At 42.1% G+C, this 288,358-nt stretch overlaps 4 protein-coding genes, 1 non-coding gene and 2 pseudogenes across 21 annotated transcripts; 5 read left to right on the top strand and 2 right to left on the bottom strand.

Moving 5' to 3' along the window:
• The first annotated feature begins 3,851 nt into the window (after positions 1-3,851).
• ZBED5 (zinc finger BED-type containing 5) lies at positions 3,852-9,775 on the top strand. 5 transcript variants are annotated; one of them, XM_059136243.1, is made up of 3 exons: positions 3,852-4,529; positions 6,295-6,409; positions 7,477-9,775. In XM_059136243.1, the coding sequence occupies exon 3, from the start codon at positions 7,618-7,620 to the stop codon at positions 9,700-9,702; it is 2,085 nt and encodes a 694-aa protein (XP_058992226.1). In that variant the 5' UTR covers positions 3,852-4,529; positions 6,295-6,409; positions 7,477-7,617; the 3' UTR covers positions 9,703-9,775. The 5 variants fall into 5 exon arrangements, with proteins under 5 accessions (XP_058992226.1, XP_058992209.1, XP_058992199.1 ...); XM_059136226.1 differs by having other exon boundaries at positions 7,446-9,775; XM_059136216.1 differs by lacking the exon at positions 3,852-4,529 and adding an exon at positions 4,536-4,755.
• A 32,372-nt stretch (positions 9,776-42,147) lies between these two features.
• EIF4G2 (eukaryotic translation initiation factor 4 gamma 2) lies at positions 42,148-53,218 on the top strand. The gene is made up of 22 exons (XM_059184410.1): positions 42,148-42,457; positions 43,073-43,199; positions 43,503-43,568; positions 44,215-44,355; positions 44,894-44,996; positions 45,768-45,899; positions 45,986-46,052; positions 46,141-46,292; positions 46,669-46,779; positions 46,971-47,054; positions 47,138-47,236; positions 47,715-47,856; positions 47,966-48,126; positions 48,484-48,597; positions 49,132-49,257; positions 49,365-49,469; positions 49,562-49,777; positions 49,862-50,120; positions 50,450-50,654; positions 50,778-50,989; positions 51,070-51,191; positions 52,392-53,218. The coding sequence occupies exons 1-22, from the start codon at positions 42,148-42,150 to the stop codon at positions 52,455-52,457; spliced, it is 3,120 nt and encodes a 1,039-aa protein (XP_059040393.1). The 3' UTR covers positions 52,458-53,218.
• On the top strand, positions 48,650-48,789 carry LOC131823050 (small nucleolar RNA SNORD97). Its single transcript, XR_009350495.1, has one exon. It is a non-coding gene; the product is annotated as a small nucleolar RNA SNORD97 (small nucleolar RNA).
• Positions 53,219-70,054: 16,836 nt separating the features above from the next.
• Positions 70,055-98,850, bottom strand: CTR9 (CTR9 homolog, Paf1/RNA polymerase II complex component). Its single transcript, XM_059136195.1, has 25 exons — positions 98,608-98,850; positions 97,247-97,345; positions 94,792-95,031; positions 94,438-94,555; positions 93,798-93,887; positions 90,326-90,474; positions 88,488-88,595; positions 84,538-84,645; positions 84,162-84,398; positions 83,837-83,926; positions 83,596-83,724; positions 83,309-83,492; positions 81,650-81,738; positions 80,975-81,160; positions 80,778-80,865; positions 80,450-80,598; positions 78,781-78,897; positions 78,466-78,611; positions 77,272-77,343; positions 76,670-76,805; positions 76,369-76,515; positions 75,804-75,961; positions 74,599-74,695; positions 73,847-73,959; positions 70,055-71,136 (listed from the first exon to the last, which is right to left on the bottom strand). The coding sequence occupies exons 1-25, from the start codon at positions 98,650-98,652 to the stop codon at positions 70,710-70,712; spliced, it is 3,522 nt and encodes a 1,173-aa protein (XP_058992178.1). The 5' UTR covers positions 98,653-98,850; the 3' UTR covers positions 70,055-70,709.
• A 46,916-nt stretch (positions 98,851-145,766) lies between these two features.
• IRAG1 (inositol 1,4,5-triphosphate receptor associated 1) lies at positions 145,767-288,121 on the top strand. 13 transcript variants are annotated; one of them, XM_059136091.1, is made up of 22 exons: positions 145,767-146,180; positions 191,909-192,065; positions 205,945-206,080; positions 216,503-216,603; positions 217,712-217,788; positions 220,477-220,650; positions 221,208-221,285; positions 222,062-222,114; positions 222,305-222,352; positions 223,516-224,133; positions 225,928-226,006; positions 238,878-239,001; positions 253,797-253,827; positions 256,261-256,401; positions 256,878-257,009; positions 258,302-258,443; positions 265,874-265,923; positions 266,458-266,565; positions 268,717-268,781; positions 278,071-278,190; positions 279,554-279,685; positions 284,690-288,121. In XM_059136091.1, the coding sequence occupies exons 1-22, from the start codon at positions 146,114-146,116 to the stop codon at positions 284,931-284,933; spliced, it is 2,877 nt and encodes a 958-aa protein (XP_058992074.1). In that variant the 5' UTR covers positions 145,767-146,113; the 3' UTR covers positions 284,934-288,121. The 13 variants fall into 13 exon arrangements, with proteins under 13 accessions (XP_058992074.1, XP_058992102.1, XP_058992112.1 ...); XM_059136119.1 differs by lacking the exon at positions 205,945-206,080; XM_059136129.1 differs by lacking the exon at positions 205,945-206,080 and having other exon boundaries at positions 146,164-146,253.
• LOC131822834 (U4 spliceosomal RNA) lies at positions 182,142-182,304 on the bottom strand (annotated as a pseudogene).
• LOC131809274 (large ribosomal subunit protein uL23-like) lies at positions 262,984-263,863 on the top strand (annotated as a pseudogene).
• Positions 288,122-288,358: the final 237 nt, after the last annotated feature.

Raw genomic sequence — 288,358 nt, 5'->3', positions numbered from 1 at the left:
TATGCTGAAAATAAATAAATTTAATTTAAAAAAAACACACCACATTGAGATACCACCTTACACCAGTTAGAATGGCCAAAATTAGCAAGACAGGAAACAACGTGTGTTGGAGGGGATGTGGAGAAAGGGGAACCCTCTTACACTGTTGGTGGGAATGTAAGTTGGTGCAGCCACTTTGGAGAACAGTGTGGAGATTCCTCAAGAAATTAAAAATAGAGCTTCTCTATGATCCTGCAATTTCATGACTGGGTATTTACCCCAAAGATACAGATGTAGTGAAAAGAAGGGCCATCTGTACCCCAACGTTTATAGCAACAATGGCCACAGTCACCAAACTGTGGGAAGGACCAAGACGTAGTCCAACGGACGAATGGATAAGGAAGATGTGGTCCATATACACTACGGAGTGTTATGCTTCCATCAGAAAGGATGAATACCCAGCTTTTGTATCAACATGGACGGGACTGGAAGAGATTATGCTGAGTGAAATATGTCAAGCAGAGAGAGTCAATTATCATATGGCTTCACTTATTTGTGGAGCATAACAAATAACATGGAGGACATAGGGAGATGGAGAGGAGAAGGGAGTTGAGGGAAATTGGAAGGGGAGGTGAACCATGAGAGACTATGGACTCTGAAAAACAATCTGAGGGTTTTGAAGGGGCAGGGGGTGGGAGGTTGGGGAAGCCAGGTGGTGGGTACTATGGAGGGCACATATTACATGGAGCACTGGGTGTGGTGCAAAAACAATGAATTCTGTTACACTGAAAAGAAATTTAAAAAAAAAAAAGATTCTCTTCAGCTCTAAAGTTTTATGTTTCTATACCATCATAGAAGAGAATTAGTGAGTCACTGAAGATAATAAAACATAGAATATTGGTATACAAAACCAATTAAATGGAGAAAGACTGGAAGCCAGCAAGACTGTAGTAAAAATTTAGAAGGAACATTTCTGGAGCAATGGAGGGAAGGGAATGCACCTAAGCAACATTCGAAGAAAATAACAATTTTTTTATTAACATATAATGTATTATTAGCCCCAGGGGTACAGGTCTGTGAATCGTCATGTTTACACAGAAAATAACAATTGATGTCTGTATATATGGAGTATAAAGGTAAGTCAAGAGTGGCTAGACCCAGGACCCTGAGATCATGACCTGAGCCGAAGGCAGCGGCTTAACCCACTGAGCCACCCAGGCGCCCTGGTGAAATCTTTATAAGCACCCATGTAACTCTTGTAAATATAATACCAATAAATCAATCTCTTACATATGGTCATTAAATTCTCTTAAGTGTTTCATACATCTTAAAAGTTGACAAAATACACATCACAATAATGATAACTTTCACAAAAATAATGAAAACTGTACTAATTTATCACCTTTATAATAAAGGTTATACACAGTGCCAGACATGGAGATGTACTACTGAGATCCTTTTTTAAGAAGGATTTGCTGGGGCGCCTGGGTGGCTCAGTGGGTTAAGCCGCTGCCATCGGCTCAGGTCATGATCTCAGGGTCCTGGGATCGAGTCCCACATTGGGCTCTCTGCTCAACAGGGAGCCTGCTTCCTCCTCTCTCTCTCTCTCTCTGCCTGCCTCTCTGCCTACTTGTGATCTCTCTCTGTCAAATAAATAAATAAAATCTTTAAAAAAAAAAAAAAGAAGAAGGACTTGCTGCCCTGCTCAGGAGCAAGTGTAAGATCAGCAGATGGGCCCCAGCTCTCAGCTCACTCAGGCCTTCCTTGGCTGCCATCTTCCCCAGCCAGGGCAGCCCATATATACTGAAGGATGGAGGAGTATGATGGGCAGGGGGTGGGACACTCTGACCTACATTACTGGTTCCAGAGCTTCCTGTCTCATCACACACTTCTGGTAAACCTAACTGCAAAGCGGGACGCCTGGGTGGCTCAGTTGGTTGGACGGACGACTGCTTTCGGCTCAGGTCGTGATCCCGGAGTGCCGGGATTGAGTCCCGCATCGGGCTCCCATCTCCACGGGGAGTCTGCTTCTCTCTCTGACCTTCTCCTCGCTCATGCTCTCTCTCACTATCTGTCTCACTGTCTGTCTCTCAAAAAAAAAAAAAAAAAAAAAAAACCTAACTGCAAAGCAAATTAACTCATGCAACCAAAACAAATAGAATTGCTATCTCAGACCTCTATAGCAACAGGAGCTGCAAATTTGGGGTATCAGTTGAAATTCTTGCCACTGCTTCCAGTGATGATTTTACTTGAGCCCCATGCAACAAACGGAGTTCCTTTTTAACAATAAGGCTCTACCTACTTACCCAATATTTTTCTATAGTCTTATTCACAATAGTTTTCTAATGCGAGTTTGCAAGTGCATTTGCACAAACACCATCTAGACCCACAGGGTTATAGTTCCTACAACCAGCATTGCACGTAACCTAAGCTCTGGTACCAATTAGATTTGGGAACTTGAGCAAGTTATTATCAATCTGCTCAATTTCCTTATCTGTAAAATAGGAACAATCATCTGATAGGGTTGTTGTGTGTGAAAAGTAAATGAGTTAATTAACCTTAAAAAGTGTGCAGAACAGCCCCTGGCTTGTACTATGTACTCAGTAAATGTTAGCTATTATCATTATTGGTCTGAGTACTACATTGTTTATATATATTCTAAGCTGACTCATCGACCCACATTACATGATAATTTATTGACTAAGCAATTACAGAAAAAAAACTCTTATGTTTCAAGTCCTTAATTATCAGACTCTTCAGATGTTTAAGACATAGGTTAAGTCCTAGACTTGAGTTGAACTTGTTTAAGTGCTATTTTTCCCATCAACTGAATGTTTTAGATTTTCTCAGTTCTTGAAGATGGAAACCAGATGTGAAGATTAAATGGAGAACTTATATGTAAAAGTTTATTCTGAAATATAAAACATAACATATGGGATACTCTTCCAATGTTATTATCGAGTTAGACAACTCCTGCAATGACAAAAGGAAACTCTTTGCTCTTAAAATAGACCTGCATCGCCCTTCCCAAAAATGATTCCCACCTTTTTTTTTTTTTAAGATCTTATTTTTTTTATTTGAGAGAGAGAGAGAGCACAAGTAGGCAGAGCGGCAGGCAGAGCAAGGAGCCCAATACAAGAATCGATCCCAAGACACTGGGATCATGACCTGAGCCAAAGAAAGCCACTTACCGACTGAGCCACCGAGGTGTCGCTGATCCCCATCCTACCTTTGACCATGAAGTTCAAACTTGAAACTTTGATTTCACAGAAATAATTTTTTTTTAATAATGAAGATACACGGATAGCTTATTATAGGTTAAAAATCTGAAGACGCTGAATTGGCTTAAAAATATTTAGGACCAAATGCTGTCTTCTATTATCGTCCAGGGAGATCATCTACACTGTCCTCCTGAAAATTTTAAGGGGTGGACTTCTTCCTACGCCTAGGAGATTTGTTCACATATCGAAGAAGCGTGTTTAAGAAAAACAGAAGCCGCCTTGATTTTGACCACAAGCCGGGGATTTTGTCTTTGAGAGCAGTGCCTGAAAACATGACCCAATATTCACTTAGCTATTTTCAGGGGCCGACAAAGGCAAAAATATTACAGTGGGACCTACTGTTCAATGCTACTCGTACTTAAACAAATTACTCCTAGACGCGTATATATTTTAAGGGGCCAATTTGGAAAACCCAGCTCCTGGTCTCCACGACAGATCACCGAGGGAGAAATAACACAGCCCGCAACCTCTGCTATGCTGTCTTTCCTAACAGCGGAGGGGCGTGGGAGAGCAGCAGGCTTAAAGCGCCCGAATGCTGCAGAGAGCAGACGGTGTAGTCCTGCGGGCCGGTCGGCGCGTGCAGGCGGCCTAAGGCCCCCTCCCGGAGGGTGCCAAGCGACCCGCCGTAGGACACAGCGGAGACGCCGCTATCCCTACACAGTCCTACACGGCAGCCCCGATTGCATCCGGGGTCACCCGGGAGCTCCGGCGCGAGGCTCAGCTCGCCTGAGAGCCCCCTCCACAGGAGCGTAGGGAGGGACGGGGAAAGAAGGCGTCTCCAGCCCCACTCCAGAAGGAAAACCAGGGAGAAAGGGGGCGGCTGCGAAACCTGAGCCTAGGGTGCGGCTCGGAAAACAAAGAGGTCGTGAAAGCAGCCGCAGTCGCGGTTCCGCGCGCTCCTAGGGGTAACTGCGAATCACACAAATCGCCGCCGCTCGGGCAGAACGCCAGTGCTACAAGCATGCAGATTCCTGGAGGCCAGTCCAGCCTCATGGGACAACTAACTCTGTCTGGCAGTACCCGGGAACCTGCATTCTAAACAAGCAACCGGGCTACAAGGAACCCAGGGAAGTTTGAAAACAATCGCTTCACGTCCTGCACCAGCGGAGACACCCGGCTCGCCCGAACCCAGCACCACCGCGGCCGCCGGGGCGCGCATCAACCGAGCTTGGTCCTTTCCTTTGGTCCCGCCCCACTGCTCCGCGTGGATTGGTGGCGGAGAGCAGCTCTGGAGCTGATTGGGCGGTAGAGGAGTCGCTCGTGGAGACCGTAAGTTCGTCTGCTCCAGAGTGCTAAATTTATCTTCAGAGGAACGACCGCGCCAGCCGCGAAGCGGATCTCTATGGAGGTGGCATAGGCGGTATCCCCGAGCTGAGAGCATCACCCTGTCCCCGAATCCTTCCTCCCTCTGTTTTGTTTTTCATTCCCCCCTCCCTCCCTCTCCCCTTCCAGTCCGCGACGACTGGCTCTTGACCCTGTTCAGGCCTCGGTGAAGGTGAGGACCAGGGCCGCCACGGCGGCTGAGCGGTGCGCTCTGAAATGGCTGCTGCCTTGAGCTGTTTAAAATGGCGGCCGCAGACTCAGCTGGGGACCGCGGCGCAGCCCAGCAGGCCAGCCGCAGCGAAGACCGGTCTCCATCACTGATGGAGGTGACGTAGAGAGATAGTGTTGGGTGCTGAGGAAACCGCCCGGGGACGCGAGAGAAGAGTTTTGGAGGCGAGGGTGGGCGAGCCCCCAGATGTGGCGGGTCTGCTGGCAGCGCGCACCTGTGACAAGGAGGCGTAGCTGGCCCAGGCAGCACATCGAAGTGACCGTTTAAAGAAGCATGTAGGTGCTGGAAAGGGCAACCGCCCCCACCTTTGCCTGGGCTTTCTGACTGGACTGCACTCTTAACCCGGCCCTCCTGTCCCTGAGGGTGGTGTTCATAGCTGGAACAGCCCGAAGGTGGGGGTGAAGGGATGGTGTTACCTGTCAGTTTAACCCAGAGAAGAGACAAAAGAACAGGGTTTCTCCCCACCCCCCAACGCCTGCCAGCCTTTTCGGGTAATGGAATAGAAACTTGACTCTCGAGGGAGTCTAGACTCTTTGTCCTCGAGAGATTCGGGAAAGCACCTCTAGAAGAGGTGGGGATGAGGCCTTCCCTGAGGAAAACAAAGCTTCTTACTCCATTGTGTCCTCCTCGGGTAGCCAGGGAGAGGGCTTCTAACCCCAACCAGCAGCTCCACGAAGTTCTCTGTTGTTAAATTAAAATCGGGTTGTGGAAATGAGAATCTACTGCTCTTTTGCTCCCAGTAATGGAGTAGGGCTTTCTGCTGCTGCAGTTTGAAACCCTCGACTGTCTGGCAGTTGTAATCCATTTCTCTCTGCCACCCGTTAGTGCTTGGGAAATTTATTCAGGCACACACAAGGAATGGCTAGGTGCGTGGGCTCTGCAGCGCCAACTTTTTGGGTTCTTTTCTTAGTTCTTCACTTACAAGATGTATTAAGTTAGCACATGACTTCTCAGTCTATTCATCTCTTAAATTTGGTCAATACTAGTCCCTGACTCTCGAGTTTAAGGCTTAAATGAGATAATCTATATGAGGGATCTAGCAGTTACAAGCATAGTAAACAATGATCATTCTATAAACATTAGTAACCTAACAGGAAATTGGTTGAGGGGACAAAAAGGGTTATAGCAAAAATGTGTACTTCATACAACACTTCCCGGTATAACTCTATTTTAGATTACTTTCAATGCTTAGTTTTAGAGACATTAAAATGTGACCACTTTTAAAATTAGCTTTAGTTTTTGAAAGTGTTACTTGTTTCTGTGAAGTCAGTGGTTGGGAGGGTGTCTCAAAACGATGAAAGAACAAGAGTATTAAGTGAAATGAAAATATTAGCATTTTTACTGTGCTAGGCTTCTTCTGTTTCAGTCCACTGCATTGCAGTGATTGCCTGGATCTAAAATAAATTGTAATGAAGGATCATCTTAGGGGTTTATAGTTAGTTCTGCTTTTACAGTGTCTAATTTTAATTTTTCTCATTCTAGGCTTTTGGTTACTCCCTTTCCACCCCATCCCTTAATTTTATTCTTTTGAAGAGTCTGCATGTCAAGCTGCCAAGGTGGAGAGTGTGATTGCAGAAGGGAGTACTTCTCATTTCAGGTATCTTACCATCTAGCTATTAATAGGAAAACCATTTGCTGTAGGATGTGACATGAAAATTCAAAGCTTACTCTGTAGCCAAATCATAAAATAGGAATCAAAAGCAGATATATTTGGATATACACTAAATATGTATGCCTTAGCCTACAAAGTTACTAGTCATCTTTAAAGGATTTAAAATTTGCATTACCCTTCTTTTAATTATGATTTTAAAAACTGTATGAGGAATAAACCTATTAAAATAAGAGTTTATTTTTTCTAGGTCCTGGTAAAGTCTTCACCTATAGTATAACAGAATGTACTATAATAGAATAATCAGTAAAATATACATTACTTTCAATGGGTATTAATTTGGATGATATAAGTATTTATGTGATTTTAATTCCATAGAATTAGTAGCTTGCTTTTGGTCTACATTGTATTTTTCAGAGTTAGCACAGTATTTAGGATACAGAATTCGGTGTCCTGCAAAACTTTGAACTGCGTTTGTGTGTATTTAATATAGTTTATCAAGATAGTCACTAGTCCTGGTAGGAGGCTTCAGATGTATAATAATATCCATAGTGAATGTATCTAGTGGCAGTAAGTATCCAGAAGCTAAAAGCTATATGCCATGAGAAGGGGTTGATAAATTATAGCCCATGCTGTCTGTTTTTGTAAGTAGAGATTTACTGGACCACAGGTGTGTCCATTCTTTTTGTATTATCTATGTCTGCTACTATGCTGCAACTACAAGGTTGAATAGTTGCAGCAAAGACCATATGGCCCATAAAGTAAAAAATATTTACTGTATTGCTCTTTACAGAAAAAGTTTGCCAACCCCTGCTGTGGGACATATTCCTCAAGGTCCCTTCGTTAAAAATGTACTTACTTACTTCATTATTTCTTACCCCAGTGGTTCCCAAGGTGTGTTTTATAGAACATTAATACTCTCTACGTTAATAAGTGTTCTGAGAAAAAGATCAATGCTAACAATCGTTTTCTTTATACTTTATTTTCAAATATAAGTTTAAGACTACTAAACTCATTTCTATAGCTTTATTTTTATGTGATAATCTACGTTTAAGAAAAGGTGTGCCATACCTGAGAGCACCAGGAAGTCGCATGAGAAATCACCTGATACACGAACGTGTGATGTTCCATCTGCGCATTGATGCATAGGCAGCATTTACAAATTAACTGATGTGTTGCTCTGTATCATCTCTTTGATGATTGCTCATCTTCTGTGTATCCTGTTGTATAATTTCAACACATTTGTGATACTCAATGTTTATTCTAAATTAACCATGTTTTGTACCACAAACACATTGCCTATGGATCTGTTGTTGAAACAAGGAAGTCTTAAACAAGAAGTAGAATCTTTTTGTTACCAAATTGTGTCTGAATCAAATGATCAAAAGGTTGGAATATTACAAAGCGAGGATGAACAGTTGCAGCCTTCAGTTTCTAAAAAATCAGAAGGTGAGCTTTCCAGGGTCAAATTTATGTCCAATTCCAACAAAATAACAACATTTAGTAAGAAACCAAAAAGAAGAAAATATGATGAAAGTTACTTGTCTTTTGGATTTACTTACTTTGGAAATAGAGATGCACCTCATGCTCAGTGTGTGTTATGTAAGAAAATTTTATCAAATAGTTCTTTGGCCCCTAGTAAACTTCGAAGACATTTGGAAACTAAACATGCTGCCTACAAAGACAAAGACATAAGCTTTTTCAAGCAACATCTTGATTCACCTGAAAATAACAAACCTCCAACACCTAAAATTGTCAATACAGATAATGAAAGTGCTACAGAGGCATCATACAATGTAAGTTACCATATAGCCCTGAGTGGAGAGGCTCATACTATTGGAGAATTGCTTATCAAGCCTTGTGCAAAAGATGTTGTGATGCGAATGTTTGATGAACAATACAGTAAAAAAATAGATGCAGTACAACTATCAAATAGTACTGTTGCACGTCGAATTAAGGATCTTGCTGCTGACATTGAAGAAGAGCTTGTTTGTAGACTGAAAATTTGTGATGGGTTTTCACTGCAGCTAGATGAATCAGCTGATGTGTCAGGACTGGCTGTGCTGCTTGTGTTTGTTCGTTACAGGTTTAATAAATCTATTGAGGAAGACCTACTCTTATGTGAATCTTTGCAAAGTAATGCTACTGGTGAAGAAATTTTCAACTGCATCAACAGTTTTATGCAGAAACATGAAATTGAATGGGAAAAATGTGTTGATGTTTGTAGCGATGCTTCTAGGGCAATGGACGGGAAAATTGCTGAGGCTGTCACCTTGATAAAATATGTGGCTCCCGAAAGCACCAGTAGTCACTGCCTATTATATAGACATGCACTAGCGGTTAAAATAATGCCTGCATCTCTGAAAAATGTGCTAGATCAGGCAGTACAAATCATCAATTACATTAAAGCTCGACCACATCAATCCAGGCTACTAAAAATTTTATGTGAGGAAATGGGTGCCCAGCACACAGCACTTCTTCTGAATACAGAGGTGAGGTGGCTTTCCCGAGGTAAAGTTCTCGTAAGACTTTTTGAGCTTCGTCGTGAATTGTTGGTTTTCATGGATTCTGCTTTTCGACTATCTGATTGTTTAACAAATTCATCTTGGCTGCTAAGACTTGCATATCTTGCAGATATTTTTACTAAATTAAATGAGGTTAATCTATCAATGCAAGGAAAAAATGTAACAGTTTTTACAGTTTTTGATAAAATGTCATCATTGTTAAGAAAATTAGAGTTTTGGGCTTCATCTGTAGAAGAAGAAAATTTTGATTGTTTTCCTACACTCAGTGACTTTTTGACTGAAATTAATTCTACAGTCGATAAAGATATTTGTAGTGCCATTGTGCAGCACCTAAGGGGTTTGCGCTCTACTCTGTTAAAATATTTTCCTGTAACAAATGACAATAACACTTGGGTTAGAAATCCATTTACAGTAACTGTTAAGCCAGTCTCATTAGTAGCACGGGACTATGAGAGCCTGATTGATTTAACATCTGATTCTCAAGTGAAACAAAATTTCAGTGAACTTTCACTAAATGATTTTTGGAGTAGCCTAATTCAAGAGTACCCAAGCATTGCGAGGCGTGCAGTTCGTGTACTTCTTCCTTTTGCTACAATGCACCTGTGTGAAACGGGATTTTCATATTATGCCGCAACAAAAACGAAATACAGGAAAAGACTTGATGCTGCACCTCATATGCGGATTCGACTTAGCAACATTACACCTAATATTAAGCGGATATGTGATAAAAAGACACAAAAACACTGTTCTCATTAAAATTAAGAGGGTTTTGCATGTCTCTTGATAACCAAATATAAGATGAAAATAAAAGATGATTTCATCTCTGCTATTTCGGGGTTTTAAATAAAATGATTCATATTTTTTATACTTCTTAGATTTTAAGCTAAAGAATCAGAAGTTTTAAGTATGTATTATTATTGTTATTTCTTCTTCACATTGTGATTTCAAAGAATCCATGGTCTTAACTTTGGGAAAGGTTAATCCACAAGACTTAATGTATAGGTCTTAAAATAATGTATCTCTTTAGGATCTAATCACTATGAATCCTGCCAAACCCCCGGCTCTCCAATCACATGGAATGCCTTGCCATTCCTTGAACACATCACACTGTTGCATGCTTTCAGGTCTCAAAAAATATTCCTTCCCTTTGCTTCCTGACAAACTCCTATTTGCTTTTGAATAGTTTGACCTAATTTATCATTGGTACTTTAATTCTCTGTGTCTTTCTGTTTTGGCCCTATTTTTTGTGGTGTCCCAGTTGTGAACTCTTGGTGGCCTCATGATTCCCAGTGTTAAATGGACTAAGCTCTTACAAGGTCTACTCAGCTCTGTGTGTCCATTGCCTAGCAAAAGTCCTTATTAAAGTAAAATTCCCAGTAAAGGAAAAAATTCTGGTGAATCAACAAAAAATGGAATAGGATATGGTAGTTTATATTTGTATATCTGCATTGTAGAGAATGTTAGTTACACTTTGTGGTTTTGGCTCATTTATTTTACCTAGAATTCAGGTCATTAGGCAGAAGTCACTAAATAATAACACATCTTTGATCCAAGCTCAGCTATTGGGGGAGGGAAGTATGAAGAATGTTACCAGATATTTTCGTTGTTTCTCAGTTCCTATGTAGAGTATTGTAAATTCCATATACTGTAGACTAATGAGGTTTTACTGTACTTAAAGAAAATAATTAGATATGAAACCCCTATCAGTTTATCCTTAGAATTCTATGAAGGAGGTCTGACTTTGCTGTCCCTACGATCTCTGCATCACATCTACATATCTCAGGTCACCAGCTCAGTGTCCTATATTTTGTGTTTCTCCTATGTAGGTAGCTAGTATATATTTAATCTCACTTATTCAAACCCAGTTTTCATTTTGGAGAGTAGAAGGACCTCCCCTCACAAAGCAGAATGTGGTAGCACGACTACATTGGGGGACTTGCTTCTCTGCATAGCTAGCTATTTAACATTGGGTAGTTTGAGCCTTCCTGTTCCTCAGTTTTCACATCTGTAAAATTATGCCTTCTTTGAGGGCTATTAATAGGGTTAAATGAGTATGTATCTAAAATTCCTAACAGGTCATAGGAAAAGATACACAGCGTATATTAGTTCTCTTCTATATCCAATCATGTCCCGTTTAAACTTTACTTACACCTTCACTTCTAGTCTGGGTTTTTGTTCTCTGGCATCTTAACAGTCCTCCAGTCCATGGGACTTGACCCAATCTAAGGCAGCAAGATTAAGCATTGCTAGCCCAGGTTTTGTCACATTAATCACCCATTTTATCTTACTGGATGCTTGTATGTTCTCAGTAATCTTTATAGCAATCCTGTGGGATTAAGTAATTTTTGAATTTGCCTAAGGTTACATATGAAGTAACAGAATGTAATTTAAAATGTTGGGGTCCCTGACCGGTTCAGTCAGCACAGCATATAATTCTTGATTTCAGGGTCTGTGAGTTCAAGGCGCACATTGGATGTAGAGCCTACTAAACAAAACAAAGAACAGTGTTTTCCCATAGAAGGTACTTTTTATGGTCATTGCCTTTCAAACTTTATAAAAAGCATCAAACAGTGACTTTTGGAGCATAGCTAAAACTCCCTACTAAAGTCTGGGCATTTCTTTGAAATCCTGTATTTTCTTCTCCAGATTCACCTAAAATTAGCTGTCTACTTCAAAATATGACTGCTTACTTTAATATAAAACTGTGTAAAAATAGGGATTAAGTTGCCATCAAGGAAAATTATTCTCAAGAAAGATTCATAATTGCTCTTACATGCAGTACTTTTTGTCAGCTAATCCTAGAATTAAATCTACCCTAATTTGAGAGGCACACATAATGCCATAATATCCCTGTCTGGCTGATACCTCAAGTTTGATAATGAGACTCGTGATTACTGAACCTGAGCCCTTAAGTTATTTGTTTAGGGTATCATCCTCTTGAGATATAATACCTCTCTTTCTTTCCGGTTCTTTACTTGGAACCTCCTCTGAGGGTCTAGATCCTTCATTAAACCCAAGTCTGTTGACTGGGACCCTGCTATCTGATAATAGACCACTTTATTGCCAACCCCACCCAACTTGATTCTCAATGCCAATTTCTCATCTGTTCTGTAACCTCTCAGGCTAACCTATGGATACCATGTATGGCTAGTTGAGAGTGGACTTTTAGCACCTGAAGGTGGGCCTGGGACCTGTTGGGTGATGGGCAAATGTAGTTCCAGACAGCAACTTCTTTATTACCCTAACCTACTGTAGGTACCATGACTGAATCCCAGAACAGAAGATTCTTATCCTTCATATTTAAACCCTATCTACCCTTCAGACTTTGCCTTTCTTAAATAAAAGCAAAGCAAATCTTGAGCACTGTTAGTACTCCCTAAGATTCCAGATACTAGAGGCTCTTTCTGGAGCTAGAGGGAAGTCTCATAAATCCTTTCACCCAAGAAAGGAAACAACTCTTAAAGGAAGAGATTTGGGGACTAAAAAAAGACTCTTAGGGCATCCTCAAATGACAGCTAACCTTTCTGCCTATGCATGAAACAGTTCACCTAGTGCTATCTAACCCAAAAGGACTTTTCCACTTTGAATCTAAAGTAACCGAAATTGTAGGGTTCCTAGCTGGCTAAGTCAGTAGAGAATGTGACTCTGTCTCAGGGTCATGAGTCTGAGCACAACATTGGGCATACAGTTTACTTAAAAAATACTAGTAATGAAAATTAAGGTAAATGAAATTGCCTTGATTTCTTAATGAGGATTGCTTCCTAGTACCACACACATATAAATCCACTGATTGTCATTTTTTGTTTCTAGGACTTCTTTAGAATCATTCATAGAACTTAGTTTCTAATCGTACAAAACGTGCTCAGTGATTGAATTCCCTACCTTAAAAGTTAAAGTATTAAGTGTAATACAATTTATACTGTAACATTATAAAAATCAGCTTTAAAGTTCTTTGGCTGCCTTAACAATGCAAAGCAATAACTATTCTTTGCCTATCAAAGACTACAGAAGTGACATTTTGTAAGTAAGCTCCCATGTTTCCCTAAAAATGCAGTATTACTTCCAAAAATATAATTTATCTACAATTCTTGAAAGAATCTCTCAGCAGTGTAAATCTAGGTGCCTCTGGAATTTATTCATGTTCAGTACTTTCATTTTTTTTAAGTTGGTATAGCTACACTATTAATTAGTACAATGGAAAGAATTCTAAAGCAGGTGTCAAGAGACTTGGGTTCTGCAACTAATTAACTACCTTAGATAAGTTCATCCTCTGTAGTCCTTAGTTTTTGATTAAACTAAAATGAGCTCTAAAGTTCTTGTCAAATAGGATCTAAATTTAAGCCTCAATAAAGATGTGCTCAGTTATTTGGAATATGGGGGTTTTTTCCCTAGAAGCTAAGCTTTTTTTTTTTTTTTTACACTTATACTTTTTTTTTTTTTTTTAGTTTCTTTTCAGTGTAACAGAATTCGTTGTTTATGCACCACACCCAGTGCTCCATGCCGTATGTGCCCTCCATAATACGCACCACCTGGCTCTCCCAACCTCCCACCCCCCTGCCCCTTCAAAACCCCCAGACTGTTTTTTAGAGTCTATAGTCTCTCATGGTTCATCTCCCCTTTCCAATTTCCCTCAACTCCCTTCTCCTCTCCATCTCCCTATGTCCTCCATGTTATTTGTTATGCTCCACAAATAAGTGAAACCATATGATAATTGACTTTCTTGGCCTGACTTAATTCACTCAGCATAATCTCTTCCAATCCCGTCCATGTTCATACAAAAGTTGGGTATTCATCCTTTGTGATGGAGAAGCCAAGCTTTTCAATGAATCTTTAACCATAATACTTTCTACCAACCAAATGATAAAAATGTATATATTGCCCCACCATGGAAACTTAACTGGGAAGGGAATGAAGTGCTTTTTTTGGAAGGGAGATATACTTTGAAATTGAGAAAACATTGGAAGAATTAAAATATGCTTGGTTATGACTGTATTGGGATCCAGGATAGATTAAATAATTAAGTGTCAGACAGGCTGCAATAGAAATTGCTGTCCCCAGCATCTATTTTCCTCTTCCAAACTGTATCAGTTTTCTTTCAGGTATCCACTTTTTTCTTACGTAATCAGTGTACTTAAGCGACAGCTAACTAACTCCACTACAGTTTAGGGAGTGAACCTACTATGCCTAAGATGGTGGCTTTCAAACATTTTTTTACCCCAATTCATAAGAAACAGATTTTACATTATGATCCAGATGTGTATGTGTGAGCACCAGTTTCATAAAATAGTATATGTGCAATGTAATCTCAAATCTATTTAATCTTTTAAATGATGATTAGGACCCAAATATTAATTTCATGATGCATTCTTGGGTTACGGCCCACCATTTGAAAAACATTGGTCAGTGTAATGCCATTGCACTTAAAAAATTGTTCAGAAGCCTGGATCAAAGTTTACTAAGGCATAGTATTACTCTGACCGCAGGAATTGGTTCAGAATTTCATGTGACCCAGTACAGTCTAGTGAAAAGCAAGGGTAGATTGTTTATTATAAGGACTTTGAGAAAAGATGTATCCTCAGTTAATAAAGGTCCTATGTACTTGGGAGACGTAGAATTGCATCTCTCTAGCCCAAAGATAAACCCAACACATAGAAGAAGGGAGAGCCAGTAACATAGTAAGAAATGAAACCAGAACCCTGACTGAACCATGCTTCATCACTATCCTGCCTGTAATTTTTTTGTTATGTAGGCTAATAAATGCCCTTTATTGTTTAAGATAGTTTCATTGGATTTTCTATTAATATTGGCACAATCATCGTAACATAGTAGTCTAAACGGAAAGCAATCTAAAACTAGAATTTATTGGTCACCTTAACCACAATGATGAGATGAGTGCCATCCCAAACGGATAGCCTGATCTCTTGTTATTTAGCCATCTACCATAGTTTTATCATTCAGAATTCTGCCATGGGTAGTATTTTATAGATGAGAAACAAAATCCATGCATATATTGACATTATTAGGTATCATCAAATGCCATTTATTTCTCTTAGTGGGACAGCTTGATAAATGTATTTTACTTACTAGCTAAGATTAGGCTAGTCGTGAATCAGGTATGTGCTTTAAATTAGAAATTAACTTGAGAACAAACTTGTTTATTTTTCCTTTAATTTGTTGAAAACCCTTGTAAATATGGTATGTTTTTTTTTTAAGTTTAATAAGAGAGTATTAACTGAGTTAATCTGAGAAGTCTTAAAGAAAGTGACATTTGAGCTGAAGCCTGAGCGATAAGGAGCCTTTCAAATGAAGGACTGGGAGAAGAATATTCCAGATGGAGAGAAAGCAAATGCAAGCACCCTGTATCAGAAAAGAGCTTGGTATGTTTGAAGAACAGAAAGATTAGAATGTATGGAATAAAGAGCACCATGAGCATGATGGAAATCAAAGATGTAGGAATGAATCAGATTTCTTAGGTGATTAGAGGCCAGTATAAGGAGTATGGATTTTATTTCAAGTACAATGGGAAGCCACTGTGGTTCTCAAACAGGAAAAGGGGTTGGAGTTAGGTTATCATCTCCAAGGGGTATTTGTAAATATGTCAGAGGGCACTGAGGGAAGAGCTGTTGTCATCATTAGTATAGACAATATCCTTCTGTAGAACCCTATCTTTCGAAGAGCTCAAAGTTAGGTGATACTGGGCACTTAATATACTTCCGAGGAGACCCAGGACTTTAGAGACCCCTTTAGGAAATGTATATATTTGTTGAAGGATTCTCCATTTCCAGTCTTAAGACCAGGGAACATATGTTGGATTTCTTTTCATCCCATATATCTCCATGCTAGGTTTTCTGGCACAAATTTGCCAACTATCTAAATTTGGAAGCATGTAAAATTTAATGGTGATAATATTTTGTCATAAGTGTAATGCATTAATCAAACAAAGGTCCATGATGTATAAAAATGCACAGATTTGGCCTTAAATATGTTTTTATTGAGTGAAGAGATGATATTAGGTCTTTAAGCCTCATCTAATAAACTCTTCATGCTACCACCATGTCCTTTTTGCTATCACCTTTCCCCTGTCCCTCAAGGAAGAGACTTCCAGAATTTTTGGTAGAAGAGCAAAAGGGACTCACCCTTGGGAATTTCACTGTTGCAATTATTTTTAAACTTAATTTTGAACTCCTTCCACCAGATGATTTTAGGATTTCTTATAAAGAAGTAGTGCCTACCTCCCTGCCCAAAATATGCAGGGAAACTCTAGTCTTAATGATAAGAGCACTGAATTGGTTTGGGAATAACAGAATAAGATTTTGTTCCAAGGCTTTTCACCATGTTACAAAAACTATATTCTATTTTTTTAAGTTTTATTTATTTAAGTAATCTCTACACCCAATGCAGGGCTTGAGCTCACAACTCCCAAGATCAAGAGTCACATGCTCTTCTGACTGGGCCAGCAAGGTGCCTCCAAAAACAATACTTTAAAAACCACTGTTGGAGGACACCTGGATGGCTCAGTCATTTAAGCATCCAAATCCTGATTTTGGCTCAGCTCATGATCTCAGGGTAGTGAGATAGAGCCCAAGATTGGGCTCTGTTCTGAGTGTGGAGCCTGCTTAAGATAGGCACCTGGGTGGCTCAGTGGATTAAGCCGCTGCCTTCGGCTCAGGTCATGATCTCAGGGTCCTGGGATCGAGTCCCGCATCGGGCTCTCTGCTCAGCAGGGAGCCTGCTTCCCTCTCTCTCTCTCTGGCTGCCTCTCTTTCTACTTGTGATTTCTCTCTGTCAAATAAATAAATCTTTAAAAAAAAAAAGATAGTCTTGTTGCCATCTCCCTATGCCCTCCCACTCTTGCGTACGCATGCTCTCTCCTTCCCTCTCTAAAAAAAAAAAAAAGTCACTCAGGTCAGCAGGCTGGCTCAGTGGTGGAACATGCAACTCTTGATCTTGGGGTGGTGAGTTCGAGTCCCACATTGGATATAGAGATGATTTTAAAAGAAATTATTTTTTTAAAGATCACTCTTGATGTAAATTTCCCGAGCACTTCATAAGTGTTAAGCAATTCTGTGGTAGGTTATATAACCATGATACAGCTATGGAATAATTAATTGCTAACATAGAGTACTTTGGGTTTACAGAAGGCCCTTTAAAATGCAAATTTTTATTCTACATAAATGAAAAGGTTAGACATCATCTTTTAAAAGAATTAGGAAGTCATGTATATTGTCAAAGCCTCAAATACTTTTGGAAGCTCCCATGTTCACTCAGCAACATTCGTTCATTCACTCTTTTTCCCCTTCCCAAGCACCTATTTAAGGAGGTAGCAGTAAAGATCACTCTAGAACAGGTCTACCTTAACAGCAATTCACTTTCAAGTACCCATTCTAGCTTTTAAATATAAATATGGTCTATCAAAGCACCATAAATTGACCAGACAGCTGTCATTGGGAACTAAGCCAATATCCCTTTCCCGGAAAGCTTTGGAAAGAAATTTTTCTCTGACAAACTGTGTACTTGTTCTAGAAAACAAGGTACTCTCAAGGCTTCAGTTTCAAGTCAGGTACAATACAGACAGAGCTCTAGTCTGTTGTGAGCTTGAAGTTCTGAGTCTTATTAATTTTACAGTAAATTGATTACCACTTAGGAGGTTCTCAGTGTTCCTGAAATCATCTAATAAGTCCAGCACTCCTTAAATAGTGCAACACCAATAAATTGTACTTGTTTCACTTAATTTTGTACTCTAAGAAAGCAGACTTTTATCAACTAAACTCTGCCAAAATGAGAGATGAATAGAGCTTATGAAAGAAAGGCCTGAAGTTCAAACTTTATTTTCTTAAACCCTGTTATGAAAACCACTGAAGAATTGTTTGGTGTATGCATGGAGCATTTATCTAATATTTAGCCAGTCAAACACTGAAACAACCGTGGCTCTACTCATGGAGATAGTGTGTCAGATTCCACAGTTAAGAGCTCAATCCTACAAGACGGATCTTCAGATACCAATAGCAAGTCCAGGTTGTCAACCTAGCAGCTGGCTAAAGATCATATATTCCCACAACCCTCTCCTCCAGTTCAATTACTTTGCTAGAGCTGTTCACAGAGCTCAGAGAAAAATTTACTTACCTTTACCAGTTTATTATAGAAAGATGTAAGTAAGGAACAGCCAGATGGAAGAGATGCACAGGGCAAGGTATATAGGTTGGAGCAAGGAGCTTCCAGGCTCTCTTGTGCAGCCCATTCTCCCCACACCTTAATGTGTTTACTTACCCAGAAGCTCAGTTTGTTCACAAGTTTTTACAGAGAGTTAATCTGTAGCCTTCCCCTACTTCTCCCTTCCCAGGGGTCAGTGGGTGGGTGTGAAAGTTCCAATCTTTTGACTAGGTCTTTCTGGTGACCAGCTCCATCCTGAGGCTATCTGGGGGCCCTATCTAAGTTACTTCCTTAACATAAACTGAGAAGGGACTCCTAATGAAGGACAAAAAATTTCCTGAGTTTTAGGAACTCTGTGGCAGAAACCCAGGATTGAAACCATGTATTTCTTATGCCACAGTTTTAATCAGGTTCCTACTCTGAGAAATAAGATATGTATGTAGAACCACTATAAAATGCTATAGCATTATTAAAAAGTCATTATTTTAATGTAAGTAGTGTTATAACAAGACATTACCTGGTAGAGATAAAATTTAGTGGGCTTGAGTTAATAGTTACCTTTTTAAATGTATCTGTTATCACACCAGTCAAAATGGCTAAAATCAGTCAAAGTCACGTGTTGGCAAGGATCTGGAGAAAGGGGAACCCTCTTTTACTATTGATGGGAATGCAGGCTGGTGCAGCCACTCTGGAAAACAATATGGAGGTTCCTCAAAAAGTTGAAAGTAGAGCTACCCTACAACCCAGCAACTGCATTACTAGGGATTTATGCCAAAGATACAAATGTAGTGATCTGAAGGGACACCTGCACCCCAATGTTTATAACAATGTCCACGATAGCCAAACTATGGAAAGAGCCCACATGTCTATTGACACAAAGGGGTAAAGAAGATGTGGTATATATATACACAATGGAATATTACTCAACCATCAAAAAAATGAAATCTTGCTATTTGCAAATGATGTGGATGGAACTAGAGAGTATTATATTAAGCGAAATAAGTCAACCAGAGAAAGGAAATTATCATATGATCTCACTGATATGTGGAATTTAAGAAACAAAACGGGATCATAGGGGAAGAGAGGTAAAAAGAAAACAAGTTGAAACCAGAGAGGGAGACAAACCACAACAGACTCTTAATCATAGGAAATAAACTGAGGTTTGCTGAGGGGAGGGTGGTGGAGGGATGGGGTAACTGGGTAATAGACATTGAGGAGGGCATGTGATGTAATAAGCATTGGGTATTATATACTGATGAATCACTGACCTGTACCTCTGAAACCAATAATACATGTTAATTAATTGAATTTAATTTTTTAAAAAAGAATAAATGGCAGAAATGGGAGGAAAAAAGTTTAGGACGATAGTTTTTCAAATTTTTAAAAGGGAAACATAAGTTGAATGTTTGCATTCTAGTGCTGTAATAGTATCTAACCTGGAGAGTAAGTCCTAATACTTAGTAAATGTTAACATACGCTAGACACTCTTCTAAGTATTTCACACATATTTTATGAAATGTTTATCACAAGGGTATGAGTAATGTCCTGGTTACTATTCCTGCAAAATAAATAACCCAAAACTTAATGGTGGTAAAATAAATAAATAAAGTATATATATACACACATATATATATTTTTTAAGGATTTTAAATTTTGCTATTTTTATAGCAGGATTTTGACTCTTACACGCATTGTTTAATTTTAAGAGGATGGTGTGTATTATAGGCACTATTTTCCAGAGATCTTCAACTATAGAACTTTTTTTTAAATCTTCTTTTTTAAATTATGTTCAATTAGCCAACATATAGTACATCATTAGTTTTTGATATAGTAATCAGTGATTCATTAGTTGTGTGTAACACCCAGTGCGCATCACATGTGCCCTTCTTAATACCCATCACCCAGCTACCCCATCCCCCCATCCCACTCCACCCCCAAAATATAAATTAGATGCCAAATGCTTTACATATATTATTTCATTTAATTATGATACCTCTGTGAGGTATGCTATCAACTCCATTTTTAGAGATGAGGAAGCTAGGGCTTTGCATTATCTGCTATATAACAAATGATTACCTCACAATTTCTAGAAGTCAGGAATCTAGGTATAGCTTAGCTTCAGACTCTGCTTCAGTCTTCCACAGGCTGCATTGAAGTTACTGGCCAGGGCTACAGTCATGTCAGGGGTCCGATGGGGAAGCATCCCTTCCAAACTCACTCATGTTGGCAGGGTTCAGTTTCTCACAGGCTGTTGGACTGAATGGGAGGCTGCCCTTAGCTTTTTAACACATGGACCTTTCTATAGGGCTGCTTACAACATGCCAGCTGGCTTCATCAAAGTGAGCAAGTGAGAGAGTGCCAGCCAGTGAGACAGAAGTCACAAACTTTTACAATCTAATTTTGGAAGAATTATCCTATCACTTTCCTTGTCCTCTCCATTAAAACCAAGTCACTAAATGAATAGGTTGCAGGCTCTCACCAGTCACTGAATCTGTTAGCACCTTGATCTTGGATTTCCCAGCCTCCAGAACTGTTAAGAAATGAATTTTTATTGATTTTTTAAAAGATTTTATTTATTTATTTGACAGACAGAAATCACAAGTAGGCAGAGAGAAAGAGGAGGAAGCAGGCTCCCCACTGAGCAGAGAGCCTGATGCAGGGCTCAATCCCAGGACCCTGGGATCATGACCTGAGCCAAAGGCAGAGGCTTTAACCACTGAGCCACCCTAAATTTCTATTGATTTTTAATGACCAAAAACAAGTTACTAGATCCAGCCCACATCCAAGAGGAGAGAGTATTACAACAGAAACGGACTCATAAATACAGAACCAACTGGGGGTTGCCCAAGAAGAGGGGTTTTAGGGGAATGGGAAAAATAGGTGAAGGAGATTAAGAGATACAAACTTCTAATTATAAGTCACAGGGATGAAAAGTAAAGCATAGGGAATATATCCCCCACCCTCACCCTCCAAAAAAGTATTACACAGAGGCATGAGTATCAGGAGGCAGAGAGCACGGTGAGCCATTTTAGAAGACTGCCCTCCCACAGGCTCAGAGTGTTTGAGTTGCTTATCCAGTTTGATAAAGCCAGTAAGTAGCAAATGCGTCCGAATCACATCTACCAGACAAAGCCCACACTATTCTATTACTCTTTTCCCATTGAATACATAATAATCATGTAGGGTTAGCATAAACTTGTCTAGAAATGAATCATTCTAAAGTGTTAAAATTATCTATTCTCTAAGAATAAGCCATTTCCATCCTAATGGTTTTCCCTAGGATTATTCATCCTTGTCATTTTCTTCATACATAGGACAAGATAAACTTTTTTCATTTTTGGTCCACTGTACCATAAATTTCAAATTTTAGTAATATCAGAATGTTTATCATCTAAAAAGGACATGAAGTGTAAGTCACCTCTCAAGACTACATAAAGAAAAGAATCTAGTGGGCACACTAGTGTCATTGATAGAACTTTGGACAGCTTATCTTTTATTTGTTCATTTATTCAGTTCAGTAGGAAAGGACACAGACTTGTAAATAGCAATAAAGGTGTATACAAGAAACTGTAAGTTCAGAGAAGAAATATGGTTAAAGAATTATGAGTCAAAGAAGAAAACGTACTTTGAGTCTTAACGTATGAATCTCAATTTGCCGGGTGAACCAAGGCACAGAATTGTAAAAACAAACAAACAAAAACCCAATCAAGATTATTGAAGATTTTTGGACCTCAGGATTGCCAGCAGCTTTGGAATTTTGAGGACTCCTTGAAAGTCAGAGGGCATATGAAATAAGAGCAAGAGTCAGGCTTCAGAGCCCATTGATAACAGGGAGCTAGGCTGTAGGGGAAGGGCACAGTGTTCTAGAGCAACCATAAGGGAATGGAATTTGAAAACTCTGGTCGAGTTGGCTTCTCCTTCCATTCATTCTTCAAAGTTAGGGGTACTCTGGAATGGTATTTGCCCCTAAACTAGCTCAGTGACTCTAGAAACTTGTAGCAGATGAACCAGGCAGTACCCCAGGAGGTTATAACCAAGAAAAGAAGCCTCATTTCACATCCAGAATATTAGTTACTGTGCCCTCCCTCACAATCACCAGAGCAAACTATGGCAAAGGAACAGCATCATGCACAGAGAACAAGGAATACCAAAACAAAGAACCACCAAATACTGAAGGAAGATGAATACAAAATCAAGAACCACCAAATATCCAAGGAAAACCAATGCTGTGAAAGGTTGACACCAATCAACAGAAGATCTAACACCCAAGCAAATAGTTATTAGACAAAGCAGAGGAGGATCTTAGAAATAATAATTATTTACTGCATAATAGGTGTGGTATCAGGCATTGTTCTAATAAGCACCTTACGTGTACTTTAAAACTTGAATCCTTATGCAGAATATGCCCAGCGAAATATGAGAGCCTATGAGAGAATATTGTGTCTGAATTTCCTGAAAAAAGGTTGAGTTAAAGATTGTTAAAATTAAAAAATTAAAGCATGGTATAAGCTGCAAGTGGACTTTGATGAAGAACAAATTAGCAAAACTGAAAGAATAAGCGGAAAAATTATTCCAAAAGAACAAAGATACTGAAGGAGAGGTCGTTTAAGATGAAAGAAAAATCCAGAGATCCCAATATTTCTCTCACAGTTCCTAAGAAGAGATGAGAGAGAATTTTAAGGCAGCATTAACTGAAGAAATAATAGAAGAAAATCCTGGTGTAACTAGTGTAATTGAGAAAAAAATTTAAGGATACTTATATTTTTAAAAAAGGTCAAACATTAAGTAAGTGCATCTTATTTTTTATTGCCAGGTTGCATCTAAAATTTTATCACTTTATTATATGTATTTCTAAATTGTAATACATATGTTTTTATGACAATTGTGCTTTTTAGCTTTTTATTTTGAAATAAATTTAGACCTACAGAAAAGCTGCAAACATAGTACCAATGCCCTTCACCTAGTTTCTTATAACGTTAACATCTTATATTCACTGTGTTAAAATTACACAAATTAATAAATTAATATCAATACAATACCATTAATTAAACTGCAAATATACCTTATATCAAATAGGATGAAAACATGTCAATGGGTATGATTAATGTATATAGATATATAAAAAACAGAACAAAGGAGATGGGTAGCTACTATATCCTCATTTCTATAACTGGTCTTGAGGCTTTTTTTTTTATAACATCCCTCATTATTTCATATTCATTTTGCCAGCATGTACAGCTGGTTGAGGTTGTCACATGATGCGGTAATTTTCATTTTTCAGGAATGAGTCCTTGGTGCTTCTGCTTGAATTTGTTTACTATAGTTTCCTGTTTTCCACTGTACATAGCAATGCTAGGAGGTGACCCAAAGCATCTCCTGGGTTTCAAGACATTCTCATCCTTGCTCCTATAATGTAGCAGCAGTCATACTTACCCTTAGTATCAAGGGTAAGTTGTCCCAGCCTACAATATAACCTCTTTTCCCCCCTATTGTTCTGTTAAGAAAAGCCTGAAATAATCAATTTGTAGTATAAACTTCCAGTTACGTGGAACCATTGTTTTCTGGGAAACATATTCCTCCCTTGGATACTGAGCTCTTTAAATGGTCAAACCTCAAAATTATGGCAATTGGAAGCAAAACATTTTACGGGTAGATCAATAGGTATGAGCGGGAGGTGTCTATCCCACTCAAGGCTCCCCAGCTCCTGTGCTGCAGATAAGGGATAAACAACACTGTGTTAGTTGCTAGTTTACAATAATACTGTAGAACAGGAGTTGGCAAACTTTCTCCTACAAAGGGCCAGATAGTAAATATTCTAGGGTTTTAGGATCACATATGGTGTCTGTCACATGTTCTTTGTTTTTGTCTAAAACAAAAAATGTAAAAGCCGGGGTACATGGGTGGCTTAATCAGGCATGTGCCTTTGGCTCAGGTCATGATCCCAAGGTCCTGGGATGAAGCCCCATGTTGGGCATCCTACTCAGTGGGGAGCCTGCTTCTCCCTCTGCCCCTCCCTCCTGCTCATGTTCTCTCTGTCTTTCTCTCTCAAATAAGTAAAGTGTAAAATGTAAAAAGGTGTAAAAGCCATTCTTAAAACTACAAAAACAGGATGTGGGCCAGGTTTAGCCCTCAGACTCTAATTTACTAGTCTCTGCTGTAGGCCAATAATTTGCAAATTTTTCCCTCTCTGATGACACTGGAACTGAGTCTTCAGAAGACCACTCAAGAGTTCTAACTGCAATCCGCTACTGAATGATGAGGATATACAATAAGACCAGTGAGTCTTGTGTGCATAGTATTCTGGGTCACAAGGGATTAACACCATTGTCCATGTCTTCCCTTTTTCCACCTACCAGTGCAGTTTTATGCTAGGAAATAACTGTATGTCCCTTTGGGGAAAGGCTGAGAGATTTACACATCATTCTTTTGATGTGTGGTCCTTTCTCATAGTACCTAGCATATTCTGTCTTCAAGGGCCTCTGGGTTTGTGAACTTTCCAGAACTAGGAAATGGGTGAAAACTACTGCATTACTCTTAGTGGTATTTCTAGCCACTGTTTTCCCAACCTAGGGATTGTTCAGTCACACAAATATGTATGACCTTAGCCAGCTCTTCTTCTATTTTAATACTGGAAACTCTATACATAAAGTTAACCACTACCAAAGATCTCTGTAGGTCAAAACCTTTCAATTACTACTCTTGGAGTAGTATTATACTTTTATTGGTAATTGTGCCCACTGTGTCTATAGCTGTTAAGTTCTGCTACCTGATCTTGATTAGAAAACCCATTTGAATGGCAACACATGCAGCCTTCATCCCCAGAAGACAGCTATTATGGTAACATTCAAGGATGCTTGTGCTGGACTCATCAATCTATTTGTTCATGCTGTAGAGTGAAGAGAGGGTGTGCTCTAGGTCCTTTTGCGGTTATAATTAGGGGTGGATGAGCCAATACAAATAACAACCCTTTTCAATATTTTTTTCTTCACAAACCTTTTCCTGGATTTCATACTTCTATCTTTTATGGCCTGCAGTTGGAAGCCACACATCATTTCTGTGATCTCCTACAGGATATAAAAGTCAGCCATATGGGGCACCTGGGTGGCTCAGTGGGTTAAGCCGCTGCCTTCGGTTCGGGTCATGATCTCGGGGTCCTGGGATCGAGCCCCGCCTCGGGCTTTCTGCTTGGCGGGTAGCCTGCTTCCCTTCCTCTCTCTCTGCCCGCCTCTCTGCCTACTTGTGATTTCTCACTGTCAAATATATAAATGAAATATTAAAAAAAAAAAAAAGTCAGCCATATTCATTGTTGGAAGGGACTACTAGGGGCATTTAATACTAACAGGTACAAATCACTGAGATCTTCTTGGAGACTAGTTACTATAAGGTCTCTAGAGTTTTCAAGGAAGATAGACCAGGGCAAGAAGGGAGCTACTTCTCCAGGCAAGGGACACTCAGTGAAGTTTGGCAGTACAGGATACCATTTTTGTTTAGAATACAACTCTGTCAGTACTGAAACCTCCACATGAGAGATCAAGTGAAGCTCTTAATTCTACCTATATCATAACATAGCATTTTACTAAAGATTCTGTTTCTAATTTTTGGTGTGTTAGGCCTGTGGCTCTAAGAGATTAAGGATATATGGGGTACCTGGGTGGTTCAGTGGGTTAAACATCTGCCTTTAGCTTGGGTCATGATCCCAAGGTCCTAGGATCAAGCCCCACCACAGGCTCTCTGATCAGCTGGGAGCCTGCTTCTCTCTCTCCCTCTGCCTGGTGCTCTGCCTGTTTGTGTGCGCGCTCTCTCTCTCTCTCTCTCTCTCAAATAAATAAATCTTTTTTTTTTTTTAAGTGATAAAGGATGTTTTTAGGACAGTCATAGAAAACTCCTGGTTTTTTAAACATATCCTGAGCTAAAAATGTGAAATGTTGAGCCTATAATTTTCTTTAGGTTTTTCTAGCACAATTAGACATAATCCCTACGCTTGTATTCCTTATGCATTTCATAATAATCTGATTTAGCAGCCATTTGGTCCACCAGAGTTTTACTTTTGATAGGCAGTTCATTCTAGACAACACCAGATGATAATTTTGGTACTTTTTCTTAAAGAGAGAGCAAGGGAGGGGCAGAGAGAAAGAGAATTTTAAGCAGGCTCCATGTGTAGTGCAAACCTGATACAGGGCTCTATCTCAGGACCCAGAGATCATGACCTGAGCTGAAATCAAGAGTTGGATGCTTTATTGGCTGAGTCACTCAGGGTCCCCAAATGATAATTTTTTTAAGCAAAAATGGAATATACTTTCTAATGTAACTGAAAAGTCTTCAGATAGACCTGGATCCACAGACTCAAAACATCTTTAAGAATCTGTCCCTTGGGGCGCCTGGGTGGCTCAGTGGGTTAAGCCACTGCCTTCGGCTCGGGTCATGATCTCAGAGTCCTGGGATCGAGTCCCGCATCGGGCTCTCTGCTCAGCAGAGAGCCTGCTTCCCTCTCTCTCTCTCAGCCTGCCTCTCCATCTACTTGTGATTTCTCTCTGTCAAATAAATAAATAAAATCTTTAAAAAAAAAAAAAAAAAAAAAAAAAGAATCTGTCCCTTGCCTTCACTTGAGTCTGCCTTCCTCTGTTGTCTTTATTCTCAGGGATACTTTTTCCATGTGATGGCAGAAGTGGTCTTTGCCTTATATTTTACTAGTTTACTAGTCCATAGGTGATAATTTAAATAACTGTTTCTCTTCTGTGTATCTTGGACTACCAGTCTCGGCTAATAGTAACCAGATTCTCGCTGCCTTCAGATACATCCAAGTCAGATAAGGCATCCCACATTCCTATTTCCTGGAAAATCATTCATTAACAACTTCTCTTATTACTGCATTCGTGTTCAATTGCATAACACAGAATCATCTAGTTTTGGCAAAAAGAGATTTAAAATGAGGAATTGAGTGCTTACAAAATTATTGAAAAAAGTAGAGGAGAAACTTCTAGGCCCAACTCCTTGGAATAACCTTCAGCCTTTACAACCATTCCGTTTCCACCATGATTAGAAATTCCCCACTACTGTGGCTCTGGGAAGCTGCTGCCATTGTTATGGAACCGCATTACTATTGCTGCTGCTGCTGCTGCTGCTGCTATTACAAGAAACTGCTAACTCCAGAATCACATACATCCCCTCTGCCAAATCCACACAAGCAAATTAGATTCCATGTTTCTTTCCTTTTTCCTCAGTTCTGAATTCATTTCTCACAAGATCCATTGAACTGAATCACATCTGGAATCCTAACTGAAAAAGAGTCTGGGAAATGTCACATACTAGCTTTCCAGTTTTTTCAGATTAGAAAGAGGTTGAGCATCAAGCCACAGCTCTCATAGCATTTTGTTCACATCAAGTATTATTATTATTCTGTAGAATTGGAAGTTGTGCATTCATCAGTACCTCCCTCAAACATAATCCCATAATTAAATACAACACTATTTTACAAATTTGTATTAAATATTTGCTAAGAATCTTTGTATGTATGGGTAAAGACTCATCCTTATACAATTCCTCTTTCAGCCAGAGCCTACTCATTTCCCCCATCCCTACCCCTTACTGAAACTGAAATTTCATTCACATCACTTCTTTTCTTATCACACCTTAGAAGACACTGTGATTGGAAAGATCAGAGTTTTGAGGGGGGCAGACAAATTTGGATTTGAATTTTGGCTTAGCTACTTAGCTAAATTTGGCTTAGCTCCATATACTATCTGTAAAACCTCGGGTAAGTTATTAACTCCTCTAAACCTTGGCTATACTATGAAGATAGTAATTTGAAGTTGCTCTAAGAACTAAATGAGGTAATGTTTTTAAAGTACTTGGCACAGAATATAAATAAAATCTTTTAAAAAAAAAAGGACTTGGCACATAGTAGATGCTAAGAAATACATATTTAATAATATATGTTATATTAAATATATATTAAAATGTCTTCCCTTATCTCATATCTGTAACTTTGGAGTTGAAAGAGTTATCTATTCCAGCTCCCTAACACCCATGAATAAGCCCAAACCTAAAAGAAGGGGTTTCATATCTGTGTCTGCCTGCCCCAGCTCTTTATGACTTGACCTATTCATCCCCTATATGTTGACACAGGTGTACTGTAGATCCCTGATAGATACTTGTTTGAGTAGATATTTATCTTCCTTTTGAGTGAGACTTAGTATGAAATTATCTTCCCTATTCAGTTGGCCCAGAAATAGCCATCCAGTCCTGATCACTGGATATTTAGTCTCAAGGACAGTTGAACCCATAATGTCTCACACTGAAAGGGAAGTTTTTGCCTGGCATTCTGGAGTCCAAGACACTCCTCCTAGATGCTAGAATGTGTAATCTTGATGTCAATTATTTATTTCCTCATGACAGTAGATCAACCCATCTTTGGCTACTGAATCTTCCCTGTATCGCTGAACTTGCATATGCCATGAGCAAGGCTCCACATGGTATCAGGGTCTAATGTAGTGGTTCTCAACTGGAGGGTGATTTGTCTCCCTGGGGACATTTGATAATGCTAAGAGACATTTTTGGTTGTCATAACTGGGGGGAATGTTGCTGCTGGATGTGACAAGTAGAGGCCGGGCTTGCTGCTAAAAATCCTACAGTACACAGGACAACCTCCTATAACAAAGAATTATCTGTCCCAAAATGTCAATAGTGTTAAAGTTGATAAATCGTGGTCTAATTTTAAGCCCCAGGCTTGTGCTCTAAGCCATGTCTTGAAGTGTCATAACTCACCAATAAGTTCTAAAATAGGACATCTCTACCATGGCTTTAGCCCTTATCATTACTGCCCATAGCAATTTCTTCCTCTGCCTTCTGTAAGGCTTTATTCATTTGTAGTCTCCTGACAAACTGGTTGTATTTCTTTCATTTTTATACATTGTCTCTTTAGGCTATGAGCTCTTCTGGACAATAGCCCTGTCTCCTACATTCTATACTCCTATTGCGTATGACAGTTTTAATTAATCCATAAAAATAATAAAAGAGCCTGGATTCAGACCAAATCTTTCAGAGTGCTCCCACTGTCTCTGGACAAAGACCCCCCACCCCACCCCCCCAAAAAAGGGTTCTTACCTTATTGAAATATTCAACCCACTTCATGTCAAAAGAATAAAATCTTAACTTCTTGGATCTCCATCTATTCCCACTTATTCTTGAGAGTTCTTGGTTTTTATTTTGGCTTTTGATTTCTTTCCACTGAGAGTTTCTGTTCTGCTTATGTCTAATTGCTCTATCCGCAAATGCCCCTAGCAACTTGTCCTTCTTCCTTCATAACACATCACATTTGAATTTCTTTTTCAGCATCTTTCTTCCCCAAAAGACTTTTAGCTACATGAAAGCAGAGACCATTTCGGCCTTCATCATCATATCCCTCGCACTCTTAGAACAATGCCTGGCATATAGTAGGTAATTTCCTTGTTAGTGCCTTTGAGGTGTTTTGTTTTGTTTTGTGTTTCCCAAAATGAGTTTTATTAAAACATAATGGGTTCCAAAAGGAAGTTCAGCAAAGAAACTACAAAAAGGAAAATTCCAATTTAGAAAGTACAACCTTGTGTTCTAACACAGGTCAATTGATGACCAGACTCATGGTATCTATTCCATAGCCTCCTTGAGGGTGCCACTCACCTCCTTTGTCCCCTTCCTTCCTTCCTTGAGGTCTCAGACTTGTAAGTCCTGGGGTTTAAATTGCATATTAATGGCTTAATCAGGCCATTTTAGAAGAACTGTTGCCCTTACTCTTCACCTGTCCAAACTGCCCGATCAGTGGTTTATCTGTGCATCTACTTAATAGATTCTGTGGATTTACATGTAGCAATTAGACTAAGGGTGATTGCAGGCCCCTTTAGTCAGTGAAGGAAAAAAAAAATCACGTACTTACTCTGGTCTACCCAGGACAATTTCTAATTAAGTGTTTCCTTCAATTGTTATACTGCATAAAATTAAAAACTCCAAGTCAAGTTAAATTTCATATATTCCTTCTCCTTCTAGTCTTTCTGTCATAAGATTGATTTGAGGGAGATTGGTTTTTTTTAAAAAACATGTTCATTTTTACTTGTTAGTATTTATATTGTTCCTTTGATCAAAAGGAACAAGGCTTTTTAGGAGCAGAATTTGAGGGATGAAGGTAAGAAGAAGCTTTGAAACTCCCTCAGTTTGAACATACTTATCAACTTCTGGCTCCATCTCCCCTTTCTCCCACCCCAGTTTTTGTTCTTGGCTTCTAAACCCTTTTTCTCTTTCCCTTTCCCTCTCCACTTCTCTCCCCACCGCACCTTTCCCCCCTTTTTCTCTCTCCTTTTCCAATTTCTGTGCAACATAAAAGTGGCCAGACAAGTGGTCTGAAAGACCCTTCGAAGATCTAAACTCTACTAATTCACTATCCACTAACCAAGCTGTGGATCTGAGCAAGTTTGTCCGTCCCTCTCCATAACCTTGCAGAGGCACTTTCTGATCCCCAGGGCTTACTCTCAGCCAACTCCTATCTATGGTAATTCCCCAGCCTAGAGGCACACTGCCTCCTCTTAGTTCTTGGGTCAGGCTGGTACCTAACTTTGCTTTAAGTTAGCATGGAGTTACCCCGAGGCAATATACTTGGTGGTGTAGCTTTTGAGATTTAGAACCCATGCTATCTAATTTCAAATTCTGATTCTCCCACCTTCTTGTTTCTCTGTGCCTCAGCTTCCTTCTCTGTGAAAAAGAGAGAAGTATCCTCTACCTCCTAGGACTGTTGTACACTTGTAAAATATTTAGAACATAGCTTTGTAGCTTTGTAAGCACAGTGTTGTTAATTATTATTATGACTTGACCCATGGTGGTGTTGGGAAGAGACCTGTGTTACTTCTACCACACTAATAATTCAGCACATGTTTATTGAATGACCACAGTGTGCCAGACACTGCTAGGCAGAACACAGAGTTGAAGCAGAAATTAACATTAAACATTTCATTTGTTTCCCAATGAGCTGCATTTGGTCTACAGATGATAATGATGGAAAAAGGTAGCTGTTCGTTTAGACAGGCCCTCAAGGTTTTCTTCATTGACTCTTACATGCAAGAAAGAATATTTATCCTTTGCCTTCTAGTATTGTCTTATATTCTGTCTCCTTTAAGAGCTTAGAAGTACGTTTTATAATCATAGATCTTGATCTCCCTTAAATTTACCAGGGATTGTCAAAATTATATCTTTTCCTATTTTCCTATAATTAAAAATAAACAATACTTTCTCTTTCCCAAATCATCTGTTCTCCAAATTCTCAAAAATCATTATTCTGGGCCTTGAAATGACTCTGGTCCTTTTTTTTAACCCCTCTGGTTTTGATTTGGTGGTATGTCACTATATATGTGTTTGCCCTTTGGCTCTAGTGAGATTTGGAAAGGTGAGCTGAATCAGAGAGATGTGAGTGAATTTACCATTGAATAAATGTACTTATTTCTCACCAGTTATTTCCCAGATCCAGCTGGATTTCATCTCTGCCTTGCAATCACAGGGAATGAAGACAGAAAGCAGACAAACTTAAAATGTTCTGTCTAGAAGAGAGTAAGAATCCTTTCTAAAACAAAATATGAAGTTCTAATTTAAATGATGGTGGAGGGGATCTAAAAAGGGATACAGTGAATTACCTAAAAATAAGAACAATCCCTTTTCTTTCTGGTTTATTATTCTACATCTCGGACCGAGATTTTTGTTGACTTGTGCACTCCGAAAGTTACTCTCTCTTTTAAGGGAGGGGAGGAGTCATGGACAGGCTCTGAGTTCAGCTGCAGGGATGTACAAATGAAGATGTGCAGGGCCGTGAGACAGTGAAGTCTCTGAGACAGCATTGTGTAACTGGATCAACGTTGGTTCACTATGATACTTGGCTTTCTGTTTTGAGTTCCTTGGTTCACAAATGTTCTTTCTCTCCACCCTTTATCTAATCAGCCACAATAAAATATAACTCAACCAGAGAACAGTATATTTATAGCCAAGGAAAGGTAAGTATTTGGTGCAGGAGCAACCAAAATTCACTTTGTTATGCCTAGGTCTACAGCACTATCTTCAAATCTCTTTCCCTTTTATAATTGGCTCTCTATTCTTTTTCTATAGGGCATATCATTATCCAATCATTGAGGATCTAAGTTATTTTTAGTAAGTCATTAATATTATCTTTAGGAGCACAAAAACTCTCCTACCAAAAGTATTGATAGTATGGCTACTATACTTTGAACAGTTTTTACATGAACCAGAACAGTCACATTTAATGAATTTATAATTTGATGGGTAAAAATAAACACTTTTACATTTCAATTTCATTGCCAAAATTTAAGTTTCAAAACACACACACACACAAAGTACACAGCTGGTTAAGCTATAAAAATTCCTTTACCTGACATCCCAAAACTTTCCCATTTCTCATTTTCTCAGATCTTTCCCATATTCACTGATATTTTTAGTCTAAAATTAGAGGCCATGATGAGTACTAGAGTACTCCAGGTCCAGATGTGCTGGAATTCTTAACAGTATTCATAAATCTTTGAAATTTTCACTCCGTCATTGAAGTAGTCCTTCGGGGTTATACTATAGTCTGTGGCAAAATTTCTAGTAATATAGAATATTTAAACATACAGCAAGTACAGCTCTGGTTTTCTGCCTAAACCTGCAGAAGGATCAGAGATCCTGAATTTCCAACCCAGGAAACATATGAGGCAAACAACTTTAAAAGAAGGAAGAGTACTTGGCCAGGAAACTGAATATCCTAGTTTCTAGACCATGCCTGGGGCAACTTCTGGGGCAAGACCCTAAGTATAGATCTTGGAGTGCCTCGGTTACATCATCTGTAGAATTGTAATATTACTACCTATCCCTTACCATCCCCCTCAAAGATTCTGTGACCCAACTACTCAGGAAAAATAGTACTGCACAGCTATGAGGTATTATTACCATTATGTGTATTGTCATCACACTTATACCCGGTCCTTATCATGATTGGTGCTTCTTTCACCAGAAAAAGATTTATAAAGAGAAACATTTATTCATATAGCATATCTCTAGGAAAATTCTGTAATTCTCAGTACTTTTAAGTAACTTACGTAACTTTTCAAACAAGTTGGTAGATGAACTCCACTCTAGTACATATAAGTATATACACAAGTTCTCAGAGTAACAGCATGAATTAACCCCTCCTCTGGCATTTAAAACTCACACCCTAGTAACTGTGTGTTTAAATGTTTTGCATATCTGTAGTTCCACTTTAAAAATTACCTAAGACCAGGTATTCTTTTTAAATGACCAGCTTTTTAAGTTAACCATCAACCTTCCACAGAAAGTAAGAAAACGAGATTGATCTCTAAGAAGACAACTCTACCTGGTCAGGATAGTTTTCCAAATAGCTGCTATATCAGTCAGGGTTCTCCAGACAAACAGAACCAGCAAAATTTGTATTTATATACAGAGAGAGATTTATTTTAAGGAATTGGGTCATGTGATTGTTGAGACTTGGTGAGTCCAAAATCTGACGGGGCAAGCTGGAGACTGAGGGAGGAGTTGAGTTTGAGTCAAAAGCAGTCTTTTGGCAGAATTCCTTATTTGGGAGAGGTTACTCCTTTTTCTATTAAGGCTTTCAACTGATTGAATTAGGCCCACCCACATTATGGAAGGTAATCTGCTTTACTCCAAGTCTACCACTTGAAATGTTGATTTCATCCAAAAAGCTCCTTCACAGAAATATCCGGAATGTTTGACCAAGTATCTGGGCACCATGGCTTTGGCAAGTTGGTACATAAAATTAACTATTACAAGTAGAGTTCCAAGAATTTAGTTCTGCACTAAAAAGCTATGAGCAATTTAGTGGACTCCCTCAAAAGATAGGTCCATGTCCTAATCCCTGAAACCTGTGACTATTACCTTATGTAGCAAAAAATGAACTTAAGGATTTTTTTTTTTTCAAGATTTTATTTATTTGACAGAGCACAAGCAGGGGGAGTGGCAGGCAAAGGGAGGAGGAGAAGCAGGCTCCCTGCTGAGCAGAGAGCCCTACACGGGGCTCCATCCCAGTACCCTGGAATCGTGACCTGAGCCAAAGGCAGACGCTTAACAAGTTGAGCCACCAGTCACCACTAAGTTAAGGATCCTGAGAGGAGCTTATTCTCAGTTATCTGAGTGCAATCATATGTATCATAAGAGAAAGTCAGAGAAGGTTTTTTGACACAGAGAAGGCAATGTGAAGACAGAGCGGAGGGAGATGCAGCCACAAGCCAAAGAATGCCAACAACCACCAGAAGCTGGAAAAGAGGTCAAGCAGACCAAAAGACATGGATTCTAGAGCATTCTCTAGAACCTCTCTAGGAAGTACAGTCTTGCCAACACCTTGATTTCAGACTTCAGACCTCCAGAAGTGCGAGGAAGTTAATTTATGTTGTTTTCAACCACCCACTTTGGGACAGTTTATTAGAGCAGCCACAGGAAACTATGCAAGCATCTTATACACATTGCATGCAAAAGTGACCAAAAAAGGGATCCCCAGGTGGCGCAGTCGCTTAAACATCTGTCTTCTGCTCAGGTCATGATCTCAGGGTTCTGGGATTGAGTCCTCCATGGGGCTCCTTCCTCAGTGGGGAGCCTGCTTTTCTGCTTGCCGCTCACCCTGCTTGTGCTTGCTTTCTCCCTCTCTGACAAATAAATACAATCTATAAATAAATAAGTGACCCCCCCCCCAAGCCAAAAAAAAAAAGGAATATCCCCCTTTGGAGTTAGAAATGTTGCTGTAAAAGAGTGAGAGAGCTTGGTGTACTTGGGAAAGTATGAAACCCTACCACAGTCTAACTTAATTACATTGGAAAAGTCACCTAACTTTCAATTTCCCTATCTTTAAAATAGGGGAAATGACACTTCCCTACCTACCCACATGATTTGTACTGAGACTCAAATGAGAGGAATATATATTCTTCTATTCAATAAATACTCACTGGTATTTACCATATGCCAAAAACTATTCAAAAGCACTGTATCTAAGGGATATAACAGTGAAAATGATAGGATTCCTATTGTCATTCAGCTTACACAGTAATGCAGTAAACAGACAATATACAAGAAAAATGTAAAATCATTTCATATAGTGAAAGGACTATAAAAAATAAATAGAATCATAATGATAGAATGGCTGGAAAAGACAATATTATGTAGGGTGATCAGGAGGGAAGGCTTTTCTAAAGAGGTGACCACAAGTTGATAAAGCTGAGTCCTAAATTATGAAAAAGAGCCAGCCATGGAAAAAAAGCTAGAAAAGAGCTTTTTGGACAGTGGCACTTGAAAAAGAAGTAGCTGTAGCTTTTGCATGTTTGAAGAAAAGAAGACTTTGCAGGAACTTGAAATGTGTGAGGAACAGAAAAAAAGACCAGTTTGACTGAAGTGTAGAGGACAAGGAGAAACATGGTAGATGAAGCCAGAGTGATATTCAAGGGCTGAATCATGTAAAGCTATCTAAGCCACAATGAGAAGTTTGGATTTCACTGTGAATATAATGTATATCCATGACCAAAAGGTTTTAAACATGGAAGGGGTATTATCTGATTTTCAGTTTTAAGAAATGACTGGCTTCTGGGTAGAGGATGTGTTAGAGAGCAAGAGATGAGTAATCCAAGCTAAAGATAATGGTGGTTAGGTTAAAGTAACAGCAATGTAGACAAGCGAAGTGGACCAATTCAAGATATGTTTTGGAGATAGTGCCAGTAGAACTTTGATACATTGGATATGGGACAAGAGAGATCAGAATTAAGAATAAGTCATAGGGTTTTAGCCTTAGCAACTGGCAGATGGTGAACAATGGAGGAAAAACTATTCTGAACATGTTAAATTTGAAATGCCTTTCAGAAACCCATGGGGAGATTTCAGTAGGCAATTTGATTTTTATATCTATAGCTTGCAGGGGGGAGGGCTGAATCAGAGATGGAGTTATGAATGTGGAAATCATCATCATGTAAATGGTATTTGAAGTCACAGGATAGGGGGAAAGTAATCAGAGGGAAGAGAAGAAGGTCCAGAATAAATCCTTAGGTACTTTAATATTTAGAGGTCAAGCAGAGGAGAAGAAGCCAGAAAAGACAGCTGAATTGGTGAAGGAGACAATGAGCAATGAGGTGGGAGGAAATCCTGGAAAATGTAAAGTTACCAAGGCCAAGAGAAAAATGAATAATGTCAACAGGATACTATGCATAAATATTTTCTCAGCTCCTGCTGTGTACAAAGAACACTACTGGAAATGCAAAAGAAATGTTCCTATCTCAAGGACCTTTTGATTTTGAAATGAAGATAAAAATAAGCCCCATAAAAATAATAGAGTACATAGCCTTCTAACTGATTTCCCCATCTTCAGGTTTGCCTTTCAATCTATTCTACTCCAGGTACAAGTTTGGTTTCCCTAAAACAACACTCCGATCAGTTAAAACTGATCAGCTTTAAGCTAAAAGTCATCAAAGTTCTGATCAGCTCAGGAACTTTCTTTGCCCATATAGAAGTGCGAAATCATCATCTGACACTCAAGGAAGGATGGCCACAGCCTCATGAAACCTTAGAGCACTTTTTCGTGGTGGCTCCCTTTAGCATTCATTCTATCCTTCCCTGTCCTTGTATGTAATTGGTGTATGTATCTTCTGTCTAGATTGTGAGCTCCTTAAAGACAGACTGAGCCCAAGCTCCAGGTCTAATATGTTAACTCATTAGCTTTTTTTTTTCTGCCAAGTAGACCAAGACCTCCAAATTTGTTTAGTCATATGATATAGAACACTGGTGTAATAACAAAGCAAAATTTGAGTACCATAGAACCAGTTATGGATAACTAGGAATGGAGGATGGATATGCCTAGGAACAGGGAAGTAGTCTAAAACAAGTTTGCAAAGGGCCTTTTATGCCAAACTATGGAGTTTGGATGTTACTCTGTTATGGGAAACCTTACTGAGGTTTTTGAACAGGGCAATTATATACTCCTATCTGTGCTAGAGAAATTAATTGGTAGAGGGGTTAAATGAGGATGGCCTCAAAATTGGAAGCAATGGAGAATCAGGACAGTGAATTTTTTGAGGCAGCAATACCGGTTTAACTGGCTCTATGAGAGAAGATTGGGTGTCTGGGAGTGGTGAAAAATAAAGCCATCAGAGAAGCAGGGTAGGGCCCGAATATGAAAGGCTTGAAAGCTAGGGAAAAGCATTATGAACTGGGATCCTTGAGTTCTAATGCTTGTTTCCCTGCTTGGGGAAAGTCCTTTACCTTTTCTAGAACCCAGTTTCCTTTTCTTAGGGTTTTCTTCAGCTGTAAAATTATCATTTCCTATAAAACTCTGACCTGTTATAACAGTAGTTCTCAAACCTTAACTGTACATTGGAACCACATGGAGAACTTTAAAAGTAGTTGATGCTGTGGATTAAGCATCTGCCTTCGGCTCAGGTCATGATCTCAGGGTCCTGGGATTGAGCCCCGCATCAGGCTCTCTGCTCAGCAGGGAGCCTGCTTCCCTCTCTCTCTCTGCCTGTCTCTCTACCTACTTGTGCTCTCTGTCAAATAAATAAAATCTTAAAAAAAAAAAAAAAAGTGGTTGATGCCTGGGTCCCACTCTGAGAGATTCAGATTTATCTGGTCCTGGAAGCACCCTGGACATTATTTTAAAAGGTCCTCAGGGGGGTACCTGGCAGGTTCAGTCTAGAGTATGCAACTTTTGATCTCACGGTCATGAGTTCAATACCCCACTTTCGCTTAGAAATTACTTAAAAATAACATCATTAAATTAATAATAATAAAAGGTCTGTGCAGCGAAGGTTGAGATCAACTGATGTAGAAAATAGTGAAACACTTTGTTTTTTTTAAGATTTTATTTATCTGACAGAGAGAAACATGGAGAGAAGGAATACAAGCAGGGGGAGTAGGAAAGGGAGAAGCAGGTGTCCTGCAGAGCAGGATGGCCCATGTGGTGCTCAATCCCAGGAGCCTGGGATCACCAATCGAAGCCAAAGGCAGACACTTAATGACTGAGCCACCTGGGCTCCCCAAAGCACCAATATTCTTGAGCATGGTTAATATGTTGTAAAAAAACAAAAGTGTTTTAAGGAGGACTAATATGAGTATACAGAGTATAAGACTATAGGAGACCAACTGGAAATTTTCAATAATTTAGGAGAAAAATATACTAAGGCCTACATTAGCATGTATGCAATGACATTGTAAGGAAGAAGATGAATTTAGGGGAAGTAACACAAGGACTTAGTATTTAATTGAATATTCATTTGTTAGTTGTGGAAAATAGAAGACATTTTGGAGTAGGGTGAAATCTGTGTTCCTGATTGAAAGGAAAGAGAAAAGGTAGTCAAGTTTCTGGTACAGAATAATAGTGGAATCCTTAGCAAAACTAAAGTACTTGTCAAACAGTTGATTAATCAATATTATTGATAATATGGTAATAGACATTAAGTAATTATTATGTCTGGGACTATGCTATGTGCTTTACATAATTATCTTATTTAATCTGTATAACTCTATAAATACTGTTATTCTCATTTTACACATTTAGAAACTAATAGGAGAGAGCAGTTAAATAATTTGCCCAACATTACACAGTAAGAAGTAGAGAAGGTAGCTATACAAGTCTGACTCCCTTTTCCTTATAATAGGATGATGATCAATTACATACCGAATTGAGTTTGAACAAATAACTCAAAAAAGCAGAATGGCTGTAAAGGCCACACAGGAACATAAATGAATGGGTCAAGTCAGATTTAACTGTGTAAAATGAAAACATTTAAATGAGGGAGTCACTGCTCAGCTATACTTAAATGTTGCCCTGTTGGAATTTCAGGCCCAGTATTGCAGTATTTTAAGATTTTTCATGAAAAGATGTGTATCTAGACTTCTGTGTAAAATCTCCTAAAACTTAAATGTCAACTAATTCAAATGTTTAAAATTACCATGCCCAAACGAAATATTGGCTGCAAGTTTGCATCGCTGATCAGTAATAGGCTGTTAGAAATTAAGAGCTGAACTTAGAGATGTGAGCTGGAGATGTATGATTATGGGGAATCCTTAAGCGGTTGTGGAGTTGTATGTGTTGGAATAATAACAAAGATTTGACATGATTAGTTAAAAGAATGCAACAATATATGAGTTAACAAGTCAGTCAGGACTCTAAGAGTTTTGCAGTCTTACAGAAAACTGACATAAAATGGAAATGTTAAAACTAGCAGATTGAAGTGGGTGTATTTAAAATTCAATTTTCTATAAACTAAAAGCTAAATTCCAGATAATGACTTGAATTTTCATACATCTAGGATGTGATGGAAACATTTCAAAACTGTGAATATCTCTCCTACTGATTGAAAGATAATTGAAAGATTATGTTTTATCCATAGTTCCACCTTTTTATATTGGGTTACTTTCTCCCAGCCCAGTTTCTCACACACACACTGCAAAGTCCATAGCAGCTGGGTTCGCAAGGATCAAAGATTAAGTAAAACCTTTTTTATTTTTGAGTTTCAGACTCCTCAAAAGACCACCTTGGTTTTAGAGCTCGGTAAATACTCTCTTTGAAATCTAGTGTTTTTGAACATTATTCCATCAGATTAATGTATTATCAGTTATGAAGAATGTAAACCAGTTATTTAAAAATAAAGTATCACATATATGAAAGCATGTTTGCAAACTGTAGAGTCCTGTAATAATATTATAAATATTGTTCAGGTGTTATTTTGAAGCGACAGGGGTCCTGAAATTACAAAGTGAAACCTCTCCTATCTGGAACACAATTTTCACTCTTCCCCCAAATGTCTTATTTTCCACATGTAACTAACTCCAAGAATGAGGTATTTTCCACTTGCTTAAGTTCAAGCTATTAAGTCAATAGCAATAACTGTAGTAACATGAAGGGTAGTGATCCCCCTCGTATATGACAAAGATGTAAAGATGCTGGAATTGTGTTAGAAATCTTCAGAGACGCACCACACCCCTCTATTATCAGGTTTAAAAACGTCCTGGGACAAACTGCAACTTTCATGAAGACTGTATTACCGGCTGGTGCTTTCAACACCAAGAGCTGTTTTGACATGTCAAACACAGGTCTGGTCTTTGAAAATCCAGCCCTTTATTGGACACTTTCTTTAAAAGATATGCATGTTAAAACACAGTTTCTTGTTTTTGATATACATTGTATCAAGAACTGCACGTTTAAAATGAAGATGGGGAAATTTCTGCTAAGTATATGGAAATATGACCCCATTTTTGTATAGCCGGGACTCCATTTTTATGTAGCTAAAATGTCGCAAACGATGGAACACTTCATTTTACGGTAGCCCTCCTTTAAAATATTACCTGAGGAGTATAAATAGTTCATCTGCTGGCTTTGAAAAGCCTAATCCTATTTGTTATGGTGGACCTTACATAAAATGGAAATACACAGCTGGCAGTCTTCATTGCGCTTAAAAACAAAACCCCAAAAACAAAAACCAGCAGCTATCAATTAAAAAAATCCTCCAAATGCCCGCGCTCCGCAAACACTTCTTCCAAAGAAGTCTGGTATTGTCTGGGTATTCCTCCGTGACCGCTGGCAGGACATTCCTTCGGGAAAAGCTGCTTCTCCTGTGAAGTACAAAGACAATAAACCCCTTCCTTTTATCCTTTTCTCATTCACTCTGCAGGGGGTGGAATAAATAGGGAGCTGAATGAAGCCTTCTTTACCCATCTGGGTGCACCGTCTAGTTTCCTGAACCCAATCCTCCCGGCTCCCCCACCTAAAGCTGCCGACGCTGGGCACCTGGAGACTGATAGTTATTCCAGGCACTGCGCCCCGGGGGCGCCAGGCCTCAACCCTACAGGCCCGTCCCGGGGAGGCACGCCCTGCAAGGGGCAACCACGGCACCTTGGGGGCGCCAGGAAGATCAATGCTCTGACACGCCACGGACAGGAATCCGGTAGGGTAGGGGAAAGGCGAGTCCCTCGCACCACCCCACCCCCCCATGCCCGCTGAGAAAATGAGGTAGAGGGGAAGGGGGGGTGTGCAACTCGAGCGTGTTGTAGAGTCAGGGAACAAAGACACAGGAGGAAGATGAGACCGCCACACCAACGCAGACTCAGAAGGGCTCTCCGACTTTACGCAAGTGGCCCGCAACTCGACAGTGCTCAGCTCCCCTTACGCCACCAGCTTGGCCTCAGAGCCTTCGCGAATATGGCTTTGCGCACTGCGGCGGGGCTGCGCTGCAACCGAGCTTAGCCCTGTGGCTCCTCCCCGCCGCCCTGCGCGGATTGGTGGCAGACAGCAGTCAGGCTGCTGATTGGGCGACGAAGGAGCCATTCGGGGCGGCTCTGGTGGGTTCGGCTGCCCCAGAGTGATAAGTTCGGCTTCAGACACGCCTCAGCGCCAGCAGTGAGTTGGAGCTCTATGGAGGTGGCGGCGAGTACCGGGTGGTGGCTGCAGCAGCGACTCCTCTGAGCTGAGCGTTTCCAAGCCGTTCCGACTCCTTCCTCCCCCTTCCCTCCCCCTTTTTTGTTTTCCGTTCCCCTCTCCCCTCCCTTCCCTGTCCCCGACGACCGGATCCTGAGGAGGCAGCTGCGGCGGCAGCTGCTGAGTTCTCGGTGAAGGTGAGTAGAGCCGCCGCCGCCGCCGCCGCCGCCGAATAGAGCGCTCTAAAATGGCCGCCGTGCCCTGACCGCTTCTTCTCGAGCGGTACAAAATGGCGGCCGCAGGCGGAGACGGGCGGGGCGACTCTTGTTAGCGTTTTTTCCGCTCTTCGCGCACCCAGAAATTCTTCACCTTTGTTCTCCTCTCCCGTTGCTCTCGGAGTAGAAGGAAACCGGTAGCGATGGGGGCCCCCAGCCTTCATCGTGGCTGTCGGTGGCCGGGGTCCGGGCGGGCCGAAGCGCTGGTGTGCTCGGACGGGGAGAGAGCGTGGCGGGGCCGCGCGCGCCGCAGCGGGGAGCGACGTGCCGGCCGGCGGGGAGGGCCCGGCCGTTGGCGCGGGACCAGCCGAGGCGCAGGAGTCCTGGAGACCGGCCTCCCGGCGGGGAGGCGGTATGTTGAGGCCCCCAGTGCTGGCGGGGAGCGGGCCCCGCGTGGACGGGAGAGGGGAGAGAAAACGAGAATTTGCGTCCTTTTGTCAGCTGGGAAGAAAACGGGGAGGCGGCTGTCAGTCCCTCCGGGATTTATGGGGAGGGAGGGGGTCTGCTCGGAGGCGGCGGATGGGAAGGAGGCCGCTTTCCTGCCTGGAGAACAAAGAGCCGGGCGCTGGGCCGGCGGGGGCGGCCTTCGCTCCTCCCCGCCGAGGCTTGCCCCCAGCGGCTTCGCGGGGAGGTTGTCGGAAGCACTTCCCTAACTCCAGCCTGGGTGGGAGGAATCCAATGCTCTTTTGTTCCCAGGAAGGGGGAAATGGGGCGGAGGTTCATGCTGCCATGTTGTTGCCCGTGTCTTCCTCCTTCTGAGTGCCAGCCACTGAACACCCGTGTCCCTCGCATCTTCCCGGATGCCCTCTGTGCGGGGGAGTTGAAAGAATGGGCAGTGAAGAAAACTGCTCAGCAGTCTTCAATTATTTCTTACTGGTCCGCTGGGCTCGTCGTCGAGGCAGTGAAAGCCTAGGACATTTTACACATAATGTGCTCATGTTGATGGGAGTTAGATTTTGTTACCGCTCTTAGTGCTCAGTTCTCAAGGAGGTAGAATGTGGCTCTCTGAAAAGATTGGTTCGCAATCAGATGTTCTCCTGTTCCTGTGAAAGGATCTTTGCATCTTTGAGCATAAAAGGAATTTCCAGGTGGCTAAACAAAATAAAATTTTACTGTCCACTTGTGTTTTAGTACATTCTATTTTAGTCTTAGGAGATCTGCAATGCAGTGAAAGTTCAGTCAACTGCAGTGCCAAGATCTAAAATAAATTACAGTTGAAGGAAGGTTTATAGGTTCGTTTATTAGCAGTGTCTAATTTTGGTACTCTTTCTCATTCTAGGTTTTTCATTTCTCCCATCCTCTTCCCTCCCCACCCCATCCATTAATATTATTCTTTTGAAGATTCTTCGTTGTCAAGCCGCCAAAGTGGAGAGTGCGATTGCAGAAGGGGGTGCTTCTCGTTTCAGGTATGTGTAGATTGCTTTTTGGCAGTTGCTATGAAGAGTCTAATCACAAGATTAAAAGAATTACCACCAAATAATTCTGAATGTATTGCAGGTTTAATGTATAACATACCATGTAGTTTTTAAAATTTTTTAAATTTTCATTATTTTTGCCATCTGGAGGATAAATGTCATTTCCAATAGGCCCAAGTGTAGTCTTCATCTGTGGTGTAATTTCTGAAATAATTAAGGAGATCCGTTAGTAGCCCTTTTTAGGTGAGATAACTGGCATCTACTTTTTTAAAAAATAATTTTTTTTTTTAATAGTGCTTCTTCGGGCGGAGGAGGAAGTAGGGGTGCACCTCAGCACTATCCCAAGACTGCTGGCAACAGGTATAGTAAGTGTGTAGTAACAATGAGCTTTATATGGCAGATTTAGATTAAGTCTTCTCATGCATAAGAGTACAGCAATAGATACTACTAGGAATCCTAATCCTACTGGGCACAGTTTCTGCTACATATCCTTAATTTAGAATATCAGTTCTTGATTATTCTTTTGCAGAATCATCTGAATTAGCGGTCTCGACTGCTGTTTTATCCTTTTAACTCTTTGCATTATTTTCACTAATGTTATTTCTGAAATCAGCAATTATTATCAGCAGTTACCATACTAATCAGTAGGAAAGCCCTATGCATGCAGCATGGTCATAAGACATTAGAGGATATTCTAAAGGTGTGCCTCTTGGGGCAGCAGCAGCATTGGCATCATCTGGGAGTTAAAAAGAATGCAAATTATGTGGCCCTTGCCCAGCTCCACTAAAACAAAACGGCGGGTAGGTCCAGCCATCTGTTTTAACAAGCCCTTCAGGTGATTCTGATGCACACTGTTTGAGATGCACTGATTGTGAGTTGCTTAGTTGTACAGGAAGTTGAAAAAATGTAAACTTTTGATTTAGAAAGATGTCTGATCAGTATGGTGTTTGAATACATAACAGTAAGGTTTTAAGTTGTTTGAATTATAAATCTCAATTTTTACTAGCGAGTTCCTGGGGAAAACCCCAGGGCAAAACGCTCAGAAATGGATTCCTGCACGAAGCACTAGACGAGATGACAACTCCGCAGCAAACAACTCCGCAAATGAAAAAGAACGACATGATGCAATCTTCAGGAAAGTAAGAGGGTAAGTTTGTAGATCTCTTTTGTCTTTTTACTAAAAGGTGGGGAGATGAGTTGGCTGTGGTTTTCTTGTATGTGTGCTGTATTATCCAGAAGGCAGTGTTCATGTCCCAAGTGTGTATTTTAATGAATTCCATGTTTTTTCGGTTTTATTTTAAACCGAAGACTGCAGCATATAGGTTTAGTTTTAGGTTTCTTGAGGCTTAAGAGTTGCTTACAGTCATTGGGTTAAAATCCACAAGCCTTTTGTCCTGATGTTTCCCATGCGTGGTGTGTAACCCACTGAAACATGGAACATAATGGTATTTAGTTCCTGGAATTTAGCCTTGATGATGAGATTCTTGTTCTCTTGGTTTTGAGGTAGTGAGAAAGAATTTTCAAACAGCTGGGGACCCCAACCAGGTACAGATATGATCTAAATAATAGTGAGAGGTTTATTTTAATAGTCAGTGATGGAAGAAAAATTTAATATAATTTAAAAGTTGTTTTTCAACTCTTAATTCTTTGTTGCCTGACACCTAGTGCAATTCCTTTCTCCCCAGCATACTAAATAAGCTTACTCCTGAAAAGTTTGACAAGCTATGCCTTGAGCTCCTCAATGTGGGTGTAGAGTCTAAACTCATCCTTAAAGGGGTCATACTGCTGGTAAGTTAAAAGTTGGCTTAACTGAAAGAAAAATAGTTAACAGATCCAAGGGTTTTTTGGTACACTTGCATGGTTGTTTAAAACTCAGGTGTGAGCTAGATAACATTTATTTTTGAATTGTGGTGGTGCTTTTAAAAAAAGAACCACTAAGTTTTGAAAGCATCAGATTTAAGAGGTGGATGTTTATTTTTATATTGAAGTATAGTTAGACATACAGTGGTTTCAGGTGTACAACATAGTGATTTGATAATTTGATACATTACACAGTGCTTATAGCAAGTGTGGTTGTCCTGACATAAAAAGTGCATTTTAAATTGTTCACGCTAAAAAATATATATATGTTCATACTATGTTTGGAGAGTGAGGGGCTAAGCACAGGCTAATCAGGTTTTGGGGGAGGGTGTTATGTTTTTCTGTGGAAAGCTTCCTTTGGTCTTGGAAATGAATTGTAGGGTAAGTTGATAGTAAGATTCCAGTGTCTGTTTATAGTTTCAATATCCAAGATACTTTCAACTCTTGGTGGTGGGGTGTGACTCATATGAAATCTGTACAGTGGGACTTTTTTGGTACCATCTTTGAAATAATATTTAAGTGCTTGTATTTTTCTGGGGTGTGTGCTAATTATTTTAAATGCATAAGGTAGATAGGCCAAGATTTTGTTGGAAAGTTCTTACGATATTTAAGATCTTAAGACTTGCAAGGAAGTATTAAGTTAAAGCAAGGGTTCTTTCAAAAAGTAGTATTTAGTTTTTAAAATGTCATTTTCTGTAGATTGTGGACAAAGCCCTAGAAGAGCCAAAGTATAGCTCACTGTATGCTCAGCTATGTCTGCGATTGGCAGAAGATGCACCAAACTTTGATGGCCCAGCAGCAGAGGGTCAACCAGGACAGAAGCAAAGCACAGTAAGTGGTGGTGTTGCTTGCTTACTTTAAAATTGATTAGAAAGATTTCATTAACAAAACATGCCAAATGTATTTGTTTCCTATAGACATTCAGACGCCTCCTAATTTCCAAATTACAAGATGAATTTGAAAACCGAACCAGAAATGTTGATGGTGAGAGTTTATATTTGTTACGTGGTACTGTGTATTTTCAGCTTTATTCTGGAAGTTGACTTTTTTTTCCTTTATTGTATATTTTCAGTCTATGATAAGCGTGAAAATCCCCTCCTCCCCGAGGAGGAGGAACAGAGAGCCATTGCTAAGATCAAGATGTTGGGGAACATCAAATTCATTGGAGAACTTGGAAAGCTTGATCTTATTCATGAATCTATCCTTCATAAGTGCATCAAAACAGTAAGTATGGGAATTTCGGTTTAGATCAGCCACTGGGTACACATCATCGTGTGGGGGAAAATCTCATTATAATTGCTTCGTGCCATTGCAGAATGTTGGTGGGCTTGTTAAATATTCCAGATGGCTAGCAGAACTTACTTAAATGTTATAAATAGGTATTTAAAGTACACCACAGTGTATTTTGTAAACTAGGGGTAGAATCACCTACCTCTGTTAAAATTGCTTTAATTTGGAAGGATTTCTTTTATAGTGGCCAGATAGTACTGTTCCTAGTACTGTGTATGGGTATGCTCCATCAGTGCAGACATGAGGACAAGTGTTAAAACTAGAAACCAAGTAAGATTTTGTCAACCTGTGACATTTATTTTTTTGGTAGCTTTTGGAAAAGAAGAAGAGAGTCCAACTCAAAGATATGGGAGAGGATTTGGAGTGCCTCTGTCAGATAATGAGGACAGTGGGACCTAGATTAGACCATGAACGAGCCAAGGTATGTGCGTTGCTGACAAAAGTAATATAAGTAGCCTGTTTTAATTTTATTTAAAATCAAAAGAATTGTTTTTGTGATGTAGGGGATTGTCCTATTCTTGATTATAAAGCAAGAAGTCTTTTAAAAGATTTAAGTAATAGTATACATTTGCCATAACACTTTTTTCTAATTAGGTATTTCTGTTTTATTAGTCCTTAATGGATCAGTACTTTGCCCGAATGTGCTCCTTGATGTTAAGTAAGGAATTGCCAGCAAGGATTCGTTTCCTGCTGCAGGTAAAACTGGTTTAAATATGTTGATAAGCTTATTTCTTCTCTTTGGGAATATTGAAACTTACTAAAACTTTTTTAAATTAAAGGATACCGTAGAGTTGCGAGAACACCATTGGGTTCCTCGCAAGGCTTTTCTTGACAATGGACCAAAGACGATCAATCAAATCCGTCAAGATGCAGTAAAAGTAAGAGGCTGGTTTTGCTCCCTTTTTTAAAAATTTATTTATTTATTTTTAAAGAATTTATTTATTTGAGAGAGAGCGCGCGCATGAGAGGTGAGAGAAGGTCAGAAGGAGCAGCAGACTCCCTGTGGAGCTGGGAGCCAAATACGGTTCTTGATCCCAGGAATCCGGGATCATGACCTGAGCTGAAGGCAGTTGCTTAACCAACTGAGCCACCCAGGCGCCCTGGTGGTTTTGTTTTTTAATCGAGTGGTTAAGTTTATGAAACTGAAACGATCCTGTTAACACTTGAGTGAGATTCCTCTTACTGGTGGAGCTTAGTGTCTTTAGTTCCTTGTATAGCATTATGGGAAGAAGTTATATATAGAAATTACGTAATTGGCACTCTAGTAGTCTAGAAGTTGTTTTTCTCAGTATAAGGATTTTAGTTTCAAGTAAAATAGTATCTGGAATCAGGTGTTTATTCACTTTATTTTTAAAGGATCTAGGAGTGTTTATTCCTGCTCCTATGGCTCAAGGAATGAGAAGTGACTTCTTTCTGGAGGGACCGTTCATGCCACCCAGGATGAAAATGGATAGGGACCCACTTGGAGGACTTGCTGATATGTTTGGACAAATGCCAGGTGATTTTTAACTGAAACTGGTTTCCTTTTACCGAAAACAAAAACCTTCACCATTTTAATAGTAGTAGCAGGGTTGTAAAGAGTTGTTTATTCATCTGTGTATTTTAAGGTAGTGGAATTGGTACTGGTCCAGGAGTTATACAGGATAGATTTTCACCCACCATGGGGCGTCATCGTTCGAATCAACTCTTCAATGGCCATGGGGGACACATCATGCCTCCCACACAATCGCAGTTTGGAGAGATGGGAGGCAAGTTCATGAAAAGCCAGGTAAAAAATATTGAAAATGCTTATGTAACAAGTATTAAATCCAGTAATGTATGTTATTTACTTTTTGCTCTTTTAAAGATTCAAATATTTTACAGTCATGTATGTTTTTCTCGACCAAATACATATGTATGACAGTTATTTAAAATTGGGTAAGATGCTTATCTTTAAGATAGTAAAATCGAAGCACTTTTATTTGACAGGCTAGATTTTTATTCTTCCCTTGTTTTCATCTTTTGCTTCCTCTGGGCAAGTTCAGTTTAAACTTTTCCTTATGGCTTGGCTCATCCCTTTGGTACTTGATTACCATAATTGTGGACCCCTTTTTATCTAGACTTTCTTTCTCCCTTTCTAAAATAGGGGCTAAGCCAGCTCTACCATAACCAGAGTCAGGGACTCTTATCCCAGCTGCAAGGACAGTCGAAGGATATGCCACCTCGGTTTTCTAAGAAAGGACAGCTTAATGCAGATGAGGTACATTTGCCTATGTTACTTATATACCAAAGTTTGTCAATTTAGAAATCTATTGCCCGATGATTATAAATAAGACGCGTTATTAAGAGGACTTAATGCTGGAGTTCTTCACCTTCTTTCTTTTCTGTACTTCTTTTTCTTTCTTTGGATGTCCAGCGTCCTGTGAGCGAAGATTATGAGATATGAGGGCAAGTCTTGAGTTAGAGCAAAGAAAATGGTTGTCAAGATTTTGATTGTGATTTTTCTGTAAATGAACTAATTTTCTGATTTTTAATACTTTAGTGATGCTTCATCTAGGAGAATGCTAGTACAAATGTAATTTGTAACAGTATCTTACTTTCGTATGGATCAGATCTTTAGTGTTCTTGCCTGAAGTTATGTTAACCTGGAGCAACTTTTTTAGCCATCAGTTCTCAGATTTCTGTCTTAGGTTCTGGGATGTTTGTTTATGCTGAATTAATTGTAGGATGTTGGATTTAATGTTTGCCATCTCCATGTTGTCGATTTTTTGTTGTGATCTGTTTTTAATTCTAGATTAGCCTGAGGCCTGCTCAGTCGTTCCTAATGAATAAAAATCAAGTGCCAAAGCTTCAGCCCCAGATAACTATGATTCCTCCTAGTGCACAACCACCACGCACTCAAACGCCGCCTCTGGGACAGGTAGGACTATAATACAAAAACATTTTCTCTTGTTAGAGTACTTTCTGAAGACTTTTTAGTGTCGTCTTCTTAACTTCATGAGTGTTTTTTTGTTGTTGTTTTTTAAGACACCTCAGCTTGGTCTCAAAACTAATCCACCACTTATCCAGGAAAAGCCTGCTAAGACCAGTAAAAAGCCACCACCATCGAAGGAAGAACTACTTAAACTAACTGTAAGTTTCAAATAATCCCATAGTTTAATTCATGGGGTGTATCTGTCTGAACTAGGGAAGCACTAAAGATACTTGGATTATATTCTTTTCAGGAAACTGTTGTGACTGAATATCTGAATAGTGGGAATGCAAATGAAGCTGTCAATGGTGTACGAGAAATGAGGGCTCCTAAACACTTTCTTCCTGAGATGTTAAGCAAAGTAATTATCCTGTCACTAGATAGAAGTGATGAAGATAAAGAAAAAGCAAGTTCTTTGATCAGTTTGCTCAAACAGGAAGGGATAGCCACAAGTGACAACTTCATGCAGGTAAACACTTGTCTGATTCTGTGAGGACTGTTCTGCATTTATATTTGAGAACTGATAAACTGACTGTTGTGTATTCCTTCTAAGGCTTTCCTGAATGTGTTGGACCAGTGCCCCAAACTGGAGGTTGACATCCCTTTGGTGAAATCATATTTAGCACAGTTTGCAGCTCGTGCCATCATTTCAGAGCTGGTGAGCATTTCAGAACTAGCTCAACCACTGGAAAGTGGCACCCATTTTCCTCTCTTCTTACTTTGTCTTCAGCAATTAGCTAAATTACAAGATCGAGAATGGTTAACAGAACTTTTTCAACAAAGCAAGGTCAATATGCAGAAAATGCTCCCAGGTAAGAGAATGCTGGGGATTTTTTTTTTGTTTTGATTAGTAAGTCTAGAATGTCTTACTTAATACTTTGAGTGGATTTATATAAATCTTCACAGTTTTTATTATCCTGTCCAGATAGTGATAAGCATTACCATAGGCTAGAGGTCACCTTTTGTAAAAAGTGATTATGATTTAATGACTATTTGAGCCAAATACTAAGTGTTTCCTTTGCTGGGTTTATTTTTATGTTAATCTCGTACATTTGGGAAATAATTCGTGAAGCTGTTCTCTAGACAGGCCAGCTGGCTAAAATGAACTACCTAATGTTGGAGATGGCTTTTGTCTCTTCAGAAATTGATCAGAATAAGGACCGCATGTTGGAGATTCTGGAAGGAAAGGGACTGAGTTTCTTATTCCCACTCCTCAAATTGGAGAAGGAACTGCTGAAGCAAATAAAGTTGGATCCATCCCCTCAGACCATATATAAATGGATTAAAGATAACATCTCCCCCAGACTTCATGTAGATAAAGGATTTGTGAACATCTTAATGACTAGGTAAGATAAAGTCCAGAGTTAATGCTTTATTTACCAGGAAAAGTCTAAGGCAAGGGACTAAGAATTGTCTTTCTTGAGCTGGAAAATTTTGCTTTTGGGTTCTAACACAATCTTTCTTTGCAGCTTCTTACAGTATATTTCTAGTGAAGTAAACCCACCCAGTGATGAGACAGATTCTTCCTCTGCTCCTTCCAAAGAACAGTTAGAGCAGGAAAAACAACTGCTTCTTTCTTTCAAGCCAGTAATGCAGAAATTTCTTCACGATCACGTTGATCTGCAAGTCAGTGCCCTGTATGCTCTTCAGGTGCACTGCTACAACAGCAACTTCCCCAAAGGTGAGCGGGAGAAGGACGGCGAGTGGGGGCCGTGTCTCCCAACAGCGCACTAGATAACAGGATTGCATACTGTCTTGTAGGCATGTTACTCCGCTTTTTTGTTCACTTTTATGACATGGAAATTATTGAAGAAGAAGCTTTCTTGGCTTGGAAAGAAGATATAACCCAAGAGTTTCCTGGGAAAGGCAAGGCTTTGTTCCAGGTAAATGTTTTGTTAGTCATTTCAGTCTGTTTGGGTTTGTTTTGTTTTGTTTTTTGTTTTTTTGTTTTTCAATTTACATGGTATTTTGCATCCTATAGTTCAGTTTTAAAGGCTCTTCTTTAAATACTTAGATTTATCTGTACCTCTCCTTCTGTACTGTTGGAATCTGTGGTAAAGTCGACAGTTAGCACAGAGGGAGAGCCATGAAGGGATGAAAGGCTTCAACCTAGTGATACGCAAGAGGTTATTGATGGCTAGCATTTTTTAGAAACATACTTAGAAAGGTTGTGAATGACTACACAAGACTGGATTTAAGGTTTTTTTGTTTTGTTTTGTTTTTTTAATGTTAGTAAAGGAGCAATTGCTTCTGATTTTTCACAGCTCAGTTTTAGATCTTAGTGGCATTCTAGCCCTAGGCAAAGAACTTTATATTTCTGGGGATGTTATTTTTAAAGATTTCTTTGTTTGACAGCAAGCAAGAAAGGGAGCATAAACAGGAGGAGTGAGGAAGGTAGAGGCAAGCTTTCCAAAGAACAGGGGGTCCAAGGCAGGGCTCAATCCCAGGGTCCCTGGGATCGTGACCTGTGCTGAAGGCAGATGCTTAATGACTGAGCCACCCAGGCGCCCCACTTCTGGGGATATTAAAATCACTGTACATTGATCACCTACAGAGTGGTTTAAAACTGGGTTTCAGAGTGTTAAGATTTAGTTTTCCAGGGGATCAGGCTTTGAGAAATACTGGCCTCTACAGTGTCTTTGTGAGGAGTATCTGTGAAGCATTTCGTTAGCCCTGTCCTTTAGGAATCTGAGCAATCCTGAGGTGGGGCAAGAAATCTGTTTCCAGGAATCTTCTCCCCTCTTCCTCCCCAGTCCTGCTAAACTTAGGTTTGGGAGGAACCCCTGTCCCTTACTGAACCCGAGAGGTAACTGGAAGCAGTGTCATAGAATGACACCCAGGCTCACAGACTGTAAATCTCTTCCCTAGTACAACTCGTCCACGCCTTTTTAAAGTAACTCCCAGCCAGTAGAAAAGTAATAATTAGCAATATGTTCTGAAGGCTTTTGCAATCATAAAAGGTATAGACTACTTGAAAGTTCTCCTTCGGTGGGTTTGGTGGCTCTATCGTAAATCAGCTATTGGTTTGAGTTTTTCTGTCTTGTGTAAGTGTGGCTTAATTTTGTGGAATGACAAATTCACAGGTGAATCAGTGGCTAACCTGGCTAGAAACTGCTGAAGAAGAGGAGTCCGAGGAAGAAGCTGACTAAAGAACCAGCCAAAGCCTTAAATTGTGCAAAACATACTGTTGCTATGACGTAACTGCATCTGACCTAACCACTGCGAAAATTCATTCCGCTGTAATGTTTTCACAATATTTAAAGCAGAAGCACGTCAGTTAGGATTTCCTTCTGCATAAGGTTTTTTTGTAGTGTAATGTCTTAATCATAGTCTACCATCAAATATTTTAGGAGTATCTTTAATGTTTAGATAGTGTATTAGCAGCATGCAATAATTACATCCTGAGTTCTCAAGCAGAGGCAGTCTATTGCAAGGACCTTCTTTGCTGCCAGTTACCATAGGCTGTTTTAAGTTAGAAAACTGAATAGCAACACTGAATACTGTAGAAATGCACTTTGCTCAGTAATACTTGAGTTGTTGCAATATTTGATTATCCATTTGGTTGTTACAGAAAAATTCTTAACTGTAATTGATGGTTGTTGCCGTAATAGTATATTGCCTGTATTTCTACCTCTAGTAATGGGCTTTATGTGCTAGATTTTAATATCCTTGAGCCTGGGCAAGTGCACAAGTCTTTTTAAAAGAAACATGGTTTACTTGCACAAAACTGATCAGTTTTGAGAGATCGTTAATGCCCTTGAAGTGGTTTTGTGGGTGTGAAACAAATGGTGAGAATTTGAATTGGTCCCTCTTATTATAGTATTGAAATTAAGTCTACTTAATTTATCAAGTCATGTTCATGCCCTGATTTTATATACTTGTATCTATCAATAAACATTGTGATACTTGATAGTGTTGTGTGTGTCTTTAAGTAGCAGCCACACATTTATGAAGAATTACTATGACTTCAGTTGTGTAGCAACAAACTTGGTAACATTTGCCTAGTTAGATTTCTAAGTCAAAACATTAGCCTTGGCCTACACTGCCCTACATCTGATCTAGTTGCCTTCCTGTCCTTTCCCAATACCCAGTAAATCTGGTCAGATTTTCTTTTTTGCCCCTTATTCATTCTACCCTGCTTCGTGGGATGTACCATGCATTCCTCCCCTCACCCGTAGTCTTCCCTAAGCCTTGGCTCAACTGTCAGGATAGTATTTGACAGACCACAAGCAGGCAGAGAGGGCTCAACAGGCTCCCTGCTGAGGAGAGAGCCCAGTGCGGGGCTGGATCCCAAGACCCTGCACCAAAGGCAGAGGCTTAACCAAGCCACCCAGGTGCCCCTGGACATAGGTTTTAAGTTCTTTTCAAGTTCTAAGACTACATTCATCCCTACTATTATGTGCGGTGTGACACATAACAACTTTATGTGACAACTTTATTTCATTCCTCTGGTTGATTTTTTTTTTTTTAAGATTTTTTTTATTTGGCAGATCACAAGTATGCAGAGAGGAGGAAGCAGGCTCCCCACTGAGCCAAGAGCCTGATGTGGGGCTAGATTCCAGGATGATCATGTCTCGAGCCCAAGGCAGAAGCTTTAACCCACTGAGCCACCCAGGTGCCCCCTCGGGTTGATTTTTGAAAATGGAGCCAAGGCCTGATAGCTGAAGGTAATAGAAATGGTCCCTTCCTATCAAGAGAGCTCTCATGCATGAGGAGGCCTTTGACACATGTGAACTTGTGCTTTAAGTAGCTTTTCCAACTTCTCAGGAAGAGCCACTTCCATCCTGAGCTGCCAATCAGCAGATGAATCCAATCTTAAATGACCTATCAAAAGCATTCAGCAGTTATTTCTTGGCCTTCTGGCTTCTTCCATCTCCTTTTAAGGCTCTCTTCTAGCGTGCTGCACACATGGTACTGTTCGACTCCACTCCACACTCAGCTCCTAGAGTTCCAGGTCTGTCTACATGCCAAAGACCTCTGTTTTGAGTCCATACTTCTCAGGTCACCAATAGATACGTTCAGCCCTTTCTAGGCATTTTATCTGAATGTGCCACAGGCACTTCAAGCTCCCCCATACCAACCTGTCCTCTCCTGGCCCTGAATGTTGCCCCCTTTCCCCAACCTGAGCCCTCCTTCCCAACCAGTCCCCACATTCTGTCTGTTCCCATGATCACTCTGGATGAAGTCCGTGGCTTTAACGCCGTCTCCACTGCACAGCCCAGTCTAGCCCCCACTGTCTTATGCTTGAACTATTGCGAATGACAAGGGTTGTCCTCTAGTTCATCTTACTCTCCTTCCAGTCCATTCTTCAGATCACAGTTAAAAAACTCTGGTCCTGGGACGCCTGGGTGGCTCAGTTGGTTAAGCCGCTGCCTTCGGCTCAGGTCATGAAAAATCTTTTAAAAAAATCTTTTAAAAAAATATTTTAAATAAATAAATAAATAAATAAAATTAAAAAAAAAAAAACCTCTGGTCCTTCCTCTGCCCTTCAGTGGCCACAAGTTTTCCTAGAAGAAAATACAAACTCCTTGGGGCGCCTGGATGGCTCAGTGGGTTAAGCCGCTGCCTTCGGCTCAGGTCATGATCTCGGGGTCCTGAGATCGAGTCCCGCATTGGGCTCTCTGCTCAGCAGGGAGCCTGCTTTCCTCTCTCTCTCTCTGCCTGCCTCTCCATCTACTTGTGATTTCTCTCTGTCAAATAAATAAATGAAATCTTTAAAAAAAAAAAAGAAAATACAAACTCCTACTTTAACAATGGAGTTACCTGCTGTTTGCCGCTTTATACATTTTTTCTTTCCAGCTCCTGTCTGTGGGCCTTCTTTACTCTTCGCACCTCTCCCTCTCTTCATCTAGCCTATTACTCATCCCTTCGGGTATTAGCATAAAATGTCCCACATTTGGAAAGCTTGCCTTCCTCTGCCAAGATGGAGGAATCTACCAATCCGAGCTCTTGGTTGCAAAGAGACACATTCTGGACAGACTAAGAAGAAAGGGAATTTACTGGCATCCCACTTAAAGAGACGCAAAGGAAACCCTGAGAACTAGGCTTAGAAGCGAAGGGGAATGAAGGGAAGCTGGGTAGGCTGAGTCAGAACTCTGCTAGAGCAGTTCAGACTCTCTGCTAGAGTTCAGACCCCAGGGCCTCTTGTGCCAGCGTGGGACTTTTCCAGGGACACCAGGTCCAGGTTCAGAGCTCCAGGCAGAAGCCCACAACTGGCTGGGCTTGGATCACGTGTCCACCCTTTACTGCCTTTGTTCACTTGAGCAGAGCATGGTTCTGGCCTTTTGGGCCCCTGCTGTGTCAGGCAGGCCCTGCGTCCCATGAAGACTGACCGTGTAGGAGGGAACAACGAACTCTGGAAGGGAACTTGAGTCGACAGCCAAAGCAGAACTTGGGTAGTTACCCATAGCAGTCTGCTATGAGGCCTCTCCTCTCCATCTCCCCCTCTAGCACCTACCCCACTGCACTGTGACCACCTGCTTACTGCCTGCCTTTCCACTGTGTTGTGAAGGTGGCAGTGGCCCAGAGGGTGGGGGAGGGTCTCTTCTTCATTCCTCCATTCCCAGGGCTTAGCACAGTGCCGGACACAAGTGCCAACAAATAGAGATGGAACGCAACAATGCATCCAGGTTTCATGGGGCCCGAGTTTTCTCTAACGGGCATGAGGAAGAAGGTCCAATTACAAGTCAAGCCTGTCCATCGTGGTGCTAACTGGCTGAAGTCTGACCTAAGCCTTCGATCTTGCAGAGGAGCAAGCTGGGGGCCACTGTGCGGCCCTCAGAGTCCTGAATTCTTACTAGGTTGGCCAAGATTCCACATGATTCTTTGAGGTTATCCTCACTGATCCATTCCATAAAGTTAACAGAGGAAACCCTGACACCCCACGGATCACCAAACTGGTCCGCAAGCACAGGGAGATGTGAGGACAGACTTCTGCAGCCCGTGGGAGCCATGGCCTTGGAAAGGATCACAGGTCCTACCTACCACACTCCGCGGTCCTCCCTGAGTGGCCTAGAGAAGCGCATTGCGCTCCGGCTGCACCATTACTGCTGACGGAAGGAAAGTTTGTGGAATTCTTACCTAATAAACAAAAAAAAAAGGGAGGGGGGTGAAACTCTTAAAGGATACAAACTAACAAACTTGGGGTCAGGATCCAGATAGATTCTCGTGTAAGAGTCCAGTCTGGAACTTAGCTCATTAACTCCATGGTGACTCTAGGAAGAAGGGACCACGGCTGACACCCGTCTGCCTAACTGTCCTGCTCTGTACCAGATCCGCTTCCAGTCCAATGACAAAGCACTCAGCTTGCCACATTCACTTACTCATTCAGACTTTCAGAAGTGAGCACCCCAGCACTGCCAGCCTTGCGCTGGGGGCCGGGACATGGCAGGAGTCAGACACCATCTCCGCCCCCACTCCGCGCGCGTCCACCGTCTAGCGGGGGAGACGGACAGGAGTTGACCATACCGCCATCATGGGCAGGTGATGGGCCACCTCAGCCAAGAGGAGGAAACTGGCTGGAGAAGCTGGGGCTTCAAGAAGTGTCACTCTCCTGGGACGCCTGGGTGGCTCAGTTGGTTAAGCAGCTGCCTTCGGCTCAGGTCATGATCCCAGCCTCCTGGGATCGAGTCCCACGTCGGGCTCCTTGCTCCGCAGGGAGCCTGCTTCTCCCTCTGACTCTGCCTTCCACTCTGTCTGCCTGTGCTCGATCTTGCTCGCTTTCTCTCTGACAAATAAATAAATAAAATCTTAAAAAAAAAAAAAAAAAAAAAAAAAAAAAGAAGTGTCACTCTCCTGACAAGAGCATTTGAGGGGGGGGGTTCACTAGGCAAAGGCAGGGAACCTGACCTCACCTACACCTGGCTCCGGGGAGTCCCCATCTCCCTCTCCCCCCAGGAGGCAGGGACTTCCAAGCTCCCTCACCACACGATTTAGAGACAGCCTTCCAAGGGGTGTCCTCCAAGGAAGCCCTGGGCCCTGGCCAAGGAGATGTCTGAGCGCAAAGCAGAGAGGAGCAGGAAGAGGACCCTGAAGCCACACAGGCTGCCCCGGCCCACAGACTGTCCTCCCACCCACCTCCGCTGGGCTTTAGTCCAGGAAGACGGGGCAGAACCAGGATCGGGCTTCCTGTCTCTGTTGCACTCTTGCTGGGCTCCCAGGAGAAGATACCCCACTGCTGTCTGGAGGAGGCTACAAGGGTTACTGGTCTTGAACATCCCAAGAGAAAGAGGACCAAAACCTCCTGGACATGCTCATCAGAAGGTAGGGGAGAGTGAGCATTGGCTTTGGGTTGGTCCCGCTGTCCGCAGCAGATGACACCGCAGTGTGACTGAGAAGCAGTGACTCCTTGAGGGCGGCTCATGCCTGCATGGGACTCAGAGCCTGGTCTGGTCTGTGACTCGAATTACTAGTTACTTGGGAATCCCAAGTGATTAGTCCCATGAGCTTAGACTAACTGCTTCTCCTCTCTGGGCTTCATCTGCCATATCTATGGAAGAATCCTTGGTTTGGCCACCGCCTAGCGTCACTGCCAGGAGCCAGACAGGTAACAAGAAGCTGTGTTCAATGTCTGTGGGATGGCTCATTTGGCTCAGCAATATTTAGGAGGACCAACTACTACTGCAGAGCTAAGGACGGGAGAGTGAATGAGGCAAAGGCTTTTTATGTAGCACACATTCTGGCCAATAGGAAAGAGAGAAGAAAGGGTCCATGAGAAAGTGCTACACTTAGAGAAATAAAACAGTCACAGGGAGTGATGTGAATGCTCGCTGAGATGGGGCGTTCAGGGAAACCTCATGTGCAAGTGGCCCTCTAGCAAAGATCTACAGAAAGTGAGGGAGTGAATTATGCAGTTGTCTGGAGGAAGAACCTTCCAGGCATGGGGGAAGGAGAGTCAAGGGCCCAGAGATGGAAATACATACAGGGTATCTGAGGAACAAGGGAGCCAGTGCAGCTGAGAGCAGGGGCGAGGGCTGGAAAGAGGCTGGGGGACACGTGATCTAGGTAGACACAGTGAGGTCTGTGGCTTGTATTCTAAATGGGATGAACTGCCTTTGGAGGATTGCTAGTATTATTAATAATATTAATCATTCGTGATTATTATCCATGCTTTGTTATGGAGCATTATTGTGATTATTCTAGCTAACATTGCTTGAGCAGGTAATTTATGCAGGCTGGATCAGGTCCATTAATCATCCCATTTAATCTTCCCAACCTGAGGCAGGTACTTTTGATCTCCATTTGACTGATGACGAAACTGAGTCTCGAAAAAGTGAAGGAGCTTGTCTAAGGTCTCTCATTGATTTAACAAGTAGTGATGAGCACCTTCTGGGGGCTCTTTTGATACTCGAGGACACAGTGCTGCCATGGGGCTGTCATTCGAATGCTGCACTCATTTCAGGAGCCAGCACTCATCACTGCTAAGCCTGACTTGGGGGGTGGGGTATAGAAGGAAAAGAACAAAAGGAAGAGATTCACCCAGAGGCAGCGAGCTTCACCTTCCTGGGAGTGTGCGATCAGAGCACCTGAAGGAACAGGTGCCCCCAAAGGTTGTGCCACAGGACCTGAGATGAGAAACAATCAGCCTCCAGATGCCCCTGTTGGGGGCTGAGTTGTGTCCCACCCAAAAGAGATGCTGAAGTCCTAACTGCAGGTACCTGTGGATGTAACCTTGTTGGGAAATCAGGTCTCAGATTAGATGTAATCAAGATGAGGCCATTAGGGTGAATCCTAGTCCAATAGGATGGGGTCCGTATAAGAAAAGAGACACACAGAGACACACAGGGAGAAGGACACAGAGGTGGACATTGGAGTGACATCTCTACACAAGCCAAGGGAAGCCAAGGACCACCAGCAACACCAGAGGCTCAGAGAACAGCCTGGAACACATTCTCCCCTGTAGCCTTCAAGTGTCCGGCCAACATCGAGATTTCAGACTCCTAGACTCCAGAACTAGGAGAGAGTACATTTCTTTAGTTTCATGGCACTCGGTTTCAGCCCTTAGCAACTACTGCGCTACACCTGCTCTAGCAGCAGCCCCATGGCTGCCACCATGATGCCTTCTGGTCTCTACTTCTGGACCCTTCCCCAGAACCTGCCTCACTGCTCCGCTGGATGCAGAAGGAGAGGGAGGCACTTGGATGAACAAATGAATGAACAGTGCAGCTCTATTTAAATCTGAGAAAAATCAACTCTGAAGAAAATGACTGAACATAATGATAATCCATTTTAGCACTGAAAACTTAGAAAATAAAAATAGGTGAAAAGATACAAAGTTAATCATATCAAAGGTTTTCTTAATCTGGGGCAAGGTGATCATTCTAAGTAGGATATCGGTGGCAATTCCAGATTCTGTGGGGTCTGAAGTTTAAATCATGTGAGGGGCCCTTTTTGGGAAAAGAATACAAAATTACAAATACAGAATTAGGTTCAGGGCCAGAAGAGATGGGGGACCCTGAAGCATAAGCTTCTTCAACTTCATGGAAAATCCACCTCTGCATGGAAAAGAAAAATAATCCAGAAACCACAAAGGAAAGTATTGATGGATTTGTCTAGTTAACCTGCTTTTCCCAAAACAAAGGACAAAGAAAAGTATTTGCTGTACTCACAACAGAAAGTCAATCAGTAAGAAAAAGGCTAACTTTGGGGAGCCCGAGTGCCTGGCTCACAGCATACATTATTGGGAGTCTCAGAGCAGTCCTGGGGTACAGATATTCTTACCCCAATTTAGTCAGCAGGAAATCAGGGCTAAGGGACTTGAAGCCACCATTCAAATGAAGCCATGATCGAAAGTCACATAATTGGTCATTGGAAGATTAATCTAAAGTTCTTATGTCTTTCATCAGACCTGGTCAAAACTGGTGCTGATTTCCAAAGATGGGGAAAATAAAAGATGACAGCCCTACAGTTTTCTATCCCCAGATTATTGCCAAGAGAGGGCGGGCCTGGCATTTTAGTGCTAACTATTTTCAGTGACTCCAGACCCTCTCAGTTTGTGCACAAGGATATACTGTTTGGGGAGGATACATGAACCCCAAATGGTCCCGCCAATGCTCATTTTTAACATGGATGGAGATTCCTCCCTTTGGGCTTGGTGAAGAAAATAAAACCAAACCTAAAAAGCATAGGGAAATTTAACACAGATTTAATCGTTATTCCTGGGGGCCTGATCATATCATCTAAAGAGTTAGCCCCACAGCCAGCCCCCTGCTCAGCAGAGAGCCTGCTTCTCCCTCTCCTTCAACCACCAGTACCCGCTCTTGCTATCTCTCTCTCTCTCCCTCGAGTAAACAAATAAAATCTTTAAAGATAAATAAATAAAAATCAGTATGCTATATCAGGACAACACACACCTACTAGACAAATACAAAAACCAAAAGTCTTAATGTGATGTAAGTGACCACATGGGGTACATTTCTGGCCATAGATTCTCATGCCTGGATCACAAACCATATGCCATAGAAGGGAAAGAAAGCTACGTTCTCTTAAAAACCACATTGGAAGGGGTTTGGACACAGCTGGAGACCAAGACCCTGTCAAACATTTTGTGATGAATTTGAGTAAAATTATTTTATGAAGCGTGAATGGAGAAGAGCACTAGCTCTTTTTACTTTTTTTTTTTTTTTAAAGATTTTATTTATTTCATAGAAAGAGCGCATAAGCTGGGAGAGCAGCAGAGGCAGTGGGAGAAGCAGGCTCCTCACTGAGCAGAGAGCCAGGACATGGGGCGTGATCCTAGGACCCTGGGATCATGACCTGAGCCGAAGGCAGCAGCTTAACCCACTGAGCCACCCAGGCGCCCCAACCAGGCTGTTCCTTGAGCTGATCACTTCCCCTGCTGTCTTCCTTCTCATGCCACTGGCTGCCTTGCTTCGTACCAGCACTTTCCAGCCACTTCTGTTCTCTTTTCTCCCCAGGACCCAGACCCTTAGAAGTTGACCCCATCAGATTACTCCGCTGGGTACGCTCACTCCCCTGCTCTTCCAAGTCATGACTTCCTCCCTTCTCCTGTTTCCCTGAGCCTTCTCGGACTCTTCCTTCTCCTTTCCCTGTCTCTCCACACCACAGCCCCCATGAAACCACCGTGGGTGCTCCCCCAGCAAGGGCACACTCGTCATGATGGATGACCTGGCTACTCACATGGGAGTTGTTGGACTAGTGTCCTCTGGGAGCCTGTGAGGGTCGCAAAATATTCCATCTCACTCCAGACCTCCTGGATCCGAATCCCCAGGTGATTAGTGAGCCCTGATACACAGCATAACACAGGCTCCCTGGCTGGCCACCAAGGATTACTCTGTGTCCCCAGGTGTGGTGGCCTGGACTCAGCTTCTACTTCACTGACAAGCAATTTGATCCACACCCCCTCCGTCCCATGCCTTCCCACCTTCCAAAAGACCAACTCGCCAACAACAGCTCTCCCCTCCTTTTACTATGGATGGAGTTCCAGCTCTTTCCAAAGGCCAAACCCTTTCCCCATTCTCAGACCCCATTCTCTGGGGCCAAATAACTGTAGAGCATTTTCTGTCCCCATGACAAGGTGCAAACGGCAGGGCCAGTGGCCACAGCAGAGGTGACTAGGAGTCAGTGGGAGTCCATGCCAGCTCACACACAGGACAACTGAGAGCCCCCATTCTACCTTGAATCGAGGTTTTGACAAGATCAGCCATTCATAATGTGAGATGCCAACAGGAAGAGTGCCTGAGTCTTCCTGGAAAAGGATGGGACAGGTGAAAGCTGAGCTCTGTGATTTCTGTGAACCGTGCAAAAGAACGGTGTACACAATTCCAAGGCCAGAGTGTTCAGGGTAGACCAACAAGAGGGCTGCTGGCGCTAAAGCAAGGCTTTACCATTCTTCATACCAACCCAGCACTCATCTCTCACTTAATTGCTCAAGGTCAAGGAATATGGTGATGCTCCTTGGTACATCAATATGGTGCAATATGGTGACCCCTCCTTGGTCCAAGAGTGCTCCTTTCCATTGCTTCTGCTGCCCCTTCAAGTTGGAAGCAGCAGCAGGAGAGGTAGGGAGGAGCGTGTCTACACACACAAGCGGGCCAGGACAATCCCGCTGCTGCTGAAGGCAGGAAATGAAGTGTCCCCTTCTCTCCAGCAAAGGAACTTGGAGCACTGGCTCCCATTGGAGAAATCAAAGCAGCATTGTTCGTGAGAACAAAACAGCCCAGGAGAGAACAAAGGTTTTGGCATTGATCCCTCTCAGGCAGAAGATGCTATCAGAGACACTCCACCCTGCTGAGATAAACCCAGCCTATCCTGCACTGCGACCGACACACAGGTTCAATTATTAGGATCATGCTCAAGAGCAGTGATCTTTCATCGGTTTGACGAACATTCGGTGCCTTTACTATTGTAAAAATCAGAACAAAATCTGTTGAGCAAGAATGGTTTCTAAGAAACAACCGCCTTCACAACTGACAGACACAGAGATAACCAGGCAGCACCCTGGGCAGCGGCCACCATGTGGGTGAGGGGCACCTGGATGAGGACAAAATGGCTGCCAGTCACAGGTCAAGGGCAAGCAGGACTCCCACAAAATGAATTTGCTGAAACTCTTATACCAGAGACCTCAGAGCCAAGCCTTGTCCTTTTCAGCAACATCAGTTTTAAATTTTTTTAAAGATTTTATTCATTTATTTGACAGACAGAGATCACAAGTAGGCAGAGAGACAGGCAGAGGAAGCAGGCTCCCTGCTGAGCAGAGAGCCCGATGGGGGGTTTTGATCCCAGGATCCTGAGATCATGACCTGAGCCAAAGGCAGAGGCTTTAACCCACTGAGCCACTCAGGCACTCCTCAGTTTTAGATTTTAAGAACAAAATGTAAATGAGTACCTACTTCTTGTCAAGTCTTAGGTCTGGCTCTTGGGAAATGAAAAAGACAGAATCCCTGCTCTTGAGTTCACTCACTCCTGTGGACCTATGAAGACATTATTTCAATCCAGAGAGTCTGAGGTGGTTTGGGGCAAAGGCTGTTCACAGCCTGAGGTACCTCCCTTTCTATAGGAGCACACAACAGCAGCCAATGCTTGAATCATGACCCTGGATCATCAAAAGAGGGGTAAATACCATTTAGAGGTATCAAATGTGGGATGGAGTGGGGCACAAGTGAGAAAGGGTATATAGGCAGACTCTGCGAGGGCTAGAGGTATTGTGTTTATATTTACTACATCACACCTTCTTCCATATGCATCATACATGAGTGAATGAAGCAGAGTTTTTGACAATATGGTCTTCTGACTGAACTGTCCCTTCCTCCCCCCCCCTCACCCCACATGTCCAGCTCAGGACACAATAATCTTAATTTTTAGAACAGTTTGAAATAGCATTTTCTGTGGTTTATCACCGAAAGCATCCTAACTGCAAAGGACTATAGAATTCAGCATTTTCCTCACTTATATGGCTATAGAATTTTTTTTTTTAAGGAATCTCTTTGGGGACTAGTGTTTCGGGGACAACACGCTGGGGGGGGCCACACTGGATTAGAGATTTTGGACACAGAATTGACCAGAAGGTGAATTCACGAATTCAGTGACTTCTGGATAAGACATTTCAAAATTCAGCCCCAGTGTCTTGCACCCAGTAAGCGTTCTCTTCACACCTTAGCAGTGGACAGCACCAACACGTACGATGGGCCCCTGGAGGGTGACCATGGTAGCAATCTAGAATACATCAGCCAGGTCAAGGAAAATGCATAAAAATTTGAGATATTTTCTAAAACTCAGTATGTTCAGAAGAACAAATGTTACAAAAACATTTTGTCTGTAGTAAACAGAATAAAGAAAAGCAAAAATCAAGAGCAAATATATAATTTCATATGCAAAAAAATATAATCTGTATCTATGGAAAAACTAGGCTTGAAATAGCAGACATGGTTTCCAGTTCCTTGGAACAGAAAGACCTCGTTACCCAGACAGTTGCAGTACACTAGACAGTCCGTTCAAAATTCTCTGCCATGACCCTAGAATGTGTAACTTAAAAGGATCTCAAACAGCATTATTATTATTTTTTTTAGATTTATTTGAGAGAGAGAGAGAGAGATAGTATAAGCAGGCAAGCAGAGGGAGAGGGAGAAGCAGGGTCCCTGCCTAGCAAGGAGCCCAATGCAGGACTCAATCCCAGGGCCTCGGGACCATGACCTGAGTGGAAGGCAGACGGTTAACTGACTGAGCCACCCAGGCACCTCAAACAAGCTTAGTGTATAAATAGGGCTGCTGATGCTGAAGAGTGAAGTGCTTCGTCCCATCAGTGTGAGTGTCAGAGTGGGGCTGGAAGCCAAGGCCCGATGCCAAGTGAGGCCCCACGACCGTCTGTAGGTTTGCTCCTCCCACATCAGTGGAGGAGGCACTGAGGTCTGGATGAACTTGAGGGGTCTGCAGCATATACCCTTCCCCGTGGCCCCGATGTGCACAGTGAGCTTGTGACAGACCTATACAGTACAAACACTCCCAAAAGGCAAAGCATCAGAAACTACCTTTGGGGGGAAAAATGCACCAGGCTGTGCTCCAAATTCTGGTTATAGAAGTGGATATTAGTCTCCTTTAAAAGGTCTATCTTGACTCTATTGGGTACTTACTTTCCCAGGGAAGAAATTGTTTGTTAGTAAAATCAAAACAAGGGATACTTAGAAAGCTCCAGGAAAGTCACATTTCCTGGAGATTAAAAATATTTTTCTCCAGGGGCGCCTGGGTGGCTCAGTCGGTTAAGTGCCCAGCTCCTGATTTCAGCTCATGTCATGATCTTGGGGTCCTGGAATCTAGCCCTGGATCAGGCTCTGTGTTCAACCCCTCTCTCCCTCTGCCCCTCCCCCTACTCATGCTCTTTCTCTATTAAACAAAATCTTTAAGAAAATAATTGTTTCCAGAAGAACTAGGCAGAAGCCAAGAATTTGTTTTTATAGATGATCTATGAAAGTGTAGCTGACCTAGTCCCCACTTAGTCTCAACAAGTTCAGCGAGCTTGGCAAACAGGTCGAGACCTTCAGACCCCATTCAGACACAGGGAGGACTTTGGCAGTTCCTCACAGGCTCACTGCTGAACCTGCCTTCATAATAACTCTCATAGCAATTGTAGGAGCTACATATAGCCTTTCGCTATAAAGGCAAAGCTGCCCGCTTCAGAAAACCCACGCCATAAAAATAGCAATTTTTAAAAAAGATTTTATTTATTTATTTGACAGAGAGAGACACAGTAAGAGAGGGAACACAAGCAGGGGGAGTAGGAGAGGGAGAATCAGGCTTCCCGCCAAGCAGGGAGCCCGATCCCAAGACCGAGATCACAACCCGAGCTGAAGGCAGATGCCCAATGACTGAGCCACCCAGGCGCCCCCAAAAATAGCAATTTTAGCAAAGGAAGTGATTGTGATTCAGTCAGAATAACAAAGTGGGTTTTCTTGCCTAAACTTAAGCAAAATTTGTTTCAAAGTTTAATAGCTCCAGTAGTTGTGGTACTTCGTCTAGTTCTGAATTAACTTGAAGGCCAATGCCAATCACATTCTCTAATTATACAGAGCCATTTGAAGTTCTCAAAAAACTTACCATGTAGGAGAGGGGCGCCTGGGTGGCACCATCTGTCAAGTGTCTGACTTGATTTTGCCTAGGGTTTGAGTCTCAGGGGCATGACATCGAGCCCCGTGTTGGGGGCCCTGCCGTGAGCATTGAGCAGGGAGGCTGCTTGAAATTCTCTCCCCCTCTCCCCACCATGCATGCTTGCTTGCTCTCAAATAGATAAATCTTAAAAAAGAAAGAAAGAAAGAAAAGAAGAAGAACATGGAGCAGAGATGGCTTTTTTATAAAATGGAAAGCGACTCAACTGGGGAAGTAACTTCCTCAAGGTTACAGGGCTTGTCAGCATCACAAAGGGAGATTCCATTTGAGGACACCTGGATTGCAGGATTTCTGCTCCTAACGAGCTATCCCTGGCCGCCTCTCCTGCTGACAGCCACTCCCACTAAGAAGTGGAAGGCTGAGGTGCGCGCTCAAGATGGCGACATGGCGGGATTCTGAACTCACCCCCTCCCCACCCCCGCCATGGATACACTAAACCTACAGTTACCCATGGAACGTGCTCTGAAAAAAAACCCCCAAACTAGCAGAGGGACCCCTTCACATCTAGCACATGGGGAAAAAATAATCACATCAAAGTGGGTAGGAGAGGGTGAGAAACCTCACCATTACGCCCTAGCCCCCGACCCCCTCACCTCCCCACCCAACCCTCTCAACCCCCAACCCCCTCACCTGCCATCCCTCAACAGCAACGGACAATTGGGAGGGAACTCAAAAACCCAGAGCTTCTCCCTGAGTTGGTACCCCATACTGGGCTCCCCAACTTTAAGACCTGCTCCTGAAAGACGAGCCCCCCAAAACAGCTAGTTTTGAAAACCAACAAGGTTTAAGCCCAAAAGACCTGTGGGATTGCCACAAACTGAGAAATAGCTCTTAGTTGTTGGACTAAGACTCACTCTCACACGTGAGACTCACTCACCCCACAGCCCAGCGCAGAAGAGCCTTTGGAAATTGCTCGGTCCTTCCGTGAGAACAGCTCATTTGCTAATTTTAAAGCGTGGGACCTGGAGGCAGGGGCCTGCTGGGGTACCCTCTGGACAGAAGGAAACCAGCGGGCACTCTCTACTGTCTCCTGGATATCTTTGGGGCACTGTCTTCATTTCCCCCCTCTGCTCTGCATCCTGGAGACGAGCTTCAACCTGCATCTGGTGCATGGTTTTTACGGTGCCCTACTTTTTATGCTGGTAGCCCAGGGGCTGCCCCTTGATCTCCTGGCTCTGGGTGCCAGGGGCACCTACGTTCCTGGGGCTCGGGGGTCTGTAAGCTTCAGAGCTGTTCTGGCTACTGCAGAGAGCACACTGCAACACAAACCCGTCTTTCTGAGAAAGATGGCCGCTTGCTTGTTCCGGAGTTTGGGTCTGGCCACTGATTGCGGTCTCTGGAATGGAGGCCAGTGGAAGCAATCTTTGTTCTCTCTGCTTGGCTACAGCTGTCTGATATCATAAGTAGCTACCAGCCGCAGGGCACAACAATAGGCAATGGACCCAGAACTCAGTCCTCCTGTGAAAGAGACCTACTAGCTAGTCATCATTGCTGCCACCTGAGGCTCTGGCTTTCAATCAGCTGAATCTAGGTGTCCTCTGGGATCATCCCCTTTAGGACAGTGACAGGTCTTGGCACATCCCAGCTACTGGGAGCTATGAAACATAAAATAGGTGGCTTGGATAATCAGGAAGGTTTGAGAGAAAACCAAGAACTAGGGCAGGATTCAATGATGAGTTTCAAGAGTCATCGGATATTGTTAACATTTTTTTTTCTTGATGGTAACTTTAAGATATATTATTATTATTATTATTTTCTTTTTTTAAAAGAGTTTAGTTACTTATCTGACAGAGAGGGAGGGAGCACAAGCAGGGGGAATGACAGGCAGAGGGAGCCCAAAGCAGGACTCAATTCCGGGACTCTGGGATCATGACCTGAGCCGAAAGCAGACGCTTAACCGACTGAACCACCCAGGCGGCCTTATTATTTTCTTTTTTTTTTTTTTTTTAAAGATTTTATTTATTTATTTGACAGAGATCACAAGGAGGCAGAGAGGCAGGCAGAGAGAGAGAGAGGAGGAAGCAGGCTCCCCGCTGAGCAGAGAGCCCGATGCAGGACTCGATTCCAGGACCCTGGGATCATGACCTGAGCGGAAGGCAGCAGCTTAACCCACTGAGCCACCCAGGCACCCCAGTCTTATTATTTTCTTAAATATTTATTTATTCACTTGAGAAAGAGAGACATGTACTAAAAAGCACCTTTGGAACCAAAACGTGAAGTAGGGAAACAGTATTACGTTAAATCCCTCCTCCATAAATAGCTCTCTGAAGGACTTTCTACCAACATGCTTTCATTACTGCTTGATGTTGAGTCATTGGTTGGGAAATGTTTTTAAATTTAGATTTTTGGGGCACCTGGGTGGCTTAGTGGGTTAAGCCTCTGCCTTCAGCTCAGGTTATGATCTCAGGGTCCTAGGATTGAGCCCTGCGTTGGGCTCTCTGCTCAGCGGGGAGCCTGCTTCCCTTCTCTCTTGGCCTACTTGTGATCTCTCTGTCAAAAAAGTAAATAAAATCTTTAAAATAAATAAATAAACTTAGATTTTTGTCACTTGGGGATTAAGCAGTTCACCTTGTTATACGTGACATATTGGAAAGAGCAGAGAGGCCTGGATTCAGGTTCAAATCTCCCCTTCACCAGCTGCGTGAACTTCTGAATCGCAGGCCCTTCACCTTTCAAAGGCAGACCGTCATACGGCCTCTAACATTCTAGTTCCCTTACATTCTAGTTCCACCTCCCATGGCCTCAAACGCCCTCTCTTGACTCTTCACTTGCCTGGTCCCTTGAGTTAGTGAAGGTCTCCGAACTTCAGGAAATCGTGATTTGACTTCCTCCCTTCTGCACCCACAACCTGCGCTAACATTACCTTCACACCATAGGGACAATGAACTTACTTCTTCACTATATTTTTGGCAGGAAAGTCATTTTATCTCTGCATTCTCAATGACCAATATACTTATTGACTAAATTACAGCTCCCTTTTTAAAGGTTTTTATTTTTATTTTTTAATTTTTTAAAAAGATTTTGAGAGAGAGAGAGACAACAAGCAGGGGGTAGCGACACGGCAGAGGGAGAGGGAGAAGCGGACTCCCCACAGAGCAGGGGGCCCAACGTGGGACTCGATTCCAGGATCCTGAGATCATAACCTGAGCCAAAGGTACTTAACTGATTGAGCCACCCAGGCGCCCCAAAAAGTTTTACTTATTTTGAGGGAGAGGGAGAAAGTGAGAGGGGAGGAGGAAAGAGAGAGAATCTTAAGCAGGCTCCATGCCCAGTGTGGAGCCTGACATGGTACTTGATCTCATGACCCCGAGATCATGACCTGAGCTGAAATTGAGAGTCAGAAACTTAACTGAGTCACCCAGGTGCCCCTAATTACAGCTTTTTACAAACTGTGGTGCAATATAAAAATGTTATTCATAAATTATTAGTCACTGACTTATTGAAAATAAACTAGTAGTATGAAATTAGTACTAGTATGTATCTTAAAAAAAAAACACCACAAATCTATAAAGAATTATAGAAGTTTTAGGGTGCCTGGCTGGCTTGTTCAGTGGAGCATGAGACTCTTGATCTCCGGGTTTTAAGTCTGAGCCCCTGTTGGGTTTAGAGGTTACTTAAAAATAAAATCTTTAGGGAACACCTGGGTGGCTCAGTCTGTTAGGTGTTGGCTTTTGGCTCAGGTTGTGATCCCGGGGTCCTGGGATCAAGTCCCACTGGCTCCTTGTTTGGCAGGGAGCCTGCTTTTCCCTCTACCTGCCGCTCCCCCTGCTTGTGCTTTCTCTCTCAAATAAATAAAACCTTAAGAAAAAAAAAGAAAAATCTTTAGGGACAACTGAGTGGTTCAGTCAGTTAAGTGTCTGCCTTTAGCTCAGGCCATGATCCCAGAGTCCTGGGATCTAGCCCTGCATCCAGATCCCTCAGCAGGGAGTTTGCTTCTCCCTCTGCCCCTCACCCCTCTTGTGCTCTCTCAAATAAATAAAAATCTTAAAAAAAAAAAAAAATCTTAAAAAAAATGATAGAAGTTTCCAGTAAATCTTCAGCTTAGTTCTTCCAAATATTTGCATAGTTTATGCCAAATTTTCATATACAAATGTACTGAGCAAATACAAATGACACGATGTTACCCATAAAAGTTGGCGAAAGAATTTTATTGTGTGGCTTATGTAGGTCTTTGCATTCTACTAACAGAAAAGCATTTTTCCACATCTTATTCGACCTAACAAATCATATATTTGTGATTTTATCTACATGGCTGCAGCATTACACTACTAAAGAAAACCTTCCTTTCACTTGGACTTTGGTGCAATTATACAGTAGATATCTCCTTGCCCAGAAAATAAAGATATTCGCAATCTCAACTTAAAATGGAACAAAGACATTAATACCAAGTTTCTTGCACCACTCGGTAAAAGATTGCAATAAAAACCAAAACAGTATGCTGCTTAACATACAAGATGATGAGACGTCTGGCAGTTTCAGTCAAACCTCTGTAGGAATGGTTTAGCATCTGGGTTTATTTTTACTGCAGTTTTCACATATGACAGGTGGAAGTGTACCATAATGAAGAATAGTCACGTTCTTCATTTGCTCAAGAGACTCAAATATTGGACTCCAGCACAGGAAGTTATCTCTTGGGCCTTAGTAATATACAAATGGGTAGAAAAAAAAACTGCCTTAGGAAAAATTTCACAATTGTTTGACTAAACATCTGAAACGTTTTTATCACAGCTTTCATATATTAAAAAAGTTTCCTCCCGAGATGAAGCTTATTTGTGAAATAAAACCTAGTCACTATCATCTGACCCATGTTCTGAGCCCCGATCTGAGGCCTCATTGTTGGATCCCTCCGGTTCAGATTCGTTTCCAGAGCCCTGGCCAGAGCCCTCATTATCAGAGCCTCTCTCAGAATCACGCTCGGACTCGGCGCTCGGAGAAGCGGGGCGAGAGTCCACGTCTGAGCCTCCGGAGCGGCTTCTCCCGGACTGCACAGACTCGTTGTCGGACTGCTCCGAACCTGAGGGCCTTCTCTTTCTGGCTGGCTGGTCACTGTCTGAATCCTCATCCGACTGCTGTCTGCGGGGCCTCCGGGGACTGCCGGCCTCGCTGCCAGACTTGCTCCGGTTCCCATCAGAATCGCTCTCCGAAGAGGCGTGCTTCTTCCGAGGCTCTCCCTCGTCTGAGTCGCTGTTGCTGTTGCTGGTGCGGTGATGTCTGGTAAAGACAAGGACTGGTTAGACTGCCCCATGGGAGACTCAAAGAGCAGAGAATGCTGTGAAAATGTCAGGGCAGTAAATGTTCTATTTATGACCTGCACGGTGTCTACGCAGATGTTCATTTTTTGTGTCCTGTTTTGTAAATTTGATCTATTTCACAGTTTAAAAAAAGGATTAAAAGGAAAAAAGAATATGGCACTTTGATTATAACACAGCATTTAAACAGTAAGCGAGGATTTTCAATGTCTTATACCAGGCACCCTTCATCAGAATGAAGCACTTCTCAATTTCATGCATAAAATTATGAAAAGGGATAATTAATTTTTATAAACAAATTCAGAGCAGCTGAAGTGAAACCCAGGATCTTGCTTGGCTGTCAACTCCAAGCAATTAACCCTCTCCCAAGGCTGGATGAGTGGGACTCACGCCATCCTGTCAGACACCTGAAGAGCAAAGGCACCATTCCTATCCATGATCCACGGATGCACTAGGGCCTTCCACCAGCACAAGACTTAATTCAGAGAAGAAGCTGGAGCTAAAAAGGCTTCTGTAGCTTGCTTACTTCTGCTTGGAGTTCCACCCTACTTATCAGCTGATGGGTTAAAAGGAAAGGGACTTGTACCTATGCCTGGAATTGTGGTGGCACCCAGGAAATCTTGGCTTCCTGGAGGCTTTAGAGCACAGAGCATTCCCTTAACTGCTGTGACAGGTGCTCACAGCCTAGAGCTTTGCACAGGAGGACATACTTCTCTTGTGGCCTACTTCTTAGTTTTGGTTTCCATGACAAATATTCCAGGAAAAGAATATTAAATCCCACAGGGTTCAGTCTTAAGAAGGGAGAATACGATGAAATATATTCCTCTGTTTGGAAATGAAACCATCTCCATGTGATTGAAGAAAGGTTCTCTGTGCTTAAATCTGAAAGAAGAAACCTAGACGTACAATACGTAACTTGGGTCACCCTGAGTGGACATGAAGAGTGACTGAGAGGAGGACGCTGTATATTCATTCTGTATATATGCTAAAAGCCAGTGGGCCTCTCACAATCCAACTGCTATCATTCTACCTGGCCAAATAAGCAAACACTCTGTGATGATCAGGACCAAATTTAACTGATACAAGGGGCTCAAATCAACTTGGTCTTGACCTCCAATATAGTTTAGCAGTAGCTCAGCCTCTCACATGGACCCTTCTGCCTACACATTTTAACAATGCTCATTCTAAAAACACACACCTCATTGCTCTGCTCGTGCATGCCTCTCACCACTGGCTGGGGTAACACTGTGGGCAAAGGGTAAGGCAACCACAGTGTAGGTCAGCCAGCGTTTTCAGAGAAAACAGAACTGCAAGTCTTTACAGATGGTTCCCTAGAGCTCGCTACCCAGGAGGGCAGCACCCCGCCAGCATCCTCAGCTCCCTCAACATGCTAACCAAGACTCAGCTCAAACAGCCTTCCTCTCACAAAGCCTGTCTCCTACAACCCTCCCCTCAAACTCCAGAGTAGGTATTGTCCCTGGAGAGCAATAAATGAAACCGTAAGTGATAACACTTATCCCACGAAAATGTGGTTTTTGGCTTATCTGTTATTCTCCACTGCTTCTAAAGCGTAAATTTGACGGCAGAGTCTATGACTCTTTCCTCTGTATCCCTCAGATACAGTGTGCACTCAGCACACTATCTCATGGAATTTTTAGTGAATGTGCAAGTGACTGTGGAATGAATGAATGAAATGATGGCCATCAGAAGAAATATAGTGTCGTACAGCATTCAGAGTCCCCGTCTACGAATTCAAGTTGGGGAATTGAGGGACAAGTTTAGGACAAGTAAACTCAAAGACTGCTTCTCCAGGTGCACCATGAGTTAAAGAAGAGTAGTGGACAAGCGGTCTAGGAAAAGCCCCTCCTGGAGCTGGCAGGGCTGAGTCACCACTGCCTGACAACGAAGGAAACAGTCAGGAAAGTCCCATCTCCAGTGGCCAGAAGCAGACTACTCTAACAGTTTTAGCTGGCCTGGTAGTGTAGCAAAGCAATACATTTCATTTAGAAGGATGCCATCCAGAGCTAGAACATGTTAAGCTACGTGAAATGAGTCGGTCAGAGAAAGACAAATACCATATGATCTCACTCATATGTGTAATTTAAGGAAGAAAAGAGATGAACATATGGGAAGGGGGAAAAGAAAAAAGGAGAGGGAAACAAGCCATGAGAGACTCTTAATAACAGAACAAACAGGGTTGATGGAGGGATGTGGGTGGGAGATGAGCTAGATGGGTGATGGGCATTAAGGAGGGCATGCGTTGAGAACTGGGTGTTGTACCTAAGCGATGAACCACTGAATTCTACACCAGAAACCAATATTCCACTGGATGTTAACTGCCTAAAATTCAAATAAAAAAAAAATAAAATAAAACAGCAAAAAATAGTAAGAGTAAAATATTGTAAAATAAAATAAAAATTCACTATTAAAAAAAATAGGAGGTAATCCAGGAAATTTCAGCTAATATCCATGGAGAAATAAGATCTCAAAATGGGTTTTCTTCTCTGAGGGACAAACATGTGACAGGACAAAAATGACAGGGTTAGAGTAAGATGTGTGCTGAGGTTTCTGCCAGCTTTGACAGAAAATTCTAAGAAGCTGGAGAGAAAACATTTTGGCACAGCCCACTCTTATCTTTCATTAGGGGAATACACTAAGGGAACAATTCCTACCCTTCATCAGCAATTTTAAGTTTATCTTCGTCTGAAGAATCATCACTTGACGATATTATGGCTTTTGACTTTATTTTGCCCTTCATTGAAGGAGGCAGACGTTCTGGCTTGGGCTGAAGAAAGAAGACCAAACATAACAGATTATTTAAGACTCTTAGGTTACATTACATTAGGATGTCTTGTTAAACTAAGTTTGCAGTGTAATGATAAAACCAAACAGCAATGAAATCTTGCCATCTGCGACGACCTGGATGGAACTAGAGGGTATTAAGCTTAGTGAAATAAGTCAATCGGAGAAAGACACCCATCATATGATATCCTGATATAAGGAAGTGGAGATGCAACGTTGAGGGTTAGGAGGGTAGGAGAAGAATAAATGGAACAAGATGGGATCGGGAGGGAGACAAACCATAAGAGACTCTTAATCTCACAAAACAAACTGAGGGTTGCTGGGGGTTGGGGGGGTTGGGAGAGGGTGGTAGGGTTATGGACACTGGGGAGGGTATATGCTATGGTGAGTGCTGTGAAGTGTGTAAACCTGGCGTGTCACAGACCTGTACCCCTGGGGCTAATAATACATTTTATGTTTATTAAAAAAATTAAAAAATTAAAAAAAAAACCCAAACAGCAGCCATTACACTTCAAAAAGAAGCATTTCTGCTTGAAGACACTGCAAGGAAAGAATGTATTCTGGCGCAGTGTGACCCTTCCTGCCAACAACGGGGATGAAAGCCACAGTGTTAGAAACTTACAGCCTTCTTCTTCTCTGCTCTTGGGGGACGGCGCTTTTTCGGTTTGGGGCCATTTTCGGTTTCATCATCGTCGGATCCTTCTTCTCCCTTTGGAGGTCTTATGTAGCGGAAGGACATCGAGAGAAAGTCTGTTAAGATTTACTCACACCTAGATATTCTAAGACTACTTTGTCATCGCCACACACTCATTCTGAGTACTACTTTCTACACATGCTCCCTCAACCTCACTGTCCTTCCTCAAGGGCAGAGGCCATCATTTACAATTGCTGTACACAGCTCAGGAGTCTGCAAAAACCACAGATTTATGTGATGTCTACCAAATAATCACGTCTCTGTCGAGTCCTCCTATTAATCTAAGATAACCTTGACTCTTGTACTTGGTGGAGCGACAGAAGATGGGCTGGAAGACCCAGGCTCCAGATCTTACATCTTTCCTCTCCTCTTCCTTCCTTCCCAGTTACTCATTCTGGGCCTACTGAGGCCCTATCATAGCTTCCATTCCACAGGTCTGTGTCTGGATGAATTCATTAGGTTCTTCCCCGAGTACAGGTAATGAAGGGCTGAGAGGAACAGGTCTTGCTAACTTCAGGGAAAGAATGTATTTTTAGAATACATAGCATGTATAGCCAACTGGAGGTTCCTGGACAGGGGAGCACCATGAGAGAGGAACAGGACAGCTCAGGGGCACCTCTAGGTGAGGGTTGGGAAGGGTACCACTTATCTCAACAGCAAATGGCACCAGGAAGATTCAAAGGCCCTTCTTTTACATTAATTCACACTTTATATATCTAGCAAAACTTGAGGTGGGCATCGTTACCATTTTACAGAAAGGAAACTGAGCTTAGTGACTTTCCTAAGATTGCAAGTGGACAGGTAGGGTGCATACACCCAGTTCTCATTCTACATAGCATACATTTTCCCATAAATATTACCATTTTGAAGACATAAGAGAGGCAATGATGACTAACTTGCAGCTCTCATAGGAAAGCTGTGGAGATGTGTGGCAACTCCAAGTACTCAGGGGCTTTGGTGATGGGGTCTATCTTAGGATTATTATGATCAAAATAGGAAGTGGGGAACAAAAGGCTTTAAGGTCTGGGTGGATCAAGTGATCACCAGGTTTCACAAATTCTAACACAAGGAAGATTCAGGTGAGAGGTTGTCTGTCACCTTTCTGAGGCTATTCGCAACACCCTGGTTAATACCTTCTCCTCTTTTTCTTCTTTCTCTCACCACCCTCCTCTTCTTCGCCTTCTTGTTCACTACCACTGCCCTTTCTTCTCTTCTTCTTTTTGGATATAGGCAGGTCGTCATCGGTCTCATCATTGACAAATTCATCAAACTCTCCTCCCTTTTTAGAACGCTGAAATCCAAACAAGACTATAATCAGTTCTCTCCTGGCTGGTGGAATGAGGCCAGATCCTATCAGTCATTTGACAAACAAAGGACCTTTTTTTAATTTATCAAGTTGCAAGGAAGGGGTGCTTGATGAGGCCCAGTGTTAAAGACTTCTAGTTAGGATGAATTGCTCAGATGTCAAAAATCATCAACTACTTAGGCCACTACAAGGTACAGTGTGCTAGACTAACACTGGAATGCATTTTTAAGTACTGGCTACCACTGAAAGCACTGTGTTGGAAGCTATCTCTTAGCAAAGAAGGAAGTCAAACTTAAGAACTGAACACTGAGTAAATACAGACAACGATATTCACTTCTGGGACTCAAGTGCCAGACCTGCGGCCATCCGTCCTAGCAGGAATGCCATCTTACCCTTCCACCACCGCCACCTCTTTTCTTTTCTTTTGTTGCTTCGGTCTCTCCAGTAAACATAAGAATATTTTTGGTCTTCTCTACATACTGGGCCCGCTGTTCCAAAAGTTTCTTTTGCTCTTCCTTTTCTCTGAGACGTTTCTCTTCCTATGAGGGAAAAAGAGTAGGAAAACACTGCATCAAAATATTATGTTGAAAAAAACATCCTGATGACCATCAGAAGGACTACTTTTTTAACATACAAGATTTATGTATGCACACAATTCTTAAGTTCTAGTATAACTGCAAACACAATAAATACCTGTTCTTTAAGAAGTTTCTGCCTTAACAGTTCCTTTTCTTGCTCCTGTTTGGCTCGTAATTCCCTTTCCTCTTCATCTTGTTTACGTGCCCGGGCCACATGGTACTGGGCCTGGCTCAGTAAGTCAGAGCACTGCCTACAAAATTTCAGATTTAGAGAGACATGAATGCAGTTAACACACTTTTTGCTCAGAAACTCGGAACATCTCTTTTCCTTAGATGAACTAAAAAGTCTGAAGCAGGACTCTTAGCTGATATCTAAGGGGTATTTTAATCAGCAAAATTAACTTAGTTTCTCAAAGTCAAGACTGTCAACTACAGTAACTTTCCAAAGTATAAGCGTCCTCTCCAAGCACAAATGTAAAGATTTTCAACATTATCTTCACACGTGACTCAAAGAGTCAAGATTTTCTCCACACAACTTAAATACTTGTATGAAATTAACTGTCATATTCCCTGAAAGGACCCTTAGGAAAAAGCCTTGACCCAGGCTGGGGAGCCCCACAGAGGAGCAGGAGGACTGACCCCTGGAAGGCCACCCAGAGCACACTGATATCACTGCTGCCACCATCCAAAGTCACCTTTCAGAAATAGTAACATTACCTGGCTTCTGTAGCAGCAAGGGCCAAATCGAATCTCATTTTGTCTCCCACTTTACTCAAGTAACTGAAATACCTAAATGGAATGAGAAAATACAATAATTCACTTAAAAAAATTTCTAAGGAAAGGCTTTTTCCATTTTTAATCTATTCTACAAAAATAGCCTAAGAATAGGTTTACATGTTTACAAACAAGTTTACTGACTTATACCAACCTGTTTGATACATGAAAGGCTATCATCTCAAGAAATTATATATGAAACTCACTTAAAAAAAACTCTCATCAATATAGCACTCAATATGTTTAATAAAATACAAGTTCATGAAGTAGTCATATTTAATATTATTGGTAAACCCACAAATAACCAAAAATCAGCTCAAGCAACAAATATTTACTAAACACCATTTTTACTAAATATGTCAGCATGGAGATTAAAAGATGCAGGCCATGAAAACACAACCAATGTATCAGGCAAGGCAAGAAATGCCTATATGTGAATTTAAATAAGGTTGGACAAAACCTGAAAAGATTTCAGGCTTTGATTTTACTACTAACTGAATTACCAAATAAATCCTACGAAGGTACATAAATTTTGAGCTAAGTTCAATAAACCTAATCAATATTTAAGAGGATAGGACTTAATATTCTTAGCCCAATGAAAATTCATATCCCATGAAAGACACACCAGTATAAGTAGAAAAACCACATAAATGAAGCCTAAAAATTTCATGTGTGTAAACTGCAGGGTCATTTTGTTAGAGTAATAAAAATCTTGGGCAAGCTTGCAAAGCTTGTCCGCCAGTTCTAGGGGAGGCTACATGAGCCAAATCTGGCAGGAACCTGACTACAGTTTGGCGCCACCAGGTGGCAACTGTCTGCTTTGGCTTGAAAAATCACTAGAATGCTTCTAAATAGAAAATGATTCTCTTGACAAAGTGTTTCTTGGCACCTTTTGAGACGGATGGACAGATTGACTGATTTATGATCTTATTTATTTATTGGCCAGAGAGAGAGCACAAGCAGGGGGAGCAGCAGGCAGAGGGAGAGGCAGGCTCCCTGCTGAACAAGGAGCCAGATGTGGGACTCGGTCTTGAGCCGAAGGCAGACGCTTAACAGACTAAGCCACCTAGGTGTCCCAAAACAAATGGATTTAAAGAAACAAAGCATTTCAAAAGTTGTTTCTACAAAATTCTTTACCTATGTGCAAGCTCCAGTTCTTTCACAGCATTAAGTACTTCCTTCAGATTACTCTTTTCATCTTTCAGAACAGAGGTAGCTAACCTTTGCAGGACCAAGGCCACATTAAACATAAGTACTGTATCACTGGGGGCCACATGTCTAGCCTATAAATAAGAAACAAAGCAAATACTTCATATGACTGAATGATGTGAAAAGGATTTTAGCCAAATAGAGTGTTAGGTATATATATATATATATGCATAAAAGAGAATAAAAAAAATACCCCACAATGCAGCACAGAACTAAATGAGAATAATAAGTTTTCCTTTTTACCTTTAGCAAAGTCTGTTTGCACTCCTGTAACTTGCCACACTTGAAGAGGGCCCGGGCCAAATACAGCACAACTTCAGTGTTCTGGTGCTTATAGAACTTTCTGAGGCAGTTTTCATACTGTAATAAAAGAAAAAGTTAGTTAAAATACAATAAGGGTTAAATAATGTTGTCATCATGTAACAAGATTTCAGGTGATTTTAAAGCTATGTGAAAAGGTGTTTCACCTTTTGATTAGTTAATTTTAAAGAAAATTTGAGAATAATTTTTGACATCTACCAGGACAGATTTTCACAACATGAAAACCTGATAAAAAAAACAAAAGAAACCCACAACTAGATACTCAAAATAGTTTTTCCATTTGAAACTCAGAACAACACTGAAAGGACAAATAAACCGGATGGCCCTTTTCATATCTCTAGCAATACTATCTAGAATCAGCTGACAACTTATTAAAAGTTACACACCTGGCTCCTTTGGGTTACACTACCATTTTTCCTTAGGATTGATGGAACCTACTGGCAATGAGCATGTGAAGACTCACAGTTCTAATTGTTAACTTCTTGATAAAACCAGTATATAGCAATACTGATGTCAACTTTGCCATGAACACTTCACTTTCTGACCATGAAACTTATCCTGTCATAGGTTAGATCTTTTTCATAGAAGGTGGTTAGAGAGCTTCCCCTTGAATATCCCTAGTAATTAATTTGCATTTTTAAAAGGCAACATTATCATTCTACAGATCAGGAAGGCCCACCTTCAAAAATATCGCCTCTGAGACTACCATAAGCAGTCTGGAGTCTATAAATCTTTGTGACTAGTGCCTTCAAATTTTCTGAATTTGATAGTAACCAACCTTCTTAGAAAAAAGGTTAACCACTTCTAGGAGCTTGACTGTACTTGCCTTCTATCTCTGGTAAGAATCTTGTTTTTTCTAACCATACTATTTCCCATAGAGTCTAAAAATTCTTTTACTTTTTAATATGCTATAGATGCTAAATATATATATATTTAAAGATTTTAAACCCATGACCCTGGGATCCAGAGTCATATGCTCTACCTACCGAGCCAACCACACACTGCTAAATGCTAAATATGACTCTTTTACTTCAAGCTCAAGCACTCCACAAATATGAAAAGCCTAAGAGAATTTCATAGTGATGAAAACGAATTCCCATGGAGTTTTTTTCTTTCTTTCCAAAATGTCTTTTAACCTTTCTGAAACTCAATTTCTCCCATGAAAAAAAAGAGTGTAAAACAAGCAAATATTAAACCCTCCTATCTTCTGGGTACTTACTGATATACTAGGCATGTTAGTGCCAAGTATGGTATCTAGTACTTTTTATACTGGATCCTCATACAGTTCTGTGAATTTAAGGTACATGAGCCTCATTTTATAAATGGGGAAACTGGCTCAGAGAGGATGTCCTTTGCCCAAGGCATGTGATTAGGGATGGAACTAGGGTTCATATGTCTGTCTGGACACCAAAGACTGGTGTCAAATTCAAACATTCCTTTGAAAGACTGGCCTTAACATTATTTAAGTCTCCAAATAGACATAGTATCACATGAGATAGCACAGAACTCCACAACAGGGTCAGAAATGTTAAGAAAACATTTGTTCAACAATGAACACAATATAGAAATATCTTGAATGATAAACTATTACCATCTGAACAGCACTGATATACTGCTTCTGTTCCACGTAGATGTGTGCTAGGTTCAACCACACATCACTGATATCTGCTGTTGCTTCTCTTACTTGGGCAAATACATCACGAGCTTCACGAAAATATCCTTTGTGGGCCAAAACAGCTCCTAAAATTATAAAAAGGCTTACATTTAAGAATTTTCTAATTGGAGCCAGGAAAACAACTGAAGGTCCTGTTTTAAAACAACTACATTTATTACATTCAGGGAGAAATTATGATCTATAAACATTCCTTTGAAAGCACTTATTTCACAGATCACTACAGATCCCCATGTCTTATAATCACCTATGCCATTAGCAGCATACAGATTCTTTGCATCATTTCTGAGTACTTGTTTATAGATGGCTAGAGCACGATCTTGATGACGCTTTTCCTACAAAATGAAATAAACATTATACAACAAAATTCAAACAGGAATCAAGAGCAGTTTTGTCTTAAAGGGACAAAACAGAAAAAAAAATGAAGAGACAAAAGGAAATTACCTTTTCTCGATCTCGGGTGGGCTGATGCAAAGTCTGGAGCCAGACGTTGCCAAGAGCCAGCATAGAATAAGTATCACTCTGTGTAGATGGTTGTTTTAATATCCTCTCAAATTTCTTCTGTCCTGGACCCCATTCTTGTTTTGCTAAATGAAGATTACCAATCAAAGACCAAGCATCTGGATGGTCCTAAAATACACATGTATAAAGAATCAAAATCTGTAATTTGAATTCAGAGACACCAATCACCTTTCCATGACAGCTGATTATTGAAGAGGTTTAAAAGTTACATTTACAAAATTGAGAGTGGAGATAGACTAATGAATTGTTAAATCAATCTAGTGTGTAATTATCAGCATGAGAAATGCAACAGAGTGGAATATAGAAAGGTCATCAGTGTACAGCACGTGGCAACAGCATAAAAAGATTTGCAAAACTTACATTTTAGTTGTTTGTATGCACACGTGTGTACTAGGCTATGATGTAAAGGCTATTTCTGTGGGCTACAATCAAAAAGTTTAGATGACTTCTATTCTCTAGCAGCTTTAGCAAGTAAAAATAAAACAGGGAGATGTCAAGATATTAGAAATATGATAGACATTAAAATGAAAAACTGATTTACTAGGGGAAAAAAGGTGAGAAAATTGTTTTTCAAACCTAGGAGTTAATACTACCAACCTGATTAATTTGAAGAGCTTCCTTAAACCAATCTGAAGCCTCATAAAAATTTCCTTTATCTCTAGCCATGGCTCCTAGGCGCAGATAGCCTGAAATATACATTTAAAAATTTTTACATTTAAAATATTAGCTATTTTAAAGCCTCTGCCTTCAGCTCAGGTCATGATCTCAGGGGCCTGAGATCGAGCCCCATATTGGGCTCTCTGCTCAGCAGGGAGCCTGCTTTCCCCTCTCTCTCTGCCTGCCTCTCTGCCTACTTGTGATCTCTCTCTCTCTGTGTCAAATAAATAAAATCTTAAAAAAATATATTAGCTATAAAAGATCATTATTTTAAAGTCACACTTTTGAAATGATTATATTTTGTTAATACATTCATACAATGAACAGAAATCCTACAGATGAAAAAATACTGAGCACCAATAAAATTAATTAATAATCTAACAGGTTAAGGAGCAACTCTGTGACCATCAAGTCTCACTGTTTGAAATCTCAGATTTATCTCTGCCACTCTATTCCTAATGCTAGCACCCTACTCCAAGTCCTGATCTACACCAAAGTTATTTTAAAAAGCTTGGAGCACTTTTTTTTCCAGTTATTCTCTGATGCACGGCACTGTCACTTTTTCTTAAAAAGCTGCTTGTCATATGGCAAAACAGCAAAAGCATGGACTACTCGGGATTACTAGTTAGAAAATCTGGGCTCTAACTGTGGGCTGCCACTTAAAGAACAGTAAGAAAGTATCACACAAATGTAAGTTGTTACTTTCTCCAGAAAATGTCAATGTCCTCAGGCCAACTAGCAATGGTTTACTATTGCCTATCAAACCAATTCAAGTTCAGCCTGGCATTCAATTAAAATCTTATTTGTTTTAAATCACTTTTGCATCCGTAACAGCATGATGATGGCCAAGTTAATAGCTCCTGATTTAACCAGAGTAAAAATATCATAGCTTTAGGTGCTTTTAAGGGAAGTACAGTATTATAAATTATTTTTAATTTAAAACTTTCCAAATTTTATAATGTTTAGTGTGTAAAAACTCACTATATATTTATTTTTTTTAAATAATAATTATTTTGAAGTAAAATAGTGTTCATTCTTACTAGTACAAACACTGCAAAAATGTTAATATGAAATCGGAGCAGGAGTATCATAAAGGTACATCCATCACCAAATAAGTCAAGGAGTTGTTCAAAGTGTAATAAAGGTAGTTGATCCACTAAGGATGGCCTACCCTATGAAATATATGGTTCAACTGGTTTTTAGTTATTTCTTTTAGTTTCTAGCATAAATTTAAGTGAAGCTTCATTGTTCTGTTTTATTTTTTTAAGGCCATAAATTTGCCTTGAAGGAAAAGGGGATGTTACAAACCTTCACATTTTTTTACTATTGGTTCTGAGAAAGATTTTTTTTCAGGCTGAATTTTGGGAATTTTAATTTATAAAAACAGTTTACAGTTCTTCGGACATGTGGGTGGCTCAACTGGTTAAGCATCTGCCTTCGGCTCAGGTCATGATCCCAGTGTCCTATGATTAAGCAAGCCCTAAGGAGGGAGCCTGTTTCTCCTTCTTCCCCTCTATGCCACTCCCACTGCTTGTGCTCTCTGTCAAATGAATAAATTTAATCTTTAAAAAAAAAGAAGCAGAAGTTTACAATTCTTACAGTCAACATAATTAGGATGTTCCCGTAAGATGTTTTTATATAGTTTTTCTGCTTCATGGAATTCACACATTGCCTCATACAGCCTGGCTAAATTATATGATGTTGTAACAGAAATGGCATTATAATAATGTTCATCATGCTCAGCTTCTGCCTTTGCGCGATCCAATGAGGCCAAAAAATATTTCTATAAGAAAAGAAAATTACATGTTAAAGGACAGTTGATACATCTGAAAAGTGTGCATTCAACTTGATAGTATGTAAGAAGGGAGTTATTTCCAGTTTCCTACCTTTGCTTCCCCTAGATTTCCAAGTCTAAAATGGAGGGCACCCACATTATTCAGAATCTCTGGCGGCACATCAGCCTGCACTTTCTCCTGAAGGATCCGTGTAGCTGTTCCATAGGCTGAAAGGGCACCCTGTATTATCATGGTGGAGACAATAAGGTGTAAGTGAAAATGAAAGGGAGAAACACTACACCATGCTTTCAAAAAACACATTTGTAGGAGACGAAAAACCCTGCTAAAATACCTGTATATCAGTCTGTTCTAAGATTTGTGCCAATTCAATCCAAGCTTCAACGTCATCAGGATACTGTTCTGTGACCTTCTTCAAATGGCCCTGGGATAAAAAGAGATCACTAAGCTGAAATAGGATTAATTCAGCAACTATAGGCTGTCAAGTAAAAAGTGGTAGCTACTCTACCTTGTTTAATACATCAACTGTTCGTTATTTCAACTGGAACAAGCTCGGCTAACAAAACTGCTTCCATCATATCTCTACTAGCAATAACAAGAATGAGGCGTGACAGTCTAGTGATAACTATGAGAAAATAGCTACAATTTTTTAAAAGTACCTTGGCAATATCTCGTTTTTCTTGATCTTCTGAGGCAGCATATAGCGAGCCAAGAATTTTCATAGTTTCATAATTATTAGGATAAGCTTTCAAAACTTTCTCAAAGCACTGAGATGCATTTTCTTTGTCACCTCGATAAATGTACATTTGTCCCAACCCAAAAAATGGCAGCACAAAAGAGGATGAAGCAAACTGTGTGGCTTGATAGTAGTACTGGAAAGCTTGGTCATAATCTTCCTAAAAAATGAAAATTAAACAAGACCAACAGTATGTACAGAAGTTTATCTTCTTTTCCATGTAGAAAAGTTTTTAAAAGACTTGAAAGACTATGAAATAACAGAATTAGATATTTAGAGAAGCTTTAAAATGATCTTACCTGAACGTGGAATGATCTAGCCAGCTGGTAACAACTTTCTGCTTGCATAGCCTCCACTTCTGTATTATGGAATGCATGGAGAGCCAAGTGTTGGACTTTGCTATAATCCTGAACAATGAGATCCAGAAATCAACTGAGTCAATTCAAACAACCCTAACAATCTCAAACATAAGGCTTCCTCAAATTTCATTTTTAAAATGTGTTCACTGAATTACTAGTAACAGTGCCGTATCCTGAATTACAAATCATTTTTCTCATTCTCCTTGCAGATAAATTCACTTACCTAGAACTTAACATCTATCCATCACATCCATTACTTCTTTTAATCCTGCAACAATCCTTTGAGGTATCAGCCCTATTTCTGTGATGAGAAAACCTAAGAGAGGTTAAGTCTCTTATTACTAGTAAAGGAAGCAGTTAAAATTCATTGAGAACTATTATACACTAAGCACTGAGGTAGGTATGATACTTAAAATTCATCAAGCCTCAGTCAAAAACCCTGCAAAGAGTATCATTATTACCATTTTATTGATGGGGAAATGGAGGCTTAAAGAAATAAAGTGTATTGCCTAAGGTGGAAAAGCTAGAATCTGGATTTTTTTCTGACTCCAAGGAAATGTTCTAACACACAAGCGCAGTAAGCTTAAGCGACTGGATTTGAATTCAGCTGTCTTCGAATGCATGGGTCATGACTTTCCCATTAGACCTGACTTAATTTGAAATATAGAGCTAATCTAACAGTCTCAAAGTCAGAGTTCATACATCAGGCGTAGGAAACATCTTTCTTGTTTTAATAGGGATATGTTTTATCCCTATGAGAAAATAGCTAGTAATCTGGTCTGGGAAGCCTTTGTTAGGTCAATAGTCAGTTTCAACTTTTTTAAAAAAATATTTTTTAAATATTAGGAATAATAATGTGATTGCTATTTTTAACAGTAACCGTTTTCCATTAGATAAGTATTTAATATGCACACATTTCATCTTAACTGCCACTCCTCAAATCCTGTAAAATAGGTTTTATTACTGTTTTACTAGTAAGTAAATTAAAATTTAGGGGAATTATTTGCCCAAAGCCATAAAACAATAAAATGGTGGTACCTGAATTTTGAACCAAGTGATTCAAATTCTACACCTGGAATTATGTTGCAAAGCCTTTTAGCTAAATTTATATATTGCTCCCTGGGACGAGGATAAAGGTCAAATGTTGGTTTTGGAATATAATTTTTCTATTTTTATTATTCTTTGACTCATGATATATCTTTTAGGGAATAAAATGATTCCATTTTAAAATTTAACATAAAATGTATTAGAGATTACATTCCATTTTAAAATCCTTATTCGCATCTCTTTGGTTCCCCCCATTGCCCCAATTTTTGTCCCCAGTTCCCTCTGCATTCTAGCTGCTTCACTTTCTGGTCAAAAACCAAGCTCAATTCTCAGTTCTTTCTGGAATTCTGTGTTACTTGCTCCAGGAGTCACCACAGCTCCCATCTCTAATCCCACCTCACTACTTATTGAAGTGTCTGGGATGTTGGTAATACCTTTTCTTCCTAGCTAAATGATTCTTCTATAGGGGAGACAATGTAGTGTGGTGGGCAGTTAATTAAAATACTACATCTCAACTATACAACTTGCTAACTGAGTGAATTTTGGCAAGTGATGTTACTTAACTTTGCTGAATCTCAATTTTCTTATCCATAGAAAGGGACATAGAAATAAGCTGCCTACCTCCTTAGGGCTGCCCTAATGACAGATGAAGAAAACATATGTAAGCATGTTCTAAACCTTTAGGACATATATTCAGTGCAAGATAACTTCATGGTGCTGATCACATAACAGGTATTCAGCAACACTAATAGATTGGCTTGATTTACATACTTCATGTACACAATCTAAAAGGTTTTGAACATGTTAAAAAGTAAGGCTTTGGGTGCCTGGGTGGCTCAGTTGGTTAAGCATCTGCCCTTGGCTCAGGTCATGATCCTGGAGTCCCAAGATGGAGTACCACATCAGGCTTCCCGCTCAGCGAGAGTCTGTTTCTTCCTCTGACCCTCCCCCGTCTTGTGCTTTCTCTCTCTCAAATAAATGAATAAAATCTTAAAAAAAAAAAAAAAAAAAAGCAAGACTTTATCTTCAGCAGTGGAAGAAAGACTAGCATTGAAAATTAAAAACTAGGGGCGCCGGGGTGGCTCAGTTGTTAAGTGTCTGCCTTCAGCTCAGGTCATGGGGATAATATTAACTACCTCTAACTATTATCTGACTCTTTTACAAATTCATGGAATGCATTTTTTTTTAAAAATTTTTTATTTTTTTTAAAAAAATTTTATTTATTTATTTTTTTACAAACATATATTTTTATCCCCGGGGGTACAGGTCTATGAATCGCCAGGTTTACACACTTCACAGCACTCACCATAGCACATACCCTCCCCAAAGTCCATAACCCCACCCCCCTCCCCCCAGCAACTCTCATTTGTTTTGTGAGATTAAGAGTCACTTATGGTTTGTCTCCCTCCCAATCCCATCTTGTTTCATTTATTCTTCTCCTACCCCCTTAACCCCCCATGTTGTATCTCCACTTCCTCATATCAGGGAGATCATATGATAGTTGTCTTTCTCCGCTTGACTTATTTTGCTAAGCATGATACCCTCTAGATCCATCCACGTCGTCGCAAATGGCAAGATTTCATTTCTTCTGATGGCTGCATAGTACATGGAATGCATTTTTTCAAGTTTTCTTTATTTAAGTCTCTACATCTCATGTGGGGCTCAAACTCACGACCCTGAGATCAAGTCACATGCTCTTCTGAAGGATCCAGCCAGGTACCCCCACAAGATTCATTTTTAATAATACTTGGTATTTCATAAGTATTGACTGCATATTAATAGCAATAATAACAGTGATATGCTAACATTAGTAAGGTCTGAAACAGTTCTGTAACTTTTACCTAAATTGCTATTAAATTAAAGTTCCTGGTATAATTTAGTATCTGGTTTCCGTATGGCAAGTAAAACTTTCATACTTACTGTATAAAAACTTTGCCAATGCAATCTTGGATTTAGTATTCAAGAAATCTAAAATACCATTGCTTCTACAGAATTTGTGGCAACTTTAAAAATTACATCTTGGGCGCCTGGGTGGCTCAGTGGGTTAAGCCGCTGCATTTGGCTCAGGTCATGATCTCAGGGTCCTGGGATCGAGTCCCGCATCGGGCTCTCTGCTCAGCAGGGAGCCTGCTTTCTCCCCTCTCTCTCTCTGCCTGCCTCTCTGCCTACTTGTGATCTGTGTCAAATAAATAAATAAAATCTAAAAAAAAAAAAAATAAAAATTACATCTTGATCAATATGCAAAAATAAATAAAAACTTCAATGACTTCTCGGCTGCCTATGTAAGTAGGTCCAAACTCCTTATATCACACAAGTACCTCGCTATCTGGACCCAATGCATTGTCTAGCACGAGCCCACCACATGCTGCGCTTTTACTACGCACTATTTCCACATCTGTGCCTTTGCCCTTTCAACTACCCAAAGACCTCCTCTTAAAAACCTAGTTCAAGAGCCTTTCCTTCTTGGTGAAAACCCTTCTTAACCACTTGGTCACTTCCTCTTTCATTTCTCTACCACAGCAAGATAGAGACTTTTATTTCTGCATTTACATTTGTTTACATGTCTGTGTTTTCTACGAAACTGAATGGAGTACAGAAACCACAGTTTACTGATCTCCACATCTCTACTCAGTGTTGGGTACAGAGTATAAAGGGTCAATAAATATTAAATGAGTGAATGACTAAACATACCCACCCCCAATTAACTAATACAAATTTTAATTTGAAAAAAACTCTACATTTTCAGTGTTTTTCCAAGTTAAAAAAATAAAGTATCAACGGCAGAACAGAAAAACAAATCAGGATTTAAAAGCAAACAACTTTAATAAATTGACTTCTCTTACCTTTTTGAAGAAAAAGTGATTTGCCAAGTGGTTCAATACCATGGGATTGCTAGGATCAATAGTATAGGCTCTGGAAAGAAGCTGGACACCATTTTTGATGGAATCAGCCTAAAAGAAAAACAACAACAACAGGGTCATTACTTAATTAGCATTTTTCCGAAGTTTTCTTTATAGTCTGAAGAAATAAGGTTATATAAATCTAAGTTCAGACACCAAAATATAGCTCTTGTTTCAGTTAACCTTCAGCAGGGATAAAAAAAAAATTCAAATAGTGAATTAGACTGTTAGAATTTCCCTCACAAATAGCCACATTTCCTACTTTTATAGATTCTGGCTGTCTTCTTGATGCGGCAGAGGTCTGTGGATTACCCAACAGCCAGTTTACCCCCTTACTCTGTTAATAGAGTCCTGACCTGACTTTGTAGCCTGTGATCTTTTAATTTCAGGAGGGAAAGTTCCCTCTTCCTCTTCTCAAGCCCCAGGGGATGAATAATGATTGATCTAAACCAGTCAAGATAATCTATCCCTTTCTCTCAGGATCAGTCTAAGGCAGTGGTTCTAAACTGGGAGTGATGTCATTTTTCATCATCACGACAGGGAGGATTTTAGCTGGCAGATATCAGGGATGCTGCTAAACATCCTACCAATGGGTAGGATAATTTTCTACAGCAAAAAATTATCCAGCTCCGTAAGTCAACAAAGCTAAGGCTGAGAAACTCTGATATCCCTGTCTAGACAATTATACACACTTTATAAAGAGAAAGTGTGATGGGGATAGAACTGCTCTAAGAGAAATCTGTTTATCCTTTCCCTTTCCTCCTTCTACATAAGGTTGATGAAATAATGAGAGCTTGGAGATACAGCAGCTATCCCGTAACTTCGAAGTGACAGACACAAGGAGGAAGATCCACATATTAGGAAGGACAGAAAGATGTAAAATTCTGGGTTTGAGGATACTGAGGTGCCAAATCCAAGACCTCAGATGACTGGTTTAGCAGATAATAAAAACCCTCATGTTTAAGTCATAGCAGTAGGCTTTTGTTACTTGCAATGGAAAGCATTCCAAACTTACACACATCGTGCAGCTCCTTTTTTTTGTTTTTTAACGTTTTATTTATTTATTTGACAGAGATCACAAGTAGGCAGAGACACAGGCAGAGAGAGAGAGAGAGGAAGCAGGCTCCCTGCTGAGCAGGAAGTCAGATGCGGGGCTCGATCCCAGGACTCTGAGACCATGACCTGAGCCGAAGGCAGAGGTTTTAACCCACTGAGGCACTCAGGTGCCCCATTGTACAGCTCCTTATCTGAAATTCTGAAATCCAAAAACTTCTTTAAAAACATGTTGTTTGGTAATCTTAGAACAAGCTTACATAGGGGCAAAAGTTTACCTGAATTGTGAAGTTATCCTCTAGTGTGAACAGTCACTCATTATTACAGAGAAATGTAAGTTTGCATTTAGGGTGGTATCCTAATACCTGGGTGTTAATATATTATGCAGTGCAGGCATCATATTGCATTTTTTTAAAGACTTTATTTATTTATTTGATAGACAGAGATCACAAGTAGGCAGAGAGGCAAGCAGAGTGGGGGTGGAGGGGAAGCAGGCTCCTCGCCAAGCAGAGAGCCTGATGCGGGGCTCGATCCCAGGACCCTAGGACCCTGAGACCATGACCTGAGCCGAAGGCAGAGGCTTGAACCCAGAGTGACCCAGGCACCCCTCATATTACATTTCTATTCTTTGCAGTCTTGACCTCTAAAACACTCTGGTCTCAAGAGTTTAGATAAGGAATAGTGAGCCTGACAGATCAGTCACGAAAGCCTTTTTTTTATTCACATACCTCTTTATTGTTGAGTTCTAGTACAGCCAGTCCAACCAATGCTCCCACACATTTGGAATTGAGTTCAAGGGCTCTGCTGAATGCCAGACGAGCTTTCTCCAGTTTGTTAAGTTTCACAAAGCAATGGCCCATTCCTAAACGAACTTCCGCTAAAAAAATAGTCCATCTGTCAAACTAGGGCGATTTTAGGGTTCAATTAAGCAAAATGCTTTAACATTCTCTATGAGTTGCAAAATCTCAAAATTAACCTCAGTATTACTACACTATAAAATCTTTTGGTGTATCACAAATTTGGTTACAGTGGATAGTATACCATACTGCCCATCCCCTTTCTCGCCATAAACAGAATACCTACAATACTGGTATTTTTCTTGCACTCCTGGCTATACAGTACCTTCAGTATCTAATTTTCAAAGAACAATTTTAAAAAAGTATATTTCTTTTCTTATTTGACAGACAGAAATCACAAGTAGGCAGAGAGGCAGGCAGAGAAAGAGAGGGAAGCAGGCTCCCCACTGAGCAGAGAGCCTGTTGCAGGGCTTGATCCCAGGACCCTGGAATTATGACCTACACTGAAGGCAGAGGCTTTAACCCACTGAGCTACCCAGGCACCCCTCAAAGAGCAATTTTTAAAGACAGCAAAAAATTTCATGAAGGCCTTCAATACTGTGACTGACTACATGTACAAACTGTCATTCCCTTCAGAGCTGTGCTTATTATACATGCTATCCAACTTCAAGGCAATGCCAAAACTCCACCATGTTCCCATGAAGGGCCAACCTCCCCACTGGACACTGGATTTTACCCCTTCTCGTCTATTTAAGGACACTGCTCCAGCAACTCTCACCTGTTTTTCCTGCATTATCAAATTTTCTCTATGTATACATCATTCTAATCCACATATATTCTCCCATCTAAAAAAAAAATCCTCTCCATTCTTTTCCTCTCCAATTGTCAACCCACTCCTATTCTTCCCTTGAGAGCAAAACTCCTCGAAAGATCTATCTATAGTTGCTGCCTAACTTTCCTCTTCCATTTTCTCTTAAGTGTATCCACCAAGCATCTCACCCTCACCATTCCAATAAAACTGCTTTTATCAAGGTCACTAATGATTACTATACTGCTGAATTCAGTGATCAGTTTTGGGTTCCTATTTTACTTGACCTAACAATAGAACGTGACAGTGTCTGACCTTGTCCTAGAAACATTCTTACATTTTACTTCAAGGACATTGCCTTTACTCTCTTTTCCTCTTACTTTGCAGGCTCCTTTGTTGGTTCTTCTTCATTTCCCTAACCTCTACAATGTCACAGTGCCCTAGAAGACCATCCCTGAACCTCTTTTCTATCTCTACTCATCACCTGGTAACCTCATAGTCTCATGGCTTTATATATCATCTCTATGTTGATGATTTCCAAATTAATTACTTCAGCTCAGACCTCCTTCCTGAACAACAGCTCTCCTGACCTCTCCACTTGTAGGTCTAAGTCTAAAAGGTATTTTAAAATTTTCATGTCTAAAACTAATTCATCTTGGAACTATATTTTCCAAATGTGCTAAAATGTAACTCTACTCTTATAAGAAGTTCCTTTTGATTTCTCCTTTGTCTCATACATCACATCTACTCCATCAGTTCTTCCTTCAAAATATACAGAGATTCCAATCACTTGTACCTCTACTATTACCATCCTAATGCAAGCCACAATCATCTCTGACCTACATGACTGCAACAGGCTTCTACCCGGTCTCCCAATTTCTATACTTGCACCCCACCCCACTCTAGTCTCAACCCAGAGGCCCATATGATCCTTTTAAATATAAGTCAGATCATTACTTACTCCTTTGCCCAAAGCCCTCAAATAGCTTCCTATGTCTATCAGAGTAAACACCCAAGTCTTTTTAATAATCTATGATGCCTGACATGATTGGTCCCTGGTTCTATTTTTGACCCAGTTCTTTTTTTTTTTTTTTCATCTTTTTGACCCAGTTCTTATTACTTTTCCTCCTTACCTTCTCTCTCCACTCCAGATACACTAGCTTCCTCATTATTCTTCAAACTTGTTAGACCCACTCTTTCCTCAGGACCTTTGTACCTCCTATTCCCTCTCTCTGGGAATAATCTTCTCCCATATATTTACATGTCTATTATTTTAAGGTCTTAATTGTTACTATTTTCCTCATCAACATTTCTTTTTTCTTCTTTTTTTGGAGGGGAGGAGGAGCAGAAGAGGAGAGAGAGTATCTTTTTAAAAATATTTGGGACATAGCATGAGCAGGGGAAGGGGCAGGGGGAAGAGGGTGAAGCAGGCTCCCCACTGAGTACAGAGCCCAATGCAGGGCTTTTATGTCAGGACCCTGAGCTGAAATAGTCAGATGCTTAAACGACTGAGCCACCCAGACTCCCTAAGAGAATCTTAAGCAGGTTCCTTGCCCAGCACAGAGCCCAACGCAGGACTTGATCTCACAACCCTGAGATCATGACCCAAGCCAAAATCAAGAGTTGAATGCTTAACAAACTAAGCCACCCAGGCGCTCCCTGGTCAACCTTTCTAAGTAATCTCCCAATTCTTCTCATACACTTTTACTGCTTTATGTTCTTTTTGCTAATATCTTACACAGTGTATATTTTACTCATTTTCTCTTCCCCACTGCGAAATGAATTCCATGAGGGAAGAGATTGTTTCTTTTTTTAAGATTTATTTATTCATTCCAGAGAGAGCGAGCAAGCAGGGGAAGGGATAGAGGGAGAGAGAGAGAATCTCCATCAGACTCCCTGCTGAGCATGGAGCCCAACATGGGGCTCAAGTCTATGACCCCACGATCATGACCTAAGCCAAAACCAAGAGTCTGATGCTCAATCCGCTGAACCACCCAGGAACGCCAAGGCAGAGATTTTTGTCTCTTGGGTTTACTGCTGCATTCCTTCAGTCTGAACAATGTCTGGCACATAGTTGATCTCAATAAGATTTGCTAAATGACTGAGATTTTCAATAGAAAAACAGAAATAAAGCAAACAGAAGAAAGAGAATAGTACAGCAAATAAAGAAATAGAAAAATAGTATAAAGCAAAAAGATTATAATATGGTCTAAAAGAGATGCCTGGGTGCCTCAGTTGGTTAAGCTTCTGAATCTTGGTTTCAGTTCAGGTCACAATCTCATAGGTCAAGAGACTAAGCCCTGCATCAGGCTCTATGCTCAGCAGGGAGTCTGCTTAAAGATTCTCTCCCTTTGTCTCCCACTCATACATGATTGCTCGCTCTCTCTCCCTCTCTAAATAAATCTTAAAAAAAAAAAAAAAGATCTGCTATTCAGCTTTTGGATCAAACATAATATATATTTTTAAATTTCAATTCTGTCATTTCAACAACCTATAGCATCTTTTCACAATAACTTCATAGTCAACTGCCAAATCCTCAATATTTTCAGTTGGGTCATATGCAGCTTAGACTTCAGAAAAAAGTTTTGCTCCTACCTGGACATCCTGGGTTGGTACGCAATGCTTTCTTATAGTAAGCAAGAGCTCCTCTGTAATCCTTCTTGTTGAAGGAAATGCAAGCTTTACCTATTGTAATTTTTAAAAATAAACATTCACTGACTAAAGAATACAAGTCTCATATGTTCTACATGAACTCACCTAAATTAAACACATCTCTGAATAAGAAATACTTGAAAACAGTGAAAATGATTTCATATTTAAACTTGTTTTCCATAAAAATATATTAATTTCACCTATAAACAAATAGTCCTGTTAAATAAGATAAAATAATTAAAATAGCTTATAGTTGTCCAAATAGATATTGCTTATTGACTCTTTAGAAGCGGATAACAAATTATTAACTGGTGTGTGTGTGTATTTTAATATTATGAAGTGACGTTAATGGTAAAGGAAATTCTTTTTTAATTTAAATTCAATTAATTAACATATGTCTTATTTGTTTCAGGGGTACAGGTCTATGATTGAAATTTCAAAAGAAACAATGATCTATTGCAGATAGTTTCATTTTTATAAAGTAAAGCGCTTCTACATTGCTGTCCAGCCCAGTCAATGAAATATACTATAGGCATATGGTGGAAGATACAGTTCCCTAAGATGGTTGCCAAAAATGACTTACCAAGAAGGGCTGGAATATTATTTGGAGACTGGTTAAGTACAAAATGAAACTGTGCATCAGCCTGATCCATTTTGTCCCCTTCAAGTAGGCAGAAGCAGGCTCTTCCCAACAAATGATTCTGAAAAAGTGATATATCATCTTAGACTTGACTTTACCAAGGAACAACCACAATTTAACATAAATGTGTAACAGTAAAATGAAAACCATATAGGAAGGAGGTAGAGTATGACAGAAATACCTCTATCAGCTATAATGTGTTACAACTATAAGCTATAACGAATGTGTTACAACTATAATGTGCAAACTACCAATGAGCGATTTTTAATTACAAATCAAGAAATGTAACTTATTTACCTGATCATACATAATAATTTTATCAGCCATGGTATACAACAGAGTTGCCTGTGTAATAAGATCTTTCTTATTGTCCTTATTCTTTTCCTTCCGAGCCTGTTGAACATAATAGGCCGCCAATGTATCCAAGCAAGTCATCTGGTCTTTTTCATGGTCTCTATAGTCCAAATTGCCATCTATACGTGCTGCTTCCAACAACTTTACAAACTCTTCTGTTTTTCCTTGCTTGTAATATTCCAGCTAAAAAGTAAAGAATCAAATTAGAATTATTAAAGCATATGTCCACACACAAAGCTGCACACAAACATCTACAGCAGCTCCGTTTGTAATAGCCAAAAACTAGAAACAACTCAATTGTTGATCAACAGGTGAATGGACAAACAAGCTGTGGTATATCTGTACAATGGCTGTTGCTCAGGAGAAAAAAGAACCACTGATACATGCTACAACATGGGTAAGTCTCAAGATAATTATGCTGAGTGAGAGAAGCCAGACCAAAAAGAATACATACTATAATGATTCCATTTGTATAAAAACTCTGGAACATGCAATCTTTAGAAACAAAAAGCAAGGGTTGGCTGAGCACTATGGGGCGTAGGGACGAGTTTGGAGAAAGGTTTTGGGGGTGATGGATTTATTCATTATCTTGATTGCAGTAATGATTTCACAGGTGTGAAATATGCTAAAACTTCTCAAATGGTACATGTCATATGTGTGCAGCTTATAGTAGGTGAATTACTGTAAGAGTTGAATTATTAAAATTGTTAAAAAGGTGATAATCACCATAAATGTTTCCAAATTACTACTTACCTACCAATAGGTGATTTCAAACTAAATCAGAACCCAAGAGAAAAAGCAATAACGAGAGGGATATAGAATTCTAAACCGAAAACTTAGGTTCTGGTTCTAGATCTATGAAAATTATCCATGACTTTGGGCCTGCTGAATAACTTCCCTGGCATCTGTCATTTATTAATACTAAAAGGAAGATCCATCTTTTTTTTTTTTTTTTTAAGATTTTATTTATTTATTTGACATACAAATATCACAAGTAGGCAGAGAGGCAGGTAGAGAGAGGAGGAAGCAGCCTCCCTGAGGAGCAGAGAGCCTGATGAGGGATTCGATCCCAGGACCCTGGGATTATGACCTGAGGCGAAGGCAGAAGCTTTAACCCACTGAGCCACCCAGACACCCCAAGATCTATCTTTTTTACCCACCGACTGTGGGCCATACATTATGGCAGGAGCTTTATATACTTATTTCTAATCTGCACAATCACCCTTAAAATGAATGCTAACATCCCCACATTTTAGATGAGAAAACAGGCTCAGAAGGTAATCATTTGTCAAAGGCCACAGCTAGTTAGCAGCCAAGTAGGAATCTGAAGAAAGGCCTTTCCCAGTCCAAAGCCTAGACTCTTTTCTGTTACACTCTCTAGAGCCCACAATGTTTCATCAATTTTACCACAGGTGCCACAATAATCCTTCAATCCTCCATTTTTTCCTGTAAGTGCTGTTAAAAGAGGCATTTATACTAAAGAAAATCTAAATTCCTCTCTGGCTTTAAAAACTGTGTGACAACGTCAACGGCTTACTCTCCATAGACCAGGAAAACGTAACACTTCAGAAAGGTACTGTCACTAAAAGTATTTTTCTGTAAAACCTTATCTAAGAAATGATTTACAGTTAGGCTTCAGCACTGGATATAAGCCCAACTGCAGATCAACTTCTTTCAAGATAATAGGAGGAGCCTCCTATGTATCTTTAAACAAAAGTGACCTGGAGCACACCTGCTTAAAAAATGATTTTAGTATAATGCATTACCAGAATAATTTATTATCAAGTTCTCATAAAAAGAAAACATTAGGTAAGTGGTGCTGGGGAGAGTAAAGGGTGTCAGAATTTTAGGCTGAGGTGATTCTCCTGAGACTTTCCAGTCTGGTTTATGTTATGGAAGGGACCAACAGGACAAAAAACAAGCCTGAGAAAAAACTCATCCAAAAGGGCTTTTGTGAGTTAGCCTGGAATATAATCACCTTCTAGACTGTTTTACAGGAAATGTTTTATTGTTATGGAAAACAATGTTAAGTAATAATGTTTACATGATGGCTCCTTGTTTTTTCTCAGATTATCCACAAATCAGTAGATTACTCTTCACTGAGTAATTAGTAAATAACCAAATACACAGTATAGACTACTATTTAACTTAAATGAATTTTGCCTTTACCAACATAGTAATACCAGTGGAACAGTACAACATATAGTAATACAAGTGGAACAGTACATCATTTAGGAAACTGGCCTTCTTGTTCTATAAATGGTAATACAATTAACTTCCATACATATGGTACAATTTACTTATCCTGCTCCCAAGCTGGCTACTACTAATCTGAAGACAGAAGCCAAATATTTTTCCTAGTCAATGTATAAAAAATAGTTGTCACATTAACACTAACCGCCAAAGCAATCCATATGTGCAGTTGTGTGTGTTCCTGTTTCAGAATACTGATAACTTCATCTCCCTCCGGTAACTGATCGAAGTCGAGTTCAATGACCTAAAACAGAAAATGCAAGTTTTTCTTATTTCTTATTTTTTTCTTATTTCTTATCTCTTCCTTAAATTCACATTTCTTCCTTGTGCTTTTCGGAATATACATCAATATGGATATACATAGGGTTTGTTTTCACTTGCTATGGGGCTGAGCAAGGATACATTAAGACACGCTTAAGGCACACATGTCAAATAGGTCATATGAGAATATTAAGGTAAAAGCATAGAGAAGCAAACAAACACTTCTAGCTGTCTTCAAATCACCAGAAAGAGAAAATGTTACAAAAGCTTTGTTAAAAAAGAAAAAAAAAAGCTTTGTCAAAAAAGACAAAACAAAACCGTGCCTAGCATATAATCCAGGTGAAGTGCAGATAAGCATCCCTGAGACTGATGCCACAGGCCTGACAACTTGAGAAGCACCATTCTAGAGGCAATGTGAAGTTCCATGCCACTGTACACATTCATCCAGGGAGACAACATTTGTGTGTCACAGGCACTCCTGAATGTGAGCACAAAAAGTAACAGTAGGCAAATGTTCTGGAATTCGATAGTGGTAATGGTTAACAACTTTACAACAATACTGCTGAAAAACACTGGATTTTATGCTAGGTCAATGACATCTCAATGTTATATCTCAAGTGAACAAAAATAAGGGTACGCGATTATATTGGATCTAGACAACATCAATGCTGAGGGCTTAACTGAGACAAGCCACAGGCTACCTATGATGAGGTGTGGGGAAGGGAGAAGGTGAGTTCCATCACCACACCCTGGCGGCTGTATCTCGGGGTCTCTTATTTTGCCGATGCAGCTGTGTGTGGGGGACACAGAGCATCACGAGAGACTCGAGTTTCTAAGGGATAAAGGTTGACATCCTATGTATTCCTCAGGGAAAGATAGTTTGAGCAGCAGAGACCACGGCGACATCAGCGCCCACCTCTTTTATCTGTGAGGCGCCTTACAATTTATCCGCACTCTCGCACCCCTGCGCCGACAATTAGGAAGAGAGCAGAGTACTGCCACATACGAACAGGTAGGAAAGGAACTTTCAAGAACTCCTCGAGGTGGCCGCGAGGCTGCGGGGACGTGATGTGGTCAGCCTGAAAAGGTGCAGGGGCAGGGGGTGACTGGGGCTTCGGTCGGGGATTTCGACCTGGGCTCCCGGGGGAAAAGGTGCTCTCGCTTCAGAGGCGAAGTCGAAAGAAGGGGAAAGGAGGGGATCATTCAAGTTCATGGCCCCCACCCTCCCCCATACTCGACACTTACCTCGTCAGTGTCCCGGAGGGGAATCTCGATGGAACCCCGCGACATGATGAGAGCAGAAGGCGAGCGGGCGTCTCGCCCCTCCGCTCCACAGCAGGTACTCCTGGCTTCTGGCTCTTCCAGAGGCTAGCGGCGGCCCGGGCTCAGGTCGTGACTGCCGCCCCGCGGCGCCGCCGGAGCTTGGGCTTCTCCTTCCCGTCAGCCGCTTAAACAACGAACAGCAGACGGCATCCGGCCACTTCCGGCAGCCCCGCCCCCTGCCCCGGAAGCATTCCTCGCGGGAGGGCCTGTCAGACTACCGGCTCATTCTGCGGCTCTGGCGTTTCCTTGATTAGGGAACGACGATGTCGATGTTTTCTTTAGAGTGGGTCTGCGACTTCTGAATCAGACCCGCACGGGCGCAGCGTGAATCAAAGTACTGAAAGCCTAGCCTCCCGGCCCCGGGGTGGGCGAGACGACGAACGAGGCGGGGGTTCAGGGCCTGGCCACTGACTGACGTGGGACCTCCGGCCAATTCTGGCAGCTGTGTCGGCGCCGGACTCCCGCCTCTGCGCCCCGAACTTGGCGGATCTTTTTTCCTCCTCAAGATTGCTGTGAATAATTCAATCATTCATCCCTCAGCCCGGTCAGGGGCTCTTCGTTTAGCAGATGTGAAGTGCAAGTCATACCTGTGCTACCTTTGTGATCAGTTTAAATATAAATGTTACGATGAATTCTATAACCTTGTGAGTTCCTGTGTGCGTTTGTGTGTGTATTTTCGGTTCTTAGAAGGATATGAATCGGCTAGACTTGTGATTTTAATAAAGTGGTTGAACAATTTGATTAAACCTGTAATGACTGTTTTGATTAAATTATAGAATTTGATTAAATACGTTTAAATTACTGTTTTCATTGTAGAATATGATAAAACTGTAATCAATGTTTTGATGCAATCAGATAATCTGATTAAATAGATTTTTAAACTTTTGTCAGTTTTATGTCCCAAGTTGTCTCTATCTTTTCTTCACCTCACTACCTCCATTCTAGCCCAAACCAATATCATCACTTTTCTGCCCGGTTTACGGCAGTAGCCTCCCATTTTACCCCACACCCCAGCCACTCACCCTAAATTCCAATCCAGCTTCAGCATGTTACACACTTACTTTTTTGTATTTATTTTTTTTTTAGATTTATTTATTTATTTGACACAGAGAGAGAGAGAGAGAGAGAGATCACAAGTAGGCAGAGAGGAAGGCAGAGAGAGAGGAAGGGAAGCAGGCTCCCTGCTGAGCAGAGAGCCGGACGCGGGACTCGATCCGAGGACCCTGAGATCATGACCTGAGCCGAAGGCAGCGGCTTAACCCACTGAGCCACCCAGGCACCCACACACTTACTTTTAAAAATGCCAATTCGATGTTTGTATTTCCTCCCAACTCCCTCAAAAACTTTAACTGGAAACTTTGTAAGCCTTTACATAGAAACTTTGTTAAATTCATGCTTTTAATTAGTTGAGTAGTTATTTGGAGCTGTACTGTCCAACATAATGCTAACCCTATAATTAGCCATGTAATTTAAATTTAAAGTTTTCTATTAGCCACGTAAAAGAGCAAAAACAAATAGATTAATTTTAGTAACATTTTATTTAACGCAATCTATCCAAAATATAATTTTGACATGTATAACAATTTACATTTTTATACAAGTCTTGGAAATTCAGTATGTACTTTACACTTATATTCTTTATTCTTATTTTTTAATTTAAATTCTGTTAACTAACATAATGTATTATTGGTTTCAGAGGTACAGATCAGTGATTCATCAGGCTTCTATAATAGCCAGTGCTCATTACATCACATGCCCTCTTTAATGTCTATCACCCAGTTACTCCATCGCCCCACCTTCCTCCCCTTCAGCAACGCTGTTTGTTTCCTATGATTAAGAGTCTCTTATGGTTTGTCTCCCTATCTGGTTTTGTCTTGTTTTAGTTTTTCCTCTTTCCCTATGATCCTCTGTTTGGTTTCTTAAATTCCACGTATCAATGAGATTGTATGATAATTGTCTTTCTCTGATTGACTTATATTGCTTAGCATAAAGCTGTCTAGTACCATTTATTTGCTTAATTTCTTTTGAAAATACTGGAACTGTATTAGATTTCATAAAATTTGCAGTTGAAAAAATAGATTCACATACTTGAGTTTTTCCAAATGCACTTAAAAATTTCCTGTCACTGAAGAAATTATCAGCTTTAAATTTTAATTAAAAATAAGTAAAGTTAAAAATTTAATTCCTCAGTTGCATTAGTCATATTTAAGTGCTCAATAACCACATGTGTTTAGTGGATACTGTTTTGGACAGCACAGCAAAGTATTTCCAGGAAATACTGTTTACTACATATTACGGTTTATATAGTGAGCTTTAAACAAAAATGCACGTAGTGGTGAGTGTTCTCCATGTTCAAAACCTCCCTGGCCTTAAAGACACTAAGAATACATTTGAATTAGTCTTTGAGTTACTGACCACCAAAGGCATCCTAACTGATGATAAAGACACTATGATTGGTTGAATAATAGTACTGATTCAGATTGGGATTTTTTACATCTAAGTTGCAACTGGGACAATGAGTAAAATGTGGCTAGGTAAAGGTTATAGGGTAGTGTGTACCAGAGAGAGGGAGTACTGTGCTTGGGAAGAGCCTGTGAACCTGAAAGAAGGCCAAGTGCCTGGAACATAGAAATGAGGGGGAGAGTAGCACAAGTTGAAGATGAAGACATAAGAAGTAGCCAGGTCATGCCCAGATTTATCCTTGTAAAGCAAAATCGGCACCTTGCCCTGCTTCCAATATGAATAAGTGTAAATGTCACACACCACAGTTAGGAAAAACAAAACACTTTGTGCTCTGAGGCAAGCCAAAAAAGAACAGTGTCATACTATCCATAGTCTCCAAAGTGAATGAAACCTTTAGCCATTCTCACATGTTTCTGGTTCCTTAACAAAAACAATTTAATCACTGGCTTTTGTAATGCTGACTTTTGTCTTATGTAAATCTGATGACACACAATAATTTGGAAGAGTATAGCAATCATATGAGAAAGTGTTATTTTTTCCATCAGGAACCATATAAGCTGGGGTGTGTGTGTTTTCTGAACCAGTCCTTCTAAAGTTGAACTCACTTGTAAACTTTTGCAAGTGTTTTTCTAAGAGAACTTTTTTCCCCTAAAGTCTCTGAGAATTCTTTTGACATAGGATATGTTAAGGAGTCTGGATTTTATTTTAGGTGCAATGTAATGGAAAAGTTTGAAACGATGTTTATATGCTTCAATCAGTATGAGAGAGAATTGGTTCTGTGGCTTTAAAGGATTGTTCTGGCTACATTGTAAAGAATGGATTGGAGAGTGTTTGAGAGGATGTGGGCAGGCCACTTAGGAAACAGCTCGTCCTGGTGGCTGTCCAGGTGACACATGGTAAATATCTAGGAATAAGGTATTGGAGGTGAGAGAGATACATATCTCCATTTCTCTCCATCTCTGGTACAATCAATCAAGCAATAAATAAATCTTAATCACTAAGTCTCGATAATCATTGGCTATCTGGGCCATTGAAAAAGTAGTGGTAGGAAGGATTTTCAGAGTTCTGTCATGAATTACTGGGTGAATGAAGTGTCATTTTCCAAGATAGGAATGATTATAGAAGAGCACATAAGGGCAAGGCTAGATCAGGTTGAGTATCAGAGTTATGTCTGAGACAGATCTCAGACAGGCATTTGGATATACAGATCTGCAGTCGAAAGACAGTTTCTGAGCCAAGAAAGTCTGAAAGCTACTGACATGTAAATGAAGTTTAAAACTATGGAATTGTATGAGATAATCTAGAGAGAGTATATAGAGTGATAGCACAAGGCCATGGACCAAACTCTAGGCATTCTAGCAGGTAAGGGAATTCTAGCGGACAGGTAAGGGAAGAGGATCTACAAAGAATCGGAGGATTGGACAGGGAAAAACCACAGGACAACAGTCAGGATGGAAACCGCAACTCAACTCTGCTACCTATAGGCAGCTTTTTATTTTTCCCCAACTGTAGCAGATCTGGATGAAATTAGGCATTTTTAAGCTATAACAAAGTTTTGGAGTGCTACAAAGATTTTATTTCAGCTGGCATGATTGTGCAATATCTATTCACAAAATGCCATTCTCTACATTGGGCCTGAGTGTGTGAGTTCCAGGTAAAGTAATTAGTGTATTTGGTCAGTATGGGCTTTGTTGAGTACATAAGAAAGAAAGCTAAGATTCTTTAGTTTTCTGTTACTGATACTGTGGTTGGTTATAGTGTTGGTAAATACACATATTTAGACAATCCAAAGAGTGAGCTATTTTTTTTTAAGATTTATTAATTTGAGAGAGAGAAAGAGAGAGAGAGAGCATGAGCAGGACAGGCAGAGGGAGAGGGAGAGGAGAAGCAGACTCCCTGTTGAGCCTGGAGCCCGAGAAAGATCTCAAAACCCTTGAGTTCTTGACCTGAGCCGAAACAGAATCTGACGCTCAACCAACTTGAACCACCCAGGCACCCCCCAAAAGCGAATTATTTTATTTGTTGATACAATATGCTAACTATTAAGAAGGTATAATGAATATTTGATCTTAACAAAGAACATTTAAGACCTTAAATTAGATATCTTTTAAATAGCAGAAAACAAAGGGAAGTGTTTTAAGTAGATTTGTCTACATTATAAGAAAGAATAGAAAGCTGTGTTAATTTGCTAGGGCTACCATAGCAAAGTACCACAGACTATGTGACTCAAGCAACAGGAATTTATTTTCCTATAATTCTGGAGGCTGGAAGTCCAAGATCAAGGTGTTGGCAGAGTTGGTGTCTTCTGAGGCCTCTCTCCTTGGCTTGTATGTGGCCCTCATCTTCCTGTGCCTTCCCTCTGTGTGTCTGTGTCCTAATTTCTTCTTCTTACAAGGGAACCAGTCATATTCGATTAGGATCCACCCTAATGACCTCATTTTAACTCAACAATCTCAGGATGCCTGGATGGCTCAGTTGGTTAAGCTACTGCCTTCAGCTCAGGTCATGATCCCAGGGTCCTGGGATCGAGTCCTGCAGTGGCATTCTTGCTTGGCAGGGAGCCTGCTTCTCTCTCAGGCTCTGCCTGCTTGTACACTTGCACTCTTTCTCTCTAACTAACTAACTAACAAATAAATAAATAAATAAATAAATAAATAAGATCTTTAACTCAACTATCTACTTTAAAAGCCTGTCTCCAAATATAGTCACATCTAGGTAGTGGAGGTTACAAGTATAGCATAGGAATTTTGGGAGGACACAATTCAGCCCTTAACAGAGCTGATCAATAGAATAAGTCTTTGCAGGTGAATTTTTAAATTGTGCTTTTCGCCATGTCTGACAAATAAATAAATAAAATCTTAAAAAAAAAAGAATATAAAAAAATGGACATTTGGAGGGGCGTCTGGGTGGCTCAGTGGGTTAAGTCTCTGTCTTCAGCTCAGGTCATGGTCTCGGGGTCCTGGGATCAAGCCCCACAGTGAGCTCTCTGCTCTGCAGGGAGCCTGCTTCTCCCTCTCTCTCTGCCTGCCTCTCTGCCTACTTGTGATCCCTCTCTCTCTGTCAAATAAATAAATAAAATCTTTTTAAAAAAATGGGACATTTGGGTGGCTCAGTTGGTTAAGCATCTGCCTTCGGCTCAGGTCATGATCCCAGGGTCCAAGGATGGAGTCCCACTTCAGGCTCCTTGCTCATTGGGGAGCCTGCTTCTCCCTCTGCCTGTTGCTCCCCCTGCTGTGTTCTCTTTCTGACAAATAAATAAATAAATAAAATACATTAAAAAAAAAAGAATCAATTGTGCTTTTCCCTGTAAAGTATTAAAGTAAGGCTTCTTTCTGAAACATTAGGATATATGATCCATAGTAAACCATTTTAGGGTTATAATTTGTCATTACATTTGTCTGAGCAGTTGTTTTACAATTTATGCCACAGTTTCTTTTGGGTTTTCAACAAACATTCATCTCTAAAACATGAGCTTATTTTTAGGAATTTGAAACTACACTCAAGCTCATAAGCTCAAGCTCATAAAATGCTCCCTTAGGTAAGGACTGAGAATGAAAAGGTAAACAGGCCTAATTTGATTGTCAGTGAAAAACTATGATGGGAATCTTAGTTCTGGCAAAGTAAAATAATAAGACACTCCTCTGGCTATAAAACACCTAGATGAGCTAGATTAAAAACCAACAAGAATAACCTAATAAATACCCATATAAATGCATAGCTAAGAGATCTAATAATCTTAGTATCAGAAATTTAAGCCTATACAAAGACTGCCCAGATTGTGGTGAGTATAAGAAAAATGTTGTTTTCCATTACTTCAAGCTCTTGAGTTTTAATGTTTACACAGAGACAGAATTAGAGGCTTTGGGCTCATGCTGCAAGTCTTAAAAACTACACCCTCAGTAAAAGGGGCAGTGAGTAGGGCAGAACTGAAGAAAAAAAACGTTACAAAGACAGATGATGGTCTGTCCTCTGGATTTACAAGTTCAGAGGGTGGTGGTAGTGGTATTGGACGTGGCCAGGAGAGGGTTAGGAAAGTTCCCCTTTAGAATTTGCAACCATGGGTCTGTATCTCAGGTAGGTTTGACGTCTGACAATACCTAGTTGGTCTGGGAATTCCCAAGGCAAGAAATTAGCATAGGAAATATCCCTAAGTGTGTGGTATCTCTGGGATTCCCAGGCAACTTAATCTTCTTGATTGATACTTATTTCTCCTAGTAGGAATTAAATACTAGTAACTAACAAGTATTGAAAGATTATTGTGTCAGCACTCTACATGCCAAAACTCATTAATCTTCAGAACATCCCTATGACATGGGTATAGTAATCTGTCAATGCTGTGGGGGCAAAGAGAAGTGTTCATATCTGTCTTCTAGGATTGGTGTGGAAGTAAGATGAGGAGTAATAGGACAGGTCAATGCTTATGTGACTCTACTTTGGAAACTGTGATCATATGCTTTATCCCTTGGGCTTTTCTCACTTCAAGTAGGAGACAGAATCTCAAACTCTTCTCTTCCTCTCTTTCTTATTGTCCCCAAAGATAAGAAACACAACATCCCTTCTTATTTTAAGGATTTTATTATTGGTTCTTGTTAAAGGAAAGAAAGAAATTGAGGTGGCCTTGAAAGATGAGTGAAATTTGAATAGGGTGAATGTGGGACAAGTGTTTCAAGCAGAATTGATGGTAAGCAAAATCTTAACAGCAGGAATAATACTCTCTAAAGGCCAGTAACAGGTAAGCATTAAAATTTGGTGAGTGCTGTGAAGTGTGTAAACCTGGTGATTCACAGACCTGGGGATAAAAATATATGTATATAAAAAATATATGTTTATAAAAAATAAAAAATTAAAAAAAAAAAAAATTTGATAATTCCTAAAAACCAAAAGCAAAAAACAAAAGAAAGCAAAAAATCCTTGATAATTCCTTGATACCCATCAGTGTCCCATCTCCTCCCGGAAGCTTCCTTTTTGGCATCCTTCAAGATACTCTATCCTTCCCATGTTTCTTATTGCCTCCAAAAGTAGCTTGGTATGGAGCTATATTCAGTTTGGAAAGAATAGTATATATCACAGTATATTTAAAATGCATTTTTGGAATGTAGTCTTTTCTTGCCTCTGACTTTGCCCTGTCTGAAGGTCAGAATACTTCTGGAATGTTCCCTTCTCCTAGTGTAAAGAAGCTAGAAAGTGCTCAATACATCAGTATATTTGGAATTGCTTTGTCAAAGTCACAGTCAGAAATACAGCAGAAGATATTGCTTCCCAAGATACTGAGTACCTTGTATGCTATTGCTTTGTGTAGACAAAGCTTTCTGCTTAAGTGTTTAAATAAATATTTTGAAGATATTTTCAGAACGTTGAAAAGCGAAGATTGCTCTTCACATTCACTCCTAAAAATTGTGGGAAACATTACAAAATCAAGAAAAGATGATTTTGACAGAATTAACTGAGGTTTTGTCTATTAAAAGATTTTTGTTTATAAAATGGGTTTAACACTGTTTAAAAATACTTTTACCTGATTCTTTGTCTGTCTTTATATATGTTATAAACACATCAATGCGCTCTGGGACTTGTTAGGGCAAAGACAAATTAATGTGTGCTCCAGTGAGAATTCTTTTTACTTAACCCTATGGTGACTTTATGCGGAAACAAGTACGTTATAAGAACTTAGGAAATTCTTTCCCAACTATCCTACTCACTTATTCACCTCTACCATTGTGGAAAATCATCTTGACTCTGTAGTTTCTGATTGGTCAAGTAGTGGCTTACACAGTATCACCAACCTTAGCCAAATTATCAGGGCTTTTGGCTGATGACGTGATAAGGGCAGGTCAGACTCTTGCCCATGAGGCCTGTTTATAAAGGCAATGGTTAAAAAAAAAAAAAAGGCATTAGGATCAATATATCAGCACTATTTTCATTTTAAAATAACTTTTTAAAATAACTTTTTAAAATGTCATTTTAAAATAACATTTTATTTTAAAATAACTTAATTTCATGGAGGAATACAGGGAAAGCGTTTCAAATTTTGGAGAGATTTTCCATTTTCATATTTCAGAGATGGGACTGTCCCTGGGAACCATGCTTTTTTTTTTTAATTTTTAATTTTTTTTAAAGATTTTATTTATTTATTTGACAGACAGAGATCACATGTAGGCAGAGAGGCAGGCAGAGAGAAAGGAGGAAGCAGGCTCCCCAATGAACCATGCGTTTTAAACTTTGTAGTGAAACAAGCATTGCCCAGAGAGCTAGTTGAAACTCAAATCTCTGAGTTTCAGTTTCTGATTCAGCAGGTGTTAGGTTGAGGTGGAGAATTTGCATTTCTAATGAGTTCTTAGGTGATGCTGATGCCCTTGGTCCAGGAGCCACACTTTGAGGACCACTGTTTTAAGGAGCATGGGATTAGGAAGTTCTAGAGTCTGCAAGAAAAGTTTTACTTTCTTGAATACTTACACTGTGCCGTGCGCCCTATGCAAGTCACTTTGCAGACATTCTGTCTGACCCAGACAATAGCCTCGAAAGTTGGCAAGGAGTGTCCCTATTTTACAGATCAAGCTGTTGAGCCTCAGAACATTAAGTAATCCAAGATCACACAGCTAGTAATTGGCAGAGCCAGAGTTTGAACCTGGGCTTTCTGTCTCCAGGTGCATGCTACTTCTGCTAAAGTCTGCTTTTTCATCTGGATTCAAGCTCTAGGTCCATCTCCTTCCTCATGCAGGAATAATTTCTCTAATATCCCAGAACCATGGTTCTTCGGCTTCTGCTCAAACCCATCACAGAGGGACACTTCAGGAAGAAGACCTGACTGGGGGACAGCTAGAGTGACCAATCATCTGGTTTGCCTGCGACCCAGGATGGCACTTTCAGTTTTAAAATGTGGACAGTCAAGGGCTTCTTGGGAATCATGGGTCTCTTCACAGATGGCTCAAGCCATACCAAATACATTATAATGAGCCCAACCTTCTTTCGTATAGTTTCCTCTTCTTTTGTCTAACAGGGTCCTGTCTGACAGTCCTTCAGATATTTGAAGATGATCATTCCACCAGTCTTCAGACTGTCTTCATGCCCCCGGCCTTTCTCCATATAACATTGTTTACTTAGCATTTACGGTGTGTCAGGAACTCTTCCAAGAGCATTATGTTACTATATTATATATATAATATATATACTTAACTATATATTATATTAGTTATATTAACTAATTAAATCTTCACAAAAGTCCTATGAGGTAGGTATGATTATTATCCCATTTTATGGATGGGGAAACTGGGGCACAGGCAAGTACCCTGCCCAAGGCCATATAGTTATCAAGAGGTGGACTCAGGATTTTAGCCTACAGAGCATGGCTGGAGAATCCAAACTCAATCACTACACTTTCCTGCTTTCCACTCAGTCAGTGGGGCTTTACTGAGTACCTATTATGCACAGAGTGAAGAGATACAGAAGAGAGGCAGGGTCCTTGTCATCACGGAGTGTATAGTTTATCAGGAGACATAAGCAATAAGTAAATAATAAAAAAAACAGAAACAAAATAACTGCACATGTGTGCAAACCAGATGATTGGTCACTCTAGTCACTCTAGCTGTCCCCCAGTCAGGTCTTCTTCCTGAAGTGCCCCTCTGAGATGGGTTTGAGCAGAAGCCGAAGAACCATGGTTCAATGTGCACATATTCTAGTTCTGGGACCCTGGAGCTGAGGGAGTGGACCCAAAGGGCAAACTTGGATGGGATTCAGCTTTCATTAGGGAAGGTATGGGCTTTAGCTCAGGCCACCATAGCAAAATACCACAGACTTGGTGGCTTAAACAATAGGCATTTACTTCTCAGTTCTGGAGGCTGAAAGTCCAAGATCAAAGTGCTGGTGGATTAGGTTCTCTAGTGAGGGTTTTCTTCCTGGTTTGCAGCCTGCTGGGTTTTGTCTGCATCCTCACAGTGAGCAATGAGAGACAGACAGAGAAAGAGAGCGAGAGGTGAGAGAAAGAGGGAGGGTGGGAGAGGGACAGACACTGTGTTCTCTGGAGTTTCTTCTCATAAGGCATTAATCCCATTAGGATAGCCTCATCCTCAAGACTTCTTCTAAATTTAACCATCTCCCAAATGCTCCATCTCCAAGTACTAGTTTGTGGGAGATTAGGGTATACCACACGAATTCTGGGGGACACAATTCAGTCCATAGCCGTGTGGGTCAGCTATCTGATAGCAGAGAAGTTGGCTGATTTGGCCCTGCTGGAGCTAGTCAGGAGTCACTGGTCAAGCAGTAGGCCACCTTCTGGAATGCTGGAGAGGAAGTAGGCCATCAACACCTGGCAGTGTGGGTGCTCTGGGTAGTCTGGGTGGTCTGGGGCCCTGGAGTGGGCAGGACCTGTGGAGTGCATGGGGCTTAATTAGTGTCTGTGGAAAGGCTGTGGAAGGGTTATCAGTCGGCTGAGACTGCAGGGTTACAGAGGGCTGGTGCTCCGAGCCCATGGCCGGGGTAGGCTACAGCGTGCATCCTTATACTCTCCCCTCTGCCCAGGAAAATGGCAGGAAAGCCTCCTGCTCCAGCAATGTCTCTCCAGTGCCTTCAGCTGAGAAGTTCACACCTTACCCACTTTAAAGGAGAAATGTATAAAGGAATCCTGTTTAGCACAGGGCGTATTTTGAAAGGTGCATCCAGAGCTGAGAGGTCATAACATGATAATGAATGCCTTAGTTCCAAATTTTAAAAAGTTATTGATATGTAAATCGGAAGTAAAAATTTCCAAGGTCTTCCACTTTACTCCGGAAAGATACAAAATTAGAGGGAAGAACGTCACTCCTTTCTTTCATATGCCATTTTCTCTCCCCAAAGGTAAAAAGCATAGTTTCCTGGGGTTCCCTCAAAAAAAAAAAAAAAAAAAAAAAAAGCGTTTATGCATTTACCCACATACACATCAATGTTACAATTTATACAAAATGGATCATTTTCCTCTATATTATTGTTTTTTCTCTGATTTGTCTTAAAAATCTTTCCCCATCAGGACATCCAAGTCTCCTTTATTGTCTTTAATCACTGCATGGTATTGTATCATGGGATGACATATAATTTACTTACTTTTAATAGACACTTTAGGTGTTACTTTTATAAAAATTGTGCCAAGAAGATTCCTGTACATATATACGGCTGTATTTTTGCACATATAACCACATGTAAATTCTTTGCTGTGCAAAAGGATATGTGCCTTCAAAACTTTGGAATTTATCACATTAACCTGCAATAAGGCACCGGTCTTTGGCCTGCTCCCATCACAAGTGGACAAGAGGATTGATTCCCTCACAGTCCAGCCGGCATCATAGAAGCCTTGTATGGTCTGACGAGTGAAGAAAAATGTTTTCTTACTATTCTGATTTGCATTTAAAAAATTATACATGAAGTAGTGCATTTTTCCGTATGTTCATCATCTTTTGAATTTGTTTTTCTACAAACTATTTCTAACCTTTGCACAATTTTCTATTGAGCTCTTCTTTTTAAAAATATTCACTTACATCAATGCTATTAAAGTTAAGTAAAAGAGCTCTTTGAGAAATATGTTTTACATATATTTTCCCTTTTTTGGAGCTTAATCTTTTGATTTAAGTTTTAGGTGGTTTTTATTTTCTTTTTCTTTTTTCTATATTAGAGTTACATTGTTATGTAGATTAATTTATCAGCTTTTCCCTTTATACCTTTTGGATTTAGAGCCTTTTCAGAAAAGCCTCTTTCTTAGATTAGTGCTAAATTAATCCACATTTTTAGATATTTTGTGATTTATTTTTTCATTAAATATTTGATCTATCTGAAATTGACTTGGGCATAAGGAGTGTGACAGGAACCTGGCTTTGTTCTTACCTCAGTAGATACTATTACAAGGTCACCATTTATTTATTTAACTCTCTCTTCCTCAGTGATTTGAAATCTCACCTCAACACCTTTAGAGTATACTAACTTCCCTTGAGCATTACAGTCTATTTTTTATCTTTCTTAGGTTCCATTAATTTCTTCTCTTATATTGAACTTCCTTAATGATTGATGTTTCAAAAATACGTTTGATACTGGAGAGCCCTAGAAGCAGACATGCTTTGGATGAGGTGGACAGAGAGGATCTCGCTGAGAGGTGACATATTTGAAGAATAGAAGTAATCAGATTCATGGAGATGGAGGCAGGAGCCTTCTGGGTAAAGGAAGTTACATATCCAACTTGTTGGCAGGCACAAAACAGCTTGGTGTGTTTGAAGGCACTAAAAGAAGACCAATGTGGTAAGCGCAGTAAACACAGGACAGAAAGGGGTGAGCTAGGGTGGGAAGGATACGTCAGATTTTGTCAGGAAAGCTTGGTTTTGTCCTGACTACAAAGGGAAGATGAGAATGGATTTGGAGCAGGGAGATGCCATATTCCCATTTTCCTGAGCATAATGTCATCACTCTGGCTCGTGAAGCTGTGAAGCTGGGTAGCAGGAGGACAAAAGCTGCAAGAAGGAACAGTTAGGGGGTCATTGCAGTGATCTGGGCCAGAGATGGTGGTAGTCAGGCTACTGAGAGACGATGTAGCTGGAGACAAATGCGCAACTCCGAGACTTATTCTGGAAGTAGAACCAACAAATTTGTTGATGGCATCTTGTTGTTGACATAACAAGGTACCCTTGTTGTAGGATAAGTCACCAGAAGGAATCATAGCTGATTCCCAGGGGACTTCTTTCCATTGTGTACCTTTCTGGACCAAAGGGGAGCTCTCAAAAAGTTGACAAAGAAAGGGAACCCTGGTCCCAGTTGCTGAACTCCAGGCCTGTGACAGCAAGAGCCCAGTTGAGGGCAGCAGAGGGCTGTCGTTCTGCTTCCTGGGATTTGCCGGGGATGGTGAGGGGAGGTGTTGGGGAGCAGGCCAAGCTGCTAGATCAGAGCCTTTAAGTTTACTCGCCTTATGCACCCTTATGCACATAGGCATCATAGCAATGATTGGGGGAAAGTGAGGGACTTGTGAAGTCTATCTGGGCTAGCTGGCATTACGGAGTCACAGCAAATGGTGCCATTTGCTGAGATGGGGAAGATTCAGAGGAGAAACGGGTTTGGGAATCAAGGTCAGGGGGTTGGGGTTATATCAAGAGTACAGAGCTGAGATGTTTGGTTTGAGACATCTGATGAATCCAAAGCAGACAGCAAGTAGGCTGTTTTATATGTGGATCTGGAGCCAGAGGAGAGGTCCAGGGGAGCCAACAACCCACATGTGAATGTTGTTAAGAATTGTGGGCTGGACGGAGAAGAGACTGTAGGAAGAGAAAAGAGAGCTAGGACAGAGCCTGGAGGAACAGCAGCATTTAGTGATGGATGGTGGAGAGGGAGCCACTGAGAGACTGCCGAGCAGCCAGGGGTATGGCTGGATGAGTGCGAGGACTCAGAAACCCACTTCCTAAATTTCTGATGACTTTCACTGTGCTGAGAATAATGTCCAGACTTCTCCCCACCCTCTGCGAGGCTCTGCCCACTCTGGCCAGGGTCTACGACCCCCATTGCACCTTTAGCTACTTCTAACCTCAGGCACCTTCTTTGGGCCTCACAGTGGTCTTCTTGGCTCTCTGCTGGGGAGACTCAGCCCCTGCCCACCTTATCCTGTTCTTGGTGTGTTGCTTCTTCCTCATAGGGGGAGCTTCCCCTTGTTATATTCTCCCCCAGCATCTTATTTATTTCCTTTATGGGATGTTTCTTTTTTGGTCCTTTTTGTATCCCTAGTGTCAACATAGTGTTTAGCAAACAGTTGGCATGTAATAAACATTTGACTCATTAATGGATGTATGAGTAAGCCTTTTAATCTTTACTGTGGCCCTTGAGGGGAGAGTTTTAAATCCCCTCCACCTCTTTTTTTATTCTTAGTTTTTATAATTGAGCATCTGACTAGCGATAGGTGGGTTAAAAAAGCGGTATCTGTGTTCCAGTGACAGGCCCAAAGGAGAAATCGGAAATATTTGGGGAGAAGAGCCCCTGGCTCCCGTTGTAGAATCCCAGCGCTGTGACAGCAAGGCCCCAACAGAGGGCAGCAGAGGGCTGTGGTTCTGCTTCATTGCACGGCGGGGGCGCTGGGGTGGGGGTGGGGGGAGGGGCTAGGCAGTAGGCCAAGCAGCTAGAACCGAGAATAAATTTAGTGTTTGGGGAGAAGGGAGGGGAGAAGTCCTTTGTAGAAATCAAAGTGCACTGATGGAGCAGTGAAGCAACCTTCCTATCTGTGCTTATGTGGTAATGATTCTTAGCACTTAAAGTGTAAGGAAGCTCCTAATACTGTGGGCCCCTTCTGTTGGGAAGGGCAAAGGGTGTCCTGGAACAGTGATGGGGGAAGAGAGAGGGCCCTGAATGAAGGCTGCAAGGGGACCGGCCTCCTGGAGAGGCAAAGCAGGGAATAATGCGGGTTAGAGCCAGGCAGAAGCTCAGGAGCCTCAAAGACAGCACTTTTGGGCAAGAAGGAGCTGACTATTGGCTCAGCAATGTACATTGTCAGAAATAACTGTATGTTTCTTATGCTTTCTGAATGGATTTCCTTTCTGGCCTCCTTTTTTATTAGCAAAGATTTTTTAAAGTTTGTAACCCATCATCTGTGCTTAGGCGAAAAGGGATTTTGCACAGAAGAAAATAATATTTAAAGCCCCTCGTAGCCTCTTCACCTTCCATAGAAAATGACATGCTTCTAACCTATAGAGGAATAAGTCTCATTTTCTATAGAAGGCAAAGAGGCTACAATGGGCTTTAAATATTGTCAGAATTTCCTTCCTTTTAAGGGTGAATAATATTCCATTGCATGTCTATACTACGCTTTGTTTATCCATTCACCAGTCAATAGACACTTGGATTGCTTCTACCTTTTGGCTGTTGTGAATAACACTGCCATGAACATGGGCGTACAAATATCTCTTCGAGACCTTGTGCAATCAGGGGTCCAGAGGTAAGTAAGGTAAGTAGGGCCCAACTCTCAGGTGCGCTGGGAGAGCTGGGTAGAAGCCAGGCAGAGACCACACCTCTGCGGCTCCTGCTGTTTCTGTAGGCATTGCCGTGGAGGGACTGACTGACCTTTCTCTGGCAGCATGAAGAGACATCCTAGTGTCCTGTCATTAGGCTCAGGGAGGCTGGTGGCCTTGTGGCAGGGGCAGCGCTGGTTCTGGAGTCAGCGGCTTCCTCCATGGCCTGGATCTTCTATGGGAAGCTTTTCTGAAAGCTCCACCCAAAGTCCTTTCTAAATGCCTCCTAGTAGTTCTACAAGACACTTAATATCCTGCCATAAATCCTTTCTCGCTTAATTTAGCTGGAGTGGATTTTGTTCTCTTCAACTAACCAGTACAAGTGGGATGGAGAGATTTCACCTGCTGAATTCCTCTTGGAGAAAGCACTGTGTGTGTGTATGTGTTGGAAGGATACTTTGATAAGCGCTTGAGAGGGTGTGGTCCCCTCCCCACCAGCCATCACTTCATTCCTCCTGCGGCCTACATGTAGGGGACGCTAAGGCTCAGAACTTTAGGAGTCGTTCCTGAAAGACAGAAGTTTTGAGAGAAGACAGAGGAACCCAGTGGATGGTTGAAAGCCAGGTGCTGTATAACATGACTCTTTTATAAGACTCCCTGTCTCATAGTTTATGAAACTTGTGGCGTGATTTAATTTTTTGTGTGTGGAAAACAAAGGAGTGACTGGACTTCATGTTGGGGAGGATGTAGTATGGGGACGGAAGTGGTGTGTGAGGAAGCCAGAATTTTGAGAGGTAGAAGGGCCAGGAGACCAGGGTCCCTACAGGGAGCCAGTAGAAATACTGGAGAGGCGGTGGAAGTCCCTAGTCCATGGGATTCAGAAGTCCGAGCCCACCTCACTTGGACATCAAGGAGCAGAGACCCTCAGCAGACATCCGGTAGCAGCCGGGACTGGCTCCTTCCCATTCTGCTTGACCCTTTACCTTACAGCTTCATCTCTCCCCCAGGAACTCTCAAACTTTACACACCACAGTCCTTCAGGGTACTGGTCATGTTCTCATCTATATTTATATATATTTTTCTTTGTTTGTTTACCTTCTCTATAAGACTGTTAGCTTCTGGAAGGCAAAGGCCTGGGTCTAATTTATGTTTCAGAAGTTATTACATGCATAATGTTGTGTGTGTGTGTGCTCCTGCATGCATTTTCCTGGGGAAGGCTACGCAGAGCTTTAACCATATTCTTTTTTTAAGGATTTATTTATTTATGACAAAGATCACAGGTAGTCAGAGAGGCAGGCAGGGAGAGAGAGGAGGAAACAGGCTCTCTGCAGAGCAGAGAGTGCGACGTGGGGCTCGATCCCAGGACCCTGGGATCACGACCCAAGCCAAAGGCCGAGTCTTTAACCCACTGAGCTACCCAAGCGCCTCTGCTCTAACCATATTCTGAAAAGAGGTCCAGGACCTAGAAAATGTTTGGAAGCTATGTGAGAGGGGTCTTTTTTTTGGACACCCCCCCTTTTATTGTTGCTGTTCAGGCATCTTATGGATAAAGAAGATGTGATATATATATATATATGGTATGATATATATATATATGTATATATATAGGTACACACACAATGGAATACTACTCAACCATCAAAAGGAATAAAATCTTGCCATTTGCAACAACATGGATGGAACTAGGGAATATTACGCCAAGCGAAATAAGTCAGTCACAGAATGACAAACATCATATGACTTCACTCACAAGTGGAATTTAAGCAACAAAACAGACGAACATAGGGGAAGAGAAGGATAAATAAGCTGAAAACAGAGAAGACAAACAGTAAGAGACTCCTAACTCTAGGAAACAAACTGAGGGTTGCTGGAGGGGTAGTGGGTGAGGGAATGGGGTAAGTGGGTGATGGGCATTAAGGAGAGCACTTGATGTAGTGAGCACTGGGTGTTATATGCAACTGATGAATCACTAAATTACCTCTGAAACTAAGAATATGCTATATGTTTATTACATTGAATTTAAATTCACAAAAGAAAAGAAAGAGTTATCTTTCAAATATCAAATTCATTTCATCCCAATGCTTGTCTTCCATCAAGGGTGTGCACCCATGGAGATCCAAGGCTCGGGGACTATGCAGGAAATGTAGAATAGGTTTCTGTAGAGTAGGACAAGATTCTGCCTTTAGGGGCTCAGCCAAGCAGTGTGTGTTTATTACCTCTTCCCCAGGATGCCTTGCCCTGCACTCAGAGGGATTTACAAGCCAGACAGACACCAGGCAAGTCCCACTGGGGGTGGGATCCATGGTGGTTGTGTGCTTTCCAGCCTGCCGTCTCTTAAGCTATAAATATTTACCAAGTTGAGCGTGGAGATGTCAGTCTCCAAAGAGTGTCTGGGTGGTGTGTATGTAGGGGGTAGTGCTGGGTGAGTGAGAGACGGAGGAGGCTGCCATGTGATGTTGATGCTTTAAAGCTTGAGGATAAGCAGTTAGAGCCCTGCTCAAGTCAGTGTCTTTGCAGCCTAGGGTGGGTGGCAGATGGGTCTGTACAACCAAGCATATCTCAGCCCAGAAACCACAGGCAAATATCAGTGAAGCCAAGTTGGCTTCCCAGCACTGCGGAGTTTATAAACTTTCTCAAGTTCCCATCTTTATCTCTTAAATGAAGCCAGCAACACCTCCATATAGCTGATAGCTTTGCCTGTGGGTATGCGGATGTGTTCAGTGTGGGAAACAGTAAAAATATGGGGAGGTCCAGATTAATTTTTTGTTTATTTTATTTTATGCTAGGTTTATTTTGTCATCTTATGGATTTTATGGAGTAATTTGTTGTTAAAATGAAATGGCTTTCAAATTGCAGTGAAGGCTCCAAGATCTTGGCCCTTTCCTAATTAAGATCACCTCTGAGCTCCTGCAACAGGGTGACCCCTCTTTTGCCTAAGGACAGAAAAGAGTTGAAGTTGAGGCAGCCAGCAGGGAGAGAGACTGAAGGGAGAGTTTAAGGAAGCTGTCCACGTGCTCTGAGTTTTTCTACCCCAGCTCTAAAAGAGGCTCTGCAAGGTCTGAGCATTTTCTACTTTCAGGAAGTCACCCGTAATTTGGCACAGCTGCCTCCCCAGAACCGCCCACACCAGCCACAATCTCATTAGCACTTTTTCGCTGGACACCCATGAGTCAGTGTCTGAACACAGGGGCCACTGCCATGGGTGTCCCAGGAAAAAACGAGCACGTCCATGGCAGACTTTGTGAGCAGAAATGACAGAAGGGATGGGAGCTTAGCCCATGCCTGACTTCTCTTCAAATCTTGCTTTTGTACATCTTACTGGGAAATGAGGTTTTATCTTATCAGCTTGTGAAATACAGGAAGGAGGTTGGAATGTGTTTCACTTTATCTAACACATTCCTACTCACAATCCAAAGCTCACATCAAATGCTCTTCCATTCAGAGACTCCTCTCCCACTGGCTCCCTTCTCCCAGTAGAAACTTCCTTCTCTGTGCTCCCACAGCTTAGGTAAAATGTTGCTCTCATTTGTTAAGCTGAAAACTTCTTGAGGGCAGGGATTTTGTACATCTCTTGTACTTATATAAGGACTGTTAGGTAACAGCTATGTCCACAAATTTTTTGATACCTCTTTCTTCCAAAAGTGAAGCCTAATTCTCCTCCCTTTGAGACTGGACTAGATTGACTTGCTCCTAATGAACACAATGTGGCAAGTGATGTGTGACTTCTGAGACTATGTCATAAGAGATGCAGCTCGATTGTTTTTGGATCATTGGCTCCCAAGGTCATGATGACACTTAAGCAGCCCAAAGGAGAGGTCCAGGTGGCAAGGATTCGAGCCCTTTGTCAAAAACCAGCAGTAACTTGCCAGATGTTTCCTTCTTCTAGGAGGGAGACTCCCATCTGATGTGGGATGCTCCCATTCAAGGACTCTACCTCTCCAGTCCATTAAAGTGGTTGACAACCACGCCTGTTGACTTATCATCCTTATTCCCTGTGAGTTGGGGCATGGTGGACAGAAGGCATTGAGAGAGGACAGGGTAAAAGTGAGAATGGGAGGTCCCTGTTTTCACTCAGAGTTTCTGGTTGGCTTTGGCTGAGTCTGACCCATCCTGCCGAGAAAGGTGAGGAACACCACCTGCAGCTCAAGGCCCCCTCACCTCTCCTCATTGATGTTCTGGTGAACCCTGTTTCCAGCACAGTTCTTGCCAGAGGAAGGAGAGCCACTCAAGAAGGGGTCTTCCAGCACTGCACCCCCCCAGACTACCCTGTGCCCTGTGTGCAGGCAAGTGGTCTGGAAAGGCTGTTCCACATAGCGGAGAGAGAGGGGCTCTTACCCAGCAGTAATTCCCAGCAGTAATACAAGATCATTAAGCCAGTTCTCCAAGCGATGCCTCCAGCAGGGGGCCTGTTTCTCAGCTTCTTGAGGCAGCTTGGGATAAGTGAACAGCTCGTCTCAAGCAAACCGGCTGAGGATAAAATTGGCTTCTTCGAAGAAGGCAGAACTTGGGTAATGCTTGGTGTGCTTTCCTTGTGCTGGTATTCTACATCTTTTTTTTTTAAACGTACATAATTAACACATTTCATTGCAAAATAAAGTTCAAACTACTCCAGTTATAGGGAGTAAAAAAGAGAAGGTTCTCTTTTACCATCCACTCCCTACCTCATCTCATTTCCTCCCACAGGTAACTAACTACTGCTACGAGTTGGGCATGTAGCCTGCCAGACCTCATGTGGGGGTCACACGTTATATATTGCCCTGCAACTTGTTTGTTTTTTCATTTGATGATAAATCACCAACATTTTGGATTATGTTAGTATGTACAGATCAAATTCGCTGTGTTTTCTAACAACTATCTAATACTCCATAGTGAGAAGAAAAATGGAAGTATGCTAAGAATAACCACTTTGCACAGCCTTCATGGAGTAGGGAGCAAGGATGTTGACAGGGCACCCAGTGGGTTGAGGGTTAGTCAGGAGTGAGTCATGGAGAGCTGAATTGCTCCTTACGGGAGCAGGGGAGGCCTTTGGAGCCTATGGCCACCTCAGGTAGAGAGGTGGGAAGGGGAGAGTGAGAGTGGAGAAGTAAGAGGTGTTGACCAGATGGAATATGAGGGCCTGCAAAGTGACCCCTCTGTGCGGCCCTCACATCTTTAACACGTTTACTAAGTTGATGAACAGATATGTTCTTGAATGTTTCCTTAGCACAGCTTCACAAGAATGCTATTCCTGGGTGAAAGGGTAGGAATTTTCTATGGCTCTTTTGACATGGTTAAATTGTTATCCCAAAGGGCTGTAAGAACTATGCTGCTCCCCTTGTGTGTTGGGGAGGTAGAAAGGAAGCCCAGTTTAGGATGCACACTTCTAGAATCTGCCAGTTATGATGCTCTTCACAAAGTCTGACAGTTCAACACATAAATATGGATTCCTGCTATGTGCTAGTCCTTGTGCTGCACTGTGATGGCAAGGAGGCTGAGCTGGCTCAGGTATACAGCCTGGTTCCTAGCTCCATGGTGTTGACAAGTGTGGGGGTCAGGGCTTGTGTACAGAGAGTGGTCATGAACACTAGGGAAGCCACAGGCCAGAAGTAGTAAATGTGTGGTATCTATGTTCCACTCCCCATGTCCATACTTTTGTCCAATGATTGACCATGAATCTTTCTTGCTGATTCCAAGTGCTTCTTCAGAATTCTTCTCAACACAGTGCTTCTCCAGGCAGCTACTAATCAATTAGAATGGATTGAATAGGACATATTTTCTCTCTCTTCTATAAGCTCAACCTAAAATGAGATTCTGAAATTTCATTTTTTAAAAAATGTGTATTAGATTAGAATATATAACTAATAACATTTTTTTAAATGCTTATCCGTGTCCCACCAAAGGTAAGTGAGCACACTTGAGAATATCCTGGAATGGTGTAAAGATGGTTGAGCAGAAGGGAAGCAAGTCCCCTGCCACCAGCTTCCTGAAGGCCAGGCTTGGTCCCTCTGCTGAGCTCAGAAGCTCATATCTGAGGCCCCAGACACTTGGGGAAGCAATGGTGGCTGGCTGATAGTTGCTAGGAAACACTCAGGAAGTGGCTGGGGCACATCTGCTAGGCCTGCTAGTACACTATCTGGTAGGAAGTCAGGGCCTGGAGTCAGAAAAGAGGAAGGTATGTTGTGCTCAGAGCTGTTAAAGGCCTTTCGTGATCCTTGGGCTTGAATTAGAGATAATAGGGGCAGGGGAACCCAAATGAAAGCCAGAATGGCTCTATGTCTATGGCTGGGTGAACGGCCTTGCACGAGATGTTCTACCATTTGCTTCATTTGCATGAGGGTAGTTATTTTTCTGGTGGTTGGGCAAGAAGCCTCTTCTCTTTTCTCCATTGTTCCCAATAAAGTTAGGCCTTTGGGAATCAGCTTCAGAAACCAGTTACTTCTGACGTTGGGCAGCATCTTTCCTTAGGGGCTCCTGTGACCACTCCCCAGCCCACCTTCTAACTAGCCCTGGGGTCCCTTTGACTTTGATTTGAAGCCTTCTTGGTCTCTATGGGTTTCAGATCTTGCATTTCTGCCCCTGTCTTGTCCTTGTTCCTCTCCAGGCTCAATTTCACAGAACTGCTCATCTGTTTCCTGCCTATCCTAGATTCTCATGGGCCTCTCTTAGTGCCCAGGACCACTCACTCTGTAGAACTGTGAAGAAGCCTGCCAGATCCATGAATATTGACCTCACCCTCAGCCTCCTGCCAGCTGGGCCTCAACTGTCAACGCTTACTGGCCTATTGACTATCCTGGTTCCTGAATGGCCATCTAGGAGTTGCCAAGTGTTGTCTATGCTGAGTGGCATGGCAGGAAGTCCATTGTGTTGACAACAGTGAATTGAGCATATTTACACAGACAGTAAAATAACCAGGCATAGTTCACACAAGCCTGGGACACATGGTAGTGTTATTCATGAGGATATCCCTTCTGTGTGAAGCAGGGCTGGATGGTGTAGAAAAGAACAGGGATTTCATAGTCAGGCAGCAGAGGTCAAATCCACTCTGCAATTGAATAGTCTGGACAATTTTTTAAATCTTTCATAGCCTGAGAGTCCTCATTTAGAAAATAAAGATAAATAAAAGTACCTAACTCATTGGGTTGTTTCAAGAATTAACGGAAATTAGTGACCATGATTTATAGTGAGAATTTTTAAATGGTAAATGTATTAGTTTATTAGTACTGTCGTAATAAAGTATCACAAAGTGAATGGCTTAATCAACAGAAATACTTACTGTGTCTCATAGTTCTGGAGGCTAGAAGTTCAAAATCAAGATGTCTGTGGGGTTGGTTATTTCTGCAGTTTGTGTGGGAGGAGGTGTTCAGGCCTTTCTTATTGGTTTGTAGATGACCGTGTTTTCCTTATGTCTCTTTACATGGTGCCCTCCCTGCATGTGTGTCTCTGTGTCCAAATTTCCTTTTTTTTTTTTTCTGTAAATAAGGATACCAGTCATTGGGTTAGGGCCCATCCCTTCCTAGTGACCTGATCTTAACTAATTATATCTGCAACAGCCCTATTTCCAAATATGGTCACTTTCTGCAGTACTTGGGTTTAGGACTTCAACATGTGAATTTTGGGGTGACACAATTCAACCCATAATAGCAAGCTATCATTATTGTCAGGAGCTCTTATAAAGCCCTGATATTGATGAGATTCTAGTGGAATTAAATGGTGACCGTTCAAGCTTATGCACAGAACCAGAGTTTACTTAAAATACCATTGTATCAGTCACTGGAAGTGGTAGTTCTATGGGTGGCCTCACAAGCCTCCAGGTTCATGTGTAGGAGCTAACTGTGAAAAGATTTTTGTTTTTCCTTTTCCCTAACCAGTGATAGCAGTGGTCATGGGGTAGTGATGGTAAAGTCCCAAGTGTCAGACAGAGTATACTTGAAACTGGTGTCCGTATTGGATCTCTAGGGCTGAGGTCCAGGGCCAGATCCTGACTTTGTTCACTTCCTTTTGTCCTACCTCCAACCCAAGTCAGTATAAAGAACTCCCTGCCTCATAACAAATTCCAAAATCACGGGAATTCATTCCTCAGGAAGTGCAGGGGAGGGTGGCTCACCACCTTCCCTGCTCTGTAGAAAAGCTGGACTCCTATGGAGGCAGGAGTATGGGCAGTACCCAGCAGCTCACAGCTGGGCCTTCTTTATGTCACGCCAATAGAAGTAGGAAAACTGAAAGCAGAGGGATGTTGAAGCATGTGCAGAGTGGGATGGAAGACCTTGCATGACCTCTATAACTTCCGCACAAATATCCATCTTGGTGCTCTTCAATGGAGCCCAGTATCATGGTTGATTCTCCCTGTCCCTCCCCCAAGGAGAGCCATATTCAGGAAGTCTCTGGCCTGAGAGTGAGGCCTGAGAGTGGGGAACTTGAGTGTCTGGGATGTCCACTTCTGGCATTGTCATCTCAGTCTCTCAGTACCCCAGGGACCTGTAGTTTGGACAGTTGTCATGTCTGCTTCCTACAAAGTCAAGGCTATGCCTCTGAATACTGTGGTAGGATTTGTGTGGCTGGAGAAAGTAGTGAGCCTTTGGGGTGTGGCCAAGCCTGGAGATACTGCAACTTCCTCCTTAGTATCATTCTTGAGGGGAGGCTGGCTTTGAGGGGGACACAGGGACAGGTCTTTATCTTTTCTCTCTTCTATTAACTATGTCAGAATTTCCTTTCTAATCTGATCATGTAGCTCAGCTCAGTTTCAACAAATTTTGAATATACACACAATGCTAGCAATTTAATACATGGTACATCTCTCAAGGAGTTTACTTCAAGTAAGGGTTAAAAAAAAAGACAAGCAAAGGAGTGCCTGGGTCGCTCAGCTGGTTAAGCATTCAGCTCTTGGTTTCAGCTCAGGTCATGATCTTATAGGTTGTGAGATCAAGCCTCATGTCAGGCTCTGAGCTCAGTGGGGAATTTGCTGGAAAATTCTTCCCTCTGTTCCTACCCCCAATCTCACTCTCTCTCTCAAATAAATAAATCTTAAGAAAAAAAAAAAAAAAGACGAGGAGAAATTCACTGGAACATAAACAGAGATAGGTATGACTATTTTTTCTATTTTTATTTTATTTTTTAAAATTATGTTCAGTTAGCCAACATATAGTACATCATTAGTTTTTCATGTAGTGTTCAGTGATCCATTAGTTGCATATAACACCCAGTGCTCACCACAACACATGCCACCCATCACCTGGTTACCCCATCCCCCCACCCCCCTCCCTCTGTAACCCTCAGTTTGTTTCCTTGAGTCCAGAGTTTCTAATGGTTTTTCCTCCCTCTCTTATCTCTTCCCATTCAGTTTTCCCTCCCTTCTCCTGTGGTCCTCCACACTATTCCTTATGTTCCACATATGAGTGAAACCATATAATTGTCTTTCTCCACTTGACTTATTTCACTTAGCATAATCCCCTCTAGTTCCATCCATGTCAATGCAAATGGTAGGTGTTCATCCTTTCTGAACAGTAGGGAAGTTCCTCAAGACATTAAAAATAGAGCTACCCTACGACCCAGCAAATGCTCTACTAGGTATTTACTCCAAAGACACAGATGTAGTGAAGTGAAGGGGCACCTGCACCCCAATGCTCATAGCAGCAATGGCCACAATATGGACATTGCCAAGATGTCCTTCAGCAGATGAATGGATAAAGAAGATGTGATTCATAGGTACAAGGGACGGCTATTTAGATGCTAAGTGCTAAGAGACAGAGAGAAATGAGGATTTACTTCCAACTAGAAAGGCTTCATGGTAGAGGTGGTATTTGTCTTGAGCTTTGAAGAATGGCTAGAATTTCAATGGATGCAGAGAGGGAGGAGGGCTTCAGAGTAGAAAGAACAGATTGAAAAAATGTAGGAAGGTCAGAACATGTAGAGCATTATGGGAGAACAAGTTTGGCTGAGAATGGGGTAGAAAGTTTATTTGGGAATAGAATAGGAGATGAAACTAGAAAGTTGTATCTAGATTGTGTAGGATTCTAGATGTCTTACTAAGGGATTTAGCTTTTGTTCTATAAGTGATGAGGATGACACTGAAGATGCTCTGACCAAATCAACAGCCTGATCCAAATTGTATCTTAATAAGACTGATCAGGTAGCTTTCTGTACCTATGAATTCTTGTGGTAGAGGTTGCAGGTTTGGCGGGGGGAGGGGAATGCAAACCTGAAGCTGGTGCAATGGTCTAGGAAAGAGATGGTTGGGTAGGTTTCACAGGTTAGAAGTCAGAGTGGATGAATGCTTAGTTAGACCAGGTTGAGCAGGAGAGTCTGGGGACCAGGAAAGCCCCTCCTATCCCAAGCTGGGCAGGTGCTGGAGGAAGTGACACAGAGGATTCTGACTGGCATAGGTGGTAAGCAAGGCGTAAGCAGCAATTGTCTCATGTCCTTCAATAGCATGAGTCTAAAGTAAGTTGGTGGTGAGCATAAGGATGGGAAAGCCCAAGTCTACAATAGCTGGTATTCTTGGCAGTTGCCCTAAAGCCAAGAGTTCTGTTATGGATCCTGCCTCATTGTGTGTTTTGACTGGGCACTTTCTCCATTCTTGTCCATACTCAGGGCTCGGTCAGATAAGCAAGTATCTGGGAGAGCTTGTCTTCCATGTTTGCGCTTATTTGCCCTTATTCCATGTTTACCTTTCTGTGTTTGCCCTTCCATGTTTGCCCTTGGATTAGAGTCCAAGAATTGCAAATTCCACCCTCTGGCCTGATCCCTGTAGCCAGAGCTTCTCCCTCAAAGCCTCTCATGTTTTCCAAGACCCAGACGTCCCCTTGTAAGAAGATATGAAAGTACTGGTACTGTGCCCTTAGGATCTTGATATCCCTAGAGATTCTTCTTCAGTCTCTTCTAACTCACTTTCCATTGCTCTTTCCATGAGATAGCAGGAATGGGGAGTGGGGTGCAGGTTTGGACAACCTCAGCATACACTTATTACATCCTAGATGCAAGGTCCAGGCACATGGCCCAGGCCAGGGCAGAACAAAAGAACAACAACCACCCCTTCTCCCAGAGGCCATGGTATCTGGGCTCACACTCTCCCATGTTTACTAGTTAAAAGATTGCTGGTTCTGCAGGAATGGCCCTATACTTGTTTACTACCCTTAGCTACTCCACTTTGCAGGGATATCCTACTCCTCAAATGCTCGACATTGGATCAGGTTTTACTTTTGTTTTTGTTTTTGTTTTTTTTTCCTTTTTCTTCACACTGTCTGGAATTTTTGTAGCTCTACTGACAGAAGTCTTGGTTAAGCATTTGGCCTTCTCCTCACACAAGCTTTCCTGGGTCTAACTCAGTTGTTAGCTGGGGCCTCCTTAGTATTTGAACTCTGGAAAAGTTTGCTCCCAATCCTCAATTCCACAGTCCAGGCAAGTCCAAAGTAAGTCTGCTGGGAATTCTGGTGCTTCTGCCTCTGGGCTCTTGCAACTGTGCAAGCCATTATGATTCAAGCTGTAGACACAATTCAGCCCTTCACTGGTGTCCACAAGAGATCCATTCAATGAATATTTGTGAACCTAGCAGAGGGAGAAAGGGCATATCACACATCCCAAAACTTTCTTGTTGGCTTCCTTCTCTTATTCCCATCATGTCTTCCTCCAAAGTATTCAGAAGTCTCCTTTCTTTCTTTTAAAGATTTTATTTATTTGAGATGAATTTATTTGAGAGAGTGTGAGGGTGAAGGAGAGAAGATGAAAGGATGGGAAGGAAGGGCAAAGGGAGAGGGAGAAGCAAACTTCCTGCTGAGCAGGGAGCCCAACACAGGGCTTGGCTCAATCCCAGAACCCTGACATCATGACCTGAGCCCGAGGCAGATGCTTAACCAACTGAGTCATCCAGGTGCCCTACCTTTCTCCTTTCCTGTGCAGAACTACCCACCATCTGACATTTCTTTTCAAGCTAACACTCATATTTTTGACACTCCACATTCTACCCTGAGTTTTCCACATGTTTTTCCCAACAAAACAGTTCTCACCCTTGAAGGAATTCCCATGCCAGTTCTTACTGTCTGATTTCACATGTATCAAACTCCGAGTAGGGTTTTTAAAAGTTCCCTCTAGCCATTAGGATACTGTTGGTGCAATTTAATGGGAACTAATTCAAAGTGTCCTAAATGTTAAAGACAGTTATTATCTCACAAAATCAGAAGCCAGAGATGGCTTCTGGCTCCATGCTCCAGGATCCCAGTTCTGACTCTTGGTTTTGTCCCAAACTTGGCCTCAGACTGGTAGCAAATGGCTATTGCAGTTCCAGGCATCAGAGCCAGACCCCACAAAGTGCAGAACAAGAGTGGGGTGGTTCTCTTCCCACATCTCTTCCTTTTTAGGGAAGACACTTTTCCCAGAAGCCCTTCAGCCGAAGTGGCCTTCCCATCTAATTGGCTGGATATGGTCACATGCCTAAACCCACCCTTAGAAAGAGGAATGGGATCTGTGACTGCTTAAATGAAGCAGAATCATTCCCTGGTGATGGGGTTTGGTGAGAATCTGCCAAAGCATGAAGCTGCATGGATGCACAAACAAAAGTGGGAGTATCTCCTGCACAGACAGAGTACTACTGTGGCTCTGCTTCCAGGTCCAGAATCCTAGCTAGCTGCTGCCTCCTTCCCCAGCTTCATTCTGCTCCTACAGCTGCCAGCTGGAGAGGCACCTGGTAAAACTGAACATCTCTGCCTTACAGCTCTTCTCCTACTTCTGCACTAAGGACAAACCATCTCCTTCTTGCAATAGACTATTCTTATGTTTTGAGGAATTATTCTCATCTTTGTTTCCTTGTTTAGAACATATTATTAATCTTTAGCAAGTACTTGAATAGACTATCTTTTGAGAGAAGTTATAGGCATTTGGGGGATTCCAAACCTTCCATTTCACATAAGCTTATTAGAATTGGTTGGGTTTGTGTGTGGATGGGGGGGTTTCTTTGTTTTGTTTTCTTTTTGCCTTTCACTAGTTAGAACAGTGGTTCTCAGATTTCAGTGGGAATTTCTTAGAAAGCTCATTAGAAATGACAGAAGTCTACATTCTACTACCTCCAATCTAAGAGCAGAATCTAGAAGCCTATTTTTAAAGAAAGCATAGTAGGTGACCACATGTTGAGATTCACTATTTTAGAAGAAGACATCCAGATACAAGCCTGCTTTGACAAGTAACTTGGAGGGGGCCACAATTCCAATTTCATGTCATTCTATTTTTATTTATAAAAGGGATTTTATTGAATGAAAACCAAATGTAATATGAATTACAGATTGTTGGGAAACTTTTCCTTTAAGTAGATTCACAAATCAGAAAAGAAACCCTCTCTTGGCGAAGAGTCTTTCTAATTTTTGGTTCAGAGCATATGGTTACTCTTCTGAGGTTAAATGTTAGAAAGCCATTTGTTCAGATGAAATGGTGATTGCTGGCACCAGATGCCAAGTGTGGAGATGCTTAAGACCTTGGATGGTCTGGGCTTGGCTCCTGGAGTGTTTTCAGTGTTTAAAAACTCCCGAGTTGTGTTCTTCACTGACAAGGTTTGCTTCTTCTAGAAATGGAGAGCTCTTCTTATGAATTAGGACAAGTTGGCCTTGTTTGGAGCACTTGTTGCAGGGTCTTCCACTCCTTCTCTAACAGAGCCGGAAGTTCCCAGTGAGCAATGGACTTGAGGCACGGAGGTGGCCATTCTTGGCAGATGAAAAAGGGGCATGAAATTCAGGACACTTCGACCTCTAGAGCTGGACCTGGGCAGGTTTACATTTTGACTTTTGGAATGTGGAGATGGAAGATGGGGGTCCTTCCCTGGGTAGGCTCTGAGCACTATAACAACAGAGGAAATGTCTAAGAGAAAAATGGACAAAGATATGAAATAGGAAATAGAGTCAAATTAGAAGAGGAAAAAAGATTAAGGAGGCAGGTATCAGATCAAGAGCCCCAGAGGGAAGCAAGTGAATGTGATTTGGGGAGAATTCTGGAGTTATATAGGCTTGGGTTTGAGTCAGAATTTGGGCACCTACTAGCCATGTATCCTTAGAAAGGATATTTCACCTTTCAAAGTTTTAGTTTCTGTAATAAAAGGAGTAATAATATTACCTACTTAAAAATTCTCATGTGGATTAAAGTAACTCATATGAAGAGTTTACCTGTGCCTGTATGGCACAGTCACTATTGATTGACTGTATACTGTTAAAGCCATAGACTACCTTCTTGATTTATTTTCTCATCGGTATGAACCGCCTCCACAACTTGGAGTACAACTACAATCACCACCCTTAAAATTTCCAAACACCCACACACGTATCTTTTAGCAGGATGTCCAATATTTTCCACTTGAGATATCCACACCCTTGAATTTTCTAATGACTCCAGTGGCTCATCTAGTCCAAAGGGACAGTCCTACAGACAAATGCTAACTAGAGAAAGAACTCTAGAATCTCATTGGCCCAATGATGATGATGATGTTGTCACTGTTTCTGTTGCCATCTTATGGTGTTGTAGTTGAAAACAGGGCCCATGTAGTTGTGGATCATTGCCACAATATTGCCTCATTGGTCTAGAACTCTATGTAGTAGATTGTTGCTACTGGGCCCTTCTTGTGAATGGATTGTATTTCTCACTCCACAGCAGTTCAGGTAGGGCCAATGACTTGCTTTGGCCAATGAGGTAGAAGTAACTTGTGCTAATTCTAATCAGAAGCTTTTCTGGGAAGGGTTTCTTTTTTTAAATTTAAATTCAATTAATTAACATATAGTGTATCATTAGTTTCAGAAGTAGAGTTCAGTGATTCATCAGTCTTATATAATACCCAGTGCTCATTCCATCCAGTGCCTTCCTTAATGCCCATCACCCAGTTACCCCCCCAGCAACTCTTTGTTTTCTATAGTTAAGAATCTCTTTAAAAAAAAAAAAAACTCTCTTTATGTGTTAGTAAGATCCCATTTCTTCAAGCCCAAGAATTCAGTCTCTTTCAAAAAATAGAAAATCCTTTGGAGACAGAACAGTGTTCATTTTGTGTATGTAACATTAGCAAATTTGAGATGTTTTCTTATGTGTATGACACCATGGTATTATTTCCATGTGGAAACACTTCTATATAAAATAAGCTGTTCTAATGGATTTGTCTGAAATTTACTTAGGGCTTGAAACAGATGAAAATAACAGGAATAAAAGATGCTTTTAAGAAAAAAAAAGTCTCTTATGGTTTGTCTCCCTCTCTGATTTCATCTTGTTTTATTTTTCCCAGGTTTGTTTCTTTTACTAACCTGACTCATGCTGTATGTATCATTATTTGATGTGCTTTTTGGAGCTGTTCTTAGCACACTCCTTTATCCATTATATATTCCACAGAATTAGGGTCACTATTGGGGCTGTTTCATTTTGCAGTTAGAATTATACCTACTTTTGTGCCCAAACTTGAGCACAGGGGCTGGAATTTGAGAGAAAGAGTGTCAATTTGAGCCTTTGTCAAACCAAGGTGGAGGCATATTGACTTGACATTGAGCAGGTGGCAGGCCATGCATGCTGACATGGGCAGGAGCATGGCTGGGGTGAATTTGGGATCCACAGGCCAGTGGCATTGTGTGTGATGGGAATGTGACTGGTTTTGCTTTTAACTTTTGTTTTTCTGAGAAACTCTACCTCTCCTTCTATTCTGAGTGAAAGCCTTGCTGGACAGAGTATTCCTGGCTGCAGAATTTTTTCCATTTAGCACTTTGAATACATCATGCCACTCCCTTTTGGCCTGCTAAGTTTCTGCTGAAAAACTCACTGGAAGCCTTATGGAGTTTCCCTTGCATGTAACTGCTTTCCTTTCTCTTGCTGCTTTAAAATTTCTCTCTTTATCACTATTTTTGACCTTATTTTCTTTGTGTCTTGGTGCAGACCTCTTTGGGTTGGTTTCACTGAGGGCTCTCCATGCCTCCCGGATCTGGATTTCTCTTTCCTTACCCAGACTCAGGAAGTTTTCAGCTGTTATTTCTTCAAATAAATCTTCTGCTCCCTTTTCTCACTCTTCTCCTTCTGGGATCCCTATCATGCGACTGTTATGCTTGACAGTTTCACTGAGTTCCCTGGGTCTAGTCTCATTTTGTATATTTTCCTCCCCTCTCATCTGCTCAACTTGATTAGTATTCTTTACTCTGTCCTCCAGGTTGCTGATCTGTTCTTCTACTTCCTCTTGTTTGCTATTTATTCCAGGTGGTCTATTTTTATTTTCATGTAGTGAGTTCAATATCTCTAATTGATTCTTTTTTTAGATTTCCTGTCTCTTGGTAGGAGGGTGTCATGGAAGTCCTGCACTCCTTTCTCAATTCTAGCGAATATCTTTATAAGCATTACTTTAAATTCACTATCAGACATATTATTTATCTCCATTTTGTTTAGGTCTCTTGCCATAATTTTGTTCTGCTCTTTGATTTGGAACATATTCTTCTATCTCCTCATTTTGTCTATTGCTGTGTCTGTTTCTATGTATTAGGAAAGTCAGCTATGTTTCCTGCACTTGAAAGTAGTGGCTTTATAAAGAAGCAGTCCTGTAGTGCCCTGCAGTGCAATGTCTCCTTTTCACCAGAAAATGGTACTTGAGGGGTGTCTCTTATGTGTGTTGCTACAGGGGTGTCCTACCATTGTGTTTGCCTTCAGTCCAATCTGTGATATAGCTGCCTGTTGTGGGCAGAGTCTGGTCCCTGTGGTGTTAGTTGGCTGGTTCATGGCTGCCTTGAGCTTGAGTTGAGTAAGACCCGGTTTTTGCCAGAGATGAAGTAGAACCAAACCACAGTACACTTCGCCTGTGTTGTCTCCTGAGAAGGTTTTATTGTGGGTGAGCACTGCAGTCAGAACAGCTGCCTTTTCCCAGCCCACTGTTAGGGTCACAGTTCTCTTCCCCTCCCCTTGGAACAGGACTCACTTTGGAGTGGGGCCGGCCCTTGTCCGAGCTGCACTCACACTGCCTGGCTTGTGGCATTGCTTTGATGAGATCTTTCCAAGAGTGAACAGAGCGGGTGGATCTGCTTTGCTCTGGCCTCTCGTCTACATCTGGCTATGGAGAGTCTATTCTGCCAGTCTTCAGGTTTCTTTCTGGGTTATTTATGCTGATGTGGGTGTTACCTAGGTGGCCACATGGCAAGAAGTGAGCCCAGGGTCCTCCTACTCTGCCATCTTCTCAGTAGCCTCTGCTCTCTAATCAGAAGCTTTAAAAGCCATTGTAATCTGTCTCTTCCTCTGTCACAAAAATGGCACTGTTCTATGTAGGAATTAATCCCCAGTTTGAGGCTTGGAGTGAAGAGTTCATGGTGTAGAGCTATGGCCAAACCATAGCCAGCATGTAATATGACTAAGACTATTTACTACTGTAAGCCACCTAGGTTTTGGAGTTGTTACTATAGCATAACATTCTTTACCTGGCTGATATACACACCTGCATCACAGGAGAGCCTCATATTTAGGTTCTATAGTTATAGCTGTTTTAGTTCATTCATTCAACTCAGGCATTACACTCAAAGCATATTACCATGCTAGTGTAGGTTAGTTGAGAGGGACCTCCAGCCTTACTTCATGCTCTACCATGAAGGTATATTTCTCCATGAACACTTAGGTTCTTATTAAAAGCTGGATTACCATCCCAGACCCTCATAGTATATTCCCTTCTGGGGCAATTTTGTCTCTTCCTGATTGCACATTCCAACAGGGGCTCACCAAATAAATCAGTGAGGTTCTAATAATAATGTCCCTGCAAAAGGAATCGGTCAGGGGTCAATGCCCATGTCTCCTATGCAGGTTTACCTGAGTAGATAATTTGGTATACTACAGGCATTTGGGAGAGGTAGTCTTTGTCAGGCTCAGGAGTTTCTATTATATCTCTTTTCTGTGTATAAATGCCTGTTTGTCTTACCTTTGTTAGGGGAAGTCACTAGTTGATTTTTTTTGTCAAAGTAAGTGCCTTCTACCCCAGTGAGATTTGCTACTCCCACTTTTTTCCTACTTTTCCTTTTTCCGCTTCTAAAAACTCAAAGAATAAGATTGAACCCCAAGAATTAAAAAAAAAATTATTCCAATACAAAATAAAATGAAAATAAAAGACAGAATTGCTCAGGCTTTGATATTAGTACAACTAGAGAAGGTATGAGGGTCCAAGATCAGCACTGGATCTTGTAAGTAGGAAGGAGAAGGGTTGCCTTTCAGGGCTCAGGGAGGTTTCTTGGTGCAAGGAGTAGAATCTTTTCAGTTACTGGTATCTTGTCTCTCTCTGCCAGAGGGTGTAAACACGAACAGCACTTTGTAAGTATCTCTCTGGCTGCTATGGGAGGATTGGGGATACAAGCAAGAGTAGAGACAAATGGACTAGTTAGGGGAAGTAGAAAAGATACATGTTTATTGAATGAATGAATAAATAAATTAATATTAAGCTGTGGATATCAAGCTGTGGTTTTGGGTCCCTGCTCTGTAGCATGTGCCATCTTCCTTAAGGACTGTGGTGGGTCTTCAGACTTCTGGAAGAATAAAACATTTCCTGGCCTACTCTCCTCCACTGACCCTATACATTCATAGTCTCTCCCTTCTTGGTAGGACTCTTTGGCTGTATCGCTGAGATCCTAATCTATTTTCCCCTGAGATCTTTGGGATTTTAAAGGTTGGTCACAAGCTGGCATTGAGTCTGATTCTGTGCTTTGGTGCCTTCCACTTCTTCACCTCTGGTAGTCCAAGCTCTGTCTTATTTAATATTAGATACTATCTTTTCTCAGGGCCATTCTGGTTCACAACACATTTTAATCTCACCATAATCCCCAACATTGTATATCCACATTCAAAGCACAAGCAGGTTACTTGTGGGGTAGGGGATGACAACTTAGCTGCCAAAAAGTGTGCATTCTAGAGGGTTACCCATTCCACTGAGGCCCCTGATACTCTTGGGTAAGCCATCACCCACCTCCCCACCTGCAGGGTCTATACATCCACCACCAGGTGACTGCCTTGCAGTTTTCCACTCCCAGAATGCTTTCACATTTACATTTTTTTTAAATTTTATTTTTTCAGTGTCCCAAGATTCATCATTTATTCACCACACCCAGTGCTCCATGCAATATGTGCCTCCTTAATACCCACCACCAGGCTCACCTAACCCCCCTAGCCCCCACCTCCTTTCCTCACATTTATTTTTAAAAAGCAGGCAACATTCCTACCCAAGAAAGATGAAGGAAATCCCTAACATTGCTCAAAACTAGTTTTTGGAGAATCTAAAACAGATTTAGATGCTTTAAGAAGTTGTCTTTGGTTTTTAATCCAGAAAAAAGAAGGAAGAACACAAAAGAAGGGCTCAGATCCAAAGTGAATTCTTTTGTCCAGTACATGGTTTATTTTAAATGTAAAAGTTCAAGTTTACAAAAACAAATGGATTGGATGGAGCATTTGTGAATTCTGAAGCACAGACATTTCTCCATGTTTGGAGGATGTGCTCAGATATTTGTGCAATTTTTGCTATTGTTGAAATAAAAGAGATATTGAGACTGTGTAACACTGCAAAATGTTGTGAAAAATAAATAAATGCTAGTACAGGGCACAGAATCCCAAAGAAAGAAAGAAGAGAAAATATGGTCCTGATTGGTATTATCCTCCTATGGTCCCAGGACATTTTGTTGAAAAACTTTTTCTGACATATCAACTCAAAAATTGGATGAATTCACTGACTGAATGGAATAAATTGAGCAAATATGCTACTATCAAGACTGGTATCTTCTACAGAGGTGTTATTTCTGCTTTTCTTCCATCCTTATCTATTTATTTTTGTTAAAGTCCCTTTTCATGAACTTGACTTTAGATGGTATTGACTTGATCAGGCAGCTTTGAGAAAGGGATTTTCTAGAGGTGGGGGAGAATGGAATTCTTTTTTTTTAATTATTTTATTTTTTTTAAAGATTTTATTTATTTGAGAGAGAATGAGAGAGAGTGCAAGGGGGGGGGAATTCAAAGGGAGAAGCAGACTCCCTGCTGTGCAGGGAGTCTGAGTCTGATGTGGGACTCTGATCTTAGGACTCCAGGATCATGACCTGAGTCGAAGGCAGTCATTTAACCAACGAGTCACCCAGGCGTCCTGCCTCCCTCCCTCCCTTTTTTTTTTTTTTTTAAAGATTTTTGTTTATTTGAGAGAGTGACCGAGAGAGAGAGAGAGAAAGAGGACACAAATGGGGCAGAGGAAGAGGGAGAGGTAGACTCCATTGTTGAGCAGGGAGCCCAACGTGGGGCTCAATCCCAGGACCCTGGGATCATGACCTGAGCTGAAAGCAAATGCTTAACCGACAGAGCCAACCAGGCACCCCCCCCCTTTTAAAAAAAAGATTTTGTTTTATTTATTTATTTTAAAGAGAGTGAGTGGGGGGAGGAGCAGAGGGAGAGGATCTCAAGCAGACTCCCTGCTGAGTGCAGAGCCTGATGCAGGGATCAATGGAATGACCCAAAAATCACGACCTGAACCAAAATCAAGAGTTGGATGCTTAAATGACTGAGCCACCCAGGAGCTCTGAGAATGGAATTCTTCTTCAGCAACTGGATTGAAGGAAAAAGCATGGCCTTGGGATGCCAGGTCCAACTCTTTCTTTTTTCCTTCTTTTTAAAAAATATTTTATCTATTTATTTGTCAGAGAGAGAGAGAGAGAGAGAGAGAGAGAGAGAGCCTAACTAGAGGGAATGGGAGGCAGAGGGAGAAGCAGGATCCCTGATGAACAAGGAGTCTGATGTGGGACTTGATCCCAGGACCCGAAGATCATGACCTGAGCCAAAGGTAGATGCTTAACTGACTGAGACACCCAGGTGTCCCAGGTCCGGCTCTTTCACAGAGCAGCTGTGTGATTAGGGACAAAGTACTCTATATCCTAGGCTTTGTTCTTTTACTGAAAATTCAGACTGGACATTTTTGAAGAGTATATTTTGAGAATGAGTGATGTATAGAAATTGCTGTGTATGTAACCTATTACAAAGTAAGTCTTAAAAGATACAATCTAACTCATATTTGAAAAGAATCACTCTGCCTACAGACAATTCTCCAAAGAAGACATCCAAATGGCTAATAGACATATGAAAATTGCTCAACATCACTTGGCATCAGGGAAATACAAAACAAAGTCACAATGAGATACCACTTTACACCAGTGAGAATGGCTAAAATTAACAAGTTGGGAAACGGCAGATGTTGATGAGGATGTGGACAAAGGGGAACCCTCCTACACTGTTGGTGGGAATGCAAGTTGGTGCAGCCACTCTGGAAAACAGAATGGAGGTGCCTCAAAAAGTTGAAAATAAGAGCTACCTTATGACCTAGCAATTGCACTACTTGGTATTTACCCAAAGATACAAATGTAGTGATCTGAAGGGTCATGTGCACCCCAGTGTTTATAGTGGCAATGCCCACCATAGCCAAACTATAGAAGGAGTCCAGATGTCCATCGACAGATAAATGAATAAAGAAGATGTGATACACACACACACACACACAAATATTATGCAGCCATCAAAAATGACATATTGCCATTCGCAGCAATGTGGATGAAACTAGAGGCTTTCATATGCTAAGTGAAATAAGTCAATCAGAGAAAGACAATTACCATATGATCTCACTGGTAGGTGGAATTTAAGAAACAAAACAGGATCACAGGAGAAGAGAGAAAAAAATAAAACAAGATGAAATCAGAGAGTGAGACAAACCATAGAAGACTCTTAATCATAGGAAAATCAGTTTAAGACTCAAACTGAGGGGCGCCTGGGTGGCTCAGTGGGTTAAGCCGCTGCATTCGGCTCGGGTCATGATCTCAGGGTCCTGGGATCGAGTCCCGCATCGGGCTCTCTGCTCGGCAGGGAGCCTGCTTCCTCCTCTCTCTCTGCCTGTCTCTCTGCCTACTTGTGATCTCTCTCTGTCGAATAAATGGATAAAATCTTAAAAAAAAAAAAAAGACTCAAACTGAACATTGCTGGAGGGGAGGAGGGTAGGGGAATGGGGTAACTGGGTGATAGACATTAAGGAGGGCATGTAATGTAATGAGCACTGGGTATTGTATAAGACTGATGAATCACTCACCTGTACCTCTGAAACCAATACCACATTATATGTTAATTAATTGAATTAAAATAAAAATAATAATAATAAAAAAAGAATCACTCTGCCTGCTTTGTGGGGTGGCAGGAGAGTGGTTAGGAGTCAGTGCATTCATGCCACAGCAAGAAGTCACAGCCACCGGGACCAGGGTGGTAGTGGTAAAAATAGTAAGAATTGCTCAGATTCTGGACATATTTTGAAGGTAGAGCCAAGATAATTTTCTGATGGCTTCCCTGTGGGGCGTTTGGGGAGCAGTAAGTGGGGAATTAGGAGTGTTTCCTGTTTTGAGCTTCAGCAACTTGAAGGATGGACTTGCCATTTACTGAGATGGTAAAGGCTGAGGGGAGAGCAGGTAGTGCAGGCTGGATGGGGTAAGCTGGAGAAGTCTGTGACACACTGAAGAAGAATTACTGAGCTGACAGTTGGATGCTGACTTTGGGGTTTGGGGGAAAGGTCCAGACTAGACATATTTAAAGTCATGAGCTTGGATAAGAATCCCTTGGGAGTGAATGCAAGGAGAAGAGAATCCAGGTCTGCGAACTAAGCCCTGGGGCAGCTCTGCGTTACTTTTTGGGGAGGTGAGGGGGAAAAATGCATCCCTCCGCTTTCTTCCTCCTCATCTTTCTTCTTCTTTTATGGTTATGCAAGGGAACTGTTCTATTTAATTCAGTTAGCCTTCACTTGAACAAAGCTGCTTACCAAATTTATTTTGGGTTTGCTCAAAAAGCGGTATATGCTCTTTGCAACTTCAAAGTCTTTTAAAAAGGAAAAACACCCAACTCTGGGCTGTGGAAGAAGGCCTTGTTCATGGTGCAGTCATCAAACCAGCAAGCCCAGTGCATCTGGAGATCAAGTTCCTCTTAGGATTAGTGAAATCAAGCTTTTGTTAGCATTAATTTAATGGTGGAATGTCAACTTGAAAACCTCAAAAATCCTTTTCTGCTTCACATCCCTTCCCCTTTTTCATCCAAAAGAAAAACTATGTAAGGCCAGAAGGGAGAATCTGAGAAAGGTTGGACTCTTCCTTTGGTGAGATAAACAATCTGTTGTGTCATGGCAGCAGCACAGAAATCCTGTGTTTGAAGAACAGATTGAGATGACAGTGTTACTCAGGATAGTTTAGGAAAGGGCAAGGTAGGAATAGATCAGTTTCATGATATAGATTTGGGAGTCTCAGTGGACCGTGGGTTTTTTATGAGTCACGTAATGATGTGGTTCTTCCAGGAGCCAATACGATTATAGGTTGAATTCAAAACAAACTGGTGTTCTGGCCATATGAAATCAGAATCCCCTAAATAAAGAGACTATTGGCTGGATAGCCTCCTATACTGTTCTGGGTTTTGTACTGTGAGCCAGACTTTGGCAAAGTTTGTGCTGTTTAGTGGCAAGAGGGACCAGCATGGGACAAAAGTCAGGACAAATGACAGGCTTCTGGCCTCAGCTATCACTGTCTTCAGATATTGAAGGGCTGCCAGGGTATGACAGAGATTGGCTCTGCAGCTCTCTGTAGGGCACAAGAAGAAGTAAAGGAGGGAAAGTTACATAGATCTTTTTATTGTTGGATAAATAAATAAATGGGCTGCCACAGAAAGTACCGAGCTCTCTCTTCCTCAAGGCTTTCAAGAAGGGAGCGAATAATCAACACCTGACTAAGGGTGCTAGAGAGAAAATACTCTTAGGTGGAGGCTAAGAGGTCTGCAAATCCCATGAAAGCACATGTCAAATGGAATGGATATGTTCCATGGCTTTTATCAGATCCTCAGAGCTATGGGACCCTAAAAAGGTTAAGAAGGTCTGTCACAGCAAATACCTTTAAGCAGGGTGGGCTATAAGACTGGTTGACATCTGTAGCATTCTTTTTTTTTTTTTTTAAAGATTTTATTTATTTATTTGACAGAGATCACAAGTAGGCAGAGTCAGGCAGAGAGAGAGGAGGAAGCAGGCTCCCTGCTGAGCTGAGAGCCCGATGTGGGACTCGATCCCAGGATCCTGGGATCATGACCTGAGCTGAAGGCAGAGGCTTTAACCCACTGAGCCACCCAGGCACCCCATCTGTAGCATTCTTAGACTAAGTTCACTGGTTCTAACTAGGAGACAGTGGGATACAGACACTCAGAATAGGGGTCTCAAGTTCTGATGGCTCTCTGCTCCATTCCTTGACATTGTGGTCTGGTGGAAGAGTATTTATTTCAGAGTTGGACAGAACTTGGTTTAAATTCTAGCTCAGCTCCCCTCTACCTTAGTGACCGTGGGCCAGTGGCTTAACTTCTCTTAATCCCAGTTTCTTCATTTGTAAAACAGGATGAAAGCTGTCTCATAGGTCATTGAATGACAAAACACAGGTCATCCAGCCTGGGTTTGGGCTCATAGAGGGAACTTGGTACATGTGTGGCTTTTTCCTCACTTCTTATACATGACATCTTTTGTTGCCTATCCGCCCACAATCTCTGAAGAGGGACACTGTATTTATCACATGGTCTTAGCTATGACTACTAGATCAGACCAGGATACATGCCTCTGGGGTAGTTAATGACTTAGGAGAACTGGCTTAAACAGACAAGCTAGGCCAGTCAGAAGCTTTGAGATTCTGAAACAACAGAGTTGTCAGATGGTTTTAGAGAGGAGAGGGCTGGAGTTGACAGGCTGTATGAGCCATAGCAGGAAGAGTGTGGAAAAAAAAAAAAAAAAAAAAGAGAGGAGGGGGGAGAAGGAGGATGAAGCAGACATGCAGAGAGGAGGAGAAAGAGGGAGAGAGAGAATCACTTGGTTTGTGGGAGACAGTGGGATACAGACACTCAGAATAGGGGTCTCAAGTTCTGATGGCTCTCTGCTCCTTCAAGTTCTGGATATACTTCCTTTCTTGTCCTTGGGTTCTGTGGGGCTCCGTTACCATTGGCACAAGCCCCTTATACACTTGAGCCAGCCAGAATGGGTTTCTGTTCTTTGCAACTTAAAGAACCTACACTTTTACCCCATCTGTTCTGCCATGAATTCTGCACGCACACTGGCCCAACCTGGAATTCCTCCTTTCCCTGTTCTACTCAGCACTTGATGCCCAGCTGAAGTTCCTATTTCTCCCACAAAGCCCTTCCTGAGCAACCTCAGGTCCCAGAGGACTCTCCTCCCCTGAACTGCTTCTTTGATGGATGTATGTGAGCCTGGGGTGCAGGGGAGCCCAGAGGAGGGGACAGACTCATTTAGGCTTCTCCAAAGAACAATGCTGACTTCTCTGAAAGCCTTCTGAAAGTGGCTTCTGGTTTCTCTGTGACATCAACATTCACTTTACCTGTGATGAAAACTTTTGAGTACAGGATCCCTGCTTAGAAACCCTCTGGGGCTTCCAGCAGCTAGAGCCAAACTCTGAAGCCTGGGGTTTAAGGCTCCTTCACAGTCCTTCTCACAGACATACTCAGCCAGCCCCATGATAGAACTCCTGCCCCTGCATTCCTGAGCACTTTGCCACTGCCATACTTAGGCTCATACCACTTCTTCTTCTAGGAACATGCTCTCTAACCCACTCTGCATCTCTTGAAACTTTGACCTCTTGTAACCTTGACCTTGCTTCAAATGCCAACTTGTCTAGGAAGCAAACCTTCCTAAATCCTCCACTTCTTCTTCCTTGGAACTCCTGCAGTGACCTCACCCTGGTCCACCCACGTTCCTCCTTATAGAACAGTTTTACTAATGACATCTCATGTAAGTACGCCAAAGGGTTGTTTGCAAACCAGTTACACATACTTTCCATCATAGGTAGAAATATGAGAGGCTCTCTTAAGTCTCCTACCATAAGCTTCTAGAGGGCATGTTTGAGTCATGTTTTGCTTACTTCTGTAACCTCACTGCCACGCAGAAGGTATGTGTGCAGTGTATTTCCTTGAAAACAATGGATAAGTCACACTTGAGGCAGAGTGAGGAAAATGGATGACAATTTTCCAGCAGTTTTCCCCTCTAGGACCGGCCCAAAGCAAAGTCAGGAAGCCAGGACCCTTTCTCTCCCCCGCTCACCCCAGGACCACTTGAGGGGTTTTATTTTATTCATGGGTTATCATCATTTATCATCATTAGTTACCTGATGCTCATATTGTCTTTGATTTGGCCAGTGAGAGCCCCTTCGGGTGGCCCTCTGTCCTTTGACATGTCACCATCGTTCTGGAAGCAGTCCTTACTATTCAGCACAATCAGATATTCCAGGCTCATCTCGTACTTTCCCTACCCCAGCCCTACCAGTACTCATTTCTCTAAGGAGTTCTAGATCCTTTTATTGGAGAATGGTATTTATAAACCAATCTGTGTACAAAGTGTGCTCATTGCAACCAGAGCATGTTATTTCTGGGCCCTCTCAGTGGACAGAGCTAGGAAGCAGATGTACATTATGCACACACATCTGTATGTATGTATATAAATACATATATATACATACACATGCCCACTCACTTATCTATCCAGACCTCCCCCTTCTCTCTCCCCTTCTATTTACCAACTTGCCAATCCAGTCCATGCCAGTACCTACAGTTCCAGCCCAGCAGAACTGTGGTTTATTCTATTTTCGCTCCTTTCTGCGTTCATAGCTCCCTCCTCTTGCAAGTGAGAAACTTGATTCTCATTTTTTTTTAAATTAACATATGATGTATTATTTGTTTCATGGGTACAGGTCTGTGAATCATCAGGCTTACACAGCGCTCATCATAGCACCTACCCTCCCTGATGTCCACCACCCAGCCGTCCTATTCTCTCCCCGCCCCCACTGCTCCAGCAGCCTTCAATTTGTTTCCTGAGATTTAGATTGATTCTCATTATGAACAACGTATTTACTAATATGCTCAGTCCTGGAATGCACAGGAAGTACTTTCAGAATTGCTAATCCATAAGAAAAAGATATCTACTCAGTATTTGTTTATAGTTCTTGTTTTCCCTTAGCCTGAAGGCATTTAGTCCAAACGCTGTGTACAAAAGTTTACCCGAAGTAGTTCCTTTTCAGCCCCTTCTCTCTACAGACCTTGAATCATTTGCTTGACTCCATATCTCATTTCTGTATTTGTCACACCTAGCTCTTCAGGGGCATCAGAGCAGTAGACCCCCTTCTCCATGGGTCTTCTCCACTGGACTGAGGCTGCCCCTTCCCCCCTTCATTAGGCTCCCCTCCATCCTCTTCTTGCCAGTTCCAGAAATGTCTTCTTATTCTCTTTGTAATTAAGATTTATTCCTTTTTAAGAAGTCCTTTGCTATTATTTCAGTGGGATTCTGGGAAGGAAAGAGACACCTTATTCTCCCATTCTGCTGTCCCCGACCTCCTGGGGACTCTAGAGTCAGGAAGATCTAGCTTTATAAACTGTGAGACATGGGCATGGTCTTTGACCTCTTTGTGTGTCTCAGATTTCTCCTCCAGGAAGTGAGGGTGAGAAGCCACACATCATATGGTTTTAGTGAGGACTGATCTAGACCTTATGTGTAAAGTGGCTGACACAGTGCCTGGCACTGTGGGCAGTAAATGACACCTGTCATTGTCATCTGATTGACACCACTGATTGGCCACTTATTTGTTTGCTTACTCATCCTGGACCTACTAAGTGCTGGTCATACCAGAGTCCCCGAGCATAAAAGGGGCAGGGAGGTCTCAGTTCCCAGTGTGGTCATCCCAGCTGCCAGTCCCTGCGCTGGCAGTGTTTTTGGCAACATGCTGCTTCTCCAGGCTTGGCTTCCTTCAGTCCCAGGACAAAGGCCTGGGACTTTTAAACCTCTTCCCTGGCCTGGAGTCAAATGGTCTGTTGGGAGAGCTTCCCCCAGCTGTGTGCCAGTGTGCCTCTGCTGGGCCACTGCTTTTATGCTGAGGACACATGATTGTCCCTGATGGGAATGAGTGATGAGCTGAAGACTTTGGTAGAGTGAGGCCAAATCCCTGTGTGGCTCCAGGAATGAGGATAAAAATAGCCGGAGTAATTGCTCATGCTCTTTTAAGGATTAAAAGTCAGCTTTCAGGCAAGCTGTGAAGCTCCATGACCAGGACAGCAAGGGACACAGTTCCTTTTTTAGAGGTTTGGTCAGTACTCCCTGTGTACTGCTCGCTCCTGGGTTTCTGTGATATTATTCTCACTTGAGCAAGGGGGTCACCTTCCCTAGTCTACACCCCATGAGGGAGGGATGGGTTTGAGGTGTCCCTACCCAGGGATGGGTCTGAAGTGTCCCTAGTGTGGGTCTGGCACACTAAAGGTGCTCAACAAACATTTTTAAATGAATTTATGAGTTGTGAAAAGGCTATATTTTAAAAATAGCCTTTAGAATAAGATTTGTACTGGAGTCAATAGTAACACACCAGTGCCACCTTCCAGGTTTTCATATTGTGCAACAGCCGTCCAAGATGTCACCACTGGAGGAAGCTGGGTAAAGGATACATGGGACCTTTTGTACTATTTTTGCAACTTCCTGTGTGTCTGTAATTATTCCAAAATAAAAAATAAAAGCAACAAAAATAGCCTTTAGTTAGGCTCTTGTCAATACTCTTTGACACTTAGAGGAAGCAGTGCTGAAAGATGAATTGATTAAATCCTGTTCATAGCAATGCTTTTATTTCATTATTATTTTTGAATGTCAACATATTATTTATTCATATGATTCAAAATTTTGAATGTATAAATGAGGCTTACAGTGGATACTCTCTCTCCCAGGCACTCCGTTTCCCTCGCCATTGACAACTATTGTTATTTGTTTCTTGTGCTAATTTTCCCGAGATTGTGTGCACATATACATACACATATGTACTTGTGAACACGTATGTGTGAACTTAAGTCTATTTGTGCACATGGATATTTATAAACTGTTCTGTTATTTTACTTTTCCACTTAACCATATCTTGGAGGCTTTTTATATCACTGTACAAAGAGCTTTCTTATCATCTGTTATGGCTGTACCACATCATCTTTTTTTTTTTTTTTTTTTTTTTTTTTTTAGAGAGAGGGAAAGGAGAGATAAAGGGAGAGGGAGAGAGAAAATCTTTAGTAAGCTCCATGCCCAGCATGGAGCCAGATGTGGGACTTGATTTTGCGACCCTGAGATCATGATCTGAACTGAAATAAAGAGTCAGATGCTTAACCAACTGAGCCACCCAGGTGCCCCTGTACCACACCATTTTTTATGGTTCCCCCGTTGATGAACATTCATGTTGTTTCCAATCCTATTGCTTTTAAAGACAAAGCAGTAATGAATAATCTTGTTCATTTGTCACTTCCCAAGTGTGAGAGTGTGTTTGTAGAATAAATTCATAGAGTTGGAATTGGGTCAAAGATCCCGAGTCTTATCATCTTGAGAAGGCTAAATTGTCTTCTGTAGAGCTTGTTCCATATCACATACCCACCAGTAATATGTTTTATGAAATGCTTGTATTAATGCAGTGATTTTAATCTTTATTTGGTGTCTCCTTTGTGAGACTGGTGAAAGCTACAGACCTGGATCCAAGAGAAACAAAATCATACAGTGTTTCACATACAATTTCAGTTGGCTCAGAAACTCTGGATGGCTTTCCACGAACCCTAGTTTAAGACACTCTGCTGAAGCGGGAAGAGTTTTAGGGCCAACCGACCTAAGTTCACCCCTTAACTCTACCATTTCCCAGCTGTGGAATGTCAGTCAAGTGGTTTCACCTCTTCTTGTCTCAATTTCCTTTTGGAAGAAAAGGTACAACAATCCTATTTCTTAGGGCACTTGTGAGGGTACATACATACTTTTGTGTAGAGTATCTAATGTAGAGGTTGGAATATAGCAGGGGCTCAATGTATGGTTTGTATACACACCCACACTTCGGTCCCACACACACCCTTATGTGTACCCAATGCCTTCCATTCCTTTTCAGCCTAAGTTCCTAGTTCATCTCTGGATTAACTCCTGCTAGATTCACAAGATCAACCCTTGGAGCATCATTCCCTAAAGTGGGGTCTTTGGACCAACTGCATAAGAATCACCTGAGGGCCTTAATTAAAATGCAGATTCTTGCACATCTACTGTAGATCCATGGAATTAGAACTTTTGGAAGAGGGGTTCAAGGAACTTCATGCTTGGGGATTCTCACACACAGAGTGGAGTTAGAGAAGTAGTACTATACAGTTTGCTAAATTCCTTCTAGTTCCTATACCTGAAATTTTAGTAGTTACCACGATGTATCTTTGTTAGTGGGAACCTATACCCAGCAAATGGATAGGTGTAGACACATGAGGGAAAGCAGAACTAGTATGTGGTTCAGTCTCTTCTGGTTCTATCTACAAAAATACTATTTTTAAGGGTGTAACAGCACAAACTCTATTCTCATCAGGAATATTTCTCATAATAACCAGGGAGACCAGGACTAGATGCCTATGGTTTGGGTTAAGATTGAGGCCCAGGGTGTCAGGTTTGTTGGAGAAAGCCTGCCATGGCTGGGATGGCTGACCCATGGCCAGGAGCTAGGAATAGGACTGTATACAGCCAGGCAGTGGTCACCAGGCAGGCTTGAGGGCACAGGCTTTGAAGCACCAATCCCTATAACTCTCAGAACTGGTAGATGATTTCTGGGGTGGCGAAAGATGGTCTAGGGCTGGAGTTGCCAGATTTAGAAAATGAAAATAGATGATGTACAGTTCAATTAACATTTCAGGTAAGATATCTATATCTTACCTGAAATTATATATATATATATATATATATATATATATATATATATATGAAATAAATGTGTCCTGTATAATATTTGGGACGTACTTACATTACAAAAGTTATGTATTTTTTAAATACATAAAGTTATGTATTTAAAAGGTTATGTATAAATACAAAAGTTATGTATTTTTTAAAGATTTTATTTATTCACTTGAGAGAGAGAGAGAGAGTGCGCACACGTAAGCAGGGGGAGAGGCAGAGGGAGAAGGAGAAACAGACTCCCTGCTGAGTTGGGAGCCCGACTATGAGGCTCGATCCCAGGACCCTGAGATCATGACCTGAGCGGAAGGCAGATGCTTAACCATCTGAGCCACCCAGGTGCCCCAAAAGTTATGTGTCGTTTATCTGAAATTTGTATTTAAGTGGTGTCTTGTATTTTATCTGGCAACCTACCCAGGGCTTCTCTGATCTGCCTCCAGCTTCAGAAGACGGCTGGAGCCTCCATGTGACTTGCACAGAATCTGGAACTCTGTGACTTTGGCCCAAGGTGGGCACTGTACCCAAGGTGGGTGAGGAGCAAGCAGGGTCAGCATGTCTCCCTCTTCCAGGAGGGAGACAGCCTGTCCTTGCCTGCGTCTGGGAAGGGGCAGGAAATGAATTTGTGCCAATCAACTCGATGAGATGCTGGCACTATGCTAAGGCTTCACTATGGTCTCCTTTAGCCTTCCTGCAACTCTGAGTTAGGCATTATCGCTGTTATCCCTGTCTTGGAGATGAGGAGACTGGAACTCCACAATGCAAAGACCACAGGACTGCTGAGCGCAGGAGCAGGGATTGAAGCCCCTGGGGCTGCTGCCAGGTCTGGGATTAGCTGAACCTCCTAGGCCCTTCGCTCTGGTAATCCCAAGGGTTTAAGGTAGGAGCAGCCCCCGCCCATGAATCCCTGGGACAGGAAGTGTTCCCAGTTTCTCCTGGCTTGGGGCCAGGGTCTTGTCCAGCCTCACATGCTTGCTGGGGATTCCAGGCTGGGAGGCAGATCTGCAGTTTCTTTGGTCCCTGTCTGGCCAGGACAGTGCCCAGCAGCACGGGCTGCCCATGGGCACTGCCATCCACTGTGTGGGTGCCCGTAAGAGGCACTCAGAGCAAGCTCCTGACTCACAGGCTCAGCCTGCCCTAAGCTCTGGGGCCGGCCTGGTTAGCTTCCCCTGCTGTCAGCCCCCCTGAGTGGGGCCAGAGGGGGCTCCCCGAGGAGCTCCGGGCTCTAAGTCCCAGCCCCTCTAGGAGGAGGCGGTGGCCGCGGCTCAGCAGCCAGAGGCTTCTCAGCTCGGAGCTCCAGAGCCAGATGTAACATTGACCTTAAATGGTAAAAGCTCCCCAGAGTGAAGAGAGGCTGGCCAGAGGAGGAAAGGGGAATAACTCAGTTTTAGGTAAGTCATTGCTATATCTAAGAATAACCTGCTCTTCAGCTGGGACGCAAGGGAACCCTTCTCCTCCTTAAAGGTACAGGGTGCTGGGATGGGGGCGCTTGACTTTAACTTTTAGGGGAGTTGGCTTTGTCGGGTGCCATTTCAGCTGAGTATGTTTATTGTTGCTGTCATGATTTTTAAATAAGAAGTGAATCTTGCCAGTCCTAACTTAATTAAACCGTGCTCTGTCTGCTGCTGTTGGAAAGCATGCACAGGCTAGGGTGAAAATGTGGGTTCTGACTGGAGAGCCCACCCCCAGATTTCCCGTAGGCCCCTCTGGGGAATAGAGGGTCCTCAGCTTATGTAAGACCCCCGGCAGGGCTTTCCTCCCACTGCCTGCTACCCTTCGCCCAGCTCTGCTCTGTGCTTACTTGTGTCTCCCTCTGTCCGCTCCCCCAACCCTGTGCCACAGTCCTGTCCACTTAGGACCCTGTGCAGGCCCAGCCCTGTCTCTGTCCTTGATCCTGCCCCTGTTTCTGTCCCTGCTCCTCCTGTCCTGTGTTCTGGTCTGTTTTCATCTCTGTCTCCATCTCTATTTCTGCGTCCAGCTTTGCCCCCTGTGCCCCTTCCCTCCTCCATGGAGGGGGTACCTGTGCCCAAACTGTGCCCCTAGCCCTGCTCACCTCAGGAAGCTCAGTGTCAAAGCTATCCTCAGCACTCAGGCTGGCTTTCTCCAAAGGAGAGGCCAGCAGACAGAAAGCAGAGAAGGGCCTAGATATCTTGCTCCCTCCTGCCCAGAAAATATTTGTGAAAGCCTGGAGATGCTCTGCAGTTCGAGTCAACAGAGTGTAGGGTCTGGGAACCCTGGCCAGGACTTCTGCCTCCCAGAGCTTGGCAGCTGGTGTACTCTTAACTCTCTCAGACTGCTCTTGGGGGGTTGCTGAGTGGGGGGAGTAAAGCAGCCCACAGGCTTGTCCGAGCTGGATCTCCAGCAGGGGAAAGGAGGAAACTTCCCAGGACTGTTCTGGCTGGAAGCACTAGGGAGTCAGAGTCCGCTAAGGGCTCCATCATCCCCACCAGGGGCAATGACATGTTGGTGACACAGGTGGGGTTAACTCCCCTGAAACCTCACCCAGTACTTTTCTGGAGAAGAAATACAAGTTAAATGACTTGCCAAAGGTCAGACCACTAAGGAAGAGCCGTTCTAGGACTCAAACCCAGGTCTGACTCTAACGGCCAAGTTAACATAGCTATGAGTGAGAGGGTACTCCCATTTCCTGTGATATCTGACCAAATGGACAATACAGTTGTCATCGTCATGTTTGGTTATCCTTGGTACAGTGGTGTGTGTGTGTGTGTGTGTGTGTGTGTGTGTGTGTGTCTGTGTTGGAGGTGACTATATTCACATCTAATGCACATTTCTTTATGTTTCTAGTAAGTGGGACATTCCTGCATACTCTCAAAGGTCATCTGGGAGATATAAAGAGGTGCTAATTGCTCCAGCATGATCAGTGATCCCATAAACATATTTTCTGGAAGAAGGAGACAAACAAACAAACAAACATACCATTCTTGATATGCATCGAACCCTGTTCCAAGCACTTCCCATATAGTAATTCAGCATCCAACACCCTCTAGGGTAGGAATTATTATTACTGTCCTCATCTTGTAGATGGGGACGTTTTAGTATAGAGATGTCATACAGCTGGTGAGAGGTGACCCCAGGCCCCTGTCTCGGCAGGCTCTGTTCCTAACCACCATGCTCTGTTTTTCTCCAGTTGGTGCCACATCTGAGAGGGCGGCGGGGGAGCAACGACTGTCTTCCGATGCTCTAAGGCTATGGATTTCTTGTGCCCTCCTCAGTAGTGCCATGAGGGTGGTATCTTTACCCAGTTTTACAGGGAAGACACTAGGACTAGGGGATGTTACATGACTTGTCCAAGGTCACCCAGCCACCCCCAGCCACAGAGCAGGGAAGTTAGTATCTTGGATGAGGATTATAAATGCCTTCTTATTGGCACTGATTTCCGGGGGTGGGGGGTCGGAACCAGTGGGCTCCTAGCTTCAGGCTAACGGTTCTGAGTCTCTGTGACAGGAAGCTGGATGCCTGGCCTGATGGGCTGAACTACATGTATGGTTCTCAGCTCCTCAAATGGCCCTGCCTCTTCCCCCAGTCTTGGTAATGAAGGTGGATGGATGCCGCTCACATCTCCAGCAGGAGTGGAGACTGAGCCCTGTGAGGGCAGAGACCTTGTTTCATTCTCCACTGTGTGTCCCACATCCAGAATGATGCTGGGAGGTGCTGAGGGTTCAGGATCAATTCGTTTTCCTTACGAAGGAATGGACATGATGCTCATACAGTGTGCTGCAGTTACATGGGGCCCTGGTTTATTGTGTATATGCCTGGTGATCAAATTCTTTTAGCTTGGCCAGTTGGGGTCTCAAGTTAGCTACCTCCCCCAACCTTGCCACCTCTTCTGGGAAGCCCCCATGGGGCCACTGGGCTGCCTCTCAGCCATTCTTTCTTTCTTTTTTTTTTTTTTGAGGGGTCTTGACCAAGGAGAAGCAGAGACCTAGATGGGTTGTAGAGGAGAGATTTTGCCCCTGCCACTTGGGGAGTTCTTTGAATTAGTGGAAGGGAGATAGAGAAAGAGTTCTTGTGTAGTAAATGTAAAAATTGATAAAAATTGAGTCCCACTTGATGTCCTGCTAGATTGTTATTTCACTTAATCCTTATGATAGTGACGAGGCCGCTGTTGTGGAAAGAGGTATAGCGGTGTGCCCAAGGCCGTGTAGCTAGAAGGTGGTGAGCAGGGATTCCAGCTCAGGCTGTTTGGGTCCAAAGCAGGGACTTCCTGTGTTAGATGCCACCCTGCCTCTAGTTCGTAACATGTGTCTTGGGGAAGTTATTGGGTGCCACAGTCCAAATGATGGAAAAATCAAGAAAAGGGGGAAAGGGATATTGTGTTTTCCTTATAGACTCTGGAGTTCAGAGCCTGAGGTTCAGGGGACAGCTCAGGAGCAGCCTCACCAGATGGGATGCAGAGGCAGCAGAAACCTGTGACCTTGGACAAGCCCCGCCTTCTCTGCAAGGGCATTCTCCAGAGGAGAAGGAAAGGAGGTGATAGCCAGTCAGCCAGAAACCTCCCTCCCAGTGCGCCACCATTGTAAAAAACAATTTTTTTTTAATATTTTATTTATTTATTTGACAGAGAGAGAGATCACAAGTAGGCAGAGAGGCAAGCAGAGAGAGAGGAGGAAGCAAGCTCCCTGCAGAGCAGAGAGCCCGATGCAGGGCTCGATCCCAGGACCCTAAGATCATAACCTGAGCCGAAGGCAGCGGCTTTAACTACTGAGCCACCCAGGCACCCCATAAAAAACAATTTTCAAAGGCTGTGGTTAATCAGTTCTGGTTACTTTCTTCCTAGTACTTTTTAGATATATAATTTTTATTCAACTTCTTTTCCTGGTAATGAAAGTAATATATGTTCTGTGCTAAAATTTCTTAGAAAATATAGAAATAGATATAAATAAGAAATACAGAAGTAAATATGAAGAAATAAAAAATCCCTCCAGAATCCTGCTACACAGAGATAAATATTGTTTTTTGGTTTTTTTTTTTTTTTTTTTTTTTGCTTTTTAAAGATTTTACCCATTTATTTGACAGAGAGAGAGCACAAGCAGGGGGAGTGGGAGAAGGAGAAGCAGGTTCCCCACTGAGCAGGGAGCCTGACGCAGGACTTGATCTCTGGACCTCAGGATCATGACCCGAGCTGAAGGCAGATGCTCAACCGACTGAGCCACCCAGGCACCCCAAATATTGTTAATATTACAGTGTATTTCTTTTTTATCTTTCTCTGCATTTTAAAAAACTAAGGTCTTACTATGTGTGGTTTTGTAGTCTGTTTTAAACATTTTAAAAAAGATTTTATTTATTTATTTGAGAGAGAGAGAGCACATGCACACAAGCAGGGGTCGGGTGTGGGGAGGGGCAGAGGGAAAGGGAGAAGCAGACTCCCCACTGAGCAGGGAGCCTGACAACGTGAGGCTCAATCCCAGGGCTCTGGAATCATGACCTGAGGTAAAGGTAGATACTTAACTGACTGAGCCACCCAGGTACCCCTGCTTTAAAAATTTTTAAGACTTGGGGTGCCTGCGTGGCTCAGTGGGTCAAAGCCTCTGCCTTTGGCTTGGGTCATGATCTCAGGATTCTGGGATCCAGCCCCGCATCAGGCTCTCTGCTCAGTAGGGAGCCCGTTTCCCCCCACTCCCTTCTCTCTGCCTGCCTCTTGGCCTACTTGTAATCTCTGTCTGTCAAATAAATAAATAAAAATCTTTAAAAAAACTTTTTTTTTAAGACTTAGTTCTTCCAGGGCAGTTTTAGGTTCACAGCAGGAAGGAAGGTACAGAGATTTCCCACATACCCCCTGCTTCACATATGCACAGCCTTCCCCATTAGCAACACCCCCTACTAGAGTGGTTCATTTGTTACAATGGTCAAACCTACACTGACACATCATTAGGAGCCCAAGTCTACAGTTTACCATTGGTTTCACTCTTGTTGTTCATTCTCTGGGTTTAGGCAAATGTATTAGGACATGTATCCACCCTTATAGTATCATGCAGCGTAGTTTCACTGCCCTAGAGATCCCCTGTGCTCCAGCTACGCACCCTTCCTTCCAACCCTAACTCCTAGCAACCACCGATCTTTTTACTTTCTCCATAGTGTGGCCTTTTCCAGAATGTCAGATAGTTGGAACCACACAGTATGTGGCCTTTTCAGACAGGCGTCTTTCACTTAGCAACATGATTTGAGTCTCCTCCATGTCTTTTCATAGCTTGATAACTCATTTCTTTTCAGCAGCGGATAATACCCTGCTGTCTTGATGTACTACAGTTTATTTACCCACCCACTTACTGAGGACATCTTGGTCTGACTATTTTTTTTAAACCAGAAATTTTATCATGATCACTTTTCCCTCTCATTAAAGATACTTCAAAACATGATATTTTGATGGTTGTATAATACAGAGTAATTTTAGCTGTGCCACGGATCATGGTTCCTCTTGTTGGGCATGTACAAATATGGTTTTCCTTGGGGGACAGTCCCAGTTGCACACACATGATGGCTTTTCTGTACATGTATGTAGTTTGGAAACTCCGCCCTTAGAGGCGGGCTTGTGTGGTGGGGCCCATGGTGGGGCTTATTCCTCAAGATGATAGTAAGTAAGTGGGGTACTGACTCAGCCCTAAACACACGTACTCACATCACAAGAATGTTATTCCCTTGTCAGTTATTTTTAGTCTTTGCATGAAGAAGAAAGCCTAGATCCGAGGAAGCCTGGGAATGAGGGGGCTTACAGGACTCTCAGCACTAAAACCAGAAGTCTGAGGCCCGTTCAGGACAAGATGCTCACCGTGGCTTGAACCGAGTGTGCCTTCAACATCTTTCAGACCCAGGCGTGTCTCCCTTCCTGACAAAGTGAGAGCAAGCCTTGGGCCTGGAAACTTTGTCAGGCAATAACCAGTATTTAGTAAGTGTTTTCACTTTGCTTTTATAACTCCTCTCTTTGTGATATAAGTGGGACAGAGTTGTTCATTTATGGTAGGGATAGAAAGTTTCCTTTTTGGATAAATGTAAAGACAAGGGTAGCTGACACTTTCTGAGACTTACTTTGTGCTAGGTGCTGTGATCAGGCCTTACTGGCAGTACCTCATTTCGTCCACATGGCAACTGGCTGAAGTAGTTGCTCTGATCATCCCTGTTATACAGATTAGGAAACTGAGGCACAGAGAGCGCAAGGCACTTGTCCAGTAACACAAAGCTGGGAAACAGCAGAGTTGGGACTTAACCCTGGTTTTCTAGCTCATTGCTAAGGCAAATTAAAAAATGTTAAACCAATCAACGTTTAGGTGGCACATGGACATGGCAAAAAAAAAAATGTGATGGTGCTATGCAGGTGACCCAAGTTTAGGATACACTGGTGTGGAGGAAATCGGGATTCTATGAGCAGCGGCACTAGTGAATGCAGGATGTGGGGGACGAGATCATACACTGCTCAGAGAGGCTAGCATGCAGGGCAGAGGGCATGGCGGCGGCCCTGGAAAGAGACACACAGGACCACATGGGGTGCTGCCACTGACTGGCTAACTAGGAGGATGTTTCCAGAAGCCCAAGACATCAGGAGAGAAAGCCTGAAGACACCCTTATTGTTGCTTGTACACGTGTGGTCAAGAGTGCTGGCCCCCAGTCAGGAGGTGTCAACCACACCTACCCTCATTATCATCGTGGGAGATGTCATCTTGAGCTAGAGGCAGCACCATGTTCTGGTGGGACGTGTGGCCCCCGGAGTAACCGTGTGGCTCCACCATGGGCCGTCTGTCTATCTTGGCTGTATCTAATCTCGCAGAGCTTCAGTTTCTTCTCCTGTGAGATGGAGATAATGATGGTGATTTACAGGGCCAAATTCCTTAGCCAGGGTGTTCTTAGCACCCAATAAACATTAGCTATTATTGTAGCTAGCCTCTGTCTGTCCTCTTTCAGAGATTCCATCAGGGAGATTTCTGTATGGGGGGAGGCTTTGCCTGTAATTCTGGGTCCTATCCTCACCTCCATTAATGCCCCAAGGACAGTAGTGGACTTATTCTCTAGACGACTGTCATTGGCATTTGGTGGGTTCTCTAAGGAGGTCCAATGAAAGCAACTTATTCCTTCACTTAAGCTGTAAGTTTCGTGGAGAAGTCAATCTAACATCTCCCTTATGATGGATAAGGCTGGTATTGGAGAATGGGACTTATATTGGCAGGCAAGCAGGCTTTCTTTATTATTATTATTATTATTTTAAAAACCCAATTCCAGTTTAACATATAGTGTTTTAATTTCAGGTGTACACCGAACCCATCCTTCTACCTTCCTCACCTCTCATAACCACCAGTTTGTCCTCTATAGTTAAGAATCTGTTTCTTGGCTTGTCCCTTTTTTCCTCTTTTCGTTGTTTTGTTTCTTAAATTCCATATATGAGTAAAATCCTATGATATTTGTCTGTCTCTGAATGACTTATTTCTTTTTTTTTTTTTAACTTGAAAAGGAGAAGTCCCTCTCCCTGTCTTTTTTTTTTTTTAATTTTTTATTTTTTATAAACATATATTTTTATCCCCAGGGGTACAGGTCTGTGAATCACCAGGTTTACACACTTCACAGCACTCACCAAATCACATACCCTCCCCAATGTCCATAATCCCACCCCCTTCTCCCAAACCCCCTCCCCCCGGCAACCCTCAGTTTGTTTCGTGAGATTAAGAGTCACTTATGGTTTGTCTCCCTCCCAATCCCATCTTGTTTCATTTATTCTTCTTCTACCCACTTAAGCCTCCATGTTGTATCACCACTTCCTCATATCAGGGAGATCATATGATAGTTGTCTTTCTCTGCTTGACTTATTTCGCTAAGCATGATACGCTCTAGTTCCATCCATGTTGTTGCAAATGGCAAGATTTCATTTCTTTTGATGGCTGCATAGTATTCCATTGTGTATATATACCACATCTTCTTGATCCATTCTGAATGACTTATTTCACTTAGCATTATTCTCTCTAGATCCATACATGTTGTTGTAAATGGTAAGATTTCACTCTTTTTTATGGCTGGGTTATATTTCTTTATACATATGTATATCACATCTTATTTATCAGTTGATGGACACTTGAACTGCTTTTATAATTTGGCTATTATAAATAATGTTGGTATAAACATAGGGGTGCATATATCTCTTCGGATTAGTGTTTTTGTATTCTTTGGGTAAATACCCAGTTGTGGATCATATGGTAATTGTTTTTAATTCTTTGAGGAACCTCCACATGTTCTCCCTCATACACTCCCACCAACAGTGCTAGAGGGTTCCTTTTGTTCCACATCCTCACCAACACTTTCTTCTTGAGTTTTTTTATTTTAGGCATTCTGACAGGTGTGAGGTGATGTTTTATTGTGGGTTTGATTTGCATTTCCTTGAGGTTGAACATCTTTTCACATGTCTGTCAGCCATCTCTACGTTTTCTTTGGAGAAATGTTTGTTCATGTCTTCTGCTCATTTTTAAATTGGATTATTTGTGGTTTTCTGGTGTTGGGTTGTGTAACTTCTTTATATATTTTAGATACTAACCCTTCATTGAGTATGTCATTTGCAAGTATTTTCTTCCATTCAGTAGGTTGCTTTCCAGTTTTATCAATTGTACTCTTCACTGTGCAGAGAATTTTTATTTTGATGAAGTCCCAATAGTTTCTTTTTGCTTTTGTTTCCCTTGCCTCAGGAGACATATCTAAAAAAATCTTGCTATGGCCAATGTCAGAAAAATTACTGCCTGTTCTCTCTTCTAGGATTTTTATGGTTTTGGGTTTCACACTTAGGTCTTTTATCCATTTTGAATTTATTTTTGTGTAAGGTGTTAGAAAGTGGTTCAATTTCATTCTTTCTTTTTAAAATTCGATTTCGTTAACATATACAGTATTATTAACTTCTGGGATAGAATTTAGTGATTCATTAGTTGCATATAATACCCAGTGCTCATTACATCAAGTGCCCTCCTTAATGCCCATCACACAGTTACCTCATTCCCCTACCCATATCCCCTCCAGCAACTCTGTTTGTTTCCTAGAGTTAAGAGTCTCTTATGGTTTTTATTTTTTTTTCTTCCCTTCCCCTATGTTCATCTGTTTTGTTTCTGAATTTCCACATATGAGTGAAATTATATGGTATTTGTCTTTCTCTGACTGGCTTATTTCCCTTAGCATAATACCCTCTAGTTCCACCCGTGTTGTTGCAAATTGCAAGATTTCATTCTTTTAGATGGCTGAATAATATTCCATTTGCATGTGGCTGTCCAGTTTTCTCAACACCATTTGTTGAAGAGACTATCTTTTTCCCATTGCATATTTTTACTTTCTTTGTCAAAGATTATTTGACAAAGTTGAGGTTAAGCCAATTTACCCCATCCCTACGGAGTGCCCTCTAGTGGGGGCAGGTCCTGCTTAAATCATAGAGCAAGGAGGAGCAAGAAGAATTTTTTCCCCTGCAAGCAGCACATTCCCAAGAGAAAGGGAAGAGGAAAGGGCTGAGCTAGTCAGGATGACTCTTGTCAGAACTCACTATCAGATATCCATTTTCCTGGCAGGTGGAGGTCGGGGGGAAGCCAGGAGTCTTACACTCTTGTGGCTCTTTCCACGTGAATGAAACAATCATGTAGGAGAAGCATTATGCCCTTAATGGGACCACAGTGAGGGCCCAGGCTCTGTTGCAAAGCTGGTCTCTCAGGTGATGTACATTTGGCAGATATGTCACACCCTCGTAACACGTAGGGAGTTTTTCAGGTTACAGGGGCTGCCATGTAGTTCCAAGAGGGTGGCCACCCCAGCTCCTCCTTTTTCCCAAGGGATGGAAAAGATGGAACCCCATCCTTTCTCTTCACAAGTTGCCCAGTGGGCACCTGTTTGAAGAACAGTCTTTCTGGGGACAAGAAAATCATCCAACCAGAATTGTGTGGTATGAATTTGGTTTCATGCAAATTCCATTTAGGCAGCTCCAGTCAGACAGCAAATGATCTCCTAATCACCCCTTCCTCTGGGATATTTTATACAGATAGACAATGAAAGGAGGGGTTCAGAACTACCATTGTTTGATCATGCTATTCATGCCAGGCATTTTATATATACTATCTTGTTAAACTCAGACCATAGCCATCTAAGGAAGATGTTTGTGAGCAACCAATTCAGGCCACTAATTCAAGACAACTAAGAGTAACTAGTAAGTAAAGAAAGAGAAATTGAATTAAAAAACCATCAAACCCCTAATCCACAGCAACTTCCATCTGTTTGGCTCAAGCACCCAGGCCATAGGGCAGAGTGAGAATGTTCAGCTCCTGTCCCTGCTCCTATCGTTGGAGCCCAGGTGGTCCTGGCACTGCTGCTTGGAGCAGAGGCTTTGAGCTTTGGGGCAAGAGTCTGGCAACCTACTCTATTTGGACTTCTCTACTTTATATCTCTCTTTTGTCTTCTTTCAGTATGTGACAATCCTGATCAGGTCTCATAACCTTGTCTATGGGCAGACCCCTTCTTCTAGTAGGAAAATACAAGTCTAGAATCTCTACTGCAAGAAATGCCATGTACTACATTCTCCAACTCACCAAGACTTGTGCCCTAAAAGATCATAGATCCTGCCATGGTCACCCCGTCTGCATCAGAGGCAGTGCGAGGTAGTGGTTGGGACCTCAGCTTCTCAAGTCAAATTACCTGAATTCAAGTCTCAGCCTTGCCACTTACTGCCTGACCTTGGGCAAATGATCTAACTTTTTCTACTTTCTTTCCTAATGTACAAAATAGGGCTGACAATAACCACAATATATCTTGCTCAAAGACTTGTTATGAAGATGAAATGGATTGGTGTATTTAAATAAGTCCTGTGTGTAGGTAATTAATGAATAATAACTGTTATTCAAGCCCAGGTTGACATCAAGCTCATGAAACTCCTCTATTTTGTGGCCCCAGATGGTTGGGCTTTTCAAAGGGCTGTCCTGTCACAATATTTTCAATCTTTTTGGGGCTTGGGTCCTTGGAGGAAGAATATAATGTCTTCCTGGGCTTCTTACCTAAGTCATATTTCTTGTTCCCCAGCTGGAGTCAAAGTGGTCCCTAATGTAGGTTGAGAGGTGATGGTGATGAGGCTAAGTATGGTCAGGAGGAACCTGTATCTGGATGCCAAGAGGACCCCCTAAGGAGCATCATCTTGGAGATGTTCCAAGGTCCTAAGCCTGGTCAGTGGCCTGGAGTTGATTGTTCACATGGATATGATAATCAAACTCATAAGAGACTGAAGTATATAATTCTGAATGTGTGTGTACTAATGTATGGTGAGAGACAACACTTTCCAGTGGCAAAAACAAACAAACAAACAAACAAAAAACCAACCCTGGAAGATGAAGCTTATGCTCAGAAGGTAGAAAATTCTGAGGGGTGTTTCACCCAGACTATAGTCTGGTCTGCTAACCATCTCTGCCTACAACAGAAGAGACTTCCCCAGAGCACAGGGTCCTGGAAGCCTTAGATAAGCATTTCTCTCTGGAGTCCCCTTTTATTTTGTAGAAAGATGGGGTTTGCTGGAAGGTAGTTCAGAGAATCAAAGGAAAAAGTAGACAGCTAGGCCTCAGGAAGATAATCTCCAGGGCAATGCTGAGGGACCTAATAGCAGGAACTTGCCAACTGTTTCTCTAGAGCAAAGGTTTTCTCTAGGACAAAGGTTTTCTTGATGGCTCATATCATCAATTTAAAAAATTATTTTAGCATGTACCTTTGATTTATGTGCATTGTTTTATTTTAAATCATATTCATGAGCTACATTAGTATGCCAGTTATTTTGTAAAACATATAAAACAGAAAATTTTAAGGGTGAACAAAATGAGTTTGCATAAGAGATTTTCTCTCCATCTGCCCCTCCCACTGCTTGTGCGTGCCTCCTCTCTCTTAAACAAACAAACAAACAAACAAATAAATAAATAACATCTTTTAAAAATTATTTATTTATTGGAGAGAGAGACAGAGCATGAGCAGGGGGAAGAGGCAGAGGGAGGGGGAGAAGTAGAAACAGGGCCTTGGGGGCACCTGGGTGGCTCAGTGGGTTGGGGTCTCTGCCTTCAGCTTAGGTCATGATCCCAGGGTCCTGGGATCAAGCCCCGCTTCAGGCTCTCTGCTCAGCAGGGAGCCTGCTTCCTCCTCTCTCTCTCTCTCTCTCTCTCTCTCTCTCTCTGCCTGCCTCTCTGCCTACTTGTGATCTCTGTCTGTCAAATAAAAAAAAAAAAGAAAGAAAGAAAGAAACAGGGCCTTGATCACAGGACCCTAAGATCATGACCTGAGCCCAAGGCAGACATTTAACCGACTAAGCCATCCAGGTGGCCCCCAATCAAGGCTTTAAACCTTTCAGCCATACTTACAATTTCTTGGGTTACTTCCATTTATAACTAATCATATCCCTTGCATGTGGTTTTTCACATGGTTGTATTGGAAGGCAGCCTTATTTCCCCATGTACAGACAAGTCTGAAAGGTCTGGGGTTTACAGGGCTGTACACTGATAGAGGCAGACAGTTCTCTGGTCAGCTGGGCCCAGCAGAGAAATGGGGGTATGGGGATGGACCTCAAGGATATGGCAAATTAGACCCAGAAACACTTGGCTAGGTGTCCCAGTCCCATGACTCCTACAGTCCATAAGACACAGAAGTTGCTTTCCAACACACAAAGAAAGCAAGCTTGCCTTTTTAGAGTCCTAAAGGGGAAGACCCCATGTGCTGAAATTTCTAGGGGGCTTGTTTTGCTTGACAATAACAAGAGTGATAATAATGTACTTATCAGTTACTGTAACCGCAATCGTATGTTGGGCACCAGCTACATACTGTGTTAAGTTCTTTATGCATATTCTCTTATATTTTTGTAGCACCCTGTGAGAAGGTAATAATATCATCTCCATTTTGATGAGAAAACTAAAGCTTTCTGAGGTTCATTAGTTAACTCAGGATTTCAGTGGAAAGTGGCAAGGTCAAGGCTCAATTGCCATGGTGCAAAGTGCATGCAGCCCAACAACAGATGGAGGTAGAGGCTGTACCAGTAGGACCTTTTAAAAAGTTAGGGGGCTCCTGGGTGGCTCAGTGGGTTAAGCCTCTGCCTTCAGCTCAGGTCACGATCCCAGATAGAGCCCTGCATCGGGCTCTTGGCTCTGCAGGGAGCCTACTTTCCCCCATCCCCTGCCTGCCTTTCTACCCACTTATGATCTCTGTCTGTCAAATAAATAAATAAAATCATTTTTAAAAATTTAAAAAATTTAAAAGTTAGGTCATCAGGGATTTATAGAGCAGTATTAAGGCAAGCTAGAACCTTGCAGGTTTATAGTAGGTTCTTGATGGATACTGAGTGAGTGAATGAATGAACAAACACTCCTAGGTTTGAAGAGGGTGAATGTCTTCCAATATCCATCCCTGGTGCTGAAATGAAGACAACACAAAATGAAGGGGTGCCAGGTTCTAGGCTTGACTCTGCTTCCAACTCATTTGTGCCCTTGAGCAAATCACTTCTGCCTTCTGAGCCCTTGGTTTCGTCATCTGTGAGCCATTCATTCTCCAAGCCCCAGTGATTTACCTCCATAGTTGTATGACTGAGGCTGTATTGGAGCATTGATTGTGTTAGTTGCTACATCTGTGACAAGGAGGACTGCAGGCTTGTTAGAAGAGTCAGCTATTATTGTCTGTTTTCTAAAAGCCCATGCAGGGCCTTTGTGGGTAGTCAGAACTGGCGTCAGTCCAGAGTAAAATGGAAGGCTGTATATATAAGAAAACGTTTACTGTTGAAGGGAATGCTTATTCATTCTCTTTCTTATTAACAAGGCACTTGACTCATGCTTTGGACATTTGCTGTTCAGATCAGAGATGTGTTGTGTTTGTTGCTAACAAAAGCAGCCTCTGGAGCCTGGTTCCTCTTCCCTCACACTGCCGGGTCAGCTGCTCTAATCCCTTCGGCTCTGGGAACAGTTGGGTGTGTACTATGGAATGCAGTTGGGGGCAAAAAGACTGGAAGTCCCTTGGAAGAGATGTGGGTCACCAGAATTTGAGGACCTCCAGGAAGCACTGGGTACCCCTTCAGAGCACCCTATGTGGAGGAGATCTTGGGAACTTGAGGAGACCCCCTAAAATGATTTGAGCAGCTAGCTACCCTCTGCAGAGCATGTTCTCAGACTGTATCTCAGGAGATCCTCCCAGAGGACCACACAGCCACATTATCTGTGTAACCTCACATGGATTATCAGGATTTCATAATTTTATGCATTGTATATCGCCCTGCCCCGATCACCTTACTTTTCAGAGCACAGTCTAGGGACCAACAGTGTCAGCATCACCTGGGAGCTTGTTAGCAATGCAGACTCCTGAGTGTTGCCTCAGGCTTACTGAGACAGAATCTGCAGCTTAACAAGACCCCTAGGCGATTCATGTGCACATCACAGTCTGAAACATGTCACCTGCTGCACTGTCTGTGGTACTACTCGGAGTATCTGAATCACAGATCACATTGTTACTTCAAATTACAGCAAGAAGTTTCAAGACAGAAAATCCCATCTGGAAGACATACCTGACATTAAATCATTAAATGGCTATATAAATGCCAAGAATTCCTGGACAGTCCTGTCTGCCAAAGGCCCCTTCCTCTTACCCACCTGATGGTTTCCACTTTCCTTCCCCCCCAAACTGGAGAAATGACACTTAGGGAGGGAGAACATTTGTTTCTGAGTTGGTTCTTTCAGCTCTCCTATGAAACACATGACTTCCAGAGACATCTCAATAGGGGGAAGAGAAGAATGCAGGAGGAACCATGCCTCAACCCAGAGATGACACATAGTCTCTTGGCCAGAGCTAGTGGTAGGGCCCCCACTCAACTGCAAGAGAGGCTGGCAATGCAGAGGAACGCAGGAACACTCAGAGACCGCTAACCATCTCTGCCAGAGGATGAGGATTAGTGAGGCAGCTAACAGCAGAGCCTGAGTCCTCCCAGAGGTGAGAAATTAAAATACTATAATGTGGGCAACCACAGACTCTGAGCTTGCAGAATCCTAGAAAAGCTGGGAGAATCAACCCAGAGACAAACGGGAGAAGGGCACACGGTTGGGCAACAGAGGAGTACAGCTTTGGCAGCCAGGGTAATCCAGAGATTCTTGGCAACCACACACTCACCTATATATTCCACACAGCATTTCTTGTTATAGGTTTTTTAAAAAAAGATTTTATTTATTTATTTGACAGACAAAGATCACAAGTAGGCAGAGAGGGGGCAGGGGAAGCAGGCTCCCTGCTCAGCAGAGAACCTGATGTAGGACTCAATCCCAGGACCCTGAGATCATGACCTGAGTCGAAGGCAGAGGCTTAACCCACTGAGCCACCCAGGCCCCCCGTTATAGAATTTCTTGCTACAAGATGGAGGTGGGCATCTCAACTTGCTTTAGACTTAACTCAGGAGGATGGACATTCAAAGACTGAGGGATGCTGGGTGGCTTAGTTGGTTAAGCAGCTGCCTTCGGCTCAGGTCATGATCCCAGCATCCTGGGATCAAGTCCCGCATCGGGCTCCTTGCTCGGCAGGGAGCCTGCTTCTCCCTCTGCCTCTGCCTGCCATTCTGTCTGCCTGTGCTAGCTCTCTCTCCCTCTCTCTGATAAATAAATAAAAAATCTTAAAAAAAAAAAAGACATTGAGATTTGGGGTCTGTTGCAGCAGCTAATGTTAGTTAACCTTTTTTTTTTTTTAAGTTTTTATTTATTTACTTGAGAGAGGGAGGACACAGTGGGAGAGGGAGAAGCAGACTCCCTGCTGAGCAGGGAGCCCAGTGCCACGATCAATAAAACCCTCGGATCGTGACCTGAGCTGGAGGCAGACGCTTAACTTACTGAGCCACCCAGACATCCTTACTATTAATTATCCTAATTCACTACCCAAGCACCCTTGTCATAGGCACTCTCTCCCATTTCCTCAAAAGGGGAACACTCTTACCTCCTGTCACTGGTACTAACTTCTCCCTGCTATTTTCCTCTCCAGCCCCTCTTCCTGCCTTAGTGTTCTTTTCTGTGTCATGTCCTTGGACTAGAGCCTTGCTATAGGGAAGAAAACTGTGTTATATGTTATCGGGAAGAAAACTTGAGATTCCACTGGAAAATGAGTAAGTTGTGTATAGAATCTGGGTCTTGTGAATCTTATGTGCCTGTCTATAAGGGATTAAAAATGAAGTAGAAGGAGGTCTTTGTGGCCATCAAGTTCAGGAAAGGTTACTCCTAGGGAACTGCAGTTGGCTTTTATGGGTCTTCATGCCATCTTGGCTAAGAGGTTTTATAAACTGAGAGGCTGGTGTTGGCTGGATGTGGGGAGTGTCAGGCACAGGCTGCTGCTCCTGAGGGAATGTGAGGAATCCCTTTCTGTGAGGCTTGTGAAGGATTCAAAATGCCAGCTAACATTTAGTGAGCACTGACTATGTGTCAAACCCTGCTCTAAGAAGTTTACATGTATCATATAATGTACATGATTATCACCATCTGTATTTTACAGTTGGGGAACTGAGGCATGGACAGCTGAAGTAATTTGCCCAAGGTCACCCAGTTACTATGTGGCAGGGCTGGGATATGATCTCAGGCAGCACGGCTCCAGAGCCCATGTGCATAAGTGTTCTGTTTCTCACCTCTGGGTCCCACAGGTCCCAGAGGGTCTGGGGGCATCTTTGACTAGCGCTTTGATGAAAACACTTCAAGCTACTTCTTGAAAAAATGTTCATGGTCAAATATTCATTTCCCAAGTTTGGGAAACATTCTATACTATCTCCTCCTTTTGCAGGTTTGTCCTGCATATTTGCTTCCTACAGGCTGAAAAGCCCACGGTACAGAAACCTCTCTGTCCCCAAATGCACTGAAACTCAGAAACCTTTATTCTCATAGCTACTAACAAAATCACCCAGAACAAGGGTTGTAGAGAACACACTTTGGAAAAAGCTAGCTTGGGGCATCCTTGCTTGAGTGCACATGAGGTTGGTCATGTGGCATCTATAAAGCCTTCACTGCTTGTAGAACTGCCAGTGAAGGTTCTAAGTGAGCCAGGTCAGCCCCCAAAGCTTCTCTCTGGAGGTATGGGGGTCAGACAGTGGCCAGAATGAGTACAGCATGGACTCTGCTGGTTTCTAGTCCCACTTGGACACAGAACACTAGGATGGGAGGCTTCCAAGGAGCAGGTGGGGTCATTGTGCTTCTTTTTTCTGTTCCCAAAAGGTCAGGGACTCTCCAGTCCAAGAGATGGCCTCCTGAGAAGGAAAAGGAAATGCCCTCGGGTTGAACAAAGAAATAGGGGAGGAAATTTTGAGAACTGTGGTTAAGCCTATGGGACATGCTCAGATTTAGCTTCATATCAACATCAAAGGGAGCATTAACTCAGGATTCCAAAAGGTTCCTGAAGACCTAGAAAAGGCAAAAGCTGATCTTCTGGGTACAGGCAAATATTTAAATATAATGAAAAAACTGTTTTGCTTATACATGAAGTGCCAACTGGCGGAGTGTGGCAGAAGTCTGTGCCAGCTTTGACTGGCCACCTAGCAAAGGAACATTTCTGAATGATGGTGGATCTGAGAATAAATTTCAGAATGTGGTTATTTCTTACAAAGACCTTGGACAGAGAGGTTAATTGATAGAGGGCCTCTGTGGTTGTATGGAAAGGGCACTGGGCTGGGAGTCAGTCTCAGCCTTGTCAGCCTCCTCCACTGAAAAGCAGACATAATAGAATCTACTCGGTAGCAGTGTTGTGAGGAACAAACTAAATAGTGGATCTGGAATAGTTAGACAATAGAAAACTCCAAGTAGTAAGAGGTTAATATTAAAGACTAGGAATGCCCTTTAAGGATTGCCATCAGGAGACAACAATCAAGATGAAATAGCTCCCTTCTAAAAAGCCGACGGACACTTCCAAGATGAAGTCAGCCAAGCAGATCCAGGATGTTGATGAGAGCTGGAGATGGCAAGTGTAGGAGGCTTCCTGGTAAGCACAGAGTTCCCGTATGACCCAGCCATTCCACTTCTAGGTATATATAAGAAAGCTGAAAACAGACGTTCACACAAAAACTTGAACATGAATGTTCCATAGCAGCACCGTTCACAATGGTCAAAAGGTAGAAACAACCCAATGTCCATCAACTGATGAATACATGAATTAAATTAGGTCTATCCTTGCAACGGAATATTATTCAGTCATAAGAAGGAATGAAGTACTGATACATGCTATAACATGAATGAATCTCAAAAACATTATGCTATGTGAAAGGAGACAGTTACAAAAGACCATGTATTGCATGCTTCAATTTATATGAAATGTCCAGAGCAAGCAAATCTGTGGAGACAAAAGGCAAACTAATGATTTTCAGGGCTGGGGGAAAAAGGGAGTGGGAAACAACTGTTTGATGGATATGGAGTTTCCTTTTGGGGTGAAGAAAAAGTTCTGGATTTAGATAATGGTAATAGGTGTAAAACATTGTGAATGTACTTAATGCCACTGAATTGCACACTTTAAAATGGAAAAAACTGTAAATTTTATGTTACTTGTATTTTACCATAATTTAAATAAAAGGTTTCCTGCTGAAGAGGAAACATGATTCAAATGTTAGGATCCTCTCTCCTAAAGTGGATTTGAAGGGAGAGTGGGGGATTCAGAATTTGTGAGCAGGGAGCTAGGGTCTTGTGTCAATCCTTTGGCAGTCCCATGTGTGAGGGCTCCAGGAGGATCCAGAATCAAATACAACATGCTCCCTGCTCTCAAAGTGTTTATACATCATTCTTATGTAAGGACAGACTGACAGGTACTATATATAACAAGGGAATACATTCAGCTGAGTGAGACCTTTATTCTGCCTTGGTCATCTGTGAAGTCTTCTTGGAAGAGAACATGGTTGAGTAGGTGGGATTTTGGTAGGTAGGTAAGAAGTGGAAGGTCTTCTGGGGAAAGGCAGAGAGTGAGAGACTACGGAAGCCCTGTGGCGCAGGGGACTGGGTTGATGTCAATCAGGCACAGTACGCGCAGAGCCATGGGAGATGGTCATGAGAGATAAGCTCAAGACAAATTAAGGTTGCTAAAAACGTAGATCTTAAAAGTTCTCATTGTGGGCGCCTGGGTGGCTCAGTGGGTTAAGCCGCTGCCTTCGGCTCAGGTCATGATCTCAGAGTCCTGGGATCGAGTCCCGCATTGGGCTCTCTGCTCAGCAGAGAGCCTGCTTCCCTCTCTCTCTCTCTGCCTGCCTCTCCATCTACTCGTGATTTCTCTCTGTCAAATAAATAAATAAAATCTTAAAAAAAAAAAAGTTCTCATTGCAAGAAAAAAATTTTCGAAACTATGTATGTTCACAGATATTAACTAGACCTAGAGTGAAGATCTTTTTGCGATATGTACAAATACTGAATCGTTATGTTGCACACCTGAATCTAATGTAATGTTATATGTCAATTATAACTCACTTAAAAAAGAGAATACAGAAGAGGATTTGGGGTCAGACTGTGGAGGGCTTTGAAGGTAGAGTTGAGGAAGCTAGGACTTGCTCTCCAGTGGTGGTGAGTCAAGGAGTCCTCTAAGCTGAGCAGTATATGACTAAGCCCGTGCTGAGAATGATCAGTGTAGCGAAGACGGACTGAAGGAAAAGAGACTGAGGATGGGGAGATGAGCTGTGGCAAAATCTCTGCAAGGCTCAAGAAGGGCCCCTCCAGACCAATGGCAATATAAAGGGGGAAGGGTGAACCAAATCCGGTGAGCTTTTCATTAGCCAAGATTCTTGTCTGCATGGAACAGAAATTTATTCAAATTAGATTAGACAATAACCAGAATTTTCTGGGTTACATAACTGACAAGTCTAGCGCAGGCTCAGATGTAGCTGGATGCATGGGGCTCATCCCCTCTACCTCCCAACTGTCCTTGGTATTGGATCTCTTCTCAGGTGGCCTGTGCCTCATGGTGACAACCTGAAACTTGCAGTCCCCAACTTACATCCTATCCTCTCAGAAACCCTGGCAGCAAGAACTCCCCCAGTCATTCCGGCTAGTTACTGAGATGAATTTATCGCTCAGTCTGGGTCATATGCCCATTCCTCGATCACCAGGGTCACAGGGGATTCTGAGGGGACAGCCCTGTGTTACAGTCCCACTCCCACAGTGGGGTCAACCACCCCCACCCCAAGCATAGAGAAGATGAAGATGCTGCTGTTACCAGAAAAAGGGGGACCAGGGCACAAAGCAAGCAAAAACTGCAGGTGTTCCCCCAAAGCACTAACTCTGTGCCAAGTCATTTACACATCTCATTTCCCCCGCCAACCATTCTGAGGTAGAAACAATTATCTCCATTTTACAGGGAGGAAAATGAGGCATAGACTATCTTGTCCTCCCTTCTCACCCTATGAGTAATTTTCTGCTCTGTGCTGCATGGGAATCTCTTAGAGAGGCCAAAAGTCAGCACAAGGGTCACAGCTAAGAAAAAATGAGAACATGATCTATAAGCTGAGAGACACTCAAACTGCATTTCGGTCTGAAAGTGCAGTGGTGATAGATCCTGACCTTTTAATTGTTAGGAGATTAGAGGTCAGTCTCTATGAAGTGAGGGAGATATTCATGCCCTGCATCTACCTTGTCCTATGGGCAAAAATCTGGGAATCAGGGTTGATCAGGGTGGGAGGCTGGTGTGTGTGTTTGTGTGCGGCTCTCCAGACATGGGGTATAACCTGGTGGTCATACAGAAGCACTTATTGCAGACATTGTGCACAAAACAGAGTCACTTTTCCTGCTGAGCTGAGATTTCCTCCCATGCTGTCAGCATGTCATACTTACAGCAGTAGAGGAGCAACAGGACAGGGAAAATGGGCAACACATGATGCCTTTATTGGGCCAGGTCTGGATGGGATGGAAGCAGAGTAGAACAGAATGTGTTTTGGGAACTTTCCAGCTGAAAGCCCAGAGGAGTAGGGCTGGTGTGCTTGTAATAGATCACATTCTTCTCTATTTCCAAAGCCAGTCCTTTGACGAAGGGGAAAGAGTAGGAGGAATCTCCAAACTGAGGGATGAATCCTTTCATTGAGCCTCATTTTATAGAGACTTCAGAGTGAGAATAAAATATGCCATTCCCATTTGTGCCCGTCATTGTAAAATGCAACATATTTTTATGAATGTCTTTACTAGCAGAATTTGAAATGCCTCAGGTGAGAAATGGTACCCCTTGCAAAACGGATCTGACTTTTGGAAGTGTTGCATGTGTTGAGTGTGGAGTGGTGTGAGTGCATGTACTCGTGTGTGCACGTGTGCCTACATGCAACCTGTGTACTTCCAGAGCATCTTGAGCTATGGCATCTCAACTCTCATTATCCATTGCCTGATTGCTGCTGTGCTTCTAGTTGCTGAACTCAGTGCCTCGGTCTACCTGGTTTACTCTTGAATACAGAGCTTGGCTTTGTAGGTCCTCAGGAAATTTTTGCTAAATGGAAGAATGGATGACTGATCTGCCCATGCATTTTGGTGAGTTTCTTTCTCTTTGAGCATAGTCTTGCCTCTGTGTCTCTATATGTCTGTCTCTCTGAGTTCACATCCCTTGTACCTTCATCTCTGTATCTTTTAGTCTTTTTGTTTGCCCTCCCTCATTTCTCGCCACATGACCCCATCCTAGAAACATATACCCAGACTCCATCTTTTTTCACCAACCTGTTTTCTTAAATTATATACACTCAGGAATTTTAGAGATGGAAGGAAACTTAGAAATCAGGTAGCTGAATTTTCACATTTTCTGTTTGACGAAACTAGGTCCAGACAGATCACCATGTAGTAAGAACCAAAGGTAGTTTCTATGTTGTTGTTGTTGTTGACGTTTTGTTTTTAACAGATTCTTAAACTATGGTTCACATGCCCTACAATTCACCCACTTAAAATGTACGATTCAATGGTTTTTAGCACATTCAGAGAATTGTGCAGCCATCACCACTATTTCATTCCAGACAATTCTCATTACCCAAAAAGAAACCCTACACTTATGAATAGTCACTTCCCATTTCCCCCATTCTTCACTAACAACCACTAATCTACTTTCTTTCTCTACAGATTTCTCTATTCTTGACATTTCATATAAAGGCAATCATGAAATCATAGAACATATGATCTTTTGTGACTGACTTTTCACTTATCATAAAGTTTTCAAGGTTTATCCATATTTTAGCATGTATTAGTACTTCATTCCTTTTTATGGCTGAGTAATATTCCACCATATTATTCCACCACATTTTATTCATCTGTTAATTACCTGGACATTTCATTTGTTCTCACTTTTTGGCTATTGTGAATAATGCTGCTGAACATTGTGTGCATGTTTTTGTGTGAACAAACGTTTTAATTTCTCTTGGGTAAATACATAGAAGTGGAACTGGTGGGTCATATTGCAAATCTATGTTTAATATGTTGAGGAATTGCTAGTATGTTTCCCAATGTAGCTGTATGATTTTACATTTCCATCAGCAATGCATAATGGCCCCAAATTTTCCACATCCTTACCAATATTTGTTCTTCTCTGTTTTTTGCATTTTAATGGATGTGAAATGGTATCTTGTTGTTTTGATTTGTACTTCTCTGAAGGCTAATGATATTGAGGATCTTTTTGTACATTTATTGGGCATTTGTATATCTTCCTTGGAGAAATGTCTATTTGATTCTTTTGGCCATTTAAAAAGTATTTGTCTTTTTATTATTGATTTGTAAGCATTCTTTATATATTCTGAATACAAGTCTCTGATTAGCTATATCATTCGCAAATATTTTATTATAGTCTACGGGTTGTATTTTCACTTCTCAGTGGTATTATTTATGGTGCAAAAGTTTTTAATTTTGGTGAAATCCAATTTATTTTTTCTTTTGTTGCCTGTATTTTTGGTATTATGTCTAAGAAAGTATTGCCTAACACAAGGACACAAAGATTTACTCCTATGTTTTCATCTAAGAGCTTTACAGTTTTACCTTTTCCGTTTAGGCATTTGATCCATTTTGAGTTAATTTTTATATATGGTATAAGGAAGGGATCCAATTTTACTCTTTTGATGTGGATATCCAGTTGTTCCAGAACTATTTGTTGAAGACTATTCTTTCCCCATTGAATTATCTTGGCACCCTTACTGAAATCAATGACTATAAAAATGGAAGAATTTATTTATGGACTCTTGGTTCTCTTCCATTAATATGCATGTATATCCTTGTATAATATCTAGTGTCATACTGTCTTACAGTAATTTTATATATTAAGTTTTTAAATTGAGAGATATAAATTATCTATTTTTCCCCTTCCTTTTTCAAGATTGTTTTGGTTATTCTTGGTCCTTTGCATTTCCATATGACATTGAGGATCTATTTGCAGTTTTTGCAAGAAAAAAAAAAGGCAGCTAGGATTTTAATAGGGATTGTGTTGAATCAGTAAATCAATTAGGGGGATATTTCTGCCTTAACAATGTTAAGTCTTCTGATCCTGGGGTGCCTGGGTGGTACAGTTGGTTGAGCATCTGACTCTTGGTTTCAGTCCAGGTCACGATCTCAGGGTTATGGGATCAAGCCCTGTGTGAGGCTCCACGCTCAGCTTGGAGTTTGCTTGAGTCTCTCTCTTCCCCTCCTATTGCCCCTACCCTCTTTTAAAATAGACAGATGAATTAAAAAAAAAATGAAGAAGTTTTCTGATCCATGAACATGGGATGGTGTTCCATCTCTTGAGGTCTTCCTTCATTTCCTTCAATAATGTTTTGGGGTTTTTTTTCATAGTATTCATTTTTAATTTCTTTTACTGAATGTATTCCTAAGTATGTTAAGCTTTTGATGCTAGTATTATGTTCTCTTAATTTCGTTTTAAAGTGTTCATTGCTAGTGTATAGAAATATAGTTGATTTTTGTATATCAATCCATATTCTGCAATCTTGTTGAACTCATTTATTAGTGCAAATAGATTTTTAGTGGATTCCATAGGATTTTATATACACAAGTTTATGCCATCTGCAAGTAATAGTAGTTTTACTTCTTCATAACTAGAATTTTGGAGCCCTAGTCCAGAACATCTTTATTTCTTCAGAGAGTCCTGCAAGGAGCTTTGTGGTTGTCTTAAAAAATGTTAAAGCAGTTATTCCTGCAAATTCATTGATCCCAATTTCCAAGATTAAGTGTTTGAAAGAGATTTGAATTCAAACCTGATACAGCTAAGAAATTCTATTAATAGCTGCATTAGTTTGCTAGGGATCCCATAACAAAATACTGTAGACTGGGTGCCCTAACCAACACAAATAATTTTTCTCACAGTTTTGGAGATGTCCAAGATCAAGGTGTTGGCAGATTTGATTTCTCCTGTGGTCTTTCTCCTTGGGTTGTAGATGGCCACCTTCTTTCTATGTCAGTATGTGGTCTTTCCTCTGTGCGGGCACATTCCTGGTGTCTCTCTATGTGTCCAAATTTTCTCTTCTTATAAGAATGCCAGTCAGGGGGCTCCTGGGTGGCTCAGTGGGTTAAGCCGCTGCCTTCAGCTCAGGTCATGATCTCAGGGTCCTGGGATTGAGCCCCACATTGGGCTCTTTGCTCAGCGGGGAGCCTGCTTCCTCCTCTCTCTCTGCCTGCCTCTCTGCCTGCTTGTGATCTCTCTCTCTCTCTGTCAAATAAATAAATAAAATCTTAAAAAAAAAAAAAAGAATGCCAGTCAGATTGGATCAGGGCTCACCCTAAGAGCGTCATTTTAACTTCACTTGGTCTTAGCCAAAAGGCTGAGAAGCGATCAGCTTCGTTTTAAATCAGTCACCTCTTTTAGGACCTATCCCTAGATATAGTCACATTCTGAGGTACTGGGGAGTAGGGCTTCAATATATGAACTTTGGGACACAGTTCACCCCCAAAAAATAGCCTTATGAGTGTTCCCCTGAGAGATCTGATCTCTGGTTAGCTGCAACTAGGGAAGCCAGCATTTGTTTAAATAACCCATTCACATGACCACTAAATGACATTGGCTTGCAGCCAGAATTAAAAGGCATTGCCTATGGTTCCTGAGATAAAGGATCTTCATGTGTAGTTTTGCATGTTCCTTGAGCTCAGTTAGTCAATCTTCTCTACAGCCACATCAAGGAAGGTCAGTAACCAGCCATCAGACACAGAACTCACAGCACCTCCATTTATACTGACTACTGGAAAACAACAACAACAACAACAACAACAGGGGCACTTGGGTGGTTCATTCAGTTAAGCATCTGCCTTCACTTCAGGTCATGATTCCAGAGTCCTGGGATTGAGTCCCAAGTCGGGCTTAGGAGTCTGCTTGTCCCTCTCCCTCTGCCCTTCCCCCATTTGTGCTCTCCTTTTCTATCTCCCTCAAGTAAATACTTAAAATCTTAAAAAAAAAAAAAAAAAAAAAAAGCAAAAGTAATTCCAAGTTGTGCTGTTTGAATGAACAGTATGGTGATGAACTTGCATGAGGAGTCCTTCTGTGAAGTAAAATTTGAAGTTCTTAAATGGAAAGACTCCTGTGAAGTGAACTTTAAACTTCTTAAAATGTTCACTCGAATTTTATTCTCTTTTGAGTGAAGGGTCCATTTTGGAAGCTCAAGATGTAAGTATTCTTTGCTCTGTACTTCTTATAGTAGCCGAAAGCAAGATGCTACTGATCTCAATCATATCAGTAGGAACTAAAAATCAAGATTACTCTCCAGATCATCTGAGTTAAGGCATCATCCTACCTTGGCTGGTGCGCTTATCTCCCTCTTTCCTTTGCACAGTTTATGTTCCCCTTTTCAGTCTTATTTTTAACACTCTTGCCCTTTGAGTGTTTTTATTGACATCTGGCCACAAACCCTTTTAGGAAGCAGGCAGTTATAAATCACCTACAGAGAAATCAATAAAAACCAGTTCAATCCACAGTAATACTGATTTGCCCCCAGATAACCAAGACCCTTCAGGCTCAGCAGTTATACTCATGGGGGTAGGGTGAAGGATAAGGGGGTATATATTCTGAGAGAGGCAATGAGCTGCCAGCTCCCAGAGGCTCAAGAAAGGGATGGACTTGGCTTCTATCCACACACTTCTCATCCAGCCTCAGGGGAAAGCTCTGTGTTTCCATTTCATCCAGCTCAGATTTTTCCAACCACATCAGTGGCATTTTCTTATCTCCTGAGGATCTGCTTCAGAGCTAAAGTATCTTCTTCGAGCCTCAAGAAAGGGCAGAAGGAATGAATTGTTGTATTTTCAGGGGGGTGGGGGAAGTTGGGAGAGTGTGTTACTGTAACACAGAGGCATGGAGGAAGAAAGAAGCTCCATCAAGCTGTCTGTTGTCAGCCCACTGCTTTTCATCAGTACAAGTTGGGGAGGCCACCCCTCCAGCCAGAACTCCAGAGAGTCAAAAGTCTGAAAGTCATTGTACAGAAGCTGAAAGCTAGGTCCAGAGATAGGCATGACTGGCCCAAGGTCACAGAGTGGTTTCATAACCAGCTTACAAAGAAATAGCCCCATTGCTTTGAAATCCTAGTTCTCCTCCAAAAGGAGCTGTGCTCAGAAAATGAAAATTCATTTGTCAAAACAAAACAAACAAACAAACAAAAAGTAAATCTGCATAGAAAAGATATCCATAAGTTTATTTATTAAAAATGAGTACGGGGCGCCTGGGTGGCTCAGTGGATTAAGCCGCTGCCTTCGGCTCAGGTCATGATCTCAGGGTCCTGGGATCGAGTCCCACATCGGGCTCTCTGCTCAGCGGGGAGCCTGCTTCCCTTCCTCTCTCTCTCTGCCTGCCTCTCTGTCTACTTGTGATCTCTCTCTGTCAAATAAATAAATAAAAATCTTAAAAAAAAAATGAGTACATCAAATTGCCCACTGTAAGGACCATGAGGGTCATCAGACCATTTGGACCAAACCAATTATGCCCTCTTGGAAAATGGGACTATACTAAAACCTTCAGAAGAGAATTTCCTAAAAGGGGGTTTCCTCTCCTCTCCGTCAGTGAAAATATTCCAACAGTAAGGCCCAGGGTACTGGGGTCAGGTAGTAGGAGCCAGTGAGACTGTTCATAGTACGCTGAGTGCAGGGCCTCCTTGAATCAGGAACACAGAACCAGGGCTGCAGTGAAAATCTCACAACCCATGAAAGCCTGATTTTACTTCCCAGTAGTACCTTGTTTCTCCAAGTTGGATATCTCTATTAACTCAGTCCTGGTCCTGCAGGGAGTCTTCCCCCTTTCCCTTCAGGGGCTTTTCTGGAGATGTGTGCCTTTCAGCTGGGTTAAGGAATTATAAACACTAATTATGTTTCAAGTTCCAGGGATACAAAGATGAGAAAGATTGGGTTTTAAAGGATAAGTAAGAATCACCCATGAAAACTACTGAGTTGCTATCAGTCAAGTGGGAAAGACCAACCTGCAAACAAATAATTGCTATTACGTGACAGCAGGGTTGGCAAACCTTTTCCTGTAAAAAGCCAAATAGTAAGTATTTTAGGCTTTATGAGTCAGATAGAGTCTGTCTCAACTACTCAACGCAGCCCTTGTAATGCAAAAACGGCTATAGGCAATACATAAATGGACGACTGTGGCTATGTTCCAGTAAAACTTTCTTTATATAAAAACAGTCATTTGGTCATATTTGGTTCACAGACCGTAGTTTGCTGAACCCTGTGTTAGAGAAATGTCACGACAATATCCAAAACAAATAATAATAACAACAGTGATAATAATAAAAGCTACCATTTTGATAGCTAACTCTGCTAGAGACCCTACACCAGGCAATGTCTCTACAATTCACATATATTGGCCTGTTTATTTTTCATAACAACTTGTGAGGACACTGAGATTCAACAGCCAAATCACAGAGTTAGGAAGTGACAAACACAAGGTAAAACCCGATCTTGTTTGGCTCTACAGTCTATGTTCAAATAAACCACTTACAACTCTGAAAAGAAATGGGCAGAAGGAGTTCATCTGGGGAGGAGCCTGAGGATCCTACAGGAAGATCCCTCATCCTACAGGTGAGGACAGTCTTCCTCGGAGGCAGGTGGGAGAGAAAGGTCTTTGAGGCAGAGAGTGGTATGGAGGTTTGAAAGTACATGGAACATTTGGAAACAGGATCATTAGGTGATGCTGGGGTGTGGGATACCTTGGTGATTGTGGCTAGAGAAGAAACAGGATTGTAGCTCAGAGCAGGAAATCTGGCATATGTGCCAGAGAACCTGGACTTTATCTAGGGACCAGAGATTTGCCAGCTCTAGTCTTCTAGACCGGCTGTATCGCACTTCCATGAGGGACTGTCAGCCATACAGATCCTGGGCCCTGTCCCCAGATATTTTGATCCAGTAGATCTGGGATGGAACCAGGAGAATGCATTTTATCAAACACCTCAGATGATTCTAGTAAGCATTCTTGGATTTAGGAATCCAAGTGCAGGAAGAGCCAGTAAAATGTTTTAATCAAGGGAGAAATATAACCAAAGTTGCTTTAAAAAGGTCATTTCTACTTGAAAGATTATTTGTTAGGAGAATGATCAGTCTTGGAGGTCCATTTCTGGTTAGTTATCAGCTTCTCTCATCTGAAAGTGCAGACGAGAAATTTCCAGAAGTTTCTGCATTTCCACAGGCTTTTAAAGAATGACTCAGCTTAAACCCTGGGTTGAACTCTATGCTGTTGACCAAACAGTTAATTTAAGGAGAAATAGTATATAAACAACAAACTGCAATTTAGTAGAATATATGTGAATCTGATGTTAAGGAAAATACCTTCTCCATGATGAATCAGTTGGTGAATCCTTAGCCAGAAAAATGTCGTCTGGTCCTCTGGTCCTGTGTCAAAGTTTCTTCTGTGGCGGTGGTGGTTGACAACAGTGCTGCAGGGTTCTGTGTTGCCCTCAAAGCCTCAGCATGGTGTGATGAGCAGAACCTGGGCTTAGAGTCAGACTACCCTGAACTCAAATCCTGTTGAAAGTGCTTAGTAATTATGATGCCTGGAGCAAATTATCCTTTCTGAGCTTCAGTTTTCTCACCTGTATAATGAGAATAATAATTTCATGCAGGGTATTGTCATGACAGAATTAGATGAAGCATATAAAGAGTCGGATAGAGAACCTGGCATAATAAATATTGGTTCTCTTCTGATGATGCCTCAAAATTGTTACTAATACTCAAAATTGATGCATTTCCCATCTTTCCATAGTGGAAAGATGACAACTCCCTGGAGAGAAATCCTCTGTGGTTACTTCCTGTCTCATATTATCAAGTAGCCACTGTTACACAAGCCTGTTTATGAGGAACACACTGAAATTCATGTGCCTCAGGCCACCAGAGTTTGCTGTTGAGAGCCATTCCCAAGCTCCTGCCTTCCTCTTCCTCACCACCATTTTGCAACACTGTTTATCATAGCCTGTTCTCAAGTGGTGCCTGAAGACCCAAATCCTGTGGCTATCTGCATAGATTTGGTTGCTAAGGGAACTGGTCCACTTTACTTTGGCATGCGGCTTCTTGTGGCCACAGCCTCCGTCCAAGTTCTGAGTTGACCAAACTACAAATGCATTTCAGTTCAGATTCCCCTGATGACCCTGGCCAAGATCCACAACTCTTCCCATTCCCTCCACTGGTTTCAGTGTGCAAGGTATAATCTTCTTGGTCCTGCAAACTGGAATCCTCACTCCAAAGTGTGGCGCTGGGGTTCCAGGCAGCAAACCTGTTCACAAAGCCCCCCATTGGTCTGGGGTCTGATTTCCCAGGGAACAGTTAGCAGTCAGATCCCATCCCATCCAATGCTGAGCTGAGGAATAGATGGAGTGAGCTCCTGGTAGTCATCTGGAAGGAAGCAACAATGTTGGAAAATCATTTGAAGGTTGGAGTTGAACTCAATTAACATGTCTTTATATTCACCAGGTATCTTTTAGGCAGTAACAAGGAGGTTGGTCAAAGCTAGTTCCTCATTTGGAACCTGAGTAGATGTTTAAATGTATACATGTATAGTGGAAGGTAGGGTGGTAGGCAGGCATTGGAGGGGTGGGAAATTCAGAGGTTTGGGTTGGGGTTTCAGGGAGGACACTGATTCCATCAATATGGGCTGGGAATGCAGAAGGAGAATCAGGTTCTGAGAAAGGCACAGGGTGATACATTTAGTTAGGGAATAACTTAGGGCAAGCTCATTTGCTCTAGATCTGAGTATTCCAGCTCAGACTCTCATGTTGGCAGCAGAGCAGCAAGGTGAGAGAAGCCTCTGGTGTCCAGAAAGTCCCTGTACAGCCGCTTTACAAAGGCTAAGCTTTGTACCAGTAGGAATTCTTTATTGCAAGTGTCAAAAAAGCCAACACAAACCAGCTTAAGCAAAAAGGGATATTTGTTGGTTCTTGAAACATAAAAGGCCAGGGATTATCAGGCATAGCTTGATCAAGGCATCAGATGACAGCCTCAGGGCCTAGTTTCTAGCTCCTTGCTATCTTCTCTTTCACATTGATTTCATTCTTAGACAATAAGGATTCTGTTTTCACCATCTTACGTTTAAGATCTCAGTTAAGACTCTCTTTCCCATGGAGATTCCTCAAGAAATTAAAAATAGAACTCCCCTATGACCCTGCAATTGCACTCCTGGGTATTTACCCCAAAGATACAGATGTAGTGAAAAGAAGGGCCATCTGTACCCCAATGTTTATAGCAGCAATGGCCATGGTCGCCAAACTGTGGAAAGAACCAAGATGCCCTTTAACGGACGAATGGATAAGGAAGATATGGTCCATATACACTATGGAGTATTATGCCTCCATCAGAAAGGATGAATACCCAACTTTTGTATCAACATGGATGGGACTGGAAGAGATTATGCTGAATGAAATAAGTCAAGCAGAGAGAGTCAATTATCATATGGTTTTACTTATTTGTGGAGCATAACAAATAGCATGGAGAACATGGGGAGTTAGAGAGGAGAAGGGATTTGGGGGAAATTGGAAGGGGAGGTAAACCATGAGAGACTATGGACTCTGAAAAACAATCTGAGGGGTTTGAAGTGGCGGGGAGGGGTGGGAGGTTGGGGGAACCAGGTGGTGGGTATTAGAGAGGGCACAGATTGCATGGAGCACTGGTTGTGGTGCAAAAATAATGAATACTGTTATGCTGGAAAAAAAATAAAAAGACTCTCTTTCCCAGCAAAATCACATTGTGTCTCATTGGCTCTGGGTAGGTCACATGCTCACCAATCACTGTAACTGGGGGGATGTGATGCAAAGATGTTCAAAGGCAGCCTCCAGCCTTGGGGGTCACCAGTTAGACCCCCTCACCTCTGATTGATGATTGCTCTCCATAGGCAACATGGACCCCAAACTCATAGGGTAGAAAGTAGGGCTCAGGCTGGCAAATTAGCCCAACCCACTACTGTGGATATGGGAAGACTGAGGCCTAAGTGGTAAAGGAACCCACTGTGACACAGGTGGATGGCTTCACAGTTTGCTCTTCCCTCCCCCAGAAGACCTCTGTCACTGAACCTCTGTAATCCTTCCTCTGGCCTCCTGAAGCACATATTAGGCCATGCTGTGCCCTGATGCCCAGCACCAGGGTTTGGGCCTCTTTCCACAGCTTCTGAGAGCTGGGATTCAGAAAGTAAATAGGGGGCAAGGAATTGAGCCGGGGCACTCCATCCCAGCAGGGAAGAGCTATCTCTTCTATTTGTTTTAGCTGATGCAGCTTTTTCCTATGGACTCCAGGGGATGCTGGGAGAAAGACTTTCCATTCTGTGCCTCAGCCACAGTCCTTGCTGTCCCTGAGGTAGGGCTGTGATCTGGAACAATCAAGATCCTCCATAAGGAGAGTTCTCCCAATATTTCTCATTCTGTCTCTACTGGGGTTGGAGGAGAACAAGAATGGTTTCTCACTCAAGCAGGGTCAAGGACACCATTTTGGGTATAGGAAACTTGGGTTTTAGTACTGACCCTGTTTCCTGACTGTGTGATCTAGAGCAAATCATTTTATCTCTCTGAGGTTTGGTTCACCTCATCTGTAAAATGGAGATATACCTACTTCACAGAATGGAGAGGGTTTAAGAGCTAATTATATATTGTGCTTGGAGTGTGGTAGGCCATATGAAAAGTGAGGTTTGATTTGTAGAGTCTTTGCTTTCAAAGGAGGGATTCACCAGACACTGAACAATTGCTCTGGACCTATGCTATGTTTCCACAGCTTGGGGCACAAAAGAAAGCTTTGTGTCATCAGACTTGGCAGAGGCAATTAATGTAGAGGAAACAGAGACCACTGTGTGGCAGATAGGGGGTAACTGCATCATGCTGTCATAGACCAGAGAGCACACAGTATCCTGGAGAGATCAGGGAAGGCTTCCTGGAAAGGCAGCCTGAAGGACTCAGGTCCTCAGAGCCCAAGACCTAGCCTAATACCTGACACTAAGGAGATACCCACTAAGCATTTGTGGAATGAATCAATGAGTTAGGCAGGCACTATGAAAGCCATCTTTTTCTTTGGATTTTCTGAAACCAGTTCCCACATTCAGAGTTCTATGGTCACTTCCCAGAACAAAGCTGGGAAGGGAGGGGGAGAAGAGGAAAGAGGGAAGGAGGGACTGACAGAGAGAGGACTGGTATACTGGGATAGTTATTTATCTATTTATTTAGTCATTCATTCATTCATTCATGTTGGGGTTAATGGTCTTGTTGAGTTAAGAAAGAAGTTTTATTTTTAGGGACGCCTGGGTGGCTCAGTTGGTTGGACGACTGCCTTCGGCTCAGGTCATGATCCCGAGTCCCGGGATCGAGTCCCACATCAGGCTCCCAGCTCCATGGAAAGTCTGCTTCTCCCTCTGACCTTCTCCTTGCTCATGCTCTCTCTCACTGTCTCTCTCTCTAGTAAATAAATAAAATCTTAAAAAAAAAAAAAGAATTCAGTATTTTAAAAAAAAAAAAAAGAAAGAAAGATGTTTTATTTTTATTTGGAACAGTTTCCAAGGTAACAGGGTTCTGATCCTGGTTTTTTCAGACAGGCTGCTCCTGGGTAGTCCTTGAAACATCTCATGTCTTAGACAAAACACCACTTGTCTCTCTCCATCCTTGTCCTCATCCTGAGGAATGAATGTCTTCAGACACAGAAGCCAGAAGCTCCAAGGAAAAGGTTGTTAGCTGAGATCTGTCCCCACTTTTGGCTTCTGAGAGTCCACATGTGCAGTGTGGGCAGGACTAGCTGTTGCCACGGTCCCATCAAACTGGCCCAATTCCTCTGGCCTTCTCCCTGAAATGAAACCACAGTTCGCAGAGATTCCGGGTTCTGGATTCCCAGAACCCCCAACATCAGCATCTGTCCCCTCATCAGAGCAGGAGTTAGGCCACGTGTCCAGGTTTGGCTTCGAGACTATGACCATTTTGCCAACCCTCATGGCTCAACTCTTTTGCAGGGGGAACTAGTTTCAGGAACAGCAGGGCAGCAGACACTAGGGTAATGGCATATTTGAGCGCATACAACTGGCAGCAATTTGGGGACCGCATTAGCCATTTTTCGAAGTGGAGCTGGAAGAGCCAGTGGGGTCGCTCTGTGGCTTCCTGCAGGATTTAAGTGAAAGCCGCAAGTCCCATTGATAAGAAAATCCTAAAAGTGGCTTTGCAAAGTACTCCCAGATGGTCAAACAGAGGCATGTAAGTGGCAGAGGAAGAGGCCCTGCTCTCTGTGAGGTTTCAGTTGGTAGAATCCTAAGGGGAAAATTTGCACACCTGTGTGTCAGAGAAGACAGGAAACCCACTTACATCATCAAGAGAGAAAATGGAGCTGTTAACCTGGGTAAGCTCAGTAGGAACAGTGCAGGTAAGGCTGTCTACCTACAGATGTAGCCGCCTGGGTGATGTATGCTCAGATCACATAAATAAGAGGAAAATGGGGCCTTGTCTTCCTCACTTCTCACATGAGGAACTCCAAGGCCATGATGGGGCCACAAGCAAAATCAGCCCTGGAGGGGCCATTTGACTTCCCAAGGGTTCCTAAAAACCAGGGTTTGGACTCTTAACAACTCTGTATCAGTCTGTGACATATTTCCTTCTACTGTCTCACCTACTCATTTATTTATTCATCTATTCAAGAAATCCTGGAAGATGAATTATATGCTGCCCACTGTTTAGAACATGATTCTTCATGAAGTGTGTCTGAGAAGGGGGAAGATAGGTAGGAGGTGGAGGGGATAGTGTACCCAATGCAGGCAGCGGGGCGGACCCTCGTCAGAGTTCACTGGGGGACAATTCATGCTTCTGTACCCTGAAGTTCAGTTAATAGTTAATAGATACTTGCCATACGCTATAGGGGGACTGGGTAGCAGGAAGGTTGAGAACCGCCTGTGCAGTAAATAGATAATTACAAGACAAGAAAAAGAGCCATAAGGCAAGGGAGAACATGTGCCTATTGGAAGTCCAGAAGAGTGGCATCAGAAGATGGAGTCTAGGAGGCTTTGTGGCAAAAGTGACATTTGAACAGAGTATTAAAGGATGAACAAGAGTTGGCCAGGGAATTCCCAGATTGGAGAGTCCACAAGAAGGTTCAGAGCCTCAACTAGCACATACTGAAACAAGGACTATTAATGCCTAAGTAGTCCATGATCAGGCATAAACTGTCCTAAGTAATTTTTCAGAACACCTTCAACAATCCTTCATTTATTATGCAAGTAAGTCATGCTCATTGTGGGAAAATAATGAAAAAAAACCCACAGATACAAATATTTAAAAGGTGTTAAATTGATTTTAATCATAATTCCTTTTGAAGATGACCACTTTTAACAATTGGGTTTTAACCTTCCAGACTTCTTTCCCTAATATGTAGCCATAATCTATCTATATCTATTTCACATAAAAATATTTATAATTTTGAAATGAAAGTACAATCATACTACCTATTTTTCCCCTCGATCAATATATTGTGAACAAAAATGATTATGTCTAAAGTGTCAAACTACGCATTTTAACCATCTTGGATAGAACTGTTCTGAAATGGAACTTGCTCTCCTGTCTTTTCCAGGGAGCCAACATCAGAGCTTAGCTTCATTCATGCCTGCTAGCTTCCGGCTGGGCTATAAGCTGGGGCTGAACTCAGCTGACAAGGAAGGCGTCAGAAAGTGTATGCCAGGCTGAGAGCTTATATCTTCTCTTCAGAATGCAGCTGCTTCCTTCCTGTAGTCAGTTGTCCCTTCTCACTGCTTTTAAGGGCTGGGCAGAAAACCGAGCCTTTCAAGTGCATGGGAAGGAGTACACCTACGTTGTAAGCCCTGTGTGACATGAAGCAAAGTGACTTTTGTTAATCGATATTCTCTTTCTCAGAGGCGAGTGAAAGAACATTTCCTAAGTACTATGTGCTGGACACATGCTTTATTTTATTTAAGTCTCCTAACAATCCTTTGAGAGAAGTATCTTAGCTCCATCTTCCAAATGATAGCCTGATCCCAGAGAACATTCATTGCTTTGTCAAGGATCACGGAGCTGTAAGGGCCAGAGCTATCCTGGAACCTGGTCTATTTCACTTCCAAACCCCTCCTGTTTTCACTGTACCATAGCTCTTGCTTGCTACCAAATGTTGTGCTGAGTTTGAATTGATGACATTGTCAGAGGCATGTCCACTGGACTGGCGGGGTGCTTCTGTGTGGAAAGGCCTTGGCCTCCCACATAATTTTTCATGACCTCAGAACTGAATAGTAACTGCTCTCATTAGATGGCACCAGTATTCCCTGGCCTACCACACTCCATCTTCCTTAAGAAGGGGCAGGACAGTCCAACTTATATGTTGGAGGGGCTTCTCTGGCATCATGTAGAGTGTGGTTGGAAAGGGCCAGACCAGAGGGAAAGAGAAAAAGAAGGTTTTTGCGGTGACACAGTTCATCCAGATCCATGGCAGGGATGGTGGCCAGGGGAAGGAGAGAAGCAATCAAAGACATGTCTGAACTAAGACTGACAGGACTCGGAGTCCAGCTGATTGTAGGGTGATGGAGAGGGGGTAGTTATGATGACTTCTGGGTTTTAAGTCTGAGTACCATTCACTAGGGTACAGGAAGAGTGGGCTTGGGAGAAGGCAGGGTTGGGGAGGGAAAGAAATGATAGGACTTGTTCAGGACATGGTACACCTAAGCAGCATTGTGCAAAGGTAACTGGCCATCAGATCTCTGTAATTCTGCTATCATGGGGTGATATTAAGGTCATCTGCATTCCTTCTGCACCCTGGCAGGGGCGAGGAGCTGAGCCCAGAACAGAGAGGCTCATTGGTGAGCTAGTAAATGTTTAAGACAAAAGCCTTGACATGGAGCATTTGCTGATCTGCTGATTTCTGTGACACCATGACGAAGTTCAGCTACTAACTCCACATTCACTGAATGTGAAGTTGGAAAGCAATGCACAGTAGCACATCATTATATAGAGTTTCCCTCCACAGATAAAAGAAAACTAAATAATCTCAAGAGATGATTTAACAATAAGATGTAGCAAAATAATTAGGATCATTGTGGGTGTTTATTTCATTTTTAGTGTCATTTAATTGTAACTTAATTCTTAATTAGCAATAATCACGCCTTGGATAAACCTCATTGACTACAATACTTCCACAGCACAAAGCTATAATTCAATTTTTAGTGATGTCTGTGTTTAACAACCAGCTCACAAAATTCTTAACAATTAGTACACCACTGGAGAAGCTCCAAGAAAGGACAAGTTGGAAGAGCTATAAATCTACCTCCTTGTCACACAGGCTGAGGGACTACCCCGGGTCACACATCTGGGAAGGCAGATTCAGACCCAGGACCTAGGAGGAGGCTCTTGGTCTTCTATGCTTCCTGATGGCCCCTCAGTGCCCTGGTCAGTCACACAGACCCAGGGAAAAACCGTGTGGTCCTTGACCCTAGGGTGATGATTCATGTCACCCTGGAGTGAGTGACTCAGGGAAGAGGCTGCTGGGCTGCCTGGAACAAAGAGAACTGGGCAAGATTTATTTCTGCTGGGAGCTAAATGGGAGGCTCAGATACTTTTTTGCTGTTTCCAGTGCCTTTGAACTGCCTCCGATTGAGCAATTGCACATATTTCCAAGAAGAGAAAATTTTTTCAAGTGGACTTATTTTTAAAAAAGAATTGCTGAAGTGAACAAGCTGGGGAGGAAACCTGGGGAAATGTTTTGGCTGACTTCCTGTCATGGCTGGGGGTTGGGCTCGGCTGGAGTGAGATCCGGCCCTGGCTTGGCCATTTTTCAGGGTACCTAGAACCCGATCCCAGGAATTTGAGGGTTTCACCAACCCACTTCCTCCAAAATGGTACCCAAGGTCCAAGGAGCTTCCTGAGTGCCAGGGAGTTAGGTTGAGAAAGGTGCGCTTGTACCTGACATCATTTGTCCTGGCCTACTTGACAAGATATCCACCATGCTTTCTGTGAGTCGTTGGTCAGTAGATGACCCCCAAATCAGCCTTCTCAAGGCACCTTCAAGTCTGGCAACTTTGCTCCTGGCTACATAGAAATGAGTGTGCCATGTGCCCCCCTGCCCACACACACCCATCCCCTGGGATGAGAAGAGTCTTGTGAGGCTGTCCGAAGGCCTTGTCTATCAAGTCATTCCAAACAACCATTACTTCTCTTTGGGGTCTTTTCCTCAGGGTTCTGTCTGGGAAACGGGACCCAAGACCTCTCTGCTCTTAGAGTTTGGGACTTTCCCCCCATTTCTCCAGGGAAGCAGGGCAAAGGCTCTTTTCTAGTACCTCACCAGAGTCCATATTTTCATTGCTTTTACATGGCCTCTCCTGTCTGCTCCTTGCCCCATAATCTTTTACTAGTCCTGGGGATGAGGGGACAACTATGCTTACTTAGGGTGCTTTCCCCAAATCTCTTTTCTGAATCCTGAGCCTTCTTCATTTCCCTAAGGTCTAGCCCCTCACTACATATGAGGCAGAGACAGACTCCCTTTTCCATACGTCTTGCTTCTACACCTCTCCCCGAGGCAATGAGCACAGAATGGCCTCCATGTTTGTGTGAGGGGAAAGGCAATGGGGGGAAAGGAGGTCTGAGGGGAAGGGAGGGGTCAGTTACTATTTTTGATATCTCAGGTGTCCCCTACTCCACCCCCCTGCTTAGCACATTGGCTGCCAAATTTTGCACTCTTCCTATTGGGGCTGGTTTAGCATCTCCTCCTGGACATGGTCATGACACTGGTCTGAGCAGAAGCTGGTTCACTCCGGGGCTGAAATGGGTCTGAATTGGGGGAGGAAGGTACCCCCAGCCAACAGAACCTATAAGAGATCCTCAGGCTTGGAGAGCATGGCTAGAGGGTGGAGACATCCATGGGGTGTTGGGAAGTGCTCAGGACCTGACTGCAGCCCCTGTTATCCCCCCTGGCTCCGTGGACCAGAGAGATTGTGTTGAGGGCAAGAAGTCATTGGGAAGTCCCTTCCAGCCCCTCATCTTTCCCTCTCTGTTGCATCTTTCTTCTGCCCTTCTATACTCTACCCTTGCTTCCCTGGGACTGACCACAGCACAGATCGAGGGCTGACCACAGCATAGACCTGAGATGACCACAGAACAGGTTTGAGATGACCGCAGCACAGATCAATGGCTGACCACAATGCAGACCTGCAACTGACCACAGCATAGCCCTGGGATGACCACAGCATGGACTTGGGATGACCACAGTACTTACCCCCTCTCTCTAACCCCATTGGTTGCCCAACAACAGAGTATGTTTGTACAATAAGAGTAAATGCCAGGGTGTAAAGCCCCTGATGGGTTTAATTCCAATCACGTCTAACTGCCTTTTATTTACAAGTTTGTACAGAGAAGTCCTGGCAAGGTCAGGAATATATATCCTTTACCTGCAAGAGACGAAGCTTGAGCTCTGCTATTCAGGATTAATGGCAGACTCTCTGGACCTGCTTGGATTTTGATGCCATGACTCAGAGAACTCAGCTGCCCTATTCAGAGAGGGGGAAAGGAACTCGTTGAGTACATACAATGTGCCACCATATTGCTTGTATTCTCTAAGTTAATTCTTATAACAACCCTAATAGAGAAGATGAAGAAACAGAGGCCAGGGGAGACTAATCCAGCAGGGAAGAGGCAGAAGAGAATTAGAATCCAATCTTCCAGGTTCCACAGCCCTCTTGCAGCATCCCAAGGTTAGGAAGCAGGATGGCTTTTTCCTGAGTTGAACCCTGCTTAGGCTTGCTTATGGGATCTAGGACCCAGTTCTGCAGTTAGCCAGGCCTAGGGACCCACAGAAGTGCCTATCAGCACTTTAACCTGATCTCTGATGCCCCAGATTTTCTAAGTGTGTGGGGGGACAGCCCTGGAGTGAGATCAGGAACCAGGGAGCACCCTCTCTCTCCCATGAGAGTAACCACAGGAGGAGGAAGATTGGGAGGCACTGCCAAAAGATGCCTGCTTTCACAGGATGGACACATTTGTTTATCATATACCAAAAGCAAGCCCTTCAAAATTAGAGGTAGAAAGCTGATGTCTGTAGCAAGTCCTGGGGAATAGGGGTTCTGGGACCTTCTCTGATGGCCCCTCACTCACAAGTATGGCTTTGATTAAGTCTTTGCCCCTGTCTGGATCTGTAATATGGGAGCAGGAGGCAGGATCTGCTGATCTCCAGTGGCCCTCTCCATCATCCTCTGAATTTGCAGAGGGACTGAGAGAGATGTGTGTGCACTCACCCCAAACAATTTCCTTCATCAAATTCTTCATCTAGAGATAGACCAGTGGTATTAATAGCAACCTAATCTCTTTCAAATTCTTTGTGTTGCTAAAATGAAAGCAAAAATTCAAAGCTGGAAGAACAAAAAACCTCCCTTCTGAGAATTCTGAGTCACTCCAGAAAGGTCAGTGGAGTCTGGATTAACCCGTTTTTTTTTTTTTTTTCCCCAGAAGGGCCTCTGGCTTTTCCCCGGACATCCAAAGATTAACAAAGAAAATGTGAGAGCCACTCAGTTTGTAGACTGTGCTCCTGGGTCACTGTGATTCAGAGAGCAGTATGGTTTCCTCTGGGCTGATGGCAAGGCTCTGGGAGAGGCATTCTTGGGGCCATTATAAAGGCCACTACTTGCCAAGACCACTACCCATGAGCCAGTGGCCTTGACCAGTTGGGGACTGGGGAGTCAGACAGACCTCATGGGTTTTGTGACTTTGAATAAGTCTTTAGGGCTCTTTCCTCACTTGTAAAATGGGATTAATAATGTTCATAATAATATACTGGGTCATGATCCCAGGGTCCTGGACAGAGCCTGGTGTTGGGTTCCTTGCTCAGCCAGGAGACTGCTTTTCTATCTACTCCTCTCCCTTGCTAGTGCGCTCCTTCTCTCTCCCTCTGAAATAAATAAGTACAATCTTTTTAAAAAAAAATTTTTTAAATTTATTTTCAGTGTAACAGTATTCATTGTTTTTGCACCACACCCGGTGCTCCATGCAATCCGTGCCCTCTCTAATACCCACCACCTGGTTCCCCCAACCTCCCACCCTCCGCCCCTTCAAACCCCTCAGATTGTTTTTCAGGGTCCATAGTCTCTCATGGTTCATCTCCCCTTCCAATTTCCCTCAACTCCCAACCTTTTAAAAGAAAATAGTACTTATGAGGTTTCTATAAAGGCCCTTGCTAAATCATGAGCAGTGATGGTGCTTGTAGGGACATGGGCAACCACCACAGGAAGCCAGTGTCCCTCCCACAGGCTTAGGGGTGCAGGATGGAGGTGTTCTGCCAGCTGTGGGTGGGCATGCCTATGTTTGAATGGCTACTCCATCAGAGCAGTCCTCTCCTGCCCTCCTGCACTCTCCCCACAGTCCACAGGACCCTACAGTGATTTTCCAGGGGGGCAGAGCCTGTGCAGCTGATCTAACAAGTGTAGGACTTTCTGGAGTAAAAGTTTCAAAGCCAAACAAATGGACAGTTGTATGAATGGAGAAGTCAAAGGCATGTGGGTGAATATATAGCCTGACAGATAGATGGATAGGTAAATGGGTGCATTTGTTACCCTACAGTGGGAATCCTGAAACCTCAAACTGTAGGCCCACACCTTTGCCCTCATAAGACCCCTGCCTGACAAGCTGCTGCTTCCTCTGCCCTGCCTCCCCCACCCACCCACCCACAGCTCCACTGGGAATGTACATTCCCGCTCTCTGTGGGGCAGGTTCCTCTGTTGGGTTCTACTGTACTTTAGCAGAACTCCAGGTGGAGGAGATAGAGGAGAGGAGTGGGGAGATGGGTTTGGGGTCAGACTAGCCTGCATTATATAATCCTTGACTGTGGGAGCTCATGCAAGTTACTGAACCTCTCTGATCCTTACTTCTTTAATATGTAAAATGGAAATAATAAAACCCATCTCACAGGGGTTAAGCTAGATAGCACTTGAAAGCACCTAGCATGGTATGTGACACTCAGTAGGCAAACTAGAAATATGTCATGAATGGGAGAATGAAGAAAAGTATAGTAGTTTTGCTTTCTTTCATGAGCATGGTTGGGGGCCGATAAAATATTTAAATATGGATTAGAGACGTTTGGCCTTGTCAGTTACACAAATGATTGGAGAGTTATCCCAGCAGAGGCTTAGGTAATTTGCACTAGGTACAAAGGTTACTGGACCCAGTTAAGTTGTTTCCCTCCTTTGCACCTCAGTTTTCCTTCCTATAAAATGGGCCAAACTATGTTATAAAGCACTGGCTAGGGACAGAATGAGTAGAATCCAAAAAGCTGACTGGCTCTTGACAATGACCTGTCTAACCCTTTACCCACCAGGCTAAAGAGGTAGTTAGAAGGGCCCTGAAAACAGGTTAAAGAAGGAGCAGCTCAGAGACCAAACATTACTAAATATGTTTTCCTTTTATGGGTCGGTGCTCTAGATCACCACTTCCTGCAGATTATATTCCTAACTTTGCTGTGATGGATGCAAGGTCCATGTGCCCACAAGCTCCAGCAGAACCCAGATGTCACCCTGGGGGAAGGACTCTGCTGCTACCTTGCTATTTTAAGCAGAGAGTTTATAATAATGGACGGGAGAGCAAGCAAACAGGGCAGGAGCAGCGTGGGAATGGCCTTGGCAGGCCGGGTTGCTGGGGCTCCCCCTGAGGGGTTCGGGGTTCTGTCTTGTCAAACGTGGGGCCACAGCCAGCCTCCAATCTGCTTTGTCCTGCAGCAACTTACATCTCTTAGTGCTTGTCTCACTTAATTCATTTCTGTTTTGCTTTGCTTTCTGACCGAGGGACTGACTTAAATTAAGGTCTTTTTTGAAGAGCAGGAGGTGAGGAGGAACAGAAAATGAGATATTTTTTTTATGTGACTTTAGGATACCATGATCCCAGAATCATATGAAATGGGACCATTACATTCGTGGTTTCTTGTCCCTAGGAAGAGTCAAAGAATTCAGTGACACCTAGGGTTGAAAATGGCCCCTGGAGTGTGTTAGGAATCCTATGACCATTACCCTGGACTTGGCTGGAACTCTCCCAGGAGTAGGGAATTTATTACCTTAAAAAGTAGCCTGTTTCATCTCAAATAGTTTCAACCACTAGAGAGGATTCCCTTGCCTTGATCTGACCTTTCATTCATTGGTCATGCACTTATCCTTTGGGGACAACAGAATTACAGGAATGAATTTCAAGTATCTGAGAAGCACTTTTATTTTTCCCTGCACCATCTGTTTTCCAGGCTAAAGATTTTTAGTTCTTTAAAGACAAATTCTTGCTTCCTGCATATTGCTTCCCCTTTTAGGAACATACTCCAATTTGTCTGAATCCTTCTTACCACTCAGAGTGCAATACACTTCATATAGATTAAGGTGGAAAAGAAAGTAGAACTGTCACCTCCCATGTTTTGGAAACCATATTACTATTAAGACAGGATGAACCTTCACATAAATCCATCATCACTTAAGAGGTTTCTAGGGAGGTGCACCAACTTTCCCAGTATAATTGGGGTTTGTGGATAGTCTTTTGCTAATGTCAACCCCTGTGACCATATACTTTGTCCAACACGACTGATACACTGCTGCTGAAATCCAAGTAAAGGTAATAGAAATTAATCACAGAGCCAACCTTTGGGTAGATCTGTTGCTTATTTCATCCATACAGTGGCTGGTTGGGAAGAGACACATAGTATGCCCTGGCTTTATATTCTCATTCCCAAGAGACAGGTTGAATCTGTTCAGTAGGGCTTCTCCCTTCTTGTTTCACCTTCCCCTCTAGCAATTCTGTTCAGAGAAATTTCACTCGGCATTTCAGTATTCAAGGTTCAGCTCAAACACCATTTCTAACATGGATCTAGTCTAAAACTTTATCTCACCTGTCCCAATTTTCAGAGTTGGGGATCCTTTTCTGAGATCCTGCCACTTCTCTTACTTTCAAAGTCTTAACAGTTACATTGTTTTCATACTGCCTCCAACCACTGGACTCTGCTCCCCAAGGAGTACCACATCTTCATCATCTTTAAGTCACCAGCACCTGGCACAGGGCCTGGTAGGGACTGTGTAAAGTCAGTGTGGTGAATGAACGAATGATTTAGTTCATGATTTCCTACTTGAGATGAGACTTCTTGAGTTGACCAGCAGAGGTCACCCCAATTGTTTGAAAGCTGAACTACCATTCCACTGCCGAGACTGATGGAAGTCAAGATGGTGGTCACATTGACCAACCCCGTGGCTAAAGTTCTCTAGTTCTTTAAATACCAGTCGACAAGCAATTTCTCTTCTAGTTGTCAATGATGAATCAAATCCCTGCCTTCCTCAGGAAGCTCAGTCAATGGTGTGTATGTTGGATAGGGGCATCTTTCAGAGTTGTGGCTGATGTCAGATCTGAGCCTGCCTACAACCCTCTGGCTCTAGGCCCTTGGGCCTTCCCTGTGGGACCAGAAGAATATCTAGTATCATGGGAGATGGTAGGGCTTTCTGACTTCCACCTATAGCTTCCTGCAGCCCGCACCCTTACATAGGACCTAGGACATAGTAGGTACTCAGTAAATGACAGTGTTCTTTATTTTTCCTGTGTGTGTCCCAGAAGCCCCTGACTGTGTCTGAGGGCAGGGTCTGCATCTGGTGGCTTTCATCTGCTGACTAGCAGATCAACAACTTTAGGAAATCTCTGAAGTTATAGAACGAGGCTGGTTGCTTGTTCTGCAGGTCCCTGAAGGCTTCTCCCACGCCATTAGGGAAAGAGGACTTGGAGGAATTTAGTGGGGGAAGAGGTTAGGTAAAGGCCTATGGACTCTGGCTGAGCTTCCTGGGCTGAAGATCTCCAATCAGGTGGTCTCTGTGAGCACCTACTCTGTGCTGAGTGCTGTATATTATTTCATCCTTAGAAGATTCCTGCATGGGAGACATTCTTATCTCTGTTCCTCTGACAAGGAAAGTGAGGCTCAGAAGTAAAGCCAATGTTCAAGGCCACACAGCCTATGAGTGGCAGAGTAGGAACTCAAATCCAGGTATAACGTTCCAAGACCTGTGTTCTTTCTACCTTGCTATCCTTCCTCTCCAGACTGAAACTTCACATTACTGGCCTTTTCTAAGAAGAAGCAGAGGACCCAGGCCCACTGGTTCAGGTCTGTTGGCGAGATCATGGTCCTAGACCTCTTGATTGGTGAGAAACATGAAAAAATAGTTAGTAGTTATAAGTAACAGTAGTTAGTAGTTATAAGTTAGGACAAGTAGTTATAAATTAGTAGGTATAAGTAAAACCAACCCAAATTTACTTAGACACTAAGAAATTTAATTGTTTGTTTAACTGGTGTGTACAGAAAGAATTCAGGCTTCAGGTGAACTTTGGTCAGAGATGAACCTTCTTTTCTTCTGTAAGTGTCTTGGCCCTACTGCCTTCTCTATGCCTGTCAGTTTTAGCCTTAGTCTGGACTTCCAAATGGAAACAAAATGGCATCAGGTCTTACATCTGTGTGTTCTACCACCCAAAGCAAGATAAAGCACCTGGGTCCCAGAACACTGCAGTGTGCTCACTGGTTTACAGTGGACCTATTTTATTTTTAATATATTTTTATCCCCAGGGGTACAGGTCTGTGAATCGCCAGATTTACACACTTCAGAGCACTCACCGTAGCACATACCCTCCCCAGTGTCCATAACCCCACCCCCTTCTACCAACCCCCCTCCTCCCTGCAACCCTCAGTTTGTTTTGTGAGATTAAGAGTCACTTATGGTTTGTCTCCCTCCCAATCCCATCTTGTTTCATTTATTCTTCTCCTACCCCCTTAACCCCCACTGTTGCATCTCCACTCATATCAGGGAGATCACATGATAGTTGTCTTTCTGCTATTGACTTATTTCGCTAAGCATGATACCCTCTAGTTCCATACAGTGAACCTATTTTCTATCCCTGAGCCAATCACTATCGTGAGATAAGTGAGATTATGTTGACTGGGTCAATACGAGCTGGGCCTCAAGTTTGCTACACCATGAGACAGGATAAGCCTGGTTTCTGGGGAAGCAAAGAAAGGTTGCTCCAGGTGGGCACTGCAGAAGGCACACAAGATCCACCCTGGCGGAGCCTCCAGAATCACAGGCCTGTTGAGGGTTGTCCTCAAGGGAGAGAGCCCCATACCACGGGTCAGAAAAGATGTTGATGGACATGAGGCCAGCCATAGGGTACAAAGTCCAGAAACAACCTCCTCTTACTCAACCCAGGGAAGGAAGGCTATGTAGTAGAGTGAAAAGAGCCTTCGCCGCAAAACTGGAATATTGGGATTCAAATGCTTGGTTCTTTATATGATTTTGGCAAATGGCTACCACTCTCTGAAGCCATTCACTCTTCTATAAAATGTGAATACTAATACCTACATCAGAGATCATTATGAGGATTAAATTAGGGGATGTTGGAAATGCTCCTAGGATAGTGCCTGGTATGTAATAGGTGCTTAATAAATGATACATAAGTACAAATCTGATCCCCATGGAATGTCCTCCATTAGCTATGGCTTTGAGGAGTTTGAAGCAATTTTCTCCCTTCTGGGATAGCTGTGTTTACTCTAAGGACCAAATTAGATGGAAAATCTCTAAGGTCATCTCTGACTTTGTAAACAGAGCAAATGAACAGGAGGAAATGCAATTCCAAATGCCCTCTCCTAGCCTAGTCCAACCTCTGGTGTTGATGCAAACTCAAGCAGGCTTTTTCTGCAGCTCATGGCTCCTGGAAATGGAATCCAGCCTGGGTCAGGGATGGGAGTGGATTTGACTTGTCCTTTTGGCGTCTCCTCAGCCTGCGGAGCCCAGGCCTCTTGGAGCATCTTGGGGCTGACGCCGTGGAGGTTCCGGGCACACGCGGCCACTCCCGCCAGGAGGCTGCCATGCCCCACATTCCCGAGGACGAGGAGCCCCCTGGAGAGCCACAGGCAGCCCAGAGCCCCACCGGCCAAGTAAGTGCCCCCTCCTTGCCTGCAGTTAGTCTGGCAGGGGCCAAGCCAAGTACCCTGGGCTGGTGCCACATCATTCAGCCTGACTAGAGAGTTTGCTGACAGCCTGTGCAGGCTGCAGTGGGCACCTGGGGGAAGGTATGTGGCTGCCACACTGAGGAATAAATACCCAGAGTCCATTTGAATTGGCCAAGCCATACTGAGAGTGGAACCTCCATGTCTGACTGAAGTTTCCTGGGAGGTCCAACCACCCTAACCCTGCAGGCACCCTCCTAGAATGGAGAAAGACTTGGAGGAGAACTGTCAGCACAGAGGGCCTTGTCATGTCAGGATTATGGTCACCAGCAAAAGGCCATTTAAACTGAGTCTACTTAAAATGAAGATCAAAATTTTATAGTAGATAGTGGAAAAGATTTTCAATAAAATTGTATTGCAAAAAAAATGATGAAAAGAAATAAAGGGTCTTATTGTGATTGCATTGTACAAATGAAATTATGAAAACAAATTATTTTAGCTGTACATATAAAAAAATTGATTATGTGCTACTTTTTTTAGAAGGACAAAAGAATTGTGTTCATTTTGGCATTGGTATATTCTTTATGCCAACATGATAATTGATTCACATGAACCACATCCCTCACATTTTACTTTACAGAACCTCAGTAAGAGACTATGTGTTTAATATTTAAGGGTTTCATTCATTTTCCCAAGGACATCTATGGATCCTTCAATATGCAAATCATTTTCTCATAAAGAACCTATCTTGTCTCATCATCCTTGTAATTTTTTCTTTGTTATCTACTCCAGCTCCATTTGCTCTTTACTGGTCCGAGACCTTCCATGTGAAGTTTTCCAACTCTGTTTTCTTTGATTTTATGAACTTTGCAGTTGGTTTGCACTTGTACTACCCCCGTCCTATCTGACAGATGTCCAAACTGAACTCAGCCTGAAGGGACTTGTTAAGGGAGGGAAGGATGTATGAGTGAGCATTAATTTAGTAAGCGGGCAGACTCTCAGTGAACATTTTCATGTTCGAATGACATTTGTTTTCTTGCATATCATAATTGTGGGAACTCAGACAGTAAATACTTAGAAAAGAATGGCTTCTTGTAGCTCCCTCTCCCAAACTTGGATTGAGATGTTGCAGAACTTGGTACCCTTGGGGAACCCTTGAATTTCTAAGTGGTGGTAAGCCAAGCCCCCATGCATTTGGCCACCGGTAGTCAGCTCAGTGTTTTATTGAACCTCTTCCAGGAATGTCATGGGGCTGGTGTGTGCTGCATGTCAGTTGGTCTCAGTGGCAGGTTGCTCTTCTATGGGTGATGTATGGTCTTCCCCAAATTGGGTACTCTGTTGCTGCTGCTTTTCTACCACTGTTCCTAACCAGGCATGGACAATTCCCTTAAAACACTGGTAATAGTGGGCTATATGTTTTAGCCAACAAAAAATTTAATACACTGAAAGTTTGAAGATGAAAGAAGGGTATGACAGCATAAAGCAAAAGATCGCATCTGGATTCAAATGTGACTGCTCCCTCTTCTCAGTCATGACTTTCCCAGGCTCTGTCCCCTTAGCATCCTTACTCCTTAGCCCTGGGTTCCTTCTTACCATGGCCCTTCCTGACCCCTTCCACCTCACTAATAACAACAGTGTGCTGAAGTCAGATTCTGATGTAAAATATGGCTCCTGAATCCTAACCAGCTCCCCCAAACAGCTGTCATGCTATGCTCCCCAAGAATACAAGTGCTCTGAAAGAAAAAAAGAAAGCATAATTAATTGGCAAAGCTGCAACTCCACTGTTAGTGAAGAGATCTTTTTACACTGAGTTCAGTTTACCTTTAGTTCATCATCTCATTTCTCTAAATAACCTTTAAGCCTTCTCAGGAGACTAAGACAAGATAGCACAAAAACCTGATAGCCCTCTTGACCATTACGACTTCGGAGCACACCTAGGTGCAGCTCCAGTGGGTCAGAGGTGAGCATGAATTTCCAGGCACAGCCAAGCCAGGGAAGGGAATCCATGAGCTATCACACACTTGAGGGTCAGAGAACAGCAGGAGCTCCAGATTCCAGCTTTCCACAGGCTCATTCTCCTTGTGACCTTGAACCAGAACCAGACTTCTGTAACATGAGGGCATGGACTCCCATGATTTCTGAAGGGCCTTCAAATGCCATGATTCTATCTCTGTGCCTTTGGGAAGTCAAGACAATAAAGGAGATGTTTGTGATACCCTTAGCCTCTACATTGCTGGAGCCCAGCCGGAGAAGAACCCATAAGGACTTCAGGTGAAATGATGCCCAGGTCCTTAAGGGAGGACCATTAACACAGGATTTAAGAATGTGGACTCTAGAGTCAGACCAAGCTGGGCTCCTCCACATCCCGGTCAAAAGACTTCCTGTGAGCCTGTTAACTTTTCTGTGCCTCTGCTTCCTCATCTCTTCCTCTGGGCAAGTGTTAGTGGCTGCCTCCTAGACTCTGATCAGCACAGCCCTCTAGTACCTTTTTTACTTGCAGGACCATGGGGCTGGGGCAGATTAGACCCTAAACTGAAGACGACATCAGATGCAATATCTTTTTATTCTCTGCCCTTACTGATAGGCACTAGGCATCCCTGAGTGCTCCAGAAGTCCATGGGCATTGTCAGTGAAGAACACCTCCCTCTTTGACCCATCAGACAATCTACACTGGGCTTCTCAGGCAGCCACAGCCTCAGGGGAAGGTCAGGCCTTGTGAATAGGGCTGGAGCCTCCAGGGGCTGGAGTGCAAGTTCCTGGGAGCAGCGGAAATCAGGCAGCCAGGAAAGCAGGGTTGGCTAGGAGGATTTGGCTGAAATTCCTAGCACCGTGTGAACTCCTTCTCTGTGAAGCGGGCAAAGAACCAGAGCATCCTTCTGAGTTTACAGCTCCCCCGGGTCCAGTCCTACTTCTAGTTCCTCAAACCCCAGCCCCCATTTCCCATCACTGACATGAACACTAGCTGAGACCTTCTCACACAAAAACACAAAAGCTGCAGACCTAGATCCTGTTTTTCTCTCTACATGCATGCGTACACACACACACACACACACACACACACACACACACCCTTGAGGTCCCTAATCAGAAGCTGTAATCAAGACCCACAAAGAAATAAAGCTTCTGGACAATGCACTCAGTGAGGTTATGTCCTGAGTGTGTTTTCTGGGTTGGCCCTAGAACAGGGAGGAGCTCAAATGAATAAGCTTATAGCCAAGAGATTTTGGCAGCAATAAAAGCTGTCAGGATACAAGCCTGGGACCTTAAGGGACCACAGAATGACAGATCATCAGAGCTAAGAGCTAGAAGGAATACTAGATCTCATCTGAGCCCCTTACCTCCCAGGCAGGCAAAGTTCTGCATAGTGTGACCCCCCAGACAGTTACCTGGAAGCTTGTTAAACCTGGATTCCTCTGCCAACCTAGGCCTATCAAATGAGTGTCTTCTGGGTTGGGTCCTGGGAGTTTGTAGAAGTAGCTGTATACGGAGGAACTCCCCACCTCACAAGGATATCTGTGCTGTGGTTGGCCAGTTTGGCTTACTGGTCAAGCTGGAACTTCCTCCCTGTGACTGCCCCTCAGTTCTGCCCTCCACAACTGCCTATAGTGGGTGAAAACCTACCGATGGAGGAAGGCAGTTTATGCATCCTTCCACAGTCCCTTTTCCTCTCTTCCTCCAGGCATTGCTCCCAGATCTCTCCTTTGGGCACATACCTACCTGTCTCCCCTAATCATGGGGCACTAGACCTGGCCCTGGGCCCGAGAGGCAGCAAGACCAGGACATCAACCATTTCCTGGCCTGTGACCAGCAGCCATGACAGAAAGCTGACTTGTTGGAACAGCATGGCTTCCTCAGAAGTGCCTTGTAAACCTGAATGTGCAAAGACTTTCAGGTTAGCTCTAACAGCTGGCTCTAGTTTCCACCCAGACAATCCCCATCCTCTCTCAGGGCTTTCTGGAAGTCCCCAGGTGCACGTCAATGTGAACTCATAAGCAGACCACCTTTCATATCGTCTGTTTCAGTAGCTCCCTTCCACCACCCCCTGACGAACTCCCACCCCCGTCTCCATTGTCCACAACACTTAATAATAATGCCAGGCACTATTCTACTGTATTAAATTTTTAAACTTTCAATCAACCTTATGAGGTAAGTATCATCATCCCCATTTCAGAGCTGAGGAAGCTGAAGCACAGAGAAGTTAAGTAGCTTCCTTCAAGGTTGTATAGCTCATAAGCAGCAGGCCCAGGATTCGAAACCAGACAGCCTGGCAGCTGGGGCTTTGCCTCTGGGGCCCTCTGTGGGAGCCCTGGGTGCCTGAAGACAGGCACTGTCTTGTTCTTTTGAAGTCCTTGTCTGAGATAGCCAACCTGGGCCCCGCAAACGCACTGCCATACATGCTCCAAAGCACTATAGGGTCTTACTTCTGCTTGCCATCCTCTCCGATGCCTGAGCCCATGGGGCCAGAAAATACAGCTCAGTGTTACACATCCTGCTGAGAAACTGTGCTGCCTATGCCTTCTTCCTTCTTTCTCAACGATCAGACAATAAAACAGCCCAACTCGATGCACATCGACTCCTAGAAACACAGATCACTATGCAATTCCTGGTTCTGGCCACACACGAGTTACTCCCTCTGTACATCTCCCTATATGCCTACTTTGTACTGCATTTTCTGATCCTCTAGACAACTTGATGCTTACCCATGTTATGCAGCAGCATCTTTTTGACTTAAGATTACTGAAGCACTCAACTAACCAGTAGCATCCCTGCTCCCACCGCTATCCCCACCTCCAATTTTTAATTAACTGAAAATTAGGTTGGCATGTGCTCTGGAGAATCCACCCTTTGTGTGTGGCCCTAAGGGATTGGTTGTGGAGCTCCTAGAACCTCTGACCACAAAGCTGCTGGGCCTCCTCTTTTGGCTCAGAATTGGGGATCTTGATATCTGCTGCCATAATGAATCTGGAATTCTCTCCCTGTTTGTGTCAGAGTGTGAGAGACCCATCCTAGCTTACCAACATTAGTCAGTGGGACAGACCCAGAGCTGAGCGTGCTCAGCTGTCCTTTTAGAAGAGAAAAATACCAAGTAGGCTTCCCCAAGCAGCCAGGGAGTTCTAGAAGGGACAGGAAATGCTTCTGTTCCATAGGAATGCAAGGTATAGGTATTACGGCAGTGTGGAAAGAGCTGGGCTTCACATCCTTGAGTGGGACCTGGGGTAAGTTACTCATATTGCCTGTTTCCTCATCTGTAACCCGAGACTTACAGTAATAGCTGCTAACAACAGTGAACCTTTAAGGAAACTTTCCTATGTTCCAGACACTTTGCTAGGTTTGTGGGACACTTTATCTCATTTGATTTTCAGAAGATCTCTGAGGGATACGTATTGTTGTTATCCGTACTTAGGGATGAAGATTTGAAGCACAGTAAAGCAAAGTAATGTGTGCTAGCTAATACAGCTAAGTCACTGAGCCTAGAGTCAAACCCCAGGCAGCTTGACTTTAATTACCAGAATAATATATCTAAAGTGCCAAGCAAGGTCCTTATCTCAAAATAGGCCCTCAGTCCCTAATACAGCACAAAACAGTTTTTAAAAAGATTTTTTATATATTACTGCAATCAATGCCCTAATCCCACTGTAAGAACAGCAATTATCACCCCCAGGGAGCTGGATGTTCGGAGCAGTTAGGTATCATATCCAGATGCAGGGAAAGAAGCTAAACATGGGGTGCCTACCATGTTCTAAACTAAACTCTTTATATTAATTATCTCAGATAACCTTCATGATGTCCTTTAAGTTAGCTATGGCTATACCTAGTTTATGGATTAGGAAAGCAGGCTTGGGAGGTTAAGTCAGTTGTCCAAAGGGCATAACAAGGAAGTGGCAATACCTGGATTCTATTGCCTCGTGGCTGTAAGCTGAGGAAACAGGGCTAGAATTATTATTTTTTTCTTTCTAGTCCAGAAAATAGCCCACTATACCATAAAAGAATTTGAGCACACAGGAAAGGCACAACTATTCACTCATACATGATAGGCACCCAATAAATATGGAATTGAGTTGAATTTACTTAATACAGTTGACCCTTGAACAACATGGGAATTAGGGACGCTACTCTACTGCACAGTTGAAGATCCATGTATAACTTTTGACTCTTGGAAAACTTAACTACTAATAGAAAACTGTTGATTGGAAGACTTTCTGATAACATAAACAATCATGAACACATATTTTGCTATATTATACATATTATACACTACATTCTTATAATAAGTTAGCTAGAGAAAAGAAAATGTTATTAAGAAAATTATAAAGAAGAGAGAATATGTTTAGAGTACCATACTCTTAAAAAACTCCACATATAATTTCTAACCCACATTCAAGAGTTAATTATAAATGTGTATTGAATTCATTCAAGAAATGTTTATTAAGCACTATCTAAGGCCCCACTCTCAACGAGTTTACCTCCCTGTGGGTTTACAATCTAATGACAACTACTTTCTGATCTAATTTGCTTTGTGTTCTCTTCTCTGATCAGGAATATGAGGATCCTTGGTCTTGCTATCCCCAGAAATATCTAGAGCTTACCAACATGCTTTACCATATAAGGTAGATTGCCAGCTTTTCCCTTCGTTTTATCCCCTTGGCTGTCCAGGCCCTGTGTTCACTGGCCGGGAGACTGGGGTTCTGTCTACACCTCCCCATAGACCCCTTGGGAAATGTGTGAGAAAAAGGTTTGGGACCCAAAGAATCAATGGTCTGTAAGGAATGGGATTAAGACAAAATAGTGCACATAAAACCCTAGGAACCTGGTGACAGCTGTGTGGAGTGGGGACATGCCCTCACCTCACTTGATGAGAACCCTCATGCCAGGCTTCCTTTGTGATAGGCACCGCTCTAAGCACTTTACAAGCAGTAACCTCACAACAACTCTAGGAAGTAGTTATGATAATTATTCCATTTTACAGATGAGAAAACTGAGGCAGGTAAGGAAGTACACTCCACACACTAGAAACTGGCCAGTACCTTGAATGTCCAATTGAGGGTTTTGAATTCATCCTCTCTGAGCTTATCTTCATTTATCATTACCTTTTGCAAGAACAGCCTCAATTACAATCTTCAATGAAATATCTTCAAATGAATTATCAGTAAAACATTAGGAGATAACGTATGAGATATTGAAACCATCTATTGGGCACCTGCCATGTGGTCTCATTTCCTTAAAGTAGATATTATTTTCTTTATTTTATAGAAGAAGAAACTGTGTCTCTGTGAGGGTAATTGTCAAAGTCCACATAGTTGTGTTGTGGTTGTGTAGAGATTAAAACCTGAGTTTCCTGCTAAAGTGTTTCTGTTGGCTTTATCTCCTTTCTTGTCCCCACTTGACAATAAAGCCAGTGTCCTGAGTATCAAAGGCCCCACACATGGGGGGCAGTTTCTTGATATCCCATCCTTTATGGAAAAGAAGCTTGAAAAGGGCCAAGAGGACAGTTCCACCAGGATGGCTTCTAGTGGTTCTGGTCACAGAGTAACAATGTGAGATTGTAGCTGTGGAAGCACCAAAGAAAAAGCAGAGAGAGTGTTTTGGGAATTTTGATTGTTACAGAAAGTCAGGAATGTATATTAAAACTACTTGTCTTTATTTCCTATAGTGATCAAAAAGAAGTAGTTTACTATTTTTTGTTTTTCTGATTCTCCTGTCTCCTATCTTATGCTATACATAAGCTACTTAGGTCAGGGCTGTGTCTTTTATGTGTATATCTCCAGTTCTCAGCATAGGCTCTAGTATGTGGTGGGAGCTCAAGGAAGGATGGATGAATGACAGATGGGCAGGTAGATGGATGAGTGGATGGACAGATGGATGGATGGATGTGTGATAGGCTGGGTGGGTAGGTTGTGTGGGTAACTGGCATGATTAAATGCCTGATTGGAGAGAGGAAAAAAATGGAGGAACAAAAGGAAAAGAAGGGAGGAGGAGAGGATAGAAGATGGTGATGAATGAATGGCTTATTGGGTGATACATCCTCCACTAAGTAGGACTAATAGGCATTGCATATATTTCCATGCTCCTTGGGTCTGTTGGCATGAGAGTGAAAGCAGTGATGAAGAAGGCAGGATTATCCAGTGGTTGTTGATCCCAGGCTTCTAGGAATAGAGTGGACAATGGCAGAAAAGAGCATTCACCAGAGGCAAGGCAGGCCTTGGGTGCACAGAGGGATCCACAGGGTGGGCACTAAGGAACTTAAGAGAGCCAGGAACTAGTCCTCAGTGCTTGGCAGAGAAGAGCCCCATGTCCAGCAGACTTCAGCAGAGGAATTTCTGCTCTCTCCCATGGTCTTAGGACTTGCTGCTGGAATAATCATTTTCTCGAGAGTCCCCAGAGTCCTTTTATCCTATCACAAGAGGATTAAATTTTCTCTGTGGCCAGGGCCCCTTTCTACAGAGATAGTCCTCCAGGCTATGAGAGGTACCTGGGGATACAAACCACCACAAGGCCCAACCTCTACCACCACCCTCACTATCTTCATCATCATCATCACCATCATCATCATCATCACTATTATTGCTTTATCTTGTCTAATCCTTACAATAAGTCTGGAAAATAGGAATTATTAGCTCCACATAAATGTTTGAGAATATGTAACTCAGAAAAGTTAAGTGAAGGTCATCTAGGTGGAATTCTGGCTAGGTTTCTCCAACTTCATTACCCCACACTGGCTCCTAGTAGGGTCCGTCTTTCTCAGGCTGTCTGCCAGGGCCCAAGTACAGGAACTAAACTCCCCAGTCCTGCCAGGGCTAGGGCTGGGGCTGGAGCTATTGCTTAGAGCTTCTTAGTCCAGGCCTAGTCATGTGACATTGGGGAAAGGAAGATAATATTCCCGTCTATGACACTGGCCTATATTTATCCCTGCACCCAGGCGGTTAGGAAACTGTTGCAAATTCCTGGGAATTTATGAGTGAAATAAACATTTAAATGTTTCTATAAGGTTTATTTAAGGAGAACAAAATGTGACCTGCTGGCTTATTATAGGGTGAACTTGTGGGAGATGGCCCAGGCGCCGAGTGCTTGGCTGACTCCAGGGAAGGGAAATGGATCCCTGGGGAGGCTGGGCCCATGGAAAGGTAAGGGGATGACCCTGCCATCTCTCTTCCAGCTGTGTGTTCATACTTGTGCTGGCTGGAGGGCTTCCTAGAGGAAGGGGTTTGTAAGGGAGGGAGCAGCTTGGAAGAATAACAGAAGAGTGTCAGGGTAGTCAGGGTATCCTGCCCATACCAGGAAACAGGGGAGGTAAGACCAAAGAGCAGGGGAAACAACTATAAGAGTAGCATGGTGGAGTGGGAAGGCCAACAGGCCTGGTCTGTAGTCCTTCTTTCCCACTATTTACCAGCTGTACAGCCTTGGGCAAATCTGTTTTTTCATTGATCAAGTGGGGATTGAAGGGGAGAAAAGAGGGAGGGAAAAGAAATGTATCCATAGCCTATTCCATGCTTAGGGACTTCACTTTCCTCGTCATGATTTGATGACATCAGGAGGCATTATCACCCCCAATTTGTGGATGGGTATCTTGTTCATTTGCAGAATTGCTGGAGAGGATGAAATAAGGAAACATATCAGAAGTGTCTGGGACAGGGCCCCCCACACAGTAGGTCTAAGAAAGTGTCACTGCCCTCGACCCACATTTGTTCCTTTGCTTCTTGTGTCTTTAACCCACACAGGGAAGCTCTACTTGATCTGAGGGGCAGGTGGTAAGAGAGGAAGTGGAGCCAGGTAAAGGTGGTCTTGGAGATGGGCTTCTCTGAGAGTCAATGATCACAAGACCACTCTGGGAGTCATTGATTACAAGACCACGGGAGCTTGGGTGGTCAGATGCCCTGGGAGATTCTCTGTGGCTTCATGACCAGAGGCCCTCCTAACTTAACTCCAAGTGGTTGATCAGACTCAAAACTAAAAACAACAATCTTCTCAGAACCAAAACTCCAAAGTAATTAATTCAACCACAAAGGTAACAATAACAGAATATAACATCTGACACGTAATGAGCAATTTACTAAGTGCCAAGTGCTTCTATTTGGAGCTTTCTACTTCGAGCTATAGACCTAATGAAATGAAAATACAGTTATGTCCATGCAATATTTGAGACACACACAACACTAAACAAATTATTTGTTGTTTATTTGAAATCCAAATATAACTGGACATCTTGTATTTTAACTAGCAATCTTATTTCTGTATTAATTCATTTAATTACTGTAACTACCCTGTGAGATAGTTTTTTTACAGAAGAGGTAACCAAGACACAGAGAGGTGAGGTAACTTGCCCAAGGTCACACAGCTAGTAAGTGAGTAGCTGTGTCATGCATGAATTACTGTGGCTCTCAAGCCCAAGGCCCTTGAAGTCCTAAAGTGAGTAACTTCACTGGAAGACTGTGTTTGAACATGCTGCACGGCAAGCTTCGTTGAGGCCCTGTCTTCTGTTTGGCAGCTCAGGGTGGGAGCAGGGAGGAGTACTTACATGCATCACACACACTAAACTCTGGCAGAATTCACTCCAGAGGGTCCCTGGAATCTCCCACACTCTCCTGGATTCCTGTCTCCCTAGAGCTTGCTGAACTGAAACAGCCCACAGAAGACTGAATGTTCCCCACAAAAACAGTTTTGCCCAGAGCTTGTTCAGCCATTCTTTGTACCGATTAGGGAAAGAACACTTTGATTTTATTATTGCATATTCTGCACACGTTGGAAGGAGAGAGTAAGGAGCATTCCAGGACATTCCGTCAGGGGATTAGAGGATTTCTCCCTGATTGCTTTATGCCTCCTGGTTTTTAAGCAGCTTTGAATTGTGTGTGTTTGTGGTTACATGCTTGGCACTTGCCACCCGTGGCTTGTTTCAGCCTTTCTGTGTGAGCGCCTCTGCCCTTTTCTGAGTGAGGATGCTTACAGCCCCATACATGACAGCCACCTCAGGAGAACTTTGCTGAAAGTAGTCTTTAGCCAGGAGGCAGAGAAAACTTCCACCAGAAAGCTGCTCCTCCAGTGTGTTGCAGACCATTTATGTCACAGTCAAAACTAATGGCACCAGGCCCTGGGTGCTACCTGGGGTGGGTGTGGGGGGTACTTTCCTCATTGCCCATCCCACTGTGCTAACTGAGAAGCATTTCAGAGACCTGCCTAATTCACTTTTCTCTTCCCAGGCTCTAGCATTGATCATAGCACGTAATAAGCATTCGGACGTTTGCTGGATGAACGTGGAGAATAAAGCATGATAGTGTGCGAAAGTGTACACAGTGACCTCTCTTACACCCTAAGACTTTTGAAAACTAAGTCAATCATAAGGAGAAAGTTTAGACAATCTGTACAATAAGTAAATGGATGGAGCTGGAAGAGTAAGTTGAGGGAGGGAGAAGAAGAAAGGCTTCAGGTGGGGAGGGTAAGGAAGTGAGAAGTCAAAGGGCAGGCGTGAGAGTGAAGAATGGAGTTCTTCTATTGCCTTTTTGTATTTGCTGAATAATTCTTTAAAGCAATTTTTCTCAGAGCCTGGACCACATGGATCACAGATTCATTAGGTTTCAGGTCAAACAGTTTAACTTCAGAGACAAACCATGGATTGTTAGAAGCATGCATTTCTCTTTATCTCCTAGGGATGATTATAATTATCAAATTTTCTCCCCAAAAAGCCTCCTTTTAAAAAATCATAGATCTCATTGCTGGTTACTTCAAATTGCTTTGGAAAATAGGCAGTGTGTCAAGAAAATTTAATCAATAAATTAATTATATTCTACTTACTTAGCAGCCTGAATATATAAAATTGTTGGAGGTATATATTATAACCCCTCAGCACTAGCACAAGTTTTCTTTCAGAACGCAACATGAAGAAACTGATGTTTGGGTCTCCTGCCCCTTTTATGCAGACCTACCCCATCTGCATTAATGCCTGCTGGGAATTAAAAAAAGCCTATCCCAAGGGATGGCAAAAACCATATGATATAATAAAATGAAAATGACATGTTAGCCAAAGTGCATTTCTTCCTGTTCCCTCATGGATTCATACAAGATAGAAATTCTCTCAATCTGAAGGGGAACCCTCCTACACTGTTGGTGGGAATGCAAGCTGGTGCAGCCACTCTGGAAAACAGCATGGAGGTTCCTCAAAATGTTGAAAATAGAACTGCCCTATGACCCAGCAATTGCACTATTGGGTATTTACCCTAAAGATACAAATGTAGTGATCCAAAGGGGCACATGCACCCGAATGTTTATAGCAGCAATGTCCACAATAGCCAAACTATGGAAAGAACCTAGATGTCCATCAACAGATGAATGGATCAAGAAGATGTGGTATATATACACAATGGAATACTATGCAGCCATCAAAAGAAATGAAATCTTGCCATTTGCGACAACATGGATGGAACTAGAGCGTATCATGCTTAGCGAAATAAGTCAAGCAGAGAAAGACAACTATCATATGATCTCCCTGATATGAGGAAGTGGTGATACAACATGGAGGCTTAAGTGGGTAGAAGAAGAATAAATGAAACAAGATGGGATTGGGAGGGAGACAAACCATAAGTGACTCTTAATCTCACGAAACAAACTGAGGGTTGCCGGGGGGAGGGGGTTTGGGAGAAGGGGGTGGGATTATGGACATTGGGGAGGGTATGTGATTTGGTGAGTGCTGTGAAGTGTGTAAACCTGGTGATTCACAGACCTGTACCCCTGGGGATAAAAATATATGTTTATAAAAAATAAAAAATTAAAAAAAAAAAAAAAGAAATTCTCTCAATCTGAAAGTCACAAATAAAGTAATTTCTAGAGATCAAACAGTCATGGTCAAAATAAACTCCACCCAGGGAAGGAACTTCAAACATACTGTAAGCACAGTCAGTGTTTCAAATGGAATTCCCCCATGAGGCTGTATGGAAAGAAACCTCATCAAGATGATGTCGGAATTATACAAGATGATTAAGTCCTAGAGATCTATTGTATAGCTTAGTGCCTAGAGTTAACAATATTGTATTGTATACCTAAAAGCTTGCTAAGAGGGTCGATCTTTTAAGTGTTCTTATCACAACAACAGCAACAATAATAATAGTAGTACATAAATAAAAAGACAGGAAGAAACTTTGGGAAGTGATGGATAGGTTTATGGCATAAATTATGATAAGTGTATATTTAGCTCTAAACTCGTCAAGTTGTATACATGAAATATGTATAGCTTTTCATATGTCAATCATACCTTAATAAAGTGGTTTAGAAAAGAAAAGGTGTTATGAGTGGAGGAGGCTTTAAGCATAAACCTCCTGTGCTCCAGAAAACCAAGATAGGTTAAGAACTGTGCACACAGGGACAGTAACCTGGATGCCTTCAGGGCCAGGCAGGGAGCACAAATGATTGAATCAAGCCAGCAGAAGCAGACCAAAAGTTACTCTGCAGAAATGTAGACCCAAGATTGCTTGGTTTCTTGGTTTTTTCAGGAAAAGCAGGAAATCCAGAACTTAGGGAATTCCAATTATAGAACATTAGCAACTAATATAAAAACTTATAAACACTACTCACATCAAACAGCCCTCTAGGTCTCTGATTTGTACCACAGAGAATTTGTAGCTCAGAGAAAAGGCTTATTCCCTAGTTGAGATCCAAGAAACCACATCAATAACAAGCCCTTGTAGTGACATGAAGAGAAGCCTCTGGATAAACTTCAGCCCTTCTTTCTGCTCACTGGAGAATCCACACAGTAGAAAACCTCCCCATTCCTCCCTCTTTATCAGTTTTCCCAGTAAAGAGGCACCTGCCCCTGGCCCTGCCTACACCAGCTCCAGCCCATGACCTGCCATTTTGACACGCTGATTCCCCTTTTTGACCCCAGCAGCTCTTCTGGATACTGTTCCACTGTGTGTCATCAAGACCCACAACATGACCCAAGATTCTCCTGCTTCCCTCCTGGCCCCTTGGAAGGCCCCAGCCTCTCTGCTGCTTGCTGGCCTCCTACCAGGGGACAAAAGGTGGGGAGAACTGAGTAGAGCCATTGTTCATTTTAATGATAATTGTGATTAATGGGTATTTGTATATTATATGAGACTTATCAAAGCATATACACATTCATCATTTCATTCTATTCACACAAACTTCTTTTGAGACAGAGCAGGCCTTTTGGCCATTTTATAGTTATGGGTTATGGGGACTAAGAGATAAGGTAACAGAAGGACAAATCAAGTGACCATCAAGAATGATCATCACTAGTTCATCAAGTTTATACAACCCATCGAAGGAGCTGCTGCTTCTTTGGAAACTTCCTGAGGATCTCTTACAAGAGGAGTCCTTGACAGAAGAATGGATATCTGTGTTCTTAGAGGGACTGGAGCTCTGGAGTTATAAGGACAGTCTGGCCAGTTCTGGCTCCAACCATAAGCATCAAGCTGACTCTCTGTCACTCTACTCTGGCCAACTGTGGGTGTCCAGATGGAGAGTAACACAGTTCCAATTTATTGAAAGTTCCTCAAAATTCCTAGAAGGATGATGCTGTAATAACTGGACATTTTCCTCAACTCAACCAATGTGTGCCATGATGATCCATAAATGGAACATCCGTCAACATTTCTATGTTCTCTCTTTTGTTGGTCAAATTAATCCCAAACCCAACCTTCAGTGTTCTCCATCTCCAAAACCACAAAAATCAAACTCACTGGAGTAATGCCCAATGTTAACAGAAGTTGGCTCAACCTTTTATTCTACTTCCATTATTTGCCCCTAAATTAGCTTTCTGGACCTAAGTCCAACATAGGCATGTTTGTATGTGTTGTAGGCTTCCCCCTTAACAACAAACAATTATTTGATACCAGCAGGGTGTCCAAGAACTCACTCAATTCTGACACTATCTACCTGGAGATGGATCCATAGGTAAAGGGTTCCGTCCTACTGCCCCCACATCAGGCACCAGTCACAAGCCCAGGTTATCACCTGTGCTTCTGATGGATTGGCTAGAAATTAGAGGTTCCCATAATCTCCTCATCAGGTGTGGTAATTTGCTAGAGTGACTCATAGAACTCAGGAAAACCCATTTATTCGCTAGATTAATGACTTATTACAAAGGATATTAAAGGATATGCATCAACAGCAGATGAAGAGATATGTAGGATGAAGTCCTGAATAAAGGAGCTTCTGTCCTTGTGGAGCTTGGGATGTGGCACAGTGACATGTGGAAGTGTCTTGGTTCCCCAACATGGAAGCACTCTGAAACTCCTCCTCTTGGGTTTTTATAGAGGCTTCATTATTTAGGTATGATTAATTAACTCATTGGCCATTGGTGATTGATTCAACCTCTAGTCCCTCTCACCTCCTGGGAAATCAGCGGGTGGGACTGAAAGTTCCAACCCTCTATTCATGGCTGTTACCCCCTGGCAACCAGCTTCCATACTTAGGTGCTTTGCAAAAGTCACCTTCATTAGTGTAAACCCAGTTGTGGTGGAAAGGGTTTGTTATAGGTAATAAGTCACCCATTTCACCTTTATGGCTCTGAAGGGAGTTTAAGAACTAAGGAAAGAGACCAAGTATTATAACAAAAAATCTTCCCATTGCTCTTATCATTCAGGAAATTCTAAGGATCTTGGAAGCCATGAGCCAGGATCTGTGGATGAAGACCAAATGTCCATGAAAAATGTATTTTGGTCAAATACATACTGAATACCAAAAACATATAATTTCTTATAAATTATAAGAATACTGAATACATATAATACTGAATGACCAAATACATATAATTTCTTATAAACCACAATACTGCAGCACCCATCCTTGAACTTTCCTATCTTAAATACCCCAGAGTCCATGCTCCAATAACACTGATGAATCCCCAATGCCCAGTTATGCCTTTTGCTAATGCTTTTCCTTTTGCCCAAAACCTCTCCCCTAATATCTTTGTCTTACAGGCTCCCATTCATCCCTCAAAACCTAGCTGAAATGTCTTCCTGGAGAGTCTTTTCCAATTCCCCTGAGGAATTTTTTTTCCCTTTCCTTTGAGCTTTCACAGAATGTGGTCCATATCTTATCACCTTAAATTTATTATATTTCATTACTTCTCTCTATCCCTTGCTTGGCTGTGAGGTCTTGAGGGTCTTCGTTTTTCAAGCTGCGCCTGACACATGATGAATAACTGAAGTGTCTCTGTTGAATGAGAGAGAAAAGTAATCTCACAGTAATATAACTATTGAAAACAGCTAGTCATGTGCTAGTATTTCTCAATACTATTTTTAATCCTTACATCAACCTTGTATATTGAATTTTATGATCATGGGGCCCAGAGAGGTTAAATAATTTGCTCAAGAACACACAGCTAGTGGATGATGAGCAGAAATCTGAGCACAGTTCTGTAGGATTCTTATAAGAGGCAGTGCTGCTTCCTATTGCTTCCTATCCAGCCAAAGTCCCTGTTTCAACTTTCTTTCCATGTGTCCAGGGATTCTGAATGCTTCCTCCTCCTCCAGTCCCTACACCTCCCTCCAGCTGAAGAGGTCCTAGACCATAGGGATCTGGCATTCTCTGGTGGGACTCAGAGACACTTCTCCAGCTTACCCAGCCTTATGTTTGAGGCTAAGCAAGGGAGGAGATACAAATGAAAACAGGAACAGTTGGTTTCACTAAAAATTGTGGGATTTAAGAAGCCTAGATAGCACTGTATGGGACCCACTTAACAACAAGTAATAATGTGAAAAGGAGAGAGAACCTCTTCCCCACCTTGCACAGTAAGTGCTCAAGATGACACAGCTCAACCCTGGGCAAGGGCAGCTCCCAGGCGACAGCTTTGGCAGGGCCAGTAGAATTGAGAACACTTTGCCCAGAGGCTCCAGGAAGACATAGTCCACCACCAGAGGAAGTGGCAACGGGGACCTACTGCCCTGAAGCTCCAGGAAGCCACTCCAACTGTGGGAGTTGGTGTGACATGCTTGAGAGTGCTAGGAGACAGGCCCTGGCAGGGACGTTAGGGTGTTCACAGAGAACCTTGACAATACACACCAGTAAGGAAGGCAAGGAAGAACAGAAGGAAAATGATGAGAGGATATATAAGTAAACCCCTAGAGAGATTCCAGGCATAACTGGGAACGATTTTTTAAATTAACATATAATGTATTATTTGCCCCAGGTGTACAGGTCTCTGAATCATCAGGCTTACACATTTCACTGCACTCACCATATCACATACCCTCCCCTACGTCCATAACACTGGTAATGATTTTTAAAAGGATGTACTATAGCAATAGGTGGCAAAAGAACCAGAGAGACTGTGTATTACTGTTACCTAGTCCTATTTTTATCCTCCGTACAGAGTTGTAGGGAAATGCAGACTGATGTACATCTTTTTTTTTAATATAATTTTTTATTTTATTATTATTTTTTTATAAACATGTATTTTTATCCCCAGTGGTACAGGTCTGTGAATCACCAGGTTTACACACTTCACAGCACTCACCAAAGCACATACCCTCCCCAATGTCCATAATCCCACCCCCTTCTCCCAAACCCCCTCCCCCCAGCAACCCTCAGTTTGTTTTGTGAGATTAAGAGTCACTTATGGTTTGTCTCCCTCCCAATCCCATCTTGTTTCATTTATTCTTCTCGTACCCACTTAAGCCCCCATGTTGCAACACCACTTCCTCATATCAGGGAGATCATATGATAGTTGACTTTCTCCGCCTGACTTATTTCGCTAAGCATGATACGCTCTAGTTCCATCCATGTTGTCGCAAATGGCAAGATTTCATTTCTTTTGATGGCTGCATAGTATTCCATTGTGTATATATACCACATCTTCTTGATCCATTCATCTGTTGATGGACATCTAGGTTCTTTCCATAGTTTGGCTATTGTGGACATTGCTGCTATAAACATTCGAGTACACGTGCCCCTTTGGATCACTACGTTTGTATCTTTAGGGTAAATACCCAATAGTGCAATTGCTGGGTCATAGGGCAGTTCTATTTTCAACATTTTGAGGAACCTCCATGCTGTTTTCCAGAGAGGTTGCACCAGCTTGCATTCCCACCAACAGTGTAGGAGGGTTCCCCTTTCTCCGCATCCTCACCAGCATCTGTCATTTCCTGACTTGTTGATTTTAGCCATTCTGACTGGTGTGAGGTGATATCGCATTGTGGTTTTGATTTGTATTTCCCTGATGCCGAGTGATATGGAGCACTTTTTCATGTGTCTGTTGGCCATCTGGATGTCTTCTTTGCAGAAATGTCTGTTCATGTCCTCTGCCCATTTCTTGATTGGATTATTTGTTCTTTGGGTGTTGAGTTTGCTAAGCTCTTTATAGATTCTGGACACTAGTCCTTTATCTGATATGTCGTTTGCAAATATCTTCTCCCATTCTGTCAGTTGTCTTTTGATTCTGTTAACTGTTTCCTTTGCTGTGCAAAAGCTTTTGATCTTGATGAAATCCCAATAGTTCATTTTTGCCCTTGCTTCCCTTGCCTTTTGCGTTGTTCCTAGGAAGATGTTGCTGCGGCTGAGGTCGAAGAGGTTGCTGCCTGTGTTCTCCTCAAGGATTTTGATGGATTCCTTTCGCACATTGAGGTCCTTCATCCATTTTGAGTCTATTTTCGTGTGTGGTGTAAGGAAATGGTCCAATTTCATTTTTCTGCATGTGGCTGTCCAATTTTCCCAGCACCATTTATTGAAGAGGCTGTCTTTTTTCCATTGGACATTCTTTCCTGCTTTGTCGAAGATTAGTTGACCATAGAGTTGAGAGTCTATTTCTGGGCTCTCTATTCTGTTCCATTGATCTATGGGTCTGTTTTTGTGCCAATACCATGCTGTCTTGATGATGACAGCTTTGTAATAGAGCTTGAAGTCCGGGATTGTGATGCCACCAACGTTGGCTTTCTTTTTCAATATCCCTTTAGCTATTCGAGGTCTTTTCTGGTTCCATATAAATTTTAGAATTATTTGTTCCATTTCTTTGAAAAAGATGGATGGTACTTTGATAGGAATTGCATTAAATGTGTAGATTGCTTTAGGTAGCATAGACATTTTCACAATATTTATTCTTCCAATCCAGGAGCATGGAACATTTTTCCATTTCTTTGTGTCTTCCTCAATTTCTTTCATGAGTACTTTATAGTTTTCTGAGTATAGATTCTGTGTCTCTTTGGTTAGGTTTATTCCTAGGTATCTTATGGTTTTGGGTGCAATTGTAAATGGGATTGACTCCTTAATTTCCCTTTCTTCTGTCTTGCTGTTGGTGTAGAGAAATGCAACTGATTTCTGTGCATTGATTTTATATCCTGACACTTTACTGAATTCCTGTATAAGTTCTAGCAGTTTTGGAGTGGATTCTTTTGGGTTTTCCACATATAGTATCATATCATCAGCGAAGAGTGATAATTTGACTTCTTCTTTGCCGATTTGGATGCCTTTAATTTCCTTTTGTTGTCTGATTGCTGAGGCTAGGACCTCTAGTACTATGTTGAATAGTAGTGGTGATAATGGACATCCCTGCCGTGTTCCTGACCTTAGCGGAAAAGCTTTCAGTTTTTCTCCATTGAGAATGATATTTGCGGTGGGTTTTTCATAGATGGCTTTGATGATATTGAGGTATGTGCCCTCTATCCCTACACTTTGAAGAGTTTTGATCAGGAAGGGATGTTGTACTTTGTCAAATGCCTTTTCAGCATCTATTGAGAGTATCATATGGTTCTTGTTCTTACTTTTATTGATGTGTTGTATCACATTGACTGATTTGCGGATGTTGAACCAACCTTGCAGCCCTGGAATAAATCCCACTTGGTCGTGGTGAATAATCTTTTTAATGTACTGTTGAATCCTATTGGCTAGTATTTTGTTGAGTATTTTCGCATCTGTGTTCATCAAGGATATTGGTCTATAGCTCTCTTTTTTGGTGGGATCCTTGTCTGGTTTTGGGATCAAGGTGATGCTGGCCTCATAAAATGAGTTTGGAAGTTTTCCTTCCATTTCTATTTTTTGGAACAGTTTTAGGAGAATAGGAATTAGTTCTTCTTTAAATGTTTGGTAGAATTCCCCCGGGAAGCCATCTGGCCCTGGGCTTTTGTTTGTTTGGAGATTTTTAATAACTGTTTCAATCTCCTTACTGGTTATGGGTCTGTTCAGGCTTTCTATTTCTTCCTGGTTCAGTTGTGGTAGTTTATATGTTTCTAGGAATGCATCCATTTCTTCCAGATTGTCAAATTTATTGCCGTAGAGTTGCTCATAGTATGTTCTTATAATACTTTGTATTTCTTTGGTGTTAGTTGTGATCTCTCCTCTTTCATTCATGATTTTATTTATTTGGGCCCTTTCTCTTTTCTTTTTGATAAGTCGGGCCAGGGGTTTATCAATTTTATTAATTCTTTCAAAGAACCAGCTCCTACTTTCGTTGATTTGTTCGATTGTTTTTTTGGTTTCTATTTCATTGATTTCTGCTCTGATCTTTATGATTTCTCTTCTCCTGCTAGGCTTAGGGTTTCTTTCTTGTTCTTTCTCCAGCTCCTTTAGGTGTAGGGTTAGGTTGTGTACCTGAGACCTTTCTTGTTTCTTGAGAAAGGCTTGTACCGCTATATATTTTCCTCTCAGGACTGCCTTTGTTGTGTCCCACAGATTTTGAACCATTGTATTTTCATTATCATTTGTTTCCATGATTTTTTTCAATTCTTCTTTAATTTCCTGGTTGACCCATTCATTCTTTAGAAGGATGCTGTTTAGTCTCCATGTATTTTGGTTCTTTTCAAACTTCTTTTTGTGGTTGAGTTCTAGCTTTAGAGCATTGTGGTCTGAAAATATGCAGGGAATGATCCCAATCTTTTGATACCGGTTGAGTCCTGATTTAGGACCGAGGATATGATCTATTCTGGAGAATGTTCCATGTGCACTAGAGAAGAATGTGTATTCTGTTGCTTTGGGATGAAATGTTCTGAATATATCTGTGATGTCCATCTGGTCCAGTGTGTCATTTAAGGCCTTTATTTCCTTGCTGATCTTTTGCTTGGATGATCTGTCCATTTCAGTGAGGGGAGTGTTAAAGTCCCCTACTATTATTGTATGATTGTTGATGTGTTTCTTTGATTTTGTTATTAATTGGTTTATATAGTTGGCTGCTCCCACGTTGGGGGCATAGATATTTAAAATTGTTAAATCTTCTTGTTGGACAGACCCTTTGAGTATGATATAGTGTCCTTCCTCATCTCTTATTATAGTCTTTGGCTTAAAATCTAATTTATCTGATATAAGGATTGCCACTCCTGCTTTCTTCTGATGTCCATTAGCATGGTAAATTCTTTTCCACCCCCTCACTTTAAATCTGGAGGTGTCTTCGGGCTTAAAATGAGTTTCTTGGAGGCAACATATAGATGGATTTTGTTTTTTTATCCATTCTGATACCCTGTGTCTTTTGACAGGGGCATTTAGCCCATTAACATTCAAGGTAACTATTGAGAGATATGAATTTAGTGCCATTGTTTTGCCTGTAAGGTGACTGTTACTGTATATGGTCTCTGTTCCTTTCTGATCTACCACTTGTAGGCTCTCTCTTTGCTTAGAGGACCCCTTTCAAGATTTCCTGTAGAGCTGGTTTGGTGTTTGCAAATTCTTTCAGTTGTTGTTTGTCCTGGAAGCTTTTAATCTCTCCTTCTATTTTCAATGATAGCCTAGCTGGATATAGTATTCTGGGCTGCATGTTTTTCTCATTTAGTGCTCTGAAAATATCATGTCAGCTCTTTCTGGCCTGCCAGGTCTCTGTGGATAAGTCAGCTGCCAATCTAATATTTTTACCATTGTATGTTACAGACTTCTTTTCCTGGGCTGCTTTCAGGATTTTCTCTTTGTCACTGAGACTTGTAAATTTTACTATTAGGTGACGGGGTGTGGGCCTATTCTTATTGATTTTGAGGGGTGTTCTCTGAACCTCCTGAATTTTGATGCTCGTTCCCTTTGCCATATTGGGGAAATTCTCCCCAATAATTCTCTCTAGTATACCTTCTGCTCCCCTCTCTCTTTCTTCTTCTTCTGGAATCCCAATTATTCTAATGTTGTTTTGTCTTATGGTGTCACTTATCTCTCGAATTCTCCCCTCGTGGTCCAGTAGCTGTTTGTCCCTCTTTTGCTCAGCTTCTTTATTCTCTGTCATTTGGTCTTCTATATCACTAATTCTTTCTTCTGCCTCATTTATCCTAGCAGTGAGAGCCTCCATTTTTGATTGCACCTCATTAATAGCTTTTTTGATTTCAACTTGGTTAGATTTTAGTTCTTTTATTTCTCCAGACAGGGCTTTTATATCTCTCGAGAGGGTTTCTCTAATATCTTCCATGCCTTTTTCGAGTCTCGCTAGAACCTTGAGAATTGTCATTCTGAACTCTAGATCTGACATATCACCAATGTCTGTATTGATTAGGTCCCTAGCCTTCGGTACTGCCTCTTGTTCTTTTTTTTGAGTTGAATTTTTCCGTCTTGTCATTTTGTCCTGAGAAGAGTATATGAAGGGGCAAGTAAAATACTAAAAGGGTGGCAACAACCCCAGGAAAATATGCTTTAACCAAATTAGAAGAGATCCCAAATCGTGAGGGGGGAGAAAGGGGATAAAAAGAGGTTCAAAAAGGAAGATAGAAAAGAAAAAAAAAAGAAAAAAGAAAAAAAAAGAAAAGAATTTAAAAGAAAAGAAAACACCTAAGAAAAATATAAAAAAGAAAAGATATATATATTAGATAAACTAGTAAAAAATCGTTAAAAAAGAAAAAGGTAACAGTTAAAAAAAAATTTACCCGAAGGCGAGAAAAAAAAAACAAAAAATCAAAAAGAAAAAAATTAAATTAACCGCAAGACTAAATAAAAATCACAGGGAAAAAGCCATGAGTTCCGTGCTTTGCTTTCTCCTCCTCTAGAATTCTGCTGCTCTCCTTGGTATTGAAACCGCACTCTTTGGTAGGTGAACTTGGTCTCGGCTGGATTTCTTGTTGATCTTCTGGGGGAGGGGCTTGTTGTAGTGATTCTCAAGTGTCTTTGCCCCAGGCGGAATTGCACCGCCCTTACCCGGGGCCGGGGTGTGTAATCCGCTTGGGTTTGCTTTCAGGAGCTTTTGTTCTCTGAGCGCTTTCCGTAGAGTTCCGGAGGACGGGAATACAAATGGCGGCCTCCTGGTCTCCGGCCCGGAGGAGCCGAGAGCCCAGGGCCCCACTCCTCAGTGCGCGCTCAGAGAACCGGGCCCAGTTACTCCCGTCTGCCTGACCTCCGGCCGCAGTCCGAGCTCACCGAGCCTGCGACCGGCTCAAGGTCACCCCGAGCTGCGAGCTTACTGTCGGCTCTGTCTCTGTAGCCGGCTTTCCCGTTCCAATACCCGCAAGCTCTGCGACACTCAGACACCCCCGATCCTTCTGTGACCCTGCGGGATCTGAGGCCACGCTGACCCCGCGTGGGCTTCACCCCGGGTAGCCTCTGGAGCGATGTCCCTCAGCGGAACAGACTTTTAAAAGTCCTGATTTTGTGCGCGGTTGCTCCGCCGCTTGCTGGGAGCCGGCCCCTCCCCCCGGGGTCTATCTTCCCGTCGCTTTGGATTCCCTTCTCCGCCGGTCCTACCTTTCAGAAAGTGGTTGTTTTTCTGTTTCCAGAATTGCTGTTCTTCTTCTCTTCGATCTCCGATGGATTTTCAGGTGTTTGCAATCTTTAGATAAGCTATCTAGCTGATCTCCGGCTAGCTGAAGTAGTCTCAGCCTGCTACTTCTCCGCCATCTTGACTCCTCCCCCCCTGATGTACATCTTTATGGACCTTGCTCTATATTCTATATTGCTTTCATGTTATTCTTTCACTCACTCATTCAATCAATATTTATTACAGCCTTGATATGGTTTTACCATTCACACAGCCATCACAGTACACCGATTTCACTACAACTTTACTAACCTAGAATGGAATGACTCATGTTTGCTATTATTAGTTTTATTTTGTTTAGTGGTTTTGAAATACCTCAAAAATCTAAGGACTGGCTAATAACATTTGTTCTAATTTCAGAAATGTGTATTTCTTCAGATAAACATTTTTCAAGGTTACACAATCAAACTGCATATTCCATGACCCATTGAACACATCACCTTTATCCAAATGTCACGATTACCCAAGTGTGGGATCTCACTGTATACCCTGTATACCCCGCTGTAAACGTAATTCATAAAAAGTAGACCACATTAAGCTCAGTGAGTGTCTGCTGGGGAATGAAGGAGAAACTTCCCTCTTTCTTTCTCTTTCTCTTTCTTTCTTTCTTTCTTCCTTTCTTTCTTTTCCCCTGAACAATCCAAATAAACTGTATTCAACCTTATAAATATGGTTTTGAGTGTCATAATACTGGAGTAAATGCTCCAACTCTAGGTACTGGAAGTTTCCACCATCCTAAGCCTAACTCCACCTGTGTTTTGTTCTGAACCACCAGGGCCCTCACACTGCAGGAATATCCTGCAGTCCACCTACCATCATCCTGACTGGGGATGCCAGTTCACCGGAAGGAGAAACTGACAAAAACTTCGTCAACAGGTAAATCTCATGTGCCTAATCTTTGCACTGTGAAGAATAATATTTCCTAGCATATGAGGATTATATGGCTATATATACTTTTTATAAATCTTCTTTCTTGATCATTTTATTGATGAAACAGAATCAAGCAGTTTTTCCAAATGAGAGCAAGAGCTTGAGATTTGTCCGTTATCTTTCCCTTCCTGCCCCCAAATTATTTTTCTTTTCCTGGATTTGGTTCTTGTACATTGCTAGCCTTTAAGCACAAATCATAGCAGGGTAGTTTCCCATAATAACTGCCCAGATAGTTGCAAACAGACCTGAGAGATAATAGTCTTTGACCAAAGAATCCTGCCCCTGGGAAAATGGGGTCCTGGGAGGAAGATGACCCCTTGGGAAGGACACTGGCTCATGTACACAGTGATGTTCCTGCCTCAGTTTGACCCAGCACTAACATATGCATTGGTCTGGCTGGAGTAAGACTAAGTGTAATTTTCAAAAAGCTACAAAGATCATTCTCACACAAAAATACAGTGAGCATGTGTCAAAGATTTTTTAACTCATTGATGAGGAAACCATCAGGATGACAAAGTCAGTTCAAAAGAGGATACAAGAAATGGAAATACATATATAATCAGTGGGGAGGAAAAGAATGCTGGAATAAGATGACTAAGTTTGATATAAAATAGGTTACTGTTCCACAAGACAATGAAACCTTGTTTTTTATCTTTCTTCCCCAACAGAAATAAATCATCTATATCTCTATCAGACAATTATTCATATTTTATGAGTTTTCTACAGTTAGATGTTCATTCAAAGTGGGGGCCCTAATGAAAAGTAAATAACCAAAGTTACATTTCCTTAGAGCAGTTTTTCAAAAACGTTAGCAAGCATCAGAATCACCTGGAGGCATGTTCAATCACAGATGGCTGGGCACCATGTCACAGAGTTTCTGATCTGTTTGGTCTGGAGTGGAAACTGAGAATTTGAATTTCTAACAAGTTCTCAAGCGTAGGCTTATAAGATGATGCTCTAGGATGACTTTGAAAGAATATACAGGTATCTATTTATCTATTTTACAAGCTATGGACAAATTTTCTTAACAAGATGACTCTGTTCTGTCTTTCAGAGCTCACAGTCCCCACAGGAGGCTTTCTCACCGACACCTGAAGGTTTCCACTGCTTCACTGACTTCTGTGGGTAAGGGTTAGTGTAATTATCTTATTTCTGCAACCAGACATAGGGGTCCAGCTGAATGTATGTTTGAGCAGGAAGACCGAGATCTGGCAGCTCCTTCCCTTCTCCTAATTCTCAGGCAGGTCTATACCTACAAGCCCAAGAAAGCAAAGTCAGTCTGCCCCTCTGTGTTTGGGCCCAGAAGAAGTATGATATCTAATTTTAATTTATTTTGGTAAAAAAGACAAGGCAAGAGGGTAAAGAGAAGGATGAGGAAGTCAAAGAGACAGAACAGCAGGGTGAAGCTCAATTCTGGGCCATAGGGTGCAGAGTCCTCTACCTCTGGCTAGAAAGGCCCAAATCCAGGTAGGCATGTGTTTGAATGCACAGGTCGCTGCCCCAATCACCAACTCATTACCCAAATGATTGGGCAATGTTCTGGGTCTATTCTGGACCATTGGAACACAGATATTTTATATATATATTTATATATGTATATATATAAAATATAGATTTGGTCTCTATAAATATATAAAATATAGATGGTCTCTCTCTATATATAAAATATAGATTTGGTCTTCATGTTGCTCATAGTCTATAAAGAGACTGAGAAGTGAACAGATATAATCAGGACACCATATTATAAGGCCCTTTAAAGAAGCGTTAGGGAAACTGAGGCAAGAAGGGGATCAATTCTGTCTGGGGAGGGGGAAGACTGTCCAGAAGACAGCATATTTGAGTTGTGCCTTAGGAAGTTGGACAGATAGAAAAAGAAAGAAAAATTATTCTGGGTAGAAGAAACAACATAGTAGGGGAGCAGGAACCATAAGAAAGTAACTGAATGCTCTGCTGCGTGAATTAGTTAGGAGTCTTCCAAATGATAGAAAAACTCAAACTATCTTACACTAAAAGTACATACATACAGAATTTGAGAAACAAGGCAGAGGATCATGGGGGAAGAGAGGGGAAAATGAAACGGGACAAAACCAGAGAGGGAGACAAACCATAAGAGACCTTTAATCTCAGGAAACAAACTTTAATCTCAGGAAACAGCAAACAGGGTTGCTGGAGTGGAGAGGGTGGGAGGGATGGGGTGGCTGAGTGATGGACACTGGGGAGGGTATGTGCTATGGGGAGTGCTGTGAATTGTGTAAGACTGATGAATCACAGACCAAAAGATAAATTGTATGTTAATTTTAAAAAAGAAAGAAAAAATACATACACACATACATACATACAAATAAAGCCAGAGTTTGTGTTTTCAAGGAGTGCTGAATCCAGGTGCTCTAGTTGGGTCATTATCAATCGGCTCATCCCATCTCTCAAATTTCCACCCATGCGTTAGCTTTCTTTTTGGCAAATGGCTACCAGCAACTCCAGGCTTATATCCCATCAGTGGAAAGAGAGTCCTTCTTCTGTGTACTCAACACAATTCCCAGACTTGCCTCTCCTTGGCCTTCTGTGGTGATCCCTGAGTCAATCACTGTAGACAGGGGGATTGAACTCACCTATTGGCCAAGGCTCGGGTGAGTTTGGAGGATAGGGTTTAGCTCCTTCTTAACTAACATAATTGAGACTCAGCGGGGTTTCACCCAACGCAAACTGAGGCTTCACCCAATGCAAATGACTGAAAGAAGCGGGAAGGGGAGCTAGAGAGGCACAGTGAAAGATGTTCACCATCAGGGGGGAGGGGAAGGGCCTTTGGAGAAGTATGTGGGATGGGTAAAGATGCTGGACCCAGTCTGGCATTGGCACATGACTAGGGACCATGAGGAATCCTGATGATGTGAGGTCAGCAGAGAAGTGTAAGGTCAGATATGGCTCTTAAGAAGGTCACTCTGTGGGCGCCTGGGTGGCTCAGTGGGTTAAAGCCTCTGCCTGCAGCTCAGGTCATGATCTCAGGGTCCTGGGATCGGGTCCCGCATCGGGCTCTCTGCTCAGCGGTGAGCCTGCTTCCCCCTCCCTCTCTCTCTCTCTCTCTACTTGTGGTCTCTGTCTGTCAAATAGATAAATGGGAGTCTTTAAAAAAAGAAAAAAAAAAAAAAAAGAAGGTCACTCTGTGGCAGTGGGAGATGGCAGGAGGGGATAGCGTGAAGGTAGAGGACCTATGAAGCAGCTGTTGTAATTGTGCAGGTAAGATGTAAGGAACAAGAGTGGAGAGGAGACACAAGTTCCAGAGATATTTCTGAGGCAAATCATGATCAGGACTTGATGATCAGTTGATGGGATGGATGTCAAGAGACCGAGGAAGGAGTGTGGAGTGATTCCCATGGTTCTGAGCAGCTGGGGAAAGTGGTGTCATTCACCCAGAGAAGCGCTGCTGGAGAAGAGTCAGTTCTGGAGAAAGGTAGGGGTAGATAGTGTGAGTAGAGGAAAGAAGGGAGGGAAGGTGGCCGTGATCTTTGGAGTGCTCTTTATCCACACACCTTAAGCTCTCTAGCTTGTTGAAATAGAGACCAGAAAGAACAACACTCTAGGGAAAGATCGCATGGAGGAGGAGCTCCTGATGGCCTTCCTAATGGCAGAGTTTAGGACAGGACTGGAAACCTAGGTGGCTTCATGACCATTTGTTACAGAGGACCTGCCACAGCCACAGATGACAGACCTGTTGAGGCAGCCCTCAGTGGGCTGAGTTTGCTCTGGGCAGCTTCCCTGGGCTAAGGTGTGAGGGGCCAAGGATTGTGTGGTTCTCGCCCTGAGTTCACCCTCCCGCTGTAGACCCCGCAGGGCACGTTATTGACCTGGTCAATGACCAGCTGCCGGATATCAGCATCTCAGAAGAGGACAAGAAGAAAAACCTGGCACTGCTGGAAGAAGCCAAGTTGGTGAGTGAACGATTCCTGACCCGCCGTGGGAGGAAGTCCAGGAGCGGCCCCGGAGACTCCCTGTCAGGTAGGATATACAGGTGGCTGCCCTGAGCCCCTCCGAGGTGGGGTAGGGGATAGGGAGGGCCAGGATCCAATTGTAGTGGGAGGCCTGCTTCCAAGGGGTGGCCTTTGATTTGCCTGCCCCCAGGCTAGGTGCCAGGAGGACTGATCCTTGTGAAGATCTTGTTAAGAGAGGGCATCTTACCCTATTTCAGAAGCTCTAAAATACTGATCCAACTCTAGCCCAGAAAACACCGCTTTTAATTTTGGGGACCTATTGTGGCTTTCTGTTTCACCAAGAAATGTCAGCCCTTATGATACCCATGAATTTAACATGGATTCCCCATCCCTTAATCCTACATAGAGAGAAATCTCTGTGTGAGGCCCACGTGCACAGGCTCTTGGACCTTCCTGCATGGATGGAGTCCTCCTGTGGTAGTCACATGGCAGTCCAGAATCAGCCCCTAACCTGACAAAGCAGTCCCAGTTCCCAGGGGTCAAAATTGCCCGAAAGGATATCTTTTGTTAGGCTGAAGTCGTAAACCTTCATGAATGCTGGCCAGTTTGTGTCTGTCTCCACAGCTGCTTTCCCGAATCTCAGTCCCGGAGCTTCTCCAAACTCCTCCCAAAGCAACTCGCTTATTGTCTCCACACCACCTGGTGAGGTTCAGTACCAGGTTTCCTGTCCTGGCTTCTCCCTTTGGGTGGCAGCTGAGTCCAACCCCTGGTCCGACCAGGATGCATCCCATCTTGCAGGCTTTCTAGTCAGGACCCCTGTTTGGTCTCCTCCCCAGAGGACTCCCACCTAGGCCTGGTCGGGCTGCCTCTGAGGAGGTAGATGTACTTTCTATTGGGGTTTTGAGCTAGTGTGGGGAAACAGGCCTTGCCCCAGATGAGTCTAGGTAGGTGAGGACAGAGGCAAGGTTGTGGGAAAGGGGCTACAACTGGTGCTTTCTCTGCTAAGAGAGAACTCAGAGAGGGGCTACCCCAGAACTTATTTAAAAAGGTCTCTATTTGAGCCACTCTTTTCTTTTTGGTTTCTTCCCTTTCATTAGACTGTGTACAGGGCCACACCCTTAAACCAGTTCGGAAAGGGGCATGGTGCCAGGGAGAACAGCCTGCCCTTGTCAGAGATGTTGGGCAAACTCGGGCTCTGACCAGGCATCCTGGGTTCAATTCCCAGTGCTGAGACTTCCTGGCTGTATGGCCTTGATTTCCCTCTGCCTCAGTTTCCTCATGTGGTTTCTGTGCTGATTAAATGAGGGCTCCCCATAGAATGTGACATGTGAAATGTACTTAACATGTCAGGCATTACTGACAACCATAGCTGGGGAACCAAGGGAGGGCATTCTGGGGAGGTAGATATGTTTTTGCTAAAGGGACAGCTGATGGTCTGAGGGGCTAGACATCACTCACCAGAGTCTGGACTATTCCAGGTTTGGATGCATGCAGCGACCCACAGTCCCCTTTGCCTGGAGCACCACCACAGGTAACAGGGGTCCTGATTGGGGTTTCTATGCCAACTGGTCTCTCCCCTTATCCCTTAACCCCTGAGAGGCCCTCATGACCCACTGAGATGACAGTGCTGGGAAGGGAAAGCGTCTATACCACTTTGAGGGTATTTAAGAAAAGATATGGTCTCTTTGCATTGCTGTCTGACATGTGTTCACTTTCTCCAGCAGAAGGGGGATGAGGCCGAAGTCTCTTCACCTCACTTTGGCGAGCCTGTGAGTGTGAACTCTATCCTATTTGGGTGATTTGGGTGGGAAACACTGTTCCAAAAGTCTAGGCTAGCCCTGGGAAGTCTTCAAGTGAGTGTGAGTGGAGTGTCATGGCTGGGGAGGCTAGAAGTTTCCTCTGTTCTATGATGACTGGAAGTCTAAAGTATGGGGGGGCTAAGGAGGCAGGATTCACCTTCACTTTAGCCTTATAACCTGGCACCTTCACTAGGGCCACTGGCCATAGACTAGGGGGACTGCTGGGCCCAGGAACAGTCAGACAAGACAGCTGCTTTTGTCACTCTCGTAAAAATTACAGTAAATTTCCAGTTCCTGATTGGGATTCCTCTTGGCAGCAGCCTGGAAAAATCTCATCTTTGCTGATGAGCACTCGGGTCCCACCTCTGCTTAGAGTAAAGTGCTCAAGGTGATGCTGAGGGCAGCATGAAATATAATCTCATCTAGAACTGGGGCTAGGATAGAGTCCTCTGGCAGAGTTTTGCCACTCACACAAGATAGCCATACAAATCCTCCTCACAAAGCAGGTTTCCCTTGAGAAATGAAATAAGAGTGCAGAATCTTAGAACTTCTGAGTGGTAAGATAGTCACCTTTGCAAGAATCACCTGATCCAGAGATCCGTAACCGTCTTTAGATCATGGAATTCTCTGCAATATTGCTGAAAGCCATGGTTTCTCTTCCCAGAAAAATACATACCATATGCACACATAAACACACATATACATTTGCAATAGTTTCAGAGGGCTCACAAATCTGATGAGAAATCTGAGTCCCTAAAGAGTTAAGGGCCTTGCCAGGAAGAGTCAAGACTAGAAACTGGGGCAACTGAGTCAAGGCTGAAATTTGTGACTGCCCCCAACCGGTCTACTATTCCGCTGTCTTCCACAGCCCCTAGCCCTTGGGAAGTCCTTGGAAGATTGTGAATGACAGGTCCCCTTGTCCTATCTGTTTTATAGACCTCAGGCTTGCCTGTGCATCCTCCTTTACTGGTTTATATTTGACTGAGAAGCCCTCCCCTTCCACTCAGTGCACACACATACACACAGCCACCTTAGCAGGGTCTGTGGGGACAGAGGCCCCACAGTGGAAGTGGCCCCACCTCTTTCCTCTCCAGCCTGCCTCCAGAGTCCCAGCTCTACCTTGTCTCTTTCAGAATGTCTCCAAAGGGTTAGCTGACCGGAAGCAGAATGACCAGAGGAAAGTGTCTCAGGGCAGGCTGACTCCTCGTTGTCCCACAGTTGAGAAATCCAAAGAGACTGCAATTGACCAGAAGGAAAACTGCGATCCCCTCCAATGCCCTGAGGCCACACCCAAAGGCCCAGCTTCTGGCATAGGCAGTGGTGGGAAAATGGCTCTGAATAGCCCTCAGCCTGGCCCTGCTGAAAATGAGCTGGGAAAGGCACTTCTGAAGACAGCCAAGGAAGGCAACCCTCTGCCTAGAGGTCCAGCCCAGGGCTCTGGAGGGGTGGCTCCCCTGAGCCCCCAGGGAAAAGGTACAGCTGGAGAGCCGACAGGGTCAAAATTTGGCTCAAAAGCAGAGTTGCGGCCCCCTGCTTCCCGGCCACCCCTACAGCGGGGAGTCTCCTGGGACAGCGGTCCTGAAGAATCTGGCCCCCGGCTGCAGAAAGTGCTTGCCAAGCTGCCTTTGGCAGAGGAAGAGAAGCGTTTTTCAGGCAAAGTTGGCAGCAAGTTGGCCAAGGCACCCGGACTCAAAGACTTCCAGATACAAGTGCAGCCAGTACGGATGCAAAAACTGTCTAAGCTCCGTGAGGTAAGTTCCTGGGGGCCAGCTGGGCAGGGTGTGCCCTGGGCTGGAGACCTCTAGGCTGAACTGCTAGGCAGGGCAGCTGTGGCCTGGACTGGGGCCTTATGGGTCCCAAAACTTCCCCATCCTGATAAATCAGGCCCACTGTGTAGCATCTTCTTCATATATGTTTCAGGTGCTTTTACCTCCCTTCCTAGGGTGAGATCAGTGGGATGTAGTTGCCACACAAAGTCACATTTTAAGGGGAAGGCAGGTGGACAGATGGGCACATGGGCCCTCAGTACTGGGCTGTGTTTTCCCCTCCAGTCAGAGCTGGCAGCTCATAAACAGGAAGCCCTTGATAGAGTGCCTTGTCATGCCAAGGATGGCATAGATTTTCCCTCTGTCAGGCCCCTGAACTTTCCTTCCTCATGCCTTTTAACCAAGGGCTTCAAGTCCATCTTCAGGTATAATGATGGCTATGAGGGGCTGCTCCCCCTGTGGGAATTTCTTCCACTGTCCATGATGGCCCCATCTTTCACTGGCCATCAAACCAGGCACAGTAGTCTCTCATGGGGAGACAACCCTACGCAAGGGGTGATTGGGAATATCCAGCAATGTATGGGACCGAGATAGGATGTGAGGGTGAAAAGAGATGAACAGGACAAGGAATTGTTATCCAGTCCCATTTCCCCAGAGGACCAGCCCAGGCCACAGGCCAAGGCAACTGGGACTCCATGGGGTGGGTCCTGGCACCCTCATGGCTAGAACTGGACAAGGTTCCCCTGGCTCCCCTACAGAAGGCATGTGAGCTGGGGAAGGAAAAGAGGCATCTGATAGCAGTCAAGCACAAGTGAGGAGGTTTCTGTGCTAGCAGGGACACATTGCAATGTGTCCTATTCAGAAACCTTTATTCCTATTCAGAAACTTTCCATGATGCTCTGAATTGGAGGCTCCAGGGAGCTGCTAAGGGAACAGGTAAAAGGCCATGGCCAATTGCTTCCATTTGGGCCAGGAGCACCCTCTGCTGGCCCCTCCCTTTTTCTTCTTTATCCGGGGGACAAACCACTCAAGTGGCCCCTGCTACACGGGAGACTGAAAATCCCCTCTTACGCACAAGTCACAGGCGTGAGGAGATCTCTCAAATGTTGGAAGTGCTGGTCTGGTGCTGACTAACCTGTGGTCAGCATCCCCATCTCTCCTGGGCTTCGACTGCCAAGGCCCCAAGCAGCATAGTGGGGCAGCAATTCTCAGGCCTCATTTGTCTGGAGAGTTTAACAACTCTAGGGGTGCCATAACCAGCCCCTGACGAAACTGGGGTAGGAGAGGTCACAACTCCTAGAAATGGGCATTCACTGCCTTGAACAACAGGGCAGGAAGCTCTAGCTAGCTTGAAGCACAGTCATGGGCTCAACAAAATTTCCAGCAGAAGCTCCATACACATCTAGGCGACCATCCTGTCCCCAGAGCCCTGGGCTCTGCTTCTGTTTGTCATATAACTCTCAGCCACAGTGTGGCTGGAGCTCATTTGCCCTGAGGCCCCCAGGCTTACTTAAAAGGCAGACCATGCCAAGGACAATTCTTAACCCAAGAAATGTGGTGCTAATGGTGGGGTTTGGGGCACTTTTATGGGCTGGGAGAGGAGCTGTCTTCCAGGTGCCCTTCATATGTCACCATGTCATGGCTGTCCACCCCCCTTTGAGGCTGCCCTTAGTACCTCCCACATAAGGCTGGGTGGTCACAGAGGCATAAACAGAACCAAGAGAAGAGCTCCACCTGATGTTATTGTCTGAAATGTTGTTTTCTTCTTCCCCTAAAAAGGAGCACATCCTGATAAGAAATCAGAACTTAGTGGGGCTCAAGCTTCCAGAACTTAGTGAAGCAGCTGAGCAGGAAAAAGGTAGGTGGGGTCCGGGCAGATGCTCTCCTCAGGCCAGGGCTGGATTCATTTCTACCAGATAAAAGAAGGTGAATGTGTGAACTGGAGACTTCTGTCAGGGCTTTGGTCTCAGTGGCGAGTATGGGCCAAACACAGAGGAGGCCCTCAGTAAATATTTGCAGATAAATGAATGAATCAGATCATGTTTCCTGCCCAGAGAACCTCTAAACTTGTCTCCTCCCAACCAGCACCCACTTCCGGACCCTGCCAGCCCTCCCTGAGCCTTGTTAGCACCTAGAAGGCCTGGAAGGGTGACCTAGGCCTCAACTTTTGACACTTCCTTTTCCTCTCACACCCAGGAAGTCACTCAAATAGAACAGTTCCTCTTTTCAAGACATCAGAGTCATCTCTTGCTTTCTAATCTGCTGTCACCACAAAGTCCAGACACCAGCCCTTTCCTCCCTGGCCCTGCAAGTCCCCACCCATCCACCCTGCCAGACTCATCTGGAAAATAAGACTTTGGATCTCCTGCCTCCCTCCTGCCCCCCATCTCCTGGCTCACCTCTTCTCTGGTCAGTCATAGCACAGAAGCCTTCTGCTTAAAGATTGTTGTATGGGCAGGACCAGGGTGCCACCAACTTTGTTGGAAGCCCTGGTCTGAAATATAGTTAACTAACAGCTACCTATTCAACATTAACAAGATTCCCAGAAGAAAAATTTCTAACAACTTTTTAAAGTACTAATTAAAGAAAATTAACCATCTTTAGAGGAAAACTTCGGGGAAAAATATGATATATTTTTCTACTTTTAATTTTTATTGTGCTTATTAAAGCAGCTTCAAAACACTAGGAAAAGATTCATCTTAAAATTTGCCCCACAATCCCCTAAATTCTGAAAAAAAATGCAATTTTTATTCTTTCCAGTATTTACCTGCATTTATAATTTTTTTCACAATTGATTTGTATAGCTATATCTTCTTATTTCTACTTTTTAAACTTATTTCATAACTGATTCCATATATTTTGACCTGTCCTGTTGTTTATCATTGAATAGATGTACCTTTTCACTGATGCATTGACTGCTGGGTATTCCAAATGTTTACAGTTCTCTTAGCTATGATTAACCACCCTGCTCTAAATAACTCTGTACTCATAGTTTTTTTCTTTCTTCCTTCAAGTTATTCCCTTGAACAAATTCTCAGGCTTGAGATTCACTGGGTCAAAGTATAGAAACACTTGCATTTGCCAAATTGCCTCCAGTGTAGACTGCTACCGGCAAAGACAGAGGCATCTTCCTCCTAAGAACTACCAGCACTGGACTTTGCTTTGCTTTCACTCCTTACGGGCCAGAATATATTAAGAATCAGATAATCAATAAATGCCACTTTGTTATTACTTCAACTAATTTGCTAGCAAGCAAGTTCAAATTTAAATATTTTAAATGTTTATTTACTCTGTTTTTTCTTAGTGGGCAGATTAGCTTTGCATTGCTCTACCCAAGTGTCCATATGGGTATTAGGGTTTTTTGTTGGTTTATTTTTTGTTGGTAATATATGTAAACTCTACAGACATTAACCTTTTACAATATTCTTCTTTTGAAATTTATTTCTAGTTTCATACCATAATGCTTGGAAAAGATGCTTGATGTAATTTCAGTCTTCTTAAATTTATTGAGACTTGTTTTGTTCCTAACATATTATCTATTCTAGAGAATGTTTCATGTGCACTTGAGAAAAATATGTATTCTTTCGCTTTTGGGTGGAATGTTCTGTATATGTTTATATGTTTCTAATAGTCCATCTGGTCTGATACGTCATGTAAGGCCAATGCTTCCTCATTGATTTTCTGTCTGGATAATCTCTCCATTGATGAAAGTGGGGTTATTAAAGTCCCTTACAATTATTGCATTGCTGAAAATTTCTCCCTTTCACTCTGTTAATATTTGTTTTATATTTAGATACTCCTATATTGGGTGCATAAATATTTGCAAATGTTATATCCTCTGGTTGAGTTTGTATTTTTCTTAGTACTTTTTCATCCCATCATTTTTTGCTTTTTAACAAGTTTTACTTTGGAGATATTGTGAAGTTTTTTTTTTAAGATGTTATTTATTTATTTGACAGACAAAGATCACAAGTAGGCAGAGAGGCAGGCAGAGAGAGGAGGGGAAGCAGTCTGCCTGCTGAGCAGAGAGCCCAATGCAGGGCTCCATCTCAGGACCCTGGATCATGACCTGAGCTGAAGGCAGAGGCTTTAATCCACTGAGCCACCCAGGCGCCCCAAGAAATTGTAAAGTTTTTATGATAATCTTTGCCTATCTTTTCTTTTGAGAAGTCTTCCATTATTTAAATTGCTATAAAAACATTACTTCTCCCTAATTGGGATAGCAAATCTATTTTCTAATAGTTTGATCTATTTATATTTATTTTGCTAATACCTGTGGAATTTATTTTAAGATATAGGTATTTGGAAATTTAAGATCCTTAATAATTTTTTATTAGTATGTATATTCTTATTATTTTGTGGCTTAGACAATCATATACTACATTCTTTTTTATATATACCAAACACTAGTTCTGAGCACCTTATTTTCTTTTATTCTAATCAATACTGACCCATTTTAATTACTGCTGCCTTAAAATATATTGTATTATGTAAGACTACTTCTCTTTTACTATTCATCTTTTTCAGAATATTCTTTATGTTCTAGATATAAAGATTCAGTGCAAAATAATGGAAAGAACAACTGCACAAAAAGTCAGGAGATCTGAGTTCCTGTCTCAGCCCAGGAACCAACTGACTGAGTCTTTTTTTTTTTTTTTTTTTTTAAGATTTCATTTATTTGACAGAGATCACAAGTAGGCAGAGAGGCAGGCAGAGAGAGAGAAGGAAGCAGGCTCCCCACTGAGCAGAAAGCCCAATGCAGGGCTCGATCCCAGGACTCTGGAATCATGACCTGAGCTGAAGGCAGAGGCTTTAACCCACTGAGCCACCCAGGCACCCCTGATTGAGTCTTTAAATGCATTCTTCAACCTCTGTTCCCTCTTATACGAGCTGACCTCAGAAGGCTCATAGCTCTAAAAAGTAAGATTCAAGGGTTACAGGTCCTTTTTGGTTTTGCCTCTTAACTACCCATTTCTTTTTTTTTTTTTTTTTAAAGATTTTATTTATTTATTTGTCAGAGAGAGAGAGCGAGATCGAGCACAAGCAGACAGAGTGGAAGGCAGAGTCCGAGGGAGAAGCAGGCTCCCTGCGGAGCAAGGAGCCCGATGTGGGACTCGATCCCAGGACGCTGGGATCATGACCTGAGCCGAAGGCAGCTGCTTAACCAACTGAGCCACCCAGGCGTCCCTTAACTACCCATTTCTTTAAGTGAGATTTATACCATTCTATACAACATTTTAATTGTGATTGCTCTAAAGCTACACACTGGATTCAGAAGAACTGTCCTAGTGTTGTTTGTTTTATAGTTTATAGACTTTTTAAAATTACTTACTTTGAAAAAATTTAGTTCTCATTCCACATGGTGTGTCCCTCTATAAATCTGGGTTTTCCTTTCTTTTTCCTCTAAAAGATTTGAAGCTCTTTGTACAGGTCTCCTTATCTCTCATTAGGGCACATTCTGTACATTCTTACCTATTCACGAAGAAGACTCTTTTTTTCATTAGATTTTCCTAGTTGACAATCAGTGGCATAGATGAATACTGCGTGGTATTATATGTGTTTCTTTTATATGAAGAAATGATACATGGATTACTACAGTGACTAACTAGCACAATTACTATAACTAGAGTGATTACTGCATGCCAGGTACTGGATTAAGCATCTGATAATATTTCACTTAATGCTATCGCAAACCTAGGAGGCAGGCCTTACTCTTCCCTTTTACAGATGAGGAAATTGAAGCCTGGGGAGATTAAGTTCACATGGTTATTAATTGCTGAAGTCAGGATCAGAATCCAGAGGTGACCAAATCCAAAGGCTCTTGACCACTTTGCACAATACTTTTTTCACATTCACAATTTGTTATTTTTATTTTATTGAATTCACTGTCTTGGTTGTATATTTGTGCATATGTGTGTGTGTACTTGTGTATCTGTCCAAGTTTCCTACTTTGGCAACATTCTCTAATACAATAATGGTGATAAGGAGAATACTTGCCTTGTTTCTGTTTTTAATTGAATTGTTTTTGTGCTTTTCTTTGAAGGATCATGTTGTGTCTGATTCTTAAATAGATGTACTATTTTAATTTATTATATTATTTAAGTACTAAATATTTTATATTCCTAAATAGAAAAAGATATGTAATAAATTTGTAGAATATAAAAATACATTATTTCATCATATAGTATACCATTTTACGTATTTTATGTTATTTTATATATATTATGTTTATATATTTTTATATATAGTGTATTATTTTACATTTTTATTATTTTAAGGAAATAATCTGGTCTTTAAAGCTTCAATATTTATGTTGAATTTTATCAATTTGCTTTGGGCATCTATTGAAGAATTACATAAATTCAGTCATTTAATATAGTAATAATTTTCCAAATTTAGAAATATACCCTTGTGGTCCTGGAATAAAATTCATTTGGTCATGTTGTAATTTCTTTTATGTGTACTACCAAATTTTCTCCATAAGTATTTCTTTTAAGGTATTCTATAACGTTCTAGCATTACTTAAGACAAAATTCTACGTTGCTTTAACATAGAGGCCCAGAAGTATGCTAACCTGCAGGGTAGAGAAGAATGTGTCAGCCTCGAGTAATGATTCTAAGGCAAGCTGTCAGGTTAGCAGGTGGCTCTGCTTCACATAATCATTCAGGGACCTTAGTTTCTTCTCTGCATTTCTATACATTCTCCTAGATGTATCTTTATAGAAATATATAACTTTTGCCATGGGATATTATCTTAGAAGTGGAACTGCTTGATCAAAAGACATTTATATTTAAATACATATACATACTGCCAAATTAACTTATAAAATGTATACCAATTTTGGGGCTCCTGGGTGGCTCAGTCATTAAGCATCTTCCTTCAGCTCAGGTCATGATTCCAGGGATTGAGCCACCCATCGGGCTCCCTGCTCAGCAGGAAGCCTGCTTCTCCCTCTCCCACTCTCCTGGCTTGTGTTTCTCTTTCACTGTCTGTTTCTCTGTCAATTAAATAAATAAAATTTTTAAAAAATATATGCCAATTTAGATATCCACTACATGCCCTCCCTCCCATTTTTCTGTCATTTCTAGGATCTGGGTGGTTAAGAGTTTAAGCTTCAACACTGATTAGCTGCATAGCCTTGGGCAAGTTTCTTAGTCTCTAGATGGCTCAGTTTGCTCATCTATATTATAGGTATAATAATAGTACTATAGTACCTATTTCGTTGGGCTGATATTTTTTTATGTGATACTGGTCTTTATTCCAGCAGAAAACTGGCATACATTTTTAATTCCTCTAATCAAGGTTGTGGAACTGTGTCACATGTGGGATGTTGTCCTGTATACTCTACAGTATATGTAGGATGGTGCTGGAGATGTGGTGAGCAGCCACATGTGTTTGATTGATATCTGCAGATTTGGGACTTCCTTTTCCTACATTCTGAATCAAAGAGCTTCTTCCCCTCTCATATCTAGCATGAAAGACTCTGGGAGTCTCCGTGAAAGCTAAAGAGGCCAGCTCTTTTTGGGAGCTCTAAATACAACAATGTATATGAGCTCATAGGAAAAACTCGAGTCTCTTATGATAATTGTTGGCTGTCCCTTTGGGAAATGGGAAAGATCCTTATCAGAACATTCTGGAATCTTAAGAACTTTGGCTTTCTTTCAGTTTCTGAGGATTGGGAGGCTCTTTCCTGCTGCATCTGGTCTTTCCAACAATCCAACAAGTTTTCTTCACAGACCATTTGTAGGATGTTTGGGTCCTAATCATTTGCAGGTCATTTCATGCCAAAGATGTGAGGCTGATTGTGGGCTAGTTCCCAGACTGCATGCTGGGAATGCAGAGGTGAAAAAGACTCAGGCTCTGCCTTCAAGAAGAGGGCCTTGTCTTGGCTGTCATTATTACTGGTTCCTTCAGTTACCTCAACAACGTCCATCCCATCTCTCAGCACTCCTAACCTCCTCATCCAACTCAATTCACTGCCTATACTCAGCCAGAGGAAATCTCTGAAATACGCATCTGGTTCAGCATCTTCAGGGCCCTTTATTCAGCTCTTAAGATGAGCACTAAAATCCTTAGTAGGATGTACAAGGCCCTGTGTAATTAACCCCCCTTCCCTTTCCCACATTTTCAATGGCCACTCTCCTCACTCTCAATATCTTGGCCTTCCTTCAGCAACCCACTCCTCCTCCTTGGCTTGGCACGGGCACAGAACCTGGAATGTTCTTCCTCTCATCCTCTTTGCCTAATGGACTCTCATTCAGTCTTTTCTGCGCAAATGTCACTTTTCTAGGGAACACTTTTCCAGTACCTCCAGATCCTTCTGTCTTATAAAATCTATCACAATATGAAATGAAATGTTTGATCTAAATGTAATGTAATTAATCTCTGTCCCATGAGGTAACAAGCTCCCAGAGGACAGTAACTTGTCTATTTTGCTCAGCATTATATCCCTAGTTCCTAGCCCATTGTCTGAATCATAGTAAGCACTCAATAAATACTGGATAAATGAATGAGTTCACCTTCACCTTCTAGGAGAGGAAACACAAGGATGAAAACATCACTATAATATATTGTATCAAGACTTTACAATACAGGGCGCCTGGGTGGCTCAGTGGTTTAAGCCGCTGCCTTTGGCTCGGGTCACGATCTCAGGGTCCTGGGATCGAGTCCCATATCGGGCTCTCTGCTCAGCAGGGAGCCTGCTTCCCTCTCTCTCTCTCTGCCTGCCTCTCTCTCCATCTACTTGTGATCTCTGTCAAATAAATAAATTAATTAAAAAAAAAAAAGACTTTACAATACAAAGTACCTAGGAACACAGGGAAAGAAGCAGCCAGCTCAGTAGGGGTGAGTGAGGGCAGGATTCCAGGAGCAGCTGCTTTGAGCTGAGGAAAAGAAAGGCACTGGAGACAGAAGCAACAGCAGGAGCAAAGACACACATGCATCTTCCAGTTCTCGGCATCCTTCAGGAACAGAAGTAATCCTATGTAAACCAAGTGTGGGTCATGTGTTCTAGAGAGATGAATATGAAGGGTGGAGTATGAGTAGGGAGTAGGGGAAGTGAAGGCTTTGAGGGACAGTTAATGAGTTTGAACTTCATTCAGGACCCCTTGGAAAGCCAGAGAAACCTGCAGATAAGGAAGCATCAGGATCAGAGCTGAATTTGAGAATAATTCTTCTTGACAAATTATGAAAGCTGGCCTGAAATGGGATAGGCTGGAGGCAGGGAGACTGGTAAAAAGGGTATGGAAACAGCATGGTGAGAGGTGATAAGACTGTAGATTGAGATGGACAAGAGGGGCATGTGAATGACAGGTTTGAGAGCTCTCTGGAGGTCAGCTTGCCAGGACTTGATGAGGAGACAGGGTAGAGGGGAAGACCAGAAAGACCACCAAATGTGTGTCTGGATGGCCAAGGTGGGTGATGGCATCATAAATGAGGATGGGGAGAACAGGAGGAAGAGCTCACTGGAGGAGAAAGACATCAGGTTTGGATTTGGATATGCTGAATGCTCATGGAGAGCAGCTTGGATGCCACAGTCTGACAGACCTAGTTTTGCATCCCAGTTCTACTACCAATTGGCTGCAACACTGGGAAATCTACTTAACTTAGCTGAGCCTAAGTTTCCTAGAATGCAGAAAATTAGCTTAGCAATATTTATCTTGCAAGGCTATTGTAACAGAAACTACAGCTAACACAAGTTGATGTTTGATAATAGTGGCTGCTGATATTGTTTTCATCATCTTGATCCAAGTGACAACATCTAGGAAGTAGTTGGATATCTGGACATGGAGGTTGAGAGAGATATGGGGAGTCCCTCTAGCTACCCCAGTCTGAGCTCAGAGCCCTCAGATTTCAGGCAGGGAAAAGTCCTCCTTGAGAAGATCAATCTGAGGAGAGTTTATCCCCAACCAATAGCTTTGGCCTTTTGGGGGTCATCCTGAGTCTCAGAGCATCTTTAATCAGAAGCCCCAGAAGTTATTTTCTAAGTCTTGGAGATTTCCAGAAACAAATGCTTTCATTGGAATGAGCTAATACAAGCAGATATGTTTAAAATAATTCTGTTAAAATGCCTCTTGCATATTATAAAAATATTTAAATAAGAGTGAAAAATGCAAGAAAGTAAATATAGCTTCTAACAAATGCCCTCTTCCCACAAATACAGGGGGAGGAAGGGAAGAAGGAAGAAGATTATGTTAGATTGCTAGATGTACTTATTTTAGATAAAAAGTATGAAAATTTCATTGAACTTGAATTAAAGCAGAGTGAAACTGTAGGAATTGCTGAATTTTGGCATTTTCTTCCTCTAGAAAACAGAGATTAGTTTTTTAAAGTTTAAAATATACATTATGAAATGCATTAAGAGTTTGGAGTCATTGAGGTACTTTTTTTACATTCCATGTTTTAAATTTGGATTATTGACTTCCTACTGAAAAAGCTGAAAGTGACCGCATTTCTTCCCACCTTCATATTTCTTCCTATCCTTCCATCTCCACAAATACAAATGATAAATTATACTTTTTGTACTGTCAAGGCTTTACCATCTACGTTCCTTTCTGTAAATATAATTTCCATAGTTAGCCCTAAACTTACATGTAAAAGGATTTTACGCTGATCATCATTCCCTTTACGATGGCTCACCATTACCTAGTTTGTGATTTTGATTTATGTTTTGTTTAGCTAGATTTTATTATCCAATAGTTTTTCTAGAAGGGCTCAAAGGTGCTGTTTCCTGAATTTTAGTACGTTTAAAAATGTTATCTTTATTCTTGAAGGACAGCTTGCAAAGTTTTAAATTTTGGGTCATTCTTTTCCTCAGAACTTGGTAGATGCTACAGTGTATTTAATGTTGTAGAGAAGTCTGAGACCAGCTGATTTCCAGCTCCCCTCAACCTCCACCTCTCCCTGTAGATGGCTTACTCTTTCCACAAGGGCAGTTGGAGAAGCACTTCTTTATACATACGCGCGCGCGCGTGTGTGTGTATGTATAAATGTATATATGAATTGTTCCTTTTGTTCACTAGTTCAAAGACACCACAATCTGTAAATTTCTCACCAGTGTCTCAACTACAGGTCCATTATTTAATCTCTAAATAACTTCAGTCTGTCTTTCTCAGTTGTCATGTAGTTGCCATGCCATTGTTCTCATTTTATTTCTTTTTGATATGGACATTTTCACCTGGATTTTCTCTTTACCTAAACAATTTGTGAAGGTCAATTTTCATTGACTCCTTCCAACCTTATCTGAGATCCCTGTTCTCCCTTCAGTGCTTAGCTGAAGACTGGATATTTTATGTTTGCTTTATTCCTGCTTTGGTGGTAGGGAAAGGGGAAGTTCAGATGGAACTGTGTGTAGTGGTGTTTGTAGGATTGGTTTCTGCTCTTTTTTCTATAACTTTGTTCATAGTCCAACATATGAATTTATTACACTATAGTATGGGCATATCTTATGCTTTTAGGCGAGTAGTAGTGGATTATAGATTATTCCCCAATTTAGGGTAGAATTATAGAGACAATCAGCCCAGGTGTTTATTTTCCAGACTTGGCTCAACTATTCCCAGCAGCCATTCTCACTCCTCTGTCAGATAGAGGAAAGGAAAAATAGACAAAAACCAGGTGGTGGGTATTATAGAGGGCACGGATTGCGTGGAGCATTGGGTGTGGTGCAAAAAATAATGAATACTGTTATGCTGAAAATAAATAAATTTTTTTAAAAAGATCTAATTTGGATTTTTGAAAGGGAAAAAAAGATCTAAGGATTTTGGCCACTATGCTATTTTTCAAAAGTGGTGGTCAGGGGTAGGGAGCAGCTTCAACTGGGGCTTTCCATGTGTCTCCTGCCCACACTTTATTGGATGGGCTTGTTTTATTTTTTTTTAATTTTGTCTTACATTCTGGTAAATCCCTCCATATTGTTTGAGATAATCAGCTCTGGTAAAATGCTGTGCAATCATTCTGCTTTTCCTCTCCCCTCTTACTCAGTAAGAAAAGCAAATAGTAGCACAGGAAGTTTTTTCTCTTGTTGGGAGTATTGTTGTAGTAGCATGGAGATCCTTCCTTTCTGAAGAAACTTTCTGAATCTCCTGTGGAGGCTGCCTGCTCACCCCCTCAGTCTACTTCCCTTCTCATTCTGTGGTATTATACTCTTGCCAGAATTCTTCCTCTTAACATCTTCCCCTCAGTAATGATTCTTTGAGGGAAGAAAAAAGAGCTATGAAGGGTGGGAGCTCTACATTTATTCCTAGCAAGTTCTGTCTTTCTCTAGCCATTATTTTTTTTCTGCATATAACTTTTTATTAAAAATTAACATATTATATAATGTATTATTGGCTTTGGGGATACAGATCTGTGAATCATCTGTCTTACCCAATTCACAGCTCTCACCATAGCACATACCCTCCCCAATGTCCATAACCCAGCCATCCCATCCCTCCCCCCTACCCCCCAGCAACCCTCAGTTTGTTTCTTGAGATTAAGAGTCTCTTATGGTTTGTCTCCCTCCCTGGTCCCATCTTGTTTCATTTTTTTCCCCTCCCTACCCACCACGACACCCCACCCCACCTCTTAAATTCCTCATATCAGAGAGATCATATAATAATTGTTTTTCTCTGATTGACTTATTTTGCTTAGCGTAATACCCTCTAGTTCCATCCACATCATTGTCTAGCCATTATTTTTTTTAAAGATTTTATTTATTTATTTGACAGACAGAGATCACAAGTATGCAGAGAAGCAGGCAGAGAGAGAGGAAGGGAAGCAGGCCCCCTGCTGAGCAGAGAGCCCGATGTGGGACTCGATCCCAGGACCCTGAGATCATGACCTGAGGCGAAGGCAGCGGCTTAACCCACTGAGCCACCCAGGCGCCCTCTAGCCATTATTTTTAAAGATGATTGCTTTTTCTTATATTTGAGAGTTGCTGGTATATTTATGGTTTAAAAATTTTTGTAATTGTTGACTTAATGAGGAGGATAACTGGTTCTAGGATCTACAAGTTCTAGGATCACCCTTCAGATAGCCATCTTATCAGGGCTAGAAGGCCTCACTAGTTATTTTTTTGGTGGGGCAGGGGAGGCTCAACCTAGGCAACTTCTCTTGGCAAAAGCCCCTGTTATGGCTTTCATTTGATTATTAGTTCTTCTTTGGTTCAATTAATCATATGGATTTCTCAGGAGTCCACTGCTTAATTATCTCTCTGCTGGGTGCAGTGTGGATACATAAAGGTATAACAAGACCAGAGGGAACACAAGGTTTATCATCTATCACACTGAAAAGTCAGAGAGCAGTAAGTGCCAGGACAGAACCCAAGAGATGACTGGTAGCTAAGAGAACATCTAGTTCAATCTTATATTCAAAGAAGGATCACTGACTACCCCCATTTCTGACAGATCGCTCTCCAGACTTTGCTGGGATACCTTAAGTACCAGCAAACTCCTGAACACTGTTCTGTTATTGGAAAGCTCAAAATATTTAAATAATCTTTATCTTGAACCAAACTATGTAAGTCTTCTTCTTTCTGCATGTTCTCCTTTGGAGAAACTTCTAATTCACATGACTCCCAATCTTAGCTGCACTTAGATGGCTACCACAAGTATACCTCTAGTCCCAATCTCTGGCCTGGTGTACAATTCTGGAAAAAGAGCTGACTGGAAACCTACCCATGAGAGATGGTAGAACATGGATGACTAGAAGTCCTGCATGTGAATGGAAACTAACCATTGTATGGGATGAAGATACCTGATTTCACCCAAGTAAAAGAGATTTGAGGCTTTTAATCCTAAAGGTACCATAAGCCCATAGGAAGGTACAGTGAGTCTATGCTGCATGAATAACAAATGTCAATGCCAGGGACATTTGCCCATGTCTTCCTGAGTTAAGCACTTGTTAGAACGTATCTGGGACAGCAACAGTCAGAACGTGTGCAGGAAGGGAATGATATCTAGAGGGCATAGGCCATAGTGGGTGATAATGAACAGATGAAAAAACAAGGGTAAAGCCTGGAGAAGGGAAGCTTTAGAGAGCTACAAGAGCTGTCTTCAAACCGGAGAAAGATTTATGGGAAGGAGAATACTTGGTTGGTTCTTTCTGCTCTCAGAGCACACACCCAGGATAGTTTCATGAGATTAAAAAAAAAAAAAGGCTGTTCATTGGTTCTTTTGGCTAAGAGGCATCTATTTCTGGGATCTGTAAAAGATCTAATGACCCTAACTTTACCCTGGAAAAACACTGTTTCTATTTCTATCTATGGGGATATGGAACAAGATTTCTAGGTAGGACATCAGTGATTGAATCACTGAGTTCATTTGAGAAAGAATAATTGGGCAACAGGCCTCCTGAGAAGCCTGCCAAAAAGAGGGGACTTTTCCAAATATTACAGCTAAAGAGCAACCAGCTTTCAGTTGCCAGAAACCAACCCTGAACCCCAGACACGGGAGCCTGCTTGGTACTGTGGGGAGCAATGGGAAAAACTAGAATTTAAAGCAGATGAAATTGATTTGAAATCTGACAATGAGTTACTAGTTTTGTGACTTTAAGTTATTTACCTTGCAGAGTCTTGACTAACCTACCTGTAAAATAGGATGATTAAGTTCTAGCTCACTGGATCATTGTGAAGATAAAATAAAAATTATAAAGCCCCTAGCATATAATTAGGTTCTTATAAACTGAAGCAAGTTACCAACAGTGCTACTGTGGTTTCAGACATTTTATAAGTTAAGCACTTTGTTTTTTTTCAGGGCTCCCTTCTGAACTCTCCTCAGCTATTGAGGAAGAAGAACCAAAGACTGGCTTGGATGTCATGCCTAATATTTCTGACATGCTGCTGCGCAAACTGCGGGTCCACAGGTCTCTCCCTGGAAGGTAAAATGAAGGCATGGGTTGCATAAGACACTGTATTGGGTAGGCCCTGTGTTAGATTCTAGATGGGACATAGGACAGCATGGGCCTTGATTTTTGGCCCCAGAATGTTCAAAGTCTAATGGTCCAGACAGGGCTAATGCAGCAAAAAATAAAAAGAATAATAAAGAGCCACATAAGGTGCTTCTAACTCAAACAGCAGATGGGTTTCACAGGTGGGCATGAGGTATCACCAGAGGCTCATGGCAGCAGAGGGTGGTAGACTTTGGCCCAGGAAAAATGGTTTCAGTCTGAGATCTATCATTTACCCATAACTGAGAGATTCTAGGTCTGATTTATGCATAAACAGAGATGTAGAACATTTGGAACCACACGAAGAAGGATTGCTTGGGAAATCTACCAGGCTCTTCCACACACGGAGAAAGTGACTTCACTTGCCAAATATCATCCTCCTCACCTACACAACAAAGGTCATAAGTGAGCTGTCATTGGTAGGATGCTGCACTAGCTAAAAGAGACAGTGTGTAAGCAGGCATGTCAGCACATGGTACACCCTTGATAACTGGATTGAAAAATGAATGGAGGAGATAAGAGAGGATATCACTAAGGAATAAGAATTGAGGAGTCAAGATGGCGGAGAAGAAGCAAGCTGAGACTGCTTCAGCTAGCCGGAGATCAGCTAGATAGCTTATCTAAAGATTGCAAACACCTGAAAATCCATCGGCAGATCGAAGAGAAGAACAGCAATTCTGGAAACAGAAAAACAACCACTTTCTGAAAGGTAGGACCGGCGGAGAAGTGAATCCAAAGCGACGGGAAGATAGACCCCGGGGGGAGGGGCCGGTTCCCGGCAAGCAGCGGAGCAACCGTGCACAAAATCAGGACTTTTAAAAGTCTGTTCCGCTGAGGGACATTGCTCCAGAGACTAAACCGGGGCGAAGCCCACGCGGGGTCAGCGTGGCCTCAGGTCCCGCAGGGTCATAGAAGGATCGGGGGTGTCTGAGTGTCGCAGAGCTTGCGGGTATTGGAACGGGAAAGCCGGCTACAGAGACAGAGCCGACAGTAAGCTCGCAGCTCCGTGTTACCTTGAACCGGTCGCAGGCTCGGTGAGCTCGGAGCGCGGCCGGAGGTCAGGCAGACGGGAGTAACTGGGCGCTGTTCTCTGAGGGCGCACTGAGGAGTGGGGCCCTGGGCTCTCGGCTCCTCCGGGCCGGAGACCAGGAGGCCGCCATTTGTATTCCCGTCCTCCGGAACTCTACGGAAAGCGCTCAGGTAACAAAAGCTCCTGAAAGCAAACCCGAGCGGATTACTCACCCCGGCCCCGGGTAAGGGCGGTGTAATTCCGCCTGGGGCAAAGACACTTGAGAATCACTACACCAGGCCCCTCCCCCAGAAGATCAACAAGAAATCCAGCCGAGACCAAGTTCACCTACCAAGGAGTGCGGTTTCAATACCAAGGAGAGCAGCAGAATTCCAGAGGAGGAGAAAGCCAAACACGGAACTCATGGCTTTTTTCCTGTGATTTTTTTTAGTCTTGCAGTTAATTTAATTTTTTCTTTTTCATTTTTTATTTTTCTCGCCTTCGGGTAAAATTTTTTTTTTTTTAACTGTTACCTTTTTCTTTTTTAACGATTTTTTACTAGTTTATCTAATATATATATTTTTTTTCTTTTTTACATTTTTCTTAGGTGTTTTCTTTTTTTAAAAATTCTTTTCTTTTCTTTTTTTTTTTTCTTTTCTTTTTGTTTTTTTTTTTCTTTCTTCCTTTTTGAACCTCTTTTTATCCCCTTTCTCCCCACTCACGATTTTGGATCTCTTCTAATTTGGTTAAAGCATATTTTCCTGGGGTTGTTGCCACCCTTTTAGTATTTTACTTGCCCCTTCATTTACACTTATCTGGACAAAATGACAAGACATAAAAATTCAACACAAAAAAAAGAACAAGAGGCAGTACCGAAGGCTAGGGACCTAATCAATACAGACATCGGTAATATGTCAGATCTAGAGTTCAGAATGACAATTCTCAAGGTTCTAGCCGGGCTCGAAAAAGGCATGGAAGATATTAGAGAAACCCTCTCGAGAGATATAAAAGCCCTTTCTGGAGAAATAAAAGAACTAAAATCTAACCAAGGTGAAATCAAAAAAGCTATTAATGAGGTGCAATCAAAAATGGAGGCTCTAACTGCTAGGATAAATGAGGCAGAAGAAAGAATTAGTGATATAGAAGACCAAATGACAGAGAATAAAGAAGCTGAGCAAAAGAGGGACAAACAGCTACTGGACCACGAGGGGAGAATTCGAGAGATAAGTGACACCATAAGACGAAACAACATTAGAATAATTGGGATTCCAGAAGAAGAAGAAAATGAGAGGGGAGCAGAAGGTATACTGGAGAGAATTATTGGGGAGAATTTCCCCAATATGGCAAAGGGAACGAGCATCAAAATTCAGGAGGTTCAGAGAACGCCCCTCAAAATCAATAAGAATAGGCCCACACCCCGTCACCTAATAGTAAAATTTACAAGTCTCAATGACAAAGAGAAAATCCTGAAAGCAGCCCGGGAAAAGAAGTCTGTAACATACAATGGTAAAAATATTAGATTGGCAGCTGACTTATCCACAGAGACCTGGCAGGCCAGAAAGAGCTGGCATGATATTTTCAGAGCACTAAACGAGAAAAACATGCAGCCAAGAATACTATATCCAGCTAGGCTATCATTGAAAATAGAAGGAGAGATTAAAAGCTTCCAGGACAAACAACAACTGAAAGAATTTGCAAATACCAAACCAGCTCTACAGGAAATCTTGAAAGGGGTCCTCTAAGCAAAGAGAGAGCCTACAAGTGGTAGATCAGAAAGGAACAGAGACCATATACAGTAACAGTCACCTTACAGGCAATACAATGGCACTAAATTCATATCTCTCAATACTTACCCTGAATGTGAATGGGCTAAATGCCCCTGTCAAAAGACACAGGGTATCAGAAAGGATAAAAAAACAAAACCCATCTATATGTTGCCTCCAAGAAACACATTTTAAGCCCGAAGACACCTCCAGATTTAAAGTGAGGGGGTGGAAAAGAATTTACCATGCTAATGGACATCAGAAGAAAGCAGGAGTGGCAATCCTTATATCAGATCAATTAGATTTTAAGCCAAAGACTATAATAAGAGATGAGGAAGGACACTATATCATACTCAAAGGGTCTGTCCAACAAGAAGATCTAACAATTTTCAATATCTATGCCCCCAACGTGGGAGCAGCCAACTATATAAACCAATTAATAACAAAATCAAAGAAACACATCAACAATAATACAATAATAGTAGGGGACTTTAACACTCCCCTCACTGAAATAGACAGGTCATCCAAGCAAAAGATCAGCAAGGAAATAAAGGCCTTAAACGACACACTGGACCAGATGGACATCACAGATATATTCAGAGCATTTCATCCCAAAGCAACAGAATACACATTCTTCTCTAGTGCACATGGAACATTCTCCAGAATAGATCACATCCTCGGTCCTAAATCAGGACTCAACCGGTATCAAAAGATTGGGATCATTCCCTGCATATTTTCAGACCACAATGCTCTAAAGCTAGAACTCAACCACAAAAGGAAGTTTGGAAAGAACCCAAATACATGGAGACTAAACAGTATCCTTCTAAAGAATGAATGGGTCAACCGGGAAATTAAAGAAGAATTGAAAAAAATCATGGAAACAAATGATAATGAAAATACAACGGTTCAAAATCTGTGGGACACAACAAAGGCAGTCCTGAGAGGCAAATATATAGCGGTACAAGCCTTTCTCAAGAAACAAGAAAGGTCTCAGGTACACAACCTAACCCTACACCTAAAGGAGCTGGAGAAAGAACAAGAAAGAAACCCTAAGCCCAGCAGGAGAAGAGAAATCATAAAGATCAGAGCAGAAATCAATGAAATAGAAACCAAAAAAATAATAGAACAAATCAACGAAACTAGGAGCTGGTTCTTTGAAAGAATTAATAAAATTGATAAACCCCTGGCCCGACTTATCAAAAAGAAAAGAGAAAGGACCCAAATAAATAAAATCATGAATGAAAGAGGAGAGATCACAACTAACACCAAAGAAATACAAACTATTATAAGAACATACTATGAGCAACTCTATGGCAATAAATTTGACAATCTGGAAGAAATGGATGCATTCCTAGAAACATATAAACTACCACAACTGAACCAGGAAGAAATAGAAAGCCTGAACAGACCCATAACCAGTAAGGAGATTGAAACAGTTATTAAAAATCTCCAAACAAACAAAAGCCCAGGGCCAGATGGCTTCCCGGGGGAATTCTACCAAACATTTAAAGAAGAACTAATTCCTATTCTCCTGAAACTGTTCCAAAAAATAGAAATGGAAGGAAAACTTCCAAACTCATTTTATGAGGCCAGCATCACCTTGATCCCAAAACCAGACAAGGATCCCACCAAAAAAGAGAGCTATAGACCAATATCCTTGATGAACACAGATGCGAAAATACTCAACAAAATACTAGCCAATAGGATTCAACAGTACATTAAAAAGATTATTCACCACGACCAAGTGGGATTTATTCCAGGGCTGCAAGGTTGGTTCAACATCCGCAAATCAGTCAATGTGATACAACACATCAATAAAAGTAAGAACAAGAACCATATGATACTCTCAATAGATGCTGAAAAAGCATTTGACAAAGTACAACATCCCTTCCTGATCAAAACTCTTCAAAGTGTAGGGATAGAGGGCACATACCTCAATATCATCAAAGCCATCTATGAAAAACCCACCGCAAATATCATTCTCAATGGAGAAAAACTGAAAGCTTTTCCGCTAAGGTCAGGAACACGGCAGGGATGTCCATTATCACCACTGCTATTCAACATCGTACTAGAGGTCCTAGCCTCAGCAATCAGACAACAAAAGGAAATTAAAGGCATCCAAATCAACAAAGAAGAAGTCAAATTATCACTCTTCGCTGATGATATGATACTATATGTGGAAAACCCAAAAGACTCCACTCCAAAACTGCTAGAACTTATACAGGAATTCAGTAAAGTGTCAGGATATAAAATCAATGCACAGAAATCAGTTGCATTTCTCTACACCAACAGCAAGACAGAAGAAAGAGATATTAAGGAGTCAATCCCATTTACAATTGCATCCAAAACCATAAGATACCTAGGAATAAACCTAACCAAAGAGACACAGAATCTATACTCAGAAAACTATAAAGTACTCATGAAAGAAATTGAGGAAGACACAAAGAAATGGAAAAATGTTCCATGCTCCTGGATTGGAAGAATAAATATTGTGAAAATGTCTATGCTACCTAAAGCAATCTACACATTTAATGCAATTCCTATCAAAGTACCATCCATCTTTTTCAAAGAAATGGAACAAATAATGCTAAAATTTATATGGAACCAGAAAAGACCTCGAATAGCCAAAGGGATATTGAAAAAGAAAGCCAACGTTGGTGGCATCACAATCCCGGACTTCAAGCTCTATTACAAAGCTGTCATCATCAAGACAGCATGGTACTGGCACAAAAACAGACACATAGATCAATGGAACAGAATAGAGAGCCCAGAAATAGACCCTCAACTCTATGGTCAACTAATCTTCGACAAAGCAGGAAAGAATGTCCAATGGAAAAAAGACAGCCTCTTCAATAAATGGTGCTGGGAAAATTGGACAGCCACATGCAGAAAAATGAAATTGGACCATTTCCTTACACCACACACAAAAATAGACTCAAAATGGATGAAGGACCTCAATGTACGAAAGGAATCCATCAAAATCCTTGAGGAGAACACGGGCAGCAACCTCTTCGACCTCTGCCACAGCAACATCTTCCTAGGAACAACGCAAAAGGCAAGGGAAGCAAGGGAAAAAATGAACTACTGGGATTTCATCAAGATCAAAAGCTTTTGCACAGCAAAGGAAACAGTTAACAAAATCAAAAGACAACTGACAGAATGGGAGAAGATATTTGCAAACGACATATCAGATAAAGGACTAGTGTCCAGAATCTATAAAGAACTTAGCAAACTCAACACCCAAAGAACAAATAATCCAATCAAGAAATGGGCAGAGGACATGAACAGACATTTCTGCAAAGAAGACATCCAGATGGCGAACAGACACATGAAAAAGTGCTCCATATCACTCGGCATCAGGGAAATACAAATCAAAACCACAATGAGATATCACCTCACACCAGTCAGAATGGCTAAAATCAACAAGTCAGGAAATGACAGATGCTGGCGAGGATGCGGAGAAAGGGGAACCCTCCTACACTGTTGGTGGGAATGCAAGCTGGTGCAGCCACTCTGGAAAACAGCATGGAGGTTCCTCAAAATGTTGAAAATAGAACTGCCCTATGACCCAGCAATTGCACTATTGGGTATTTACCCTAAAGATACAAATGTAGTGATCCAAAGGGGCACGTGCACCCGAATGTTTATAGCAGCAATGTCCACTATAGCCAAACTATGGAAAGAACCTAGATGTCCATCAACAGATGAATGGATCAAGAAGATGTGGTATATATACACAATGGAATACTATGCAGCCATCAAAAGAAATGAAATCTTGCCATTTGCAACAACGTGGATGGAACTAGAGCGTATCATGCTTAGCGAAATAAGTCAAGCAGAGAAAGACAACTATCATATGATCTCCCTGATATGAGGAAGTGGTGATACAACATGGAGGCTTAAGTGGGTAGAAGAAGAATAAATGAAACAAGATGGGATTGGGAGGGAGACAAACCATAAGTGACTCTTAATCTCACAAAACAAACTGAGGGTTGCCGGGGGGAGGTGGTTTGGGAGAAGGGGTTGGGATTATGGACATTGGGGAGGGCATGTGATTTGGTGAGTGCTGTGAAGTGTGTAAACCTGGTGATTCACAGACCTGTACCCCTGGGGATAAAAATATATGTTTATAAAAAATTTAAAAAAAAAATAAAAAAATTTAAAAATAAAAAAAAAAAATTTAAAAATAAAAAAAAAAAAAAAAAAAAAAAAGAATTGAGTGGGTGCCTGCAATTGAGGCATCCTGCCAGGCTCAAGCAACCTGGAGACTAAATTGTTGGGGGCCTGAGAAAGGCCATTAGGAGAAATCAGATGTAACAGAACTCCCTGACTTGGGGGAAAGGAAAACAAGTTTTGTCCAGGGGATGTGATATTCAAACTGCACACTATCATCACCTAAAACACTGACATCAGGCAATGCTCAGAGGGGCCTAGAAATTAAGCCAGCATCAGGAAAAGTGCCAGAAACAGGTCAGAAGCGGGTTGCATTCTGGAGAAAGAGGAGCCCTCCTACATTGTTGCTGGGAATGAAAGCTGGTGTGGCCACTCTGTAAAACAGTATGGAGGTTCCTCAAAAAGTTGAAAACAGAGCTACCCTATGACCCAGCAATTGCACTACTGGATATTCACCATAAAGTTACAAATGTAGTGACCCAAAGGGGCATGAGCACCTCAATGTTTATAGCAGCAACGTCCACAATAGCCAAACTATGGAAAGAACCTAGATGTCTATCAACAGATGAATGGATAAAGAAGATGTGGTGTATACACACACACACACACACACACACACACAATGGAATACTATGCAGACATCAAAAATGAAGTCTTGTCATTTGCGATGACATGGATGGAACTCGAGGGTATTATGCTGAGCAAAATAAGTCAATCAGAGAAAGACAATTATGGTTTGATCTCATGTATATGAAAAATTTGAGAAACAAGACAGAGGATCATAGGGGAAAGGAGGGGGAAAATCAAACAAGATAAAATCAGAGAGGGAGACAAAACATAGGAGATTCTTAATCTCAGGAAACAAACTGAGGGTTGCTGGAGGGGAGGAGATGTTAGGGATAGGGTGTCTGGGTGATAGACATTGGGGAAGGTATGTGCTATGTTGAGTGCTGTGAATTCTGTAAGACTGATGAATCACAGACATGTACCCTTATAATACATTATAGGCAAATTTAAAAAAAAAGAAACAGGTTGCATCCACAGCTGAGGAAGGGCATGGGTGGGGCCAGTTCATCTCAGGGAAGGCAGAGAGAGGCTGTCCAGAGGCAGGAAACCAAAGGAGAAGCATGGCAGCACACTGCAGGTTACAGAGCATGTTTATATGCTGTGCCTTTTGGTGTTTGTAACAACCCAGTGAGGCAGAAAAGGAAGATTTTGTTTATCTTCAGTGAGAGAAAAGAGGCAAAGCAACATGATAGTAAGTGACAGAGTCAGGAATTGAACTCAGGGTGGGCTGAGTTGCAGACTCAGTGCCTTTCCATTATACTAGGGGCCTGTTACAAGTACCCAAACCAGCAGAGAGCCTGATGCGGAACTCTATCTCAGGACTCTGAGATCATGACCTGAGCTGAAGGCAGAGGCCCAACCCACCGAGCCACCCAGGCACTCAGCACTGGTACTCTTGTCTGTAAGGAACAAGGCTGGTGAATAGTATTATTGACTTCTTTTTCCTCAATAAAGCTGAAGATAATTAGTGTCATTACAGCTCACCTCCAGCTAATTAAATTCCCCCAGCTTACCTGGGTGAGGGAAACTGAGCAGTTCTATCTTTTATGAGTTAATAGCTACTAGCTACAAACCTTGAGGCCACATTGGACCTGCATGGGCCTGCATGGTCAATGAATTAAGATCAGCATCTGAACCTGTGATCCAGGCTCTCAGATTGTAGTCAGTGGCTCTCGTGCATTGAGAGATACATTGCCCATCCCCAAACTCTCTGCTCCAACCACTAAACCAGGCTCCCTCCTCCTGGCCTCAGTAAAGGCTATTTGCAGCTTAGGCTCATGGCTGGGCCCAGAACGCTCTACTCCTGTTTTGGGGCTTGGGATAGATGGGCAAAGAGTTGCCCAGCAGAAGGGGAAGCCAGAATTTCAAGAATCCTTCACTTAGAAAAAATATGGGGAAATTTAATTTCCCCATGAGTTTTAATATGAAGTTTTAATATGAGTTTTAATATGAAGGATTTGGTTTCATGATCTATGTGGGCTATGTGAATTGGGACTGGACCATACCAAGAAGGAGCTCAGAGAGTCAGCAAATTGAATAAATTCAGTAGAAAAATCAGGTCTGGTGATGCCTGGGTGGCTCAGTCAGTTAGGCATCTGCCTTCAACTCGGATCATGATCCCAGGGCTCTGGGATCAAGTCCCACATTGGGGATCAAAAACCAATAGGAGCAATAAATAGGCACTTAATCAATAAGTAGTCATTGGAGTGCCTATTATGTGCCAGACATTAGAATGGAGAACAAACAGACACAGTCCCTGTTATTAGGGCACTTACATTCTAGGCAGAGAGACAAATAATATTCAAGTAACTAAATGTACAGTTCCAGGCAGCAAAACTGCGAAGAAGACCATAAGATAGTCACATACAGAGAATAACATAGGGATGGAACATTGGGTAGAGGGTCAAGGAAGGCCTCTATGATAAAGTAGTAATTAATATGAGACATGCAAATGACAAAATGAAGTCATCCATGCAAAGATTTTGGTGAAGACATTTCCAGACAAAAAGCACAGTAATTTCAACAAATGGTGTGGATGACTTGATGCAAAAGAGTAAAGATACAAATGTAGTGACCCAAAGGGGCCTCACACAATACATAAAAATTGACTCAAAATGGACCATAGAGCAAAATATAGAGCTAGTGCTATCAAACTCTTAGAAGACAACATAAAAACAAATCTTCAATACGTTGGGTTAGTCCATAGTTTCTTAGATATGACACTAAAAGTACAAGCAATTAGAGGAAAAAAAATAGATGAATAGTATTTCATCAAAACAAAAGTTTTTTGATGCAAATAATACCACTAAGAAAGTGAAAAGATAACCCACAGAATGTGAGAAAATATTTGCAAATCATGCATTTGATAAGGGATTTATTTCCAGAATATATCTGGAACTCTCTAATTCAATAAAAAGATAACTAATTTTTTAAGGATAAAGGATTTAAGTAGACATTTCTTCAAAGGATATATATGAGGGGTCAGTAAGCATTAAAAGGATGTGCAACATCAATCTTTAGGGAAATGCAAATCAAAATGTTAATGAGATACAATTTCATATCTTCTAGAATGGCTATAATAAAAAAGGTGGATAATAACTAAGTATTGGTGAGGATGTGAAGAAACCAGAGTTCTTGGTAAAAGGGTGCAGCCACTTTGGAATAACAGTGTGGCAATTCTTCAAAAAGTTGAATATAAAGTTACCATATGGCCCAGCAATTCTACTCCTTGGTGTATAACAAAGAGAAATGAAAACATGTGTCTACACAAAAACTTATACACAAATGTTCAGTCACAGTGTTTTTCATATTGGTCAGAAAGTGGAAATATCCCAAATGTCCAATGACTAGATAGGTAAATTGTGATATATCCATATAATGGAATATTATTCAGCGATAAAAATGAAGTATTGCTATATGCTACTACATGGATGAATCTTAAAAATATTATGCTAAATGAAGGAAGCCAGCCACAAAAAGCAACATGTTGTGTGATTCCATTTTTATGAAATTTCCAGAATAGGGACATCCATGGAGTGAGAAAGGAGATTAGTATTGCCTTGGCTGGGAATGGGGCTAGGGGAGATGGATCACTAATGGGTACAGAGTTTCTTTTGAGGATGATGAAAAGTTTTAAAATTAACCATAGTGATTGATGGTTGTATAACTCTGTGAATATATTAAAAATTATTGAATTATAAATTATAAAAGGGTAAATTTTGTGGTATGTGGATTATATTTCAAATAAAGCTATTATGAAAGAAAATGGGGATTAAAAAAAGAGGAACGAACAGTAAATGCAAAGCCTCTGGGACCACATTGAAGTGAGTGTGAGGAGCAGAATGGTCAATGGAGAATAGGAAAAGGAAAGTCTGGTAGAGGCTGGTTCACAAAAGATCCTGATTTTACACACTTCACAGCACCCCTGGGGATAAAAATATATGTTTATAAAAATAAAAAAATATATAAAAAATAAAGAGTGGAAATTGAAGTAAAAAAAAAAAAAAAGATCCTGATTTTATTCTAAGGGAGTTTAGATTCTACTTAAGGGAGTTTAAATTCTGAGGCAGGCATTGCCATCCCAAATAATCTCATTTTACAAAACCTGCTGGGCTTCCTTCTTTTTCGAAGGCCCATGGCTCTGCCCCCTAGCTGTCTATACCAGTTCATAAGATAGAGCTCTCTGTCTTGGTGATCACAGCTTTGTAGTAAAGCTTGAAATACGGTAACGTACTGCCCCCAGTTTTGTTTTTGTTTTTCAACATTTCCTTAGCGATTCGGGGTCTCTTCTGATTCCATACAAATTTTAGGATTATTTGCTCCAGCTCTTTGAAAAATACCGGTGGAATTTTGATCGGAATGGCATTAAAAGTATAGATTGCTCTAGGCAGTATAGACATTTTAACAATGTTTACTCTTCCGATCCAAGAGCATGGAATGGTCTTCCATCTTTTTGTGTCTTCTTCAATTTCTTTCATGAGTGTTCTGTAGTTCCTCGAGTACAGATCTTTTACCTCTTTGGTTAGGTTTTTTCCCAGGTATCGTATGGTTCTTGGTGCTATAGTAAATGGAATCGATTCTCTAATTTCCCTTTCTGTATTTTCATTGTTAGTATATAAGAAAGCCACTGATTTCTGTACATTGACTTTGTATCCTGCCACATTGCTGAATTGATGTATGAGTTCTAGTAGTTTGGGGGTGGAGTCTTTTGGGTTTTCCATATAAAGAATCACGTGATCACCAAGACAGCATGGTACTGGCATAAAAACAGACACATAGATCAGTGGAACAGAGTAGAGAGCCCAGATATGGACCCTCAACTCTATCGGCAAATAATCTTTGACAAAACAGGAAAAAATATACAGTGGAATAAAGACAGTCTCTTCAATAAATAGTGCTGGGAAAACTGGACAGCTACATGTAGAAGAATGAAACTCAATCATTCTCTTACACTGTACACAAAGATAAACTCAAAATGGATAAAAGACCTCAGCGTGAGACAGGAATCCATCAGAATCCTAGAGGAGAACATAGGCAGTAACCTCTTCGATATCAGCCACAGCAACTTCTTTCAAGATATGTCTCCAAAGGCAAAGGAAACAAAAGCGAAAATAAACTTTTGGGACTTCATCAAGATCAAAAGCTTCTGCACAGCAAAGGAAACAGTCAACAAAACAAAGAGGCAACCCACGGAATGGGAGAAGATATTTGCAAATAACAGTACAGACAAAAGGCTGATATCCAGGATCTACAAAGAACTTCTCAAACTCAACACACACAAAACAGACAATCATATTAAAAAATGGACAGAAGATATGAACAGATACTTCTCCAATGAAGGCATACAAATGGCTATCAAACACATGAAAAATGTTCATTATCACTAGCCATCAGGGAGATTCAAATTAAAACTACATTGAGATATCACCTTACACCAGTTAGAATGGCCAAAATTAGCAAGACAGGAAACAACATGTGTTGGAGAGGATGTGGAAAAAGGGGAACCCTCTTACACTGTTGGTGGGAATGCAAGTTGGTGCAACCGCTTTGGAGAACAGTGTGGAGATTCCTCAAGAAATGAAAACTAGAGCTTCCCTATGACCCTGCCATTGCACTACTGGGTATTTACCCCAAAGATACAGATGTAGTGAAAGGAAGGGCCATCTGTACCCCAATGTTTATAGCAGCAATGGCCATGGTCGCCAAACTGTGGAAAGAACCAAGATGCCCTTCAATGGACAAGTGGATCAGGAAGATGTGGTCCATATACTCTATGGAGTATTATGCCTCCATCAGAAAGGATGAATACCCAACTTTTGTAGCAACATGGACGGGACTGCAAGAGATTATGCTGAGTGAAATAAGTCAAGCAGAGAGAGTCAATTATCATATGGTTTCACTTATTTGTGGAACATAACAAATAGCATGGAGGACAAGGGGAGATGGAGAGGAGAAGGGAGTTGAGGGAAATTGGAAGGGGAGAATATGGACATGAGAGACTATGGACTCTGAAAAACAATCTGAGGGTTTTGAAGGGGTAGGGGGTGGGAGGTTGGGGGAGCCAGGTGGTGGGTATTAGAGAGGGCAAAAACATGAATACTGTTACGCTGAAAAGAAATTTTTTAAAAATAGGCAAAAAAAAAAAAAAAAAGTGCTTTCTGTATCAGGAGCTGACCATGTTATGTGGCCTTTTTTTTTTTTTTCTTTTTTTTTTTTTAACTTAAATCACACCTCCTTGAGTCCTCAGGGCTTTCTTTGCACATTTTGGGAAAAAAAAATGTGTTCTATAGAAGAAAAGCAGAAACTGAATTATCAAAATAGTAAGTTTGGTTAATAATGAAAATATGTATATTTCATGTACTATCCAAATAAAGCCAGGAGTCAAAGGCAAGCTGAGCAACATCTGATAAATTCGTTTAAAGCAATATGTGCTCTATATGACAATCAAGATTATGTTGGCTGGCCCACAGAGGAAAGCGCCTGATGGGTGGGGTTGTGACAAGCATTGTAATACAGCATCAAACATCTTTGCAGTTGTTTGTTCCATGCTCTGTACTCTGCTGACTTGATGACCATGGGGTCTTGTTGCCTCATCCTCACAGGAAGGCTCTCACAGTCCTTTGTCAGGGGTGAGAACCAGCCCCTTGCAGAGATAACTGACCCCTACCTTTGCTCTTGGGGTCCCTTCACACCCGTCAAAAGGAGGAAGCTGTGTTTCCTGAGAATCTTATCGATGGCGTGCTCTGTTGCCAAGTCCTATGACGCTGGTAGGACCCCTCCCAGTCCTTCCACCCCAGCACAGGAAAGGGCCTGTGCATTATTTACATTGTCTGGGTTTCAGAACAGGACTAGCTTTAGTCAACAGCAAGAGCAGCAGAGGCAGAGTGAGCATGCAGAAAAAAGGACTGCTAAATGTGCGCATTGCACATGAAGAGGAACCTCTCAGAGTGATCCCTGTGTAGGGGCTGGGACTTTCTTGCCTGGTCTCTAATTCCAACCATCAGAGGAGGTTCTCACTGTAGAGAAGGACTCTGGGCACCTTTTCCTACCTTGTATTCTCTGGCCCAAACACACTCTTGTCATAACTCTCAGAGACAGAAGGGTCAGGCTTTACAGACCAGGGTAGGCCTGAAAAAATTATGAAGACTACTCAGATGTGTACAGTTTATAAAGTATGTAGCACATGCATTCTCTTACTAAGTCCTCACAATAAGCCCGTGAGTTAGTTATAACAGCAGCTAGCATCTCCTGAATGCCTACTCAGTGTGGATGTCATGTATACACACACACACATTTACACATGTATGCATACATAAACACATGTGTGTCATATATGTGTGAATATATACACATATATCTATATATACGTGTGTATACATATTTATAATGTTCCTGCAAGGTAGATATTATTCCCATTTTACAGATGAGCAAATTTAAATAACTTATCTGAAGTCACAGAGAGTAGTGGGTGCTGATGGAGGACTGATGCCAAGATCTAATATTTTCTACCACCCTTCCTCTGTAAGAGTCCATATCTGGGCAAATGTCTTATGATTACAGAGCTCACACAAAGGGTACCCTGCATCTTTTCCAACTCACCAATTCTTCTTACTACATTCCTGGAAAGACATGGTCTGCTGGTAGTTCAAAGTCACTTTTTGGTTTTATTTCATAGGTTGGATATAGTTCATTTGCATGTCTTTTCTTTTTCACAGTGCCCCTCCACTCACCGAAAAGGAAGTTGAGGTAAGTGATTCCAGTGCTTTATGAAATTTAGTGCCTAAGCTTGACTGGGTTTATCGAAAACATTCCATTTTCTAGCCTCTGCCCCTGACAATTTTGTACAAAAATGAGAATGTGTGATTGTGGGATAATATGGAAATTGTGATCAGCCCTACTGAAATGCTGAGACTCCCACCCCAGGTGATGGAAGATTCTGGCAAATTTGGTCAGAAATGAGAAGGTAGCTGGAAATTCTACACTTCTTCAAGAATGGTTTATGCTCTTTAAAAATATGACTTAGAAATGCAAAGTTACTGAGAGGCTGCAGAATTGAACCAAATTTATTTCAAAATTAATCACAGATGGTCAGATTTCACGTTTTAAACTTTGGTCCAGAGGAAGAAGGTACTTCCCTTCTGAGGGTTCCAGACACAAGGAAGGTAGCTCAGCCAAGGTGGGAAGCTGTGCTGTCAGCTCATCAGCCTTCCCTGATTCCTCCTTTACTCCCCTTGGGGCCTCCTTGTCTCTGTAGAGATGCTATCCCAATGGGGTTGGTGGGTGAGCTGAGAGGAACTTCTCTGCATTTCATTCTGGTGAAGGGGTAGGGGAGATGGACAAAGACAGTGCATCCCAGGTGAGGTGGTAAGGTAGTGAGGACCTCTGATGCCAGCACCTAGTTTGTTTCTAAGAAATTAGGTTGGAGTTGATAGAAGGAAGAGGGTAAGAACCTGAATGAGTCCAGAATCTTTTACTCCAGGTTGGGAGGTTAAAAGGTTTTAAAAGTCTTTGTAGCATTGTTTGCCACTGACCATAAGAAGATGAATATTCCCTTTCTGAGACCCAGTGGACTGGACAAGTAGAGGAAGACACACAATGTGAAATGTCTCCCAGAGACAGTAACAATTACCTTGTACACAGATATTGCACTTAGTTCATCACACACTCACATCCATCCTTTCAACAGATCCTCCAATCAGCTCAGTGAAGTTGGTAGAGCAGGAATTAGAACAAAGGACGAAACCAAGTGATGAACTAATTTACCCAAGGTCCCAGACCCAGTGCTTAGCAGAACCAACATTTAGACCCAAATATTCTAACTAAATACAGGACTCTCTCTATATCACACTGCCATGAAGGGGACAACTCAGGTATAGAAAAATAAACATTGAACATTATTGATAAACTTGACTGGACTGAGGCTTGGGTAGGACAGAAAATCCCCACCCACTGACACCGGTGAAGATGGGCTATGGGCAGTTTGTTTAATGACCAGCTTCTATCTGCCGGTGTGTACTGACACAATTAGTGTTCAGCATGGTAACAACAGCACAGGCTTTGAAATCAAGTAGTGTAATATTTGAATCCTGGTTCTACTACTTCATGTCACCTTGAACAAGTTAATGACCCCTCTGGTCTCAGTCTCTTTACCCACAAAGTGACCACAACAGTTCCTATTGCAAATGCTTTTTGCGGAGTAAATGAGTCAAGGTGCACAGAACTCATAGCAGTGCTAGCATATTTGTACATGCTTAATGAGGAGTAGCTTCCAGGGTTGCCATCATTGTTGTTATTGGGTCAGTTCAAGGCCTTTAGTTCTGTCTGAAGATGTCTACCCACTGTAGGCCATATTACATGAACTCAGAAGATCAGACAGTGTTAGCTCACCCCAAGGGTGTAAATCTTCTACCACTTGACTCAGGGCAAACGAATGGAGTAAAAATGAAAGCCATTGCTTCTTCCTGTGTAGAGTCCATCTGTTTATTTCTCCTCCCCGGTAGTTTCCTATCATGCCAGGAGTTTCATGTTTGCTCAGTCCACCTTGCAAAGTTTCATTCATGCATCCCGTATTTTTGGCATGGAATATTTGTTCCAGAAAACTTCTCCTAACAGAATCATACCTCGATGTCTTTAATATCCTGGCAGCTTCTTAAAGCTGCTTTCTGTGCAGGATTTATAATACTCAGACAAGATGCTGGTTGAAATTTGCTTTAAGTCAACAGTGCTTATATTTTAAATGGAGTTTCTTTAAATACAGTGGTTCCATGCAAAACCTCCAAAACGCATGTGTAAGAAATCCTAGCATGAATCGAAACTGCTTCACAATCAGCTATGTTGGGCTGAGTTTACCTAAACCTAAATACAGGATGTTATTTTCTTGAAAATAACAAGAAAAGGCAAAGTGTTATTCTTTTTCAGTAAAATGTAAGTAAATTTACTGTTTTTCAGTAAAATGCATTTGGTCTTCTGGTTCTAGAAAGGACCTAGCATGGACCTCAGGTTACTATTTCATCATCTTTTGTGCAGTTTACTATGAAAGGAGAATTTCACTTGTATGCAGCTGTTTTGGTGACTGGCTCCAGGAGCTGATGTAAAACGCTCATGCAAGAAACACACCTGTGACCTTGTTCCCTGTAATAATTCCTCCTAGCATCTCTCCTACACTCTTGTTCCCAACAGAATGTGTTTGTACAACTGTCCTTGGCCTTTAGAAATGACAGCTACACTCTGGAATCTAGAATTAACCAGGCTGAAAGGGAACGCAACCTAACAGAGGAGAACACAGAGAAGGAACTGGAAAACTTCAAAGCTTCCATCACGGTAATTGTGGATCCTGATGGGGGAATCCTTGACTGTCTCCGAGGGCTATGCCAGGTGTCCTGATTTACTCAGTCAACAAGTAGAGTATCCTGACATGAGAAATCAGGCCAAGGCTCTGAGCCAGGGAGAGTCTTCCTCAGAGAGCTTGGAGGAACTAAGGCAGAGACCTGAAGGCCTGGTTACCTTGGGGGCTGTGAATAAGGCCTCTGAGTCCTTGGAAGCTTCTCAAGAGTAGGCTGGGTGACCTGGGATGGCAAAAGGAGCTCCTTAGGAACTAGAGACCTGGATGTGATTCTCTTCTTTCATGTCAGTCAGGTATAGAGTATCCACACTGGGCTTTTCAATCCCCAGAAGGTATAGCCCAGACCCTACAGAGGCCACTCTTTTCAGCCAGGATGAGGACCAGGGCTTGTCTTGTGACAGCTCAAGTCAAGTCTTGGTATGGACCCCAGCTGATGTTCCTTCTCACTTCCCAGTCCTCAGCTTCACTATGGCACCACTGTGAGCACCGAGAGACCTACCAGAAGCTGCTGGAGGATATTGCTGTCTTGCACCGCTTGGCTGCACGCCTCTCCAGCCGAGCTGAGATGGTGGGGGCCGTCCGCCAGGTGAGCCTCTTCAGCTCCCAGCCATCTGACTAGCTCAGCTCTGCCCACAGTAACTAGAGCACGAATGTAATGTAAGCAATGACAACTAGAGATCCCACTTACTGACGGCTTCCTCTGTGCCAGACATCCTGTGTACATTATTGTGTTTTATTAAGGTATTTCTGGTGGACCTCTAAACCCTTGAGGTGCTCCTTGGGAAAGGCTTTCTGTGAACATGTAAGTTTGCAAATTGCTGCCTACTACCTTCTTTTCTTGGAAATTTCTGACACATATTGGTACCATCAAGGCTTTGAGAACACCTATAGCGAAGAAGCCTATTTAAAACTACCTGTATGTATGTTTCCTAAACGTATCTGACTGAAGAACCACAAAATACCTATTCAACTTCCATGGAACTAGTATTTGGCAAATATGCTTTTAGGAAAAACTGCTTTGTTTCATTTAATCCTCCCAGCAACTCTGTAAATATCTTTTCCCCACAAAGACACGAAACTTCAGAAAGGTAATAGCACTAGTGTGTGGCACAGCTGGGATGCAGACCCAGGTTTTGCTCCCTCTTAGCCACTTTGAAGTCCTGAAACACACAGGGCACCACCCTGATCCAGGATGGTGTCATGAGATCAGACTGCCTAAGCCCAATCTTGGCTCCATCAGGATTCACTGTGTGACCTCAGGCCATTTATTGAGCTCTCTGTGTTCCAATTTCTCCAGCCAATGCAGATGATGATAGCGTCTGTTATATTGGCTTACCATAATATTTGCTAAGCGCCTAGATGTTATTATCACTGCTGCTAGGACGGTGCTCACCTGTTATGCTGCACTGGTTACATCAGCAGGGTGTTCCTGGGACAGAGCCTAGAGCAGTTCTTGTCAAATGAAGGAAGAACAAGCCACTGGGCGGTCCCACCCCTGTGTTCTTCTGGGGAAAGGGCACCTGACTCAGCAGCACACCCAGGAAGTCACTCTGATTGGAGAAGCAACAAAGGGAGAGCTCAAGGGAAGTGGCTACCTCCAGGAAGCTTCCCTGACCCATTCTCTCAACATAGAGGACTTTCCTACCTCTCATCTCCTGAGGCATTGTGGCTGTGCTTATTCTTGTCCTCCGTGAGAGCAAGTGCCTGAATCCCCCTCCCTCAGCTCACATCACAGACAGCAAACCCTTAGAGGGCAGAGCTGCATCTTTTAATTGTGTCCTTTTAATTCTTCCAGCCCACAGGTTAGCTCAGAGCAAACAAGTGCCAACAAGCCTTTCCTCCAATTGCCCTGTGTGCTCACGCTCTCCTTTCCTGCAGGAAAAGCGCATGTCAAAGGCAACAGAGGTAATGATGCAGTATGTGGAGAATCTGAAGAGAACGTATGAGAAAGACCATGCAGAGCTCATGGAGTTTAAAAAACTTGCAAATCAGAACTCAAGCCGCAGCTGTGGCCCCTCTGGTAAGGAACTGGGCTCCTGCCCCCATCTTGGCCCCGCAGTGTGGGTCCCTGATGGCTCTAGGCAGGATCACATCCATCAATGCAACCTGAGGAGTTCTAGTTGAGCAAGGCTCATTGTCCTTGCCCAGTGCTGCCCATAGGGGCCTCACAGCAGCTGTTCAGGTGAGACTAGGGACCAAGAACCAGGAAACAAGAATAGTCCCAAAGCAACTCCTGACACAATAAACCACAGCAGTTGACCACTGATATGAAGCCATAGGCTATAAGAGCTCTCTCTACTTTATGAGAAGGACAGACCCCAGATCTTACAGTCTTTGTGTTTTGGAATACATACTAAGGAATTTAGGCCTTATCCTAGAAAGTATTAGGGATCCAACCAAATATTTAAGTTCACACACGGAGTTTAGAATGTTCCCTCATTACAGTGTGGAAGTTACATTAGTGGGACAGAGCCAGAGACAGGGAAACCCACAAAGCTGCTATTACAATAGTCCAGGTGAGAGACGAACCTGGGCAGTGGGAATGGCATGAGATCCTAGCTAAAAGAGATATTCCTGAGATAAATAGCAGACTCATGGGCAAGACAAATGTTTTAAAGAAACTCTTTTAAAAGTGTTCTGTACAATTGCTATAGGAGCACAGAGGTGATTCTTCCTGAAGGAGTCAAGGAAGATTTTACAGAGGGATGGCATCTGGGCAGTTTTTCAAAGTAAAAATAGGCATTCTCCAGGCAAGGGGGAAATAGACTCCAAGTAGAGGAAACAGTGTGGACAAGGATGTAGGTTTGGAATGGAAAGGGTATGGAACAAAGAATTTGATGAGGTTACAGTGTTGGGAGTGTGATGATAACAGTTTGAAGGTAAGCCTTGGTAAGCCAGGGCCATATGCCAGGTCATTCTAATAATTTGGGCCTTTGTCCTTGAGGCTATGAGGAAACGCTGGTGAATTTATACCATCTAACATGGTCAGATTCTATTTTCAGAAGATTTGTCTGACTTCAGAGTAGACAATACATTAGGAGAGTATAGACACTGAGGTCTGGAGGCACTTGCTGCAGTCCAGCATGAGAAGGATGGTGCCTTGGACCAGGATCTCTCCTTGAGAGCCAGGGTCTAGGCTCTGGCTGATGAGGATGGTTTTAGCAGGAGAAAACAGACGTTTTAGTGACAGGAATCCCTGTGGAATGCAAACATCCGTGTTACCAAGAGCAGGAGGAGGGAAAGTATAACAGATGGAGGAACCTTTATAAACAGGAGGTTTCACAAGTTTCCTGGGGAATATCAGTGACACTTTCCAGAGTCCAAAGGCAGTGTACAAATGCTCCCAACTGTCTGCTTTTGATCTTGGCAGCAAGACTCCTGACCCACATGCATCTGGGCCTACAGCAAACTAGTTTCTGTCAGTGCTGGGAGTTGGGGAAGTTGCCACCAAAGAAATCGTAATATGTGAGCTCTTGCATTATTGCTCTGGAAGGTGCAAGGTCTGTTGTAAACTGTCGTATCCAAGATTTATGAAAGGAACAGTTACCATGAGTTTCATTCATTCATTCTAAAGATATTTATTGAACTCCTTTGCTGTCCCCCACATGATACTAAATATAGAAGTAAAGGGCACATGGTGACTGAGATCCAAAGGAACTCCCAGCTGGCGCAGAGGGCAAAGGAGTATAACCAGCCCAGTGACAAAAGTAAGCAGATTTTTATAGGGAGCATACCACAGAGTCCCACATTCAGTCTGGGGACATGAGAAAGTGTTTACAATACGTAGGGAGATGGTAGCTGAGTCTTAAATGGTGACTAAATATTTTTCAGATATTTGTTCCCATACCACTCTTTCTCAGCCTGGTCTGATGTAGAGGGTCCAGCATCCACCTAACAGGTGTGTCCATTGGATATCCTGTGACCATTCCCAAATAACGTTAGTTTTTAAGCCTTTACATGACTTCTAGCAATCTTTGTCTGAAGACTATAGTGAAATAAAAATAACTTTGATTTAAAGAAAGGTTATACACATTTAAAAATATCCATTTTTTTTCCTGAATATGAAACACTGATTGTTTACACTTTGAATTATTTCCTTAAGATGGATTTCTAGATGTGTAAATACTGGCTTGGGGGAAAGAAATTTTTATAAGGCTCTTAAAGCAAACTATTTTCAAATAACTCATTGATATTTCCATTTAATGGGTAACAGTATAGCTCAGTTCATTGTGCCATTAAGATTCTTATCCTTTCCTTTAAAAATATTTTTTACTTTGATGAGCCAAGATTCTATCTCATCATTTTAATTTGTATTATTTTTTACCTTTTCAATTGTTTCCTGGACATTTGTAGTTCCACTTTTATAAATTCTCTAGTTATATCTTTTGCCCACTTATAAAATTGGCATTTTATTCATTTGTATGAATGCTACAATATATAAAAAATATTTTCTGGTTCTGCTATTTTGGCTGACTGGAAAACTTGAAACTCCTTGACCACAAGTACTTAGACATTTCTGCTGGATAAAATAAAGCAAGCTTTAGTCTAAAAGAATAGCTGAATCTACAGGAAAATAAATTGAAATACTCAGATACAAGAAAAGAAAAGAGAACTGAAACCTGCAGCTTCCTTGGGGACACAAGTCAGCTTCAGTTATCTGGGTGCTGAGCTTCTGCACTTGCATGCAATCTGAGATATCTCGGACACCTATGACAGAGAGTTGACTTGAGACTCCCACAGTTAAGATTTTCCAAGGACTGCATCTTTAGACAGAACTTAAACAAGAAAAAAACAGTTGCCAAATAGCAGAGACACAAATCAGGGAAGTCCATTTCACCCCGTTGTAGGAAAAATACTTTCTGCTTTCTCGTAGGAAAAATGTATGCCATGACAGAAGTTGTGGTGCAATATGCAGAGACTCTGTAAAGAACATCACAATGATGTCTGTAGGAACACTGTCAGAAACAAACATAAAGCCACTGTGGAGAGGCACACACTTCTCCCGGGGCACACAAGATTCCTCTAACTGAAGCCTCACTAAAGGTGATTTTACAGTATAGAATTATAAAATACGTAAGAAAACCATCCACCTTGAACAAGAATCATCAGACACACTAAACAATAGGGTTATATCCTAAGGACTGCAGAAAATAAAACAATCTGATAATTTTTTAAAGGTATGTTTAAAAAACTACTAAAGGCATCAAACAATGAATCAAAACATGAGAATAAAATACAGTTATCAAAAAAGAATAAAATAGAACTAGAAATGAGGAACAGAATCATGAAAATTAAAAACTCAGTAGTTTAGGTGTGGTAGGTACTATAGTGGTGGCAATTATTCTAGTGGAGATTCCAAATTTCTCCTTTCAGGCACACTTCTCTATTCCCTTGAAGTTAGGTGATGCCATGTGATTTGGCAAATAAAATGTGAGCAGAAGGCCTTTGAGTTGAGGCCTTTAAAAAACTAGTGTGCAGTGGGTGGTTCAGTTGGTTAAGACTCTGCCTCAGCTCAGGTCATGATCAACCCCATCATTGGGCTCCCTGCTCAGCAGTGAGTCTGCTTCTCCCTCTCCCTCTGCTGGCCCCCTGCTTGTGCTCTCTCTCTCTCTTTCTCTCAAATAAATAAAATCTTAGGAAGGAAGGAAGGAACGAACGAACGAACGAATGAACTAGTGTGCGAATTACCACATGTTTCTTCCTCTTCAGATGACAATCATCACTGCTCCAGAATGGACATGTAACATAAGGAAGAACTAAATCTTTATTGTCATAAGTGACTAAAACTTTGGGGCTGTTTTTTATGGGGCTGTTTATTAATAAGCATAACCTAGCTTACTGGTATAACATTTAAATCAGATTGGGCACAGTTGAGGGGAAAATTTAGTTAACTGAAGGTAGATTTTCAGAAGTTGCCTAAAATGCAGTTCAGAGGGATAAACTGATTAAAAATATGAAAGAAAATATTGTATTATAAGATATGGGTACAGAGTATAAAATGAGAAAGTTCCAAATGCATCTATTAGCAGATCTACAAGAGGAGGGAAAGAGAAAATACTCAAAAAGATTTTCCAAAATCTGAGAATTTGCCCAAACTAAAGACAGACATGAATCATTGGATTCAGAAAGAACAGTGAATTCCAAGAAGAAATAAAAACACATCGAAGCAAAGTGAAAAACTTTAAAAGTAACCAGAGAGAGAGGAGAGAGGATTTACAAAAGACTGATAATTCTCAATAGCAATAGTAGGACCAAAAGACAATGAAGTGGGGTAGGGGAATGGGATAACTGGATGATGGACATTAAGGGGGACACATGATGTAATAAGCACCAGGTATTATAATAAGACTGATGAACCACTGAACTCTACTTCTGAAACTAACAATACACTATATGTTAATTAACTGAATTAAAAAAAGAATGACGTTAAAGTCTTCAAGCAGCTGTGAAAAAAATAACTGTCAACCTAGAGAAAATATAACCAACTAAACTATGACGCAAGCTTGAAGTCTAGATAAAAATATTTTGAGAAAAACTGAGAAAATTTACCTCTCAAAAATCCTTGCCAACCTTTTATGAAGATGGCGCCGAAAGCTAAGAAGGAAGCCCCTGCCCCTCCCAAAGCCGACGCCAAAGCAAAGGCTTTGAAAGCCAAGAAAGTGGTGCCGAAATGCATCCACAGTCACAAAAAAAAGAAGATCCGCACATCACCTACGTTCCGACGACCCAAGACTCTGCGTCTCTGAAGGCAACCCAAATACCCTCGAAAGAGCGCCCCCAGGAGAAACAAGCTTGACCACTATGCCATCCTCAAGTTCCCCCTGACTACTGAGTCAGCCATGAAGAAAATAGAAGACAACAACACACTTGTGTTCATTGTGGATGTCAAGGCCAACAAGCACCAGATCAAACAGGCTGTGAAGAAGCTCTATGACATTGATGTAGCCAAGGTCAACACCGGAATCAGGCCTGATGGAGAGAAGAAGGCATACGTTCAGCTGGCCCCTGACTATGATGCTTTGGATGTTGCCAACAAAATTGGGATCATCTAAACTGAGTCCAGCTGGCTAAATCTAAATACAGTTTTTTCATGATAGAAAAAAAAAAAATCCTTGCCAAAAGAACAAGTAAGGATGGACTTGGGGGTGGGGAATTAAGATAAAAAAAAAAAAAAAGATGGGGCACCTGGGTGGCTCAGTGGATTAAGCCACTGCATTCGGCTCAGGTCATGATCTCAGGGTCCTGGGATCGAGCCCCGCATCGGGCTCTTTACTCAGCAGGGAGCCTGCTTCTCTCTCTCTCTCTCTCTGTCTGACTCTCTGCCTACTTGTGATCTCTCTCTCTGTCAAATAAATAAATAAAATCTTTTAAAAAAAAGAGTAGGGTGCAAGAAGGAATGATCAGACATTTATAAATGTGGGTAAATCTAAATAAGCATTTACTATATAAAACAACAGTCATAATAACATGGGATTACCAAAACAAAGTGAAACAAAAATACTGAAAAGCAATATAATCTGAGATTCAAGGGAGTTATTGTTTTAAGGTTTCATTAAGAAAAAAATAGAAATCTTGATTAATTTAAAATTTAAAGTCACATAACATAGCACAAATTTAAGTGGGCACGTTAAAGATTAGAACTAAATAATAACAATGAAATACTACTCAGCCATCAGAAAGGAAAAATACCCACCATTTGTACTGACATGGATGGAACTGGAGGGGATTATGTTAAGTGAAGTAAGTCAAGCAGAGAAAGACAATTATCATATGGTTTCACTCATATGTGGAACATGAACAATAGCATGGAGAACCATAGGGGAAGGGAGGGATATCCAAAGGGGGAGAAATCAGAGAATGAGATGAACCATGAGAGACTATGGACCCTGAGAAACAATCTGGGGGTTTCCGAGGGGAGGCGGATAGGGGAAAGGGGTAACAGGGTGTTGGGTATTAAGGAGGGCACATGCTGTGATGAGCACTGGGTGTTATACTTAATTAATGAATCACTGAACACTGCATCAAAAACTAATTATGCACGGGCGCCTGGGTGGCTCAGTGGGTTAAGCCGCTGCCTTCGGCTCAGGTCATGATCTCAGAGTCCTGGGATCGAGTCCCGCATCGGGCTCTCTGCTCGGCGGAGAGCCTGCTTCCCTCTCTCTCTCTCTGCCTGCCTCTCCATCTACTTGTGATTTCTCTCTGTCAAATAAATAAATAAAATCTTAAAAAAAAAAAAAAAAAAAAAAAAAAAAAAAAAAAAACTAATTATGCACTATACAGTGGCTAGCTGAACATAATAAAAGAATAAATAAAATTAAATAAATTTTTAAAAGTAAATAAAAGATTGGCGATTCCTATATGGTTTTAAGCAAAGCAAATAAAAATTTGTAGTTTAGTGTAAAAAATTGAAGATTAGAATTAAAATGTGCAACTTCTAAACCAATGTGCAGGGTGGGAAGGGGAAAAAAATCAATGAAGTGAGATAAATAAAAAGGGAAAAATTAGCCATGTGTTTCTTTCTTTCTTTTTAAAGATTTTATTTATTTATTTGATAGAAGACACAGCAAGAGAGGGAACACAAGCAGGGGGAATGTGAGAGGGAGAAGCAGACCTCCCATTGGGCAGAGAGCCCGATGCGAGGCTCTGTCCCAGGACCCTGGGATCATGACGTGAGCCGAAGGCAGACGCTTAACAACTGAGCCACCCAGGCGCTGCTAGCTATGGGTTTCTTAAGAAACACATCTAATATACATGGATAAGAAGGATAAATAGATATATAAGCCAAATGATATTAATCAAACTGAAACTGAGCTTTTAAAAACCTTTCTTTGTACATATTGGTGTTTTCTGGTGGCAGTATTATCCAGATGTGGTACAAAATTTCTTTATTAATATATAATGTATTCTTTGTTGCAAAACATTTTATATAAACTATATCACTTAATGTATGCATAAAGGAGATTAAAATCCCAGGGTGTTGGTTTCCTTTGTTCCAAATTGTTTTATAGATGACTTATTGAAACCATTCTGTCAACAAGTTTCCATTCTCTACTTATACTGTACCTTCCCTGCTCATAATTTCCCTGACTGTACATCTCTTAAATGAGCAAGAAATGACCCAATAAGCCTTGGTATTGCTACAAGTAGTTTTTTGCACACTCTCCAGGGTATAACCAGAGACTGTGCAGTGGATATGAGGTCCAAGATGGGCTTTTCATAGTGCACAGAGGAGTTAAGATAAAAGTTCTGTACAGAAAGCCCACTTTGCAGATAATTGTCTCAGGGGATAGCGGGAAACTTAGTGTTCCCAACACCTAGGCTCTTGGACTAACACTTGAGGGTCAGTTCTGACGAATCACTATCTCAGCTTAGTTTTGGGATACCCATTTTTTGTTGGAGCCTACTCTGAAAACTTACCTGAGTTCTCTTCTCTTTTCCTTCTTGCTGCAGAAGATGGGGTCCCTCGAACAGCGCGATCCATGTCCCTCACACTGGGAAAGGTATGCACTTTCAAGGAATACCAGGGCTCCCCTGGGATTCCAACAGAAGTTTCCATAGTCACCAGAAAGCCATTCATCCTTGAATCCACAGGTGTCAAGAGAACCTCTAGACAGATTCTCTAATTTGACTTACCACACTTGCTAGTTCATCCTTCAGCCTTCCCTTATTCATGGTTTCCCTGATCATACCATCCCCCAAATGAACATGGAATGATGCATAAATCTTGGTGTAGTCTTATCCTTTTCATATACTTTCCAGGGTGTTACCCAGAGCCTGGGAGTCATTTCTGTTCAAATTTTTTCAGCTATAAGCTAAAATAAGAACATTTTGAGAAATCACTCACCACTAACAGAAAACTTAGGTCAACTCTGGCCAATTTTTTCACATGAACCCTCAACACCATCACTAACCCAAAACCAAAATATACAGTGAATGTAATTATAGCATCAGAAACTAGTAGGCATTTTCCAGACCTTTCTGAACTGTGGCTGCTGCCTCCCTGACAGTGGGCCTGGTCACTTCTTTTCCCACAGAACATGCCCCGCCGGAGGGTCAGTGTTGCAGTGGTTCCCAAGTTTAATGCCCTGAACATTGCCAGCCAAACTCCCAGCTCATCACCCATCCCGTCCTTACCCACCATGGTGAGTATGATGATGCCTACCTCCCAACCCTTTTCAACCTCTCCCTCAGACTCACTACTATGGGGTAACCCAGGTGGGGGCAGGGTCAACAAGGAGATGAAATTCCCAGCACAGATTTTGGAATATGGGCTCAAAAAAGCTCAGTATAGACCAGGCCCCCATGTCTTCCATTGCCCTGAGAAGACTCCGTATCCTTGAGAAAGGTGCTGGCATCTCAAAGACTGTTCTTTGAAAATGTTATCTCCTTCCATGCTTAAACCAAAATCCTCCAAGATGGGTTTAGTGGGTTTTGTTCCCACTCTGCAATGGATTTAAATATCTGAAGGTTGCATTGTATAGTAAGTGGTAGGGCTGAGCTTTTAACTGTAGGGTTTCTGATTCCAGAGCCTGAATTCTTAAACCCACTGTTACCCTGCATCGATTCATTGCAGCATTTAGAAATGAAACTACTAGACTGCCCATTAATAAGAGCTTGGTTAAATATAGACAGCCCTAAAAAGGGCTTTCTGTGCAGTTGTTAAAAATAACATGAAATATGTCCATAATTTATTATTAATAAAAAGGAATTAAAAACAATATATACAGTAGAATTGTTTTGTAGGTTTTTTTTGAAGAGTATTTTTTCTATGTGTAGACATAGCAAATTCTGGAAGAATATACGTAAAACTATTAATAGTTATCTCTGGGCAATGGTAAAGCCACGGGTGATTTTTATTTTCTTCCTGATGCATTTTTATATTTCTATAATAATCTATCACCAATAATCAGAATAAAATTTTCATTTCAATTATTTTAAACATACCTGGTTCCTATTTAGCAGAATATTTTCTACATCCCAGTCTTTTGTGGATCTGGTTAATATTATTTAAAACTTTTCTAATTCTTTCTTCAGTTACTTCTCTATTCTCTGTCCAGGAGCAGCACTACTCTATAAGCCAATCTGATTGTGTAAGCAATAGGTAAGGTAGATTCAAGCTCTATTGTTCCAGTAGGTAGCAATAGCTTCTTTCACCTCTTTTTCAATCATCTATGAAATTATCCTAAATTCCCAAATCACTCACTAAAACAAGCCAATTTAAAAAAATTTTTTTGAAGGAGCTTAGGAAGGGCTAGCTAGTATGTTTGATAGATCTATTTCCAGTACTATGCTACATATAAGAATATTATTTTCAAATATGCAGTTGGCTCTTGAACAATGCAAGGGTTAGGGTCACCCACCCCCAGGCAGCTGAAAATCTGCATATAACTTTTGACTCCCCCAAAACTTCTGATGATCAGAAAAACGTACCAATAACATGTCAATTAATACATATTTTGCATGTTATATGTATTATATATTGTATTCTTATGATAAAGCAAGTTAAAGAAAAGAAAATCATAAGGAAGAGAAAATACATTTATAGTATTGTACTATATTTAAAATCCGTATATAAGTAGACCTACATAGTTCAAACCCGTGTTGCTCAAGGGTCAACTGTATATTCCTTTAGACTAAAAATTGGCAACCAGGGATATACATTAAAATCACACAAGTTACTTCTAAAACATTGCTCAGGCTTCACCCCAAGATTCTGAATTGGATCGGTGATTCTAAGTGATGCTAAGGTACAGCCAGAATTGAGATCCATTTCTTAAACCAAATCTGTTATTAAAAAAAAAAGTACCTCATTGTTTATTTTTTATACTTATATATTATATTTATATAATTTATTATAAAGACATTTCTTATGGCTTGGGGTTTTAATAATGACAGGCTTCTCCTGAGGATTATGTTTGGAGCTACAGCTCGAAGGCAGTGATGGGCTTATGTTTGCTAGGAGGTCTGCTGGTATTTAGTCCAAGTCAGTAAACCTGGGACTGAGGAAAAACTGAGGCTCTGCTCAAGAATAGGGCGTCAAAATACAAATTCTTCACTCGGGGAAACTTAAGAGGGGAAGGAAAAGGTGCAAGCTGTATGGGCCTCAAGGGGCACTAAGGAATGGATGACAGGGAAGGCCCCACGCCTGGGTTCAGAAGCAGATCAGAAACCATGGTGGTGGGAGAAGAGCTGAGAGAGCAGCAGTCCCCTCCCCGTATCATTAGAAACGTAGCAGCTCTGACTGCTTCCTTCCTAGCCCATCTTCAATTGTCTGTCTCCTGTTTTTCATCTAGTCAGAATCACCCAATGGGAAAGGCAACCTACCGGTCACCTCAGCACTGCCTGCACTTTTGGAAAAGTAAGTTGGTTTATCTTCCTCTTAACTTTGGGGATCTCTGAGAAAACTATCCCTAAGTCACTTTCCCTCCCATCCTCACTCCCAAAATGTGATGGAAAGCAAATTAAGTTCTAAGGGAAGGAAATAAGAGGGACTCTGAGACCCACAAAGATTTCAGAGTCAGTTTGCTGTCTGGACCAGGAAGATGCTACGGCTGAGTCCAAGTGTACCTCAATCTCAGAAGAGCCTAGAGGAGAGAGACACCTTCTCTGTTGGTTAGGATTCTTTGGGCTACAGATACAAGAAATCCCCAACTCGAAGGGGCTTAAATAGTAAGTTCAGAGGTAGGGCTTTCCCAGGTATAGTATATCAAGGCCCCAGCTCGGCCTCTACGATTTCCTTGCTTGCTTCTGCTCACTTTGTATGTTGACTTTATCAGCAGCTTGTGGCAAATGGCTACTATTTTCAAGTATTCTATCCAGACATGAAGTATTTAGAAGAGGGCTATCTCTTCCCATGCTTCTTTTTTATGAACAAACCCAGAAACTTTTTTTTTTTTAGACTTCCTTATCTTGTTAGTAAATTTGGAACGTAATTCTTTTCTAAATCAAACACAGACTTTGGAAATGGGATTGTCATCATGGGTTTACACTGTACCCTGGAGATGGGGACAGATGGTCAGCTTCCCATGAAGCAAAGTGATACACTGAAGAAGAGTAAATTCCTGAGCAAAATTATAATCTTGTAAGGAAACAGGCAGGAGATTGAGTACTGGAGTGGCAATAAATAGTGTCTGCCATGCCTAATTGTTCTAGGCATCTGTGCAATTTGTAGGTCTTTTCATCCTCAGCCAGAGCAAGGCAGGCTGTTTTTATACTCAGAAGAGTTTATAACTTGCTTTTCAAATTTTTTCATTTGCTTGCTGGGAAACATCTGGATCACAGCTGTCACCTCTCAGAACTTTCACCTTGTGTCTTTTCTCACTTGGTAGAACATACACCTTTATTCTTCCTTCTTCTTTGCCTTAAGACAGCTTTAGCCCTCCATTTTTCATTGTTGTTAGAATAGTTTTGTTTGACCTGACCAGGAAACTCTATGTGGGTCGCTTTTCAGTAGAGACAATCTCCCAAGCTCTCCATCCCCACCCCTGCTGACTCAGCCTGTTTAACTCACTTCTCAGTATACCCAACCACCCACCTATCACTCACTGACTCACCCACTTTAGTCTTGAAGTTTGTCTAGAACTCCTTACTTGGACACCTCACTCTGTGAAAGCTTCAAGGTCCTTTGTGTTGTGTAGGACATTTTTGTTTCTATCTTTGTTTCCTTACTTTTTTCAAGCATTACAAAGAAATTGTAAAGGGTACAAACTAAAAACCATGTGGAAGTAACCAAGATTACAAAGACATATCAATCCTTAGAGCCATAATGTCTACTCCATGATCTCTGAATCTCTCCAGTGATGTTTACTTGTTGCCCTGAGTGAAAAGCATGCTAAAAGTCTCCCTTCTAATTCTGCCTTTGGATGCACAAACCCTTTCTTCAAAAAGGCCCCCAACAAGGCCCCATCCTCTATTCTTGGCCTACAGAAGCAATCAAGGACAACAATCTCTGTCCTTACTCTTTGAAAAAGACTAATCATGATGGAGCTGGGCCTGGGCTCTATAGAACTATTGCTCATGCCAGCTGAGAGCTTCCCTCTCAGACAGTGGAGATTATCAAGAACCTGAGTTATCCTTGGTAGGAGAGAATGAGATACAAAATTAAGGACAGCAAGCATTGGCCCCAAATCAGAAGTGACAATGAATGAGGATCAATAATGGCATCACCATTCCAAGAGTTTAGAAGCAGGAGAGACAGGGACAGAGTGAGGATTGAGACAAGTCAAGGAATAAGCTCAAGGAAGGTATCTGTAGCTCACTTTTTTCTACCCAGAGGGACCACCATGATATACTTCCCATGCTGTGGCTGACTTGCCTATTGGGAATGCACCCAGCCTATAAAAATGGCTGCAAAAGGGGGAGGACATATTCAAAAGAGGAGGATTCTAACTAACAGTTGCTTCTTCCCTCCTGGATTTATGAAAGGCGCTAAGTGACTTTCATCTGAATTCATGAAACTGGAAATATTAATAGATTGCCAAGAGACAATCTGTGAATTAAAATAAATTCATATCTTGTTTTAATACAAGTACAATAAATTCTAGCTACCTTCTCCATACTGTTAAGGAGAAAAAAATGCATTATAAGTTAATATACATTGCTTTCTAGATTGTTATATTTAGCTAGATTTAAAGTGATTTCAGATTTCCCTAAGCATATTATGACTAGGCAGGAAGGGAGCTGGCTATGCATGTGAAAGATGATCAGAAGATCAAATTACCTATGGCTAGTTCTCAAGCATATACCTGAGGGCTGATTGCCCAAGGTGATTTGAGAGAATTCTGAGTGTTGCTGTTGTAGGTCACTTCATAGTAAATTGTTCTTCACTCAAGGAATATTTAGGTCTAGGTTTAGGGATATTTAGAATTATAGGAAAATATGCAGAGTAATATTTGAAGTTAATCTTAAGGATTAAAGCAGAATAAAGCTCATGATGAGTTCCGTAAGTAGGAAAAGCTATTTATAGACTTATTCTCTCATTCCTTCAACAATTAATCACCAAGGTATAGGTATCTAGAATACACTCAGGAGTTCACAGTGTAATGGAAAAGGCAGATGGGAAACAGCCCATTACAATACAATGTGATGGATGATAGCATAAGGAACTATAGTTTGCTAAAGCAGTAGGAGAGAAGAAAATGAGTACCTTAACCCAGACTGGGTGTAGGTGGGGGAGGGGAGCCTCAGAAAATGTTTCCTCTAGGAATTTACTTTTAAAGGGAAACCTGAGAGACACCTGGGTGGCTCAGTCAGTTAAGCATCTGATTTTGGCTTAGGTCATGATCCCAGGGTTCTGGGATCGAGTCTTGCATTGGTCTCCTGGCTCAGTGAGGAGCCTGCTTCTCCCTCTGCCTGTTGCTCCCCCTGCTTGTGCTCTCTTTCTCTCTCTTTCTCTGACAAATAAATAAGTAGAATATTTAAAAATAAATAAATAAAAATAAAATGAAACTTGAACATTACATAGTTTAACCAGGTGAAGTGGAGGTTAACAACCTTCCAGGCTCTGAAGCAAGGAAGTATGGAGTGGTCAAGAAATAATAATAAGATGATAGTGATACTTACCACTATTATTTACAGTATGCTTGCTTCATACCAAGTCCTGTTCTAATTGCTTTACATTAATGATCTCATTTAATCCTTATAACATACCCAAGAGGTAGGTATTAATATCAATATTAACTACTAATATAAAATATTAACATCGCTTTCTTATAGATGTGGAAACTGCAACTCAGAGAAATGACTTGCCTGAGGTTACACAGTAGTGAGGAACAGAACTTATGCTCTTAGCTTCTTAATAGACACTCCAACTAGAAGAAAGGAAAGAAGTGCAGTATGACTGGAGACAAGAGGATGCATTTAAGCACTATTTTTATAAGAAGTCTTATGAATGATTTTGAATGACCTGTTGACCTTTATGGTTGGCCATGAAGCAGAGTGTGGGATGGGAGCAGCATGTGTACACAGAACAGTGCACTGGGGAATTAGCAAAGCCATGGATGTGAATGATGCACAGTATTGGTTTCATAAAAGGGGCAATTTAATGATATATCACTGAGAAATTTTCACTATAATCTCTAAAATAACCATTTTCCTACTTTTTCATTTTTTTTATAAACATATAATGTGTTTTTATCCCCAGGGGTACAGATCTGTGAATCGCCAGGTTTACACACTTCACAGCACTCACCATAGCACGTACCCTCCCCAATGTCCATAACCTCACCCCCCTCTCCTACCCCCTCCCCCCAGCAACCCTCAGTTTGTTTTGTGAGATTAAGAGTCACTTATGGTTTGTCTTCCTCCCGATCCCATCTTTTTTTTTTTTTTTTTTTTTTTTTAAAGATTTATTTATTTATTTGACAGAAAGAGATCACAAGTAGGCAGAGAGGCAGGAAGAGAGGCAGGCAGAGAGAGAGGAGGAAGCAGGCTCCCTGCCGAGCAGAGAGCCCGATGTGGGACTCGATCCCAGGACCCTGAGATCATGACCTGAGCTGAAGGCAGCGGCTTAACCCACTGAGCCAGCCAGGCGCCCCCTCCCGATCCCATCTTGTTTCATTTATTCTTCTCCTACCCTCCTAACCCCCCATGTTGCATCTCCTCTTCCTCATATCAGGGAGATCGCATTTCTCTGATTGACTTATTTCGCTAAGCATAATACCCTCTAGTTCCATCCACGATTTTCCTACATTTTTGAAGCAGCCAGGGTAAACTGCTTCAAGGCTTTGTATGGCATCAAATATTTATAGCAAATAACTCCCCTTTGCTGATAATCTGGAATTAATTAGCCCTCCATCAACTAGCAGTGTATCCCAGGCATCTGAGACTGAGTAACACGAGTAAGGAAGGTCTTCTAGCTCAGTTCCCCTGGACTGGACTTCTCTAAGGGGTTCAAGGAAATGGGAGTGGTTTAGAGACATCACTGAACCCAAAAAGGTAAGATCTGTCTACTAGAAAGAATTGCAGTCACTTTCAAATATTGTTTACCACATGGGAAAAAATAGACTCTAACATAGCTCCCAATTAAACAATACATTTTGACTGAAGGACCCCTCACATTAATTAGAACTAAGCACAATGACAAACAATTTTGACCTGGTGGACATGAGAAAACAATGAACTTCATTTTAATGAATCATCCCAGAAAGAAGCATGCAAGATTTCAGGCTGGGAATAGATGCCAAGATCCATCTGTGTTTGGCCCAGAAGTTTCTAGGGTGGGCACAGGCTGTGCTCAGCTCCATGTTTATAGCCATGAATAGGGATTCCTGTAGCTCAACCCAAACACTGGGTCCTCAGGAAATAGCCATTTACAGAAAGGGCCTGCTCACTTCACAAAATTAATAGGCAGACTGGATAAGCCATGGTAAAGTCAGTGCAACTCAGCCAACACTTAAAGCACTTACTTTATGCTAAGCATCATCATAACTCAAGCAGTCTCTCTCTATGATCGCAGTCATGGAAGGACGGTTAGGTATATAAAACATAAAAATGCGCTCTCTCAGAGTTAGGCTGAAATGAGGAGTGCAATGAGGACATGATGGGAAGAAGTGATCAACTTTAAACAGAAGATGTGGGAGTGGGGAGAACACTGGCAAATATTCCACAGAGGAGAAGGTATTTGAGCTGAGTCTTAAAGATACACAACAAGAAGCTTCCAGGTAGTTAGAAATATATATAAGGAACTATTAGCTCAGTCTAGGGATCAGGAGATAACAGCAAATATTTTACAGATTATGTGTCCCCTACTTCTAGTATTAAACCAAAGGCTGTCTCAGCCTACTTTACATTCTAAATTAAGTACCCTTTACAAGAAGACAGCATCATAAGCCATGGCCAGCTGAGCGGCCAGAATGGCTTCACTCAGCAGATACCCTGGAGCCCCATACCACTCAGAGCCCCAGAAAAAGACTTCTATTGAAAGGGAGGGTTCAAGGAAATGTGAAAAATGCATCTTGACATGAATTTAGAAGACCATGAGAATCCCAGCCAGGCCCACTACATATCAATAATGTGAACTTAGGCAAGTCACCTAATCAATCTGAGCTTGGGTTTCTCGTCTCACAGATGGGATAACACCCTGCCTGGGTGGCAGTTAGTGCAGTCAAGAGCATGGGCAAGTGTCAGACTGCACACGGTCAAAGCCAAACTCGATCACACATAGATTGTGTAATCTTGGGCTGGTTATTTAACCTCTCTGGGCCTTGACTTGTGGTTAACTTGACCACAATAGTATTGCCTATCTCATGGGTGATTCATGAGTGTTAAGTGAAATCTTACCACAGAGTCTGATACATAAGATAAATATTAGCTCTTCTTATCATTGGGAGGGTCAAGTGAGGTAATATATGTAAAAGCACTTTAAGAACTGAAGCCCCATTGGTGAGTGCGTTGGACAAGGTGATCAACACAACCTGGGACAGTTGGACCCTGGACAGAAGATCCTTATGTTAAGGGGCCACTGAAATAGCTCTACAAGGGAAATGTTTTAGTCTCTAGAGAGCGGTGGTGACCTGAGGATAGTGAAAGTTCGGTTCTTCTGATTCTGAAGTGTCAGAAACAAACTGAGGGTTGCCGGGGGGAGGGGGTTGGGGAGAAGGGGGTGGGATTATGGACATTGGGGAGGGTATGTGATTTGGTGAGTGCTGTGAAGTGTGTAAACCTGGTGATTCACAGACCTGGGGATAAAAATATATGTATATAAAAAATATATGTTTATAAAAAATAAAAAATTAAAAAAAAAATATAAACCAAGTTCTCCTTTAAAGATATAAATAACCACCTGGTAATTTATTAGCTTGAATTTTTTTTATGGATCAGGTTTGGAAGAACCTCAGATTGCTCCCCAACATAACTGATAGTGATGAACATCATTTGTTGAGTACTATATTCCAAAACATTTACTTATATTTTTCATTAATTCCTACACTACCATCATCAGGTCCATATTATTACCCTCATTTTACAATTGGGAATCTAAAGTTCAGGAAGGGTTAAGAATTTGCATGCACTGCAGCTGGAATTTGAACCCTAGTTTGCCTCAGGCAGGTTCTTTTCCTCTATACTCCACTGTCATCCTCCATACTATTTGTCACTAACCTCTTAGGTTATCAGCTATAGATAAAAGAAACTAAAAGCCTGATACCAGTATTTCATTTCTAACATAGAAATGTACTTCATTAAAGAATTGCTTCCCTACCCTGGGCTGTAGCAATGTTTTTCTGCTCTGTTCCAATCATTTGGACAAATAGGAAACCGCACATTAGGCAAAGGCCACATGGAAGGGAGTGGATAATATAATTTGCAAAAGAAGAAATGTTATGAATAGCTGATATTTTTAGAGTGTTATCTTTCTTGTTCACAATGGGTTTTGGTTTCCAGCCTGATGAAATGTAAATTTTACAAGGTCTGAGGAAAAACTAAGGGATGAGAAGCTGATGCCAAGAAAGAGAAAATATAAGGCTCACTGATAGAGCCTATCTGAGTGGTTGTAGAGGGTAGCAGCTACAGTCTTTCAGAGTCCTGGGTGAAAAGCTTCTCTCACTGTTTTGCCTTGTTCAAGGGCTCTTCCATGGCATGACTCCCAGTGAGATGTCAGACACCTTAGGTGGGCTGCAGGATTTACAGGGAAGGCATGGCCATCAGGATCCTTCCTTTAAACTCATGCTTGCATACTTCAGATGGACTCCCAGAAATGCCTAGCTATCCTACTATGATTTTCTAGCATTTTTGATTCCCTGTTTCTCACATGACTCATGCACACCTTCTCCTCTCTTCTCAAACCTTCCTAGGGTAATCTACCACTCACTCTCAGCGTATGATCTTGTCTTCCATTTTAAAGAGAAAATTTATGCTATCAGATAGGAGCCCTCCTCTTCCTTCACCAGATCTCCTACCCACCGTCTTCACCTCCATCCCCACTTTGTTCTCACTGAGAAGTTTCTCCACCTTTCTTTTTTTTTAATTTATTTTTTATTTATTTTCAGCATAACAGTATTCATTATTTTTGCAACACACCCAGTGCTCCATGCAATCCATGCCCTCTATAATACCCACCACCTGGTACCACAACCTCCCACCCCCAACCCCTTCAAACCCCTCAGATTGTTTTTCAGAGTCCAGAGCCTCTCATGGTTCCCCTCCCCTTCCAATTTCTCCACCTTTCTATCCCTACTTCACTTTTCAAAGAATTTGTTTCTTTGGTCAACCCTTTCTTTCATCCCCTCTACTGGATCATTTCTATCCACATTCAAATGTGCATTCATCCCTCCACTTCAGCTATGTATCCCAGAACACACTTTTCTACTTCCCTTTCCAGTCAGATTACTGTGTCTAGATCTTCTTTTTCTTGCCTCTCATTCTCTACTAAGTCCATTCTAATCTGTCTTTGGCTCCCACCATTTCACCAGAGCTCCTCTTGACCTTCGTATTATCAAATCTAATAATCTATAGATCTCTGTACTCATCTGACTTGGACTCTCAGAAGTGAAACTGTGATACAATTAACTCCTCCTTGACATGCTCTCCTCTCTTGGGTTCCAGGAGTCCATATTCTCCTGGTTTTCCTCCTACCTTTCTGGCTTCTACTCCTCTGTAGGTTTCTTCTTCACCTGAGCTAAGGGCAGAGATATCCAGGGCTTGGTCCTGGGTCTTCTTTTCCTATTTCCTCATACTGTCTTCCCTAGACAATCTTATCCATCCCCCTGGCTTTAAATGTCATACATATTCTGATGATGCCAAATGTTATCTCTAGCCTCTAGAGTTCTTCTCCAACTCACTTTGGTGTATCCACCTACCTATTGACATCTCCATCTGGATATTTCACTGGCATTGAAAATTTACCTTGTTCAGAAGTTAACTCCTGCTTCATTGCCTCTTTCAGTTCCTCAAATATATCTGCATATTCTGTGTCTCGGAGTCTTCACACATCTGCATCCTCCCCCTAGGATGATCTTCCCTCTGCTACAGATATGGCTGACTTTTCATCTTTCGGGTCTTTGCTCCAGTTAAACCACTTCAGAGAGGTCTTTTCTAACCACTCAATCGAAGTAGATTCTCCCCTTGTTACTTTCTGCATTGCACAGAGTTTATCTCTTTCAATAAAGTTATCACAATTTGTAATAACTACATATTATTTTCTTTCCTCTTTTTGGGCATTCTCTCCTGCTAAGCTCCATGTTGGCAAAGACTGTTTCTTTCATCATCTAAAGTATTCCCAGTACATTATAAGGTGCCTGTGACTTAGTCAGTACTTAGTAGATACTTAAATGAATGGAGCAAAAGATGGACTACTGGAATGGAATGATTCCAACTGAACATTTGGCCCACCTCCATCTTCCTCATCTTAGTGCTATGGAGCTCCCAACAGCTGCCTGTCCACTCATAGAATCTCCTGGAATAAGAATAAAGATGGATTTAGGTGCATGAAGAAAAAGAGAGCTAGCATAGTATTTGATGTTTAGAGGTCTGAGGAGGATTTTTGGACCAGGGCCTTTGAAAAATCTTGTCTCAGGGTAGAAGGATTGAAATGAACACCGCCTAGAATGAGTTTCCTCACTTCCGAAAAGGAATCAGGCCAAAGACATGGTTCGGTTTTCAGACACCCAATCTGGCTGAAAGGACACCCTGTACTTCCCTCTTCTCACTAGTGGAAAGACAAATGGGGACCCAGATTGTGAAGCCTCTGCTCCCATGCCGACTTTGAGTTGCCTGGAGGAGATTAGCCAGGAGACCAAGGCCAGGATGGAGGAGGAAGCATACAACAAGGGGTGAGTCAGACTTCATCCACCCTGAGGTCACCTGGTAGGTCTCAGAAGATACCTTCCCACGGGCCTTTCCTGTTTCTTAAGAGGATTTAAGGAAGCAACCTGTGGCCCTAGGACCGCCTCACCTCAGTAAAGAACTACATAAGAAAGAACAGTACTGTTCCACAGGAAGGAAAAGAGGAAGCAGGGTGAGAGGGTGTGGTTAGGCAATAATTAGACTGCCCTCTTTTTAGGCAGAAAGCCACCAGAATGCCACTGCCCAGAATGGTCTGGAAATAAAGCCCCTGGGTGGATTCCTCTTGGTGGTGCCTGAGGCTTACTGACACATGCTCAGAGGAGTGATGTTGCTATCAACAATGCCCAGGAGTAGCTGTAACCCTGCTTCTTAGAACTGCCCCTGCCATCCCTTCCTTCTGTAAACTGGAGGCCCCCTCAACTTCCAACTGTCCCCTTTTTTGATTGAGATTCGATAACACCTTTGGCTCATTGTCAGTCACTAAGGGGACAGAGCACTGAGCAGGGCCCAACCCTAGACTGGTAGAAAAGTATTTCTGACCAGGCATAGCATCCTGAGCTTCTCCTTTCTCCACAGCTCCTAAGGGAGACACAGCTTCCCATTATAGAACCTGTGGGCTTCTGTGTAGCAGCCGTATATACTATGGTGAGGTTGTCCTAGCCAAACTATGCTTGTCTTAAACATTCAGCTATAGGACAAGCAAAAAGAGTACTGATCCTGGGCAAAGGACATCAGAAGGGTATCTCTTGGGATGCCTGTCTTTTCATCCACAACTATCTTTGATACTAAGCCTGCACAGAAGTAAACATCTCCATTGGCTTTGTAAACATTTACTGAGTACTTTTCTAAGCCTAGTATGTGACTGCCACTTCCATAAAACTTCCCAACAAGCCAATGTGATGGGTGTCACCTTTCCTTGGTCAAGCTACATGCCTGGCACTTCCTCAGAACATTCACATACCCTGTGAAATAGGGTATTTCAAAATGCCATCCTTTCCACTTTATAGGTGAGAAGCTGAAGCACCCAGGTTACACAGAAAGCAGATTTTTCACTCTGCTGAACATTTTGTAGGATAAGAACCCAGTCAGGACTCTGTACTCACATTTTTTCCTTGTCAGTTTTGTCACACATTCACATATAAACAGGAAGGATGACCGAGGAGTGAGGGGAAATTGTACTGACATGAGCCACCTTGGGATTCAGTAGAGCCTCCCAGCTTTTTCCTGTTGTGTAGAACCACAGGAAGTGTATAATTATTGGAGGTGTTCGAGTCCCCACCTCTAAGAATTCAGGAAAGGATGCTCTGTGCCTGGCCTTTTTAGACTCAATTGTTCCTTTTTGCCCTGCAGATACCAGGAAGGTCTAAAGAAGACCCAAGAGCTTCAAGACCTGAAGGAGGAGGAAGAACAGAAGGGTGAAAGCCCTGAAGAAGCTGAAGAGGCAGAAGAAACTGAGGAAGAGGAAAAGGACCAAAGAAGCAGGTTGGAGCCCTTGCCATTGCTAAAATGGGTCACAATTCATTTAATTGCACAACATCCCTAGAGGTGCCAACTACAGGGCAGCAGTGGGTCTGGGGCCCAAGTGAACAGCTAACAGCAACTAAGGAGGGCACTCATGTTGAGGGAGGAGGCAGAGGAAGGAGCCAAAATAGTTAATAAGAGGATGTTTGCAAGATCTGGGAGGTCAGAGGTGGTCAAGAGTGAGGTCAACAGCAATCAAGAGCTCGTAGGAACTGAGGAACTACAAGGGCCCTTACTGGAGTACCCCCTAGCCCAGCCACAGTTAGCTCATTTCCCAGCTATCCCCAAGAGCCAAGAGCCAAGGTCAAGGGAGCTGGTCTAAAGCCCTAGAGGGGGTTTATTACAAGAACAGGGGCAGAGAGAATATATGAAAGTAGGGGAGAATTCAACTTGTTGGCAAAGGAGAATTTCCAACAGGTTCCATGCTGACCAGATAAGTTTGGATTTTCACTTGGATTAGAAATATCTGGGCTTTTCTTTTTTAGTTTACTTTATATTTCAAGTGTTTTTTCCCTCAATAGGGGGAAATATATAACATGTAGATAAAGGTAGTATACATTCTGCATTTTGTCATATCTGTGCCCTCATTGGGTGTCTTGGATTTTAACCATACCCTCAATTCCATACATTCTGCCTTATTGTCTCTTATTCGTTTTTAATTTTGATTTTTTTAAATGTGGTTATAAAAAACTTGGAACACCACCAAAGTCTTTGTTTTTAGACCCCCAGGCTATCTTGAAGCCCAGTGTGACCCCAGCCAAAATAATTTTCTAATCAGCTGTTAAAACTTCAAACAGGGTATGTGTCTGTGCCTCATGGCTAGCAGACTCAAAATCACATGCATGCAGTGAATAAGGTAATAAAATGAAGATTAGAGGTGAGAGGGATATGCTTCAAAGCACATAGGAACAGCCAGTAGAGCCCAGCTGGAGGAAGATTCAGCCAGAGAGGTCTCAACCTACATGGGTCAACCCTAGTGTTCAAGGGAAAAAGGGTCTAGGAGAGCTGGAGAAAATGCTTCACTGTTGAAAGCAAACCTATGCTAGGATGTACCGCCTCTTCTAGTGAAAGAACCCCCAAGTTTTAACAATGAAAGTACAGTCACTACTCCAAGCAGCTGAATCCTATTCTCCTAACATCTTCCCTCCCTCTTGGGGGTCCTCTGCTCTTATATTTTAGAGGTCACTATAACTGTCTTCCTCCCCTTTAATGCAGTCAAGCCCAGACCTGGACAACAGCTTTTTCTTTGGCTTCTTTTCATATAGCCAAGACAGGCTAGAACTTCTAAAACTTCCACGTACTGAGAAAGAACAAAAGAGAACTAAACAGAGTACATGGAATATAAACAGTCTGGTTTACAAAGCACAAGACTGGAATCCTTATCTAGCTAATTCTATCTCAAATTTGAGCGGCTAACAACAGCTCCCTCCCATTTTGTGAAACTGCAGGGAAAGTAAGGCTATGCCTGGATTGCTCCCTGTCCAGCTCCTGGTCAGCAGCACATAACAATGGCTGCCTTTCACATCCATTGTCCAAAAGTATCCTCCTGGTCCTGCTGATCCTGAGAAGCCTCATTCTCTCTCCTAAACTTTGCATCCTCTCAGATTTACTTTTTGATTTTGAGAACATGCCTGTACCTCAGGTGGTGAATACCAGACATCAGCACAGCCCTTACTTAGAAGGGTGCTTGTTCCAAGTGTAGCTCTCCCTTTTCAGGCCCAGTAGTGAGGCATCATCTTCTCAATAATAAGTGACACTGCTAACATATGAACTGTTCACTCACAGTGACAGGGTCCTCTCCTCTGTCACCAAAGCCAGGTTGGTCCTAAGAGCCTGTTGTCTTTAATTTCAGGCAATCTTCTCATTCATTCCTGAGTTCTGTAGACACACAGTTGCCTGCAGGCACCCGCACTCAAACATGATTTTCCCCCATTAAATTTTGGCATTGCTGCAACTGACTCCTTATTTAAGAGATTCCACATCAAACACCAGAGTCTTTGTGTCTGAATTTCTCTTCTGTTATAATAATGTACAGTTGACCCTTGAACAATGTGGGGATTAGGGGCACCCACCCACCACAGTCAGAAATCTAAGTATAACTTTTGACTCCTCAAAAACTTACCTACTAATTGTATACTGGTAACCTGAAACCTTACCAATAACATAAACAGTTACACATATCTCGTATGTTATATATATTGCATACTGTATTTTTATAATACATTAAGCTAGAGAAAAGAAAATGTTATTAAGAAAATTATGAGAAAATACATTTACACTACTATATTTTCTGAAAAAAATTACATTAAAGTGAATCTGCACATTCAAACTCATGCTGTTCAAGGGTCAATTGTATAATAATGTAATCTCTTGTAAGTATTACTTTCTGGAGGATCAGCTTATTTTTTAAAATGAACTTTGGGTGAATCAACCCAACATGTTTTAAGTAATACATTAAGAAATACATTAAACAAGAGAGACTCACGAAGTGCAACAGAAAACTTTAGCCTTTCTGCCCTTTAGACAATATTAGGCTGATTCCTTTACTTATCCAGTAACTCTCAGAAAGCAGAAGTCCTCTGGTCATGTTTAAGTCCCAAGAATAATCTCATTTCATTAATTAAAATGGTCAGTTCTCTAAAATAGTAAAAAACCTGAACTTTTAAAGTTTATCCTTCTTTTTTCCTGCAGGTCATCTGCTTCAGGAAAGAAGCTTATAGTAGGCATGGGGAGTGTGACTTCTTTCCCTCTATCCCACTGGCACTTCTACCTTCTCCAGTTTACCAGTGTAGCATCTGACCTCTCTAGGATCAACACTAGGAAAGGGAGTTGAGATGAAGGGGTTGGGAAGGTATTAGTTGAATCGTATGATGAGCAATCTGCAGGGCTTGGCAGGGGTTTGAAGTTGACTTGCTGACTTTAGTTAGTGTGTTGCTTTATAGGACCTCTAGAGAAAACCGCTCCTCCCATCTCCCACCATACATACCATTGCCCAGGTCCTCTCAGCTGCTGGTCCCTTTATGAGGTCAAATGCATGTCTCCTAACTAGTCGCTCAAAATCCCTCTCAATCCTTGGGCAACTGGAAGTATACCTTCACTGTTCAGCTTCTAAGTAGCATTTCTGGGCAGAATCTGTGACACCCCATGTCAGCTCTCCTTCTCCTGACTATAACCAGTTGAGGTGAAATGTGCCCCTTTGGCTCACTATTGGTAGAAGGACAGCTTTCCATATCATGTCCCACCATTCTGATGCTATCAAGCATGTCAGCAAGATTCTTGCTCTTCTAACTGCTCATGTGTGAGGCACACACCAGTCTACTATGTCCTCCAAGCCTCAACATATCAAGCTCTCCAAGCAGCATCTCTGAAGCCCCTCTTCCCTAGGCCCATGTGAGAGAGAAGCCAACTCATTCTCCTTTATGGAAGGTCAAAAATCAAAAGCTGATTTCTACAAAGATTCTCTTTCTAATCTAATTCTATTTCTAACTCCTTCATAGGCTATAAATGGGGGACCAGCTAAAAGTCACAGAGCCAGATGTTGACCTCCTGCTCTTAAATTCCACTTCAGAGTGGGATGACAGTGGGATTCTCCCCACTCTAGAAGCTTATTTTGAAGCATGGAGACACAGCCCCAAAGAAAGACTGCATTTTAGCATCCAGTTATATCTAAATAGAACTAAAGAATCTAAACAAGGCTGAAAGAAGATAAGCTTCCATTTCCAAGGTGTCCCTTCCCAACAGTTGTGAAATTAATTTGCCCCTCAACTAATGTGCTCTCTTTTTTGCTTTGCCTAACTGTTCCTGAAACAACCATCAGATGGTTCCTATGAGAACGAGAAACCAATCGGTACCTTAGCATCTGAGGCAGGCACTCTCAGCCTCTGGTCCCTTTCCAAGGAAGGTATTGTTGAGTCTTTCCAACAGTCATAAGGAATCTTTTTTCTACTAACTAAATTAGAGCTGTCTACTTCTCAGCAAATGGCCTGCATATTACAGTGTTTATGTGTGCCTCCAGATCTTCATAAAGCCCTCCTGTCATTTTTCTCACCTCCTCCATTTGGTGATCCTCAGTATCCTTACTTTTTATATTATTTTAAAAAATAGATTAGAAATAGATTAGGGAATGGATTAGGGATTAGAAATAGGAAAAAATTCCAACCTAGTGAATGTGTCCAGGATTTCACTAGAAAGCTAGAAGAATGGACTCTGCAAAGAAGGTCATATGACCAAATGTCTTTTCACTAGGCTACAAAGAGAGAGGGGAAAGTTGAAAAGCAGTTGGGAAGAAAGGAAGAGGGAAAAAGGGAATGAAGCAGCAAAAAAATGGTGACGGGGGAGAGGAAAGGAGAGAGAGAAAAAAAGGGAGAGTGAAGAGGGAAGAAAAAGGAAGAAGGGAAAATAGAGAGTGAAGATTACTGGGGTTGAGAAAACATCAGACTAAGCCACTGAGAGGTTGCTGGAGGCTACTAGTCCTCTGGTTGCCCCTGGGATGGTTTGAGGTGAGCTCCTGAGGTTGATCTGGCTCCTTTTCATTTACCTTTGAACATGGAGAGTCTTCTAGGGGTTTAGCACAGTTCTTCTACTCTGAATGCAGTCCGATAGGGAACTGAAGACAATAAAATATGCATCAGAACATGAAGGCAGGGGACAGATTATAACTTGGAACTGATCACTAAATACCACTAAGTACAGAAAAGATGCTGGTCCCATCTTCATGCATGGGAGTGTGGGTCAGCCAACCTTGTATCCTGGGGATTGAGAGAGAGTTCAGGTACCAATGAACATCTCATGAATACATGAGGGCATGTATGAATGACTGAATGAATGATCAAACAAGAAGAAGGAGGGTTCTAGCCCCGTAGCTCCCAATATCAAGGCTATGGACTGGTAGCATTAAAATCACCTGGGGAAAAATTTTAATGTTCCTAATATACTAAACCCTTCTCCTATTTTTTCATTTGACAGCAAACTTGAAGAATTGGTTCATTTCTTACAAGTCATGTATCCCAAACTGTGTCAGCACTGGCAAGTCATCTGGATGATGGCCACAGTGATGCTGGTCTTGACTGTTGTACTGGGGCTCTACAATTCCTATAACTCTTGTGTGGAGCAGGCTGATGGGCCCCTTGGGAGATCCACTTGCTCAGCAGCCCAGAGGGACTCATGGTGGAGCTCAGGACTCCAGCATGAGCAACCTGCAGAGCAGTAGGAAACCTGACACCCAGTGGGTGCCCTGCTCCAGCACACAGCTGACTGCCCTTTCCCCAAGCATAGTGTTTCAGGCCGGGTGTGGGTATGCTGCCACTAACCCATCAGGAAATGAGGAGGGTTCTTTCACATTCAGCACCCGTGTGGGAGTTGTGCATACACAAAAACTGATGTTCTCAGAAGATCAACCAAACTGCCCTCGTAAAGCATCTTGTGGATGAAGTCACCTTTACCAAGGAACTCGAACAGAAGGGAAATTCATGTGCCCCTAGCTCAGATGGCGGGGGAAAATAAAACACCTTCACTGCAGGAGATAGTAAGAAGCTCACTCTCCCTCCCCTTTTTCCCTCTCTGTAGTCAGAAATCAAGAAGAATTAATTATGTCCACAGGCTAACACTCACCCTGATGATCAGACCCAGAATTTGGAGTCACAACATGAATATCATCCCATTTCCTATCTCATCCTCACTGACTCTCCTCCAGCCTCCCCTTCTCCCCTTTGGAACCAAGAGTTTCTCTTACAGAAGTAGGAAAGTTTTCTCAGAAAAATATTTAGGCTGAATTTAGACCAGTGCTTAAAATGAAATGGGAAGATATGAGTTAATATATATGCATCTGTATACACACACAACACATACATACATACACACAGCATGCATGTGCATGAAGCCATCAACCCTCCAAACATGTGCTCTCAGTGTGTGTTCTGTATAAAGCCAACCCACAGAATTTTCACTAGGTGTGGGGCAGTCACTAGGCACCTGTTCAATGAGCTCTCCACATGGATTTAAGATGTTTGAAAAACACTGAAAACTCATGATTTCAACAGTGAACTTGCTGGTCTCCATTTCAAGTGCTAATTCTAAGTTTTGTACAACACAGTCTATTCCCTATTTGTCCTCTCCTATTGAGAGCAGTTAACCCACCCTCTCAAGTGAAGGAGGAGACACCTTATGCTTTCAGCTCCTGTGTGCCCACATGCAAATGTGCAGTCGCACCTAAGTGCTTTAGTTCAAATGGGATTTCCAACCCAAGTATATTTCAGAGCATTCCCAATTGTTTAGCATAAAACTGAAGGAGCACATCCCACCTCCAATTTGACTTCTTGCTCCACGTTTAAAGCCATTGTTTTCATTCATCCCTCATCTGTTGTGTGTGTAGGGTGGGGGGGTGTTGGTCTCTTGTGGGTTTTTATTGTGGTTGTTCTGCTCTTGTTTTTGTTTTGTTGTTGATGTTGTTTTGTTGCTAACACTTACATAGAACTTACTGTGAGCCAAGCACTGTTCTAGGTATTATATAGGTATTAATTCATTTAAACCTCAAAAAAAAAAAAAAAAAAAGGAAAAAGTATAAGGTGGGTACCAATCTCCCATTTTCAGATAAGGAAATTGAAGCCCAAAAACACAACTTGCCAAGTACATTCAGTTAGTAAATTATGGACCTGGAATTCAAATCCAAGCAGACTGGCGCTGGCACAAAATTGCCTTTTCCAGTGGTCTCCTAACTGTATACCTTACATTTCAGTCCCACTTACCCCAAGTAGCCCTCCAGCCACTCCAGATTATTTCTGGTTCCCAGACTAAATCATTTTCTCATAGTTCTGTTCCTCTACTCACCAGTATTTCTACTGCCATTCTCCTCTTTTTTACTGGTAACTCTTCAGAACCAAGTACAAAAATTATCCCCTCCATACAGGCTTTAATTACCTCTCTCCAACTCCCTACCATACTCTACATAATGGGCCACACCCTACTTTCTGACACTTTTTAAACATCTTCATTATTGACAGTTTGTGACAGTATATCACAATAACTCTGTGTGTGTATGTACTATTTTTCCTCAAAGACAAGAACCATATCTTACCCATTCTTTGGGGTAAGTACCTAGCATGGCGGCTGATACATGGGAGGGTGTCACTGAATGTTGGCCAAAACAACAAGTGAGAATTCAAGGTGGTAGAGAGAAGCCTAGAGACAGCTGACATTTTGCACACTTCTCAGTCCCAGCACCACCACTGCTACTATCTCAATAAGAAAAATATCTTTATTAGCCTAGACTTACTCTATTATTTTTCAGCCTACACTATGAAAGAGCAGAAATGAGACTTAATTGGCAACACCATTTCCAAGCTCAAGGACTGGGCTTGATGCAATCAGTCCTTTCAAAAAGACCCACCTAGATCAGCCCTTCTCTAAAATAGTGTGTTATTTTAAGGTAGGGTGGGGGGCATCCTTTACAGTGGCTAGAAAACCACTGTGAGAGAAGCCCAAGTCAGGGTTGACCAAGAATGTGCCATTAAGGTAAAGAGGTACAGATCAAAGCAGAGGGACTTCAGCGTCCTGGAAGAATGGTTTTCCCTGCTGTACCAAGGGACTGGACACACTGAAAAATCTTTTAGGCCTTCAGAGTCATCGGCAGGATGCAAATGGGGCCCCAGAGACAATAGCTGTGGGGCAGAACTCTATGCTGGCAATGTCTAGTCTCAGCCTCCCTTAAAGAAGGATCAGGCTGAGCTGGCCCACAGTCCACTTGGCCACAGGGTTCCCGCCTTTGTTACCATTTAAAACAAAGGCCAGGAGAGCAGCTACAGTGAGCTCCTAAACCTCCAGCTGCTCCACAGAAAAGCCTGCAAGAGTACTTCCAGACATAGGCCCTCACTCAAAATATACTATGAGTAAGAGAGGTTGAAGAAAAGAAGAACTGTAAGAGAAATCACACTTCCAAGGGCATTCCTGAAAAAAGTACTCTTTGGCATTTCTTTTCTGAAAAGCAAAGTTAGATCAGAAGCAGGTGGAACGTTACCAAGGCTGGTGAAATGGAGAGAAATGAGCCCTGTCTTTCCAACAGTGATATTGATCTAAAATAAAAGTTGCCCTCCAAATGCCTCCGGTCTGACGTTTCTGCTTAGCCCTAAGACTCTGGTGCCTATCTTGAGTTTCAGTGATGTGTAGTTTGTGTCATTGTTGATATCACCTCCTAAAAGGGCCTTCACCTTCTGACTGCCACAAAATCCATATATATCATCCCATGTGTATAAGCTGGCAGAGTAAATGGAGAGGGAGATGCTGGATTTGTGTATCACTGGCTGTCAGTTCTTAATGTTGTTAAACCTCACACAGGTGTGTTAGCATTGAACTATATAGTGTCACATACCTGAGTTTGAAAATAAAAGCACATTTCCAAACCTCTGGCAGTAGCCAAATGCCTTCTCATTTTATGGAGCTGAGCCACAATCTTGCCCTAAACCTGAATTAGATCCCCTTAGATATTAGGGTTTCCCAGAACCAAGCCCAAAGTCCCTAGGCCTTGGTCATTGTACTATAGGCTACCTCTTGGGGGTTGGATTGTTTCCTTTCTTTCTCCTTCATCCCTGACTAATCTTAGTTTCCTAGAACTCCTCAGCCTATAAATTTTTTCCAGGTATA

The sequence above is a fragment of the Mustela lutreola genome, chromosome 1 (assembly GCF_030435805.1).
Source record: "Mustela lutreola isolate mMusLut2 chromosome 1, mMusLut2.pri, whole genome shotgun sequence".
Lineage (NCBI taxonomy): Eukaryota > Metazoa > Chordata > Mammalia > Carnivora > Mustelidae > Mustela > Mustela lutreola.
This window is presented reverse-complemented; position numbering and strand designations above follow the sequence as displayed.

What these genes read in the sequence shown, in the direction of transcription:
- ZBED5 (XM_059136243.1), top strand. Translation starts at nt 7,618, where the DNA reads ATGATTGCTCATCTTCTGTGTATCCTGTTGTATAATTTCAACACATTT.
- EIF4G2 (XM_059184410.1), top strand. Translation starts at nt 42,148, where the DNA reads ATGTTGAGGCCCCCAGTGCTGGCGGGGAGCGGGCCCCGCGTGGACGGG. An exon ending in CAGGACAGAAGCAAAGCACA is followed by an intron (nt 45,900 to 45,985) that starts GTAAGTGGTGGT and finishes TGTTTCCTATAG; the next exon opens with ACATTCAGACGCCTCCTAAT. An exon ending in GCAAGTTCATGAAAAGCCAG is followed by an intron (nt 48,127 to 48,483) that starts GTAAAAAATATT and finishes TTTCTAAAATAG; the next exon opens with GGGCTAAGCCAGCTCTACCA.
- CTR9 (XM_059136195.1), bottom strand. Translation starts at nt 98,652, where the DNA reads ATGTCGCGGGGTTCCATCGAGATTCCCCTCCGGGACACTGACGAG. An exon ending in AAGCTCTTCAAATTAATCAG is followed by an intron (nt 81,161 to 81,649) that starts GTTGGTAGTATT and finishes TGTGTATTTTAG; the next exon opens with GACCATCCAGATGCTTGGTC. An exon ending in CTTAAAATTGCTGATGAAGG is followed by an intron (nt 71,137 to 73,846) that starts GTAGGAATTGTT and finishes TGTCTTTACCAG; the next exon opens with ACATCACCGCACCAGCAACA.
- IRAG1 (XM_059136047.1), top strand. Translation starts at nt 191,833, where the DNA reads ATGGCTCCTGGAAATGGAATCCAGCCTGGGTCAGGGATGGGAGTGGAT. An exon ending in CCCAGAGCCCCACCGGCCAA is followed by an intron (nt 192,066 to 205,944) that starts GTAAGTGCCCCC and finishes TTTTGACCCCAG; the next exon opens with CAGCTCTTCTGGATACTGTT. An exon ending in GAAAAGGACCAAAGAAGCAG is followed by an intron (nt 279,686 to 284,689) that starts GTTGGAGCCCTT and finishes TTCATTTGACAG; the next exon opens with CAAACTTGAAGAATTGGTTC.